The sequence below is a fragment of the Thamnophis sirtalis genome, unplaced genomic scaffold (genome assembly GCF_051295495.1).
Source record: "Thamnophis sirtalis isolate CommonGarterSnake01/CBP01778 unplaced genomic scaffold, rThaSir2_p1.2 scaffold_6, whole genome shotgun sequence".
NCBI classification, from domain to species: Eukaryota; Metazoa; Chordata; class Lepidosauria; order Squamata; family Natricidae; genus Thamnophis; species Thamnophis sirtalis.
This window is the reverse complement of record NW_028261386.1, coordinates 81,629,389-81,873,181: the sequence shown is the minus strand read 5'-3', so window position 1 is coordinate 81,873,181 and position 243,793 is coordinate 81,629,389. Positions and strand designations below refer to the sequence as shown.

The window sequence follows — 243,793 nt, the reverse complement described above, 5'->3', positions numbered from 1 at the left end:
ATCAATAGTATTTAAGCCTCACCGAATACAAAAGGTCTACTTTATAGGCTATTTTAGACTATGTCTGAATTCAACTGCTGTCCTCTCAACAGAGTTTAGTAATAATGAGATAATGGCTGGTTTTGTTTTTTTAAAAAGAAATTCATAATGTGAGTTATGTCCCACAAAACCTTCCATCTAATTCTAAATAATATGCTGCTGACCAGTCATTTTTATTTGCTGTTGCTTGATCCCATGATACCCCTGGTTTTGTATTGTTTGCTTACAAGGATCAGTGGTTTGAGTGATGACAGATGTTGGCACTTTTTACATCACCTCCTTTGAAAAAAAATACCAGATTAATACTAGATTACACTCCACATTTGGGTCTACTTAAGTGCGAGAAGCCTGTTAGGAGACAGTGATGGAGACACAGATTAAGTATAAAAGAACACTTGTGCTAAATCCAAACCATGATTCCTAACATCCTGGATAGAAGAGTAGGCACGTTAGAGCAGTCAGATGCATCTCTTAAGGCCGGGAAGGGAGGGAGAGGTTGTTCAGCTCAAAGCTGAAGGTCAGATGCTCCATAAAGCCTCCACCCTCTCTCCCCTCCCCACCCCATCTTTTAATGATGGAATTCAGAGATGAAGTCAATTCAGGGGAGTGATGGGAGTTACTTCTCATCTTCTTAAACCTGGACACAAGTCGAAGGACAACCTCGAGGATGGGAAACAGGGACACCCAGACAGCGCTACCTCGGCCAAAGGTGCTGGGATATATTAGCCATTCCCCTGGCCTGCCTCCTCACCCGGCTCTTCCTTGATTCCCAGGTCTGATGCTGCAAGGCGTGTCCGGGGCTCTGCTCATGTGATGGAGCAGGAGGGAGAGGCGGGCGGAGGACCAAGGAGGAGGTAGTTTTGTTGGCTCTTTTTTTTTTAAAGGAGTTTGCAGAAACCTCCTAGGTTGGTTCAGTCGCAGCCTGGCCGCTTTGCTGAACAGCTGAAGTTAAGGAGCCGAAGAGCGCAGCTGCCTGGACAGCTCTATTATTGCTAGCGCCTATTTCTCTTTCTGGGTTGAAAAGCGTCGCGTCGCGCCCTCCCTGAGCCCGAAGGGTTGGAGAAACGGACGCCAGAGAGAGAGAGCGACATGGGAGCCGGGAGCTCTACGGAACCGCGGAGCCCGCAGGATGAGACCACCGCAGCGGGAGATTCCCAGCCCGGGAGTCCGGGAGGGCGGACGCCAACGGAAGGCGCGGCCGAGGCTGGAGAGCCGGAGGACCCCTCCAAGGTACGAGAGAGAGCCTCTGTCCCGCGGCGCGTGTCTGGAAGAAGCTGCCCAGTTTGGCGGGGGCGTTAAGCAGCTCTTTCTGAAGGACGTTCCGCTTCGCGCGCAAACTTTCCGGGGGAGCCCCGAGCACCTGCCGGGGAGCGCACGGGCACCTGCCTCCCCCATTGCCATCCCGCCCTCTCTTGGGGGGGAGGGGGAAGTTTGGCGGGGTGGGGCGTGGCGGCGGCGGCGGCGGCAGCTACTCAGCTCTCCTGAGGCAGGGCACTGCGTAGCCGGCGCCTCCGCAGTAATAAACTCTTTCCTACCTTTTGTCTGTCAGAAGAAGTCCTTCCTCCCTCCCCTTTATCCCCCAGCCGCCGCTAAGGCTCAGGAGTAGGAGCCGGAGCGTTTTAGTCGGGCCCCTCGCGAGGTGCGGCCTTCCGGCGCCTCCCGGTCTCACCTCATGCCTCGTTCCCTAAGCGTGATGAAGGGCGTCCCGGTCCTGCACTGTCTGGGTTCTTTCGCACCTTCCTCTCCTGCTCTCCCCCTCCCTTGCACCCCCGGGAGAAGGGGTGAAGGCATCTCCCCCCTTCCCCCGCTTCCGTCGCTTTCCTTTTGTGGGTATGGTACAGACGGGGTGGCGTGTGTGGGAAAGACCCCACCCTATGGTCGGACGGTGGCGGCGGGTGAGGGGGGGGGGGCTGCTGCGTGCCAAGATCCTCCTGACTGCAGTCCTGCAGTCAGCCCAGTCAGCCTTGTGGTGCCTTCGCCTCGGGCTTCTGCAGCCGCAGCCTCTTCGGAAGATGCTGGTGGGAGTGGTGCCAAAACCGAGAGAGGGGCGAAACAAAGCAAACTTGTGCCTTTTGAGCACCGCGTTGATTTATCCTCTCACGCTGTATTTGCTAAGTGTCTCCCCCCCCCCCTTTCCTCGCCCCAGTATCGCCTTGCAGCACGTGCGCGGAATAGCGCGCTTGGGCTGTCCAGGGCTGTGCTGCGTACCTTTTGTTTGCATTAGCAAATAAATGCCTGCAGTTTCTCTTACTATATGAACGTTCCCAGAAGATCCGACCTCTGTCGGAAGAAATATAATAACTGGAGGGGACGAAAGCTTTTCTCAGGGAGCTTTTGCGGTACAGTCTTAATGGTATGGAAAAGGTTTGAATTGGGGAAGCATAAATAAAACCAACAAAAAAAGCCCTTACTACATTTTTTCTTAAGCAAAAGAAATTATTTCTTGCATTGTGATACTGTCCCAGAATATAGATTTTTTTAAAAAGTGTAATATGTTTTTTGTCTAACGTTTTAGGTTCTTTAATTTAAAAACAAAAACAAAACACTTGTGTTGAACTACAGATAAAATTCTCCAAACTTGCTTCTTTCTCTAATGTGTGGGTGTTTCAAAAGCTGAAGAACTGCTAGTGACTTTGTTTTTCTGACCTTGTGCCTTGGGTGTTAATTCCCAACCATTTTTCCATAGTTGGTGCTTCAATGCATACTGTTGACAGAAGTTTAAAAAGTGTTTCTCTGTGGGAATTTGTTTTTTTTTCCCTCAATGAAACGGAACAAAGTGTTTAATAAGTTGAAACTAAGTTTTCTGATGTCGTTTTGCAAAGCAAGCCAGCAGGGAAAGAAAAAGAACAGGAAGTAAATGCTTTCTCTAGCTGGTGGTGAAAGATGATTTAGTTGCAAAAATGTGACAACTGAAATGATTAAATGTATCAGAAGTATATGCCCCAATGATAAAATAACATTGGCCTGAAGCTTGGGAAAGGGGGGAAAAAACTGCTGAGGTCAAACCAGCCCCTTCACATACTGTGTGAAAAGTATAAAATTATTTACTGTGTTTCAATTTCCCTTGAATTTTAATTCCACGAAGTATCTGTAGTTTGTATCAATGTGGATTCATGATGTCAAGACAAAAAAAAGCACGATGGGGTTAGCTTATCCTCTATGAAAAAAGGAATTGGTCATAATTTTAAGTTGAAAATTAAATTATTTTAGGCAACATTCATCCATACACACACACACACACACACACACACACGTGTGTGTGTGTTCAAATGTTGCAGTCTAAATCATTTGTATTTAAATGAAAGTTTAAATCCTACACTTCTGCAACACCAGAAAAATGGATAATTTTCAAGTTTGAAGGGTTAAGGAGCCATTCCATCATGGAGTCCCAATATCCTTGGAAAACATTCCCTCAGGCAAAGCAAAAATGTTCATGCCAAATCTATTAGGCATGATCTATTCTCCCAAACATGTATGTCAGAGACTTTCTTTATATCAAACCTAAATTTGGGTTTGAGTTTTCAAAGGGAAACTTCTTGCTTATCTGCCTAATTTTCTATCCTACAACCCACTCCACTTATTTCAAATCCTGAAAAGTAAAAGTCATTTTTTCTTCAACCAATTTGTTTCGGATGTACAACATACAGATATCCTTGAATTACAACCACAACTGAGCCCAAGATTTCTGTTGTTGAGTGAGTTTTGCCCCATTTTACAACCATTCTTGTGACAGTTGTTAAGTGAATCTGGTTTTCCCATTGACTTTGCTTGTCAGGTGACAAACGGCAATCACATGACCCCAGACAATGCAACCGTCATAGAGTCAGTTGCCAAGCATCCAAATTTTGATCATGCGATGATGAGGATGGTCATAAGTGTGAAAAATGGTCATAGGTCACTTGTTTTAGTGCCTTTGTAACTTTGAACGGTCACTAACTGAACTGTTGTAAGTCGAGGAGTACCTGTAATTACTTTTGATAGAAACAACCATTAAGAATTGAGAATTGGTACTGAAAAACCTTTACCTGAATGAAAAAACTGCAGCCAAGTATACCTGTCATTTCTCTTATGTGGGAGAAAGTAAATGCATACTTTTCAGGGATACTATTTGCTTCATCTCCAGTCTGTATGATCCTCAGTGAAAAACAGGTTGCCTTGTGTGTTGTATTTTGCATCTTGCTTACTTGGTGGCTCACTGGCTAAGATGCTGAGCTTGTCGATCAGAAGGTCAGCAGTTCGAATCCCAAGGGTCACCTAACGGGGTGAGCTCCTGTTACTTGTCCCAGCTTCTGCCAACCTAGCAGTTCAAAAGTATGTAAAAATGCAAGTAGAAAAATAGGGACCACCTTGGTGGGAAGGTAACAGCATTCTGTGCACCTTTGGCATTTAGTCATGCTGGCCACATGACCACAGAGACGTCTTCGGACAGCGCTGGCTCTTTGGCTTTGAGACGGAGAAGAGCACCGCCCCCTAGAGTCGAGAACAACTAGCACGCATGTGAGAGGGAAACTTTGCCTTTACTTTACTTGGTCTATTGAACTCCATGAGAGTCACCTATATAACCTCCCCTGCCTAGAATATGATACAAGGTTAAGAAAGAGGAATTGACACCTAATAGGGATAGTAAGATATATAAACTTCCTGGCAAACGGAATGCCATATCATCAGCAAGTTTATCCATGAAAAGGTGTGGTAGATATTTTTTGAACTTTCTCGAAATAAGATTTTATCAATAGTCCTGAAAGAAATAGTTCTGACCATCATACCAAATATAATATTTCTTAGTACTTTTTGCTTGGATGTAGTATGGAAGTGTGTAATAATGATACACAAGAAACTGATATTAGAAGTGCTCCATTTACAGTATCTATTTACAGTATTTCAATTTTCAATACAATTTTAAATACACAGGATCACATAATTGTCTGATGTGCTAATTATTACAGAGCATTCTGTTGTAGAATAATTTATCACTTTGGTTCTACATATAGAATCACTAAAATACATCAATTTGTTTCATATTTTGTAAATCATATTCCATCATTGTCATATTGGAATAATATTTGATAATAGGTAATTTGTATTAAGTGATCTTAAATATGCAAGATGGCCATGCCACTTTCCACAGATAATTTTTAACTTTAGGAAAATTGTAAAAGGATACTGTTTAATGAAATTGGACAGTGGATTAGAGGCTTACATGAAAAAATATGCAGCTTTAATGTCTTCTGTGTTTTAATTCGGTTATGTTCAGTTCTGCAAGTGTTTAGATTTCTGTTCGTGTATTTCTATTGGAACAGAGCTGGCTATATCCATTCTTTTTTCCAGACTTTTCAACAAAATTCCATACTGCGCTTGAAAAAGTTATTTGTATTGTCTTTATTTAATAATCATTTTCAAGATATTTTCATCACTTGTAAATTAGGAAAGTTTTTTGAAGTTATGTTGTATTTGTTTACAGAACAAGCCTTTTAATATACAATTACCTTTCAATTATATTTATTCTTTTCTCTTAAAAAGAAATGGTAATATCACATTAAAGGTTGTGGATTCTATTGAAGTCCTTAAGGTAAATTCACTCATTCCACTCCTCAGAAACACCACCTTACAAAGCAGATAGACCAGGAGTGTCAAACCTGATCGCATCGCAGGCTATATCGTGATGTATCAGGATTGTTTTTGCCCTTTGGGAGCTGGCGTGGGCATGGCCTGCACTGGCCATATCTGGTCGGTTCACCGACAAAAGGGGGAACGACAAAACAGCGCCCGACTAAACCGCGTCACTGACGTCATCAACAGGGCGACAACAGCGCAGAGACAGAAGCACGCTGTAAACCCTAAACCTAAACTTAACCCCTAACCCTAACCCTAAACCTAATCCTAAACCTAACCCTTAACCTAAACCTAACCCTAAACCTAACCCTAAACCTAACCCTTAACCTAACCCTAAACCTAACCCTAACCCTTAACCCTTAACCCTAAACCTAACCCTAAATCTAATCCTTACCTTAAGTTGAATTGGCTTTCTTTCAACGCGCTATTTAAAGCGCCCTTCTTTCTCCGCGCTGGCTGTTGTCGCCGCGTTGATGACGTCAGCGATGCGGTTTAGTCGGACGTGGTTTTGTTGTTCGCCCTTTTGATGGGTCATGTATCTGGCCTATGGGCTACGTGTTTGACACCCCTGAGACAGACTATAGTTTATTGTACCAGTTACCTTAACTAGGCATAAATTTCAGGGAAATTTGTTTGCCCATATCTCTTCCTGAATAGCTGCTCCTGGAAATTAGGAATGGCAAGGATGCTTTCAAAATCAGTCTATGATAATATAATCCTGCACAATTTAATTTTAACATTCCATCTGGAATCAGGATTTCCCATAATTCATTGTGACTTAACATGTTTAGCACAGCAAAACATTTAGTTTTTGAGGAATGGGGCACATACTGATTGCTATTTAATGTTCAGTGTTTAATTCAGTTAAGGTCAGAGTCAAAAATTATGCAATTTTATATAAAACAAGTATTGAATTAAAAAGAATATATTCCTGGATAAGTGTATGCAGAATTGCAGTCTCATACATTAATCCCCACATCTGACCATAATATAAAAGTATTCCACATTAGAATCATAATAGCAAATTAATAATTAATACTCAGCCTTTCAATATCATATTTTTGCTCAATCAGTTGCAATGGAACAAAGTAATGTAGCACTTAACTTTAGTCTGTATATATCATCTTTAAACACAAATTGTTCCTATTAAGGGCAGTGCATTTCACATGAGCAGATTCCAAGGAATTTAGGATTTGAAAGTGTGTGTGACATACCTTAAAAATAAAGATAGGTCCAACCATCACGACTCTAAATCAGATGAGATCAGGCCTGTTTCACAATTTTTGCTGTAGAAAGAACATCATGTGCTACTAATGGTGATTGTGACAAGACAGAAAGGGATACTTCCATTAAATGAGATGGTGGAGAAGAGAGGGAAGAAGAGGAGGATTAGATTCAGTGATCAATAGGGTTTACTCAGAAAAGGTAACTTTACAATCCACTCAATCTAGATCTTTGAAAATAGATAATTAATTTTAACTTTCAGCCCATCTTTCCCCCCCCCCCCATTTTCCTCATTGAAATAAGATATCTTCTAGAACAGGGGTGTCAAACTTGCAGCAACATGTCATCATGTAACATATTGTAACCTTTTCGCTAAACCAGGGGTGGGCGTGGCCAGCCCATGACGCATCCAGCCTGCAGGCTGCGAGTTTGACTGCCCTGTCCTAGAAGGTTCTAAATAAGCTTGTATTTAGCTTAGATTCCCCCCCCCCTTTTTAATCACACACACTTTTGTTACCTATAACCATCTTTTATCACTTCTTATCAACCAACCAATCAACCAACCAACCAACCAACCAACCAACTCATACTTCCTTTATGGCACACATAATCCCTCTTAGCTCTTCAAGGTAGTCCAGATAAGAAGTACATCAAGGAATAATAGCTCTATCTTTAAGATTACATTAACAGAATCTTACAAGACTGAAAGCATTTTTCCTCCCCATTTCTTTTACTGTCCAGAATTCCAGGGAGGGTCCCTTCTGGAAAAATATCCCACACTTTCTTTCCTTCTGAGGACTTAGATATCTTTTATCTTTTAGTTCTCTAGGTGCAACTCTTGCTCCTGTTGCTCACCGTCGTTCCCATATACCATTGCATCTCCATAGTGATCCAACTTTTCTGTAAATGTTGGGCTAGCCTAATAAAAAATAAAGTTTGAGGAATTTAAATTCCATGTAGATAATGAAGGAAGCTCTATTTTTTTTATTAGCTTGCTTTTCATTCAAGGAATGATTCAGAATGATCTCCCCCTGTGGTGATCTGGTTGGGGCAAACTATTTGGAGAGCCAGGAATTCAGTCCATGGAATAGGTGCAGTTTTGGTACATGCCTAGAGTTCAGAGTTCCCAAATGTTTCTGATTTTGTCGACTGGAGGGGAGGGGATGGTTCTATGTGTGCATGCCGCTCCATTTGCATGAGCGGCATGCATACTGCTACGCTTGCCGACCATTTCCACAGCCCGATACGGCCCACTAGTGGGCCGCAGCCCACAGGTTGGAAACCCCTGATGTAAATGATAAACAGGACTGCTTTGACTTGTGTTATGCTCTTTGAAATAACCACCAGAAGAACAGAAGCTTGTATTTCCATTTTAAATTAAGCCTAATTGTTTTATTAGATTTATCTCCTAGTTATCCTAATAGATATTTTTGGAAAATATCGACTACAGCTGAAATTATGCTAGAATGCTATTCCCATTGTGGTATCAAATCACTCCGATTCGGACAGACCTGGACTCCGCTTGGGCAGTACCAGCCGAGATGCCGAGGGCTAGTCTTAATCAGATTTTTTGGGATGAGTTTGAATTTGTCACCCCTGAGGAAGTGGACAAGGCCATGGGAGCGATGAGTGCCTCCACCTGTTTACTGGACCTGTGCCCCGCCTGGCTGGTTTAGACCAGCAGAGAGGTTACACGAGGCTGGCTCCAGACGATTACCAACGCATCTTTGCAGGAGGGTTTTTTCCCGTAACCATTAAAGGAAGCAGTGGTAAAACCCCTCCTCAAGAAGCCTTCCCTGGACCCAGCTATTTTGAAAAACTATCGTTTGTTTGTTTGTTTGTTTATTAAACACTTATAGGCCGCCCTTTTCCCTGAGGGGACTCAGGGCGGCTTACAATAATGAGGGAGGGGAGTGCAAGACAAGACATAAAAGAAAATGTGAGTAAAAATAATTAACAATAAAAACACAACATTCACTCGGCATTCGGGCAGGGAGAGAGTAAAGTCCTATCCGCAGGCCTGACGGGATAGCCAGATCTTAAGGGCCGTGCGGAAGGCCTGGACGGTGGTGAGGGTGCGGATCTCCACGGGGAGATTGTTCCATAGCGTCGGAGCTGCAACTGAGAAGGCTCTCCTCTGCGTAGTCGCCAGTCGGCACTGACTGGCGGATGGAATTCGGAGGAGGCCTACCCTGTGCGACCTGATGGGACGCAGGGAGGTAATTGGCAGAAGGCGGTCTCTCAAATAATCAGACCCACTACCATGGAGCGCTTTGTGGATGGTAAGTAGGACCTTGAAGTGCACCTGGAGATCAACAGGTAGCCAGCGCAGCTCACGGAGGATCGGTGTTATGTGGGCGAACCGCGGTGCGCCCACGATCACTCGCGCGGCCGCATTCTGGACTAGCTGAAGTCGCCGGATGCTCTTCAAGGGCAGCCCCATGTAGAGCACATTGCAGTATTCCCGTCTCCAACCTTCCTTTTTTAGAGAAGGTTGTTGAGAAGGTGGTGGCGCTTCAACTCTGACAGACCTTGAATGACACAGATTATCTAGACTCCTTTCAGGCCTGGGTACAGCACGGAAACCGCTTTGGTCGCCCTGACCGATGATCTCTGGCGGGCCAGGGATAGAGGATATTCCTCTATCCTGGTGCTTCTTGACCTCTCAGCGGTCTTCGATACCATCGACCTTGGTAACCTTCTGCAGCGCCTAGGGGAGGTGGGAGTGAGAGGCACCGCTTTACGATGGTTCTTCTCTTACCTCTCTGACAGGTTGCAGTCAGTGTTGGTCGGGGGGCAAAGGTCGACCCATAGGAGCCTCAAATGTGGTGTGCCGCAGGGTTCGGTCTTGTCCTCCCTCCTATTTAACATCTACATGAAGCCTCTGGGTGAGATCATGTGACAACATGGGGTAAAGTACCACCAATATGCTGATGATACTCAGTTGTATCTTTCTGCCCCATGCCAGCTCAGTGTAGCGGTGGACATGATGTGCCGATGCCTGGAGGCTGTTAGGATCGGGGTGGGGGTGAACAAACTTGTGCTTAATCCCGATAAGACTGAGTGGCTTTGGATGTTGCCCCCGAAGGATTGCTTGGACAGTCCATCCTTAACCCTGGGGGGTGAAAATTTATGCCCCTCAGAGAGGGCTCGCAATTTGGGAGTCCTCCTGGATTCGCAACTGAAACTGGAACATCATCTGTCGGCTGTGACCAGGGGGGGCTTTGCCTAAGTACGTCTGGTGCACCAATTGCAGCCCTATTTGGACCGGGAGGCACTTCTAATGGTCACTCACGCCCTTGTCACCTCGAGGCTGGATTACTGTAACACGCTCTACATGGGGCTATCCTTGAAAAGCGTTCGGAGACTGCAGTTAGTTCAGAATGCGGCCGCGTGAGCGATATTGGGTGTGCCGAGGTACACCCACATTACACCTGTCCTCCGTGAGCTGCACTGGCTACCAATTGGTCTCCGAACTCAATTCAAGGTGTTGGTTATCACCTTTAAAGCCCTACATGGCTTAGGTCCAGGCTACCTTCGAGACCGCCTTCGGCCACATACCTCCCAGCGGCCAATAAGATCCCACAGATTGGGCCTCTTTCAGATGCCGTCAGCCAAACAGTGTCAGCTGGCAGGCCCTCGGAGGAGAGCCTTCTCTGTGGCTGCTCCGACTCTCTGGAACCAGCTACCCCCGGAGATCCAGACCATACCCACTCTCATGGCCTTCAAGAAAGCTGTAAAAACTTGGCTGTTCCGGCAGGCCTGGGGCTGTTGACCTCACTGTTGAGGTCTAGCCCCGATTAGAATGAATGTATGAGGGTGTTGCTGTTTTTAAACTGTTTTCTTTTATCCTTATGTGTTTTTTTCCTTATATTTTTTGTAAGCTGCCCGGAGTCCTTCGGGATTGGGCGGCATATAAATATATTTAATAAATAAATAAATAATATATTTAATAAATATTTAATAAATAAATATCATAAAATTCCCTCTAGATTTGTATGGATCTCAGAATTGCATTAATGTGCTCCTTAGTTGTACTTAGCTAGTCTAATATGCATGGCTTCTTTTACTTGCAGAATGAAGAAGACAAATTAAGATTCAAGTTGCAAAAAAGGGTTAAATGGTATAAAGGTCTGATTCAACCAGGTGAATGAAGCAAATTGACTGGTAAACTCTAGGCTGCATTTTTCACAAATATGATAAAGATGATGTATAATCTGCAATATATGAAAAGTACTTCATCACATAGTCCAGGGGTCCCCAAACGTGACAATTTTAAGACTTGTGAACTTCAACTCCCAGAATGCTCCAGCCATCATAGCTGGCTGGAGAATTCTGGGAGTTGAAGTCCACAAGACTTAAAATTGTCACGTTTGGGGACCCCTGACATAGACTAACAATCAGGTCAATGTAAACAACAGAGTAAGAGGCTACTTTAATCACTTTTGACTTTCCAAAGGTCCCTCAAAATCTTATTGTGCTATCCCAGGATCAGAGGACTAGTGAATTGTTAAGGGGCTACATCATTTTGCCACATATTTCTTCTTTTTTAGTTTTTTCTAATTTTTAATAATGGTAACAATAATTATAATATTGTTTTAGTGGTTTTTACTTTTGCTATATGCTGTTCAGAATCACTTGTCAGATGGGCGACTATATAAATTTCATAAATAAGTGCACTTCATTTATGGAAAAGTATCTTAGTTATATAGGAACAAACTTTGGGAAAACTAAAGCAAAAAAAGTTCCATTTTTTAAAATGAAGACAAGAACTAAATGGTTTTCAGAATAAGCCATTCTGTAAGAGACCAATAGAAGACAAAAGCTTTAGCAATAAGAATATTAAGTAATGGCTGAATGCAGTTTCAAGCTCAAACATCAGAAAAAAGAAAGTAATCTCAATGAATCTCAACAAATGGAGGAAAAGTACAAGAAAAGGCAAACGAGAGTTGTTATTGAGATCAGAAATCAGAGGAAAATTTATGGCTAACTGGGATAGCCCAAGAATAACTATTGAACATTTAATGTAGAGAAATGAAAATTTAAAAATATGAAAATTTTGTATTGCAATCTTTTATGAATGGGAGTACAGAAAGTCAGAAACATTTGTAGGAAGAAAACATACTCAGCAACTCATTCCTAGAAAGTGAGGTATGAGACAATGAACCAGCTTGCTCAGTTGAAATATTCACCAGATAGTTTAAAGCTGCAGAAAAAGAAGAAGTTGAAATGCTTACTGTATTATGTCAATAAATATGGGATAAGACAGTGTGGTCTACGGATTGGGGGTGCTGGGGATGGGGAAGAAAGAAGATTGAATTAATGTATAGAAAGCAAAACATTAAATAAATGTGAGCTTCAGAAAGGGCAGAGGAATATGATAGAGAATATGAACCAGATCTTAAAAATATATAACAGAGTAAGATCATCTGAGGAGGATGACCTTTTCCTCCTTAATTACATAAAGGTCTTTGATTGTTTAGATCATGTCCAGGATGTGAAACATACTAATGCTGTTACAACAGATAAGAAGCTACTATAATTTAATTTGAAGAAGCAGAGTGGTTCAGGGTTGGAAAGAGAAAAAGATGCATGTCATCTTCAAATCATTTTTAATTTGTACACCAAATGTATTCAGAATGAATGGATTGGAAGTTATAAGAACTAGAATTAAAACTGGATTCAGAACATTGTGATCTACAATATATAGAGGACATCTTTTTGTTAGGTGAAATTGTAGAAGAGTTAGAAAAGTTCATAAGGAAAGTAAAAATGAAAAGTGAAAAAATGTTTAAATTTTAAGAGAAAGATGAGAAAGATATAGTCAACAGCATGTTTAGTGAACTCTTGCTTAACAATCAAGAAATGAAGTTGGTAGATTTGTTTTTAAGCTCAAGAATAGATGCAGGTGAACAGTGTGCTATAGGATTAATCGTAGCTAGAGAATAAATAAAACAATGGATTTAGACTGGATTATAAGAATATTTCTATGATCAGAATAATTGAAGTAGTAGATTTTCCATTGGTAGTGAATAGGTGTAAAAACTGGAAAATGACAAGTAAAAGAAAGGATACCTTAAAAGTAAGGATTGAGAGATGGTGAGTAAGAGTTCCACATACTGTAAGAAGAACCAGTCTGTCTATCCCAGATGAAGAATTATGGTGGTGAGGTTCAAGAGGATTGAAGAAGGGAAGAAGAAAAGATGATGGATGAGATCAGCTATCTCTAAAAATGTCTGTGGAAGAAATGTAGACATTTGGGATCAAGACTATTTATCCATGGAACAGTAAGGAGCAGCTCATCTTATGATCTTGTTATCTCCCACTGAAAAGCATTCAAGAGGTAATATTGCAGATGTTTTGGCCTTTCTATCTCTTCCAAGAAATAGCCCGCCTAAGATTCAGCAGACTCCTTTTCATAGATGCATAGGAATGCAATCTTTAATAGTACAATCAATGTGTCTTTTATCAAAAGCCAGCAATACGAGTGGATTTTAATTTAAACATGAATGTTTTAGTATCTTTTAATGCATTTCAGAAGGTAATGATTCTGTATAAATTGATATAAGTACAGTACTGGACCAATCTAAGACTCTGATATCCTTCTCTAAATTTGCAAAGAATTATCTGTTGTCAGCTATTTTTGGACATTTGTGGAACTGCAATTGATAAATAGTCTTTCAGGGATGAGGAAGAATGCTGGGAATGTTTAAGTGCTTTTGAAAATAGGTCATGGTTTAAAAAAGCTCCACAAAATGAATGAAAGTTTTGCGAGAAAATAAATTTCCCAGCAAAATGGGCAAAATCCTTGTATTTTCCTAGTCAAGCCCTGGTAATTGAAATGTCATCAATTTGATGATTTTGCTCTTAAGTAAAAACAAACAAAACTACTTCAGAGAGAATCCAAATAACTGTTAGTGTACTTCATGGAAGCTTTTCCTTTCTTTCTCTCTGGCAATAGAAATTATCCCTTGCAGCTGTTTCTTACTCAGAGACAAATAATTTGGGGAGAGATCCATGGGAAATATGAGAAAGGACCAATCCTTCCATTTACACTATGTTTGCAATTTCATCCCAGGTGATGCCTTTATTCACTGGGGATAAAACTGAAAGTTATATGTACATTAATCTGCTTAACATTCACATCCTTGTGACCTATTCCAATTCATTTTATCAAGGACAAAGTCCTCCAGAATTCAATAGGTTTTGTTTCCTTGTGCATAGACCATGGACATAGTTGTTCAGCTTTAGCTTAATGATCAGATTATATTTGATCAGAGAAAATGGGGTTTGCTCCCTAAGGTATGGCTGAAAAGGTGCATTAGAACAAGGAAAAAAGCCTGCCTAAAATTATCTGAACAAAAACCAGTCAATTGTATAAATTTGTCTCTAAATTTTAACTATTAACATTTTCAGAGGTTTTTGCAAAATCTGGCACTGTGATTGTTAGTTAGATTTACTTAATGTATTTTTTTTAAAAAAATACACTATTTGTGCCAATGCATTGCTATGCATATATGGAACCTGAACAGTTTGTCAGCTCCTGCTACATTATTTCATTACACAGTGGGCCTCTGCAGGGCTACATATTCTCTGCATAAACCAGCGGAATGTATAGGAAAAGAAAAAAAAAAGTGTAAGTTTGAACATTTAATTGTCACCTAAGAATCTATTGGCTGAAAATGACAGGGAAAGATGACAAAGGATAGAATTGTAGGGCAATTAAGTTGTAATAACTTTGATGGTTGGTCAAGAAATGTGATAATGCAGAGATGGGTTTACGCAGGCCTTTTCAAAATAGCTGTCAACTGCTTTAAATCAGATGTAAATCCACCAGTTACTATGTATTGAGTGGCTGTGGCCAGCTGAGAAGCAAAAGTTGATTATTTTTTGCTTTAACGATATGCTACAAACTTGTCCCCCCCCCCCCCCGAATTTACAATGCTAACTTATTTTTGTCTATAAGTAGAGAGGAAAGATGCTTTTAACAGGAAAGTCTTAAATTTTTGCCAATATTTTTGAAACAATTTCTCATTCACCTTATGTAAAGACTGCAGAATTTCAAATTGAGTAGTATTTTCCATATTCTTTGAGTCATTTTCTTCCTCTCTTTAGTCCTCCTTATGCTTTTGGAATTCAAGGTAAAACAAAGTTAATTTCCATAATCCAGTATCACTTTGGTTCTTAATTAGAGTATTTTACTGCTAAAGAATGTATTATATTGTCTTCAGTGAGTGAATCACTTGATTGTGATTTGTTCTGATGCTTCATGTTATATTTTGACCACAGTAGTGGTTGCCTTTCTTTCTAGTTTTCCTTAATTGGAAATGGATACACAAGGGAATATTATGTCTTCACCCAGCTTTGAATAATTACACTATGTAGTAAAATTCTCAGAGGAAAAACTATTAATGTTGGCTTGAAACTTAGCAGTGATTTCATGCCATACAAATGAAGCTGCCTAATAATTATAATCTTTTCTTTTTCATATGGATTTCAGTTCTGGGAAAAATTAATTCTGGTTATTGTAAATGCCAAAAAATTGCTTGGAAAAATACCGACATATTTTTAAAAAATTCAAGCCTCCAATTTTTAAGCTTAGATACTGGACCTTAAAACTTAATGCTCAACTTGTCCAAATATTATATTTAGTTTAGTAAAACATTTAATAAATGCTCAATAAATGAAAAGCTTCTTGACATAAAAAAGAAGAAAATTATCCTGTGTTATAGTGTAAATCAAATCAAACTTATTTGGAAAATATCTTTTTTCACATTAAATGAAGTATAATTGACCTTAAGGCAGAAGAAGTAGCTGACTAAAAGTCTCTTTTTCAGATATTGAATAAATTATGCTTACAGGCATGGGGCATTAAATATACAGGTGAAACTCAAAAAAATTAGAATATCGTGCAAAAGTTCATTTATTTCAGTAATGCAACTTAAAAGGTAAAACTAATATATGAGATAAGACTCATTACATGCAAAGCAAGATAGTTCAAGCCGTGATTTGTCATAATTGTGATGATTATGGCATACAGCTCATGAAAACCCCAAATCCACCATCTCAGAAAATTAGAATATTACATGCAATCAATAAAACAAGGATTGTACATAGAACAATATCGGACCTCTGAAAAGTATAAGCATGCATATGTACTCAGTACTTGGTTTGGGCCTCTTTTGCAGCAATTACTGCCTCAATGAGGAGTGGCATGGAAGCTATCAGCCTGTGGCACTGCTGAGGTGTTATGGAAGACCAGGATGCTTCAATAAGCGGCCTTCACTCTTCTGCATTGTTCGGTCTCATGTGTCTCATCTTTCTCTTGGCAATGAATCTATGGGGTTCAGGTCAGGCGAGTTTGCTGGCCAATCAAGCACAGTAATCCCACAGTCATTGAACCAGGTTTTGGTGCTTTTGGCAGTATGGGCAGCTGGAAAATGAAGTCAGGATCCCCATAAATCTCGTCTGCGGAAGGAAGCATGAAATGCTCCAAAATCTCCTGGTAGATGGCTGCGTTGACCCTGGACTTAATGAAGCACAGTGGTCCAAAGTCCTGTTGCTCCTTGGTCCAAAGTCCTCTTTTCTGATGAGAGCAACTTTTGCCAAAAGCACCAAAAACTGGTTCAATGACTGTGGGATTACTGTGCTTGATTGGCCTCTCCATTCTTCCTCCATACTCTGGGTCCTTGGTTTCCAAATGAGATGCAAAAGTTGGACCACTGAGTAATAGGACTTTGGACCACTGTGCTTCATTAAGACAGAGGTCAACGCAGCTGTCTACCAGGAGATTTTGGAGCACTTCATGCTTCCTTCTGCAGATAAGATTTATAGGGATGCCGACTTCATTTTCCAGCTGCCCACACTGTCAAAAGCACCAAAACCTGGTTCAGTGACTGTTGGATTACTGTGCTTGATTGGCCAGCAAACTCTCCTGACCTAAACCCCATAGAGAATCTATGGGGCATTGGCAAGAGAAAGATGAGAGACATGAGACTGAACAACGCAGAAGAGCTGAAGGCCGCTATTGAAGCATCCTGGTCTTCCATAACACCTCAGCAGTGCCACAGGCTGATAGCTTCCATGCCACGCTGCACTGAGGCAGCAATTGCTTCAAAAGGGGCCCAAACCAAGTACTGAGTACATATGCATGCTTATACTTTTCAGAGGTCCGATATTGTTCTATGTACAATCCTTGTTTTATTGATTGCATGTAATATTCTAATTTTCTGAGATGGTGGATTTGGGGTTTTCATGAGCTGTATGCCATAATCATCACAATTATGACAAATCATGGCTTGAACTATCTTGCTTTGCATGTAATGACTCTTATCTCATATATTAGTTTTACCTTTTAAGTTGCATTACTGAAATAAATGAACTTTTGCACGATATTCTAATTTTTTTGAGTTTCACCTGTATGTACAGCTATTGGAATTGTATTTGAAAATTTTTCAGTTGTCATGTTCCATATAGCCTTGTTGTTTTGCTTGCAATACATAGGGGCATAGAGTTTATGAGGATATGATTTAGAAGTGCTCTAGTTCTATGCTAGAATAAAACCACAGGTGGACAGAGTTGCAGGAAAAACAAGCAGAGTGCATGGGGAAGGCTGTCATAGCATACTAACACATATGAAAAAAATAGAATGGAATAGAATAGAATAACCTTAAGAATAACCTTTCTGCCTGTTGGAAGAAATATCCATCTGGTTCAATTCCAAACCAGGAGAAAGACGCTGGAAACATGGAGGCTGATTGGAAAGAGGGTTTAATGGTGAACAGAACCACCAAGCATGTGATCTGGGTAGCTGACCACAGGAAGTTGAGTGTGTGGGGCTTTTATACCTTCTCTTGGGCTTTGCTCTTGAGGTTCCTGTTCCTGTGGAAGAACATGCATTCTATTGGCTGTTGTCAGATTCCTATGGCGGTGATGTTTGAATGAGCTCTCAGGTTTGGTTGAAGCTTGGAGGGTGGTGATGTAATGAAGAGGTTTGTGTTCTGAAAGGGTGTTGGGAAATTGCTATTATGCCTTAATGGCTTTGCCCTGGAGGATCATGTCTTAATTCCATCACCCTGGAGTTGAAGGTCTTTTGTGTTGTAGATAGGCTGGCCCAGTCTTAAAGGTAAAGGTTCCCCTCGCACATATGTGCTAGTCATTCCCGACTCTAGGGGGTGGTGCTCATCTCTGTTTCAAAGCCAAAGAGCCAGCACTGTCCGAAGACGTCTCCATGGTCATGTGACCGGCATGACTAAATGGCGAAGCACACGGAATGCTGTTACCTTCCCACCAAAGGTGGTCCCTATTTTTCTACTTGCATTTTTACATGCTTTTGAACTGCTAGGTTGGCAGAAGCTGGGACAAGTAACGGGAGCTCACTCGGTTACATGGAGCTAGGGATTCGAACCACTGAACTGCCGACCTTTCTGATCGACAAGCTCAGTATCTTAGCCACTGAGCCACCACATCCCTTCTAGTCTTTCTTAATGGGCACCAAATATCTGCTGGGGGCAAGGGCTGAGTTTCTCAGTTTCCCTTAAGGTTTCTCTTTCTCTTTTAGGGGAAATATAATATTCTGCCTTTTTATATATTTCTCAAAATATTTCGTTCTTCTAGGAGGGGTGATTTCCCTCATGCCTTGTTTACTGGGCTAAGAGGAAAGTGATAACCCCTTTTCCATCATTATCCTGGCCTGGCAGGGGAAACTAGACTGCTTTCCCAGAATTGACACCACCAATTCATTACAAATTTTAAATTGTTATATATAACAAGGTTAGAGATCAAGATGAAAGTTCCAGAGGAAAAATAATAAAAAAACAGGAAAGGAATGAATAACTATTTTGGGGGTGCTTGGTCTTCCTCCAGTCTTAGAATCTCAGATGAGCACACACATCAGAACAAATTACAGGGTTTCCATCTCAGTCCATAAAAACAAAGCACAAACTATCTCTCTGCTAGCTCTACTGATTATAATCTTGCTGTCCAAATTCACTAGAGTCCAGCCTGGTTGCTGCTTGCTGGGCTTTTCTCTTATCTGGCTCATAGCCAGCTTCAGAGAAAAAATATAACACTGTTTATTACTGTGTTGCACTGTTTTAGTATTTAAGCCTTTTTAAATGTAAGAACAGGTTGTAGAGTCTTGGAGTCCTACTGAATTGTGAGTGGCATGTAAGCCCAAATGCATACAAGTAGTGGCCAAAATTGTGGAAACCTTTTGGGAAAAGTATACAGTATTTTTGAGGTTTGATGACTAATAATATCACTTTTTTAGGAATACCATTAAATTATATATAAATGAAAGATAATTTAATCAAGAATGCAATGCGATAACTTTTGTGAAGGATTTGCTATTAGAATAGCAGTTATAAAGAATAAAAGTGAAACACGTAGAAAAAAAATGAGATATACAAAAATTAACATCATAGAAAAAATGAGATGCAAAAATTATCGCTACGTCAGTTAATATTTAAGGTTAACCTTTAACATCTATTATGGCCTTACAACATCTTCCCATGGAGTTCTGAAGCTGTTATAATGTGAAACCAAGATTGAATGATTGCTTCTATTAACTGGGTTTTATTGCTGGCTATATTTGGCTATAACTTTTCAGAATACAGATAATTGAATAAACTTTGTTGCATTACATTGTTGATTAAATTATCTTTCAATTGATATACAATTTTATGGTACTACTCCCCCCCCCCCAAAGTGCCATCAAACCTTAAAAATACATTTTTGCCAAAAGGTTTTCATAATTTTGGTCACCACTGTACATAACATGAGGTCAGTGCAGAATTATGTAGGCTTTCATGTCCTGGGTTGATATATTTCAGAGAAATTCAGCTTAATGTACTCATTCTGATTTGTAGTGGTTTGTAATTGCGAGTAGTCATCGACCACAATTGAGAGTAGAATTCCTGCCCCCACAATGCAGTCATAAAGTGAGTCATCACATGATTGGACCCAAATTTACCACTATTTTACTGTGGTCATTAAGCATATTATATGGTTCTTCAGTGTATCATGATTGTTACACTTTTCCAATTGGCCTTATTTTCCAAAAAAATCAATTGCAAAGGAAATAAATTGCAATCATGTGACTGCAGGATGCTGCAATGGGTTGTAAAGGTGAGCCAGTTGCCAAATATTTGAATTGCAATCATGTGACCATGGGGGGTGATGCAAGAGTCATAAGTGGAAGAAACAGGTTGTCAATCACTTTATCTGAGGCCTGCATAACTTTGAACTGTCATTAAATAAACTGCCTCTGTGTGCTCACTCAGGATTGCATATTCTGTGCTGTGTTTTCTTTTACACACAAGTTATGACCAGCTAAAGGAAACTTGTAAGTGGCGGTAAAGGAAGATAGGAAGAGGGTAAAGTGCATGTGGGTAACATTATCTTATTACTGTGTTAGAACTGCTATTTTAATTTTAAGTTATAAATACAAGGAATATTTCTTTTCTTTTTTAAGTTTGCTGTACATGTTTTAAGGGCTTGTACATGTGGGTTTTCTGTCATGCTCTTTCGTAGCAGTATACTTGATCTGTGCTACAAAAATTCAAACATCTAGATGACAGCAAAAAGCCCCCAGGAAACTAATTCTTTGCTGCAGTGTGTTATCAGTTTGTTGTACTTCCCCCCCCCCCCATCCCTGATCAAATGTGCTTTTAATGCTGAATTTCAAAGTGCATTTAAAAATGAAAAGAATGCTATATTGGCTAGTTAGGTGTATTGATATCCAATCTCTGTGTGATCTTTTATCTTGTTGAGTTATCAGAATGCATTTAAATGCGCATTTTCTGGTTAATAGAGCTTGGCAAATGCAATTGTTGGTTTTTTTTTGTTTTTTACTGTTGTGTTGTTAATTCTTTTTATCCAAATGTTAAGCATCATCTACAGTTTCTATTTTTTCAGCTGTGCCAGGAGAAAGGACACAGACACAAATCCAGAAAAGATATCAAAAAACATATTGCTTTTTGTTAGGTTTTTTTTAAAATGCCTTCTATTCCCCCCCCCTTTAGTTTTTTTAAAAATATTTTTTTTCTTTATGACCAATTTCCCGTTTTTTTTTTCATCAGAACAGGGTTAATTTAGTTCTAACAAAATAATTTGAGTGGTGCAGCTTTTTAATCTTGATCTCAAAACAAAACACATTTCCCATTTTATGCATGTGCCTAGTTGCAAATTAAAGCTCATATAGCATATAATGAATTAAATATAGCAGCTTATTAAATTCATTTGTTTAGTTGCTTTTTTAATCATGATACCTGAAAAGAAGAGTTTACGGAAAGGATTGAAAGACTATATTTCATTCTAGTAGTGGTAAACATTCATTTAATACTTTCAGACCTCACATCACAGCAAAGAACTAAAATTAAACAGTTCCTTTCCAAGGTCTGCATCATAATTGCATAATAACTCTTTCTGTTTGGGTAGTGACTATATTCAGAAGTAGTTTGACAATAGATAACCTTCCACAGCATGTTTTGTAAATGAAACAGATTTGCCCAAGGCTTGTATTCCTTCTTTAATTCCTCATCAGAAACTGTAGGAAGTTCCCAATTGCCCATGTTTAGGGAAAGGCAATGCACTCCCATTAGGAAGAAAAAGAATAGCAAAAAGAGAGTGCTGGTTCTGTTCCATGCACTAGAAGGACACCATAAAGAGATGTGGCTTCAAGCTGTCAGCTTCTGGGAAAGGCTGGCTGACCTTGGATGGGTCACATGGTGGCAGCAGCTTTGCTCCTTTGCTTGCCCCTTAGCTGCAGTTTCAGAATTGTTCAGCAAACCATGAACAGAATATATTTTGAAGTCCTCCGTTTTCCATTTCCTTAGAGAAGGCAGAAGGGATCGTGAACTAGTTCCTTGGATTTCTTCTGCCCTCTACTTTTGCTTTTCTCTCCTCTATTAATTAAATAATTAATTTATAACTGGAGGCAAGAGCTTCAGGCTTGCTAGCTCACTTGCTCTTGTCCTCTCCTTTCCCTGCTTCAACCAATCTTTTAATTCCACTTGTCTTCCAAAAAAGGAAAGCAAAACATTTTTCTTTTTTCCTTCCCCACCCACCCCCTTGCCTCAACCATGCTGCTTGTCTCTCTTAATATTGCTTTCTCCGCTCACTTCTCTGTGCATTTATTAAAAAGTATACAAAGGAATGCTGTAAAGGGGATTACTTAAAATTAAGTTAGCATAAGATCACAGTGTTCATCTTGGAATTGATTAAATATTGTGTCTCTTCTAGACCGAACCACATCCTCGGAACTCCAGACAGGCTCTGAATTAGTAATCTTTTTGTATAATGAACAGTTTATAGCTGTTTGTTTTCCCTTAATAGCTCTAGGACATCCTAAGGGGGGAAACATTTGGAAGTGGGTTATTTTTGTCTTTGACTGCTAGCTCTCCTTCCTTCTTCTTTCATTATGTCTGTTTCAGAAAATTTGATATAATTAATACTGATGTCAACCTACACTTCCTATACACATATCCGTGCAATTACCATAATTGCTGACATGGGGAAAGTGTGTGTGTGTAGTTTCTCTTGAGAAACTTATATGGGAGTCAAGAAGCAACAGTGAGAACAGGTCATGGAATCACTGATTGGTTCAAAATTCAGAAAGGAGTCCGGCAAGGCTGAATACTGTCTCCCTGCCTATTTAACTTATATGCAGAGCACATCATGAGAAAGGTGGGACTAGAGTATTCAAAAATTGGAATTAAGATTGCTGGGAGAAATTTCAACAACCTCAGATATGCAGATGATACCATTCTAATGGCAGAAAGTGAAGAGGAACTAAAGAGCCTCTTGATGCAGGTGAAAAAGGAGAGTGCAAAAGGTGGCTTGAAACTCAATATTAAGAAAACTAAGATCATGGCATCCGGCCCTCTCAATTCTTGGCAAATAGATGGGGAAGAAATGAAGATAGTGACAGATTTTATTTTCCTGGGCTCCAAAATCACCACAGATGGGAACTGCAGCCAGGAAATTAAAAGGCGCTCCTGGGGAGGAAAGCTATGGCAAATCTAGACAGCATATTAAAAAGCAGAGACATCACCCTGCCAACAAAAGTGCGTATAGCCAAGGCTATGGTTTTCCCAGTTGCAATGTATGGCTGTGAAAGCTGGACAATAAGAAAGACTGAGCGCCAAAGAATTGAGGCCTTTTAACTATGGTGCTGGGGAAGACTCCTGTTGAGACCCTTGGACTGCAAGGCGATCAAACCGGTCAGCCCTATAGGAGATCAATCCTGACTGATCTTTAGAAGGCCAGATCCTGAAAATGAAACTCAAAATACTTTGGCCACCAATGAGAAGGAAGGACTCACTAGAGAAGAGCCTAATGCTGGGAAAGATTGAGGGCAAAAGAAGAATGGGATGACAGAGGATGAGGTGGCTAAATGGAGTCACTGAAGCAGTAGGCGTGAGCTTAAATGGACTCCAGAGGATGGTAGAGGACAGGAAGGCCTGGAGGAACATTGTCCGTGGGCTCGCGATGGGTCGGATGCAACTTCACAACTAACAACAATTATTTTTAAAAAATAACTCAGTATTGACATCTTGTGGTATATCATGTAATTTAGCAGTATAATTGTTTTCAGCATCTAGTCCATACAATAGTTTGTATTCACTCTATATTGTAGTAGATTATTTTTTAATTGATGGAGACAATTTACAAGTTAGACTTCTAAATGAATAGACCTGTCTTATGTACCCATGTATGCAGATGTTTGTGAATCAGGGTTAAGATACCAGTTGCCCACAACATATACTTATCTGAAACTCTTGATAGTTAGTGTGTTCATGAGAGGAGAATAGAAATTGATTTAAGTACTACTTTTTGCTTGATGATCTCAGAGCCTCCCATTTCCCCTCCCGAGTGCTTTTTAAATCCATCTACAATTTGTGCATGTGTAAATCTATGCATTGTGCTTCTACCCTCCTGCCCTTCTAACACTCTCCCTACCAGCTACTCGCCCTTGAGGTTCTCTCAAATCTCTCTTTCTGTACATTTTTTGGTGTATAAGATGTACTTCTCCCCAAAGTGGATGGAAATTATGTGCATCTTATACAGCGAATGTTGCCAAAGCCATGCCCACCAATCGGCCCCTACCCTTTGGCCTCTCCCAGCAATTTGCCTCCTTGCAGCAAACAGCAAAAATTTGATATAATTTTGGTCAGCTTCAGCACAGCCTGATTTAGCATGAGCAGCTGATTGGCAGTTGGATCCGCCTCCCAAAGTACCACCTATCAGCTGTTCCAGCCTGTGGGGATCACCACCCATCACTGCTTCAGCCCATTGCTGCCTCTACATGCCCCCTTTTTGGCCTCTGTGTGTCCTGTTTTTGGCCTCCACACACTCCATTTTTGGCCTTTTCCACCTATCCCCACTGCCTGGAATGGGGCAAAAATGGGATGTGCGGAGGCCAAAAATGACGCATGGAGGCCAAAAATGGGGCGTGTGGAGGCGGTGATGGGCGGCAGCGGTGACAGTGGCGATGGGCAGTGGCGATCCTCGCAGCCTGGAAGACCTGATAGGTGGTATTCTGGGAGGAAGATCCAACCTCCAATCACTGCTCATGCTAAATCAGGCTATGCTGAAGCTGACCAGCCTGTTTGCTGTTTGCTGCAAGAAGGCAAATTGCTGGGAGGCAGAGGCAGATTTCTTTTTGTTTTCCTCCACAAAAGCTGGGTCTTCTAGTCCTGAATGACTTATAGTCCAGAAAAATATGGTACTTCATTTAAAAGTTAGTGTTAAAGCCTTGGCAGCTAATGTCAATTGAAGATCAAAAGTCATGGGAAAGATTGAAAAGATTGCAGGATAACAGAATACCAAGAATATTTCTAGGGAGTACTGTAGTTTCTAAACCTAACTGTTTTGTAGTAAATTCCAATCCTTGATACTCTGCAAACCATTTGAAAACTTACAGACCTAACTTCAGGGTAAAGTTGATTGATGATTTTTTGGCATACTAGAACGTCTGAATTTGATAGCCAAGTCAAAAGCTAAGAATTTCATTTAGAATGAAATCAGCAGCTATTAATAGTAAGTTGTCTAATCAAAAGAAGGGTAATATATACTTTTTCTAGTTAAAAAGATACAGCAAAATAATCATTTAATTTTAAAATCTCAGTTATATTTTCATGGAAATAGTCTATATGCTTAATTTTCAAATTCATTTTTACTTGGTGCCTAGTAGATGTTGTATTGTGTGATCTTGGCAACATTATATGTTATAAAGGAATTGATTTATAAAAGGGTTGGAAGCAGAAAGGGATGCAGTGGCTCAGTGGCTAAGACGCTGAGCTTGTCGATCAGAAAGGTCGGCAGTTCGATGGTTTGAATCCCTAGTGCTGTGTAACGGAGTGAGCTCCCATTACTTGTCCCAGCTTCTGCCAATTTAGCAGTTTGAAAACATGTAAAAATGCAAGTAGAAAATAGGGACCACCTTGGTGGGAAGGTAACAGTGTATTGTGCATCTTTGACATTTAGTCATACCAGCCACATGACCACGGCTCTATGGCTTTGAAATGGAGATGAGCATCACCCCCTAGAGTCAGGAACGACTAGCACATATGTGGGAGGGGAACCTTTACTTTTACCTGGAAGCAGAAGGGGAGATTCAAAATTGTTCATTATCTAGCATATAATGGGAGAATAAAGGGACTTGGATGCTATAAAAAATGAGCAGGACGGGAAAATGTATACAGTAATTGATTCTGACTTGCTGCAATCCTAAATTAAGGCATTTACACTGTTGAATACCTGTCATCTGCAGTGGCATTAAATGCAATTGACAAGCTGCCTTTGCCTGAAACTTTCTTATCTCCCCTTAAGAAGTGTTGGCAAACCACAACATTTCTAAGCACCCTAGCCTTTAATTATAGTGCCTGGGATTTGGCAGGGTATAGTCCCTTAGTGGAAGGATTGTTCTTAGATCTAAAAAGGGCACCTAAAATGTCTTAGGTGCATATCAGTCAACTCCTAACCAACCAACCAGCCCTCCCACTCCTGTGCCACTTTAAAGCAAAACAACCTTAGGAAATGGTTAGTCTGAGTGGAGTAGAGGCAGTTATTAAAGGAACGCTTAATCCTTTCCCTATGGCAAATTTACTGTTCAAACTCATCTTTTAGCCTACTTTTTCCTTGGGCAGAAAGAGGAAGGGAACCTACCCTACTTACTGGTCTTTATCATAAATAAAGAAGCTGGGTTGGGGAGTGGGAAACAGGTTTCGATGTGTATGTGAACTTTCAAAGCTAGAAAACCTGGTTTTAAAAGAAAAGAAAAAGCAGACAAAAATGCTTCCCACCTCCAAAAGTTTTTTTTAATCAAATGTGTCTGAGTTTTGGAAGCTTTTTCTGTAGAAATCAATGTTTAGTTAATGCAGCAGTGAAGAAAAATATTCAGAGTTCTTTAAAAAAAAATTATTGCTCCCTGTAGCAATTTAAATCTATTATATACTCAGTTTCCCAGTGGATTGTTAGAACAGGTGATGTTAAAAGCCTAATTGTTGTGGAAATCTGGAGGGGGAGGAAATGACCTATTCAGGCATAGCTGTTGATATACGGTTTTTTTTAACATTTTGTACATACAGCTGCTCTGATGCTTAGTTATATGTGGGCTGGTTCAGATTAAATAAAATAGACTCCAGGTCTACGTCACTGCTCCACTCCTACCTGGTGCACCTGTTCAATTTAAGTCCACAAATACGTGGGTGTATCAATTTAGAGCCCACAAAGATAAATTCTTTCATACTGAATAGCCTGAAAGTCAATCTAAAAACTAACTACCTGACCCACAATTAATTAGTTTGGTTGATTCTTGTGCAGGCTTTCCTCAAACATTGTGGTGTCCTTGCATGGATTTTAGTCATTTCAGAGGCAGGATGGGCACTTGGTTTGATTGGAAAGGGTGTGATCCTATTTTCTGTTCATCTCATCCCATGCTAGAGGAAGAGTTTTATGCAAAGTGTGTTAAGTATATGCCCAGTGTTTTTGTGGTCTCAGGTAAAATCTCCCCCCCCCCAAAAGATGGGGAAAATCCATTTATCTTTGTTGTTTTGCATACTGCCATCAAATGCAGAGCTTGAACATCTTTTTCTGCCTTCTATCTTTCAGGTATGTGGAAAATGTTGCCTTGTATTTCTTCTTCCAGTCAAATATAGCCAGTTCCTTTAGCTTCTACTCCTGGGACCTGTTTTCTAGATCATTGACCAGCTTTGTTACTCTCCTATGAACTTGTTCTTGTGTTCTATATCCTCTTTTAAAGTGCAATATTGAATTCAAAACTGAAGGGAGGAGGTCACAATGGGGAAAGGGGTCTTTTCAAAAACAGATGTTGTGGTTTGATTGAGACTGATAAAAGGGAGACTGGGTTAGTTGCAAAGCTCAATTAATTATTCCTAATCTCTTGGAAGGATATTGCTGTGGGGGAAATTATTTGTATTGGAAGCAGCACTTACATATGTCATTCTGTATTGGGCTTAATTATTTTTGTTTTCTCAACATGAACTCTGGGGAGCTGTTTCGTACATTTTTTTTTATTTAGGACAGTACTTTTGGGAAAAAACCTTATCTCCATTTCATTTACTTCATGAACTTTGATAGCATAATGCTATTTCCTTAATCATCTTTGCATCTGTGTTGTGTCTTTATCATACAGAGCAATTGAATTAAATAGACTTGGCAAGAGTGAAACACAAAACAATAAAGGAAGAAAGGTTGCTTTGAACTATTACTCTAACAAACAGCATAGAATCTTTTTTAATTTATTGTGTATGAAAAGTAAGAGTTTTTGTTAATAGCTGTTTTGTTAAAAAAGCTACTGCTTATGGAATTTATCTTCTTATCAATTTCAAATGTTGCCTCCACTTCGCTGTAATTGTAATGAAGCAGCACTGCTGTGGATATTTAGAAGATAAATAGCTGTCTATTTTTTATGTGTCCCTGCTTTTTTTTTTTTAGCAACATAGTGCAGAGGCCCCCAACCTTTTGGGCACCAGGAACCGCTTCTTTGGTGAAAGGTTTTTCTGTGGACCGGAGAGGGGTGATTTTACATGCTGCATGCATCCCATGGATGGGGCTTTGCTTGTTTGCATGGCCTGGTTGTCAGCATGCCATAGACAGGTGCCTGGGGACTCTTGATATAGTAGATGATTGATTACTCAACAGAGTCAAAGCCTTATGCATGACATGAATGTGGGAATTAATGTCTGCAGCAGAATATTTAAAATATAGGAATGAATATAATGGTAATTGGAAACATTTTCCATTTCTCTGGCTATTGAATAATTTTTCTAGAGAAACATGCTTAATACTACTTTATAATTCCTTGATGCAACATCAGATTCAATTATATTAACCTGGGCCTTTAAATCTTTAAATGTTAATATATAAGACATTTGGGTTTTGCTTGATATGTTTTTTATTATGCGGCTGGACAGCTTCATACTTTGTTACTTGTAATTAGATTTTAGTTTGCAACGTCCCCAAAGACTTAACCATTCAATCAATGGCCAGATCACTCTTGAATAAGTTACTTGAACATTTTTTGGAAGCAGTATTGGACATTGGGAGGAACCAGCCCATAGTCTTATAAGTGCTTGAAAACAACAATTTCCTTATAACAGAAATTATAACAGTCTCAATGATGTCATTCATTGTACAGAGGAACTGAAGCATCTGAAAATGATGCTGTATTGTCTTACGTCTAATTCTGTACTCTTTCTTCTTCTACTATCCTGTGCTGAGAGGAAACTCACAAAGGAGAGGGAACCTTCTGTACTGATTGTTCAGAACTGGAGGCTTACACAAATATCTTGGAAGTCAAATTTTGTTCAAGAAGACCAAGGAAGGATTTCTTGAGAGAGAGAAGAGGAATAGAGTATACAAGGGAATATTCTCCCACCCTCTAGTTTTTCTCCAAAAGACAGGCCTCTTTTGTAAGGATTTGGGTGAAAAATAAATATTTTGTTGTTTAATGAGGGAAATGTAAGCAAAAAGCTCTATACTGGATTCCCAGCAGCCATTGACAAAAGCACTGAGGTTGTGTTTACCCTTCATTGGGTTGCATTGTGTCTCTGCCAGGCAGATGTAGCAAGCGTAGAACAAATGCCACGTATAAAAAGAAGGTATGCTAAGCTTCAGCCAAGTCCTAAATGAGATAGTAGGAAATACATAATTAATGCTGCTTCCTTTATTTCCTGTAGGGATGGGTATACTATTCAGTATACTTGAGAGATCCGGATGAAATTTTCATCTCCCTTTACAACACTGGACATTGAATTATTTCTTTTAATGGGAAGATCTGAGAGCCTGGGCATAAGCAGGTGCCAAGAACAGGCGAAACCAGCTCTTTTGATTGATATCAGAAAGGGTTACACCGGTGGTAGTCAACCTGGTCCCTACCGCCCACTAGTGAGCCTTCCAGCTTTCATGGTGAATGGTAGGGGTTTGCTGTAACTCTGCTTTATAAATTTTATAAAGTAAAGTTACTTCCCTACTTTATAAATCACCATTACTCTGGAACCGGTGGGCGGTTAGAAAATTTTGCTACTAAAAGAGATACAAAAGTGGGCGGTAGGTATAAAAAGGTTAACTATCCCTGGGTTACACATATGGATGTGTGTATGTGTATATGTATATTTGTACATAAGTATAACTTAAGTGAGTATATTTCTGAACTATTTAATGTTGTACTGGCAAGCTTTTTTTTTTGGGGTAAAACAATAAAGGAGATTGGCATAACAGTAAACACCACATCACAGCAGAGAGGTTATGGAGAAGGGAACAAGATTTAAATTTGATAGTCTTTCCTTGGGGAGTTCTGAACTCGCTATTATAGTAGTATATAACTAGTGCTTCCTAAATGAATCCTAGTGTATTATAAATATAAGGGATTTTCTGCTTCAAAGAATGGTGCTAATAAAAACACCTTTTTAGAATGACAAACAGCATCTGCAAAGAACGTGTAATACCACTCTATAATGCCTTGGTAAGGCCACACTTGGAATACTGCATTCAGTTTTAGTTGCCACAATGTAAAAAATATCTTGATACTTTTAGAAAGAGTGCAGAAAAGAGCAGCAAAGATGATTAGGGGACTGGAGGCTGAAATATATAAAGAATGGTCGCAGGAACTGGGTATGTCTAGTTTAATTAAAAGAAGAACTAGGGGTGACATGATAGCAGTGTTCCAATTTCTCAGGGGCTGCCACAAAGAACAGGGAGTCAAACTATTCTCTAAAGCACCTGAGGGTAGGAAAAGAAGCAGTGGGTGGAAACTAATCAAGGACAGAAGCAACTTGGAACTAAGGAGAAAGTTCCTGACAGAACAATTAATCAGTGGAACAACTTGCCTCCAGAAGTTGTGAATGCTGCAACACTAGAGGCTTTTAAGAAGATGTTGGATAACCATTTGTCTGAAGTGGTGTAGGGTTTCCTGCCTAAGCAGGGAGTTAGACTAGAAGACCTCCAAGGTCCCTTCCAACTCTGTTATTCCATTCTATTCTACTTTTAAAATAAATTAAATTCTGACCAAAGATTTGAAACCCTTGAAAAAAATAAACAAGCTCCCCACGAAACACATAAAAAAAAATCAAATATTCCAGTTTAAAGACTTATTTTCCATTTTTTTAAATAACCAAATAGAGCTGCTGCATTCAATAGGCTTCCTACTATATATTTGTATCAGATAGCAATCTTGATGATGATATAAGAATCTTAAAGGAATTCTCTTTTAGTCTTGTCTATGCATATATTAAAAAGTGTTGCTAAGATCTAGACACCACACATGAAACCCATCCACTCTTAATAGCTGCTTAATGCTATTGCCAGTTTTCTCAATGGAATCACTTACCTGAAGCTGGGGAGTAGAAGCCTCTGTTTCACAGGATTAACCTCATTTAAGTATTTTGTGGGAATATTTAAATAGAATACCCAATGTACCATCAGAGAGCTTTGAGAGTATAAAATGCACCTCTGCTTTCTGTTCCACTTCTTCAGTCATCACCTAACTATCTACCATGTTTCCCCGAAAATAAGATGGGGGTGTCTTACTTTCTTTTGACCCTGAAATAAGCTCTTGGCCCTATTTTCGAAGAGGTGGCGAGCGTGGTCACCTCATGGCTGCTGCTGTGTTGCAATATTTTTGGGGAGAGTTTATTTTCAGGGGAGGGCTTATTTTAGCCCATGCACTCAAAAGCCCGATTGGGCTTATTCCTGAGAGACTCAGGGCGGCTCACAATAAAAAGGGAGGGGATACAAAAAATCAAATAAAAACAACAATTTAAAATTCTACAACAGCCGTAACCTCGAATGGGGCTGGATAGTTCAACAGCTCCAGGCCTGCCGGAACAGCCAGGTCTTAACTGCTTTGCGGAAGGCCAGGAGGGTAGTAAGGGTCCGGATCTCCACGGGGAGATCGTTCCAGAGGGCCGGAGCAGCCACACAGAAGGCCCTCCCCCGAGGAGTCGCCAGCCGACATTGGTCGGCAGATGGAATTCGGAGGAGGCCTAGTCTGTGGGATCTAATAGGTCTTTGGGAGGTGACTGGCAGGAGATAGTCTCTCAAGTAACCAGGTCCAATACCATGTAGGGCTTTAAAAGTAACGACTAGCACCTTGAAGCGTGTCCGGAGACCAATAGGCAGCCAGTGCAGCTCGCGGAGGATAGGTGTAACGTGGGTGTACCTAAGTGCACCCACAATCGCTCGCGCGGCTGCGTTCTGGACTAACTGAAGTCTTCGAACACTCTTCAAGGGCAGCCCCATGTAGAGCACGTTACAGTAATCCAGTCTTGAGGTGACGAGGGCGTGAGTGACTATCTGAAGGGCCTCCCATTCCAGATTGGGTCGCAATTGGTGCACCAGGCGAACCTGGGCAAAGGCCCCCCTGGTCACAGCCGACAAATGATGTTCTAGAGTCAGCTGTGGATCAAGGAGGACTCCCAAATTGTGAACCCTCTCTGAGGGGCGTATAATTTCACCCCCACAGACTGAGAGATGGAATAGTTAGCCAATCTTTGGGAGGAAGCATCAATAGCCACTCAGTCTTGTCGGGATTGAGTGCAAGCTTGTTCGTTCCCATCCAGACCCTGACAGCCTCCAGGCACTGGCACATCACTTCTACCACTTCACTGAGTTGGCACGGGGCGGACAGATACAATTGTGTATCGTCCGCGTATTGATGATATTTAATCCCGTGCCGGCGTATGATCTCACCGAGTGGCTTCATGTATATGTTAAATAGGAGGGGGGACAGGACCAAACCCTGCAGCACCCCATAATTGAGGGGCCTAGAGGTCGACCTCTGCCCTCCGACCAACACCGACTGCGACCTGTCCGAGAGGTAGGAGGAGAACCACCGAAGAACGGTGCCTCCCACTCCCACCTCCCGCAACCGTCGCAGAAGGATACCATGGTTGATGGTATCGAAGGCTGCTGAGAGGTGAAGGAGCACTAGGATAGAGGAGTGACCCCTATCCCTGGCTCGCCAGAGATCATCGATCAGCGTGATCAAAGCGGTTTCTGTGCTGTAACCAGGCCTGAAACCGGACTGAAAGGAATCCAGATAATCGGTTTCATCCAAGGACCGTCGGAGTTGAAAGGCCATCACTTTCTCAACAACCTTCCCTACAAAGGGGAGGTTGGAGACTGGACGATAGTTGCTCAAAATGGCTGGATCCAGAGAAGGTTTCTTCAGGAGGGGTCTCACCACTGCATCCTTTAGGAGGAGCGGGAAGGATCCCTCCCGGAGAGAGGTGTTAACTATCTTCTGGATCCAGCCACGTGTCACCTCCCTGCTGGTTGAGAACAGCCAGAAGGGGCACGGGTCCAGTATACAGGTGGAGGTACTCACCGCTCCCATGGCCTTGTCCACTTCCTCAGGAGTGACAAGTTGAAACTCGCTCCATAAACTCCGCTCAAGACCTTCCCCCGGTACCTCGGCTGGTACCGTGCAATTGGACTCCAGATCTGTCCGAATCCGAGCGACTTTATCCGTTAGAAACTGAACAAATTCCTCAGCTCTACCATGTAAAGTGTCAGCCGCGTCCCTCCCTTTCAAGAGGGAGCGGGTTATTCTAAACAAGGTGGCTGGGCACAATTCAGCGGATGCAATAAGAGCGGCAAAATGCGCACATTTCGCCGCCCATATTGCCACAAGATAGGCTCTGATATAGGCTCTCATCAGTGCTCGGTCTGACTCGGAGTTACTGGCCCTCCAGCAGCACTCTAGGCGTCTCCTTTGGCGCTTCATCACCCGGAGTTCCTCAGTAAACCAAGGAGCTCTCCTGGATCCACTACCTCGGAGAGGCCGTAAAGACGCAATCCGGTTTACAGCCCCCGCTGCCGCTGTATTCCAAGCAGCGACTAAGGACTCTACCAGATTGTGGACGAGAGTGTCAGGTATTTATCTGGGGAAATCTTATTTTTGGGGAAACAAAGTACCTATCTAACTTAAGTCTTAAGTCTTCTGTAGCAAACAAAGTACTCTGCTCAGTAGGTCAAGGAGGACGAGAGGTGATTCTGTCCACCATAGTTTGTCTGATATTGACACCAATGTTTTTATTTGTTATTGCTTAATAGTCATATTGATAGATCGGTTGCATCTTTTGAGGCTTCTACAAAATGCTTACTTTTTCAAAGATGTTATGCTGCAAAGACCAAACTGATATTCTTGTGGGATTTATTGTTTCAGATGAGGATAGTTATTTGATATTAGTCATTTTTCCCCTGCCATTCATGGGGGAATACTATTAGAATAAAATGTATAGGTATGATCTACTTTGAAACAATTAAGACAGTCCTGCTGAAAGAATTTTAACTGTTATAATGCATTGTGCTGCTGAGTCATCTAAGAACATAGAAAAATATTTTAGGATGCTGTTTAGTTTAATCCTACTGAGACAACTGGAACTATCTTATTTTAGGAACGCCTAATAAGTCCAGTATGGAAGGTTTTAATACTATAAGGCAAAATTAGCATTAATATCTTTGGGCCTGGCATGTGGAATTTTTGGAATGGACCTTAGTCTGTGCTGAAGAATGTTGAGAATGATGGTGATTAGAAATGGAAGGAGTTATATCCATATTCATCAGCAGGCTGGTCTGGCTCTACGCTTTGATAACTGGCCAGTTTTGGATTGGATTCTATTTATGAAGAGAATAACTTCTATTAATGAGATGGTTATTGGAGGATTGGGGGGGGGGGTTTGAAAGGAATGAAAATGAAATGAAGAACTGAATGAAATAATTTCTCTTTCGAGAGGATTTTCTGTTCATGGGAGGACACAGACACTGTATACTGATTGAGCAAATATAGCGCTCATTTAACTGCATTTATTAATTAAATAATTAATTTCACAGAATTGTTTACATATATAGATGACTAATTTCAAAGGAATGTTCCTAAATTTAAGCAAAGTATGGATCTTGCCCATTAATTCTGCAACTAGATTGAATTTCAGTTAAATAATCTAAGTTGAAATTCTTGCTCTGTAAATTGGATTGTGGGTTCCCCCCCCCTTCTCCTTGTGTTCATAATATGAAAGTGTGTGTGTGTGTGTGTGTGTACACATCTGCAGGAAAAGCAAGCTTTAGGGCTTTCCTGGTTTTTGCTTTTTATGCAAAAATGTTATCCTGTTGGCCCTTGAGACATGATCACTCTAATTTTGCATTAGTCCATTTGTGCTTTTTATTTCCTTTTGCCATTGATGTTATTGTATTTTTTAAAGAATGTCTGTTGTTCTATTTAGAAAAAAGTTAACTACTGTAGAAATTTAATGAATAAATACTTTTAAAAAAATTTAAAAATATGATTATGCATATTTCAGTTCTGATGGCATTTAAGAAGGGTTATTGGTTGATTTATGGTGAGGTTTCTTTTTCTTTAAGTCTGGTAAGAGGCCCTTGTAGCTGAACAAGTAGGGTATAGTGTTTTGCTGGAAGTCTGGCGTTTGAGGGAGAGATGTGCTCTAAACTAGCTAAAGTAGCTGAAGTGTTTTACACAAATTCAAACCATTAAAATTAACATGCTTTAGTGCAGTGGGAAGAACTGAGAATGCCCTCAAGGACAGGGAGATGTTAATATATAAGACTCTCAAGCATGTACTGGCTCTGGGAAGTGGGGGGGGAGGGAGGTGGGGGGTTAGGCGGGAGGGTGGGGGGAGGGAGGGATATATACTAGGTTAGATTTCAATGTAATGTGACTTCATATGTATACTGTTTTTCTATAATTTCTTTGTAAAAATAGGATAAGTTAAGTACACTGACATATAGTAGAAATACACCAAGGGGAGGAGGAGTGGGATAGAAGAAAGACGGGTAGAGAGGGACAGGGGAGAGGATGGGAGGGAGGGTGAGAAGGAAAGGAGGGAGTGGATCGGGAGCAGGGGTGGGTTCCTCCCGGTTCACACCGGTTCTTGCGATCCGGTTCATCAGTGAACCCGGAAGTAATTAACTTCCGGGTTCCTAGCTCCTAGCCCCTGTTGCTGGGTGCCTGCAGGGTTTTTCTTTTTAAAAAATGCCTCTCCGGAGAGGAAGCCCTGTCAAAGCGCACCTTTCCCGCCTCGGCGGCTGCAGGGACCACCCCACCGCTTTATCTTCCTCCTCCTCCTCCCCTTCTACTCTGAGCAGCAGCAGCGGCAGCCGAGCCAGGAAATGGGCGCTTTGGCAGGGCTGTGGAAGCTCTGTCAAATCGCACCTTTCCCGCGTCGGCGGCTGCAGGGACCGCCCCGCCGCTTTATCTTCCTCCTCCTCCCCTTCCGCCCTGAGCAGCAGCAATGGCAGCCGAGCCGGGAAATGGGCGCTTTGGCAGGGCTGTGGAAGCCCTGTCAAAGCGCACCTTTCCCACGTCGGCGGCTGCAGGGACCGCCCCGCCGCTTTATCTTCCTCCTCCTTCTCTTCCCCTTCTGCCCTGAGCAGCAGCAATGGCAGCCGAGCCGGGAAATGGGCGCTTTGGCAGGGCTGTGGAAGCTCTGTCAAAGCGCACCTTTCCCACGTCGGCGGCTGCAGGGACCGCACCGCCGCTTTATCTTCCTCCTCCTCTCCTTCTGCCCTGAGCAGCGGCAGCCGAGCCGGGAAATGGGCGCTTTGGCAGGGCTGTGGAAGCCCTGTCAAAGCGCACCTTTCCCGCGTCGGCGGCTGCAGGGACCGCCCCACCGCTTTATCTTCCTCCTCCTCCTCCTCCCCTTCTGCCCTGAGCAGCGGCAGCCGAGCCGGGAAATGGGCGCTTTGGCAGGGCTGTGGAAGCCCTGTCAAAGCGCACCTTTCCTGCGTCGGCAGCTGCAGGGACCGCCCCACCGCTTTATCTTCCTCCTCCTCCTCCTCCCTTTCTGCCCTGAGCAGCAGCAATGGCAGCCGAGCCGGGAAATGGGCGCTTTGGCAGGGCTGTGGAAGCTCTGTCAAAGCGCACCTTTCCCACGTCGGCGGCTGCAGGGACCGCCCTGCCGTTTTATCTTCCTCCTCTCCTTCTGCCCTGAGCAGCGGCAGCCGAGCCGGGAAATGGGCGCTTTGGCAGGGCTGTGGAAGCCCTGTCAAAGCGCACCTTTCCCGCGTCGGCGGCTGCAGGGACCGCCCCACCGCTTTATCTTCCTCCTCCTCCTCCTCCCCTTCTGCCCTGAGCAACAGCAATGGCAGCCGAGCCGGGAAATGGGCGCTTTGGCAGGGCTGTGGAAGCTCTGTCAAAGCGCACCTTTCCCGCGTCGGCGGCTGCAGGGACCGCCCCGCCGCTTTATCTTCTTCCTCCTCCTCCTCCCCTTCCGCCCGCAGCAGCAGCAACGCCAGCCGAGCCGGGAAAGGAGCGCTTTTGCAGGGCTTCCGCCGCGCCCCCAAGGACCGCTGACCTCGCGCCTCCGTTTCTTCTTCTTCCCCAGCCTTCCCAGTTAGCTTGCTTGAAGCTCCGAGGAGGCGGGAGGAGGGTCGCAGGAGTGGAAGTGGGGGGAGGTCTTCCTGGCCGGGAAGAGCTGAGAGGCTGCCGGCCCCTTTCACAGGAAAGTTAACTTTTCTTGGCGAAATCCTCCCCCCCCCCCGCGTGGGTGAGTGTTCGGCTGTCCTCTTCCCGTAAGCCGCCCGGAGTTACCTGTGTGTGAGGTGGGCTGCCCTATGCATTTGCGTGTGTGCGCTGGAAAGAGAGTGAAAAAGAGAGGGAGAAATAATTATATTAATTAGATAGATCAGTCTTTCGCCACCTTGGAGACTTGAAAGTGTGTGGACTTCAACTCCCAGAAAGGGAGTTGGGAGAAAGGGAGAAAGGAGGAGAGAATGAAAGGAAGATGGGGGAAAGAAGAAAGAGGTAAGGAGAGGAGGATGGAAAGGAGAGAAAGAGGGGGAGAGAGGGTAGAAAGGGGAAGAGGAAGAGCAGGAGTAGGAGAAAGGGAAGGGAAGAAGGAAGGGAAAGGAGAGGAAGAAGGAGGAAAGTAGAGAAGGGAGGGAGGGTGAAAAGAAAGAGGTAAGGAGAGGAGGATGGAAAGGAGAGAAAGAGGAGGAGAGAGGGTAGGAAGGGGATGAGGAAGAGCAAGAGTAGGAGAAAGGTACAGGAAGAAGGAAGGGAAAGGAGAGCAGGAAGGAAGAAAGTAGAGAAGGGAGGAAGGGAGAAAAGAAAGGGAAAATAAGGTGGTGTTATAACAGGAGGAAGGGATGGTAAACAAAGCAACCCAAACTGTATATTATAACCTATTAAATGAAATAATAAATGTATAAGAATGATAAATGTTAAAACACTTGTAACCAAACGACATGCTATATGTGATGATGGGTTTTTTTTCTTTTTGTTTTGTTTTGTTTTTATTGTTGTGGGTATGTGTCGTCTATGTAACAAAAAAAATTAAAAAAATTATTTTTATAAAAAGGTGGAGAAACACTGAGATAGATGATAATGAGGGAGGGAGAGGGAGAGAGAGAGAGAGACCATAACTAGATAGACAGATAGGCAGGCAGATAGACGGATGGATAGAGAGAAAGAGAGAGAGATAGGTAGGCAAGCAGATAGATGGATGGAGAAAGAGAGGGGGAAAGAGGGAGAGGGATACCATAACTAGATAGGCAGGCAGATAGACAGACAGATGGATGGATGGATAGAGAGAGAGAGGATGTATATAATTAAGGTGACCAGACGTCCCTAGCGAGGTCGCGGGCTGGCAGTTACTGCTGCGGCCTAGCTTCCCCCCCCCCCGGGTCAATGGTGTCCCTCTTTACCAATCTGAAAATCTGGTCACCTTACTTGTTTAGGTAATTCTGAGGTGGTTGATGGTTCTGTGAGTGCCTGTCCTTTATAATTTTCCACATTGCCTTGATGGTTTTTATTCCAGTGACTTTGTCTTTCCTGTTCTTAGGCTTAGGAAAAAAAAACTGGTTTCATTGGCAGTCTTTCTTTTGGGGGGGGTTATTTTTTTGGTGTTTTCCTAGCACTGTCATAGTTTGTGGGTGTGGGTGGGTGTGTAATGTCCCACAGTTATCTATGCATTAATAATGATCTAGTAATATTAATAATATCTAGTAATTAGTAATATCTAGTAATAACATCGACTTGGCCACTCCCACCAGGTCACATGGGTGGCAGGCCACTCCCATCCGGTCACATGGGCGGCAAACCACTCCCATCTGGTCACATGGGTGGCAAGCCACTCCCATCCGGTCACATGGGCGGCAAGCCACTCCCATCCGGTCACATGGGCGGCAAGCCACTCCCACAAAGGAGGCCACGCCCACAGAGGTGGTTCGAACAATTTTTGAAACCCACCCCTGATCGGGAGAGAGGAGTGGTAGAGGGGGAGGGGAAGTAGGGTAGAGGGGGATGATGGAGGGAAGATAGAAAGTTGGAGGGGGGTGGAAGAAAGTGGTGTATGGAGAGTGGAAGAGGTATATTGGGTTTGCATTTTGGGGGGTATTGTTGACAAGAGGAATTGCTGCGATTATTGTTTAATGTTGTATGGCGCCGGCTATGCACAGTATATATGTGAGTGTATGAAAATGAAAAAGTGGAAAATAAAAACTTTTTAAACGAAGGACAGGGAGAACTGTCTGAGACAAAAACAGTTGGCATTATTGTCAGCACCAGGAAAAGGGCATTGCTTAGGAGAGAGTGTGAGTTAGGATTGAGGTGTCACCTGAACAAATGAAGGAAGCAGGCCTGCATGTTTATGAGGCAAATTTCAAACCAACTCATCCCTTTTCAGTCTGGCAAGAACTTCTGTAACATTAACTAAAATGAACGTCTGCCAGAGGCACCAGGCTAGAAAGCAGGAGATGGTGAGTTCTAATCTCACCTTCGATGTGAAAGCCAGCTGGGCGACTTTGGGCTAGTAACTCAGCCCAACTCATCTTACAGGGTGCTTGTTGTGAGGAAAATAGGAAGAGGGAAGGTGTGTTGGATAGGTTTCCACCTTGAGTTATTTGTAAAAAGGGAGGATGCAAATACATAAAATAAGAGATACCGCATATGACTGTTTTAATTTACTGCCCTCTGTTTCAGAGAAAGATATCATCTGTTAATTCTTTCTGCTGATGATTGGGCTGTCTTTATGTTTGTATTTGTTAACACAGTGTTCGTGGCTAGAAAGAATACATTTTGATAAAGCTGATACCAGCAAATTAGTTTGTTAGTTTTTATGTTCTCTTTTAAAACTTCTATTAAAAATGTGTGTGTGTGTGTGTGTGTAGGATTAGTATTTATATAGTGTGTATGAATAATTTGAGGTATGGATCAGTTTAGAACATACTTCAGCTGGATCATTTTTTTAGAAAGTGTTACCACATGTACAAACGTTTTTCAAAATTGTGAAATTGTAATCAAGCCACCTGGCGCAGAGGTACATTTTATGATTTCTAAACTGAAAAAGACACATTATAAAATACATTCTCTTTCTTCTAAAAAAGGGTAATTAAAAGATTGTTATATACTGACAATTATTTTTCCTTCCCTTTTTCCTTCTTGTGTTTTATTTCTCTATGTAGATTTTACATAAAAATGGACAGATATCCAGCATTAGTGAAATTACCAAAGAGCACATGGAGCTCAGCCATGAACCAGAAGTGCTGAAAGAACAGCAGGCAGTTCTTACATTAGAAGGTAAGGAGATGTTTATGGCTACAGGAAAGATTCCTTGGAATTCTGGAAAAGATCAAAGTATGTTGGAAGTTCTGATCTTTTTATACAGAAATGGTAGAATATGTGAAGATACAGTCCTTTTTGTTCTCCCAAAATATTATGTGCTAAAATTGATATTCTGAAATATCAATATAATTCAGATATACAGTTGTAATATTGACGTGCAGTGGATGTTTACAGAGGTATGTAAATAGTATAGTGAATTCTATTGCAGTTAACAGAAGCATTTGCATACCTGGGGCTATCCAGTTCTTTTTATAGCCCATGTAAGTTACACACATGCTGGAACATGAATAACCTCCATAACACATAGATCAAGAGATCTTTAAGATACAGGAGCCTTGACTGCATACATGCCTGTTGCAATGAGGATGAAAGGAACAAAGCTTTCTAAAACATTTAAAAATATTGCATTTACTGTGATGCATGCCATTGTTCCGATTGCCCATATAGAATATAGTTAACTCCTCAAAAAAACTATTGTCAGCTATTTGGAATAATCTGGACAAGTGAGCCCCTGCTGTAGCCTTCCTATTGACATTAAATTAAATTATAAATAGAAGGCATTGATTCTAAAGGAATGGAGATTAGCTTTAATATTTCCCACTGTTGAAAGCTTTGAAGGGTGAGCAGGAGACAAATCATGTAGAGAAGGTCTGCCTATGTGCTCATTAAGTGCTGACAGTACCTTGATGACACATAATCAAAAAAGAGAACTGGTATTTGCCTGGATGATTGATTTTAGACCATACTCTCATTTTGCGCTATCTAGTTGAAAACTATATTTTTAGACTAGGATCTGTGCTATTTGTGACTTTATTGAGTTCAGATTCACTTCACAGATGTGTTTCAAGGTAGTTACACCTTTTTTTCAAGCTGGCAAGATACTCAAATCAGATAATAATTCCTAAATTCAGAAGAGTCCTAATTCTGGCATGTTAGTGAAAACACAGGAAGGCATGAACTACATTTCTTACTTACTGCATTTCTGTATTTACATAGTAAAAACATTGATAATCTCCACAGTTCATCATAACTGATAAAGAAAAATAGTAATATTCAAAAACTAAATAATAAATGAATGATTGTTTAAAAAAGCAAACTTTTATGAAGAAATTCAGAACACTTAAATCAAAAGCAAATGTATGGTGATGATCTCAGTAGTGTTTGCATTGTTTAGTAGATGCAGTGTTTGTTGCTTTTTACAGCCTACCACAATTACAATTAAGTAGCTAAAATATGAAAATATCCATAGAATGTAAAGTGTTCATTATGCCAGAATTCTCTCTGTGCCTATAAGGAAACCTAAACAAGTAGCATAAAAAAGATCCGAATACATGAATTTTGACAGGAGTTCCTCACAGGATACAAGAATCATTCACAACTTCAAACAACTTGGCTGCATATGCTGTTGCAAGAAAAAAAGAATAACTTGGTAATGTCAGTTTAGTTGCAGTCTAATAGTTACATATAGATTTTTGCCTTTGGGAGTTCTCCATTTGATCCGTAGTGGTCTCCCTTCCCATTTCATAACTCCCATTTCATAACTCCCTCAGGCCCTTTAAGACTCTTGATTGTTTCCACAATGCAATTCTTAAACTCAGTCATTCTGTGAACAAAGGTTCTTCACTTGATCCAGATTAATTTCAACTATTCCCCAATCCCAGGATATAGAGGTAAGTATATGTTCAGGATCAACATCAAAATTGCCCACTAATGGTCAGTTAGACCAGTTAGGCCATTTAGAAATGGTCCTGGGAAAAAGTCAAATAAAAGCTTACTTGAAAGTTAGATTCAATTTACAAGGAAGAATTATCTTTAGAGAATTTTGATTGGCAGCAACCAAGGTCTAGATACCAGAAGTTTTGGCTTTAAAAACCATCAACATCAAGCAGTCTGTGCTGAGACAATACCTGTGAATTGGCCTCTGATCTTGTTGCCAGACTCCTCTTAGCTCTTTGATGTTTGATCCCTGGACAATTTCCAGAATCTGTTTTGGACTCTGACTTAATTGCTCTTGGCTGTTTTTAATGGTGTTTTATGGCTTGTCTCCCAACTTTATCTTCAACAGTTTATTGAGTTTTTCAGTTTTGTTGCCTGGTCACTTTTGGGGAGAAAAAAACATGTTTCTGAAATAATCTCTTGACAGTTTTATTGTTGTAAAAGATATAATGAATTCCTAAGTCACACTGGGCAAGATGACATTACCATGAAAATTAGTTTTTGTGGTAGGTTAATTCCAGTTCTTCAACACTAGCTTGAAATAAATCTCTGGAAACACAGTCAGATTCTTATATACTACCGTAATAGACATACAAATTTCCAAGAATGCAGCCCAATATAGTAGATAGAAAGAACATTCAAAGTGATATTCAGTAATTGTAACCCTATAGGCAATGCTATTATTCCAGTTATTATGAACTAGGATTTCCCAAATTGCTTCTTTCTTTGGGACCTTAAAACTATAGCTTCTAAGCCCCAAAATAACCCTATAATTAATACTCATTTGATACAATTTATTAACTGACCTTTGAGACTAATGGCATAAAGTTAAAAAAATAATAAGACAACTTGTGACGAGTACTAATGTGCATAGCAAGCAAATAAGTAGCAGTAGTTTATGAGAATTTATCACACTATTCAAATCAGTGGAGGAAAAGACCAGGTGTTCAGAGAATAGAACTCCAATTCATTATGAGAAAGATGAGATGGGAGGTCAGAGAATGGCAAGGGAGATGTGGGAAATTTCAAGAAGTGTTTTATTCTGCAGTGTTCAACCATAGCAGAATGCAGGAGAAACAGAGAGAAGCATGCCACATCCAAGAAAGCCGAAATTACCATATTTTTCAGAGTATAACACGCTCAGGGGTATAAGATGGACCTAGATTTTGGGGGAAGAAACAAGGGAAAAATATCTGCCTCTGCCTCCCAGCAATTTGCCTCCTTGCAACAAACAGTACAGACAATATGCACTGTTTGTAGTGTTATATTTCAGGCTATACTTGTACAAATGCTGCTAAAATGTGCTTTCTGGAAGTATAGTTATTTTCTGCTATTTAAAAGAATAGCACTTTTTAAAACAATAGCATTGGGCCTCTTCAGATCAAGCATTTATTTTAAAAAGCTTCTTCATTTTGTTACGTTTTCTAAAACAATAATAAAGCAGTCTTTAAAAAATAAGTCTAATAATTTGAACATTCTATAGGCATTTATAGTTGTTGACTTACTTCCTTGCAGCAAACAGTCCGATTAGCACAAGAAAAAATAATCTGCCTCTCAGCAATTTGCCATGTGGAGCAAACAGCTAGCTTCACTTTCAGTTTCTCCAGATCATCAGCTGTTAGAGGCTGTAGAGATTGCTATAGTTTATTGAAGCCTCCGCAAGCCCCCTTTGCTGCAAAGAGGTAAATTGCTGGGAGCAAAGGCCAAAGGGTGTACATTTGGTGTATAAGATGGACCCAAATTTTCACCCTCTTTTTGGGGGGGGGAAGATGCGTCTTATACGCTGAAAAATACTGTACTGTAGTTTCCTGACATAACTAGCAAATCAGGAAATAAATGGAGAAACGTACATTCTGTAGCACTTACACACTCTCACACACTCTCACACATACACTAAGGGATGACACCTACTGCTACTAGAATTCTGGTAATTGTAGTCCCACAGCAGGTAACAGATTATTGAAGGAATCCTATTTTTCTTCAGCTGAGGACCTTTCCCCAGCTAGGTGTGCCTGCTAGTTTCCTTCTATTATATAAGGGTACCATTTTCACAGTAATGTAGTAGAAAATTGTTCCCTGCAGGCCATATCATAGTTAATAAGAATAAATTTGCAAATTGAGCCAAATTTGAGATATATATTTGAGATGAGGAACAAATCATGTAAACTATATACCAAGTGGGTGTGAGTTGAACCACTTCTGTTTCTTACTTCAAGATATTAATAATATGCATTAACTTGAGTTATTCCTCCAGATCAAAACAATAAGGGGAGTATTTTTATATTACAATGCCATGTTTTATTATCATTAAGTACCTTAAGTACTCAGTGTAGGAAACCAAAATTGAAACTTAGCTGATAGATACCCACCATAGTGCATTTGTTTTTCAATATCAAATCACATATTTAATGTTTCATGTACCATGCAAATCTTTTAAATCTTTTGAGATGTGTTAGTATATTTTCTAACACATCTCAAGCCTGCAATACTGCATTCTAATTACTGAGCCACCATGGCGCCCAGGAATAGGAGTGTAAGCATTTTTTTCCCTTCAGTGAAAGATCAATTCTAGTCCTTCCAATTTACTGTATTAACCCTAATTCATAACTTGCATGCCAGCGATGGTTGAATGAAACGAGCTGCCTTGTGATCTTTTCTGAAAGACATTAGAGTTTTCTAATGCAGGGTCAGTGTAAATTAGATTAAGTGAGGCATGAAATTTGCTTCCAGATGTATACTAAGGGTGACAAATTAATTTAAAATTATCTCAGTAGTGATATAAGTAAAATAATTGTATTTTGATATTTCCTTAGTATTGCAAACATGCTTATGAATTCCAAAAATTGCCTACCCCAAATATAAGTGCTTGTCAACTATTGTAATTTAAATGAGGAAGATTAGTTTATTACAGAAAGTAGTGCCACAAAGTATATTTTAAGAGTGCTTTGTGGATCAAACTAATATAAAATCTGTTTTAAAATATACAGTATTTTGCCTGCATTAGTCAAAGAAGAATATTGTGAAATAATTAATACTTTACTTTTTCAAGCTACAAATTTTTAGTAAAATGATTTAAAATAGCAGTATACTTTAAATCACTCTTTTTGTCTAAGTGTGTGTGTGTGTGTGAGAGAGAGAGAGAGAGAGAATACAGATAGATGCAGTGTATGTTAGAGAGACAAAGATAAATTTGTAAAATAGTGTCTCTATATAATGTCTTAGCTTTTGTTCTGAAAGTATATTGCAAATATATAGAAGCATACAATGGTTGATTTAAGCGAATTCTGCTAATCTGCAGTCCCAAACTTTTTGTAACCATTAGAGATGACCAAAGGGCAGAGATTTCAGTTTTAAATTTGGAAGATACATGTTCTCTTCCCCAGTGAGCAATTAAAGAATGGCTGGCCACAAAGAGTTGTCCGTCAAAGATTAACGTACTAAAACACAACTTTAGTCTGCCTTTTTCAACAGACAGTGAAAGTCATGTGTGTCTGTGTGTGTGTGGGGGGGGGGTTAGCTCTGCTTTTCTTCAGCTTCTTCATTATCTTTCCCTCCCTTCAATAAATATCTCAGTTGGAGAAATAGAAATAAAGGAATCCTTTACATTGGAGGGGAAAAAATCCCTTAATTTTTATCAAATGGAAAAAATAATGGGATTATTATCACAGTACAAAAAATCATTTTTCAAATAAACTGATTACTATTTTATGTGTGTGGTAGTGATTTTACACTGAAGAATTTTTGCCAAGAATTCAGGAATTTAGAAGACATCTGATTATTAATTCACAGGGAGGGAAATCTTAGCAATTCAGAAGGAAATTCAGTTGAATTGAATGGGCTTGCATGCCAAGTAAGAGAATACAAAATACCTTCAATGATTACTTTAAACTTTACTGCTATTTTAAATTTGATGGGAATCTGACATTATCCTTTGATTAAAACATCAAAGTGCTAATACTAATGCTTTCATGTATAAGTAGAAATAAATTCCATTAAAACGAATGCTTAGTGAATACATATGCATGTGTAGAAATAGTGAACTTTCCCCTGTTTTTAAATCAGGGATTTTACATAGTGCTGATTTCAGAGAAAGCCAAGAGCATCTTAGACTACACAGTGTGTTGGGATGATTGATTTAGAATTGGCCTATGTATTTTATGTCTACATTCACTGAGAAGTGTCAGAAAAGAAACACAATGCTGATAATCTTCCAATTTTTTGAGTGTTAACATATTTTTTTTAGTTTATAAAAAGGTTTACTATTGAACTTTCTTGCAATTTATTTGTTCATCCTAGCATTTAATTTACCCCACGATTTACACAGACATCTTTCATTCATTCTAGAGTTGATCATAGATTATTTTACTAATATTAAAGCAAACTATGATGAGAGCAATTTAAAAACCAAGGAGGGAATTTACACATAAGGGGGAAGAATATGAAAGTATGCAATAAGTATCCACTTTCTCTAGTTATGGTTTATGGGACCAATCCCAGACTAGGTACATTTAGATTGCTTGTTAGAATCTAATATAGTAGGTTATAGCTTGTAAATGGTGGTGCAGGTTTTTTCTGTAATTTACCAGAATAATATAGGCTCTGACTGAATATAAATTAAATGGCTTTGTGTGTGTGCACGTTTGTATAAACCGGGAATGTGATTGAGCTGACTTGTGAGAAGAGTATAAATTGTGAAATATCTGCACACATACCTAGGGGCTGTTTTATTTGGTACCCTCTTCTCTTTCCAATTGTTACACCATTTGAGATACACTTCACGTATTTCAATAACTCTAGGGAGAAGAAAATGAAACCCTTGCATATACTCTGGAAATAGGCAAATACTAGGATTTAAATATGAGTGTCCTAACTAACTCAGACATAGCAATAGCAATAGCAGTAGACTTATATACCGCTTCATAGGGCTTTCAGCCCTCTCTAAGCGGTTTACAGAGAGTCAGCATATTGCCCCCAACAATCTGGGTCCTCATTTTACCCACCTCGGAAGGATGGAAGGCTGAGTCAACCTTGAGCCGGTGAGATTTGAACCGCTGAACTGCTGATCTAGCAGTAGCCTGCAGTGCTGCATTTAACCACTGCGCCACCTTGGCTCATAACATGAGTAACAGAAGAAAGGAAAGGGGGTCATCTTAAACCTGTGGCTATTCTCCTTTAGGATAATTGAAGGAGACCTCTTTTAATGTTAACTTCACTGTATCTAATTCTCAGTACTAATCTAATTGTAATAGAATAGATAGGCCAAGTTCATTTTTAATTTGCCCAGTTGAATGTAGCTGTATGGAATCCAGAGATAGTGGATAATTTTCTTTCGACATAAAAAGCGTTGCAATATTAGATAGAATTACTTCGTGAATTGTTAGGGGTTTCTTAAACCACTGTCAATTTAAAGCAAATATTTAAAGCAGTGGCCAGCTCTCACTTACGGTTAAGCAAACACTGATCAACAGGGGATTAAATATGAAACAGAAAGCACATTTTGGCCTTAGATGCTTAAATATTAAATAAGCTTCAGTTTTATTTTAAAAAATGCTTGGAAGGTTTGAGTGGATGGAAGGCTTTGGAATATGGAACACTGGGTGTGTGTATGACATGTATCTGATGCATACAGAATGCAGAGAATTCATGGAGAAAATCCAGGGCAATGTAACAAATCCTTGGAGGGAAAAGTCAACCAACTCCAGATGTTGATATGGTTGACTGCAAACGCAAGAGGGGGGTTTCAGATTTAGCTATTTAAGCCTGGGAATTTCGTTCTTTCTTCCAGTCACAGGAAATAGAATGCCTTCTTGTATTAAGAGAAGCACAAAGTGGAAGATTACAGAAGAAAAACCCTTCCTCAGCTTCTTCTGTTTGTCACAAGCAAAATATATGAATTAACACTTTTAAGTATTATGTTAGTAAATAATAAGGTGATACTTATTTTACACTGGAAATAAGTTTTAATAATGAGGGGGAAATATGATTATAACATTTATAACATGATTACATGAAATTAAATTATGGTATAGGCTGCAGACTTTTTCTAGTAAAACATTTGCCCAGGGAAATAAGAAAACAAAACTTGTTGGGCCATTAAAATATAAAAATGTATGTTGAATTAGAGAAACTGCAGATAACCAACTAGCATCAACTAGGTGACTACAACCTAGATTTTATTTCATATTTAACATGATTTTAAATCTTTGTGGTAGAATGCTGATAATTGACTTTCTTGTATTTTGAAATTATTATTTTTTCTTGATAAAGCTTGGGAACTTAAAAGGCAGTTATAAAATAGATACAGGGAGGATTAATTTATGCTTTCATATGATAGTTTATTATATGATGGAGTTGGCAGAGCGATGAGCATCTGATAGGTGCAGATTTCAAATTCTTAATGTTGTAATCTGTTCCTGCAGCTCCTTTAAAAAAAAAAAATCCTCATGGCTAAAAATGCCTCTGGTCTCAATAGGTGCTCCATACCCCCAGATGTCTAGAAAACAAGAAAATAATAAACTGGTGAGCTTGTATTTGGAGCTTGTTTTCTGTGCATGTGTATGTTTTATCTGGGGAAGGGTTGAAGTGGGCATAGTAGCTGTTTTATTTACTTTTGCATGGTGTGTGTTTCATCAGGCTTCTTTCTGTTTTGATTTAACTGTAGGGTGTTGTTTTGCTTCAACAAGTGTTTGTTTCTGTAGATCCTGTCATCAATTTCCTTTTTGTGTTTGTGGAGCAAAAAAAAGTGATTTGTCAGTTTGGATTCAGATCTGTCCCCCACTTCACAGCCACTGCCTTTTATTTTTATTGCTTTATTAAATTTGTTTGCTGCCCATCTTCCCAAAAGATTATTTTTCTTGTATCACTTCGACTTGGAATGAAGTATTTGACTGAGACCAGAGCTTAGTTTAGAGGATCCTCTCAGTTGTAAAAGGCTTGTAAAGTACCTTCTTTATGTCTGGCATATTTTAGGCTTGACTCCAAGCCTAATAGCTAATTCTTTTAGTTTTGATTTTAAATTGTACTGGATTAGCGTCTTTTTTTAATGTGTTTAGAATTTAAATTTATGCTCACATTCTGCTTTTAAATTGTTTTTAATGTTTAAGTACTTTCTAATTTATCCAGATAACTGTCATTATTCATTAGAACTAGGATTATGTAGAGGTGTATCTCATTTTATTACGCAAATGGAAGGTTTGTGGCAACCCTGCATTGAGCAAGACTATCCATGCCAATTCCCCCTCCCCAAAAATGTGTGTGCAACTTGCTTTATTGCAATACTTGGCTTTATTGCAGTGATTTGCAACCCAACCTGCAATATCTCCCAGGGCCTAAACCAACAATTTCACAGCAGGTTCAAATACTGGGAGTTTTTTTAAAAATTAATTTAAAAATAACAGAAAAAAGGGGGGGGGGAATTACAATGCAAGTGCATTCTCAAAGGAAAGAAATGTATAAAAATGTATACAATGGGGAAAAAAAGTATAATATTGTAAATTCTTGGAGATGAAAATAAGTTTAACAGTGAAATGCTGCCCTCTGTTGTTTACTTTGTTAATAAAGTACAGTAGATATTTGTTTTATATAGTTTTGTAGAAATATACATTAAAATGTAAAATATTAAAATAGAGACTGGGTTATTCTGTGGTATATGATTTGACTTCTGGTGCCTCTTCTTGTTGCTTGATTCCTAATAGGCAGAATCTTGCCTACCTCTTGAATATTTTATCAGTTCTAAGGCTGGTTACTGTATTTTGCTCTTTTGCTATATTCATGGTGTTCCTTGATTTTCATTACTAGAATTTGTAGATCCTGTTCATTTTCAGTTGTCAGAGTAGTGTCAGCAGCATACTACAGGTTTATTCCTCCAGTTGTGATATCGTGTTCATTTTCTTTCAATGCGGCTTCATTCAATAAACTTTTAATAAATAAGGACAAACTATACAGGTGTTTTGGTATGATTTTGTGTCCTGTGTAGGTCTCTTGCAAAGACAATGGGATGCTTTGGGATTTCCTTTTTCTTGAGGACATTTCCACAAATTCACGTGGTTGTCATCAGTGGTGGGTTTCAAAAATTTTTGGAACCTCTTCTGTAGGTGTGGCCTGCTTTCCGGGTCCACTGGTGGAACCTCTTCTAACCGGTTCGGTAGATTTGACAAACTGGTTCTATTGAATAGGTGCGAACTGGTAGGAACCCACCTCTGGTTGTCATAATTGAAAGAAGGCCTTCTTAATCTGTGACTTAATCTGTGACTACTTTTTAGTATTATTTAGTAAGAGCCAAGGTGGCGCAGTGGTTAAATGCAGCACTGCAGGCTACTGCTAGATCAGCAGTTCAGCGGTTCAAATCTCACCGGCTCAGGGTTGACTCAGCCTTCCATCCTTCTGAGGTGGGTAAAATGAGGACCCAGATTGTTGGGGGCAATATGCTGACTCTCTGTAAACCGCTTAGAGAGGGCTGAAAGCCCTATGAAGCGGTATATAAGTCTACTGCTATTTGTCTATGGAGATTCTCAGTCATCCAGGTCATGATTGTCCCATGAAAGTCAAGAGGCAACTGGACTTTCTGTTTTTTCTTTGAAGATGTTTTGCTTCTCATCCAAGAAACTTCTTCAGCTCTGATTGAATGGTGGGGAATGGAAGGATGTATACTCCTTGCAGACAGCTAGTCATTTGAATTCTTTTAGAGAGTTGTTCAGACCAGCTGGAGGTTTATCTGTGTCATCAGGGTATTAGCTAGCTCTCTCAGTTATCTGACAATTATAAATAATATTGTCTCAATAATATGCAAATATGTGACACCTCTATATCTAAACATTATTTTGCTAGCATATAAAGTTAAGAATAGTCTTCACATACTGTTAAATCTCTTTTTTGTATTGCTATTTAGATTGGACCCTTCCAATCTTTTGGCCACTGCATCGTTCTCCAAATTTAGAAGCATAGCTTGATCAGAATCTTTACTGATATATATTTCTGTAAAAATTCCATCAATTTCTTGTAGCCTTTCAGTTTGTTAATGTCAGGAGTGCTTCATTTTCTAGTGCTTAAAAATACGGAATGTCTTCTAAAGTATGTCAGATATTAACTTCTCTAATGAACTCCTACCTTTAAAGCCATATACTCCTACCTTTGTTTATCCTCTCTGAATGATTTAATATCTATCCATTAATGTCCTCTAGCATACATATTTGTGGTTGACCACCTTTTTACTTCAGAGATCATTTGGAAAACTTTCCTCATTCCCCTCCCCCCTCAATGCTTTTTCATCTTTGATAGCTGTTGAGATATCATGGCAATATTGTTTCTTGTCTGTTCTAACAAGTCTGAAATTCTTTTTAAGTTCTTTCCTGTGATCTTTGAGTGTTTTTGGCTTTGGTTTCTCTTCATGACAATTTCTACTATTTGTTCTTATGTCCAATTTGGTTTTTCTATTCCTACGTCTTTAGCAGCCTCTTTTCATATTCATCTTAAGAACTTCCTTAAGTTCATTGCACAGTTCCTCTGATTCCCTTATCAAGGAGGTTCAGGACTTCAAAACAATTTTTGATGTCCCCCTTGAAAATGGCAGGGACATATGTTCAAAATCATACCATGGACACTGGCTGACTTTCTTCTGCTTTACCTTGACTTGGAATTTGAACACGAGCAATTTGTGAACATATCCCACATTCAGCCTTTGGCCACACCTTTGCTGTTATAACTGAGTTATTCTACCTCCTTTTATCAATACTAATTCTTATGGACTCATTTGGGTGATGTACATTTATAGAGCTGTTGGTTTAGTTGTTTGAAGACTCTGTTAGCCATGAAAATATCATTGGAAATATATTGCAAACTGACATCATTCATCTGCTTTGTTTGTTTCCTAGGCCAAACAAGACCAACTTGGGAATTAAGATCTGTTATATGAAGCATGTGATCTCTTGCTAGAGCGACATCACTGGTTACTATTTGCTTTTCTTTCTTTTCTTTCTTTCTCTCTTATAAGTCTTCCTGGGCTTCTTTTTAGTGTGCCTTTACTTAATGCTACCACCATGAGTTTTCAGTAGCTGCATTCATAATTAGAAACTTTTGTCAAGGACCATCAAGCTTCTTTTTTCTTTTTTCTCCTACTGGCACTTTTATTTAGGTGAGCAATTGGTATTTAAACTTGTGTATCTGCTGCAATGATTCTAATAGTTGGTTGTCTCTTTAAAAATGTATTTTAGTTCCAATTCAATTATGTTTAACTATGTCTAATTATAATTCTGGTTTTTCTATTAGTTTTATTATTCGAAGCCTTGAGTTTTTCTATAGAAGTAGAATATAAAAGCAATAAATAAATTGATATTTTCCACTTAGGTTTGCATCCAGCTCATCCCCATTCATTTCCATTTATTCAGATCAGACGGAGCACACAATTCAGCTAGCCAAAATTTAGGTTGCTGTTTGTTTATTAGGTATCGGCAGTTTATCAACAGTTAACTGGCAAAAGGGGCAAAAATGGTTAAAGCAGAGAAAGAGACAGAAAGGTGAACAGCAGACAAAATAAAAAGGGCAGAGCACATAATATCAATAATTTACATTTCATATATATTAATATATCTCTATTGAAAGGCACCAAACTTTAAAAAGCCACTGGGAGAATGCTGTGGTTAATTAGCATGAACAGTCCAAAAGGAAGTGGCCTTTGACTGTGTCAGATTTAATCCTTTTATGTACAGAAGAGTTGCTGAAAAGAGATGGGAAGTAGGACATCAGATAATCCCTTTTCTATTCTGCACCATGAAGGTAACAATTTGGAGGATGGGAATGATGTGTCCAACACAAAATAGGGAAATCAGGGTATAAAAGGAAAAGAGAATATGAGGCTAAGCATAGCTTCACATTTTTTCATCCATGATGACTGAACCAGATTAAAATATGAAATGTGTTTCAGTATTTAGATCCTATTCTCATTAATGTTGTAACCTATTATTTCTAAATAGAAAGCAGCTCACTAAAAAGTGATGTTTTCAACTTCAAACTATGCTTGAATGTTTAAATTCTTACATATATATAATTTCCTGATTATTCCTTGAAAATATACAACATATTAAGCAGAGAAGGGGAGGTGAGATTTCTTAAGCAAATTTCCCTTTATATAGACATATCCATGCACAATTTGAGTAAAGCTTTGGATCTTGTTTCTACCTTGGCTATTAACCCTATAACAGTTACTGGATTTGCCAATCTAGTTCTTTGTGTCTTGAAAAGATCTGTAAAAGCTGAGCTGGAACAAGACCTTTCTTTTTCCAGAAGACATTTGAAATGTAGAGTGTTTACTAATGTAAACATACATCATTTAAATATCAACAATTTCTAATGTTTCCAAATCACATTTACATGTACTATGGCACGGGTTTTCATTATTGATATATTACCACAACCAGAGCTGCATTCAAGTGGAAATGCTCACAGTCAAGATGTTTCATCACATTTGTTTAAAATATAGAGCCTATTTATTTAAAAATCTTTGAAGATAATTTGCAAAACCTGTAGTGCTGGGAATTAGAAATGAAGCAACACAAAAGCTTTTAAAAGGGATTCTGTTCAGGTAAGAGAATAAATACTGCTCGTCAGTAAAAACAAGATGCCAGGCACTTTTGTTTTCACTAAAAAGCCTGGGGACCAGTGACTTAATAATAAAATATTGACCAACTGAGTATGTGTATTAAAATCTCTTTCAATTGTTAGTTCAATTTTCATTTCTCCTAAAGGTTAATTTGTAGGAAGTTATTCAAATCAAGTTATTACTCTGGATGCATACAATATTTCAAAGATACCATACAGGGATAGAGAGACAGTTTGGTGCATGTAGTGATTAAGACACTGTTGATCTTGAATGTAGGTCCCGCCTTAGGTCCAAAGTCAACTGCAAAAAATTTATTATGGCTTGTTCATGTTTGTTCATGAGGAAATATATCTAACATAAAGCTAAACAATTCAGTTATAATTTAATTTCTAGAATGCTTTCTGTGTGTGTGTGTGTGTGTGTGTGTGTGTGTGTGTGTGTGTGTGTGTGTGTCTCAGAGGTGGGTTTCTACCGGTTCGGTCAAACCGATAGTAAGTTGGCGGCCTGGATCGCTGGAGCCAGCAGCGACCCAGGCCTACCACACCCCCGAACCGGTTCCCTCGGCGGCACCATAGGCGCTGCCATCTTGTTTTTGGCTTCTGCATTTTTTTAGTACTGCGTATGAAGCGCGCACGTGGCGTGTCCCTGAGTGAACCGGCAGTAGCAGCCGGAACCCACCCCTGGTGTGTGTGTGTGTGTGTGTGTGTGTGTGTATGTATAGAGATAGATTGATAGATAGATGATAGAGAGATAGAGAGATAGATAGACATACACATATATATAAACACACACACTTGTGTGTGCATGTATTCACACACACACAAACACACAAAAACAATAAACTGAATTGATATATTTAAAATGTTCCTGCTTAATCTGAATGATATTGCAAATTACACTATGGTGATTTCACAGACAAAAAATGCATACTATTTCCAAGATATTAATAATGTGTTCAATAAGTAGGCATTCAAAAATTGTATGTCAAACTACAATTTGATCCACTTTCGGACAGCTACACAATGAGTTAAAAATGAGTTGTGCCAGTAGCTTGCTTCTGACATTTCACAAGTTCACAGTCTCATTATACACACAAAATAGAGCCCATTCCTACACACTAGGACAGTGCATTCTTTGAAAATGTTTTGAAAGAAGTACTTCAACCCTTGCACAGTCACCTCTCTATTGTTTGTTAAAGCACCATCTTTTTTCCATATAAGTTTGAAAAGAAGCATTTTAATTCCTTTAAAAATTCTACCATGAGTTGACTTTACTTGCACAAGTTCTGAAGCTCTTATTTTGAATCATTTTTGAAGGGTGCATAAATATAACACATAGCTTACATTAAAATCTATGAAAATTATTAAAATATATTCTTAAAATTTGGAATGATGAAGAATTGCTATGTCAAATCTTGAAAAATAATGTAGTTTATCCATATTTCTAATATCTATCTACTCTTCAAAAATTTTATTTGCACTTCCCACATACATATATATTACATCTTTCTAAATATCCATATTTTGGTTATAAGTTCCATTACTGACACCCTGCCTTTTCTCCTAAAACATATAATCAGTTAAGAAGCTGATTTTTCTCAAAATCTTTTTTAGACAAAGACAATTTTATATTACAAAACTCTTTCTAACTTAGTTCTGAGCACTATACGTCTTAAACATAATTGAATTTCACTTCTTTAGAAAGGATGAGACTTAGCTAAGGAAATTATGAGGTAATAAGCGTTCAAGAAAAAAATGGTAAGCAAGCAAAACTAATCTGGATTGGAATGTTCTTAGAGATTAATGTCTATTGATGTTTTTTCCTATTATAAATACAAAATTTATCACTTCAAAAATAAAGTGAGACTTAAATCCACTTTTACATTAACTTTTGTACATTTGCAACAGACAGTTGCAACATGATCAGAACCTGCATCCAGGAAATTTATAGGTTAACAGAATAAGGGATGATTACACTTCTGTAATATAATGTAATATAATAAATTAATTAATGATAATAATTCTAATTTTTATCATCTTTGAATATCGTTTACAGTTGATGAAACAAGCGCTGCAAATTTAATTCTGGAAGAGGAATTGACTGAAAATATCAAGACCAGTCCACCAGAATTAAACGACAAGTCAAATGAAGATGAGGTACAGAAAGACACAGAAGATGCTAATAAACAGCTGGAATCAGAAGAAAAAGAAGATCAACCTAGTGTATCTCCATCAAATGATGTTGGATTTAAAAAGGTTTTTAAATTAGTTGGATTCAAATTTACAGTTAAGAAGGATAAAACAGAGAAAGCTGAACCTGTTCAGCTATTGGATGTAAAGACAGAGGTTGCAGAAGGGTCAGGTGATGTGGCTGGAGATAAACCATTCAAGGCAGAGACAGTGGGAGAAGCCACACAAAATGAAATAACTGCCTCTGTAGACAAGATGGTGGAAGAAACTCAGGCTGAGGAGATGGAACGAGAAACTTCCTCTGAGAAAGTAACAGAAACCCCTGTTGACCCAGAAAGCAAAGAGGCAGAAATTAAAAACAATGGGATTAAATCTCCAGAATCTCCGGTGAGCCCATTAAACAATGAAACTGCATCACCTCTAAGGAAGTTTTTTAGTCAGAGTTGGGCTGGGTTTAGAAAAAGGACAAGCTTCAGAAAATCTAGAGAAGAAGTGCAATTTGAGAAAGAAAAACAAGAACAGGAAATGGAGAAAGAAGTGTCAACAGAAATAATAATTGTTGAAGAAGAATTAGAAAAAGAAAAACTGACATCAGAAAAACATGGGACAGAAGTTTCTTGCCAAGCCAGTGATGAAAAAATGGAAAGTGAGGAAGAGAGAAAAGAAGAAACAAAAATGGTCGAAGCTCCAACAGAAACTGACTTGAAACAAGCTACCACTCCCAGTGAGCAGCCTTCAGCAGAAGAACCGACTGAAAATATAAATAAAGACATTTCTTTGGAAGACAGTGATGAAAAAATGGAAAGCGAGAAAAAGAGGAAACTCTCATCAGAAACCGATCTGAAAGAAGCTGCTACTCCCAGGGAGCAACCGCCAGCAGAAGAACTGGATGAAAATATAAAAGAAATGGATATAATCTTGGAAGGAGAGACTGACTTGGAGTCCAAGAAAAAATTGGAACAAGCACAAAAAAGTCTAATGGGCAAAGAGCAAAGTATTATTGCATTGCATGAATCAAAAATAGAACTGATAAATGAAGTATTTGAAGAAAAAATAAACCAACTGGATTCACTGTCTCCAGTAGCAATAGAAAAGCCTGAGGAACCTTTTGAAATAATAGAAGAAAAATCAGAACCAAGGGCTCCTCTGGCCACAGAGATTTTTGATGAAAAACCTAGAGAGATAAATATTGATGTTAGAGCGGTTGTGACAGAAGAAGAACCCCAAATAACTAAAAAAGAACAACTAGTTCTTGAACAGCTAGTGGAAACAAATGATGACTTTCAGAAAGAACAGCCCACCATTGAACAGTTAAAAGTCACAGAAACAGTTCTTGAAATAGCAAAGGAACACTTCATCCAAACCGATCCAAGCAGTCTTGATGCAGCAGCAGGCAAACCTCCAGAAGGCATAATAACAAGTGAGGTAGAATTGCTGTCATCTCAAGAAAAAGCCAAGATGCAAGGCAGCCCTTTGAAAAAGCTTTTCACGGGTCCTGGCTTAAAGAAATTGTCAAGAAAGAAACATAAAGGAAAGAAAGAAGCTAAACCAGAGGAAGCAGCAGAAGCACAGCAGTCATCTGATACTGCAGAAAGTCCAGATGACCCAAGGGGGGAGAGTTCTGCTTCTTCTCCTGAAGAAATAACAGAATCCATAGAAAAGTCCTCCGATGCTGCACAGGTTCCTGAAACTGAAGAAGGGTTTCCTTCAGATGCAGAGAAGAAAAGAGAGAGTGTTACACCTTGGGCATCTTTTAAAAAAATGGTGACTCCTAAGAAACGGGTTAGGAGACTTTCTGAAGGTGACAGAGAAGAAGAGCTTGATAAGACAATCGAAAATGTACCTAACGATGAACAGGAAGATATTAAAGAAAATGGTGAGGAACAAAAAATAGAAAAAAGTGCAGATGAGCCCAAGAAAAAAGTTGATACTTCTGTATCATGGGAAGCTTTAATCTGTGTAGGCTCATCAAAGAGAAGAAGCCGAAAATCTTCATCTTCTGATGAAGAAGCTGGACCAAAACTTGCTCAAGATGAACAAAAAATAGATGAGAGTGCACCAAATAAAGAAGCAGTACATGATACCATCTTTACTAACTCACATGAAAGTGACCAAGGACAAGGAAGTTCTTCGCCAGAACAAGCAGGAAGCCCATCTGAAGCAGAGGGAATTTCAACATGGGAATCTTTTAAAAGACTAGTAACTCCAAGAAGAAAATCTAAAACAAGGATGGAAGATAAAAATGATGAACCCATCACAATTCCAAGTTTAGAACATGCTACCTTAGATGGGGATACTGAAAAAGAAGAATCCTGGGTTTCATTTAAAAAATTAATGCCTGGTCGTAGGAAGAAAAGGTCTGATGGAATACCAGAGCATGCTCCTGTTCTAGAAGCTGGAGAAGAAATGGCAGGAACAAATGAGGAGGACTTTGATGTTCCAGCTGTGGTTCCTTTATCAGAGTATGATGCTGCTGAGCAAGAGAAATGTGAAGCTCAACATGCAGAGCAAGATGATCTGGATAAGGAAATTCCAAGTCAAAATATAGAAAAGTTAGAAAGTACATCAATAACACAGCAGGTCGCTGAAGGATTAGTTCATGCAGTTGCTGTCTCAGTGCTAGAAGGTGAGAGAGCAATTATAAGTATTGAAGAAAGATCACCATCTTGGATACCAGCTGCTGTGACCATGTCCACTGAACATGTCAATGATGATGAGGAACAATCTGAGCAGATTTCTGGAACTGGAATTGTTGAAGAAATGGCAGCGGTTACTAAACTTGTGCCACAAATAAGAAAGGATATTAGTGGTGATAGTATAATCGGGGACCTGGAGTTAACCTCGGAAGCAGTTACAGCTAGGGAAGAAGCTTCAATCATTGAAGAGATAACTGAAGTGTCTTGTGCTAAAGAAACCACTGAAATGTCTTGTGCTGAAGAGACAACTGAAATGATTTCAGCAGTTTCAAGGCTAACTGAGTCTCCTGATACTACAGAAATAGCTACACCAGTACAGGAGATCGATGAAAATGAACAAGCCCTGGAAGAATTAAATAAACAAACACAGGAAATGTTGCAAATTGTTGCTGAAAGAATTAAATTGTCTGATGAAAAGGGAATTAATGCGAGTCTGACAGAAGTAATTGTTCAGCCATTGTCAACTAAAGAAGAAACTGAGGAAAAGCTGATGATTTCAGAAGGAATCTCCTCTACTGAATTTCCAAAAGATGTTCAGCTTGAAACAATAGAGTCTCGGGCTTACAAAATTGTTCAGATAATAATCCAGAGTGCAGTTGCCCAATTTCAGCAAGAGTTCATGGTTCTTTCAAAGCAGAAGAGTGAAACTGCAATTCTGTATCCTGATAAACTGGCATTTTGTGAGCAAATAAATTTGTTGCTAGAAGAATCAGCAGGAAGATACACCAGAGAAGGTGCACTTCAGATGGGTGCATCTGGATCCCATCCAGAAATGGAGGCGCCAAAATCTTCATCTGATGAAGAAAGTGAAGAAAAGGTGATGACCTCAGAAGGAATCCCCTTTGTTGAATTACCAAAAGAACTTCAACCTCAAACAACAGTATCTCAGGCTTACAAAATTGTGCAGATAATAATCCAGAAAGCAGTTGCTCAGTTTCGACAAGAGTCCGTGGCTCTTTTAAAGCAGAAGAGTGAAATGGCAGTTCTGTGTCCTGATCTGGACACAAAGGCATTTTCAGAGACAATAGATTCAGTGCTTGAAAAATCAGCAGGAATATGCACCAGAGAAGCTGCACTCCAGATGGGTGCATCTGGATCTCCTCCAGAAATGGAGCTGCCAAAATCTCCATCTGATGAAGAAATTGAGCAAAAGGTGATAACTTCAGGAGGAGTCTTAACATCATCTGACTTTCCAAAAGATGTTCAGCCTGAAACTATAGAGTCTCAGGCTTACAAAATTGCACAGATAATAATTGAGAATGCAGTTGGTCAATTACAACAAGAGTCTGTGCCTCTTTTAAAGAAGGAGAGTGAGACTGCAGTTTTGGACCTTCATCTTGATAAAGTGGCATTTTCTGAGAAAACAGATTCAGTACTAGAAGAATCGGCAGGAAGATGCATCAGAGATGGTGCGCTCCAGATGGGTACATCTGTATCCCCTTCAGAAATGGAACTGCTACCATCCTCATCAGAAGAAGAAGCTGAGCAAAAGGTGATGACTTCAGAAGGAGTCTCAACATCTACTGACTTTCCAAAAGGTGTTCAGCCTGAAACCACAGAGTCTCAGGCTTACAAAATTGCACAGATAATAATCCAGTATGCACTTGCCCAATTTCAACCCAAGTCTATGACTCTTTCCAAGCAGAAAAGAGAAACTGCAGTTCTGTATCCTGATCCTGATAAAGTGGCATTTTCAGAGAAAACAGGTTCAGTGCTAGAAGAATCAGCAGGAATATGCAGCAGAGAAAGTGTACTCCAGGCAGCTTCATCTGGATTACAACCAGAAATGGAGTTGCCAACATCTTCACCTGTTGAAGAAGCTGAGCAAAAGGTGATAATTTTAGAAGGAATCCCCTCTACTGAATTTCCAAAAGATGTTCAGCCTGAAACAATCGAATCTCAGAGTTTAAAAGTTGAGCAGGAAATGAGTGCAGTTGCTCAATTTCAGCAAGAGCCCATGGCTTTTTCAAAGCAGAAGAGTGAAACATTAGTTGTGTATTCTGGTACTGATGTAGTGGCATTTTCAGAAGAAATAGATTTGGCACTAGAAGAATCACTAGAGAAATGCACCAGAGACAGTGCACTCCAGATAAGTACATCTGACTCCCTTCCAGAAATAGAGCTGCCAAAATCTTCAGAAGAAGAAACTGAGGAAAATATGATGATGACATCGGAAGGAATACCCTCTGCTGAATTTCCAGAAGAATCAAAAGGAAGATGCACCAGAGAAGATTCACTCCAGACTGGTACATGTGGATCCCCTCCAGAAATGGATCTGCCAATTTCTTCAGCTCAGGAAGAAGCTGAGCAAAAGGTGATGACTTCAGAAGGAGTCTCAACATATACTGACTTTCCAAAAGGTGTTCAGCCTGAAAACATAGAGTCTCAGGCTTACAAAATTGTGCAGATAATAATCCAGTATGCACTTGCCCAATTTCAACCCGAGTCTATGACTCTTTCCAAGCAGAAAAGAGAAACCGCAGTTCTGTTTCCTGACCCTGATAAAGTGGCATTTTCAGAGAAAACAGGTTCAGTGCTAGAAGAATCAGCAGGAAGACGCCCCAGAGAAAGTGTGCTCCAGATAGGTTCATCTGGATTACATCCAGAAATGGAGGTGCCAACATCTTCAGCTGATGAAGAAACTGAGGAAAATGTGATGACTTCGGAAGGAATCCCCTCTACTGAATTTCCAAAAGAAGTTCAACCTGAAACCACAGAATCTCGGGCTTATAAAATTGCACAGATAATAATCCAGAATGCAGTTGCTCAACTTCAACAAGAGTCCATGGCTCTTTCAAAGCAGAAGAGTGAAACTGCAGTTCTATGTCATGATCTTGATGCAATGACATTTTCAGAGAAAATAGATCCAGCGCTAGAAGAATCACCAGGGAAATCCACCAGAGAAGATGCATTCCAGACAGGTGCATCTGGATCCCCTCCAGAAATTGAGGTGCCTACATCTTCAGTTGATGAAGAAACTGAGGAAAAGGTGATGATGATTTCAGAAAGAATCCCCTCTGCTGAATTTCCAAAAAGTGTTGAGTTTGAGGAAGTAGAATCTCAGGCTTACAAAATTGTGCAGATAATAATCCAGAATGCAGTTGCTCAATTTCAACAAGAGTCCATGGCTCTTTCAAAGCAGAAATGTGATGTTCTAGTTATGTACCCTGATACTGATGCAATGTCATTTTCAGAAAAAATAGATTCAATGCTCGAAGAAGCATTAGGAAGATGCACCAGAGAAAGTGTGTTCCAAACAAGTACATCTGGATCCCCTTTAGAAATGGAGGTGCCAAAATCTTCAGCTGATAAAGAAACTGAGGAAGAGGTGATGACTTCAGAAAGAATTCCCTTTACTGAATTTCGGAAAGATGTTCTACCTGAAACAGTAGAGTCTCGGGCTTATAAACTTGTGCAGATAATAATCCAGAATGCAGTTGCTCAGTTTAAACAGGAGTCCAGGGCTCTTTCAAAGCAGAAGAGTGAAGCTCCAATTCTGTATCCTGATAAAATGGCATTTTCAGAGAAAATAGATTCAGTGCTAGAAGAATCACCAGGGAAATGCACCAGAGAAGATGCACTGCAGACAGATGCATCTGGATCCCCTCCAGAAATGGAGCTGCCAAAATTTTCATCTGAAGAACAAACTGAAGAAAAGGAGATGACTTCCGAAGGCATCCCCCCTACTGAATTCCCAGAAGAATCAGAAGGAAGATGCACCACAGAAGGAACACTCCAGACAGGTGCATCTGGTTCTCCTCCAGAAATGAAGCTGCCAAAATTTTCATCTGAAGAACAAACTGAAGAAATGGAGATGCCTTCCGAAGGCATCCCCCCTACTGAATTCCCAGAAGAATCAGAAGGAAGATGCACCACAGAAGGAACACTCCAGACAAGTGCATCTGGATTTTCTCCAGAAATGGAGCAGCCAAAATTTTCATCTGAAGAACAAACTGAAGAAAAGGAGATGACTTCCGAAGGCATCCCCTCTACTGAATTCCCAGAAGAATCAGAAGGAAGATGCACCACAGAAGGAACACTCCAGACAGGTGCATCTGGTTCTCCTCCAGAAATGGAGCTGCCAAAATTTTCATCTGAAGAACAAACTGAAGAAAAGGAGATGACTTCCGAAGGCATCTCCTCTACTGAATTCCCAGAAGAATCAGAAGGAAGATGCACCACAGAAGGAACACTCCAGACAGGTGCATCTGGTTCTCCTCCAGAAATGGAGCTGCCAAAATTTTCAACTGAAGAACAAACTGAAAAAAAGGAGATGACTTCCGAAGGCATCCCCTCTACTGAATTCCCAGAAGAATCAGAAGGAAGATGCACCACAGAAGGAGCACTCCAGACAGGTGCATCTGGATCTCCTCCAGAAATGGATCAGCCAAAGTCTTTATCTGAAGAGGAAACTGAGGAAAAGGTGATGACTTCAGAATGCATCCCCTCTACTGAATTTCCAGAATCAGAAGGAAAATGCACTAGAGAAAGCACACTCCAGATGGATACATCTGGATCCACTCCAGAAATAGAGCTGCCAAAATCTTCATCAGAAGTAGAAACTGAGGAAAAGATTATGACTTCAGAGGGCATCCCCTGTACTGACTTTTCAGAAGAATCAGAAGGAAAAGGCACTAGAGATGGTGCACTCCAAATGAGTACATCTGGATCCACTCCAGAAATAGACCTGCCAAAATCTTCATCAGAAATAGAAACTGAGAAAAAGGTTATGATGACTTCAGAAGAAATATCCTCTGCTGAATTTGCAGAAGAATCAGCAGAAAGATGCACCAGAGAAGATTCACTCCAGTCATGTACATCTCAATCTCCTCCAGACATGGAGCTGCTAACATCTTCATCTCCGGAAGAAGCTGAGCAAAAGGTGATGATTTCAGAACCATTCCTGACCCCTACTGAATTTCCAAAATATGTTCAGGCTGAAACAATAGAGTTTGAGAGTTACAAAATTGTGCAGAAAATGAGTGCAGTCACTCAATTTCAACAATCACAAGAGGCCACTTCTCCTTTAACGCAGAAGAGTGAATTGTGTCTAACAGGTTTAAATGAATTTGGAATTCAGGAAGTTTTACAAGTTCGTCAGCAAGTTTCTCTGGCAGAAGAGAAAAATCATGAAATTCAGCCAACCACTGTAAATGCAGACACAGAAGAAGCCGTTAAAGTAGCAAAAGAAATGCCTTCATGTTCTATAGTATCTGAAGATAGAGAAAACTGGAATTCCAGAAAGACAGATGCTGATCTTGAAACTGTGAAAGAGAATGTAAGCAAAACAGAAAGTAAGCAATATGATTCAAAGCCTGAATTAAAAGCAGATGTAGTTGTTTCAACAGAGACTCAAAACATCATGCTAGGAAGTATTGTCTCAGGTGATCATCCAATAGGCTCTCTTGAAACAGAACAATCAACAAGAAAAGATTTAGAAGTTGGGTTTATAGACGAAAACCAAGAAAACTTAATAGAACATCAGACTCCGAGGAAGAGAAAAGAAGATTACAGCCAATCGGCAGAATTTCCTGAGATGCCTAAAGAGGAAGATACCACATCTGGTGACAGTCTTCAGCTTCAGACAAAACTCGGAAAATTCTGAGGTGTAAGAAAATTCTTACACTTAAACATGTAAGTGTTTAACTAAAACAATTCATCTGTAGTTTAAATAAGCAATAATTAGATATTTTCAGATCTTATCAACAAGATAAAACACAATATATTTATATACTTCTGGTTTTGAAAACAGTGCATAATAGCTAAATAATTTATACTAAAAAAAATAAATGATTTAAAATGGGGAAGAAATAAATGCCTAAGATATGCTTGAGGAACTTGTTCTAATTTCAGTAAATAAGATTTGCCACGGAGTTAGTTGAGGAGGAAGACTTCAGCATAGTTTTTCCCAACTTGTTCCCCAAATGTGTTGCATGGCCGTTAACTTCACAATCCCTGAAGGCCTTTCAGACTAAGATATTAGATTGGATGTTTTTCACGCTGTGGTTATCTGATTTCCATAACTCTACTTTATTTTTCTAGTGTGTTTTCTTTACAGCAGCCATACGATGTTAACACCATCTGCACCTGCAATCTTAAAAATTTTCAAGACTCTTACAGCAATTGTGACTTCTTTTTCATCAAATAATATCATATTTATACTTGGATCTCCAGGTGCCTCCACTGCATGTTGTTTACTTTCCTGCCTTATTTCCATTCATCCATTGGTGTCACTTGACATCCATAATTTTCTACTAGATTTACCCAAACTCAGTCCTTTGTCTTTCATTATAATACAATTATTGCCAATCTGTGAACTGCTTTTGTTAGTTTATTCAACAATCTTGGTGATATATGTTCTTATATCTGTTACATACATTTCTTTCCAAGTTGCAGTCTAAATATTGACCACCATCACCTATCAAAGTTTTGGCCACTGGAGATTTTCACATTACAGTTTCTTAGATGTTAGTAAGTTACAGAATGTGTGGACTCGGTTATCAGCCTTACTGGCAAGAGTCCCAATTACAGCATTCTCTTCAAACATTTGAAATTAAGCACACATGTTACTTTGACTTCGAAAGTACTGCATTGTTTTAAATATAAAAATAATAAAAAATATATTTTTAAAAAAGCACACATGTACCGAGAATGCTTGAAGCACAAACATGGAAGTGGACTATATGAATTGCTTCCATCTAACAGTAGAAGAGGAGCAGGAGGAAAGGAATGGTTGAGAAATAGATGCACCTTTCATTTACAAATAATAGCTTGTCTCCTTATTGAAGAATGTGCTGAGACTCTTAAAAATATGTATTCATCTTTTAAAATTGTAAGCTTTTAGACTACTTTGTTGTTACTCGGTAATTAGCCACTTCAATCCCAATGAATTCTAAAAGATTTATATTCCAGGCATGTATTAAAGGTTACACATCCATAACACATTATTTATAATCATTCACCTTGTTGCATTGAGTAATTGCTATCTCAATTCAATCACAAACATTTTCTCATAATATAAAACCTTCAAGTCTCCAAACCTTTTCCTTCTGCAAGCCATTTAAGGTTTTAATGTTGACAACCAACACTCTCCACTGCATCCAGAAGACCACAGGCAAACAGTGCAGCTCTCTTGAGTAGCGATGTTATCTGGGCAAAATGGAGAACTCGTTTTGTATGGTCATACATAGGTTCTCTGTCTCTTGTCTGGCCAAGACTTCCATCTCCAGTTTATGTGCATCTGGTAGCTTTGAACAGTACTGATAAGACTGGGTGTTGGCAGTCCGTGGCTCCAGAGCCTCATGCAGCTCTTTGACTCCTCTCCTGAGGCTCCCTGCTGACGTGGTCATGTGGCTTGCTCTCCACCCCAAGAACGTGTAAGCCTCTCCACAGATCTGTGCAGCTGAAGCACCCCTAGCACTGCCTGTGACCGGCTACTTTTTGCAATTCCACATCCTTTGCAGGCAGCTCAGTGCCAGTCGCGGTCCCTTTCATGTCAGCTCAGGAATGGGGAGGAGTAGCAAGGAGGGAAGAGCTCCAGCTCTCCTGCACTGCGCAGCTAGCTACTCATCTCACTGCCTAGTGGCGGCAGCAAGTGGAGGAGTTGCTGTCCCCACCGCCAAGATGCCAGCACAGGAGGATATCCTGCTTGAGAGAGGATATCCTGCGTGTGTGAGAGAGAAAGAAATAAGAGAAAGGAAAGGGGAGAAAAAGAGAGAAAGAAATGAGAAAATGGAGAGAATGAGAGGAAATAGAGAAATGGGAGAGAGAAATGAAAGAGCTGGAGGGAGAGAGGGGGGGAAGGATGGGAAACAGAGAGAGGGAGAAAGGGAGGGAGGGAGAGGGAGAAAATGAGAGGGAGAAAGGGGGAGGGAGAAAGATGAGAGAAAGATATGAGAGATGAGGGAGGGAGAGGGAGAAAGATGAGAGAGGGAGAAAGGGAGGGAGGAGAGGGTGGGAGCAAGGGAGAAAGAAAGATGAGAGATGTGAGAAGGGGGGAGAAAGATGAGGGAGGGAGGGGGAAAGAAAGATGAGAGAGAGGGATGACCGGGTAGAAAGATGAAAGGGAGGGAGAGGAAGAAAGATGAGGGAGGAGAGGGAGAAAGAGGGAAAGAGAAAGATGAGTGGGAGAATGAGAGAAAGACACGCACACATTTCCCATAGAAAACATTGGGAACCACAAAACGTATGTAGGTATGGCTGGGGGGAGGGTGTTCATGTGACTGGGTGGGAGTGAGTGACATCAAGTTGGCCATGCCCACCCAGGTTTTGTGTTTCCTGGTGTTGTTTTCGGTGGGAAACTGGTCCAAATGGTTCTTTGAATGTTTAAAATTGCAGGCCCTTGTGCTAGACAGAAATTGGCAAAAGTACAATTAATCTTGTCCTTATCGTTAACATATTGTGATTTGCTAATAATGTAAATTACTAGTTAAATGTTCTGATTGTAAGGCATTCTTGGGGGTTTTTTTTTGTTTTGTTCCAACAGTTCTGTTGAAGATTGTTGAAGACTGCTTCTTACATTTGGAGGGACCAGTACCCAAAGAAGGTAGCAGAAAAGGATAGATTCTGCTTAAACTGGCTGAAGACCAATGATTTTGCTGTGAGAACATGTCTGTGCTTTCAGATGTTTTTCTGTCAAAGTCACCTGACAATCCTGAGCTACCATCAGGAGCTTGAGCCACCTCCTTTAATTTTGATTGTGAATACTTCCTTTCACAATATTCTTTTACTTTTATTTTTGTTGTTGATGAAGAGATTGGGGTGGGTTATTGAATGGGGGCAGGAAGTATTTCTGTTCAAATGATGTCAGTCTCTTAATCTGGAAAAGAAGTTGGCATCATGTGAGATTCCCTTTCTACCAATGCTTCTCAAACTGGATTGTAATTCTTTGTGTATTTATGTTAACTCTTCTTTCTATGTAAAAGATTGAAAGAAAATTATTTCACTTGTTTGGGCCAAGAAGTATTATGAATGACCCACCACTAACTATAGATGGTTCCAACCAACTTAACATTGGTTTCCCATTTGCTTGGAGGAATGTGAGAATAAATGTTTTATGATATATTTGCTATTGATTTCAGAAAGGTAATTGCCAAACAATGCACCTTCTCTTGATCTGTTAGTAAATTGTAAATCTAATTCATACTTCATGAATAGTGAGATACACTGTGATTTCTTTAAAGTAATTTAAATAAGTATATTTGGCTTACATTTATATTTGCATTCATATTCAGAATAAATGCATTATATGAATATTTAGGATGCCTGGAGTAAATACACTCAATTTTGTTCAATTCAACTCATAATATGAGATGCACTTACAAAATGGGCAGGCTTCAAATGCTCAGCAACTGAATAATCATTAAATATTCTTCTTTCAGAATTTGACTTTCAAGTCACCAAGTTGTATAGCCAGTCAAATTAAATTGCATTTTGTAGTCTTCATATCTATCTAAATGAGCTTTTTCCAAGGCCCCCAGCAGGCTCATTGTCCTACCTGTATTATATTTTATTTGACATGTACCCAGGAAACTATAGATGCATACTGTTAAGAGCTGCACAATGAGGAATAAAACAGAAAGATCATTAATATCACTGCACCATCTAGTGGTCACTATGCACATTTTCTAACTTACGATAACTTTTGGCTAATACTACTACTTTTATTCAGCTAAAATATGGAATGGCAAGTGTTTCATACAATTCTACATTATATCTGGAATAGCTTGGCTATAAAAGGCAAATATGACAAATAATAATATGCAATCCTGTACATGCATTGTGACATTGCAGTGGGCTGTTTTGTGCAAGTTAATAGTGAGAGATGTTACATCTTTTGTAGAAAAAGAAAAATCAACTTAGACTATGGTGAGTAGGTATCTGCTTTTTTAAAAGAAAAGTCATATACTTGATCTGTTTATATCAAGATATAAGCAATTTCTTTTTAAATTATAAATGGCTGTTTCTTTTAGCATGTTTAATTCAATCTTTATGTTTTGGTGATACAAAACCCAGTGGAATCCAGGTACCCAAAGATCATTATTTTGGTATAATAAGGAAATGTTATGCACCTTTTTCAGTTTTAATACATCAGTGAGGGAAGACACAAGGATAATAAGTCCTGCCTCCTCACCAGAAACTATTAAGTGGTGCCAAAAGGAAGAAGTGGCCATGTCAGCAGTGAGTAGTTTCTTCCCGGCCAGAATGGCGATAATGAATTTACCAAATAGTATCCCACTAGAAATTCAATTTGATTTCTTTGCTTCTACATTTCTTTTTGAGTAATGGAAAAGTCTGATCTTTTCTCCACCACACTGACCTCATGAAAATATTTAAAAATTGTCAGTCTATTCAACTATGTCCAAACAAAAAGTAGCTTCTTCATTCCAGTTTATGTACATTTTTTTCAAATCTAAACAATGAAAACTTGCATATGCTGTTATGTGCTATTTCTTACACATGATAGAAGAGCATAATGAAACAATTTGTTCACTCCAGTTGAATGCTATTTCATAAAGTTAATTTTATCTTTCAAAACCAATGAATAATTAAACCTACAGGCTCCTTAGAATATTTTTTTCTGAAAATTAATTGTATAGATTACACAAACATATTTGCTTCTAGACCCCTGAATTGTTCACAATTTCTTAGTGTGATAGAATAGGTAAGAAAATTTAATTTACTTGAAAATGGAAACAAGGAGGGCTTGTGGCTCTCTCAATTAGATATTCTATTTAGGTGCTTGAATGTTCAATAATAACTGTCCCAAAATTAATTAGCATTTGCAGTACTTTATTATAACATCATTTTCCCCAGCTACAAGTTTTGTTCTGGGTGCAAGACACTAGCTTTCTTACTTTCATTAGTTCTTTTATTAAATAAAACCTTGCTGCATTTCATAAAGTTAATTTTATCTTTGTGAAAAGCCAATGAACAAATTAAACTATAGTTCCTTAGAAGATTTCTTTTTTGAAGTTGATAGTATAGATTACACAAATTTATTTATTATTAAGAAATATAGTTCTATTTAATTTCAATAAAAAATAAAATATAAAACTACAGTCCCTATATACAAGTCAGTTGCTATTTAGCATTTTTTCTTCAGGCAAATGTATGGATTTTTCTTGGAGAGCATGAGGCCTCTACGTCATCTAAAAGAAGAGGCAGAGCCAGCAATGTGACTCATCTGCCCTTATTCCTGTGTTATGGTATCTTTTTCAATAGATCTGCTGAAATTACAGTTTAAGACCTGATCTATCCCTTACCCCTATTTCTGGAATTCACTCTTGCCTGATCAAGTTTCTTTATGTGATTCACTTGATTAGGAAATGTTTATTATGTATAGCCCACTTCAAAATAAGATTTGTTTTAGTGCCACTTTAATTTTATAGCACCATTTTAACAGCTAATGGGAAACCAATTATTTAAGCAAACTATAATCTGTTTATGGAAAGCCATATTGTGAAAGCTGCAGCAAGTGAAATAATAATGCAAAATACAGTGGTGGCATGACCTATGTAATCCTGGACTTTATATCTCCCTTTATAGCTCTAAGATTGTTAATAGTTGTGTAAAGTTAAACATTTAAATAAAATCTGGTAATAACAATGTAAATAGTTACTGACTAGAAGTTGAGGAACAAGTGCTTAATTTGGGAACTTTTTTTTAAGATACTGTGGCCTTTCTAAGCAATGTTAAGGACATAAATCATCTAACCAGTCATTCTTCTTCCAACTGATGGTCTCAAAACAAAAAACAAGGCACCCAAATCATTTTTGTCGTGGTGCAGGGAGCATGTCTCCATTCACAGATAACTGCTTTGATACAGTGTGTTGCTTTGGCCTCTAAAATACTTCAGACAACACTGCAAATCTTAGCTTGTGCCTCAACTCCAAGCTTTTGCAGTTTCTTCTAATTGATTGTATTGGGTTATATTTTGATTTTCTATGTTGTTTTTAAGGTAGATTTTCATGGATTAAATAAAATTCAAATAATTCATTCTTGTGTTGTGATTTCTTGGGTGTGTAATTTCTATATAATTGTAGTACCGGCATCTGTGCTTAAGCAGAAGGATTTTGGATGTCCTTAGAGCAGGGCTGTCAAACTCCCGGCCCACAGGCTGGATGATCACATGCTGCCCATGCCACTCCCAGTTTAGTGAAGGGGGGGGGGAGTCCCGGTATGTCACGTGACACTACTGTGACGATGTGAGTTTGATACTCCTGCATTAGAGCTTTAGTTGGGGAAATCATTTTTATTTTATATTTTTTTAAAGGAGGTGATCATAGAACTACACCATTGTTATGTCAACATACACCAGTTGGTGTCTTAACAGTCTAGCAAGGAGATCTGGAGAACTATTTAAAGCCTCCCAGACCTCTGCCACCTCCTGAGGCACCCCGTGCTCTGCTCCTTGCCTCTTGGGAGTCCCTGCAGATCTCAGCCTGCTCCCAACGGAGCCTACAGCCAGGCAGCAGAAACTACCAGTGTGCGGGGGCTGTTATGGTTTGTAGGCCTAGGCCAGCTACCCATTCAGCCACCCAAGCCGGGCAGCAGAAGCTGCTAGTGAGAGGCGGCTTGTTATAGGCCTCAACCTGCTTCCCATCCAACCACCTAAGGAATTTGCAGGACTCTGCCTGTTCCTCAGCCAGATCCAAGACCAAGCAGCACTCAATTTACCTTTCTATTCTTGCACAGGCAAGAATAGGCCTGGCCGATATGATGCCAAGCTCAGTTGTTGTTTTTTTTACAGAGGCTGCCTCATGGCAACCTTGTGCTATTTTGCAAGCAGGTTATTATTATTCTTGCGAGCCTCTGAGGAGGATGAGGTCCACTTTTTAAGAAAGCTCCACAAATGAAACCTCCTTAAAAACAGAGCCTCCTATAGTCTTGCAAGAATAGTACCTGCTTACAGAATAGTACAAGATTGCCATGATGTGGCTTCTGTAAGAAAACTGAGCCTCACGTTGCATTGTCTCATAGCATTGGCCTGGCTGTAACAGCCCTCTGCACCAGTAGCTTCTTCTGCCTGGCTTTAGGATCCTTTAGGATCCCTGAGTTGCCAATTGGGAATAGGCCAAAGGCTTGTGGGGACCAGGTGAGATGAGTGGAAGAGATAGTGAGGGGAGCTCTGCACTGTCCTTGTTGGTCATAACAGTGAACAAGTGCTAGGGCAATGCAGCAGCTGCAACTTTAAACTTGGTTGTTACATCTCTTTAATACCTAAAGAAGGACTGGACCTATCCCCTGTGAAGAATTACAGAGTTAAGAATTTCTCTTCTTAATAACAGTTACAATCTTTTCACATCTATCTTAGCCGAAAGAGTTTTAAGTTTTACAGGATTACGTACATGAAGACCAGTGTGGGGTGTTTTTTTTAACGCAGAAGACAACTAATAGGCAACATAAGAGTAATCTTGGATATAATTGAACATTTACAACCACCTAGAGACAAAGAGGCTGCACTAATTTTTCTAGATGCAAAAAAAAGTGATAATTTGAATTGGGAGTTTAAAGTAGTGAAAAGGATTTTGGATTGGGCTTTATACAGAATTTGAAGTCCATTTATACATTCCAGAAAGCTCTGATTATGGTGAAACAACAAAATCATGTGAAATCCAAAAAAAGATAGGTGTGTCTTTTATTCTCTTTATTATTTATTCTGGTGTTAGAACTGTTAAATAGGAATATTAGACAAGACAACAAGAGCAAAAGGATTACAAATTAAAGCACAACAACACAGTTTGTGCTTTTGCTGATGATTTGATATTGATTGTGCAAGACCCACTAGAAAATATTGAATATGTTATGAAGATGATTAAACTGTGGAGAAATGCTGGGTTTAAAAATAAAGACAATATTGACTAAGAATATGAATGTGGAAAAAACGAAGAAATTGGAATTTAAAACTGGTTTTAAAGTTGTGAAAACGTAAAATATTTGGGGGTGATTCCAAGTTGTATTACAAATAACTGTAAAAATATGGAAGGAGATAGATTTAAGCAGACACTAAAAACTAGAATTGTCATTAATGGAAAGAATATAAGTAATTAAAATAAATATATTACCTAGAGTGTTATTTCTACTCCAGACTATATTAAGGTGACCAGATTTTCAGATTGGTAAAGAGGGACACCATTGACCGGGGAGGGGGGGCTGTAACGTTCCCGTGGTTCGTCCATGAGGCCAATGTGGAGAAAAGACAAGACACAACCTTTCTCGGGATGGAGCGACCCAGATTGGGGGTGTAAGAGCCCCTTTTATTGAGATAGGACAAAGGCAGGAGGAGCAATAGCATGTGATTAAAAACAGCCTGTAAAAGTACAATTTCTAATCTACTGCTCAGTCTATATATGGTCAAATCCTGGACGTCAATGGTAGGGCACATCTCAGAATGTTATGTTATGCACTATCAGGATGTTATGGCGTTTTAGGAGTTTGTTTTCTCCTGTGTGATTCAGCGTGGCTCTGCATGCCCTGGTATGAACTGGACCATGGGTGACCCACACCTAGACAAGGAGCTATATTACAACAGGGGGCTTGATTTAAAAATTTATATTTTGTCAAAAGCTCACAAAAGGTGATTAATGACCCCAGGACACTGAAACCATCATAAATACGAATCTGTTGCCAAACAAAATTTTGATCATGTGACTATGAGGATGCTGCAACGGTCGCTAAGTGTGAAAAATGGTCATCAGTCACTTTTTTCAATGCCATTGTAACTTTGGTCACTAAACGTTTTCCCCCTCCTCGAGACACCTCCCTTCTTCCTTCCTTCATTCCTCTTGCTTATCTACCTTCACCTTATCCGTCTTCTACTCTTTCCCTCTCTTCCTTCCTTCCTCCTTCCATTCTTTCAGCTTCCTTTCTTTTGCCTATCTACCTTCTCTGTCTTTCTGCTCTTTCCATGTCTCTCTTCCCCTTCGCTTCTGTTCCTTCCTCCTTCCATCCTTTCACCTTCCCTCTTTCCTATTTCTTCCTTCTTCCTTCCTTCTGCCTATCTACCTTCACCTTCTCTGTCTTTCTGCTCTTTCCCTGTCTTCCCCTTTCCTCCCTCCCTTCTTTCCTTTCTAGTTCCATCTTTTCTTCTTTCCTCTCTCCCACCCTTTTTCTTCCTTCCTTCCTCCTTCCTCTTGCCTATCAACTTCATTCTCTTTGTCTTTCTGCTCTTTCCCTCTCTTCCCCTTCTCTTCCTACCTTCTTCCCTCCCTTCTTTTTCTTCCTTCCTTTCTTCTTCCATCTTCTTCCTTCTCCTTCCTCCTTCTTCTATTCTTTCTCCTTCCTTCCATCTTTTCTCCTTCCATCTTCTTCCCCCCTTCTTCTTTTCCTTCCTCCCTCCCTCCTTCCTTCCTCTCCTTCCAACTCTCTCCTTGGGAGGGGTTGGGGGTGAGGGGGCAGCAGAGACCAAATAAAGTCAGAAGATCTTATTAAAACTTTCCTATTTGTTGGATCGCATTGCTGCGAACTTATAAACCAAATCAGGAGAACATTTTGCAACCGAGGGTGCTGCAAGGAAAGGGGGGAGGGAGGCAGCCCTGCTGTTTCCCCAGTTTTGCAAGGAATGAGAAACGGTGCTTTAATCCGAAGCAAAGGATGACTGCAATCGGAACTGCAGACAGGGAAAGAAAGAAAGATCCTTCTAGCACAAAACCCACCTTTGCATGGTTGTGAGAACATAGGTAAAACAAAACAAAAAAGCACAGCGTCCCTCTGCCCTCTGAATGGGACTCAGCGTGACTCCAATTTGAATAGAAGGACACAGAGCCGGGTGGGGAGATAAGCACCTTCATTTGCATTCTCTGCGACCATGATGCTTTGCGAGGAACAATCCCAGGGGCTCCCCGTGACTTTTTGCAGATTTTTCCTTTTGTGCTTAAAAAAAACCGGGACTTTTTTAAAGCCACAGAATGAGCTGTCAGCCTGACAAAATGCAACCCCTTCCTTCGTCGTCCTCCTCCTCCTCCATCACTAACAGCTGGGGGCTCAGAAATCGGAGCGAAAAGCCAGTCCTCCATCTCTTCCCTCTTCCTGGATTTACTCCGAAGTTTCTTAAATCCCCCTTCTGTGCATAAACACTCCTTCAACCTATCTCTCTCTCTCTCTCTCTCTCTCTCTCTCTCTCTCTCTCTCTCTCTCTCTCTCTCTCTCTCTCTCTCTCTCTCTCTCTCTCTCTCTCTCTCTGTTTGTTTCTCACTCTCTGTGTGGCTCTTTGCCTCTATCTCCCTCCCTCCATCTCTCTGTCGTTCTCTCTGTGTGTCTCTCTGTGTCTCTCTCTCTGTCTCTCCCCCCTCCGTGTGTGTGTGTGTGTGTGTTTCTCACTCTGTGTTTGTATCTCTCTGTCTCTGTCTGTAAGCCGCTGTCGCACCTGTCGTCCTGGATCAGGCTGAGCTGCCTGTCCTTCTTCAGCACCTCCCGGGGGTGCACATCCATCGTAAAATCCATCGGATCATCCAAAGTTGCGGGGCTCAGCAGGACCTTGGCTGAATGCATGCAAACGCTCAAGTCCGCTGCTCGCCGCTCCTTAGCTAGTTGCAAAGTTCTCTCCAGAGATTCTGGCAGGTGGAAGCAGCGCTTGCCTCTCAAGCTTCGGCGAAGGGGATTTTTTTTGCGGGTCGAAGCCTGGGTGGCAGGGAAATTCCCTGCCGAAGTAGAAATTCCCCCCCTTTTTTTTCTACAGAAGGAAAAGGTTTTTTGACTGGGCAGCTCGACATGATTAAGGCCATTCTGTTCCTTCTTTGCACTGCCCTCCTGTCTCTGATAGCTGCCTGGTTAAAAAGGAGGAGGAGCCCATCGAGGAAGATGAGGAATGTGAGAGGGATTTCTGCCCCCACGGATGGGCTCTGGACTAGCAGAGCATCCTCTTCCTCCTTTTTAACCAGGTGATCTTTTTAACCAGGCGATCTTCGGCTGCTGCATAAGCCTACGGGCATGCGCTGCCCTTTTCTCTCTGATAGCCACCTGGTTAAAAAGGAGGAGGAGGCTCTGCTGGTCTGGAGCCCATCTGCGGGGGGAAGGGATCCCCCTTGCGTTCCTTGTCTTCCTGGATGGGCTCCGGACCAGCGGAGTCACCTCCTCCTTTTTAACCAGGGGGCTATCAGAGAGAAGAAGGTAGGACGTGCCCGTGGGCTTGTGCAGCACCCGAATTCTTGCCTCCTGTTCTTCGGCTGTTGCACAATCCCAAGGGCATGCGCTGCCCGGTTTGCTGAATCCGGCACGGCTTCAGAAAAAGAAGGCATGTGAGAAAGCCCCCCCCCATCCCCGCTGCCTGAAAGTTTGAATGAAGGAGGCTGCAGGCTCCTTTGTCCTCGGCTATGCGATTTTCTTTCGTTCTCTGCTGCCCGAATGAGTGAATGAGGCAGAGGGAGAATGAAAGGAGATTGCATCCCTTCTGTCTCCCCGTTGCTCAGAAAAGCAACTCCGGGAAGGTCCTTTGGTGGCGGCAGGCGTCCTAGAACCTGCCTGCTAGCAAAGGACCTTCCCTAAGTTGCTTTTCTGAGCAGCGGGGAGACAGAAGGGACAAAATACTGGCCGGCTGGGACGGGTATACAGGGCTTGGGGCGGGGCAGGCTTACCTCCGGGTCCGGTCACAAAAATCGGGACTTTTTAAGAACCCCCCAGTATGCAGGACAAATTGTGCAAAATCATGACTGTCCCGCCAAAATCGGGACGTCTGGTCACCTTAGACCAGTGGTTCTCAAACTTGGCAACTTTAAGACTTGTGGACTTCAACTCCCAGAATTCTCCAGCCAGAAGAGCTAGCTGGAGAATTCTGGGAGTTGAAGTCCACAAGTCTTAAAGTTGCAAAGTTTGGGAACCACTGCCTTAGACTATATTGATATTGATGAAAGATTCTTCTTTTAAACAGTGGCAGAAAGATATGTCTAAATTCATTTGGCAAAATAAAAAACCAAGAATCAAATATAAGCTCTTACAGGATTCTAAAGAGAGAGGAGGTTTGGGTTTGCCAGATCTTAGATTATATTATGATGCTTGTTGTTTGATATAATTAAAAGACTAGATAACTTTAAAAATCACAAGATTATTAGACCTTGAATGCTTTGATTTGAGGCATGCCTATTTGTGGTACTACAAAGTAAGAGTTAACCCTGATTTTAAGAATCATAGTATTAGGCAATCAATTGGGCATGTATGGTGGAAATATAAAAGAAATTGGCTGAAAGAGTGCTACTTTGGTTATAACCTCATGAAGCACTACATAGAACAAAGAAGTTATTGGGATGTAAATGGATGATATAATGGAACTTATTGACACTTGAAAAAGAGGAACTCAAAGACGAGAACAATTAGTGAAGGATTTGGTGACTGGTTTAATTATTCTAGAACTTTTGAAAGATTTCAACTTGATAAAATAATTTTGTTTTCACAGGAGTTAAATCTGAACTGGATATAAATTTACACAAATGTATTTACTTCTGGACCTTTTAATTGTTGTCCTACAGCTCCTTAGTGTGATAGAATAGGTAAGAAAATTTAATTTACTTGAAGATGGAAGCATGGAGGGCTTGTTGCTCTTTTCAATTGGTAGGTAGTCCATTTATTTGGGTGCTTATAATATTTATAATATTCAATAATAGGTGTCCCCAAAGTAATTAGTGTTCTTTATTATAACATCATTTCCCGCTACACATTTTGTTCTGGGTGTGAAATATTAGTTTTCTCACTTTCATTCGTTCTTAGTTATATTACCTTTCCAAATCCAATGAATAAGTTAATTTATAGGCTCCTTAGAATATTTTTTCTGGAAGTTGATGAATACAGCTTTAATAAATTTCAAGAAAAATTAGAATACAAGAAGGGCAGCAGAAAATTGAAAAGGATCTTACTTTCAAAGGCTAGAGAAATCTCAGATTTCTTCTAGCATGTCCTCAGATTGACTCCTGCTGCTGTAAAAGGGAAGCCACTGAAAATATTGGCTAATGTAACCATGAAGTTAATTAGGCCAGATGTTAAGATACTAAATTTTATTCTGCTAGTCATGAATAAAATGCATTTCAATCTGCTACATTTTTAATCTTTCCGCCACTGATAATTTCAAAAGATTTTGTCTATTTTAGACACCTTTATAGAATAAATTGAGTAATATAAGAGAATATTACTTGATTACAATAATCATCTAGGAACAAGACCAGTTGCCACAAAATCTGATCCCATCAAATATAATTAAGGTGCGATGCAATTCACTGCATACATAAGACACATGAAACTGTGTTGCTAAATTCAAATTAACATTTTGAAACATTTTCAAATTTGTCATACAGCCAGATCCTAGTTTATAGATGCAGTTTTTTAACAGCTTTGACAGAGATTTTGCTTAGTAAATAGTATACTATTCTCAAATAGCCCATCCTGATATGTTGGCTTCTGCTGCGTCATAGATTGAATTAAACTTGCTGTTAGGACCATTGGCTTTAATATATTAAGTCTTTAACATGCATAGGATAGTGTACCAGCAAAATGTTAAGAGTTATTTATTTTATGAAATTTATATAGTTCCTTGTCTCACCAAAAGCAACTCTGGGTAGCACAAAACAAAATTACATTAAAAACCTGTATCAAATATACACTTTATATTAATAAATATAATAAAAAACGGACACGGTGGCCAATGTTCCCTCTAATTTTTTTTCAGTGTGTGCGGAAAAGTATAGTGTTCGAGCGGCACATTTTCATGCCTGAGCACCTGAATTTTTTTTAGCCATAATTGCCATTAGAGCAGATGTTGGGAGGGGGCCAAGGAGGAAAAGGGTCCCCTCCCTCTCCCTCAGACCCACAGGAAGGAAGGGAGGGGAGGGGGAGGGAAAGGAAAGAAAATGGGAAACAAGAAAAGGAAAGGAAAAAGGAAAGGAAATAGAAAAGAAGGAAAGGAAAAAGGAAAGGAAAGGAGAAAGGAAAGGAAAAGAGAAAGGAAATAGAAAAGAAGGAAAGGAAAAAGGAAAGGAAATGGGAAAGAAGAAAGGAAAGGAAAAGAGAAAGGAAATGGAAAAGAAGGAAAGGAGACAGGAAAGGAAAAGAGAAAGGAAATAGAAAAGAAGGAAAGGAAAAAGGAAAGAAAAAAGGAAAGGAAATGGAAAAGAAGGAAAGGAGAAATGAAAGGGAAAGAGAAAGGAAATGGAAAAGAAGGAAAGGAAAGGAGAAATGAAAGGGAAAGAGAAAGGAAATGGAAAAGGAGGAAAGGAAAAGGAAAAGAAGGAAAGGAAAAGAGAAAGGAAAGGAAAAAGGAAAGGAAAGGAGAAAGAAAAGGAAATGGAAAAGAAGGAAAGGAAAAGGAAAAGAAGGAAAGGAAAAGAGAAAGGAAAGGAAAAAGGAAAGGAAAGGGGAAAGAAAAGGAAATGGAAAAGAAGGAAAGGCAAAGAGAAAGGAAAAGAAAAAGAAAGGAAGTTAGAAGAAGGACAGAAAGGAAAAGGAAAGAGTGGAAAGGATTGGTACTGCTTAAAAATCAAATCTCAAGATCCCGTGGACCCCTTTGGCTCAGGCATTCCAATTCCACGCTGCTTCCCTCTCTCCCCAAAGCGAAGGGATTGCAGAAAAAATGCTGAGCCCAGAACGGGGCTTCAGATGAGGCAATGCCTGAGAAACCCCGGATGTGCAGAGAAACGCAAGCTACAACCAGCGAATCCCGTTTTCCCAGGAATTGACGAAGCCCCAGAGGACCAATGGGAATTCTCCCTTCTGCAGCGTCATTGATCTCCGGGCAGAGTCTTCCTTGATTTCACCAATCACCAGATGGAGGAGAGTTCGGTGCAGAGAGAGAAGGGAGGGAGGGGGGATATTTTTAGTCACATTTAAGGACATTAAAAACACTGCGCTGCAGTTTGAAACTTGTGCACGGTGTTTTTTTGTTACCTGCGCGGCCGCGCACATGCGCAGCTTAGAGGGAACCCTGGTGGTGGCTCAGTGGCTAAGATGCTAAGCTTGTCGATCAGGTTGGCAGTTCAGCGGTTCGAATCCCTAGTGCTGTGTAACTGAGTGAGCTCCTGTTATTTGTCCCAGTTTCTGCCAACCTAGCAGTTCAAAAGCATGTAAAATGCAAGTAGAAAAAGATGGACCACCTTTGGTGGGAAGGTAACAGCGTTCTGTGCGCCTTTGACATTTAGTCATGCTGGCCACATGACTATGGAGATGTCTTCAGACAAGTGCTGGCTCTTCGGCTTTGAAACGAAGATGAGCACCACCCCCTAGAGTCAGGAAGAACTAGCATATACGTGCAAGGGGAACCTTTACATATCATAAAAGACAAGATAGAAAACCTAGACAACCAGAGGGATAAAATTAGTCATCTCAACAATAGAGCCATCTCAGCAAGCTGGTTCAGCTCTGCAGGAACAATTGTCATTATTACTACCTGGCATGGGAGAAATTATTATTTCCTAAAAGAGAGCTACTGTATTATTGGTGTGAATTTGTGGGCCACTGATAATTCCACTCTTATTACATTTCTTAACACCCAGAAGGGAATGGGTCATGTATGGCCTTCTGTATGAGGTATTTCAATTCCAGATACATTCTAACCAGTATAAATCAGGCAAAGATCATAGAAGTTGCTGGCTCACCATACATGGAGCACTATGTGTGGTTTGTCCTCAGCCTATGCAATGATTTGATGGCGGTGAGGGGAAGTGAAATAATTTCATTTACTTAAGAAGTAAACTGAACCCTGCTAATATATCATATACTTTTCTATTGACCACTCTTATAGCCACATGGTAGGGCAGCTGCATGCAATATGCCCATTATTAGAATTAAATTTCCAAATGAATTTCAGAAATACAGGTTTAAAATGGGGCACAAGAGTTCAAGAGCAACCCAGGTGCTATTAAACGCCCAATTGTGTAGTGCTCCTGAGATGCACAAGCTTTGCTTCTCCAGCGCCAATTGTGACTCCTCCTTCAGCATAGAATTAGCTACCATGATCAGTGCAAGAGACTTCTTTTTGGCAATGTTGGAAATCCTTAGGTCTGTACCATATGTGCATGTGCAGTGATGAAATACGATAAATATGATGAAATGACAAAAATTTTATAAATAAGAAATTAAAATTATTTTTATATCATTTTTATTCTGTGAAATAAAGTATAAAAACTTACAAACTGGAGAACATATCTAGACACAAAAAAGATGATACTTAAACAAAACATGTATACAAGAGCAGAGCAATATCTGCTCCCCTTTCTCCCCCATCAAAATACTTGCCTGCATTTCAGTGGGATTTTAGAAAACACTTGCCAATTTAGGGTTTTTTTAGGCTATTGGAGAATATCCATATATTTATATATTAAAGATAAAAATCAACAACCTGATTTTGACTGGTAGATAGACTGTCCATAGCAAAGTGACTGTACAATGTGCCCCCTTATTTGTTGCCTATTTTGCTAGACTGAACTTAAGAAATTGTAATACAAAGAACAGAGAGGATGCCACTCGACGTTCCACTTTAACCTGAAAACCAACCATGATATAATTTGGTCATTCTTCCATTTTGTTCTGTTATAAAATGATACTAGTAATTAAAAAAATAAGATCAGCTTTCTTTCTCCTAATTTTCACATATTTATCAGGTGAATTCAGACAATTGCTTTGATTGTTTTTCTTCTTTTCTGTATCTCAAAAACAGGCTGAAAACTGTTACTCCATAGGGAGTTGGGTACAAGGACCTCTTTGTAGAGTTCTTCTAATTAACTTCCTTCAGGTTTTGAGCAATAATAAATTTCAACATTATTTGTTTCCATTCAATGATATATATAAATAGTCATGGTCTATGGTCTGTGTAATTTAAATACGCTTCTAAAAAGTGTATTTTTACTTATATTAAAAAACATTTTAGTTGTTCAAAAAAGTGATCAATTTGAAAAGGGTGCATGCGGTACATACATGCCTGAAGTATATACACTTAGGCACACACATTATGCATATAAAATGATTGCCATCACATTACTGCTATTTTAATGAAATGATCCTGAGCACATTTTGCTTAGAGTTTGAGTGCCCTGGATAGGATCTATTGCCAGTTCAACTTAATTCAATTCAATTATGTGCTTAGGATCATATTCTTATTCTTTGTGAATGGACATAGTATCAGTGGACTGAGCTGAACGTAAACATTTGTCAAAAATTGTGTAGGTAAAAAAAATTGGATTGCTTCTATTAAAGGAGCTTCTGAAATGACTAACAGGCATAACTATATGCATTTCACTTAGGAATTTAATTTTCTTAACTAATCTTCCTCTAACAAGTAATCAGGTTTGGGAATAAACAATTGAAACTTGACCGACATAGTTTTCTTCTCACCTTCTCAGTGCATTCAAGCATATAATTAAACAATATTTCAAATAGTTTACAGTCCTGCCATTGAGCCATTTATCACTGTAGCATAGTTTCCAAGATAAGAAATTAGTCTTACACATTTTCTTCATCATTAACATCAATAGTTATAATTTGATATAATATCCTTTATTAATGTTAGGCTTTTACTGGGAAAAGGGCCAGACTTCCTTTCATGTCAGTGAAGTTATGGTGAGGGAGAAGGAGGAAGATAAGTTTAATAAAAATATGAATAAACAAACATAACCTTTTGTTACAAAAAAAAACAAAACCCAGGTTTCATGATCAGTCTAACAATACTGCTTCCTGTTCTTTTTTGATAGAGTCTAAAACTGAATGATCACTCTCTGTAGTTTCAGCATCTCCACTTAGCAGAATGGATCTTTCCTCTTCTAAAGTAAAGACTGAGTTCTGACTTTGGCAAGAATGTTTGACAACTTCGTTAGGCGTGGAGAACGTCTTGTCACACAAGTTGCACTTATAGGGTTTGTTGGCCTGTACTAACATGTTGTCCATCTGGTTGCCTTCCTCAAATGTACAGAGCTCTAGAGTCTGTTTGTCTACCACAGTATAGGTGTCCATGCTTTGGTTAAGACATACATGCCTAGCAGCTTGATTGGCCCGGCAGAAACTTTTGTCACAAGTACTGCACTTGAAAGGCTTGCCGGTATGTATGTACATGTGCTCTCTCCAGTGGCTTTTCTGAATGAACTTGCGTCCACAAATGGAGCATTCATACTTCCGCCTTTTCACTTCTCTTTCTTGATCTGCTTGCTCCAAATTGTCAATATCTGCAATATCTGAGGGCGGGGGGGTTTCTGCTTGCTGCTGCCCGTCAATTATGGGTGAATCTGAGATCTGTTGCAGCTCACTGTCACTGATCATTCCGGCTTCAGTCGCTTCCATAGCATCTTTTTCAGGAGCATTATTACACAGGGACAAGGGAATGCTACTTTCCCCGTGCTGGTTGGATGCAAAGGGCACTCCTGTGTGAATTTGGAGATGCTCACGCAAGCTACTTCGCAAATTGAAACGTCGACCACACAGGTGGCAGGCATAGTATTTGGGAAAGCTTCCATTTTTTTTCATAATGCTTGGCTTGACATGCGCTATTGTGAGAGAGGCAGGTTGATCATCTGAGGAAGAGGCTTCCATGTTGGTTTCATTTCCAGGTGAAGGATGAGAAGGAGCTGATACTAATTCGGGAGACAGTGAAGGCTGCAGAGGGTCAGGGGGAGCTATATTTGTTGGGGGCACTGGAGGCAAACTTGGTGGTGGTATCTGGGATATTTGGGAGGGTTCATGTACCTGTTCTTGGGTCACTCTTGAGAGCTGAGGCCGTGCTTCTCGCAAAGGCTTGTCAGGTGCTGTCACTGCCTTGGTGGGATTCCTTGCTTGGTGATCCGCAATCTGAATACCGTATAATGATGATGCCAATGGGAAAACTTGCTCTGGGTGTGCAAAGTTTCCTTGGCTGGCAAGACTGGCCTCTTGGATCAGCGGGTATGCATGCAAGAATTTTATCCCTTGCTCAAGTCGAATAGGATCTATGAGCTGAGGTGCCATCTTTCCAGTGTACATCAAATGCAAGAGGTAACTGAAAATATCTGGCTGTATGTCAGCTGCCTTCAAGCGGACACATTCACTGCAAAAAAAGAAATTACAGTATTAATGAAGAAAAAGAGGGGGGACCTCTAAAGATGTATTATAGTATTTACTCAAGGCAGCAGTACATCCCCTATACATCAGAAGTGATCAGACTTCATGTATCAAAAAGCATAGGCTTTCCTCCTGTTTACAGATGTATGTACAGAAAAGTTGTCTCCCTCTGCATATTGCTCGCTGTCACTACATTTCTGTGGCACTGAAATACAGGAATACTTTTGCAGCATCAACATTGGCTAACAACAGGAGGAGATGGGCAGTTAAGTAGTATGAAGTTTTTTTTCTAATCTGTCAAGAAAATGACCTCTGAAACAGGTTATCTATTAAATGGCTTAATAATGAGGATCTGAATCACTATAGCCAACTTTTCAGCAAATTTATATTTAGCAGCAAAACCTCTACCTTGGTTTGAATGGAGTATAGATGTATGTTGACAGCTTATTACTTCTTGAAGAATTCAAAACTTTCACTTGACAGAAATAAGTAAGGCAAAAAGAACACGGTTCCCGATTCTTAATCTTCTAATAGCAAAGACTTAAGATGAAGAATACTGATGTATAACTGAACAAAATGTACCACATACATTTATTCAGCTTATCACAAATATCTGTAATTTCAACTACTGTGAATAAAAACAGTAATTATTTATTTTTCCATATCCCATGCTTTTATTCCATGTCAGACGATTACTTCTTAAAGAGATTCATAAGAACTAAACCAGAAAGTAGACTAAACCTCAGGTTTACTAAAAAAGGCGAGAGAATGAAATGCAGATGGCAAACAATTCCTCAAGCCCATTTTGAAATCAGTATCCACTTCTGGCCAGACTGATCTCTCTTTCCTAATTATCTTTTCTGAATAGCAATTCATAGTCTTAAATTCTCTGGGCTGATTCCACACAGTGTTGCCTTTGAACACTCACTATCTGACTGGAAAGGACAAAGCTCTATAGCTTCTCCTATGGCAATATAAAGAGAAAGCTAGGTTCTTCCTGGAATGGATGGATAGGGACTGCCCCTCCTTAACCCTTGGTTTCCTGCTACTTAGGAAATTGTAATTTACACCAAAAGAACCTCACACAAATTACAGTGGCTGAACCTGAATCATAAATCAAGTGCCAATGAAGTTAGCAAGACTTAAATTCTAATTGTCTTAAATGATCTGCAGATTGCACTGCATGTTACTTATTGAGGTAGACAAAGTAACCCTATACTAACAATGTTTGAATGAATGAATGAATGAATGAATGAATGAACATATGCATGTATGTATGTATATGTTTCTGTCGTGATGGACTCTTGTGACGAGCCAATTGACAGATAATGGAAGCTGTTAGCTTCCTCCCATAATTGGGGCTTACCAGGGGTTGTGATAATATATATGTGTGTGTGTGTGTGTGTGTGTGTGTGTGTGTGTGTGTGTTATATTTATGCTGATAAATAAATAAAGGGAGACTAGTATAGATCTATTTCAAGCTATTTAGCTCTCATCAGCTAGCCATAACCCATGTTGGGAATCGAACCTGTGCTCTATTGCCTCTTAGGCAGATGTGTTAACCATTGAGCTACAGAGCTCGACTCCTTATCAGCCAGCCAGGGTGAGAGGTATATATTTAAAGTCACAACCCCTGGTATGCCCAAATATGGGAGGAAGGTCACACTTCCACTCTCTGTCTTCGGCTCGTCACAAGAGACCATCCAGCAGAAAACCAATATTTTTTACTGTTGCCTATATATATACACACACACACACACACACACACACACACACACACACGTACATACACATACATACACATACATACATACATATGAGTGTGTGTGCAAGCGCGTATACAGTACCTGCTTTGATGAACAAACAACATCTTGAAGTAGTTGGAAAAAGAGGCAAGGACGGATTTATGTGCCTTAAAGTACACATCACCAATAGCAACTGTGCAGTCACACAAGAAACCAAACTCCCTCTGAGCATTAAGCTGCTGTAGAAGAATAAGTCCATGGTTGGCCAAATCCATTTTTTAAAATCTGTGAAGTAGAAAAAGTTATTGAAAACATATTTCTTTAAAGATTCTGTCATATGCCCAAAGAAGGTGAAATTTGGAAGGGCACAATTCACAGGTACTAAAACCATTTATCTGATTTTTATAGCTACCTATTTTTTACCTATTGTGAATGAGCAAGAAACATACAAGGACTTAACAATCCGAATTGGGACAAGAATTTCCATCACTAAGCCCATGCTCATTAGGTAAAACAAGGAGGGACAATAGCAGCCTTGGTTAGGGGAGCCTCAGCAGCAGAGGCAGAAAGAAGAGGCAAAGATCAGCTGGAGATAGGTGGTGGCAGGGTAAGTGGTTTTGGTACACAGGGTCCAAAAGGGCAAATACAGGGTGGGTGGTGGGTGTTAAAGTGCATATTCTGTGTGTAAATATGAATGGGCTGCCAAGCACCCAAATTTCAGTCAAGTGAGGACTATCTATAGGATTAAAATCAACAAAAGAAATAAAAGCAAGAATAGATAACATAATAATTAGCACAACAATGCTCATTACCTGTTTGCCAGCAATGTATCAATATATATTTCAGACAACTAAAAAAATCAAATTTATTTAAAGCCATCGCATTCATAATACTTCAGTTTGTAGACTGGTTGAAATACAACGATTAAAAACTTGAGAGCAAATAAATGAAGGTTTTGAATTGTGATAGAATATTAAAAAAAATTGGAAATGCTGCATAGGATCAGGAGAATTAAACCAAATGTAATTATAAAACTCTTGCTCTCTCACAGCATTTTTAAATATTTGGGAATATTTGTAGGACTCCTGAGTATTGCTATATCTAAATGCTACTCTCTCGATTAGTTTTTCAGCTATATTTTTATATTTCATTTTATATTTTGTTTCTGTAATGAATGCTTTGCACACTAAATTCAATCAAATGTTCAGGAAAACTTGCAGCAAACGGGGAAAATGAATTAGATAAAAATCACAGCATTCATTCGAGGTTAAAATAAGAATACATCCGTTTTCCGGATTAAGCATCTAGCATTAAATAAAGGCGAGATCTCTCTGGATAATTGAGAGAGGATCACTGCTTTCCTGCCCAGACAAAAAAGAAAAAAGTGTCCAGAAGAAGGGTGGGATCAAAATTCAAAAGCGTCTTCCGCCCCAGGAAAAAAGGCAGAACCTCTTCCGAGAGGCTCATCCCTCCCTTTGGAGAGAGGAACTCCTCGCCAAGCGCAAGAAAAAGCCGCTCAGGAGGCAGCAAACCCTCGCAGACGCCAACGGGGCGGGCAAACAGCAGCCTACAGCGGTGGAGGACCGCAAGCTTCCTTCACCCTCCGCCCCCGCCGTGAATCACACTGTGACAGGCCGCCGGCATTTTCTATTGGCTGCCTGCGGAGCAAAAGGGGGCAAGGCAGCGAGGCCAAGCGCGCGCCACGGCCACTGCCTCGGCCCCGCCTTCTCCCCTGCGCAGGCGGACGCGAAGCCGTCGCGTGCGCGCACACGCAACGCACGGGAGGCGGCGGGGCGGCGTACGGACGGCGGCGCGAGACGACGTAAGCAGCGCGAGCGAGCGGGCTGGGGCGCCTAGGCGCGCGAGAGACGGGAACCGCCGCTGTCGCCAGGGCCGCCTAGGCTGCTGAGGAGACGCAGACGGAGCCGCCCACCCTCACCCCCCTCCTTTCCTCTCTCTCTCTGCCTCCCTCCCTCCCTTTCCCGCTCCGCGCGGCTGCCTCGGCGCCTGCCCCTCCCCCTTCCTCCTAGGCCGGGCTGCTGCCGCCGCGGGTGAGAGAAAAAAAAGGGGAAAGGCCGCTACCCAACTCGGCGAGGGCGTTCAGGGCCAAGCCAAGCCCGGATCAGCCCAGGTTCTACCAGGGCAGGAGTTTCTTTAGCAGCCTCAACCGGGAGACCTCTCCCTCTCCTCCCCGAGGCAGCCGCCTCCACCGGCGCCATTTCGGGGTTTCGGCTGGGAAAGCCCCCCTCAGGGCCCGGAGAGCCTCCTGGCTTTCCTCCGGGTCTGAACCTGGCCTACTCGACCGCCAGTACAATGGTGGGACGGTAGATAGATGGGGGTGGGGGTGGGAAGAGAGCAAGGGGCCTCGCCGGCGCCACGCGCCCCCCTCCCCTCTTTCACTCCGGGCCACCCGCCCCTTCTCTCCCGCGTCTTCTCGGAGGATGAGTGTGTGTAGGGGGGGAAGGGGGGGTCAGGCGGCACTCACCTGGCTCGCGCTTTCGGGGAGGGGGGGGCCGCGGTCTCCGCCCGCCCAGGAGCAGCAGCAGCAGCGCCAACAACGGAGTCAGCGCGGCGGCGGCGGCGGCGGCTTTTCCTGTCCGGTTACGTTAGGGTCACATGACCGAGAGCGGAGCAGAGAGGCTGTAGCGAGGAGCCCCCGCCGGGGAGAGACGGGGGGGGGGAGGCGGCGACGAGCGCTGTGGCGGCAACAGCAGCAGGAGCCTCCCCTCCCCCGCTTTCCTCCTTCGCCGCCTGCTTGGCTGGCTTGGCTTCGCCTATTGGCGCGCGCCGCTTGCAGTGAGCGGGACGCAGGCCTCACCGGCTGGGCTCTAAGCTGCCGCGACCGCCTAGCTTTGGCGGCCGTGGTAGGACTTGCGGGAACGGACGACGGAAAGGGGGCCCATTCCGCGCGCTTCGGCTCTTTAAAGCTTAGCCCCCGTTCTCCCTATTTTTTTCTTTTTAATGTCTTCCGTTGCTCTGATGCAGGTGGGAGAGAAGTGGTGGCCAGAACCTGAAGTAAGGTGCACTTTGGTTAGAAAAGAGGGAGAAGGATAATTTCAACCATCTGTGGATGGCCCTTGGCTTGATTTGGCTCTTTATGACAACTTTAAAAAAATGATTGGCATCCGAGTATTTCTAAAGTATGCATTTAAGTAGTTTAATACTAAATCCCACTTCTTGGTGCAGAGGTCAAGTAACATGGATTTGAACTTAGTAAACTTATTTGAAGTTTATCCCTTTCAGCAGTAGTGACTTATGTGAGAAATGTGTTGAATTTTTTTTTAAGAAGCTCAATACATTTGTCTCCTGCTTTAGTGGAAAGAATGATATTCCACATAGGTTTAGATTTGTAATTGCAGAATTGTATGGTTTTAGTGGTGAACCTATTTCTTTGATGGATGGATAGCAGTAATCCTGCAGCATGAAATAAAGTATTGTATGGTTTCATAGTAGGACATATGAAATACATAAAACTGCTGGAATTCAATTTCTTATAAAAAAAACCTGAACCCTAAGCAGAGTGATAGATTAATGGTTATAAGTATGATGTGTTAATGGAGTGATCTGCACCAAAGTAAAGGAACTGAAATTAAAAATAATGTATGCAGTAGCAATTTTTATTAGGTTTTCTCAAAACAGCCATTCCTTTAGTTTATAGTAAGATGCAATAATATGAATAGGATTGTGGTCCTGGAGCAGTTTGATGTCCTTTCCCAGAAAAAAAAAGTGGGAAATTTGTTCTAAGCATTTCTAAATCTCTGGACTTGCTTTGATTTCTGTCACTTCTTTTCTGTTATTGCTTAAGCAGCTGTTTCTGTTTTTTACTAGGCTGTGGAGATTAACTTCATTTTTTGTTCTATTTACTTTACAGATGTAATCAGGTCTTCCCTTTCTATTTAATTATATTGAAAGATTCACATGTGATTCTACACACATTGCTCTGAAATTTGTCCTTTTGAGTTTAGTAAATTACAATGAGGTTAGCATGTGTAGGAGTAAAGACTTAATTTCTTAATAAACATTAACACAAACTTTATTGGTTTGTTTGTTTATCTGATCTGAATTACCTGGTGGGAATTCTGTAACTTTAAAGTTGGGAAAAGATTCTCTTGAAAGAGTTGTATGCTTTAATATCTAAGATTATGTGTGTTCAATTTTTGTTTCAGGTAATCTTTTATCACTTATAAACAAAGAACTAAAAATAGGGGGAGGTAATGAAGTATTGAAATTTAGTCTCAGATTTACAGATCTACATGATTTTTCCTGGATCAGTACTACTGATTTTATTACAAATACAAATACTAGGAAAGTTTAATTAATACTTCACTCTGACTATGCATTGAGGTTTTAGTATTTTGTGTAATTAAGATTCAGATACCGGTAAAAAATTGTGTTTAGCTACAAATTTGTGTTTAAGCTTAAATTTTGGTTACAGTTTTAACCTCTATTAACAGCTTTTTCCTAGCCCTTCATTTTCCATTTTAGTGTGCCTCTTTCAGTTTAAAACAATATAAATAAAACATGTTATTAGAGCAAAAGAATGACAACAGAGGTAATTTCTCCAGGACAATAAAAACTTATATTACAATAATTAGTTATATATTGCTTTTAGAGTGCGTGAATCCAGTTGGTGGTCTTGGTCTAAGAAAAGATATGGTGCAGTTAATGAAATGTACAGCTTAGTTAAGATCTCTGCTAATAAACTGGATTTTAGAACCACATCTTGATGCTTTGAAGAGTACAAGCTATCTAAACCAGGTTGGACACTTTCTTTGCAAAGAAATTTACAGAGCATTCCATTATTGAATTTCAATTTATTGGCTCCCACATAACCCATGGAAGTTCAGTGATTGATAATTGGATCCCAAATAACATTTTCACGTTAATACAAGAAGCAACCCCGTTTCTTAAAAAGGGCAATTGAAAGCTTTTGAAATAAATTAGTAGTGGTAGATTTTATTTAGTGAAAGAAAAACCTTTGTATTGAAAAGTAGTATAGTGGTCAGGCATGGATAACATCATCATCACAGTAGTTCTTGTTTAGTAATTGCCTGTTTGCAATTATGAGAGTGATGAAAAAGTATCTTTGCAACCAACCTTCGTAAAGCAAAGGAAAGCTGAAGCAAAATCATAAACACGCTTGCAGTTTCACTTTACTTACTGACTGTTGGTACCAATTATGGTCATTGAAGGAGGACTACCTATATATCTCTAGATGGTGCATTGGTTTATCATTTGTATTGGTGATTGGTTTGTAGTCCTCTGGGGTATAAACTGCCCCAACATTTTAGCTTAGTGTGCTGTGTAAAACCAGTGATCTGATGAAAACTCATAGCTTTGTTCCCTGCTTATGAGCATTTAAGCATAAACTAATGCTTATGAACTGTTGATCTAGTATTGTAAATCTACTGCTATATTACTAGTAGAGGACTGCATTTTAATTAGGATTAACGTTTGTATGTAGCATTAAACTTATAGGTTTGCATTAAAATTTAAATCAGCATTAGTATTTATATCTGAACAGTGATTTAAACTTTTCTAAACAGTGAGTTACATACTGCTCTTTTGTACTGAGTCATAAAATACCTTCCCGGAAAAAAGTTTTTTATCTATCAGGTATTACAAATGTAAAAATAAATCAGAATCTGAATTGCCTTTTATTGTGTGATTTATTGTATCTGTTTTATCCAGGTTTTGTGGGGAGCCCTTGGTACACTAAACATATACTATCTTTTGTAAACCAGGGATTGGCAGAACAGATTAGTATTTGTTGATCTATGATATCTGGCTCCTAATTGTTAAATAAAACAAATCCCATCTACAGGTTAGGCTATTGAAGAAAAGGAAGTGGGAGGAAATATTTCTAGGCTGATATGCATTAGGAGTGTCCTGTTCCTTAGTTCAAAGCTTGTCTATCTCAGTAATTGTTTATTCAGATGCTTAGTAAGATGTTGGATTCCCTCCAATTAGCTGGGCAGTAAATAGTACAATAGTTCATTTTTGAAGTGAAAGCTGCTTTCTAATAATGAGGTACAAAACACTTGTTCAAAAACTGATCTCATTAATTTAAATAACAAGGTTTTTGCTGGATTTAGACCTTTTTGAGAAATTGTATTTAAATTTAATCTATTTTTTTGCCTCTAATTATAATAGTATTGGCTTTTATTCTATTTGGGCATAAATGTGCTGTCCCCAGGTACTTTTTGCCTCTTTCCAAAAGTGCTAATTTCAAATAACCAAATTTACATACATATTTGTTAATTATGTAAACTAGGAAAATTTGTTTTTCAGGAATGGTATTGGAAATTTTTCCAATGTAGAACTGAATAGGTAAATGATATTAGTGTGCTTCATTTTGTTCATATATTCAGTATAAGTATCTAATACATTCTTTAGTGCTTTTACTCTGAATAATAGAACATACAGTTTGAAGGAGACTGAAGATCTCCTTATCCAATCGCCTGCCTGGAGCATGGATTCATTACTGCAGCATCCTGACAGATGGCAACCCAGCTGCTGTTTAAGTATTTTTCCTGAAGATTGACCACCTCCCCAGATAGTCTTTTCCATTGTTTATTTTTATCAGGATTTTTTTTCCTTGCTGTCCAAAATTTATGACCTTGTAATTTAACCCAATTGCTTCTTATCTTGTCTTCTGGAACAACTTTGAACAAGGCCCTGAGTTTTGCATTATCATCCTTTTCATAGTTGGTAATTGCTGTTGTGTCTTTTAATAGTCACAGGCTGATCATACCCAACACTTCCAATTGTTTCTAGCAAGTTTTTTTCCCCAGGTCCATTATTTCTTTCTGAGCATTCTTCAGTTTGTTAGTATCCTTCCTAAAATACGCAAAGAACTGGATACCATACTTTAGCGGCAATCTGATCCATGCTGCTGCCGCCTGTGGTTCATTTCTTAGTTTGGTCCATGTATCACATGGTTCCTTATTTGGATTGTGATGCTTCAAGCATTTAGATTCCATAACAGCAGTGTATATACTGCTGTTCAGTATGGTTTCCCCTCATCCCATAACTTTACATTTGATTTCCCTACTTCTTTGATTTCCTATAATCTAGATACAGGATTATGCATTTGCTGTTGCAATTCATATTGGCTAATTTGTTCCATTGTTCCAGCTTGACAAAATTCTTTTGAATCTTGATACTATTCTGAATGGTGTTTATCAACCCCCAACATTGTCATCTTCATTTGATAATCATTTTTAACACCTCACTCAGTATTTGATAAACACGTTGAACAGCACAGAGTTCAATAGAGCGTCATATGTTTTAATATGTCCAGTTTGCTGTTGTCATTGATGTACATTTATTGAATATAGGCCTCCGTTTACAACAGTTCTCACTTAACAACTGTTACAACATCCTAATGGTCACATGATCAAAATTCAGGCGCTTGGTAACTGACTCATGATGGTTACAGTATCTTGGGATCATGTGATCATCCTTTGTGTGGTGAAAAGTCAATGAGGAAGCCAGATTCACTTAACAACCATTTTACCAACTTAACTGCTGTGATTCTTAAAAATTGTGGCAAAAAAGGCCATAAAATGGGGCCAACTCAATAAACGTCTCACTTGGCAACAGAAATTTTAGGCACAATTGTGATTGGTAACTAAAGGACTACCTGAACAGTTCTCAACCAGTTCTGCATCCATGTAATACAGCATAGCATATAGCCATCTTTAGACTCCCAAGAGGGATATTATTGAATGCTTTTCTGAATTAAACTTCATAATTTCCAATGCATTCCTGAGGTCATACTGAAATACAGCTAAGTTATGGAGTCACAGTCAAGTTTGTGAAATGGGACAGATGAGATCCTAAATAGGTGTCTTATTATAAAACAACCACTAATATTCCAAAAATGTAAAGAAAGGGTAATAAAGTTTCCAATTGGGAAATGGAAGTAGCTCTTCACTCCATTTTACATTTAAGCGGATGAGTCCGTGATTTTCTCAAATACATTTCATGCAAACTAGCAATCTTAGTATTAATTTTCACAAACTAGATATACTAAATTGTTGAGCTGCCAGATACCAGCCAGAGTCTGTGAGGCTTTGCTAATGTTCTGTCCAGTATTATGTGATACTTCTGGATAAGATGATAATACTGTGTTATTTACAAATTGAAATACATTCCAAAACAACTTACTGAATTTATGAAGACTGCATTTTTCAGACTTGATTATTTAACCCAACTGCAGGATATGGTAGCAGAAAACAAAGAGGCTTCTCTCTCTCCTTCATATAATATTTAATGTTCATTGTTTGTTACCTTTGCAAAATTTGAATGCCACACATTGTTAATGAAATTGTATAATAAATACAGGTAGCCCTCAACTTATGACTGCAATTGACCCCAACATTTCTATTGCTTAGTGAAGCATTTAAGTGAATTTTGTCCATTTTATGACTTTTCTTACCACAGTTATTAAGTAAATCGCTGCAGTTGTTAAAGTTAGTAACATGGCTATTAAGTGAATCTGACTTCCCCATTAACTTTGCTTATCAGGTCACAAAAAGTGATCACATGCCTCTGGGATACTGCTCCTGCCATAAATATGTGTTGGTTGCCAAACACCTGAATTGTGATCATGTGACCATGGAGATGCTACAATGGTCATAAGTGTGAAAATAGTTATGTCACCTTTTTCAGTGCTGTTGTAATTTTGGCCACTAAATGAACTATTGTAAGTCAAGGACTACCTGTATACCAAAGCAATGGAAAAGGTTTGACACTACCATTTTGATGAGAATAATGTCTTGAATATCTGCTTCCCAGATTTATATATTTTATTTCATTTCAACTGTTTAAAGTGGGCTTAAAGGTTTGTGAACCCTTCTAAATTTAATATTTCTGCGTAAATATGACCTCAGTTAAACAAATGAATCAAAAACATTGCTTGTTCTGTTTGATCCAAAAATGCTTATTTGCATATGAAAAAAGTGAACCTTTCAATAATTGGTGTTGCTGAATATTAGGTGTAATTGCTGCTATTAAATATTTCTGATAACTATTGTTGAACCCTGCACATTGGCTTGGAGGAATTTTAACTATTCTTCCTTATCAAACAACTTCAACTCAAAAGATATTGGTGGGCTTCCCTGCTTGATGAACTGGTCTTTAGTTCCATACCCTTTACTGTGGGATTCTTTGATACTCCTCCCAGAGTGTTACACGCTTGGCTGTTGGTGTGATCTTGATTGGTCAACATCTCCTGGGAAGGATAACAGTGGTGCTGAATTGCCTCCATTTGTACATTATCTAACGGTCGACTCGTCTAATCCCAATTCTTTGGAAATAATTATGTAATCTTTTCCAGCCTGGTGGTATTAACTTTTTCAGAGGTCCCCAGAAATCTCTTGTTCAGCTCATGACACACTTCCATATAGTATGCTGTGAAGACTGATAAGATTACCCAGAATTTTGTTAGGCAAGACCTTATCATTTCATTGATTGAAATATCTAATTAATTTCCCCTTCAAAGTAACTAATAATCCAAGAGGTTTGTATATTTTTGTCACACACATGTAGCTTTGGATGATGGTCAATAAGTGATCAAATATATTGACTGCTTAATTGGGTTCTCTAGTTTTAGAATGTGAATAGTATTACATTTTAGGTCATATTGATGTAAAAATATTAAAAATTCAAAAAGGTTCACAAATGTTTAAGCACCACTGTCTCAAGAATTACAAATATGCTATTACTATGTATAACGAGTGCTGTCATTGTTACTGAGGACATGATAGAGAAGTGATGCAAAATTGAAAAAAAATACAAACTCATTCAAACGATAAAATGTACCTTCCTCACAAATGCTTTGGGCTTTTTACTCTAAAAACGTGCACTATGAACAGAGCTATCACTATATTTTCTGTTTCTCAAAAAATTTCAGCAGTAGGTTCAATTACAATCCCCCCCCCAATTTTCTGAAACTAAAGAGTTTCTTTTTAACTCTTATAACAATGTTAAAATTTGACAACTGTAATATTCATGATACATTTTGGAAAGTTAGTTGAGAACAAAGTTAAAGCTTTCATGAATTTTCTGATGTATCTAGTCAAACGATTTTGGATTTTAGAGATCCAAATCTTTAATCTTGCTTCAATAAAATCAATGCATTTTTTTACAACCATTATTTTATTTCACAGCTTTTCAGTCGGTATTCATACATGCATAATGGTTACTGAGGAAAATTTGTCTAAGGCAGTAAAGTCAAATACTTTGCTTTGATTAAATTTCTCTTGCTTCTTGAAATATCTGAATTTACAAAATCTTTATGATTAAACAGTTCCAAAGACAGTTACAATTTTAGCTGAAGAGAATTTCTAATTTTAACTTCCTTTACAAATGAACAATATTAGGATTAGGTTTTCTATCCCCATATACATAATAGCATATTATATACATATTTTTCTTAATTCTATTGAATGTATTGTGAAAAAACGTGCAGCTCATATATAGAAAACTGCTCAATGTCGTACATACTGTATATATATATCCTTTTCCTGTAATATAACAGATAATCTGCATCCGTAAGATAGAAAACCAGCTTCACAATGTTTTTACACCATCAATTCCAAGAAACATAGTTACTGATGAAATATGAAATTAAATGCATTGACTCCCATCATTTTGTAGCAAATGTCCATAAATTTATCATGACATTTGCTCACTTTCCAAAATGGACAAAGTTGAAGTCCAATAAACCTGTTGCTCGGATAGCGACTAGTCTTGTAAAATGTGTGTTGCAATGTACACCTGGTATCAGAAAAACACTCTTCCAAGTTCAAACATGACCTGCAACACAAAACAGAACTTTGCTAGCTTTCATGCTTATTTGGCTGGTTTCTATTTTTAGTGTTTGCACAAAGTGCTCTATGTCGAGATATCAGGGATCAGTAACCTCCAAACCAGAAGCATAAAGTATTTTTTTGGGGGGGGAGGGGGGGAAGACTGACTGAAATCCCAAGACAGCAGAATGAATACTGAATTCTGTACTGGTCATGGAATGGGAACAAATGGGGAGGGGTTATAGAAAAAAGAATTGTGAGGTGTGTGGCAACTTGAACAAAGAGTACACTGCATCACTGCTAAACTTGCAAATTTACTGAATTTAAATTTATTCCTTGTATTGTTTTGAAATCCAGCCCTTCCAAAAATTTTAACTATTTCACACCTGTTAACTATGGGTGTATATAACTGTGGCTGTGTATTAGGACAGAGGGCTATTTGATTTATAACACTAACCAGGGAATTTATTATTAATTACATTTATGTGCCACCCATCTCATGGTTTGAGGCAACTCTGGGTAGCTTACAATGTAATAAAACATAATGACATTTCAAGTGGAGCAGCAGTGGTGCCTTCTCTGTTATTGCACCAACCACTTCTATGGCTTTTCCTTCGGGGTGCCCATGCCAATTAGTCCCCATGCCAGAAGACAGGGAAGATGTAATCTCTGGTGGCAAGAAGTTCCAAAGTATGCGGGTTATGTGGCAAAAAATGATCATTCTGTAGATCCCACCAGCCGAAATTCCTTGGCTGATGGGATCCGCAGTAGGCTCCTGCCAGAATGAGAAGTGGGATGATCCCTTTGGAAAAAGATTTCTCAGATAACCTGGACTCATGCCAGAGAGAGCTTTTACTCCCTTCTGTCTCTTATCTACCTTGTCTGCCTGCACATGAAGTAGTTTTTGTGGGATGGATAGTTATTCTTGCCTGTATTCAGAAATTGTACATGCTGAAGGCTTTAGTAATTAATCTACTAACTGAGTTTAGCATTAGGATAGGGATTTACAACTCCCCCGCCTCCCAGAGAGCAGCATTTAGCCTTTCAGTTGTTGAGCCAGAAAGAAAAGATAAATGTTATTTAATTAAACATAATTACTATGATTACTCCTCATGCATTCAATCCATTCTCATCCTTTCCCTTTGCATCATACACGTGGAGAAACTCAAGGCCATTCCTATGATTTGGGGTACTACAGCATGAGTAAACTTCATACTCTCTGGTATGGATACAACACTATCCAGGAGGGTTCTGTGAACTTGGAATGATGACAGTGAAAGAGTGACATAGGATGATAATATACTTAAAATCTAGTCACCAATTCAATAGAGTGGATATTCAGCTATAAGCTATAAGCCTTTTTCCTAACAATTGCTCTCCACAATGTTGAGACAAAAACTACCTTTAGAAAATAAGAATTTCAAGACTGGAGGACAGAATTTCTAGGCCTTTGCTGAACAAGCAATATCTAACAAAGAATACATTACTCCAATGACAAAGGAGGAAGTTGCTATTGTATTTTTGATTGGGACTATTTTGCATAATTGATTTCCTAAACAGTACTATTGGCAACACACAGTGAAATAGGCAATAGAATATTCAATATATGTAAACAGCATGTAAAACATTAAATTACCATTAAATCTTTGTTCAGCCTACATACCTTGTACAACTCATGGAATATAAGTAATCCAACATGCACTGTAATGAACTTATAAGTTGGTCTGATTTATATGGCTATAAAATAAGGCTGTGAGTGTATAGTAAAATAAAGTAAAGTATAGTAAAATTGACAAGCTATTGTACTATGCTGATTTCTATATTTTTAAATAAATTTATGGAAACTATTTTAAAGTTATTTGAAAACTTGTCCCTTGTCTAAGGAAACTGACTTTAAATACTCTTCAGTGAACTTAACATTCTGCATATGTTTTACGAAACAATTTTAGTAAACCAACCTCTATTGTGATGAGTATTACTATCATCCATTCCAAGCGCAGAGCATGTTTTTCATTCAAATGATTTCTCATCAGATCTGTCAGTTCTGTGCACTGCTGGAGCTTTTCATTTACTACCTTCAGTAGTAAGGACAGAAAAGTTGATGTTTCAGAAAACCTTAAATAAACAATTCTTAATATAAGTTACTTCCAGAGATGAATTTATTGAAATAAAAAATATGGAGAATTGTATCACAATGTTTCTATAAACTGAATACACTAGAGCAGCTAAGACTGAACACTCAGAACAATTCTTAGTCATGGGATAATGTGATTTTTCAGCATTTATACAACAGATTGCAATGTGTAGATAACCCAGATAATCCCAGGCCTCAATTTCCTTTCTCCATTTGCATGCATTTATAAAATTAAATAGAAATACATTTTTCTATTGAGTATTTCTTGCAACGAACCTAAGGAAATATTTAGGCGTCAGCCCTCATCACAATTGCCCTCTGAAGCATTTAGTTAAATTGTGTAAAATACCTGCCTTAGCCTAGTATACTTCACCAAATAATAATCAAGATTTAAGTCTAGCAAAACTCAGCTAACAATGCAACAGGGTTAAATATGCCCAAACCTTTAATAAAGTTAATAGCAGAGAATTTCAACATAAAATTAGAAGCAAATCCTGAAATAAAACAATGTAAAACAAAATTCCTCAAATGGAATTGTCAATTTCATCATTCCTTATTGGATTGCGAAGATTCTGTGAAGTTTTTTTTTAAAAAAACAACAACACTTTTAAAAATCTATGTGCATTAATTTAAAGACAGTAGTGAGGCCATTTTATTCCTGAATCTCATTGTTCATACACAGGCACAACACTGTCATGGCAACAATCACATCTTTGAAAGCAAATTTGTGTGTATGTGTGTGTGTGTACATATACATATACACACACACTTAATTTCATTTCAAACAACTGGGCTATATCAAGGCATCAAAAAACTACCTGTTGAATCTGTTACTGAATTAAAACATTTATGTACTAATACTACCTGTAATATAGTCCAGAAACCAGTAAGAATATGTGGAATCTACAAAAAGTTTCGTGAATATTGTTACAGATTACTATCCCAGTGAGCTGGTTCATTCTAAATAATGATGCTCTGTAAAGCTAAATTGATCCCTGCTACACTACATCAAAAACATTTCAGAAACAATCAACACAATTACAACTACATGGTATCACTGTAGTCCATAGATCAACTGAAGTCCTCCAAAGCACAATTATGTAAACCAAATGACTTAGTAGCCCAAGAAAGAATGGGACTCATCTATAACAAAGTATAAGGACTGTAACAGCTCATACTGTATGCAGGACAGACAGGCAGAAAAGAGATAGTAGAGTGCATCCATAAACACTATTTAGCAACTGGAAGGTACAATGAAAACTCACAACACAGAGAAAGATTGAACTGTAATTTCAACTGGAAAACAGCAACCTAGACCAAGCTAAAACTGGAATTCCTGAAAGCTTAGCTTTCAGACAAGTTCATCCATTAATAGACACATAGAGATAAACCGCATTTACACACCTTTCAAATGAGACAATTTAAAAAGGCTAAGAAACAAAAAGACCAGAATACATTCTCTCCAGCAACCTACACCCAGTTAATCAAGGATCAACACCAGACAAAACAAGCAAAAAGCAATACTCTAGTCAAGGAACTACCAAAGAAAAAGTTATACTTCTACCAACACCTACTGTATATATAAAGCTACTGTATATATAAAGAAAGGGCAAGCACCACACTCACAGCACTGATATTACATTGTCAATAATGAAACATCTGCAAGCAAACAACCATGCTTAGAGAGCATCAATGAGTCCGCAGTTAAATCCTGACCTACTTATGTTCTCTTCTATTGAAAAGTGAGTTTTGTGGAAAGCAGTATGTTATGTTCACAAGTTCTTGATTGGATTTCTAAACATTTTTTTTTGTTACCATCTAACAATCATCTTTTTCCACGGGACACCAAGATACACTTCTGCAATAGCTCCATAGCAAAATATTGTAAATATTTTAAGAAAAAACATCCAATAATTTTTAGAGTCAACCATTAATCATAAAGTACTCTAGAAAAAGCAAAATCTATAAAAGCAAGTTTCTGTAAAACTCCATTTGCCAAATTGTTGGTGAATTCAGAATTACATGGATTTAAGAAAAAGGGCAAACATATTATAAAACCTCCCCAAAAGTTACAGAATGCACTGGTTATGTTTGCATAAAACAATAAAACTAGATACTGGCTTGCGGAGGCTTCAATAGACTATAGCAATCCCTGCAGCCTGAAACAGATGATGATAGGGAGAAATTGAAAGTGAAACTTTCTGCTTGCTCCAACTGGCAAATTGCTGGGAGGCAGAGGCAGATTTTTTTCCCTTGTGCTAATCAGGCTGTTTGCTGCAAGGAGGTAAGTCAACAACTATAAATGCCTATAGAATGTTCAAATTATTACACCTATTTTTTAAAGACAGCTTTATTATTAGTCTAGACACCTTAACAAAATGAAGAAGCTTTTTAAAATAAATGCTTGATCTGAAGAGGCCCAGTGCTATTCTTTTAAATAGCAGAGAATAACTATACTTCCAGAAAGCACATCAATTTTAACAACATCTGTACAAGTATAATCTGAAATATAACATTACAAACACATGTATATTGTCTGTACTGTTTGCTGTTTGTTGCAAGGAGGGAAATTGCTGGGAGGCAGAGGCTGATATTTTTCCCTTGTTTTCATCCCCAAAAGCTAGGTGCGTCTTATACTTCAGAGTGTCTTATACTCTGAAAAATACTGTAGATAAAAATAGTAAAATAATACCTTAACTCTGCGATCAATACTGAGAAACCGATGCATTTTATCATACAGTTGTTCAAGATGTTCTCTGTCCCAGTAGAAATCTGGGGTAATCAACAGATCAGAACTCAGATTTATATGATGCCTGAGGAAGGAAAGATAAATTCTTATTTAAAAGCCAGGTAATGAATTGTATTTTGCATATTGCACTGTTATAAGTTGAGACAAACAAGTACTCTTTGGACAAACATACTTCATGTAGCAAAAAAAATATGTTACATTGTCACAGCTACAGAACTTATAGTTAAGTTTTCAATCTCCGAATAAACATTCTATTCTTTTAGAACCTGATTAAAGCTTTATATACAACATGTTATCACCTTTTATTTATTCTGCTATATGTGTATTACTACAAACCTAGGTTATCAGGAGTTGAAGAAAATACAGAAAAAAACTAGTGGTATTAAAAAAACCAATATACAATGGGATTAGTTTGAAGGTTTATCTTTGTGCTGCTAGTTAATACTATTTAGTGACACAATCAAAGTAAGGACCTGACAAATAAACCACATTTTAACAGGAAAATAACAAGATGCTTATTGGTGTTAAATTTATACAAGTAAGCTCTGGATTCTGTTAAACATTACTTAGTTCTGTTAAAGGACAGAGGACAATAGTCTAGATGCAGAAGAGAGAAATATAATTGTATCACTTTAAAAATATCACACATTTAAAAAGCGGATTATACATGCCAGTATACTATATCCATATATGTGTGAATACTATCATGGTATTTTTTTTTGTTAAAGATTGCTTTTAAATGGACTCTAAAATGCAATCTTTTTGTTTATTTTTCATTCAGATACCTCAAGTCAAACAGTTCCCCAATTTTCTGCATAACATCAGCATGAGACAGTTTCAGTTTCTTTCTTAATTTAAGCATCTGTAAGAAGGGAGAACATTGATTTTTTTTAGATGTACAATATTATCCATCCAACTGCACTCTTTACTTGAACTGGCAGAAACAATCCTAATGACAATAAAGATCTATTCTGAATTTCATATTAACTTTGGGAGGTGGGATAGGCAGTCTTGCCATAGACAGTTTGTGATAACCCAATTGTTATGGCTGGAGAACTTCCTGACAAAATTTAGATTTAAATTAAGATCTATCCTACAAGACAGAGATTAAAATTCACAAAGACTTATGTTATCTGATGAATATCTCAGCATTCTACAAGAGTTTCCAGGAAACAAAGAGGATGAATCCTCAAGTACAGTGGGGCAAAAAAGTATTTAGTCAGCCACCAATTGTGCAAGTTTTCCCACTTAAAAAGAGAAGAGAAGCCTGTAATTGACATCGTAGGTAGACCTCACCTATGAGAGACAAAATGAGAAAACAAATCCAGACAATTACATTGTCTAATTTCGAAAGATTTTGTTTTTGCAAATTATAGTGGAAAATAAGTATTTGGTCAACATCAAAAGTTCATCTCAATACTTTGTTATATATCCTTTGTTGGCAATGACAGAGGTCAAACGTTGTCTATAAGTCTTCACAAGGTTGGCACACACTGTTGCTGGTATGTTGGCCCATTCCTCCATGCAGATCTCTAGAACTGTGATGTTTTGGGACTGTCGCTGGGCAACACGGACTTTCAAATCCCTCCAAAGGTTTTCTATGGGGTTGAGATCTGGAGACTGGCTAGGCCACTCCAGGACCTTGAAATGCTTCTTATGAAGCCACTCTGTTGTTGCCCAGGCGGTGTGTTTGGGATCATTGTCCTGCTGAAAGACCCAGCCATGTTTCATCTTCACTGCCCTTGCTGATGGAAGGAGGCTTGCACTCAAAATCTCACGATACATGACCCCATTCATTCTTTCCTGTACACGGATCAGTCGTCCTGGTCCCTTTGCAGAGAAACAGCCCCAAAGCATGATGTTGCCCCCCCACCCCCGTGCTTCACAGTAGGTATGGTGTCCTTTGGATGCAACTCAGCATTCTCTCTCGTCCAAACACGACGAGTTGTGTTTCTACCACAGTTCTACTTTGTTTTCATCTGACCATATGACATTCTCCCAATCCTCTTCTGGATCATCCAAATGCTCTCTAACAAACTTCAGACGAGCCCGGACATGTACTGGCTTAAACAGGGGGACATGTCTGGCACTGCAGGATCTGAATCCCTGGCGGCGTAGTGTGTTACTGATGGTAGCCTTTGTTACGTTGGTCCCAGCTCTCTGCAGGTCATTCACTAGGTCCTCCGTGTGGTTGTGGGATTTTTACTCACCGTTCTTGTGATCATTTTGACCTCACGGGGTGAGATATTGCGTGGAGCCCCAGATCAAGGGAGATTGTATATAATTATATACAAGCGGTATATAAGTCTACTGCTATTATCAGTGGTCTTGTATGTCTTCCATCTTCTAATTATTGCTCCCACAGTTGATTTCTTCACATCAAGCTGCTTGACTATTGCAGATTCAGTCTTCCCAGCCTGGTGCAGGTCTACAATTTTGTTTCTGGTGTCATTCGACAGCTCTTTGGTCTTCACCATAGTGGAGTTTGGAGTGTGACTGTTTGAGGTTGTGGACAGGTGTCTTTTATACTGCTAACAAGTTCAAACAGGTGCCATTAATACAGGTAATGAGTGGAGGACAGAGGAGCCTCTTAAAGAAGTTGTTACAGGTCTGTGAGAGCTAGAAATCTTGCTTGTTTGTAGGTGACCAAATACTATTTTCCACCATAATTTGCAAAAAAATTCTTTCCAAATCAGACAATGTGATTGTCTGGATTTGTTTTCTCATTTTGTCTCTCATAGTTGAGGTCTACGTATGATGTCAATTACAGGCCTCTCTCATCTTTTTAAGTGAAAGAACTTTTTCTTTTTAAGTGAAAGACCACACCCTCACTGTAGGGAGGAGGAACCGACCAGGTGGTTCCGCCCCAGGCGACTTATGGACCCTCTGAGGTTCCAGACGGAGCTTGGGGTTATTCCTGATACCCTCGCCCGCAGTCCGGTGGAGACTCTGGTTGCTGCTTGGAACTCGGCAGCGACGGAGTCTCTTAACCGGATTGCGCCTCTACGGTCGCTCCGAGGCAGTGGATCCAGGAGGGCCCCTTGGTTTACTGAGGAACTCCGGGAGAGGAAGCGCCAGAAGAGACGCCTAGAGCACCAATGGAGATCCAATAAATCAGAATCGAACCGAGCACTTTTAACATCAAGCATCAGAGAATACATTCGGGCAATCAGGACGTCGAAAAGAACTTACATTGCCACTCTGATTGCTTCCGCCGAGTCGCGCCCAGCCGCCCTGTTCAGGATAACCCGTTCCCTCCTAAATAGGAGGGATACGGGTGATCCTTTGAAGGGCAGGGCTGAGGATTACGTCCAGTTTCTCGCGGACAAAGTTGCTCGGTTTCGGACGGACTTGGACTCCATTTCTGCAGAACCAGCCGAGGCACTAAGGGAAAATCTGGTAGACCATCGCTGGGTTGAGTTTCAAGCTGTTGCCCCCGAGGACGTGGACAAGGCCATGAGAGCTGTAAGTGCCTCCACATGTGTACTGGACCCGTGCCCCTCCTGGCTGGTTGTTAACAGCAGGGAGGTGACGCGGGGCTGGATCCAGGCAGTTGTTACCGCCTCCCTTCGGGAGGGGGTCTTTCCCCCCGCTCTTAAGGTGGCGGTGGTGAGACCCCTCCTGAAGAAACCAACTCTGGATCCAGCCATTTTAAACAACTATCGTCCAGTCTCCAACTTCCCCTTTGTGGGGAAGGTTGTTGAGAAGGTGGTGGCCTTTCAGCTCCAGCGGTCCTTGGAGGAAGCTAGTTATCTTGATCCTTTCCAGTCTGGCTTCAGGCCTGGCTACAGCACGGAAACCGCTTTGGTCGCATTGACCGATGATCTCTGGAGAGCCAGGGATGGAGGCCACGCCTCCATCCTGGTACTCCTTGACCTCTCAGCGGCTTTCGATACCATCGACCATGGTATCCTTCTGCGATGACTGCGGGAGGTGGGGGTGGGAGGCACCGTTTTACGGTGGTTCTCCTCTTACCTCTCGGACAGGTCGCAGTCGGTGTTAGTCGGAGTGCAGAGATCGACCCCTAGGCCCCTTACATATGGGGTGCCGCAGGGTTCGGTCCTGTCCCCCCTACTTTTTAATATCTACATGAAACCGCTGGGCGAGATCATTCGGCGGCACGGGATAAAATACCACCAGTATGCGGACGATACTCAGTTGTATCTGTCCGCCCCGTGCCAACTCAATGAAGCAATGGACGTGATGAGCCAGGGCCTTGAGGCTGTCAGAGACTGGATGGGGGTTAATAAGCTTGTGCTCAACCCGGATAAGACCGAGTGGCTGCTGTGCTTCCCTCCCACTAATTGGCCAAGTGTTCCATCTCTCAGGCTGGGGGGTCAAATACTACGCCCCTCAGACAGGGTCCGCAACTTGGAAGTCCTCCTGGACCCACAGCTGACTTTTGAACACCATTTGTCAGCTGTGACCAGGGGGACATTTGCCCAGGTTCGCCTGGTGCACCAGTTGCGTCCCTACCTGAACCGGGAGGCTCTCACAACAGTCACTCGTGCCCTTGTGACCTCTAGGCTGGAGTACTGCAACGTGCTCTACATGGGGCTGCCCTTGAAGAGTATTCGGCGACTTCAGCTAGTCCAGAATGCGGCCGCGCGAGCGATTGTGGGTGCAATAGCAATAGCAGTTAGACTTATATACCGCTTCATAGGGCTTTCAGCCCTCTCTAAGCGGTTTACAGAGTCAGCATATCGCCCCCACAGTCTGGGTCCTCATTTCACCCACCTCGGAAGGATGGAAGGCTGAGTCAACCTTGAGCCGGTGAGATTAGAACCGCTGAACTGCAGATAACAGTCAGCTGAAGTGGCCTGCAGTACTGCACCCTAACCACTGCGCCACCTCGTTTCACCCACGTAACACCTATCCTCCGCGAGCTGCACTGGCTGCCTGTTGATCTCCGGGTACGCTTCAAGGTGCTAGTTGTCACCTACAAAGCCCTTCATGGTATTGGATCTGGGTACTTGAGAGACCGCCTACTGCCAATTACCTCCACTCGACCAATTAGATCCCACAGATTAGGCCTCCTCCAAGTTCCATCAGCCAGTCAATGTCGACTGGCAACCACGCGGAGGAGAGCCTTCTCTGTGGCAACTCCGACCCTATGGAACGAACTCCCCGTGGAGATTCGTACTCTCACCACCCTCCAGACCTTCCGCATAGCCCTTAAAACCTGGCTGTCCTGACAGGCCTGGGGCTAAAGACCTCACCGTACCCGAATAGTATGAATGTTGTGTTTTTTAACGAAGTACTGTCCTATATGTAACTTGGTTTGTCCCCCCCTCCTTCTGAATTGTGAGCCGCCCCGAGTCCCCCCAGGGAAAAGGGCGGCATACAAATATTAATAAATACAAAATACAAATACAAAAACTTGCACAATTGGTGGCTGACTAAATACTTTTTTGCCCCACTGTAGATATGCAAGCTTTTTATAGTAACACAAAATCCATAGTATCTATTTTGAAGGAATGTAAATCTGGCTTGGAAATGGGGGACAGAGTGAGTCAACTGCTGAGGGGGACTTTTCCAAATAAGCTTGCTTTGATTTTGTTTCAGGTAAAATGGGCAGAGAAAAACTTTTGACAGGTTTACAAGATTCAGTCATTCTATCTATAATAATCATTGCTGTGCCTGTTTCTTGATCCTATCTGCCCTAAAGGGTTGACACTATCCTAATAAATGCACTTAGATTCCTGCTGTGATAGATCTGAATGGCACCTTAAGGACAGAATACTTCACACTGATGTAAACACATTGTTCCAGGTCCAAATTCCTTGTCTTCTCCAGTTTAATGGAATCCTTTTCAGCCTAAGAATGTAGACCACAAGGAAGTATTGTTCTCTTGATCCTTGACCATCATGGCTAATTAGCCAACCAACCAAGGGAGAATTGTCCAGGTGGATAAATATTGAATGCATTTTATCCTAAATGGAGAATCTCTGGTGCTCTTCAAGACTGTTATAACACTTTCCTCCCAAAAGAAATATTGCAGAGCACACAACATTATTAGAAGCGCCCTGGAAAAAAGAATATTTTCCAAAACACATTGGTCTAAATCAGGGGTAGTCAACCTTTTTATACCTACCACCCACTTTTGTATCTCTGTTAGTAGTAAAATTTTCTAACCACCCACCGGTTCCACAGTAATGGTGAAGTACTTTATAAAATTTATAAAGCAGAGTTACAGCAGGTTAAAGCATATAATAATAATTACTTATCAAATACTTTGTTGGACTTTCACTAAGTTTGGCAGAATAAATCTATAAAACTTACTGTAGATAAATCTATCTTTTTATTTATATTTTGCATACATAGAAGCATGAAGTCTGATGAAATTACATTTAATTAATTAAATTATTAATGAGATCCCTGAGGCTGATGCTGCGAAACTAAATACTGGGTATCTGGCTTGATTTTTTGTAAGGAACAAACGAAGGTCTTCTCTTTCGGAAATATTCAGGCGGTTTCTTTCTTTGGTCATAATATGATTAACAGCACTAAAGCCTGATTCCACAAGATATGAGGTAGGGAAAGGTAACAATAAACTGAATATCATTTTCTACACAGGCATTTTTTTTTTTTGCCATAGGTTTTCATATCCACCACTATCGAATTTATGTTTACTTTCTTCATCATATCTAATTTCTAACAGTTGTTCTTGGCAAGTTGTATCAGCCTCTTCAATATTTGCGGTAAAAGGATTTTTCATCCAGTCATACACCTTCAATTTCAAAATATCTTCAAATTGTTTTTCCATGTCCAATTTAAGTTCGTTGAGGTGGCTACTGAATCTGTCAATATCCTCTGGAGTTACATCATCTTTTATAGATGATAATTCAGGAAACTGATGAAATTCTCTCTTCAATAGATTATAATGAAGTAGATCAAGTTTGTCAATAAATAATGACACAATACTTTGGCAATCTATAAGAGTTTTATAAGCTCCTTGAAGCTGCAAATTGACATCATTAAATCTCTTGAAAATATCTGCCAAATAAAAGGCATCGTTCTTTACTGTTTTTAACTGTTGACACAAATTGGTCTCATTATTACTTTCAAAAAATTGTATGACACTATCATATAATGCTACAAAACAAGCCAAAGATGTACCCTTTGACAGCCACCGAACTTCTGTGTGCAAAAGTAACGTAATAAAATCTTCATTATTGTCCTGGCAAAGCTGTCGAAACATTCTGTCATATTTTGCATTGGATTTGATCTTGCTTACAGCACAAATTATTATAGTTAATGATGAATGGAGACTTGTACTTAGATGTTCTTCTACAAGATGTTGTCTGTGCACCACACAATGAATACATAAAACATTTGGCACTTCTTCCTTCAAATAAGCAACAAATCCACGATAGTGACCTACCATTGATGGTGCTCCATCAGTAGCGCATGCAACAATATTATTCAAAGGAATATTATTTTTTGTAAAATATGATTTCACAGTATTAAATATAGATAATCCTCTTGTATCTGTAATGAGATTTATTGTGAATAGCATTTCTTCTTGTAATGTATTGTTTTCATCGAAATAACGTACATATGCCATCAATAAAGCATTATTATCTGCAATAGTAGATTGCATGGAAAATGAAGAGTTTGGAGAATACTTATAAGTTTTTTTTCAACATTAACAGCCATTTCTTCAATTCGTCGCTTTATTGTGCTATCGCTTAGGGGCAACTTTTTTAAAATTTCAGGTATATCCTGATGCATTACCGTTGAGATAAATTCTTTTATAGAGGGTATTATTACACTTTCTCCAATATTATAGATTTTACCACTTTTTGCAATTAATTATGAAATGCGATAAGCGGCAATTAATCCATCTTTGTTCACTGCATGTTGTTTCTTAAATGATGCAACAATTGTTGAACGATTTTGAATTTTTTTTATATATTTCCTGAAAATATTCAATGGGCTTGTCCATATCATTTGGATGCTTTGTAGAAAGATGTTCTCACAATCGACTTGGCTTCATTGCCGCATTGGATAATGTTTTATGACACAATAAACACATTGGATGTTGTTTATTTACAACTGATTCTATGAAACCCATCTTCAGATACTCTGGCAAATAGCCACGAGCGTATTTCTTTTTTTGAGACATGGGCTCACAATATTTCACAATATTTTGTTTGAAGCTGTAGGCACGTACTCACTCTCACAAATCTGCGTACTGACCAGTGTGACCGCAAACAAAAGAGCCTGTGCCGTGTTTCATCGTCTGCGCATGCCTCTCGCACATTGTGGATTGGGTTGGGGGGGGGCCGCCGGCTACTAGCTTTGCTTCTCTGTTACAGCTGGGTGGTGTGGGGGGAGATGCGCAAGCTATTCTGGGAGGAGGCTCTTTTGTTTGTGGTCATACTATAGCTCCATTTAGTTTCACGTATGAACTAAATTTATGCGCGGATGATACAAATAGTATATTTTCAGAAATTTAAATTATCACGGAGAATTTTATGAAAACCTAATGAAAATGTTTTTAAATAATGCTATGAATTTTTTTTAAAAAGTCAATGAAATTTTAAAAAAGGAAAGTGCTTCAGTATCGGACAAAACCCCTACTGCCCACCATGAAAGCTGGAACTCCCACTAGTGGGCGGTAGGGACTAGGTTGACTACCACTGGTCTAAATCAAGTAGGAGGTGTGAGTCTGGGAGGACCTCAAGATTGTGCACTGGTTCTGTCTGATGCAAACCAGCCCATGCAGAACCAAAAATGACAAATCCCCAGGATTTATGCAAAGTAATTATCTTATCATGTTTTTATAAGACCCAACCTTTAATTCCTTATGTTTTGTTCTTCACTACTACCTGGGGAACACAACATTTTGCCATCTTCAACATACAACTGCTACACTGATTCTTTTTTTCTTTTACTTTAAACATATCTAAATAACTTTCTTCTTTTCTTAGTATAATATGCCAACCATTGAATTTTAGCTTTCCTGCCAGCTTCTCTTGAGTTCTGAGCAGTGTATACTTTTTATTGATGACCTATTCCTCTTTCTACTCCTATATTTAACTCCATTTTCTAACAAAAGGATCAACTTTAGTGTATTCTATCATTTTTAATGTGAGTAAAAAACTATTTTAAATTTAACTCTGAGAAGTTAATTTTTTGTATTTCAAATTTCCATGCAGGTTTTTCTTCTTGGCATCCTATATAGTGAAACTTGTTGACATGAGCATTAATAATAAACATGTCAATCTACATTCAAACAAATAGCTTCCCATAAGAAACATAAAATAGGTATAATTAAAACAACAGGGTTTTCTCCTTAGACACATGAGTTTAATTAAGCATTTTGTAAAGTCATTGAGTTGGAAGTGTTTCATATCTAATTGTTCAAATGTAATACAGAGTTTCACTGAAATTTTGATCTGGCAAACAAATTCAATTCATTCCTGTGTCCAAGAACAGATGGTAAATACAACAATCCAAAATTCAATCACCTATGATGTTAAAAATCCACAAATTTTATGGAAGAATGAAAAAAATAGTAAGTACCTCAGGTATTGATTGAATAGATTCTACAAAATTATCCAGTGCTGCTTCCCAAATGGCCAGTTTTACTACATTAGAGAAAAGCATAAAAATATATTATTCACATGAGCTACATTTCCAAGTTTTATCACAAAATAAAACATTTAAATTTGTATTGTCCAATGCTTGACAAGTAATGTTGATATGCTGATTATTTCTTTTAGACTTTAGAGTAGGTACAAGTTTCTGATTTTAACTTAGGGACAAGAATTTGTTCTCTATTAACCTGATATGTTCTTTTTGACAGTGTAATGTAAAAAACCCACCTTGCACAATACAGTATAATTTGCAAATCAAGTCAAAATTATTTTTTCAAGGTTTTTTTTAAATCCTGGCATAGTGTTTTATATGAACCTTTTAACCATTTTATATGAACCTACCAATTATTTCTCTGCTCTAAGTAACAACTATAGTGGTTAAAGGCCTGGAGACAAAAACATATGAAGAGTGGTTGCAGAAATTGGGTATGGCTAGTTTAGAGAAAAGTATGACTAGGATGACATAATAGCAGTAATCCAATATTTGAGGGGCTGCCACAAAGAAGAGGGGGTCAACTTTTTCCCCAAAAGGCAAGACAAGACACCAGAAGGCAAGACAAAAAATAATGGATGGAAACTAATCAAGGAGAGAAGCAATCTGGAATTAAAGAGAAAGTTTCTAACAGTGAGGACAATTAACCAGTGGAACATCTTGTCTTCAAAAGTTTTATATGCTTCATCACTGGAGGTTTTTAAGAAAAGACTGGAAAGCCACCTGTCTGAAATGATATAGGGCCATGATGGCAAACTTATGGCACATGTGCAACGGGTGGCACACATAGCCATTTGTTAGGGCACGCAATGCGTTGCCTTGTCAGCTCCAGCACGCCAGCAGATTTCAGCCTTCTTTTGAGGGAAGCTCCTGAAGCCTCTGGGAGGGGGGCTATTTTCGCCCTCCCCGGGCTCCTAGAAAGTCTCTGGAGCCTGGGGAGTGAGAAAAAAAAACACCAAAAGTGGGGATAGGGTGCTGGTCGCATGGGCACATGGGAGGGAGGACGCATAGCATTATGGATGTGGCACACCCACGCACAATCCCCCTGCCCTCCCCCCACTTTTCACACGGGAGCCAAAAAAGGTTAGCCACTGATATAGGGTATCCTGCTTGAGCAGGGGTTGGATTAGAAGACCTCCAAGGTCCCTTCTAGCTGATTGATAATAGCTTTCCTACTAAAAAAAGTAAAGATAAAATTTCTGCTGCCCCTATTCAAATCAAAGTACTCTATTCCCAATTCACATAAGATTCAAACATAAACCTCCCATTTCATGTCTCTTTCAGCCCAAAGGGAAACATTACTTTCATGATATTGTTTTCTACAAAGTAAGAATGCTTAAATTTTATGCAGTTTACTAAGGATAATACACTCTGTTTCTTCTGTTTCTCAGAAGTGGTTTGACATTGCCTTCTTCCTAGGGCTGAGAGAAAGTGACTATCCCAAGGTCACCCAACTGCCTTTGTGCCTAAAGCAGGACTAGAATTAACAGTACTAGTCTGATGCTTTATTCTCTTCATAAAAGTGGCTCTCAAAAGTACTATTAAGGGTCACAAGTCTACAGTAAAGCATAAATTATTTGCAATGGCATAATCTATGTACTATAAAATATTTTGTCTATCAAGATTCTCAGTCATCCAGTTGTATCGTGTTTTTATTTTTTGAAAAACCCAGTCGCCTTTTCAAAAATAATACTTTTGATATTAAAACTTTTGTTGTCATAACTTTGAACTTTGCAAAACACTGTTCATAGAGTAACTAATTTTGAACCAAGGTCCCTCAAATGAGCTAACCTACAGCAGGTGCCCAAAATCTGGCATCATGATTCCCTGAGGAAATAAAATTTGGAAAAGCTGTGGCTGCTTCAGTGTTATTGGCTGTTATGTGATCTTTATTTTGTGACAGTTAGTCTCAGAATCCCTTGCTCCCACTCCCACCCAGCAACAGTCCCTTACCTGCCTATTGGAGGGGGAAAGGGGAAGAGAGAAAGGAAGGGAATGGAGATTTCTGGTGTTCCCTGCCAAATTTACACAAGGAAACACAATGGGGAAGCCGGCAGAAAATTGGAAGTCCCTCCTGCTCCCACTCTTTATTGGCCCACTCTTGGTCATTCGTTTTCCCTGTTTAAATAAGAAGATATCTTTGAAGCAATGACCCAATAGGGCACAGGTTGTCTAGTTGGTTGGTTGGTTCCTTCCTTCCCTCTCTCCCTCTTTTTCAGTCAATAAGCAAGAGAAAGTGCTGTGAGACTGAGCAAATTGTTCAAAATAGTTGTAATTAGATGTTTCATGCAGAGTATTTTTGAGTGCCGTATACATTATAAATGCATTCATGAACTCCATTTCCTCCCAGATTTCAAATAATAATACAGATCATTAAATGAAATTATACGATAAACCGCTTACCAGAAAGGCAGAGAGCATTGGAAAAAGCAAACTTCTCTAAAATGAAATCATCCATTTCTAATTCTGAATTTATCAAGATTTCTCCTCTATGAAGTTTTGACTGTCCTCTACAAAAAAGATATGAATGGATTACATTAGGTTCAAGCAACTTCCTGCTCCCTCATCCGCTCCAGTCAGCATTACCATTGGTCTAATAGTGAATCAAGTGAGTATTAAAAGAACTGGTAGGACTGTGTAATAAAACATGAGTAGGTATCCTTCAGCTGATCATAAGAATACAAAAAATAAAATAAAATTTAGGAGTAGTTGATCTAACATAGGTCTTATTCCACATGTGAATTTTTATTTCTTTTATTGTATAAGTGAATTTCTGTTTCTTTCATTTTATCTTTTTTCATTTAAAACTTCAACAGTGCATATTCAATCAACATAAAAGTGGTAATACTTCGTACATAGTTGAGTGCGTTGGCTTGAGGATGCTCAAACAGAACACTAATAGTTTGTGGAAGCATAGTAAGGGCCAGTCTTTTAACAACTGGAATATGCTGACTGTCCTCAACTTATAACTACAATCAGGATCAAAATCTCAGTCATTGAGTGAAGTAGTCATTAAGCAAGATGTCCATGTAACTGCTTCACTCAATAATTGCAATCCAGCATTCCCAATTCCAGATGTTAAACGATCTCCTGGGTCATTGAGCAGATGGAGTGAAAGAGCTACCTGTGCAATGGAATGTGCAGCTGGAGGAGGTGGAGGGAATGTCAGCAATAGCTTCCCCAAAACATCACTACTTTCTTGTTTTACAATGGAATTGCCAATATTTTTTATGAAGAATTTTATGAAATACCTAGATGCTATGATACAACTTGTATATGAATATATGTTCCAGAAATAATTATTTGTCAAAATTTCTACCATTAGCCTGTGGCTTAAATGGAAAACTCCATGAGTTTATGACATTCACATACTTACTCTCCTCTTCTATAGCTGATCTCTTCATTTTCCCAGTGAACTAATGCAATTTCATAAGGTTGGATCTCATGTTTTTCCAGCTTCCGAAAAATATTCTTCATCTGGGAAACAGATTGTAAATTAAAGCTGCTAGGAAGTTGCAAAGATGCATTAGGTACATTTAGACTATTGACTAGCGTGCTCTCACTTTCTTGGAAGAAGAAAATTGTGTCAACAAGAAATAATAAGGAAAACAAGTTAGGTTAGAAGTTGTAAATTTGTGCCCATAAACACCCTCATGCATTTATTTGTTTATAACCCAGGTTATAAGAGCCGTGGTGGCAAAATGGTTAGACTGTAGCAATTTAGCAATTTAATGGGTTTATATGCCGCCCAATCCCGGGGGGGGGGGGGAGACTCAGGGCGGCTTACAAGTACGAATAAAATAAAATAACATACAGGGGGAGAACATAAAATAATACATAACAGTTTAAAAACACAACATACATCCGGTTTAATTGGGGGTTGACCTGATTTGAGTCAGCAACCCCAGGCCTGCTGGAACAGCCAGGTTTTGGTGGCTTTTTGGAAGGCCACAAGGGTGGGGAGGGTCCGGATCTCTGTTGGTAACTCGTTCCACAGAGCCGGAGCAGCAACAGAAAAGGCTCTCTCCTGAGTGGTCGCCAGCCAGCATTGTCGGGTAGACGGCACCCGGAGGAGGCCTAACCTGTGAGTTCTTATCGGACGTTGGGAGGTGTGTTGCAGGAGATGGTCTCTCAGATATCCAGGTCCAGTGCCATGTAGGGCTTTAAAGGTAATTACCAGCACTTTGTAGCACATCCGGAGACTAATAGGGAGCCAGTGCAGCTCACGGAGGATAGGTGTAACACGGGTGTACCGAGGTACCCCCGATATCGCTCGCGCGGCTGCATTCTGGACCAACTGCAGTCTCCGAACACTCTTCAAGGGCAGCCCCATGTAGAGTGCGTTGCAGTAGTCGAGCCTTGAGGTGACGAGGGCATGAGTGACCATTGAAGTGCCTCCTGGTCCAGATAGGATCGCAACTGGTGCACCAGGCGAACCTGGGCAAAGGCCCCTCTGGTCACAGCCGACAAATGATGTTCTAAAGTCAGCTGCAGATCCAGGAGGACACCCAAGTTGCGAGCCCTCTCTGAGGGGTGTAAACTTTCACCCCCCAGGCTAATAGATGGAAAATCCAGACTATCCTTGGGAGGAAACATCAAAAGCCACTCGGTCTTGTCTGCATTGAGTGCCAACTTGTTCACTCCCATCCAGACCCTAACAGCCTCCAGACACTGGCACATCACTTCCACTGCTTCGCTGAGTTGGCACGGGGCGGACAGATACAGTTGAGTATTGTCCGCATATTGGTGGTACTTGATGCGGGCCGGCGAATGATCTCACCCAGTGGCTTCATGTAGATGTTAAATAGGAGGGGGGACAGGACCGAACCCTGCAGCACCCCATATTTGAGGGGCCTCAGGGTCGACCTCTGTCCACCAACCACCACCGACTGCAACCTGTCAGAGAGGTAAGAGGAGAACCACCGTAGAATGGTGCCTCCCACTCCCATCTCCCCCAGTCTTCGCAGAAGGATACCATGGTCGATGGTTTCGAAGGCCGCTGAGAGGTCAAGAAGCACCAGGATAGAGGACAATCCTCTATCCCTGGCACGCCAAAGATCATTGGTCAGTGCGACCAAAGCAGTTTCGGTGGAGTAACCAGGTCTGAAACCCGACTGGAAGGGATCGAGATAGTCGGCTTCATTCAAGGACCGTCGGAGTTGAAAGGCCACCACCTTCTCAACAACCTTCCCTACAAAGGGTAGGTTGGAGACTGGACGATAAGAATAAGAATAGCTGGATCCAGAGAAGGTTTCTTAAGGAGGGGTCTCACCACCGCATCCTTTAGGGGCTGCGGGAAAGATCCCTCCTGTAGAGAGGTGTTAATGATTCTCTGGAACCAGCCTCGTTTAACCTTCTTGCTGGCAGAAACCAGCCAGGAGGGACACGGGTCCAATAAGCAGGTGGAGGCACTCACCGCTCCCACGGCCTTGTCCACTTCCTCAGGAGTAACAGGTTGGAACTCAATCCAAGGAATCCGCTCAAGGCCTACCCCCGGCATCTCGGTAGGAACTGCCCAAGTGGAGTCCAGGTCCGTCCGAATCTGGGCGACTTTATCTGACAGAAACTGAACAAATTCCTCAGCTCTTCCCTGCAAGGGTTCCTCCGCATCCCTCCTCTTCAGAAGGGAGCGAGTAATCCTAAACAGGGCGGCTGGGTGAGATTCTGCGGACGCAATAAGAGTGGAAAAATGTGCACATTTTGCCCCCTGTATCGCCACGAGATAAGTCCTAATATAGGCTCTTAGCAGTGCTCGGTCAGATTCAGAGTTACTAGTCCTCCAGCGTCGCTCCAGGCGTCTCTTTTGGCGCTTCATCTCCCGGAGTTCCTCGGTGAACCAAGGAGCCCTCCTGGATCCACTGCTGCGGAGAGGCTGCAAAGGCGCAATCCGATCAAGAGCCCCAGCCGCCGCTATATTCCAAGCAGCGACCAAGGACTCTGTCGGGCTGCGGGCAAGGGAGTCAGGTATATCCCCAAGCTCCGTTTGAAATCCCAGAGGGTACATCAGGCACCTGGGGCGGAATCACCTAATCGGTTCCACCTCCCTGCGGTGGGGGAGAGTGGTTTTCGAAAATCCAGCCTCCATAGGAAATGATCTGACCATGACAGGGGCGAGATCTCAATGCCCTCTAATTTCAGATCACGTCTCCACTGCCCCGAGAGAAACACGGTAGGTTGAGCGTGTGTCCCGCTGTATGAGTTGGGCCCGAAATTACCTGGGTCAAGTCCATGGTTGTCATGGAAGCCATGAACTCCTGCGCCCCATCAGAGCGTTCGCCAAGAGATGACAGGTTGAAATCCCCCAATACTATAAGTTTGGGGAACTCAACCGCCAGTCCGGCTACTGACTCCAGGAGTGCAGGCAGGGCTGTTGCAACACAGCTGGGAGGTAGGTACGTTAACAACAAGCCCGTTTGACCCCCAAGGTCCAACTTCACCAGAAGGGACTCACATCCGACAATCTCCGGAGCAGGGATCCCACGAGGAACTAGTGACCTTTGGATGATAGCAGCCACTCCTCCACCCCTTCCCTGATGTCGCGGTTGGTGGAGCACCTGAAACCCTTCAGGGCACATTTCGGAGAGGGGGACTCCTCCCTCATGGCCCAACCAGGTTTCAGTAATACATGCCAGATCTGCCCCCTCGCCTAATATCAGGTCCCGGATGAGGGGAGCTTTGTGAATCACAGATCTGGCATTTAGCAACAACAACCTGAGACCAGGGCCCTGATCACTCTTGCCACATGGTCTTTGAGATGAGCTATTGGGGCCGGAACGAGGGATCGCTGTGACATAGCGAACCCTCCTTCCCCGGTAATGGCCAGCCCTGAAGCTCCCGTCATACCTGCCTCTCCCAAACGTAACTGGGATGCTCCGGCTCATCCCCCTATCCGTAGACCCCTCTCCCCAACCCATGGCCCCCGCATTACTCGGCAGGCCATTCACCCCAAACACTCCGGGATGAGAGGCAGATTCGGGCCCCGTCCACTTCTGCTTCTGCACTCAGCGGAGGGGGCCCTAGGCCGCACTCTCAATCCCCTCATATGCACCAAACAGCCATACTAACATATATGCCCCACTATGAAAATAAAAACAATAGGTACAATAAAAACAGAGAATAAGTTAAAAATTAATAAAAAGTGGGCTCATTCATTAACATACATACACACACACTCCTCATACTAAGACAATTTGCGCAGATCTCAGATCTTAAATAGTGTGTAATATAAGTCTAAGAGTCCGGAAATAGGCGGAACAGTTGAGAACCGGCAAAGGCAATGAATGGTAAGTAGGAGAAAATCCAACTTCTCTTCTCCTGTAGGCCAGGTCCAAAGGTTCCAAGTAGCAGGGACAGATCAAGATGAAAAGGGGAGGGCTCGAATGTCCTTAACGTGTGTGTAAGCCTTCTCACATGCCGTAAATACATCCAAGCGACCACAGTCCGTAGCGTCGTAATAAAGAGACTTAGATGGAATAAATAGGTGCTATCCCAGTTGGCAGTCCAAGGGTCATAGTGGGAGGTAATAAAGATGGCAATGGTGGTAGTCCACGGGCCGTGGAAGATAGTAGTGGTGGCAACAATTAGGGCTAAGAAAACAAGTCCAAAAGCCCTAAACATATAGTTGAGGAAAGTCAGATGGTCAAAGTCCAGAATGGCAAAAGACCAATGTTGATGGAAAAGGCAGCGTTGGAGGAGAAGGCAGCGTTGGTAAGAGAAGCAGTGCTGGTGGAGGGGGCTATATTGCTGGAAAAAGCAGCGTTGGTAAAAGAGGCAGCATTGGTAAAGGAGACAGCGTTGGTGAAAGGAGCAGCGCTGTTGGAGAAGGTAGCATCGATGGAGGAACTGAGCCAAATATGGAGGGGGGGAGGCATCCGGAAAAGGCTACGGCCACGGCACACCCAGCCAGCCACCCGATTCGCCTGATCCGAATAGAAGCCCTGTTCGAACTCCCCCATTCTAAAAGATGGCAATAATTGACCAACACAGTCACTGTAAGCTCACCAAGCTGTAAAAGCTGTAAGAGGAGGGTTGAAAAACCCCACAGCCGCTGGAGCCACTGCAAAACGCTTTCAATCACCTCCGTCGTCACTACGGGGCCGCCATTCTCGCCGCTGAGTACGCCAAGCCGTGCTGGAGATTCTGGAGTCCTAGGCTGATGGAAGGCATCAGCTCCCCTCAACTTTCGGTCCACACACGTCCCCTGTATATCCGTCATCACGGGGGACCTCGATAAGAGCGGTAAGAAGACTGTAGGGTTGAAGGCTAATTATGCTGATTGCCAGGAGTTTGGTCCTGACCGACTCAAGGTTGACTCAAACTTCCATCCTTCCGAGGTCGGTAAAATGAGGACCCAGGTGTTTGGGGGCAATATGCTCACTCTGTAAAACGCTTAGAGAGGACTGTAAAGCACTATGAAGTGGTATATAAGTCTAAGTACTACTGCTAGTGCTACCATATTAAAACTCTGAAAGCCGCCTTATTATTTTAGAAAAAATAATAAGAATTTGTTAAAGAAAATTAGCAAAATCACAAAAATATTAAAAAATCTTTCTAGGTATTTTCTTCCCACAAATGCCATCTTATCCAACGTTCATGTTACTTTGATGAAGGCAAATTTGGAAATCCTTGTTTCTCAAAACAATGCAAGTTTCTTTCTAGAATTTGGCTGTACTTCTGCATTTCTACAAAATATACACGCTATATATCATTCCCGATTATTATACCATGATGAATATCAAAAAAGTCTTGACTATATTCAAATAGTTGGGAAATTATGTAATTTGAATCCTTTGGAAGACATGGCATCACAAAAGAACAATACTAATAAAGCAGATTGGAAATTTAACTATAAAAATGGTTAATAACACTTGCTAAATGTTTTGAGGAGATAGCATTTCAACATACAAGAAAATGATGGGGGTAAATAAAATTTTTTAACAATAAATAAAATCCCAAATCAAATATGAACTATTAATCTATGAGATTAGATTAATATGAATCTGGATCTTCTTTTCTTCCCTTTGTTGTTATCCTGTATATAACTAAGGCTTTCCTCCTTTATGTGTTGTTACAAGTTCTGTGCCAACATACTGATTGAATTAATTCTTATTTTTTCATTATACACTAACTGTGAGACCCCCGAGTCATAGGTTTTTTTGACAGCATACAATCTGCTCTTAAGTTAATAAACTCATTTCTCCTTTTTCATTAGAAAGCAGATTGAAATAGACAGGTATGTCAGAATTATTAATTATTAGCAAGGAGAAAAATGTCTTTCGCTTTAGATCGTAACCTGCCCCCACCCGAATGATGAATGTTGTGTTTTATTTTTTACTTGCACTGTTTTCATGTTTATTGTTTTATTGTCTTGTACCCCCCCTTCCCTATAAATTGTAAGCCGCCCTGAGTCCCCTCAGGGAAAAGGGCGGCCTATAAATAATAAACTCAAACTCAAAAAACTCAAACTCAGATGTCATCTTAGTATTTACATACTAAAACCATTAGTATGGTTTTACAAGGATATTGTTTAGAAATATGCTAACTCAGATTTTTCAAATGGCTCTTAGAATATTAATGTTAGTGATTAACTATGTAACAGTTAATATCATAAAGTCTATTTCATAAAGTCTGAATAAGTGTTACTTTAGTTAACAGACTCGGTCTCATTATTCACCTGTTTCCTTCTGAATTAGAATAAAGGTTCCAAAAATGTAGGACAATTTCACTTTAATCATCAAATTTTTGTGCTTTGATTGTATTCAGATTAATTAGTTAATTTGCTCTTTTACTTCACTGTCTGGAAGGCTGTAAAGCTCTTTCATTTCAGCAAGCCTTATGGTATTTCTTAAGCTGGATGCTCTTCCAGCAGGTACAATTATATCTTCTGTTTTTCAATGTATTCAAGAAAGAAGATGCCATTTTTAAAAATGTTTGTATCATACTACAGCATTCTAAAAATAAAACTAATAGTCTAAGAAAACAGGTTATGTCAGAAATAATATAGTTAACCCTTATCCCATTAGAGAAGGTAATTTAAAAGTAATTTATTAATGTGTTAATTACCCTCATTCATACACCAAAATAGTTTACCTCCAGAAACCTGCCTTCCACTTACTGTTTTTTCTTCAATATTCCAAAACACAACAGACCCTTCCCTATAAGAAAAAAAAATCACAAATTAATGTTAGACTAATGTTAGACTAATATTTTAAGTTTCAAACAAGCAATTCCTAGAAATAAGCAATTCTCTTTCCATTCTTGCTTGCCTTTAAAAGTTGAAACAATAAACTATTATTACAGTATCCGAATGATATTTGTTTTAGGGATCTTTAGAACAGGGGGAGGTGCAAAGAATTTTAGTGATACCAAGAGTTTTAAAGTTTTAAAGATTAATATTCAACTGAAATATTTCTTGCTGGGACAAATAGACAACTGGAAAAGAGTTATGGAAGATTATTTTTGTATGTGATAATCTGCAAGATCATATATGCCCAAAGTCAAAAGACCCTGAATTACCTACAATGAAGGAATGTTGGTGAAGATGACAGAATTTGCAGAGGGCAAAATTGATTTGTTTGGTTAGGGATAATCATATTTGTTAGTGACTGGAAACCCCTTATGGACTTTTTGCTGAAAATAGAAAAAAATGAAATTATGATTAATGGGTTTGATGATTAGAAAGAATAGAATATGGGAAGAAGGAAGCCACAATATAAGCATATTGAGAGAGCATAAAATATAAATGCATTTAACTGCTGTAAACAAGATCAGAAGCTACTTCTTTATGTACATATTTTTCCTGTCTTACTTAGCTATCATTTTTCTTTGCTGTTCTTTTTCTTAGTTCTTAGTTAATTCTGCCTAGCATCGTGATGTGGCACACAGAGCCCTCTCTATGGGCATGTATGCCAGCCAGCTAGTCTTTGAGCGCACCAGAGCACCGGAAACCTGAAGACCAGCTGGCCAGTGTGAATGCATGTGCCGGAAACCTGAAGACCAGCGCGCACGCAAGTGTGCATGCACGCGCATGTTCTGTTTTGGGCACTTGGTGCTGAAAAGGTTCGCCGTCACTGGCCTAGCAGAAGTGAAAGTTCTGAGGATGACACAAATGAAACAGCAACCTTTTGTTCTGGCTATGGACACCTGTTTCATTTTTGTTTTAGTTTCTGCACAACAAGTAATTTTCAATTTATGACAACTGAAACTAAAATTTCCATTGCCAAGGAAGTCGGTTAAGCGGGTTTGGCCCCATTTTACAATTGTTTTTGCCACAATTGTTAAGTGAATCACTGTAGTTAAGTGAACAATGCAGACATTAAGCAAATCTGGCTTCCAGTCAGTTGCCAAGTGCCCGAATTTGATCGTGTGACCATGGAAATGCTGCAGCAATCATAAGTGTGAAAACTGGCAAGAAGTTACTTCTTTTAGTGCCATTGTAACTTCAAATAACCATTAAATGAAATGGTTGTGAGGACCACTTGTAGTTATTGGTAGCCTTCTTGACTCAATTCCAAGTATTGGAAGAGCCACTAAGTTAGAATGCAGTACTGCAGACTAACTCACTGTTCACTCGAGGAGTTCAATTCTGAACAGCTCACGGTTGACTCAGTCTCCATCCTTCCAAGGTCAGTAAAATGAGGACCGAGGTGGTTGGGGGAAATATGCTGACTCTGTAAACCGCTTAGAGAGGGCTGTAAAAGCACTATGAAATGGTACATAAGTTTAAGTGCTATTGCTATTGCTCATTACCCTTAAAGCCCTAAAGAACAGGGCATCAAGATTTATCAGGGACCAACTTACCAAATAAGATTCTGCCTGTTTGATCCAAATACTAAAAATGGGTTTGTTGGAAGCCCTACTTCCATCTGAAGTAGGAGAGGTATGGGTTAGAAGGCAGGTATTCTCAATAAAAGCCACCATAGAAGCTTTTCAAATCTATTTAGCACCAAATCTCCTTATGTTCTGGAAAGCTCTGAAAACGCTTTCCATTTAATAATGTTTGATTCATAGAGTAAAACTATGGCCAATCATTTGATTATAGTTTGTTGCTTACAATATTTCTCTTTCTTGGTCTTTTCTCCTTCTTGTAAAGCCCTAAGGTTGCTTGATTGGGGAGTTCTACAAATATTGTAAGTAATCATCACTAAAATTCTGAATGATACTGAAGAAATAAATATGTAATTTTCCTTTAGGTGGAAATGAAAAATTTAGCTCACATATGCCACATTATTGGTCTTTACTTACTTGAAGAAAAATATGATCCCCAAATCATGATCTTTGGCTGTCTTTTCTGTGCCAACCACCAAAACATTTGCTGCATCTAGTTTTCAAAAAATCTTATGTGAAATTATATTATAAAAAATAGAAACAATTACATTTAGCGTGGACCCTATATGTTATTACCCAAGATAATTTATATTAAGTATGTCTCTTTCAAATCTAACTGATCTCCTGGTTACTTCATCAATAAGTCTATGGTTCTTCTTCTTTTATTTTGTAAAAACAGCATTCTTCCAGGATATTTTATTTTCCCATCTATCTTATGGCCCTCATATTCCCTGGGGGATCCCACAGAAATATTAAGATGGGACAATCATGCTTTCTGAATCAAGACAAGATTAGCTAAAAGCTGCTAACTGGTAAGGTTCTGTAGGGTTTACAACTTATAAATATGAATAAAATCGTGCTGTGTGTCACATACAGTGCAAGCATATATCTATCAGAGTACTCTGACAATTCCAGTAGTTTCTCAGCAACAGACTATCAAAACAGAAATGAAGAAAGAGACATTTGCAATTCCCTTATTCTAAATTAAGCTACAAACTTAACATCAGCCGGTGTGGTTAGAATGCAACATTGCAGGCTATCTGCCCACAGCCAGGACTTTGATCCAGACCAGCTCAAGATTGATTCAGCTTTCCATCCTTCTGAGGTTGGTAAAACGAGGACCCAGATTGCTGGAGGCAAAATGCTGACTCTGTAAACTGCTTAGAGAGTGCTATAGAGCACTATGGAGTGGTATATAATTGCTACTGCTATTGCTACAACATGATCATTTATAATAAAACTGAATTAATTTATAGTGATCTTCCAGCATTAATATAATACCACAAAGCTAATTAATGACTTATTACTCAAATTATCACTTCTCACATTTTTAAAATCAAACTTTAATTTTTACTAATGCTGGCAGAAATAGTTTATCTCCAATTCTTTATAGCCCTATTATTTACCAATCAGCTCTATTCACTCTTCCCATGTCTAAAATTTGAATGAGCCAGATTTCATAAATTTGGCGACTCAAGATTCTCTTCAGGTATTACATAGTAATACAGACTATCACCTGGAATGAAATGTTTAAGGTAATAGAGTGGTTTCTTTGCAGTAAAAATCATTAGGAATTGTCAAATTGCACAGTTAAAGATTTTCATGTATTACTAATATTACTTATATGCAGTAAGTCATTATTTCATTTCATTATTTCACAGTGTTGTGTCATCCTGTATTACCTCCTTTCCTAGCTTATTCATTAACCCAAAGGTATTAATGCATGTATGACATTTAATAGAATTACTTTACAATATGTGACTGCCACATTATATCCTTAAAACAGTTTTCATTTAAACTCGGTGCACTTTTTAGTTCCTTAAGAACCCTGATTTGGGAAGGAAAATTGACCTGAAAGCAGACCATGCATAAACACTTTTGCAGATGTACTTCTACACCAATTATCATAATTTTTGCACTATAAGACACACTTTCCCCCACCCCCCAAAGTGGGTGGAAATGTTTGTGCATTTTATAGAGTGAATATTGCTGGGGCGGGGGGAAGGTAGTTGGGGTGTCGGCATCGTTCACCACAGACGTCTGTCACCGCTGCTGCTGCTCGCTACCACCGGGGAATGTTGGAGCCTTCAGTGCCGATCAGCTGGTCAGTGGATGGATTGGCCTCCTGGCTCCAGCTGTTCTAAATGGTGGAGATTGCTGCCGCTGCATAGAACAGCTGTTCGGTGGTATTCTGGGAGGCCGATCCAACCACCAATCAGCTGCTTGGCGGCGAAGGCTCCAGTGATCCCCAGCGGCGGCAGCATTGTAGCTCAGTTGACGGGTGGTGGGCGCAACGGAGCAGAGCCCTGACGAGCCACGTGCTGGGGCTGTTATAACGTGCTGAAGCTGACCAGGCTGTTTGTTGTTTGCTGCAAGGATGCTAGCCAGATGAATACAGGATGTATGCTGGGAGGCAGAGGCAGATCCCCCCCCCTCCCAAAGCTAATGTGCGTCTTATGATCTGGTGTGTCTTATAGTACAAAAAAAATATGCTATTCATTTCTTTGAAGTAAATGTTAGCATCTAGGCCACATTACAGCACATACTTAAGTATCAAACAACATTTCTATAAAGAAAGCATTTGTACAAAACCTGTTTGATGATATGTATATATCTGAAAAAGCATCAGTAAACAATATATGATCTACTTGAAATAACTGTTCAGTTGTACCTCTAGGTAATGTGATTTCAACATATCCAGATGAGATCAGGTCAAGGCATAGATTACCAAGATGATAGGCATCTGCTGTTGCAAAGGCTATACATTGCATCACATCCTATGCCAAAAAGAACAGAATTTCCTTTAGAAAACACTTAGTTGCCTAACTCACTAGAACTGATATACTAAAGAGCGTTACACAAACTCATTGTTAGCATTTGGCCACTAGATGGCTAAAATTCTGCACAGAACCATAGTTGTTTTTTTCCAAAGGTTTTTACACTTAAAAAGTTTTAAATTTGCTTCACTGATATACGGATAGACAAATACCTCCTCTGGATCTACTAAGCAACTTCAATTATGTTCTTTGGAAGATTATGATTTAGAGAAAGATACAAGTTCATATATTCATTACAAGCTTCATACTACATTATCAATTCTATGCAAATATAGTTTGGATAACTGCTTTGAGTTTAGCTTCAACATCTGCCGTTCATGTTTTGTTAAAGAGTAATAAGATGTGATCCTGTATGGCCTCTTATTGCCTAAACCTAGGGTCCCCAACTACAGTCCACAGCTCAGACCTGGTTTGAAACTGTTGGGAAACCATGCTGTGCAAGCAGTTTGTGTGTGTGTGTGTGTGTGTGTGTGTGTGTGCGCGCGCGCGCGCGCGAGCAGTTCCATACTGCTGCTGTTCCATGGAGCCAGAAAGGTTGGGGATCACTGCCCTAAAAGATAAGATGAAAGACTCATGTTCAAAAATAGATTATTTCTTATTTCACATAATACTAGACATTGAATTTTATATTCACCAGATTTTTAAAAATCTCCCTATAGTGAGATCTTAGATTTATATTTTATTTTCTAGAGTATACCTAAACATTAACATTAACTTTGCAAAAATAAGATTTTCCCTAGCACTCTGATTTCCAGCAGGTGGTGCTCTTCTTTAGTAAAAAGAACACATTTATGTTTCAAATTGTAAATATTTCATTTAAGTCAATGTTCTTATCTGGCAAAAGACTTTCCATGTACAGTATTTACTCAAAATAACTTCATTCTTTCAACCTTGAAATTTGTATTATCACTATTGGTGGGGACGGGACCCCATAACAAAATTATACCTACAAAAGCTTTCTCCCCTAAATTTTGGTGTTCCCTAAATGTAGAGCATCTTTATTAGCATCACTACATTGTTAATCATGCTGAGTAATTTAGAAATAATTTTCCATGTCACAATTATAAAAGCGTCCCAATAGTTACATTCTTAATATGAGATTGTAGTATAATTATAAATAGCAGCAGTCTATTGGATAGTTATATTCGTTATTCCAAAGTTATTGGCATAACACAGCCTATAATATACACATTATTTAACCTTAAAGGAATAGAGAATGGAGTGTTAAAATCTTTTCACTTATACTACATTAGTCTTCAACTCTAAACTTTATAAATATAAAGGGATTGTTTGTATCAGTCTAGAATGTTTTTTGAATTATTCTTGTTCAAGTATATCAGAGATATAAAATTTGTACTAATATATAACTGCCTTTTAATTCAATTACAACATTAAGAACATTGTTCTGGGAATTATCAGACACATTACAGTACTTTTAGTGCATAATACAATTCAGTTACCCCTATAATAATTCTTTCATCAATGAAGAATAAAGAGATTCTGAAAAAGCCCCTAAAACAGACAAAACATACAATTCAATTTAATCATTATTTTGAAAATTATTAACATACAGAATTAGGAAAATTAGATTCTTTTTCTAAGTATCTCCTAAATTTTTGGAACATTGCTAATGAAGTATATACTCACAAATTCACTATTAGCACTATTTATAGTTTCCCACTACAAATCTACCATATTTTTCGGACCATAAGATGCACCAGTGTATAAGACACACCAAGATTTCAAAGAGGTAAGCAAGAAAAAAAGTTTTTGTTTTCCCCGGCCCCCAGGAGCACTCTGCAGACTTCAGCAGAACTGAGGGAAGGCAAAAATGCAGGGTATTTTTTTATCAAAATGGGGACATTTTCCCCTTCCCCCAGCCCTGCTGAAGCCTGCAGAGTGCTTCTGGGGGGGTGGGGGAATGCAAAAACACTCCCATTTTGCTGAAAAACGACCCATTTTCTGTCCATTTTTCACAAAAATGGAATGTGGGGGTGGGGTTTTGGGAGGCCAAAAATGGCAGTATTCGGTGTATAAGACGCACCAAAATCTACCCTCTTTTAGGGGGGAATAGCACAGAGAGCCAATTTAGTGTAGTTTAAATTAAGGCACTTCGCTAGGAACTGGAATTGTCAATTCTAGTCCCATCTTTAGGTGACCTAGATCGATTTTCTTACTTTCAGTCCTAGAAAGGAGGCAATGGCAAACCACTGAAATTCACCAAGAAAACTGCAGGGACTTGTCCAGGCAGCCTCCAGGTATCAACATTGTCTCAAAACACACACACACACATACACACAACCAACCAACCAACCAAAAAATCTAGCATGATGCAAAAGGAACATATTAAAAAGGAATCAAGCCTCATCACTGTGACAAAAACAATAGCATCTTTTAGGGTTCCACCACAAAACCACGGTAGACAAAAGCGCGCTCGACGAAAGCGCGTTCGTGACATCATCACAGCGCGACGAAAACATTGCGCTGTGATCGATAAATGTAAAATTAAAGCGAAAACCTTACCCTAACCCCCCCAAACCTAACCCTAACCCTAACCCTTAACCTAACCCTAAACCTAACCCTAAACCTAACGCTAAACCTTAACCTAATGCTAAACGTAACCCTAACGCTCTAAACCTAACCCTAACCCTTAACCTAACCCTAACCCTAACCCTTACCTTTATGTGAATCGGCTTGCTTTAATTTTATTTTTATTTCAATTTTTAATTTTTGTCGTCGCGCTGTGATGACGTCACGTACGCGCTTTCGTCGAGCGCGCTTTTGTGGACCGCGGTTTTGACGGGTCACGTCTTTTAGTAGCTCAAAGCATAATGTATTTAGTACAGCATAAAAGCTTGTAGATTACAGACTACTTCATTAGAAGCATGCAATATTGCCATCCTGAATTCAGATTACCTTAGCTTCAGATGGTAGTGGCAGGTTAATTCTTGATGGCTGCTTGGTCCTTGATGTTTTTGGTAGACGCTTAACTGGTACAATATCTTGATTTGGTTGAAGTTTACTAGGCGATAAAACTGAATAATGTCTGTTTGGTATTCCAGTAAGTATTCTTATATGTTTTAATTTCTGCTTAAAAATTGAAGCTTTAAGAGGATGAAGTTCTCTGGGTGAAGGACAAACATCCATAGTCAAGTAATTGGTAATTTTTGCCAGAGCACCAATAGTAATTTTTGGACTGAACCATTTTGAATTGTCCGTGCAATTGCTAGTAAAATTAGAAGAAGTTGCCTCTGGGATGCATAGCCTGAGATATCGATTTACTGATAGCAAGTTGCTGCTTGATGCTAAATATCCATATGTAGGAAAGTATCGGCACTGGCTTATTGTATATGAAGATCTAGCCAGGAATCCCAATAGTTTCACTGCCATCTTTTCATTGAGACCTATATAAGAGAATTATAGAACATTACTTTTCTAAAAAGGAAAAAAAATATAAGTTTCTAAAAGAGGTTTGCAGAGCATCTTACAAAAAATAATTAAAACTGAGTTTGTAATCTCAGTTTTAAAGAAACCAGCAAGGGAGAGAACCATCCACCCTTAGAGTAAGGCAGACCTATGGATACAGAGATTCCAGGAATACTGCTTTATGTATAGTGTAACAAGAACATCTTAAAACCTCTCCAAGTTTCTCTTTGTCCCTTCTTACACAATTAGTGTTCTAGGGGGGTTTCTCAGTTTCTTTTTCATATTTGCTTCTGCTGTATGTAACATGTAACTGCTTTTCCATGCCTTTTTAAAAAGATCTTATATTAGATTAAAGTAGGACGTAAAGTGAGATTTGGACATTAAGTGTGACACCTACTGGGTCAGGCTGGACAGCCTCTCAGGGCCCCTTTACTTCTATATTAAAAGCCACATAGACAGAGTTGGAGCTTGCAAAAGAACAGGAAGCAAGTGCCTAACCACAAGATGTTCTAGCCGATGTCCCTATGTCAAAACCTATGTCAAAAGTCCAAACCACAAGGTTCAATTAAAGTTTGTTAGTGACACGTACTCCATAAAAAAAGGAGAAGACACACCCCATCTCCTTATAAGGCTTTCTCCTCAAGGTAACCACTAAGAAATGAGTTAAGTGTTTCCCTGTTACGCTGCCTTTGAGAATGTATAAGAATGTGTGCTTCGATAATGAAGGTTGTTCAGAACTTGCAATGCTAGCCATGGGCTAGCTTTCTGAACCTGGCTGCCAAATAAACTTTTCCTGTATCCTGAGATGTCTAAAGCCTGTCATTTTCTGCAACAAGATTACTTCTAAATTCCTTTGGAATAACAATTTCTGTGTTAACCACCATAGGAATTTTAATGACCAATTAAGTATCTAATAATCCACAGACTGAATAACATCTATCAAGGAAGAGATTTATTTTCCCCCTATCAAACATACTTCTTTGGGATGGCTACCAAAAGTGCTTGTGTATGTGCACACATATATATGGGCAAAATCTTTCAAAGAACTTTAATGCTTTAAAGATGGGTATTTAGCTTGTTTCAGTGCATTTTGTGAAACCCCCTTTCAAATGCTTCGAACACTACTTATTCTGCTATTCTAAACAAGTTGGAATATATTCTTACATCTCAGGTTCTCAAAAAATGCGTAACATAGAAAACATGAAGAACTGCCAGATCTCAAAATATTTGGAAACTTGCTAGCAAAACAAAATGTAACATCGCAATTAGATCTGTCTCAAATTAAGGAATAGTTTTGATTTGAAATCTGAAGAGAGAAAGGGAAAATAAAATGAAATTCTAGGGACCGAAACAATGTTACAAAGTGTTATACTTCTAAGACCTACTATAGACATTCTTTTCTACAGAGGAGCCAGTGTCCTTTAATTAAATGCAAGTGCATGTGCATATATAAGGTGCAAATCAGTTATCTGCTTTGTAGGTGACTGGACACATTGAACATGGCAGAATAAAGAACAACCTCAAATGGAAAGATTCTGAAAACGCGGCAGATAATTAAATTTTATTCCTACTCAAATTACAGTTGCACATTTGAATGCAAAAGTTTAGATAACTCCACTCAAACGGTCCCTTTCAGTGAGTGAATGAAAAAAAAGCTGACATAATCTCTATTTCATTGAAATTGCAGAGACACAGTGTTTGACCTCAGGGCCGGTGTGGGAGTGGCCGGGGGGGGGGGGCATGGCCAGCTCAATATCACTTGTGTTGAGGGGGCCTGTGGTGGCCCGAGTGCTCTGCAAGGAAAAACAGGCTCCTGAGCTCTGTTTTTGGCTGTGACGGCCTTCTGCAACCCTCTGCAGCGAAAATGGAGCTTGGGGGCCTGTTTCTGTTGGCAAGAGCACCGTGGTCCAGCCTTTCACTATTTCCAAGGTGGTCCCAAGGGCTAGGTCTAAGCACCCTGTGGGCTGGATCTGGCCCCCGAGTTTGACACCCCTGATTTAATTCAAGTTGATTTAAATCAAGCCTTTTTACTTTTAAATCGTGACTTAAATCGACTTGAACTAAATCAAATCCATCCTGTTGTAAAGTGGGCCACCATGTAACCGCACCTGATTTTACCTTCTTTGCAAAGGTTGTTAAGCAAAAGCTGTGGCCATAAAGCAAATGCTGCTGTCATTAAGTGACTCTATTGTTCTATATGGAGTCATTTTTGTCAGAAACTGGAAATAACCACCAGTTTTTAGTAAAAGTGGTGTAAATCATATTCACATGACCATGGGGAGCTGCAAATAGCCATAAATGCTATTTAAAAATATCTGCTTAGAAAATGCCTGTTTCTTCTTAAACATAAGTCTATTCAAGTATACACATGGCAAACAATGTAATGTATAATATAAAATTATAATTATACTGTAAATATAAAAGCAAGTATGGGAGTGTTAATGATAAAATAATACAAAGTTATCATATAAAGGTATATAAAATATAAATATAAAAATGATATAGAAAAAAGTAATATTGGAATGAATTGTTTAAATGTTAGTACCAAGGAAAGAAGTTATGAAAATGAAACAACACATTTTTAAGAATGTTTAAAAAAAAGTTTTTTAAAAACATAGTTTATGTATATGATTTAGCTAGCAAAAATTTTAAATATAACCATTATGTAACTTGTTTTGGCCATAAAAACTGTATGGAGGAATAGTAATAACATTTTTCCAAAGGGAAAATTACAAAGAATGGATGCAAAAACTATAGACAAAATTGTTAAGTAATGCTGGAAAGTAACACTTGTAGAATTCCAAATGAAAGGATACAGGAAAATGAGCAACATTTCAAGAGCAGTTTGAATATGCCATAATTTTGCTCCTCAGTAGTGGGTTAATGAGAAAACAAGTTTACTATATATTCACTGTTTTAAAGACAACATAGCCAAATGACAAATCTCAAACTATGAAATATTTTGCACCAATGTCCCCAAATGTAAATTGCTAAATTGGGTAAGATTGATATACAATTCATTCATTCATTCATTCATTCATTCATTCGTTCGTTCGTTCGTTCGTAATTCCTCATCACACCTGAATAATTCACAACAAATAAAAACCAAGACTCAAATAAAAACTAGTTGAAAGCAAATATACAAATATACAAGCATATAAAGGCATCAATAATCACTTAAAAAATAATCATGGTGAGTAGCAATCCAACCTTGTGTCAACACAGGCACTATAAACAGTCCCCACCATTGCTGGAATAATAAGCAAGGTGGCAAAATCATTATCTTCATGGCTTTCCTGAAGGTTGGGCCAATCTAAGACAGATGCCACAGCAAAAATGTATTTGGTACTACTCCTGCTAGACGATACTCTTTCATAGATGGGATCTATACCATGTTTCTCCTGCCAACTCTGAGTGGATGGATTGATATAACCAGGAAGAGGCAGTCCCTCAAATGAGGAAGTAAAGCATGCACAAGAATACATAGAATGCCTAGTAAATATTTTATCACTGAGCAGAGTAGAAGACAGGGAAATGTATCATTTTTGCTGTTTATTTGTATAAATATATATAGCATAACCCAACTCACTCGGCGGGTCACATGCTCGACCTCGTATTTCTCTCGGAGCAGTGGAGCTGTGACCTTGGTCTGAGGGGTAGTGAGATCTTACCCCTGTCATGGTTGGACCACTACCTACTGAGGCTTGACTTTCGGAGACCAAACCCCCACTGTAGGGAGGAGGAACCGACCAGGTGGTTCCACCCCAGGCGACTTATGGACCCGTCGGGTTTTCAGACGGAACTTGGGGTTATTCCTGATACTCTCGCCCGCAGTCCGGCGGAGACTCTGGTTGCTGCTTGGAATTCAGCAGCGACAGAGGCTCTTAACCGGATTGCGCCTTTACGGCCGATCCAAGGCAGTGGATCCAGGAGGACCCCTTGGTTTACTGAGGAACTCTGGGAGATGAAGCGCCGAAAGAGACGCCTAGAGCACCGATGGAGATCCAGTAAGTCCGAGTCAGACCGAGCACTTTTAACATCCAGCATCAGAGTTTACATCCGGGCAATTAGGACGTCAAAAAGAACATACATTGCCTCTCTGATTGCTTCCGCTGAGTCGCGCCCAGCCGCCTTCTTCAGGATAACCCGCTCCCTCCTAAATAGGAGGGATACGAGCGATCCTTTGCAAGGCAGAGCTGAGGACTAGGTCCAATTCCTCGCGGATAAAGTTGCTCGGCTTCGGGCGGACCTGGACTCCAATTCTGCAGAACCAGCTGAGGCACCAAGGGATAATCTGGTAGGACATCACTGGATTGATTTTCAAGCTGTTACCCCTGAGGACGTGGACAAGGCCATGAGAGCTGTAAGTGCCTCCACATGTGTACTGGACCCGTACTCCTCCTGGCTGGTTGTTAATAGCAGGGAGGTGACACGGGGCTGGATCCAGGCTGTTGTTGCCGCCTCCCTTCAGGAGGGGGTCTTTCCCCCCGCATTAAAGGCGGCGGTGGTGAGACCCCTCCTGAAGAAGCCATCTTTGGATCCAGCTGTCCTAAACAACTATCGTCCAGTCTCCAACCTCCCCTTCGTGGGGAAGGTTGTTGAGAAGGTGGTGGCCTTTCAGCTCCAGCGGTCCTTGGAGGAAACCAATTATCTGGATCCGTTCCAGTCGGGCTTCAGGCCTGGCTACAGCACAGAAACCGCTTTGGTCGCATTGATCGATGATCTTTGGAGAGCCAGGGATGGAGGTCATGCCTCCATCCTAGTACTCCTTGACCTCTCTGCGGCTTTCGATACCATGGACCATGGTATCCTTCTGCGACGACTGCGTGAGGTGGGGGTGGGAGGCACTGTCTTACGGTGGTTCTCCTCTTACCTCTCGGATAGGTCGCAGTCGGTGTTGGTCGGAGGGCAGAGATCGACCCCTAGGCCCCTAACGTATGGGGTGCCGCAGGGTTCGGTCCTGTCCCCCCTCCTCTTTAATATCTACATGAAACCGCTGGGTGAGATCATTCGATGGCACGGGATAAAATACCACCAGTATGCGGACGATACACAGCTGTATCTGTCCGCCCCATGCCAACTCAATGAAGCGATGGACGTGATGTGCCAGGGCCTTGAGGCTGTTAGGGGCTGGATGGGGGTTAACAAGCTTGTACTCAATCCAGATAAGACCAAGTGGCTGCTGTGCTTCCCTCCCACTAACTGGCCAAGTGTTCCATCTCTCAGGCTGGGGGGTCAAACAGTACGCCCCTCAGACAGGGTCCGCAACTTGGGAGTCCTCCTGGACCCACAGCTGACTTTTGAACACCATTTGTCAGCTGTGACCAGGGGGGCATTTGCCCAGGTTCGCCTGGTGCACCAGTTGCGTCCCTACCTGAAGCGGGAGGCTCTCACAACAGTCACTCGTGCCCTTGTGACCTCTAGGCTGGATTACTGCAACGTGCTCTACATGGGGCTGCCCTTGAAGAGTATTCAGCGACTTCAGCTTGTCCAGAATGCAGCCACGCGAGCGATCGTGGGTGCGCCTCGGTTCACCCACGTAACACCTATCCTCCGCGAGCTGCACTGGCTGCCTGTTGATCTCCGGGTACGCTTCAAGGTGCTAGTCGTCACCTACAAAGCCCTTCATGATATTGGATCTGGGTACTTGAGAGACCGCCTACTGCCAATTACCTCCACTAGACCAATTAGATCCCACAGACTAGGCCTCCTCCAAATTCCATCAGCCGGCCAGTGTCGACTGGCGACTACCCGGAGGAGGGCCTTCTCTGTGGCTGCTCCGACCCTCTGGAACGAACTCCCCGTGGAGATTCGTACCCTCACCACCCTCCAGGCCTTCCGCATAGCCCTTAAAACCTGGCTGTTCCGACAGGCCTGGGGCTAAAGACTCGCTGCCCCACTTCGAATGGTATGATTGTTGTGCTTTTAACTATGTATGGTTTTTATGTTTTTTGTAACTTTGTTTGTATTTCCCCTCCTTTCTTGAGTTGTGAGCCGCCCTGAGTCCCTTTAGGGAAAAGGGCGGCATACAAATAAATTAAACCATAAACCATAAGGAATGCTTGAAGCCAGAAGTGTGTTAATGGGGGCATCTATGTAAATACACCTTTCCACATAGATGATGCCATGTTGTTGGCTGAAAATCTGTGTTACACAAACCGAAAGATCTTATAATAGGTTTAGGTTAAAAGTTGATGCATCTTGTTGAAGTTAAATGCCAATACTGTTATACCATCTTAATTCAAAGAGATCCATTCCATTTAACCCACAGTCAGGACCAACATGACCCAAAATATTTCCTTGTATAAAACTTTAGCCTCCTTTTCCTATAGTACTACTTGTCCATATACAGAGATTCATCCAATTTATTTATCTTGTTGATCCTGAGCATGGTACAAAAAGTATTTCAAAGTTATCTTGTAAACCAAAGCTTTCTACCTCCTATTTTGAAAATTCATTTTGCATATTTCTTCATATCTCTAAAGCACTCCACTTCATCAGTATTTTCTTGATTTAAGATACAGTATCTGAAGTCTTCAGTTCTGACAGGCAGTTCATCATGTGGATTACATACCCATAACAAACCCAACTATCCATTTCTCTAATGAGTACTTGGAGCAATGTAATACTCTTTGGATTATCTGGATCTGTGGTATTTTGGATTCAGGCCTGGACATAGAATGGAAACAGCACTGGTTGTACTCACAATTAACTTTTGTAGAACGTGTAGGGAGGAGCGTGATCATCCTTGTAGCTGGACCTCACAGCAGCCTTCAATCCTGTTACCCATGCTTATCCTTTAGTTGTTTTCTTTCTTTCCTGAGTGGGGCCAATCAGTGGTTATAGGGAAAGAGAGGCTGGACTCTTGGTCTCTGTTATAAAACAGAGTTTTATTCTTTATCATATCCCTTAATATATACATGAAACTTCTGAGGAAGGTAATAATTAATTTAATGGCAAGAGATCATCAATAGGTAGATTAAACCTTTTATGTATCTCTACCTCCAACCCAATGGGAGATGTGCCACAAGTTCTTATTTGATGTCTGGATGGGAAAATATGAGACTCAACCCAGGGAAGATGGAGTAGCTGTTGATTCAGAAACCTACTGAGTGCAAGACAATACTAATAATGACCGTAAAAGGGGTTACTACAGAGAGCATTGCTTGCAGTCTTGGATCCTTCTGGACTTACAGCTCATGCTAAAAGAGCAGATGATCAGGAGGGCCTCAGCTCATTGCACTGCAAACAATTTCTCATGCCCTTTATTACATTTTGCATGGATCATCATAATTGACTTTACATGAAGCTGCTCTTAAAGGCAGCTCAGAAACTTCACCTAGTACAAAGACTATGTGCTTATTAGGCCATCACGTTACCACCATAGCATATTACATCATTGCTGTGAAGCTACTAATTATTGGTACATTTCTGGATGTAATTCAAAGTGCTGATTGCTACGTTTGCAATTTACTAGTGCATTTCTGGGAGATGTCTATGGAGATTTAAAAAAACAACTTTGGACATTTCTGGGAGATGCTGAAGATGGTGTGCCCTGCCCCACCCGAAAAGGATAGCTCCCAATGTCAAGGCCTTTTGGAAGCTTGTAAAAAGGTGAGTTTTCTAGAGGACCTTGGAAGTGTTAATATTATTGCCTTTGTAATATTATAACTACTATTTGCATTTGTTTTAATTAGTACATGTGCATAGCTATAGTAAGTTAGAACCAATGCAGTAGATGAATTGCACAGATGAATAAATAAGTTAATTGAATTATTCTACACCCAAGTGATCTACTCTGATTCTGGATCAAAGTTTGCAAGCAATAAAGAACTGGATAAGGACCACTAAATGTTAAAATGCATCTCAACAGGACTGAAGTCCTATAGTTGATTTGTTCTTGGGTACAGGGATTAGCTAATCTTATTGTTTTGAATGAAGTTACCTTAACAGTTCAAGGCTAATTAGCCAAAAGAATATTTTACAAAAACCTGAGCATGTTCTTAGAATTAGGCCTTTTTTGCTATTCCATTAATAGAAGAGTACAATTGAATAAGCCCACAAAATAGATTCTTCTCAGATGAGCAATCCAGAAAGTTGAAGGGTCTAAAAACATTCCATTGCCAAGTCACAAACCACTCAGTAAAGTCTAAATTTTATTAGATCTGAGGATCTACTTTAAGAATCTATCTATGGCCGTGATGGCGAACCTATGGCACGCGTGCCAGAGGTTGCATGCAGCACCCTATCTGATGGCACACGAGTTGTTGCCCCAGTTCAACTCCACCATGCATGGGCGCGCGTGCCTCCCATCGACCAGTTGGTCTTCTGGTCTCTGCCACACGTGTGTGTGGGTGTGGACCCCCCTACGCATGCATGGAAACACGCATGCAGGGACAGGGCGCATGCGTGGGGATGCACGTACATTGCATTTTGGGGGTTAACATGCACTTTGAGCACTCTCTGGAAAAGGTTAGCCATCACTGATCTATGATATGGGTGGTCCAATATTAGAGTTTTAACCTAATCTGCCACGTTTTCATCAAAAATAGATCTACATGAAAGTAAAGCAATAGTTTAGCCGCCTGCATTCTAAAACAATTTCAAGCATTGTTGAATGCAGATCCTATGGGAGTAACATAACCTACAAAACATAATGGGCTGCACTGTATTAACATAGCTACAACTACCATACCAAACAGTGTATGGCTTTATCCTCTCCCAGAGCTCACATTTGAAGGGAAGCTCGATTAAGTCCCATCCAGACCACTGCCCAAACCATCCAACTGGGTTCTCATTTAGTTCACATGCAAAGGATTTAGAATCGCAATCGGATGCTGGGAACTGTTATTTGCTCACAATGCCTTGTCAACTGCAGGTAGAAAGTGAACCCTCAAAACATCAGGACACCGGCTTGCCTATTACCTAGAACTTTTGTTTCGTCCATCAGTTTGTGCTGACGACATAAATACCTCACGTCGCCGAAAGTATTCAAAAGTGAGGCCCGATCCAACCCCGAAAGCCATTTTTTTAAAAAAAATTATAGGTAGGTATTTTTATAAGGAGGAATAAACTTCGTAATGTTATTCTCGGAAATTCGGCTCATTAAAGGATGCGCGGACCCACTACCAAACAGTGCCACTGACTGGATTACATCCGAAAATCGTCTTTCTTGAATAAAAATCTAAACCTCTCGCTTAATTCCGATCGTGAGGGGAAAACAGCAGGGACTGCATTAAAAAAAATAAAATACACCCCCACTTCCATTTTAGCCATATTTTGATTCCAATAGAAAAACAGAAGATAAGCAGCCCATCGGAAAAGGCGCCTCTCCTTCCTCACAACCTCCGTCAGGCCCTGACCTGGAGTGGCCCGCCCAGGTAAGAAGCTCCCCAGCTCCTCTAGGCTGAGGTGGCCGCAGCCAGGTTCAAAGGAGAGAGAGAGAGAGAGAGAGAACGTTATCTCAAACGTCCGGGCTCCAGCTCAGTTACCTGAATCCCAAACCCGCTCGCGCCTCTTAAGAGTGGCAAAACACCACACCGATTTCAGCCCCGTCCGCCACGTGCTGCCTTCGTCCAATCATGTTCTCCGCCTCACATCTCTTTGGATCCACCCCGCTCCCCCCCTCCACCCACCCAAGAGCGCGGAAGAAAAGCTCGCGCCTCGCCGTCAGGTGACCTCACGTGGCTTTCTGCCTGGCTACTTCTCCACGCCCCCAAGACGCCCGCAGCATTCCCGTGCCTCTCCTTTTTGACCAATAAACGCACCAAGTCAACCGACCAATAGAAAGGAGAGTTGGCTCGAAAGTTGCGCAGCCGCAGTCTGCGGGGCTGAGGTCATAATGATTAAAATGGCGACGCCGCAGTTGGTGGGGTTACCGGCTTCTCTTACGGGCAAGATCAAGGGGTGCGTTTCTTTCCCTCGCCGGCTCTTTGTAGCTTGGAAACGGGAAGAGGGGGGCGGGCAGGAATAAAGCGTCGGGATTGAGAAGGTTGAAATTGTGGAATGTCACAACACGAGGAGTTTCTGCCCGAGCGTTTCTGGAAATCCTCTTTCCTGCTCTGCTTTGGGACTGCTTGTTTGAATTGCGAAAGCTCTCAGGTTTTGGGGGGAAATTGCAATCCCAAAGCGTTGGGAAGGCATCAGGTTGCGGAAGGTTCCGCCAGTTTGCTTATGGCTATTTTCGGCTAGATTCCGGTGACATGGCTTAACTTACCCATGCTTAATTGAACCACGGTGTGCTCAGTGTTCAATTTTATAATAATGTATAATGTTCCCAATTTTATATTTGTATTTATTGAAAATGTATCAGGAATTTCATTATTGCAGTCACCCAGTTCATTCCCAAGAATTACTTTGATGTAATAAGTAAATGTGCAGGGCTAGAAACACCCTCACTTATAGTCCTATCATAGGCGCAAAACCAACTGGAGTTTTTGGGGAAAATCACTCACTCTGAAAACCTTGCTGAGAAAATTGCAGAGACATATATATGACCTGTTCAGACTGAACAAGATATATAGTGCATTACAAGCACATTAAAAAGTAGGGTAGTTAATTTTTTATTTTGCAAGTTTGGACCTTTGAAGGGTATAAAATTAGTGTACAGTTTAAGTCTAAACAATTGTTTCAGTATCAGAGCCCTCCAGCTTTATTAGGTGCCCTTATTTTTAAAGCTGGAAGTCTCTGACACTCTGAATAACTGGTTAGACTTAAATTTGTACACTAATTTCAAGATTTTCAGGGGCCCAAACTTTAAAAATAAAATTCACATTCTAATTCATATTGAATATTTGGTAATATTCAAACTATCTACAAGTCTGAAATATTGTTTTTTTTATAGATCTTTTGCATATAATACAATTAAAGACAGGCTGCCTCTTATCCTGACTCGTGTTATTGATACTTTGCATCGACATAAACATGAGTTCTTTGAAGAACATGGAGAAGTAAGAAATGTAACCCTTTCTGATTTATTCTTGTATGAATACAAATGTGCTTACTACTTTCTGTAGTTAGTTCTGCATAACTTAGACATAAGTTTTCCTGTTTCAAATGAGAAAGATGTATACTGGATTAGCCAAAGTTTGTCTTGCCAAGCATCATCGCATTTATGTTTCAAATCTTTTAAACTAATCAACTCTTAGAATCTTGTAGTAGGCCATTGTGCAGGAACAGGTAAGTGCCTTTTATGATCTATAATGGTTGCTAATTGATTTAATTAAATGAACTTGAATGCTAGTATCATTGGAAGAGGAAAATGTTTTTCAGTGAATGGGGAACAGTGCTATTATTTTAGAATAATAATTTAGAAGTAGGAAATATAAATAATAAATTATCTTACTGGGTTATGCCCCATGCCAGCTTTTTCAAATTAATTCTTAATTTCTAAGAATGAATGAATTCTTTCTTGCTTAATGTTCAGCACTTTCTAAACTATTGTAGAATGTAAAGGTTGGAAGGAATCTTTGAAATAATTTAGTCCAACCTATCTGGCAGATATCCACTACTGCATCATCTTCAAGAGGTCACCAGAGGCTGATTTATATATGCATGTCTTGTTGTATTCGGGTCTTTTCCCATGTAAGATTGTGATTGTCTTGGCAACGTTTCGGCGAGGTCTCACTCACATCTTCAGGCTGGGTTTTGGGCTTAAAGCATGGTTGGAGCTGCTGTCTTTCTATAAATCTTGGTGGGGTGTGTGGAGTACTGGCTTTGTTTCAGTAAGTGGAATGATTGGTTGTGTGGTTGTATCATGATTGGTAGATTGATGCTGGTTGTGTGTCCATTGTTTCGTATTATAACAGCCTTGGTGGTGGGTGGGGCTCTGTTGACTAGGGCTGGTTTCTAGATATCTGGTAGGCGGGAGGTTTCGTCACGTTTATTCATGTTGTGGGGTGTTTCTCTATTTTGATAGCTTCCATAATTATTCTCTTGTTGAAGTGTTCAGTTTCAGAGATTAACCTCGTTCCTTCAAAATTAATTTCATGTCCTGTAGCTTTAAGGTGCTGGAAGTTTTTTCTTTTTTTCTTACTACGTTCTTGTGTTCTGCGATGCGTGCATTTATTCTCCTGTTTGTTTGTCCTATGTAGGTTGCAAAGCAGATTTTGCATGGTATTTCATAGACTCCTTGATTTTCTAACTGGATTTTGTCTTTGTGGTTTCTTAAGATGTTGGCTATTTTTTGGTGAAGGCTGTCTTGATATTGTGTTTGTGGAGAATTTTGCTGATTTTATCTGTGGTGCCTTTGATGTAAAGGGAGGAGGGCGATGCCATTGTCCTGTTCTGTGTTGGTTTTTTTGGGGTGTGTGTGTGTCTCCCTTTGGATTAGGTTGGTAATTGTTTTTCTTTGGAATCCGTTGGAGATTAATATGCTTGTGAGAATGTGTAATTGGTTGACCAACTTCCCTTTCTGGACATCCTAATCTACAAAAAACCCAGTGGCTCCCTAGGACATACCATCTACCAGAAAAACACACACACCAACCACTACTTAAACACATAATCCCATCACCACCCTGCACAAATCAACTCTGTAGCCAAGAGCCTCATCTCCAGAACCAAACGCCTAGCCGACAAAGGCCACCTGAAAACTGCCCTCCTCCCTTATATCAAAGGCACCACAGATAAAATCAGCAAAATTCTCCACAAACACAATATCAAGACAGCCTTCAACACTGACCAAAAAATAGCCACCCCCACAACATGAATAAACATGACGATACCTCCCGCCTATCAGACATCTGGAAACCAGCCCTAGTCAACAAACGGGCCCCACCCACCACCCAGGCCGTTACAACATGAAACAACAACGGACAACATGAAACAACAACGGACACACAGCCAGCACCAATCAACCAATCATGATACAACCACACAACCAATCATTGCACTTACTGAAACAAAGCCAGCACTCCACACACCCCACACCAAGATTTATAAAAAGATGGCAGCTCCGACCATGCTTTAAGCCCAAAACCCAGCCTGAAGACGGTGAGTGAGACCTCACCGAAAGGTTGCCAAGACAATCTCAACCTTACTTGAGAAAAGACTCGAATACAACAAGATCAGCATACCTACCCGTGAAAATGTAACCAATCATTGCTCTCCCCATTTTGGTAGTTAAGCGGAGCACAGAGTGTTTTGGGTGGGGGAGGCCCTGAGAGGTCTAGTGCAGGCCCATGGCCAAACTGCATATGGCATTCCTCAGGCCTACCAGGAAACTTCCCCACCCAAAGCACCCTGTATTCCGCTTCCCATCCCATTGGGTCCCCTCAGACCTTGGACGTATTTTTCCAACCCACTGGGTCCTAAGTCTGATGTATTCCATATTTTGTCTAGCTCTGCCACAGTTTTTCTTCCAAGCTGTAAATATGTTTTTATTTCATGGCTACGATGATCTTCATTGTACAGTTTTGAGTGTAGGAAGGTCAAGTCTGTTACCCCTTTAATTTTTTTCTGTGTCTATTTGCACTGGGTTGGCTTTCCCTGGACATAGTCTGTCCCTTCTTTTCAGAGTGGAATAGCAGGCTGGCTTTTGCACCCTTTTCCCCCACTTCAAGAAGATATTCAGTATCTTAAGTATTCAGCATTTCACTTACTTTTATTATTTTCAATAAAACAGCAGACAGCCATTTCATCTTTTTACATTTTGAGAAAGTGTTGTTTGCTTCATCTTTAATGATCTTACATTAAAGATAACTTCAGGCATTCTAATGATTAAATCCAGCACTAACTCTTGTTTTTGCTGATTTAATGTAGCATCTTCAACTTTACTTTCAGAGTATATAGTTTATGTTGGTGTGATCCATTCAGTGATATTGATATGTACCATCTTTTAGATTATTGGAAGAAGATATTTGTGATAAATATTGTATCTTCTTAAAACACATGTTCGTTTCTCCCACTTTGTTTCATTTGCTAGCACCAATTTTTCATTTAATTCCAAATGATACTGTACTTCCAATTTTAGTATTTCAGTAACCTGGTACTTCCTTTGCATTTCTGACTGGATCACTATAACAACAACTTGCATTGAACTCAAGATTATTTTATTAATTTTTGGGACTGTATCTGACTACAGGTAGTTCTCAATTTACAACTGTTCATTTAGTAACTATTCAAACAGTATTGAAAAAGTGACATGACCATTTTTCACATTTATGACCTCAGCATCCTCATGGTCACATGATCAAAATTCAGATGCTTGGCAACTGACTCACATTTATGACTCTTGTAGTGTCCCAGCGTCATGTAATCATCTTTTGTAACCTGACACGCAAAAGTCAACGGGGAAACGAGAGTCACTTAACCATGTTACTTACTTAACAACTGCAGTGATTTACATAATAGCTGGGGCATGAAAAGTCATAAAAGGGGGCAAAACTCATTTAACAAATGTCTCACTTAGCAACAGAAATTTTGGGCTCAGTTATGGTCATCTGCCAGTATTGTGCTGACATTGCCCTGATTGTAAATTACCATTTGGCAAAATACTAGAATGTGTTGGATTTCCTTCTTCAATGAATTGTGTTTAATCTAATCCCTTAACTATAACCTGACTGTTGCGGATGAGTATTTTGAGTATGGATATTTTCAATACTATATCTCATAGCATCATTGGGATGTTCAAACCTACCACCAGCACAAACTGATGATTCATGAAAGATGCATTTTAATTTACCATTGTCTTATTGTTTGCCACTGCTCTACTTTTACATTCAGTTTATGTAAACATTAAGAACAAAGAAACCTCTTTTAAAATCTCATAAACACTTGAATTAGAAACATTTTCACTTTATTTTAGAAAGGCATCGAAGCAGAAAAGAAAGCTATAGCCTATCTTTCCAAGTTGCGGAATGAGTTGCAGACAGACAAGCCGCTGATTGCATTGAATGATAATCTCCCTGATACCCCTCTGTGGAACCAGTACTTAGAATATCATAAAAATGTATCAAATGAACCACCAAGCTGGTTTCAATCTCCTTGGTTGTATACAGAATGTTACATGTATCGTAGAATTCATGAAGCTGTTATTCAGAGGTAAGCTTGTATGATCTTGTCTCTTTTTGTTTAAATATTTGAGGAAAAAGATACATAAAAATTACCCTCAAGTCAAGCTTGATCCATGCAATTACCTCAGCCACACTTCAAAAAGTGCTTGCTGCCCCCCCCCCCCCCCCCCAAGGCTATCTGATTTTCCATTCCAGAGAACAGCCCTAAAATTCCACTACTAACCGGGTTCAACTTTTTTTAGCTTTTGAAATCATTCAGGGTTCTTTTAAATATAGGGGAATAATAAATATCCTCAATCTTAGTAATGGCTTGCCACAAATATTGAAGTACTCTCTTTGATTTGTACAGACTGGTAAAGTTAAAGTTAAATGTCATTCAGGATTGCATGGAAAGTAATTTTGTTTGGTAGTTCAAGTTAAAATAGAAATAATAAATAATGAATTTTCTCTCTTGCTTATTCACTCATGCAAAGATGCTATGTAACCCTGTTCCATGTTCTTTTCTATGTTAGAATATAATGGTAGAATAATGTGAGTTTATATATGCCTTTTTGTGAAATATAGCTTTTAGTTAAGCATTCCTTTAATTATTTTAGGCAATCAAAACTGATAAGGAACAACAGCAACATTAAGAAGTGAGGAGAATTATAATTATTTTAATTTGTTTAAGTCAAAAAGATGTATGTCCATATGTATGTATTCATGAGGGGGAAAGAATAAGATAAGCCATTGGCAAACCCATTTCAACCTTATTATGATCAAATGAAAGATCTTTTGTCAAATATGGAACAAAATATACGCTCCCAGTATGTTATTGAAAAATAATACTACGTATTATTGAACGTGTTAATATAATCTCATCCTGTGCATTTCTAACAAGATTCATTTAGTCAAAAGTAATTAATATGATGTTCAATGTGATATATAGTCTGAAGGAAAAAGTTTAATATGCATGTGTTTTAGATGCTAATGATATCAGAAACTAATCTAAAGAACATCTTTTGTTTAGTCCACCAATCACCAACTATGATGTATTTAAAGAAGAAAAGAATCATGCCTTTTTTGAATCTCAGCAAGCCATGATTGTTTTAAGTTCTTGTCTCCAAGAGATGTTGAAAAATACAGATGGCTTAGATGAAAAACGTTTGAAAGAGGAATTTTGTAACCTACTTCAGGTAAAACTAATGCTTGTTTATATTTCGATATTTCAAAAACAGTAAGCAATACCGTGTTTCCCTGAAAATACAACATGTCCTGATAATAAGGCCATGCAACATTTTTTAGGTGGGCAAAAATGTAGGCCCTCCCCTGAAAATAAGCCCCCTAGACAACCTCCCCCTCTCCAGCCAGGCAGAACGCCACTCATTGACCTAGCGGTATCCCGAAGGTGCCAAGCCGCAGGAACGGAGGGGGGCAAAGGCTCGCGTTGCTTGGCGCATTTGGGATACCGCTAGGTCGGTGAGCGGTGCTGTGCCCAACTGGAGAGGAGGGTTGCCGGGTGGTTGCTCTCTTGCAAGCGGGCTCCCGAAGAGCCGGGCACAACCACAGGGTGGAACGGCTGTGTTGCGCTGTCGCAGCAGCACTACAAGGCAGCCATAAGGTGACCACACTCACGAGCAGCCACCCAGCATCCCCCCTTTCCATCCAGGCACAGCGCCATTCACTGACCCAGGGGTATCGCCAAGCCACATGAGCGCCTGTTCTCTGCCCTCCGGTTCCTGTGGCTTGGCGCCTTCGGAATGCCTCTAGGTCAGTGAATGGGGATCTGCATTGTTGGAAAGGGGGGTTGTGCGAGCGGCTTTTCCACTCCCTGATCGCGCATCTCCCAGCCTCACAATGCCCTTGTCTAACTCTCCTCGCAGAGTCAGGGCACCACCGCTGCTGTTCGCTGCTGCCACATGGCTTTTTCTGCGGCTTCCAAAGCAGTGAGGTAGGATTCCAAATCTTCTGGAAGTTGCTGCTCTGGGAATACTCTCTATGGTTGTACGCTTTGGGAGTACGCTCTGCCTCAGCCAGCCCACAACCATAGAGCATACTCCCAGAGTGGCCGCTGCCGAAAGACTGCTGCGGATCTCCGGAGTTTGGAAGCCGGAGAATAGATTATACTTGGAGTACCACGGCGGCGGCAGGACACTGGCTCTGCAGGGGCAGTTGGGCTAGGGCATGGTGAGGTTGGGAGGCACACCAGTTGGGGATGGAACAGGCGCTCACCCAACCTCCCTTTCCAGCCGGGCAGAGCACCATGCACTGACCTAAGGGTATCCCGAATGTGTTGAGCACCATGTGGCTTAGTGCCTTTGGAATATCACTGGGTCCGTGAGTGGCGCTCTGCCCTGCTGGAAAGGGGGGTTGCCGGATGGCTGCTTGTGAGCATGGTCATCTCATGGCTGGTATGTTGCACTGCTGTGACAGCGCAACACAGCCGTTTGCCCCTGAGGCTGTGCCTGGCTCTTCAGGTGCCCGCTCGCAAGAGAGCAGCCACCCGGCAACCCCAAAACAATAAGCTCCCCCCCAATAATAAGAACCAATCCATATTTTGGGGAGGGGCAAAAGAAAATAAGACCCTGTCTTATTTTTGGGAAAACACGGTACCATGTTTCCAGTTCCAAGAACTGCTGCAAAACTATGCATACTATCAGAATTTTAAAAAGTTTGTTTTATCCAAAGTAATGAATATTATCCCAACTATTCAAAATAGTGGCTGAAAGCTAGGGATATGTAAAGCATGTCACTGGACTAGAATGGGAATGTTTTGATTTTGCTTTGGACCACACTGGTTCAATACTTTTTCAGAGGTTTGGGAGGAAGGTGTACAGTATGTCATTTCCCCCTTCTTTGCAAGAAATGCAGTTTGCTTTGGCAGGCTATTAGGTTTAGCAGATCAAAGAATTGTCTATTTACCAAAAATTAACATGCAATTTCTTCTTTTTTTAGGTTTCATTGTGGGGCAATAAGTGTGATCTATCTATTTCAGCTGGGGCGGATAATTCTCAGAAGTCTGACCCATTACAATCTGTGGAAGAATTAAAAAAATTTATTTTGGTGGATCACATGGAAAAACTTTGGTCACTGCTTATAAACAAAAAGAAAAACAAAACACCTACTAGGCTTGACATAGTTCTGGATAATGCTGGTTTTGAACTCATTACTGATCTTGTTTTGGGTGATTTTTTGATATCCTCAGAATTGGTTACTGAAATTCATTTCCATGGTAAAAGTTTTCCATGGTATGTGTCAGATACTACAAAACATGACCTGGATTGGACAATTGGACAGATGAAGGCATCTAATCATAAATGGATGGCTAGATGTGGTGTCTCCTGGGCGGGCTATCTGAAAAATGGTGTTTGGATTTATCATGATCACATGTTCTGGACTTTGCCGCATGAATTTTCTAGTATGGCTCAGATTGCTCCAGATTTACACACTGAGTTACAGAAATCAAGCTTAATTATTTTCAAAGGTGATTTGAACTATAGAAAGCTAACAGGTGATCGAAAGTGGGAATTCACAGTGCCATTCCATCAAGCCTTGAACAATTTTCAGCCTGCACCACTCTGCAGCTTAAGGACATTGAAATCTGATACTCAGGTTGGTTTGAAACCTGGGCAAGGTGAAAAGCTCATGAATATTGATCCTGAGTGGATGATAAGTGGTAAATATGGAATAATTCAGTTTGATGCTACTTCCTGATTGATTTGCAAAGTATGAAGAATGGCACTGTGCTAAAAACCGATTAATGGTCTAATTTGGAAGGCCACTGATTTTCAGTGCGCACTACTATTTTCTTCCATGAGCCATGCTGTTATTTTAAAGTGATATGCAATTGTGACCTCTTTTAAATCATCAGAAAAGATCAAATTTGTCCTCTGTCGTACTTTATTTTTAACTAATATAAATATAGAACAAGAAACAACAGCCAAAGCTACTACATTAGTTCACATGTGTTTGACTCTACTGTGTTATCATAAAACACAATGCTGCTTGAGCTTAATCTTGTTCAGAAAAAAAAGATGTTAAATAAAATGACTTCTCAAATGGCAAAACTAAAGGCTTTGAATTAAATTATCCAATAAGAGAACTACGTGTGTTGTTGCACAGTATTAAAAAGAAATAACCCAGTTGTGAGTGCCCTTCAGGCTTGCTCTATCGATTAACATTGCAGGCAAACTGATCAGAGACAGCAGTCTTTGTCACGATAGAGTGTCAAGGTGTTGGGACTACATCTTCACATCTGCCTGGCTTCTCGTGCTCATTTATATTATTAATGGCATGCTGAGAAGGGTACAAACTCTAGGAATGAGTAGGAAGAGTCCCAGAAATAAGGGGGGAGGGAGGAAGGAAGGAAGGAATCATAGTTAACAGCCATGGGGGATCTCTATTTATACATTGAACTGTTTATTCTACATATTAGGTAATGCATTTATAGTTAATTGTTATTTCCTAATTTAAATAAATTTATCCCATGGCTATTGCAATGATTCCACCTAAGCCTGGTTGGTGAGTTATAATGGGTATTAGAGAATTGTTTATCACTGCTACTCATCATTAACTGCAGTTTGTTCAAGTATTTTGATGAGGGTTTTTGTAAGACATTGTAGGAAGTTATCACCCAGCCCTCCCCCAGAAAAATGAAATATCGTAGGAAATATTGAAAAGGCAGAATATTTTTCTGGATGTGAAAAGGAAGAAACATGTTTTAAAAGACAGAATAGCTCCCTGTAGCTTCCTGCCCATCCCCACTTTGTCAATGGAACATTAAGAAGGCCAAGCTAGTCTACATAATAAAGAGATCTCCCCTTCAGCTCCAGGGGGATGGGATTAAGGCATGATAATATTGGCCCTTTACCCAATTCACCACATGGCATCTGAGAACTCAACCAAACCTGGATTCAAAACGCAGCCTAGAGAGTTGCCCCTGCATGGCCCCATGGGAGTCTGACAACCAATCAGAATACAAGCTCAAGATCAAAGGCCAGAGGGGGATAAAACCAGAGACTCAGCATCTCAGTCGGCCCTTCTCTTTTCTCCACCAACATTGAAGCATGTGATCACCTTTTCTGTTCAGGACTCAAGCCATGTGGTCCTGTCCACCATTAAACCTCTTTCCAAGCAGCCTCCATGTCTCCAGTGTTTTTTCCCCACTTGGAGCCGAACCCAGAAGGACATTTCTTTCATCAACATAAAAGTTTCTTTCAAACAGTTATTGTCTAGTTGGGCTTATGAGAATATTTTTATATTGCTTCTATCAATTCAGCTAATAAGGCAGATACCCTAGCAGAACTATACCGTATCTCAAATCAGAAAATATTTCTGGAACAAAGTTTTATTTTACAGTGACCTTTTATTTTAATGAAAATCTTATTCTGTACGTTGCGCTACAGGAAATACTGGAAGGTACAACCTGACATACAAAGCTTGGGAAGGTTATTTTGAAACAATATTCTTCCTTTTGGGTCTGTGCTCTCACCAACCCTTTTTGGTCCTGCTTTAAGTTACTTCTCCCTTTACTTGGAAAAGAATACTCGGTTCACAAAATGATTCTTAAGTGAAGAAAATTGAATTGTTTTGGTATTGTTTTATTATTTGGATCGCTTGATAGCCATAACAGGAGTGGACAACATTTTCTTTTTGTCTGTAAAGGCTCTCCCTCTCTTAGAGACAGTATGTTAGAGATTGTGGTGGGCAGTGCTGAAGCAAGCAGCAGATGGAGACAGAGCCTAATGGAGGTTGTGATACTATTCTTTTTCTTAGCCTCCCCCCCCCCTTTCCTTCTCATTTTTATCAGCAGGCCAAATAAGCTCTTTCCAAGGCTCACAAGTTTTGTGCTTGTTTTATAATAACAGCTGAGAATAGAAGGCAGTAACTTTTAAGTGTACTTTATAAAGGAAGGAAGGACAGGACTGCAGACAGATTTCAAGACTCCATAAGAATAGTCTACATCTTCCCTAAAATCAAAAATCGTGCTTGCTTTGAATCTGAATTACCCCAGGAGCAGGATAATGTACAGGTTAAATAATACAGGTAGTCCTTAACTTACGGCCACAATTGAGCCTAAAATTTCGGTTGTTAAGTGAAACATTCGTTAAGTGAGTTTTGTCCCATTTTGCGACCTTCCCTGTTAAACAGCAGTTAAATGAATCACTGCAATTGATAAATTAGTAATGGTTGTTAAGTGAATCTGGCTTCCCCGTTGACTTTGCTTATCAGAAGGTCGCTAAAGGAGATCACATGACCCCTGGACACAGCAAAGGTCATAAAAATGAACCAGTTGCCAAGCACTTGAATTTTGATCACATGGTCATGGAGATGCTGCAAAGGTAACTGAAAAACAGTCATTTTTCGATGTCATAACTTTCAGTGGTCACTAAACGAAGTTGTAAGTCAAGGGCTACCTGTATTAGCAATTGTTTCATTTTTCCTATGTTTTTTGGCATTTATTTTAACAAGGTTTTAAAAATTTAAGCAATCCTTATAAAGTGTAACAAAAATATGAGCATGAATTAGAGTTAGGAAGATAGTTTGCCAGGGAGAATGCCTTTGGAGCCTATTAAAACTTGCCATCTAATCCTGGTGCTTTGAATTCTTCCACACACAAAAATATGTAACTTTAGAAAGCACTGTGACCACTCTTAACAGAGAACATGCACAGATGTTCAAGAATTTCTGTGCTTCAATTGTCCCTAATATACCCAAAGGCTCTACAGTAGAAGCAAAATTAATATTAAATGCCTTGTGCATTTGATATTAATTTTCATTATGATAAAATCTATTGTATGTGACCGTATACAAGGCTTATGTGTATGCTCACTTACCTGTTTCTCAGTCACTAGAATGTCTTGTCTGTGGATTTATGCTAGTACTGTATGTGAAATTCTTATCTGAGCAAGACACTTATCAAACCTCTTATCGATATAATCTATAATCTTATCGTACATCTAAAGCCATTTTTATTTGTAGGCTTAGTGTACCTTATTGTAAACAGAAACATTCAGGTACACAAATATTTAATTGCTATATCTGTATATAACAGTCCTATAATATTGAAATAGTTCTTTTGCCACATAGAATCTAAATGAGTAAAACTATTACCTTCTATGCTGTTCATACAGTAGGAATGCATGTTGAGTTAATTGTATTTGTCTTTTTTTAATCTAGAAAATTTGTAACTGATTACATTTGAATAGTCTAATATGGGCTTTCCACATTTTTCTTTTTAATTTTTTAAAAACCATATAACTTCCTTTTATTCTTTGTTGCATATTTTTTGCCACTGCAAGCCTTTTCATGTCAGTATTTCAAACAGAATTTTTCCTTCTATTTAAGCACCATGTTTCTAGATGACTTTCAGTGGTTAACATCTTTTCCGTTGCATGTAGGTGGATTTTTGACTGAGAAAAATTGAATGCTAGGTTAGTTTGATTTTATGTTGGCATTCATGCTGCTGCAAAGTTTAATGGAAGCAAAACCACGAAATTAATTTCTAATTAAATTGTGGAATTATTTTGCGTATTTAATAGGATACAACTTTGCAAAAGTACATACAAGGAATCTTGTCTTTTCAATTATCCGAGTATAAATTCTGTTTAATGAACAAAATAAATCTAACGAACAGAGGCTATATACCCTTTTCTCTGTGTCTTTTAGACATGAGTAGAGGTAAACCTACTCCATCACTTTATTTAATGCTACGCATCAGACCCAAACTGACCTTTCTTGCCTCTAGACAAAGCCCTGTGCAATGTCATCCAAACCAAATAATAGAAGCTCTTCACCTCAGCCCAAGGGCAGCTTTACAAAGGAATTGCAACATAGAGAAACCCCAACCTTCTATCTTCTGTCAACTGATCACCTCAACATTCCATCTCCTTCATCAATGGACTTTCCCAGCTCTGCTGCCCTCCTTGAAAGACCCATTTTGCCTAACAACAGAATGCCAAATACATTGACAAGGATCTGCCCAGGGGCTGGCAAAGAAGGATTTCCCTTCTTGTGGCCCTCACCATCTATAAAAACCTTTGCTTTTCCACCCTTCAGAGTCCATCTTATAAAGGTGGCATCCCAGTGATCATTGTAACAAAACCTGATTTTCTTCAATATTGTGCTCCTTCAGATTGAATCCATAAAATTTAATCTAGTACTTAATAAGTGCTAAAGTTCTTTCTCTTCACTAGAAAAAAAGAAAAGGAATTATATATTTTCTGCAGAAAATAATGCTTTCCTTTGACTCAACAACAACTTGATCTTTCAAAAGATCTCTGTCTCCGCAGAGTTGCTATGGTTATGTTTTCATGGAATTGGAAGGCAGAATTTTTGAGGAACGTTATTATTTCTAGACATATTCACAAAGACCCACATAAGGACAGATTTGAATACAACAAATATGAAGAAGAGATAAATATTCACAAAGTAAATTCTTCAAGATGCTGGCTTACGCACGAATGAACAGCATGTTAATACAGCTGTGTGCTGAACTTCTGGTCAACAGGCGCACTTCATTTCCCCCCCCCCCAACTCTGTCCATGTTTTGTTTATCACCTAAATTAGAAACACTGGTATATGCCTCTTGGAACAAGATAAGACCTGAAGATACAGTGTGACAGGGTTATATTCATTCGTTAATGAACATATTTCTGAAAAATTCCATTTTACCATTCTCCGTAATTGTGACCTTTTATATTTCTTTAATTTATTTTAAATATTTCTGTAAACAGGATACTTCCTAAGTGTTGGGGAAAAGTAATAAATTCTGGGTGCTGGAATGTTTACTAGTCATTAGAAACATTTTTAATCTGCTTGTAACATCCTCTCCAAAGTTCTGGCAATCATCATACACCAGGCAAAGTGGTCCCCAAGAGGAACAAAGGCTTTGTTTCATTGTTCTGACTTTATTAATAGGATGGATAGTTCTCCTTTTGGAAAGGAAATTAGCAGACTTTAAAAAGTCAGCTGAAATATATCTAACAGGGTCATGAAAATCCCACACTCCCTCTACTAGTAAATAATTAAAAAAATAGTCATGTAGTGGAAATTTGCCAAAGTAGAAAATTGAAACTGCTTTCTAAGTTTCCACAAAAAAGGATTAAAAGCTTATCTAAGTTTTTTTTAACTAAGTGCTCTGAATTTTACAAACTCTTACTAGTAGACTTTATAAGCTGAAAAATGATTTTTAAGGAAGATCACCTTCAGCAGTTATGCATTTCTTAGGCTGCTTTCACATTTGACTTCTGTAATTACAATCACGAGAGATGCTGATTTTTTAAAATATAACTACATTTCTGCTAAGATCTTTTGGTGAGTTTTTCACATAAGTAATGGAACATATAAAAAACACTTTGTAACATGTTTTGTTATAGAAAACAATTCCATACTGTTAATGTCGTCTAAGTAGACAGCTAAATCATAAATTCTCATTTACAATTTCATTCTTTTGAATTGTAGAAGCCAACAAAGACCAAAGAAGTAGACTATTTCAGAAATAAATAACTTGAATTAGAATAACTTTAAGAAATGTCATTTTTTGTTCTTTGCATTAAAAATATTGATAAAATGTAATTTAGGACTTATATTGAAGGGGGCAAAGATTAGCATCCACATTTAAGAATGTAAGTAGAATCTTCAATACAAGCTTGATTCTTTATGATTTCATCACTGCTTCCATGTAATTTTATTGGCAAGAATATAAAAGTGATTTTCTATTGTCTTCAGAGTTTTGCTTTGCTTTACTTCCCAGACTAGTTCCTGATCTTTTATTTCCTAGTGCTCTCCTATTAAAGAAGAACCAATAGAGATGTGCAAAAGGTGGTCTTTAGGAAAAATGAATTTTACACACAACTAATAAGTCCACTCCTAATATGCTGTCAACTAGAAGGATGTTTACAAATACAAAATGTGAAAAAAAATCTATACCGAAAGTTGCTTTTTTAAAAACTTGCTTTTCTATTCAGTAGGATTATGAGACAACATATTGAATTTTGTATGGTGGAAAAAAAGCAACAATTGAAAACTTACGTGGTTTTATTACAAACAATTCAATTATATCCATAAAAGAGCACTAAATAATACATACTAAAATGGAAGGAAGGGGACTTAACATCAAAGGAATGGACAGCATATTTCTCTACTTTTTTTTTTTTTACAATAAACACAAAATCAAATTCTAACCAACAATTTAAACTTAAATTAGAGAATAGCTTTGCTTGTACTTGCCATTCCACTAATAAAACATCAGCTGGGCTGAGAGCTGAGAGCTCACTAAACTAATCTTTCAAACTGATACAAGTATTTCTTTCCAGGAGCTCATAATCACATTATTTTGCAACAGTCCAAAGGCAATATATCCAAATAGACAAATTCTAATGTTTGGGAATATAATTCAACATGACAATGTCTTTAAACCTTAAGATCCTTCCCACTGACTGATGCCTCATAGTAATAATATCTAACCCCAAAAGAACTACCAGTGGAGAGACTAAGACACACTAAAATCAAATTTATTACATTTCCAGCATAGGAAAGATAGTAATCTTTCTTGAAAATCCATTCAGGAATTCAATTATCTCAAAAAAAAAAATTTTGAGCTACTTATTGTTCAACTATAAAAAGCCAATATTATTAAATTCAGCAGCCACATGCAAGAAAAAGGATCTATGAAATATATATTCCAAAACATTTTGAATCATTCTTGTGATTTAGCATATCACAATGGTGAAAAAGCAGTGTGAATTGAGACTGCTACTATGTTTCACACCTCAGTAATACATAAGGCACAATTAAGCCAAACGGTTGATATACTTGTACTATTAAAAGCAACCCATCAGTACACTATGTAACATATTATAAGCTAATAATTTTAAAAGAAGATTAGGAGGTAACCTTTTGAAAATCTGGGAATAGAAAAGTTCCCCAAATGAAATGCTTCTCAGGATTAATATAAGAAAAGGGAATAAAGGAGATTCTATACATATACATACATACATACATATATGGTTATATTATACCTTAAAAGGTATAAGCTTTTAAGCATAAAGTGTGTGTGTGTGTGTATGCATGGGGAAAGACCTGAATATATATACACACACACACACACACACACACACACACACACATATAGAAAAATTAGAATATCGTGCAAAAGTTCATTTATTTCAGTAATGCAACTTAAAAGGTGAAACTCATATATGAGATAAGACTCATTACATGCAAAGCAAGATAGTTCAAGCCGGGATTTGTCATAATTGTGATTATTATGGCGTACAGCTCATGAAAACCCTAAATCCACAATATCGGATACAACTATCGGGTTTTTCCCCGGTTTCCTAAGGAAACCTTCCCTTTCCATTATATGTCTTTAAATTTTGCTGATCTCCTAATTTTTAACGTGTTCTTAGCCTCCCCGAGTCGCATTCGCAAGACGGACGGCCCTACGAACGACGAAACGCACGAACATTCCCCAAGGCTGAATGGCAGGAAAAGCTGCCCAAAACCCCAATTAAAAGCAAACTTTAGGCTGGCGCTCTTTCGAAGGCGTCTCGCGAGAATCACCGAGAGGGCGGGCTCTCTAATCGACAGCCCCAGCTGTGTATCCACGGGGGCGGTTGACATAGAAACCCAGGTAGCTCTTAGGGACGCGCCCGGCTGGGTTATTCCCCGGGTTGTCCGAACGCCGAAGGAAAGTAACCCGGTGCTCGCGCGCTGCCGGTGCGCGGGAGCATGAGAAGCGCTGGCAGTTCCCGCCCGGGCTCTGCCTGCTCCAGGCTCATCGACGTGACCAGCAACGCACCGTTGCTGCGCTCGCCCGCCAGCGTCTCAACCTCTTCCGAAGCGGAGGTATGCTCCTCAGGCTTGCATTATTCCCTATATTCATATCTGTGGCGTGCCTGGAAGTCGAACTGGGGGCAATTAGACTTCTTGACTTGTGGGTTCGAAATAAGCAGCGAAACGTTTCGCACCCATAAGAAAAAAAAAAGCTCACTCAACTTCCCGATGGCTCCGCCTGGATGGCCGAGAATCTTCAGCAAACACCTGCCCGGTGGTTTAGCCGAATGGAGATTTTTCTAATATTCATTCGGGACGCCGAACCACCCCACCCCACTGGTAATCCTTCCTATGTAGCCCTTGTGTTGCATAGAGCAGCGCAAGGCTGCTCACTAGCAATAGCACTTACTTCTTATACACCGCTTCACAGTGCTTCACAACCTTCTTTAAGCGGTTTATGGAGTCAACATATTGCCCCCAACACCTTCTTAATCTCTTTCCCCTCACTCCAGTGTCCCCACCTCAAAGAACAAAAGTTCTGGATCTTCATTTGCCACTCAGAAGTCAAATCCATCTGGTGTCCCTTTCCTCCTTACTCTTTTTTTTTTTTGAAACTGGACAGCTGCTATGCCAGCAAATATGGCTCCATGTGCCACTTGTGGCACGCATGCCATAGGTTCGCCATCACGGCCCTAATATCTTTATTTTTAGGTTAGGACCTAGCCACTGTATTATCCATGCATAAGAAGGAACGAAGAAGCTATCCCGAAGGTGCTTTTCCAAAAGGCAAGTTGACTTTCTTGGGTTTTTTTTTTTCTGTTTGAGAACATTTCACTTCTCATCCAAGAAGCCTTTTTAGTTCTGAACTAAAGAAGCTTCTTGGATGAAAAATGAAATGCTTTCAAAGAAAAAAACAAAGAAAGTTCAGTTGCCTTTTAGAAAAGTACCTTTAGGACAACCATGACCTGGATGATGGAGAATCTCCATACAACGAGGAAGCTGATTAGTTACTTTTTAGTATAATTTGCTTCATTTAAATTTCAATAATTTAGACAATAATGGCAATCCCAAACTCTGCACTCTCCGACCACAGGACCCTTAAACATATTGATTGGGGATTTAATGGAGATGTGGTCCAAAGTATCGGGCAACACAAGGTTGGGGAAAGCTATTCCAATAAAAGTATTGGAAATAATGAAATTGCCTACATTGCTTCTTAATGTTTCATTGTATGTACATCAATACTTTTAGGTTAAACATTCACTTCATAGGACACTATTTCAACAGCTGTGATACTTTGCATAATGCCCTAACAATTATAGTTTCAATTATATTTTGGTACAGTTTTATCTTTCGGCATTCAAGGACTGAGCTGTTTCTTATTAAACAAAGCAAAGGGAGTACATTTATCTAAGATTTCTGGTTTTCTGCTCTTTATCTTTCCTTCACCCATGCTTTGATCTAAAGTTCAGAGAAACAGAGAAAGGTTTTTGCATAGTTTTCTCATGGGATCCTTCCAGGTCAGGGTCCTAAAATTAGGATGTTAAATGTAGGATAATGCATCCACTACTTGCAGAAACAACTTCTATATAGTTTTGAAAAAAAGTGGGGTAGAGATAGTCAGCTTAGTTGAAAAGTTTATTCCCTTTATCTAAATATTGTATTTTTCTCTATTTTTATAGGGAAAAATACATTGTGAATGTTTTGAATGTTGATAATAAACATGGTAACTTCCGTATTTTAAAAATAGTATCCCAAATATAGAAATGTGTTTATTTATTAGGCCTAATTTCAGTTTATGAAGGCATTGAACAACTTCAACTGATTATATGTGACTTAGCTTATATATCATAGTGCCACAGGCTCAGAATAGATATAATGCCTAATTGCCTATGTAGGAATGCTGTGGAAGAAGATGAATAATTCTGGCATTGAAAGTAGTACAATACAATACAATACAATACAATACAATACAATACAATACAATAAGCAGTTAATATGGATAATCTTTATGAAACTAGGTAATGCTTAGATGATGGCCTGCAGTTTTTTTTTTGGGGGGGGGACATGCAGGTTTTTCATGCTTCACCCCAACAATATAGCTTAGTGTTTCTCAACCTCAGCAACTTGAAGTTGTGTGGACTTCAACTTCCAGAATTCCCCAACCAGCATGATGGCTTCAGGATTCTGGGTTGAAGTCTACCCAGTTTCAAGTTTCTCCGGTTGAGGTACACTGAGGTACCTTGTTTAATTACCTCAGTGCACTTTTAAGTTTTAACAGAATATTAAATAAAAACTCAAAATGCATGCAACAAAGTACCGTATTCCCTTTTGGGGTAAGCAATATTATGCAAAAATGCAGAAAAGAAATAACAAATATTAACCTGGAGAAATTGAAGACATGAGGTAAGAAAATGAAATATGGTTAAATCTGGTTTTTCCTAACCACATTCATTTTATCTTTCCATAGTTTACTGTCCCTATAAACCCTATGCTGTTTTCATTCATTTCATTCTGTTCTTTAAAACAGAAAAACATTCAGCAGAGGATTTTTCCTAGGGTTAAACATGGAAGAATCTCATTCATTGAAATAACACTCTTATTTTTGGGGAGGGGAAACCCTTTGCTTTTTGGAATTGGATTATCTGCCATGATGCCTTCAGAACCAACTAACATTACATCATTTTCAGCACTGCCATCAAAAATAAGGACTGTATGATTGCTTATTTTAAGGCTCTTAAAGGCATAGGAGCCAAACCAAGAAAACATCCTGGAATCATTTTTAATCCTCAACTTACAACAGTTTGTTTCATGACTGTTCAAAGTTGCAATGACACTAAAAAAGTGATTTATGACCATTTTCAAACTTACAACTGTTGCAACATCCCCATGACCGCATGATCAAAATTCAGATGCTTGGCGACTGAGTCCCATTTATGATGATTGTAGTATCCCAGGGTCAAGTTATTTTGTGACTTTCTGACAAGTAAAGTCAATGGGGAAGCCTGATTAACTTACCAATCATGTCACTAACTTAACAACTGCAGTAATTCACTTAACAACTTTGACAAGAAAGGTAGTAAAATGTGGCAAAACTCACCAACAGTCTCACTTAGTAAGATAAATTTTGGGCTCGATTGTGGTTGTAAGTTGATGACTATGTGTAAATGTCCCCAAGCATCATATCTTGAGGCTCACTTTTGGGAAAGTATGTGAAAGAAAAACAGAATTCTTTTCATCATTGAATTCCTTGTCAATTCCAGAGACCACTTGTAGTCTGTGGTCAAAATACCATAGATGATCTCTAATGTCTAAAGCCAGTTTCTGAGATGAGTGGCCATATAAATTAAAATAAAATCTGGACCCAAAGATACTTTTTATATGGCCAGAATCTCAATTAATTGCCAACATTTCATAGGATTTTAGAATTCTTATCCAAAGTTTTACAAGACTCAGATGGGAATCTCAACGCCCCATTTGATCTGATTTGCAAGATTAAGATTGGGATCATTAAATTCAATCATGCTTTTATTTATTTAAAAAATATTGTATCCAGCAAAAGGAAAAGTGTCCCATCTCAAAAGGACACGGGTACCAAGTTGTCTTTCTTCTGCTGCTTTATTGCCAACATCTGGCTAGTGTGATGGTCCTTAAAAATTCTAGTGGACCAAGTTTTTAAAAAAAGTAAATAATCTACTAAAACAGATTTTGTTTCAGCCTAAACCATAGATTTGTTGTTCATGGCTCAAAAATATTGTACAAATCTATATTAGGAGGTGAAGTGGGAGGGAACTATGTTTTAAAGCTGAGTACAAAAAAGATACATTTAGCACAGTGGGTAAAAAAGTATTAGGGAAGATTTAAAACTGTATACAGAATGTATATGTTATGAAAAACGATGTGAACCAAAATACTTCTAAAGCAAGTTCTCCAACCTTTCCAGCTTTGTGGACTGGGGGAGGGAGAGGGGATGGTTCTGCATGAGTGGTGGGAGAGCATCCATGCACACAATTCCATTTGTGCAAGCGGCGGGCACATGTGTTTGCTTCTTGCACAAATGGAGCTGCATGCATGTGCTCATCCGCAGCTTCCATGGCCCAGTTCCAAACAGGCCATGGCCCGGGGGATTGGGGACCCCTGTTTTAAAGAATTTATATTTCTTTAGGGAAAATAAATGACAAAACAATAATACATACAGCATTGATACAGACTTACATTCATCAGCACATGTTATAGCAGTGATAGTCGTGATTATTTTCATTAATCATAAGTAAATGCATAGACAAAGAATAAAATCACAATACAAATTATACTGATTTAATTTAAGGGTTTCTTTTAAAATATTAACACTTTCAGTGCTTTACAAACATTAAATATTCTCAGGTATATCATTTTATAAAGCTTTAGCAAATTGTTTAATTTAAATAAAACTTCTTTAATTTTATGTACATTTTAAAAAATACACATATTTAGTGATACATATCTTTTCTGCTGCTTTCCTTTTTCATGCTGTTTAAAATGATTGGGAATTTTTATTAATAGTGAATGAATTCTCAGAGATGCTGAATACTTTAAACAGCAGGTGGCACAATGGCCAGCAGAAGGAGAGACCAGAGTTATGCTTCTAATGCAATCACTTCTTCTATCCTGCCTTAAAAAACATAGAACAGGACGGAAACAAAGGCAGTGTATTTAACAATATATTAAGCATGTGTTTCAAACAGTGATTTGAATGAATTACAAAGGGAACTGAAATTTGATTTAAGCTAAGGATAGAAAAATGCCAAGACTCTTTTAAACAAAACCACACTTCTTAGATAGTTTACATGTGAATGGGTATGATTGTTATAACAATAGTACTCTTTCCTCTTTGGCCCTCGGCAATATAACTAGTTTCCTGTAATTAGGGATGGGATGAAGGTCAAGTCAGGGAAATGGTAATCACAGCTATGTGTTACCTGGAAGATTTACACACCTAAGGGTATACTTTGGCATAAAGCAATGCTCCTTCCTGAAAAGCCATTCCAATCAAAATTCAGGCAATGTCTATTCAGTAACATTTGCACAATCTACCCTTGTCAGGAAAAACTTGCACTTTGCGCTTTGGCTGGCTAAAAGGCTAACTGCCTTGTTGAATCCTGGCTATGGAGAGTGGGTGATGCTACTAACTTTCCAGCCTCTACAGCTAGGGTCTTTAAAAAGCTGCCTTCCCAAGTCGGGAGCAACAATCAAATAATATAGCGAAAAGTTAAATTCTCAGCTTTGCACTGAGGTTTTTGTACAATCTGAAGAGCACTTAAAGATGAATCCTCCCCAATCCCATCTCTCTGCATTCAGTCAGGGTTGCACTGTTTATGCTTTCTTGTTAAGGTTAAATGAATAAATAAATCAAATTCTCCTCTGAAAACATTTTAAGCTAAATGTTAGGCACAAAGACAGTGTAACAGCTGGGCAGACATCATGTTAAAAAAACTCATTTAGAAGGCACAATGTTGATTCTTCTCACTTTCCTCTTTTCATAAATCCCTCCTTTATTTAAGGTAATTGGGCTTTCTGGGACAAGTGCTGCCAGCTGTTCTCAGAATACAAACAATATTCGGGATTTTGACACTGAAGAGTAAAGTGGGAGAACGGTACACACATTGAAATACTAGCCAAACCCCTGATTGCAATCGGCATAAAAAAAGATCAGTCCGAGCACATATGTTGCGTATTTTGAAGTATAAGCCAACTTCCATATGTTCCATTGCAGTTGAAAAAATAAAGCATGTATTTCTTTTCACTTAATAACTGTTGAACAGTCATAAATAATCAAAACAGCAATAATAATCTGTGCTTTATTTTTATGTTGCATTTGATTTGTGACTCACTCACAGAATCAGGGCACACATTTAAATTAGGGTGATGCAGTATTTCTGATTCAAAGAAAAAAAGATGCAACTGCTCTAATAAATTGTCAGACTCTCTTCTCTGTACACCCCAGAGCATCTTTTCCCCTTCAGATCTGAAGCATTGCATAGCCCTAATATAAGTTACAGTAATAAGAAATAAAGCTCAGCCGCAGGCTATGCAATTCTGATTGGAACATACATTATATGCCTTGCCCTAAAGTAATTCTTCCAACTTTAGTGATCACCAAAGCTGTGCATGTTGACATATTCACTTCTGAAGAATATCAAACGTTAAGCTGCAGCCTAATCAAACTTCCCCTCTTGCAGTCAGTATTGAAAATAGTGAACAGGAATTCTGATTAATAATACTAGAAGGAAACGAACAAGTTAATAATACTTCAAGAGAACACTTTCAAATAAGGCAGATGTGTATAAATAACATTGAAGAAAGCAAACTCTAGCCCAGCTCTTCAGAGAGGACAGCACAGTGATCTTTTTGGGGCTCCATCTGATCCCAACTTTGAGAACTGACATCCATGTCAGCAGTGTAAAAATCTCCACAGTCCAGCCAATGAAGCATCATTTGGATGCATAGGCAATGGAACTTCTTCAGTTTCAGTGTTAAAAACTATGCAAGGTGATAAGTGAAGAAGTAACAATAGTTATAGCTAGATTATAGATGGCTTCTTTTTATGTTTATATATTTTCTAATATTGGATGCAGCTGTTGGTTGAATGAATCATAGATTGCTAGTGTTGGCCCAGGATTGATGATATACAGGCTGAAATCTCTACTCAGTTGGGAAATTCAATGGACAATTCATATCTCTCGGCTTACCTTATTTACTGTATCCCAGTCTTTCCTGGAGAAAGCTTCAGCTTGTTTGTCTTCAGACACCTACTTAAGTTTTCTACCATCTGTATGAGAGTATTTGAAGGAAAAAGAGGGGAAAAAGATTGTGTGCCCTAACCACGGATCGTCAGCTCAGAGTCCAGCTGGTTCATATAGATTTCAGTGAAGTATCTCACATTTTATTAGCCATGAGGAAAACAGAAGTCTTCCATACAATGTGGACTCTAGGACAGATGAGAGCCATGGTCATCCCACTGTAAAACTATTGAAAAAAACATTACTCAATAATATAAAAGTTAATAAACATCCAAGCAAATTAAATCCATTGCACTCCACTGTCTTGTGCAAATTATCTTCCAAGGCAGTTTCCTTCCCCACCCAGGTTGGAATGAAGATTAGGTTTAAAGTTATCCAAATTTAAAACTAAACTGATTTAAAACAATCCCTTTTAAAGAACTGAGCAAAGCAATAAAACAAGAAGAATTCTGATTGTTTGCCATTAACCCTTGTTTTTTGTGAAGCAGAGAACTCATAATTATTTGCTACTGGATGTTCCTGACACTCGAGAACAGCTAGTCCATTATCGGAATGCAGCAGAAACAGCCAGCAGTGAGCTTGCCGCACTCCTAGTGAAGTACGAATGTGCTCAAGCAGAGGTATGTTTTGAAACAAATGTTTGCCCCTGCATGAAAATATTTGTAAATAACAGAGTATGTTTATTGCATGGCACATACCATTAAATGCTTAATTAAAGCTCTCTTCTTTGGTACAGTGCTTATGCATTTTAGCTATTACATCCTGTCCAGGGGTGGGTTCTAGCCAGTTACTTCTGGTTTGCTTGTATGCATGCTGGATGCACGCTGCGCGCGCATGCACAATTCAATAGAAATTGTTCTGCGCATGCACAGAACTCCCCCAGAAAAAGATGGCGGTGGCGACGGCGGCGACCAGGGAACCGGTTTGGGTGACCAAGGATGGCATATCACTACCGGTTCAGACGAACTGGTCCAAACTGGTAGGAACCCACCATATGTTTTTTTTAACACTTCCAAATTTTCCATCAGGCATTCTAGAATCATAGATTTGGGATGATTCAAGAAGTCAACTAATCCATTCCCCTGCTTGGTGCAGGATCTTTTAAAACATTTTTGGGCAAGTGGCTATCCAGCCTTTCTCTATCCATCCTCCTCCAATGAAAGGGGTTGTACCACTTCATGAGGCAACGTATTCCACAATTTCTTAGTGTCAGTTCTTAGTTCTTAGTTACCAGTCTTGATCTGCTTCCCTATAGTCTCAAACCATTGGTTATAGATCTACCCTCCAGAATATTCCTCTTTTTATGTGACAACCTTCTCCCCTTGTTCTCTTCTGCAAAAAAGTCCAGTTCCACAGGAATGGGTTTTCAATTCTGTCACCATCTTGTTTGCTCCCTTCTAAACCTGTTGCAGTTCCCAAAATTGGACACATTCCAAGTGGAGTCTGATCAGCATATATTAGTCTCTTTTTCAAAAGTTTTCTTTTCTTTTAAAACAAACATTTCATCATTCCTCAATCAGTGAGACATCGGAGTACAATTTTTGTGTGTGTCAAAATAGTTCTAGTTTACCACCAAATTCTTGTCTAGCCTAATGTATACCCCTCCCTCCCTCCACCCTCCCCCCAACCCCCCCTCCTCCCCCCCCGACTTCCCAGAACCCGTACACGGTATGGATTTTTAACAAACACAGTCTAAAATCTATTGAGAAAAAAGAAATAAAGAAATTAATGACATCTCTACATTGATCTTAGCTTCTTGCTGAGCTAACTTTAAACAATTTAAATCATTTCTGACCTTAAGCATAGACTAACTGGAATTTCTTGGTCCCGTATTTATTTTGTATATAGTCAATCCACTTTTTCCCGTCTCGTTTATATCTCTCATTTGAGTGATCTTTAAGATATGCTGATATTTTAGCCATCTCGGCTAAGTTTGTAACTTTCAATGTCCATTCTTGAATTGTAGGCAAGTCTTCCTTCTTCCAGTATTGCGCCACCAACAGTCTATAAGGAGACGGGATTGCAGGTGGCTACGTAAAGCGAAGTTCCGTCTTCGCGCTCTTTAGCGGGATGGGGCGCAAAATTAAGAAATATGGAACGCTTCACGAATTTGCGTGTCATCCTTGCGCAGGGGCCATGTTAATCTTCTCTGTATCGTTCCAATTTTAGTATATGTGCTGCCGAAGCGAGCACAGATCAGCACATATTAGTATGGGACAGCTACTTCTTGTTCCACTATCATAAGAGTCCACTGATTTCCTACTTCTCATAAGTGTTTGAATTTGACTTGTGTAATACTCAGAAATATCTTGCAAGTTCCTGGATCTGTGAAGTTTATAGTTCATTTCCCTTCTTTGCTCGTCAAAACATTGCCAAGATACTATCAACCTTACACGGGAAAAGACCCGAATACATACATACATACATACATACATACATACATACATACATACATACATACGTTGTATTTTTGCTGATAAATAAATAAAGGGAGACTAGTATAGATCTATTTCAAGCTATTTAGCTCTCATCAGCTAGCCATACCCTTACTGGGATTCGAGCCTGTGCTATATTACATCGTAGGCAGACGTCTTAGCCATTAAGCCCAGTAAGGGTATGGCTAGCTGATGAGAGCTAAATAGCTTGAAATAGATCTATACTAGTCTCCCTTTATTTATTTATCAGCAAAAATACAACACAAATGTACAAAAGGCAACAGTAAAAATATTGGGTTTCTGTCATGATGGACTCTTGTGACAAGCCGATTGACAGATATGGAAGCAGTTAGCTTCCTCCCATAATTGGGGCATACCAGGTGTGTGTGTGTGTGTGTGTGTGTGTGTGTGTGTGTGTATGTATGTATGTATGTATGTATGTCTATATATCTATATCTATATCTCTATATCTATCTATATCTATATCTATATCTATATCTATATCTATATCTATATCTATATCTATATCTATATCTATATCTATATCTATATCTATATCTATATCTATATCTATATCTATATCTATATCTATATCTATATCTATATCTATATCTATATCTATATCTATATCTATATCTATCTATCTATCTATCTATCTATCTATCTATCTATCTATCTATCTATCTATCTATCTATCTATCTATCTATCTAAATAGGCGGCATATACATTTAATAAATAAATGTCTTCCAAATCTTCCAAGGACAGATTTGCAATGGGTTTTTCTTTGGTAAATCACTAGTACTCAAAGAAAATGACAAAGTGCTTCAGCAGGTGCAACCAACATGTTTCCTACTAATAAAGGCATACAGCTAAAAAGAGATGTATATTAGGATTGTTTTATTTACATAGTTTTACTAATGGACACCAGATACATTTTTTAAAACATACAGCTGTGATTGCTTGATTTCAAAAATGAATAGGATGATCCCAAAATCTTGTGGGTAGAACCAAATTAATATTATATATGTTTTTCATGTGTGAGTGAATATTCTACTTAGAATATTTCTGAGATATCTGGCTGGACAGATACTTACTTCTATCTGAAAAAAGTATAGGAACATTAAGTAGCAGCCATTAAAACAGCATTTTAAAGCATTCACAGAAATGAATTCAACATTCTCAGTTATCAGCTTAAAACAAGTTTCTAGTCCTTCAAACTGAACCAGAAGCTTTACAGTATAGTTGTGACATCTGAGCTGGCCCTATTTGTTCTGGTTTGGATTGTTAATACAGTTTCAGCAGTGACTCTTCTTCCATTTGGTCCTTTTCTGATAGAAAGAAATGTTGTAATGTTCTGGTGCCACAGCCCAATTTTATGCAAGTAATGCCTTCACAACTTCTCTTGGCCTTATACCTAGATACATGGAATTGTAACCTAATAGAAGGACACATTAATGTGTCCATAATGTTGAGGAGTGGAATCAGAGCCACCACAAAAGTAATACTGTAAAAGAAAAGAGTTCTGAAATTTCTTAAGAGACTTAAACTATTTCTGAAAAAACAACTGCTGCCAAGGGTTGGTTCATTGTCTAGGTTTTTTGTCTGTGTGAATATATTGAACATTATACTAATTCCTATATTTACTGCATGAGTCATTAATTGTGAATTATGCATGAAGTTGTTCTTGCCAGACTCTTAATTTGTTTAATTAATGTGAGAGTCAAAAGCAATTTTCTTTTTTATTTCATTCTGTTAATAGCTCCCAAAATTTCAAAGAGAAAATGCAACATTTCAACATAAGGCAAATGTTTATTATTTGTTTGCAAGCTTTTCAAACTTCCACCGTTGCCAATTCTATTGATTTCTGTAAACAATATATTCATTAATTCCCCAGAATAAAGTTTAATTGCTTATGTGGTGAAATACAAGGAGTTTGTTATATCTTTGTATGAAGTTCCCTTTTTAAATCCACTTCTGAACTGGACTTTGTTTGATAATAATCATTTATATATTTAATTCATTTTAGTTATACTTTCTGAAAATAATCCTTATCACTAATTCTTGGCCCTGACCCAGACAGTCCAATAAGAGATAATTCTCAGCTTATGACTGTTAGTTCAGTGGCCATTTGAAGTTTCAAATGCACTGAAAAAAAACAATTTACGACCAGGGTCCTGGCATCAAAGCTTTTGCCGCACCCCTACAGTCATGTGATCACCTTTGCCCATTTGGCCTGCATTCTGCGCCCCTTCCCACCATAGTTGACCTTTGTGGTCTACTTGTTCCCACTGCTGACCAAACATGTCCAGCCTGACCTTTCGCAAGGCAGTTGCCAGCTGCATGAGGTTTTCTTCTCAAGGTCAAACCACACTGTAGCTTCCTTGTGACACCAGAAGATGGTCTCACATGGTGCCTGCCATTCTCTAAATAGTGCATCCGGTTCTTGTCATGCTTTGGAAGACTTCAAAAGCTTTACAAATATTTTCTGAGGGACCATGAGAATACTATTTGGAGCATGTGTGATTTGGAGAATGGTGTGTGAGGCCTCAAGGAGAAGGCCTAGCATGGTCAGCAAGCAGGCTGGGTGTGACTTGTCAGCAACAGGAGGAAGATGGGGAACACCAGCTGGGTGTGGCAGACTCTGTGGAGTGCAGGGCAACAGGGTAGCTGAGGTTTTATAATGTACTTTTTATACAACTAATTCCCCACCACTACCACAATTACTTGTATAAGGATTATTCTCTATACTATTCATGTTGTCTTGTGTTTTCTGTTATGGATTGCACCAGTAGAGGCTAAACCAATTTCATTTTATACATGATGTACAATGACAATAAAGGCTGCTGCTGCTGCTGTTTTTTTTTTTTTGTCATAAAAGTTTTATTTTCCGTTTTCATAGCATATAATCACATGTATACTATTACATAGTCAATATCAAGTTGTATTATTAAGTACTTACATCAATTCATCTTACCATCAACTGCCAAGGAAGGGGAAAAAAAGAAAGAAAGAAAGAAAAACAGTTATTGGCTCTTTTGCTCTCCATACACCATATTTAAGAGCCGAGGTGGTGCAGTGGTTAAATGCAGTACTGCAGGCTACTTCAGCTGACTGCACTTCTGCAGTTTGGCTGTTCAAATCTCACCGGCTCAGGGTTGACTCAGCCTTCCATCCTTCCAAGGTGGGTAAAATGAGGACCCGGATTGTTGTTGGGGGCAATATGCTGACTCTGTAAATGCTGAAAGCCCTATGAAGCGGTATATAAGTCTAACTGCTATTGCTATTGCTATTTATACCTTATCCGACACTTTCTTCCCCTTCTCTCCTCCCCCTTTCTACATTCTGTCTTCCTTCCATCAGTTTCTACTCTACTTCCCCTTCCTTTCTCCTTCTACTCTCTCCCCTTACCACTCCTCCTTATACACCTCATCTTCCCCCTTCCCCCTCTCTCCTATCCCTCTCTTCCTATCTTCTTCTCTCCTCTACTTCCGACTCTTCTACATCCTGTCTTCCCTCCATCATTTTCTCCTCTACTTCCCCTTCCTTTCTCCTTCTCCTCTCTCCCCTTACCACTCCTACTTATACACCTCATCTTCCCCCGTCACCCTCTCTCCTATCCCTCTTTTCCTATCTTTCTTCTCTCCTCTACTTCCCACTCTTCCTCTAATTCACTTGGTGTATTTCAGCTTCTGAGCAAAATCCCTTTTGTCTTGATGGTATTTATAATTCCATTTCAATATACATAAAAAAGAAAAAGTAGCAGTATACATGTACAATCATCCAACATCCCTCCTCCAACTTAGTAAACTCCACTCCCTCCCCCACTGCTACTGCTGCTGCTGCTGTTGTTGTTGTTGTTATTATTATTATTATTATTGCAATAACAGAATTGTATCACAGTGGCCAGTTGTTTCGCTGGATTTGGCATTGATTACTAGTCGGGCCCCATCCAGGGGCCTAGGACGTTGTAACATATTTTCGTAATATGCGTGCAGATCCAAGCAGTGCTGCTTTTTGCATTTGACTGATGGTGATTTTGTCAATTTTTAACTGTTTTAAATGTAATTCCAGTGCTTTTGGAATAGCACCCAGTGTGCCGATTACCACTGGAATTACCACTGCTGGTTTGTGCCATAATTGTTGAATTTTGATTTTTAAGTCCTGGTATTTCGTGATTTTTTCATATTCCTTCTCAACGACTGTGCTATCACCTGGTATTGCAATGTCTATGATTGTAACCTTGTTTTTCTCAACCAGTGTGATGTCTGGTGTAGTATGCGCCAGTATTTTGTCCGTTTGTATGCGAAAATCCCACAAGATCTTGACCATCTGATTTTCGGTGACTTTTTCAGGCTGATGTTCCCACCAATTTGTTTTAATATTATAATTTTTGCACAAATTTCAATGGATCATTTGTGCTACTGAATTGTGCCACAATTTATAATCAGTCTGTGCAATATTTTTACAGCAGCTGAGTATGTGATCAACAGTTTCATCAGCTTCTTTGCAAAGTCTGCATTTGGCATCATCAGAGGATTTTTCGATTTTGGCCTTAATGGCATTTGTGCAGATAGCTTGTTCTTGCGCAGCCAGGATTAGTGACTCTGTTTCTTTCTTTAATGTACCTGCTGTTAACCATAACCAAATTTTTTCACTGTCCACTTTATCTTTTATTTTTTCCAGAAATTGGCCATGCAATGCTTTGTTCTGCCAACTCTCCATTCTTGATTTTATCACATCTTTTCTGTATTCTTGTTTCGTCTGTTGGACCTTCAATATATTTTTGTTCTTTACTTCGATTAATAGATGTTCTTGACTTTCTTTTAAATAATCAGCCAGTGCATGTTTTTCTTCTTCAACTATTTGCTTCACTTGTAATAATCCTCTGCCGCCTGTTTTTCGGGGCAGGTATAATCTATCAGTATCACCACGTGGATGTAAACTGTAGTGCATTGTCATTAGTTTCCTGGTTTTTCGGTCCAAAATGTCCAAATCAGCTTGTGTCCAGTTAACTATACCAGCTGTGTATCTTATAACTGGTATTGCCCAGGTATTTATGGCCTTGATTGTATTTCCACCATTCAATTTAGATTTCAAAATTTTCCTAACTCTGTTGGTGTACTCTCGCCTGACAATAGTTTTTACTTCTCCATGCTTGATGTTATCCAACTGCAGAATGCCTAAGTATTTGTAGGCTTCATTTTCGTTGCATTTAATTAGTTGGCCATTGGGCATTTCAATTACCTCACATGCAGTGATTTTGCCCCTTTTTATGGATACAGTGGCGCATTTTTCCATGCCAAACTGCATTGAAATATTGGTGCTGAATACTCGGACTGTGTTTGTCAATGATTGGATTTCTATTTCTGACTTTCCATAGAGTTTCAAATCATCAATATATAGTAAATGCGAAATTTTTTCAGCTTCTTTGGCTGTTTGGTAGTCTAATTTCATTTTTTTTTAAGATTACTGATAGTGTGAACATTGCGATGATGAAGAGAAGAGGTGAAAGTGAATCACCCTGGAAAATTCCTTGCTTGATATTAGCCATTCCGTAGATCTCATTCCCTACTGCCAACTCAGTTCTCCATTCTTTCATCGCCTTTTCAGTAAAGGATGTAAATTTTTTGCTAATGCCAGTTGTTAAGTATTTTATGATCCAACTAAGGGAGTCAAATGCCTTTTTGTAATCAATCCAGACCGTATTCAAGTTCGTTTTTCTGTTCTTACAATTTTCTAATATTATTTTATCAATTAGGAGCTGATCTTTCGTGCCCCTGCTCCTTCTTTTGTTGCCTTTTTGCTCTACTGGCAAGATGTTGTTTGTTTCCAAATAATCCATCATGTTATCTGCAATAATGCCTGTGAGTAATTTGAAGGTTGTTGGCAAGCATGTTATTGGTCTGTAGTTTTCAGGTGTTGTTCCTTTAGTTGCATCTTTCTGAATCAAGTATGTTTTTCCAGTTGTCAACCATTCATCAATTTGGCCCTTTTGTAAAATTTCATTCAGTTGCCTGGCCAATATTGCATGTAAACTGGTCAGATATTTGAGCCAGAAACCATGTAATTGGTCCTTTCCAGGTGATGTCCAATTCTTTACCTTTTTTACTCAATTTTTGACCATCTCAGTTGTTATTTCTAATACTTGCATTTGTTTGTTGCCAATGCTTTTCTCAAAGTCATGTATCCACTTTGCTTCCGTATTGTAGTCCTTTGCATTTTCCCACAATTCTTTCCAGAATTCAACTGTGGCGTGCTTTTCTGGTTTTTCACTTTTGGTGTCACCATTCACATTAAGACTTTGATAAAAACGCCGTTGGTCTGAACGAAATTGCTGATTTTGTTTATATTGGATGATTCGTGCCTCATATCTTTCAATTTTTTTAGCTGTTGCTGTTATCTGCTGTTTTACAATCTCTACAGCTTCATTGATGTTTCTTGTATCCAATCTATATCTTCTGATTAGCCGATCTATGATTTTGTTGTTTTTAAGCCGTTGCTCATGCATGTTCTTTAAGTTACTAGCATCTGCCCTTAATTTTTTGACTTTTTGTTCTAATCGGATTTTCCATTTTGGCTTTGATGCTTTTTCTGTTGTGTGACTAGATACTTTGATTTTAATGCCTAGTTCATTAGTGACTATTACAGCTGCGCTGTACATTAACTGGTTCGTTTCCAAGATGGATCCCGGTTCAATTGTTGAAAACACTCCATTAACCATTTTCATGACAGGGGCCAAAATTTTCTTAGGCACAGTTTTTAGTGATGGTAAAGGTTGCCTTTCCTCATTAAGCAGAAAATGCTCCATGGTCTTATCCTTCAATTCTTTTTGTTTTTGAGTTAGTTCATCAGATGGTTCAGTGATAACTGGTTTTAGTGGTGGTGGTGTTATTTCCTCCCTGAGAGCTTCTTCTGGGAGTTCTACTATAATGTCTTTAGTTGTGTCTTGAATATCAGTTATTTCCACTTGTGATATTGTTTTTTTGGTTTTGCAATTTGCCTGAATTTCCTGAAGTTCAACTTCACTAAACACTTTATTCCGTATAATAAATCGCCTTTGATCTGCTAGTCGTTGTTCACTAACATTTGAATCTGGATATTGTTGTTTCCATAATTCATACATTCGCTTTAAATAACCTCTTTTTTCTGGCTCTGAGTTGTAGTAACAGGCCATTATGGCATGGTTTTCATCTGCACTATATTTTTGTCGTTTTGTTGGCTGGTCCACTTGTAGCCCACTTGTCGACGGATGTCCAGGGACCCCAACATCCGCTGCGGCCCTTGTTAACCCGCGCGATGACCGATGCGGTATAAAATTTTTATTCGTTTCTTTCACCATATTGTATGGGTTGGTGGTTTTTTTTTATGGGGCCAGGTTGCCAACCTGACCCCAACCCTCCTCCTTTCTCATCCGGGCTTGGGACCGGCAATGGCGGAGTATTATTGTTGTTGTTGTTGTTGTTGTTGTTGTTGTTGTTGTTATTATTATTATTATTATTATTATTATTATTATGCTGGAGTGCCTGGCCATAGTGTGGTGATACTCCTCAGCAGTGTTGCTGACTGCATTGTGACTAAAGCACAGTGTTTTTACCTATTTCCCAAAAAGTTATGATAGCTTTCTTTCTCTTCCTGATTCTTATCCATCTTAATTATTTAATTAATTGATTTACCACCCATTTCCAAAGTTTCTAAGGATTAACAATAAAAAAATAATATTAAAAGAAACCCACTCTGCCCAATTATAATAAATTCTAACAACCATGAAAAAATACAGTTATTCAGATAGCTTGTTCTTATACTATATATTATCTATTCAGCCTGATAGTTGTGTTCCTCAATCACATATGAAATATTTAAAGTAAGTGGAAAATTCAATTGCTTGAGTAATGCACAGGGTCCATATATTGTAATGCTATTAAATCTGTCTTTGCAAGCAGGATACAATCAAGTACTATTTTAGCCCTGTTATATTTTATTACCTATTTTTATTTATAGATTCTAGATCTTAAATCCAGAATAGCCTCACAGGAAGTATCTATAAAAGAATTCAAAGCTGAAATTGGGGGCTATAAGGAAAATGATGCTCGCCAATCTTCCCTCCTTTCTTCCATGCAACACAAATTCCAAGAACTTGAGAAGGAATCAGGCATAATTGCCATTTCCAAACATCAAGCAGAGCTAAAATCACAGGCTATTCTCCAGGACAACTTGGAGCTGAAGGAGAAAATCTACGAACAAGAAGAGCAGATCAGGTAAGAACAGCAGAAAACGCTGCCTTTTAATATACAATAATTGCCACGGAGCAGAAGAAAACAGTACTTGTTATGATTGTTAAGTGATGATGCTGGGCTGAAATAGTTGAATTCCTTTTTATTACAAAAATAAGGACTACGTTTGAATGTTTCTACTTTTTGAATAAATTGAAAGTGTGTGTGTGTGTGTGTGTGTGTGTATGTGTATGTAGAGGTTGGTAGGTAGGGACTTTCTTCTCAGGAAGTATTGTCTGTATTTTATATTTGTATTTTATACTTGTAACTCCTCAAGACTTCAGAATCACACAAGAGAAATTTTAGCTAGATGAAACAAACTAAAACTTGAGTTTCAACCCAGGTCATAAAAAAAAATCCTCCAAAAACCATTTGGATTTTCGTTGTTTCTCTGATGGCAGTGGGAGATATCTCATTACCGAGGAAAGGAAGTATTTTATTGTGATGTAAAAGACTTTCTCAAGGCACCGTATGTTGAGTCATGAGCACCTGTTTAGTATTAGTTACATTTCTGAGGTAAGGTACAAGATTTAGATTTGGAGACTTTTATTTAACTTCTTTGGATCATGAATATTCTCCTATTGTCCTGTTCTCAGGGCTTTTAAGATGGAAAATTTGGAACTATTTACAGTTATGGGAAACCTAGATGGAGGGGGAGAATAAAAAGGGATTTGGGGAGAGTAGGGAACTCCCATTTCCTCATTGCTGTGTTGAGGTCAGTATGTAACTGACTCCTCCTTGCAGTGGTTCGGTCTTTTCTCACACCTCATTAATTTGTGTGCTTGAGAATCCCACAGAGGACATTTTAAGTTTTTGGAATGACACGTGCCTCTGCAGCAGACAGTAGGGTCTAACCCACGCTGGCTGGGGAGTTCTTGAAGTCCACACCTTAAAGTTGCCAAGTGAAACACTGCTCTAGCAATGCAATCTCCCCTGTCTGAAATTGTCCAAATTATCTTGAATCTTTAGACTAGTCCAACCTATTAGAGAAAATTGTTGGGTCATGAACTTGTAAGAATTTGCAATTTAGACTCTTCCTTTTTTTTAAACTTACTGCATTTTTCGGAGTATAAGACACACCTTCCCCCCCCTAAAAGGGTGTGGAAATGTTGGTGCGTCTTATACACTGAATACAGCTATTTTTGGCCTCCTGAAACCCCACCCCAGCATCCAATTTTTGTGAAAAATGGGCAAAAAACAGGCCGTTTTTCACCAAAATGGGGGTGTTTTTTGCCTTCCCCCACCTCCCAGAAGCACACTGAAGGCTTCAGCGGGGCTGGGGGAAGGGAAAATGCCCCTGTTTTGGTGAAAAATGGGGGCGTTTTTGCTTTCCCCAGCCCCGCTGAAGCCTGCAGAAGGCTGCTGGGGGCTGAGGGAAGACAAAAACTTTTTTTCCTTACTTACCTCTTCAAAATCTTCAAAATACACTGGTGCATCTAATAGTCTGAAAAATATGGTAGTCTCTTTCTCTTCCCCTCTCCCTCTCTCTCTCCCTCCCTCCTTCTCTCTTCCAGTTAGGGGACTAAGTATCTCACAAGGAAATGGTCTAAGGGGCTATTCCTCATCTATCTAATTAGAGATAGGGATTTGGTTATGACATGCAGAACAACAATTCCAATCAAAGCAGCTGCTTTCATTCCTCAATGAAATGGGCAGTTATTTCAGCAGTAAACCTATAGAGGAAGTGATTTTCTCTTCCTGAATCTGGGAGAATACAAAACTACTTTTATCCTCCCCTTCCCAGTCAGGGAAGTTATTGGATATGAAATCACACATCGTTAATCCTTGCAGACCTGATTGAGCATATTCAGAACAGTAAGGGCAGCACATATAACACTGCTGTTGCATGAGCTTCATTGGTTACCAGTTTGCTTCCCACTTCAATTCAAGGTGTTGGTTATTACCTTTAAAGCCCTATATGGCCTGGGTTCAGGAATCTGAGGAGCCATCTCATGTCAATGGGACACACCAGCATAATAGGCAACTACAGATCACATCTGGTAAGGAATTCTGGCAGGCAGGGTCAAGGAGAAAAGCCTTTTCTGTTGTGGTCCCATCCCTGTGGAACACTCTACCACCAAAACAGAACTCCTACCTTTTCGGCTTTCCAGAAGGATATTAAATTTGTTTTTGCCAATTGGTTTGGGGGCCTGGGGGGAACATTTACCAATGCAAGTAGGAAGACCTCACTTCTGTCCCACCATCTCTTACTCCTGGTGTCTTTTGTATAATTTTAAATTTTTATTACATTTGTTAATCTGACATAGGGGACATGGGTGGCATAAAAATGAAATACATAGATGGATGGATGGATGGATGGATGGATGGATGGATGGATGGATAGATAGATAGATAGATAGATAGATAGATAGATAGATAGATAGATAGATAGATAGATATGGGTATATGTTCTTAAACATGAGAAAAGGGGTGGAAGTAATCAGTGATTACTTCCAGGAGGAAGGTCACACCAGAAAATCTATCAAGGATATAGCAGTCTAGGAGGACTCAGAGAAGTACATGAGCCTTCTACAGTAGTAAATCTAGGTGTATTTCACCTCCCTCTCCCCCAGAAAGTACAAAGGAAAGGAGGAGAGTCCAGGATTTTCTTCTGAATCCAAAAGAATTCTGAGTCTCTTTTTCTTCTAATCTAGCAAGTCCAGAAATCTCCCTCCTAAGAAATCTAAGGGTGACCAGAAGAATACAAATCTATAAAAAGTCAGGGATCGTCCTCTTCATTATTTTCATGCTCAGGAAGTCTCAACTCTGATTTAAAATTGCATTGCAGTTTGGTGGCCATACAAGAGGAAATAATCAACCTCTAATCAGTCTTATATTTTTCCTGCCATTTTTTGTAACTTGCTGTACTGTTACAATCCTTATGTGTGCCAAGCCTGAGATTTTTGGGGGGAAGGAGGAGATCCATATACTTAATCAAGAGTTAAGGAGTTTCCCTGGGGCTTTTCCTAGATTATTTGACAAAAGTGTTGAAATTGGACAATGGTTGCTTAGAACAAATGAATAAATAGGCTAACTAACATGGCTTACTTCCTGTATAACAAAGCCACGGAGCTTTCAAGAGGCATTGTTAGATGTTCTGAAGTTGCTGTTGTGTTTCTTGCAGTCATCTCTGCAGAAAGACGAGGAAATCCAAGTTTTATCCAGGATTGTTTAGACTTTAGGAATCTTCTGTTTTATGCAGAAAATTCAAGACTTCAAGGAGATCCTGTGTTGCATCAACTTGGATTATGTATGGGTAGAAAAATCTACACGTCTGGAGCCTAAACCAGTGCACTCGCAAATATTTCTTATGCAAAATCTCTTTGATATTATCTAATTTGGCAAAATGTCTACTAACACTCTGACCAGAAGTTGTAGTTTGGCTGAGGAACTGTGAGATAAACCCGTATTTATAGACCAAATTAAGTTCTTCTTTTATTAATTTTTCAATGAGTTTTTGAATATAGTGCACATTGAGACAACAGATTGTTAAGGTTGTACTCCCATCCAGAATACAGAACACAAGTCCAGATTCTTTCAATCTTTTAATTCCTTGTAGCTCAAGCCTCTGGACAATTATAGAACAAGGTGAAGTTCAAGAATTATACTCAATGTTTCTCCTCTGCTTATGTTTTAAAATGCACTAAGATATACAACAGAATATGATGCCAAAGCAATCCATGGAGCAATAAGCAACTTTCTCCTAGACTTTGCACACATTTAGCTGCAAATAATTTAAAATCAGTGGGTAGAAGATACAAATTCAAAAGGACCATTCACTGGAATTTGTTCTCCAGCTGCCCGACTTCTCCAGTCTGGAGTAAATCATGGATCTCTGCTACTTGATTTGGCAGATGTTTCACAAACATGGCTTATTTAGATAAGAATTATTACTACAGTCAAGAGCTGAGCCAAGCAAAATACTTGATCGTCTATCGTTAGTTTGCCAATTCCTCTTGTATCTATGAAAGTTGAAACCCTTAGTTCTCCCTCTCCATAAATTAATGGATTCTTGGGACAGTGTTTGGTGGCCTTGAAGCTGCCAGTTGTGTTTATAACTGATGTAAGAACTCCTGGCTCTTGGCTTGACATTCCATTATCTTGCCTTCTATTCCTTTCTTCCTGTCTCAAAACATGTCTGGAAATACTTGGTGTTTGTTCCTTCTCCAACTTCAACCAGTCAGAATGGAGTGCTTTCTCTCTCTCCATCACCTTGGCCTAATTGTAAAAACCTCACACTATCCACCACGTTTCGGTGTTGCTTCCCCTATTTTCCTCCTCAGTTATGTAAACATTCTCCTGTCCCTGTTGCCCTTGTGCAGAACCTCTAGTAGCTGTAAAAACATTGGATTTGTGAAAATACTTAGAATGGAACTGCCAACAGATGTTAAGCCATATTGTAGCAGCACTGTTCTTGTGGTGAAGGACAAGCAAGTTGATGGCTACATTATCCTGAATACTTGGTCCATTATGACCCACCTCACCAGAAAACTTTGTCTTCTACCCCACCCAAGCTGTTTTATTATTTATTTATTTTGTCAAGCATGAATTAGATAACAGATATATGTATAAACATGATTATAAATACATGAAATGGATATAAATACAAAGGAATATTAGGACAGGGACGGTAGGCACTCTGGTGCGCTTATGCATGCCTGTTAAAGACCTCTTAGGATTGGGGTGAGGTCGACAGTATACAGTCTAAGATTAAAGTTTTGGGGGTTTGGGGAAGAAATCACATTGTCAGGTAGTACATTCCAGGCATTGACAATTCTGTTACTGAAGTTGTATTTTCTGCAATTAAGTTTGGAGCGATTTACCATAGGCTTGTATCTATTGTGAGCGCATGGGTTGTTGCGGTTGAAGCTGAAGTATTCATTGACAGGTAGGACATTTTCGCGGTCAGCTCTGGAGCTGCAGCTGCCCAACTAGCTGCCAGATCACTTATTCCTTTGGGGCTAGTGATAATTTTTAGTTTATTAATGTGGCCCTTTATCCTCTGCAGGATGTGCAGACCTGGCCTAGAGGTTGAAGAGCCATGGGAACAGTGGTGGCCCTCAAAGATTCTAAAAAAATGCTCCTTTCTTTTCAGAAAGTTTTAACTTCAACTAAAAGGAGTCCTGACCTTTTTTGCCCCATCAAGAATAAAGGTTCAGCATCATTATATAAGCTTTTTACAGACATTAACTTTCTTAGGGGAGAATGAGGTTTTGTTAAAGGTCTGAGCATCAATAACGTAAATTGCCTGGCAGAAGCTTTGAATACAATGTTGAAGTGTGCAGGGAAAAGATGTATTTTTATCCATATTAAAAGCATATGTATATTCCTCAGCTGGAACCTCAGCTGGGCTCTTTTGACACTTTTTAAAAAATCTATAACTACATGATCTCATCAACTGTTAACGATTAAAGACAGCTTTACAGCTTGCTGAAATTTCTCTTAGATAAGTCGCATACTTGGAACCGCTTTCTGCTAATTTCCACTTGTGTATTTTTCATAATGACGTGGTTCTTAGGGCCAATTTTCTCCTTCATTCCAGTGTTGCTGCTTAGAACTCAATAAATTTCTCCACTTCAGTCTGCCTTCATCCACCTGACCCTCAGGAGTGCGCCCAGCATAAGTGGGTTTTTGATAACAGACTTTGCTCTTATTTGGACAGGACATTTTCAGTTGCAGAAATCTGAAGCAGCGTTAATATCTTTGCTTGGTAAGGCTAGGAAATGAAATGGGGGGGCAGGGAGGCGTATTTTTCCATGGACAGAAAGAATGCATAGTGAAAGCATAGAGGACACAAGGGAACAATTTCTTCTCTCTTAGTGGAACAGTTACTGTATGCAGAACTTTATGTTCATTAATTCATTTTAATGATTGGCAGGCTTGATCATTAGCTCTCTTTGAGCTCTATAATACTGGTCAGTATAATTTCATTTTGGTTGATTTGGGAGAAGTTCCTGCAGAAGTTCCTGAAATAGTATTGTAGAGTCTAGGCGCCCACTCAACGTACCTTACAGTTTTTCAATTCCTATTTATTGATGGTATGTATAACAATCCTGCCAGTACAATTAATTAATTAATAATAAATACTACATGAATGAAACATATCCTGTTCTATGTTACATATAATTTATTATATGGATACCCATTGCATAAGATTTTATATCAACATTTTATAAAAGGATACATTTCTGTGATTATATAGCACTTTTGCACTCTTATTATAATTATGATTTTTGTTCAGAAAGGAAATTCATTACTGTATATTTGTGTTCTCTGAGTCCCATGGAAGATATTTCCTAATCTGAAAATGGTATTTTTCTGTAAACAGACAGATCCATTTTGACTAGGATCCCTTTAAGGGAGAGGCCATTCTGATTCTCCAGACCAGAATACAGGAGCAAGATCACCTTTGAATAGCACACAACCATTTTAGAATAGGAAAAGAAGGAAGTACAGTATATGTGTGTGTGTGTGTGTGTTGCAATTCAGCCGGTTCTATCCGGTTTGGGTAAACCAGTAGCGGTGGCAGCAGGAGACCCCGCCCACCCACCCAGACGTCAAGACATCCCATCTTTGACGCTCTGCACATGCACTCACATTTGTGAACCAGTAGCAAAGGTAAGTTGATTTCACCCCTGGTGTGTGTGTGTGTGTGTGTGTGTGTTTGTGAATTCAATCTTGACTCCTGACAACTGCCCAAACTAGTCTCTACAGTTTTCTTGGAAACTCACAGTCTCTTTCTTGGTTTCTAATCTGATGCTTTAACCACTACACCAAACTCACTCTTTTTCTACTATCTATTCTGTTATATATTCACAGTTGAGGATATGATTAATTAGATCTGCAGCAGTATGCTTATGCAGATATATGCTTAGCTAAACTAACAAAATTGTGTATTCTCGGTCTGACATAATGGTAGCATGATACACTTAATATAAACAATGATAACAGGTCATATTTTTCTTACCTATAAAATTATTTCTGCTTTGGTTTGAACCCTAATTAGAAAATATTTGAATACATCTGAAGAAAGCAAATCCTATGCATCTAAAGTCAGCAGAGAACAAAATGAATTCTTTGCACAACTTTGTCATCTTCTGGAACTGGGCATAGGAGGAAACGAAGAGTCACCAGAACGTCTGCTCTCCAAGGTTTTCTTTTAAAAATTATACAATAATAAAATGTGCCCCTTCAAATTAAGCCACAGAAATAGTAGCAAAGCACCTAAAGACATCTCTCATATGTGTGGAATCTCATGAATTAAATATGATATCAGATCTCTCTTTCAGGACTTTTTATTAAATCTATTTCCACTCTGGGTTTTATTGTAGCCCCTCACATGGGCCCTTAATATAAAAATACTATAAATGTTGTTATAATAAAATGCAATATTAACCTGAAAACACCATGGGGCCAGCAGAAAGATAATAAAAAGCTAGGAAAGATAAAAATGAAATCTTCAGGGACTGGTTAAAACTGCCAGAGAAGGGATGTTATTAGGGAAGAGAGTTTTACAATCCTGGCAGTGTTAATGCACATTCTTGCAATCCTCAGGTGAGAAGAACAATATATCTGCATAATTTGCACTCTCTTATCCTGACATCTAGGCTCTAATTTACCCTAATAATAAAGCTTGTGAATGACCTTGTCTTTATACTTTATAAGCAGCAATCAATAGATACCCTTGGCTGTATGTCCCCTTTCATCCCTGTCAGTGGCCAGCAGGAAAAAGCTTTACACAGATTGCTCTCTTGTCAGTGTGGTGGAGTGGGCTTAGATACGGAATGGAAAGCAAGTACCTGCTTTCAGGGTACACTGGGGATGAGTCAAAATCTGCTTCATGAGGACAGGTCCTATGGAAATAATTGATGGGGCATGTTTGTGCTGCAGTTAATGTAAAGTGAGGCTAAGTCAGGGGTGTCAAACTCCATTTCATTGAGGGCTGCATTAGGGTTTTGTTTGAACTTGGAGGTTGGGTGGGTGTGGCTGGGATGGGTGTGGCTGGGCCGAGCTCCGTTTTCACTGGCAGACCACTGGACCAGGTCATTGCCTCCAAAAATAGAGCTCGGGAGGGGTGCATGATCCTCCCAAGATCTGTTTTCGCTGGCAGAAGCACTGCGGCCCAGTCCTTCGCTGTTTCCTGGGTGGTTCCATGCGCCATATCTAAACACCCCATAGCCAGATCCAACCTGCGGACCTTGAGTTTGACACCCCTGCCGTAAGGGGTCTACCTCTGGTACCGAAGAAGTCCTATCTCGGGTATAATTCAGATAGATATGGCATAATGTAACCCAAGTTTATTCTAGGGACAGCTGTCTGCCAATATCCCCAAATAATAAACATAGAGATCATATATTGAACTTTGATGTTACATTGCTTGTCTGTCTGCTGCTTTCTTGGTAAGACAGTATCTTTTAGATGATAAAACTGTATTCAAAAATAAAATTTCATGAACAGATAGTACAGTTTAGAAGTCTTTTTCTTTCAAGAGTTATACCAACCCAACCCTTCCTCCATGCTTAATTGTAGATATATTGTTGGAGTAGCCATTTCCTCTCCTCTCCCCACCTTCTCCACTCCACTCCTTTAGCCAGCTGTCAATTGCTTGTCCCTTAGCAACCTTTCTTTTTGGAAATGATTTGTTAGCCTTAATTCTGAATCCAAAGGAACAATACCGGTAGTCCTCGACTTATAGCCATTTATTTAGTGACCGTTCAAAGTTACAACAGCATCGAAAAAAGTGACATGGTGGTTTTTCACACTTACAACCGTGGCAGCAACCCCAAGGTCACATGACAAAATTTGATTGCTTGGCAACTGGCGTGTATGTAAGACAATTGCAGGGTCATGGGATCATCTTTTGGGACCTCCTGACAAGCAAAGACAAAGACAAAGCCAGATTCACTTAGCATCTGTGTTATTAACTTAACAGCCACAGTGATTCACTTAACAAATGGGTCAAGAAAGGTCACAAAATTGGGCAAAATTCATTTAGCAATTCTCTTGCTTAGCAACAGAATTTTTTGGATCGATTGTGGTTGCAAGTTGCGGGCTACCTGTCAAATACCTTTCCTGGTGGAGCTGGCAGACTATTAAAGCCATTCTTACAATCTGGGCAGGTGTGTATATGTCCAGGGAATAAAAACACATTCTCACCGGATCCAGGACTTTAAATACTAGCACTTGCACTTTGAATTAGGCTTGTAAATAATGCAAAATTGGTATTATCTGATCAATCTACATAGTTCCCATATGCTTTCTGAGTTATGTACCAGCTCACGGTTCTAATTTGTTTTCAGCTTTTCAAATTAAATAGTAATCTGTGTAACCGATTTTTTTATTAGCAGATTTTTTAAAATTGTTTTTTCCCTTCTACAACACATTACAGTCATTATATCAACATTGTTATGTCACCATATATCTGCATGTATATAATATTTCGCTTCTATATTTACACACCTTTATATACAGTTCTATATATATTGTTTTTCTACTTAATTAATTTTATTCTTGTTTTGCAGCCATTTGTTGGGTGTAACTGATTTATGTTAACTGCAGCCAGATTTTTTTTTCTTTAAATAATGCACAAATTCACAAATTCAACCAAGCAAGTAAAAGGTACTTGGGGGTTCACATTTTCAATATGAGCAGAAATATCATCAGATTTGTGCTAGTTCTTGGTTGCCGAAAGCCAAATAACTATGTGAAGACAGAAGAAAAATATGGAGCACTGAGCTGTTTGTTCCTATTTATGTTGTGATTTGGAGTTTTGCAGCCAAGATCTGGTAGCTCTGCTTTACTTCATATTTGGGTGCAATCTCTTTTGAAATTGACTGTAGACTTCCATCACGATCAGTATTTCTGCTGACTCACATAACTTTGTCTTAACTACTTGTACTTTTTGGGAAAATTGTTTGGAGTCTGCTAAACACTTCTTTACTTTTATCCGGATCTGGACAATGCATCAGAGAGAGGGATTGTTAAATCACAGAGGGCCATTGTTTTATTGTTACTTGACACCTAAAATCAGTATCTTCAGGATTGATGAAACCAGACTAGGGACAGAAGGGGGCAGTCTAAAACCAAGCTGCCTAGAGTTGCCCCAAACAGCGAGATGGCCGGTATATACCAATGATGGCTAACCTTTTTGCCGTCGCATGCCAAAAGCACATGCCCACACCCATAATTATATGTGCCCTGCCCCTGCACATGTGTGCGTGACTCCGCCTGGCGTTCCTCCTGCTTTTGGCACGCAATGGCACGGTGGACCAGTTTTTCGCTCTCCCCAGGCTCCAGAGCCTTTCTAGGATCCTGGGGAGGGCAAAAACAGCTCCCCCCCCCCGGAGGCCAAAAAATCTTGTTTCCAGACTTCTGGTGGGCCCAGAAGGCCAAAAAATCAGCTCACCAACGTGCACATGCACATCGGAGCTGAGCTTGCATGCCCACCGATATGGCTCTGGGTGCCACCTATGGCATGTGTGCCATAGGTTCACCATCATGGGTGTATAGATTTAACAATAATAAAACAAAACAAATAAATAAAAATCCATCTTTCACCACTATTGCACACATTTAATAATAGTTTTTTTTTCCACTTGGACATTCAGTAAAGCTTTTAACACACCAGTAAGATTTTATAGTTTCTAAACAAATCTAAAACAACCAGGGAAAAATAACCCACACACAGCTCATACATTGTAACCATAGGAAATATTAAGTGGAAAGAAAGCATCACGTTAAGACTTTCATTTTCAATGGATTACATTCAATATAACATCTGTAAGAAAATCAATAAAAGCAACGCCAGATAAAGCACAAATTAAAATATAATAAATTATAAATAAAGTTAGCCAGGAATAGCATTACTATTATAATTATCATAAATAACAGTGTGGGGAAAAAAAAGCTTTGGTTTCAAAGATATATTTTAAAAAAGAAAGATTTAATTATGGCAATAAGACAAGAAATGAAGACAATAACTGGGCCCATGCTGTAAACTGCTGTAAAACCATAATGTGGTTTTGTGACTTAGCATGCTGTAAAAAAGGACATGGTGGCTCAGTGGCTAAGGCGCTGAGCTTGTCAATCAGAAAAGTCGGCAGTTTGAATCCCTAGCACCACGTAACAGAGTGAGCTCCCATTACTTGTCCCAGCTTTTGCCAACCTAGCAGTTCGAAAGCAGGTAAAAATGTAAGTATAAAAAATAGGAACCACCTTTGGTGGGAAGGTAACAACGTTCTGTGCGCCTTTGGCATTTAGTCATGCCGGCCGCATTACCATGGAGTTGTCTTCGGACAGCGCTGGCTCTTCGGCTTTGAAACAGAGACGAACAGGGCCCCCAAGAGTCGGGAACGACTAGCACAGGTGTGCGAGGGAACCTTTACCTTTTTATGCTGTAAAAACCACTTTGTAGCTTAACACATTGGGTGACCCTAGAAAATTGTGGCTGATGTAACAAATCAATATTTTGTGAGCCCTGCCTCAGCCCCTTGAGGTATCCCTTTGCTTGTCCAGTGTAGCTTAATGCCTACTTTTGATCTAGACTGCAAGAAATGACAAAATGAAAGATTGAAACACTAGTTTTACTGCTCTACCAAACAACATCTAGATTACCTTTTGATTCTGAGCTATAATTATGGAATTGTCTAGTCTAGCATGCATCTTAATAGATACATTTTATTCTACTCTTGAATCTACTCTCAAGAGGCTACTTAGAAACTGTCTTCTTCATAGGAGGAGGAAGGAATGGAGTTTTGCTTCCTTTTGCATGTCCCAAAGGTACTTTTTCAGGCGGCAACTGGACCACTTGACTCCTATGGTCTTCACATAAGAGGGATGAAGCTTATTGCTCTCATTTGGTGGTACACACTTCTCATACACCAGTTGCCCGAAGCATTGTTGTCTACCACTGGGTGAAAACTATTGGTTTCTAATCTCTGACTTATTATTTTAAACAATTTTCTTCAAGTTTTAATTACAAGCGGTACAAAATTCTAACCACATCTGCATTAGAACCACTTTGGTATCTTAGGCATTGTTAACACCCCCTCCCCCCCCGAAGCATTTTTTCCCCTTTGGTAGAAACATATTAATGAATGGACTGCGGTATCTGTTGCATTATCAGACAATCAAATGGTATCTACTACGGTGCAGGGCTATAACAGTAGAAGTAAGGTTCCCAAGTAGTTTATCCTTTGCGTTCTTAGGGTCACACAAAGTATTGTCTTCTCATCTTGCTTTGCTTTACTTTATTTTTGAATCTGGTAATTATATGAGCATCTGCTCAAGGAATATAGGCTTTTCACAATAAAGATTGAGGGTTAGTCACAGCTGTGTATCCATATGCACTGACAAATAGCCTGAGGTGGAGGGGGATCTGTGATTTCCTGCTTGTAGATCTTACTTCCCCCTCTGGAAGCCAGAGAAGAATGTTTCTTATATCATTAAAACCAGTCCCATTGGTGAGAGTGATATCATACCTATAATGTAAGTTGCACAATTGGAACACGGAAAATGAAAAATGCAAAAATGGTCATAAAAACAATCTGGACGAAATGGAATATTGGTGGAGAAATAATATCGGGGATTAGAGACCGGACAATGTGGTGTAAAAATAAACTAAATCTACAACAGCAACATAAATGCTAGTGCAGATGATTTCCCAGTTCCCAATAGCAAGCAAAGAATCTATTTGATAAACCAATAGGAATTCTGCATCTCCATACAAGGAAGTCTGGATTAAATTCTACTGCCAAGGTTAAATATGGCCACAGGGGACAGTAGCAGAGGCTAAAATGCTCCATTTCAAACCCCCCCCCCTTTAATGGTACAACTACAATATGACAAAGCAAAACTATTTAAATATAGATTTTAATGACATTGAAAACAACAACCATTAAATTACTTGTTTGAACACCATATCTCACTTTGGTGCTTCCAGATCCGTGGAATGCGTAAAGAAAACGATGCGCTAAAAGAACAAATAGATACCTTCAGAGAGACCGTAACAATTCATGAGATGGAACTGAAAGCCAACAGAGAAACCATCATGAGGCTTGTGTCAGAAGTGAACAAGGAGCAAAAAAAAGCAGCAGCTTGCTCTCAAGACATAGAAAAGCTAAGTGATGTATGTCTCTTAGTGCATGTTTATGACCTTAGAGCTTTCTTTATAAACAAGGTGTTTCTTAATGGTTTGTGCATTCAGTCTTCATAACAGTGAATGTGAATTCCCTGTAATGTGTTTTCCAAAATGTTTTCTGAGGTCTTGCCTAGATAGGAGGACTAGAGCTTTGGGATCACAACTATCTTCGCCCCCCCCCCCCCCAATTTTCGTAAGTATTGAAATGTATAGGAACCTCTTACTCAAATTGGGATTACAGCATTGGTGATGTGGGTCAACTTTAACTCCATTTTTTTCCTTTCTTTGCGGTATCCACCAGATAGCTGCTTTTCAATTCTGGGGGACAATTACCTGTAGACAGTTTTTAAGCCAAAGTTAAGACAAATTGGTTCCCTTTTGACATTTTATATTTTAGCTCCTCTCAAATCCAACCAGTATGCTAGGTGACAAGGGACTGAGCAAGTCTAAATTAACTGGGCATCTAATTTGGCACTCACAGTTTCCAAAGTTTCCCCCAAATTTTCTGAAACATCTATCCTATACTGTCAACTCATTCTGCAGTTGAATTTGTAAAATTACAAACCCAAACCATTCAGTAAAAAGCAATGGAAGTTGGGTGGAATTTTTTACATCAAAGTAATGTAACTAAAAAACCAGATATAGTCGATTTATTCATATGTATGAATATTCAAAGGCTGAAGATGTATCCTCATAATAAAATCTCCATCTCATGGTTGGTCATCTGTTGAAGAAGGCTGCAATTGGACTAAGACTGTTTTTGTATTAATTAATAATTTCCATCTTGTGCCAGTAGAACATATGACAACCTGACATATAGAGGATGACAATTTGGTGTAATCCAGATGACTCACTGCATGGTTTCCTACTCCTATTGAACCACTGCCCTGAGACCGTCCCATGTTGCAATGTGTGTAAGCAGCAACACCACTCAGCCACATTGCCAGGCACTGTAAATGTAGGCTGTGAAGACGGCACTCAAGAATGGGAGTCTGTGCCTCCGTGGCTATTCTTGTTAAGGTTGCCAGATGGACTAGGTGTTTAATAGACACTACCTGACAATTCTAATTTTTGTTGTTTGCATATGGAAACACTGACCTTATGAAAAAATCTAGCCAGGATCTTCTAGGAGGTTGTTATTTCCATTATGACCCAAAACTGATGGCTGCACTAGTTTGCAAGGTAGCCTTTCATCCTTGTCGTGCATAGCAGCTGACATTTCCCTGAAGGATTTCCTCCCCCACCCAAGATTTATGGAGATTCTCAATCATCTAGGTCAGTGGTCTCCAACCTTGGCAACTTTAAGACCTGTGGACTTCAACTCCCAGAGCAAAGCTGGCTGAGGAACTCTGAAAATTGAAGTCCACAAGTCTTAAAGTTGCCAAGGTTGGAGACCACTGATGTAGGTCATGGTTGTCCCATAGGTGCTTTTTCAAGAGACAACTGGACTTTCTGGTTAAACCAGAAAGCACCTTTGGGTTTCCCAAAGGTTGGAGTCACATACATTACCAGTTTTTAAAAAGTTCTGTCCATAGCAATGTTGAGGCATCAATAGCCAGAAAACAGGATTGAAGTTTGGCAGTTTGCGATGCTGAATGTTGCTTTCTAAAGGTCTTTAGGAAAGGCTCCAAGCAGTGCCTCCAACAAAGCACCAAGGCTGGCCAAAGCAGAGGTTTTGTGACAGTGATTCCTGCTTCACTTTTTGGAATGGGATAATTCAGTGCTGTTAGCTCAGTGCGGCCAGCTGGGGGCGGCCTTCTCACCACTACCAAATTCCCTTGCTTGCTCAACCACTCACTTGGCTTTTATCCAGTTCCCCGCAGCAACCTTCCAGTGTTGACATGTCCTGAGAAGAAATGGCAGCACCAAGCTGGCAGAGGGGGACTTGGCTGGCCATGCTGAGCTAGCGATGTCAAGTTGTCATAGACCCTTCCGTTTTCTACCAATGAGTGATATGGGATGAGAGGGGAAGTACGGCAAGGATTATACCAACCACTGCCCTGAAACCTTTCCATGTTATAATGTGTATAGGCAGCAACACCAACCAGCCCCATTACCAGACATTGTAAATGTAGACTGTGAAGGCAACATTCAAGGATGGGAGGAAAGTACTGCAGATAATGAGGAAAGTTGGATTATAATAATAATAGAATATAAGAACAGCCCTGCTTAATTAGGTCAACGTTCATCATAATCCAACATTTTGCTTCTTGCAATGTCCCACTCCAGGGTACTCATAAGCATAACATGGAGATGTACCTCTTTCCTACCATTATTCCCCAGCTCATCTCCAGCCCATAAGTAATTCTGAGTCTTCAGAGTTAATAACCCTTGATAGGCTTAGCCTTCATGTATTTAGAGCCACCCAAATTTAATAGTTAGAGTGGCATCACTTCCATTCTGCAATTTGTGTGCCTTCTCAATCAAAGGATTGTTAATGAAGCCTTGATATTTTTATCTTTGGTCAAGACAGAGCTTCTGCAGGAGCTGAACATTCCACGATTTGGGGGGGGGGGGAGACTAATGTTATAATGTTGCTAATTATAAATTATCATTTATGAAATTCTCTTCCTGATTGTTGGATTTGGAATGATACTATTGTGTAGATAGAACAGAGGTGAAATGGGCTTTAATTTTGCTGTTCAGCACCAGTTCTGAAAAGTGATCAGGATAGTTGATATCCCTGTTTACAGGGACTGTCGAGCACTTAAGAATTCTTTTGAAGTGTGGGAGGTGGCCTTTTGGACTATAGGTTTTGTACAAATACTCTGTCTGACAAGTGTGTCTGGGCGCCAGATGGATAAAAACCACAATGGAAAATACAGCAATGACTTTACTACAAACGTGAACATTTTGTTTTATCTTGTTTTTATGAGGCATTGGAAACTTCAACAGATGTTAATATGTATTGTTTTGAACATTTGGGCTTCTCCTCGCACAACTGTCATCTGCTTGTTGACGAAATGTGATTTCTGTTTTATTATAAGGTAAAATATATATGTTTATGTGGAGAGAAATGATACGACTTGGTAAACGGTGTTAGATTAATCGGGTTGGGGTGATAACTGAGCCTGTTCTGTTGTGTTAGAGAGTGTTTATTTCCAGTGTTACCTATGAATATACAGTTATGATTTGTTATACTGATTTTACATTTCTTGGGGTTTGATTGTTTTTGGTTATTATTGATTATACCACCCAGACCAGAGGTGGTATTCAGCTGGTTCTCTCTAGTTCGGGCAAACCAGTAGCAGTGGCTGCGGGAGGCTCTGCCCACCCCCACCCCAATGTAAAGCATGAGCATTGCGCATGCGCAGATGCGGCACGTGTGCTCACATTTGAGAACCTGTAGGGAAGGTAAGTGAATCCAACCGTGACCCAGATGCATAAATAAAGAGTTGGGGATTCTTATATGTTATATGAACAGATAAACAATCTTTTTTTCCTAGAAGATTGCTTTAAAAAGACAATTTTACATTTTTATTATGTTTGAAAATGGAGACTGGTGTCACAACTACATCTTACAACAATAAAGCTAGCCTATCTAGCTAGCCTAGACTATCCTTTTTAAGCAAGTAACACACTTTGTACATAATTAACATTGTACCAGTAATAGCTCTCGTAGCTGGAAGAATTCTGTCCATATCTGAACTTATAGATACTCGAAAACATCTTTAATAATAAGACACAGGATTGCAAGTAGCATTTCTATTGGCTTTTTATTCATTTTAGCATCCAAGTCAGGAAAAAATGTGGGACTTTATTCACAAAGTGATTTGCAAAGTAGCACAGTGTGTATTCCACTAGTTCTACAATCAGTTCAATAAAGAAGATATAACAGTCCTCAGATCTATGGGCCAAGCAACTCAACTTTTTAAAAATAAAGATGCTAAAGATTTCTTCATCTTCAAAATGGATAGAATTAGAATTCTTATATTATTTTGATGCTTTAGAACACTTAATAAAGACTTTCCATTTTTAATCAAGTCTTCTGTTTAACTCCCCTCTTGATTTGATGCATTAGCTTTGCTGCTTTTTTTCCCTTGCAAAGTTTTAAAATGCTTGAAAAAACATCTGTGCAATAAACATAAAACTCTTTCGGCTTCATATGGCATTTCTTTCAATCCTCTTATCATGTTGCTCCTTAATTAATTTCCCCTTTGTAAGCTCTTAATGCTAAGAACTACTAAGTTGTAATGCTTTATCAAAGAAGCTAACCAGCATATTCTGGAATGCTTAGTTCACTGTCATTAAATCCATGCTGGCTGTTTGTAATCATTCTGTTTTCCTTACGTATTTCAGATTAAAAAAAACATGCCAACCAGCTCCCTCAATGCATTTTAATTCTAAAGAAAATTATTTTTCAGATGATCATTTTCTTTAACATAACACTCAATCTAGACGCTTCTCCCTTCTGTGTGTATCCCACAAAATATTATGAGAAGAGTCTAACTATGGGGTTTAGTTGCTTCTATTTTGCCCATTATTTGGAGCAAGACACTTTTTGTGCTTATCTACTGTACTGTTTTTATGGAATATGCTGTTTCTAAAATAAAAGCAGCATAACTGCATTCAGAAAGATCCTGTTCTTCCTATCGTTCTTATATATTTTCTTTCCAGTTCAAATGTCTATTTAGCTCATTTATGACATTTATTTCATTTTTATTTTATTTTGATTAAAGTAACGTTACATTTTGGCAACTATGCATGGACTGGCAACCATATTTCTAGATCTGGAAAAAATATCCAGGTTCATGGAGATACAGAGTAAGAGAGCATGCAGGAGGAACTTCTGGAAATCTGGACAAGAATGTAGGAGTTTAACATTGCATGGATTTATTCAGAAACCACCACCCCTCCATAAATTCTTCAGTAAAGAAAGGAGGATAGTCCCTGCGTGTGGGAATGGAGTGAAGAAGTTGTATTTAGTCTTAAGTTTAAATTCATGGAGCTATGGAAACTCGATGTGATTTGGGGCCAGTGATTCTTTCTCTGCCCTCCCGAAGAAGAAGGAGTAGCAGAATCTTGGGACAGAGTTAAAAGAGGGAGCAGCCTAGAATCCCTGTGGGGCCACAAGTGGATTAAGTTCACCTCCACCCTTGAATTCCATTCACCCGCACCTAACTCCAAACAAGTGCTAACCATTAGTTGAAAAGATCCCTCTGCATAGGCATAAGTAGCAATACATCAATTTAATCGGAGTTTCACATGTAGACCTGGTCTTTGCGCTTGACACCCACTCATGCAGCATTGCTGTTGTGGGAATAAAATGAGTGCCAATAGAATAATTAATCAGTGGAACAACTTGCCTCCAAAAGTTGTGAAAGCTCCAACACTGGAAGTTTTTAAGAGGATGTTGGATAACCATTTGCCTGAAGTGGTGTAGAGTTTCCTGCCTAAGCAGAGGGGTGGACTAGAAGACCTCCAAAGTCCCTTCCAACTCTGTTATTCTATTCTATTCTATTCTATTCTATTCTTCCATTCCATTCCATTCTTTTCCTTGGAAGTTGCCTTAAGCACTAAGAAGAAATACGGAATGTAGAATTAACAAATACATGCATACAGGGGAAATGTCCTCCATGCAGACAAGAGTGAATTAGAAAAGTGTAGGGAATAATGAATACAGGGTGAATTCTGCCACCTTATCATACTGTTATCATAATACAGGTAGTCCTTCACTTACAACAGTTCATTTAGTGACCATTCAAAATTACAACGGAAGTGAAAAAAGTAACTTATGACTATTTTTCACACTTATGACCATTGCAGCAACTCCATGATCACCTGATCAAAATTTGGGCACTTGGCAACTGATTCATATTTATGACAGTTGCACTGTCCTAGGGTGGCATGATCCCCTTTTGCGATCGTCTGACAAGCAAAGTCAAAGGGGAAGCTAGATTCACTTAATAGCTATGTTACCCAATTAACAACTGCAGCAATTCACTTAATAACTGTGGCAAGAAAAGTCATAAAATGGAGCAAAACTCACTTAACAAACATTTCCCTTAGCAAAACAAATTTCGGGCTCAATTATGGTCGTAAGTAAGGACTACCTGTAGATCATGCTTTGGAAAAAAAAGCCAAATGGATGTTTAATCTGCTCTCTGGGTTGGCCATTTGTCTCTTTATTATTCTTTTCTTTCTCTTGAGATAAGCAACATGCTTATACCCTGTTTCCCTGAAAATAAGACCTCCCCGTATAATAAGCCCAATTGGGCTTTTGAGCGCATGCGCTAAAATAAGCCTCCCCCAAAATAAGTCCTCCCTGAAAATATTGCAACACAGCAGCAGCCCTGAGGTGACCACGCTCGCCGCCTTCTGCACCTCAAAAATAATAGGACCTCCCCAAAAACAAGGCCAAACGCTTATTTCGGGGGTCAAAAGAATGTAAGACCCTGTCTTATTCGGGGGAAACATGGTAATATGCTCATCCCTTCCTCAAAAGCCACTTTGAGATCCAGTCAATTGTTTGAAGGTCCTTCAAATGTTGTAATAATTCAATTTTTAATTAATATAAATTGATAGGTACTTTGGTTCTTATTAATGACATATCTTCTCCTTCTTGGATCCTGTCATATTGGGTGTGGTATCAATACAGAATATTTTTTTTCAAAAATAAGATAGCTGCTGTGCTTTATGGAGTGGGGAAGCAATGTTACCCTGCACCTGTGACAAAGAGGGGGAAAGATTTATTGAAATAATATTGCAATCTGAAAATGTTTCCTTAATTTCCCCCAAAACTGTCATTTAATTCTTGTCACTAGAGTAATTTTCCCCTTCCTACCAAATCCTTTAAAGAAAAGTAGCAGAAAAATTAAATTAAATTAAATGGAAGCATGCCAAGATACAGAAAAGCAGATAATGCTGACTGTGATGGCTCCAACTAGAGTAGGTTTGAATGGTGACAAATATGTATTTAACAGTTTTCTTTTTTTAAAAAAAAATCTGCATTTAACATGGGCATAATTACATGCATTCTGATATTTCACTACACATATGTGATTTTGGCTTTTGAAACTAGTCTCTTAATACACACACACACACACACCAATCAAAATCAAAAGTGTCTAGTTCTGTTCCACAACAATTGTTCCCAATGCTTTCTTTTCAACAAACCATAATCCAACATATATTTTATAAAATTTAATCCATAGTGTTTGTGGGCTACTAGGTAAACAAATTATTTTAAATACTTTACACATAATGTTTATATTCAATATTACCAGGGGTGGGTTCTGGCAGGCACTACTGCCAGTTCGCTCGTTTGTGTGCTGCGTGTGCATACGCAGTGCAATTAAAATTGTTCTGCGCATGCGCAGAACTGAAAAACAAGAACCGGTTCAGATGTGTGGCAGGCCTGTTTTGCAGACTTGGAAGGCTTCAAAATATTCCTTTTTTAGCGCTGTGCGGGTGCACCTCAAGCACACATGCGCACAAAGCGCACGCTCAGTAGCAGATTCGCCGAACCGATAGCAGACTTCAGAGGACTACACCGCTGGTGTGAAGACTTTAGCAGGGGTTAAAAATAGCGCTTTCAGCCTTGTGGTTTGGGGGATTGATTTTACTCAGTATGGCAAGAAATAAATCAAAATAAATAAATCCTCCTATTCCTTTACTGATGCTGAATCATTCATGGGTTGGATCCACGCTGGCTTTCCATAAAAAAAAGATCTTTTATACTTATCAAATAATTTAGATCTAGCCTTCATTATATTGAAAGAAAATCACTGCAAAGGTCAATGGTGGGACTTTCAAGGTTTGCCCAACCTCACCTAGTGTAATGATTGTTCCAACTCTCTGGATTCATAGTTTTATTTTCTTTCAGCAGAAACTATCCATACATCTCTTCTAAGGAAGTTTTAGTATTAATGCACATTGTATCTGCTATTCTCCTGGAAATGTGTTGTGAAATAATTGTTGTTTCCCTCTTTTCTTTGATGTGTAAATATTGGTATTGTTTTATTTTAGGACCTAAGCAACATTACAGGAGCTAAGCAGAATCTTGAGGAGGAGATTAGAAGCCTCCAAAACAGATTGGCAGCCAGCCAACGGGCTTGGGAAGAACTGGGCCAACTAAAGGTCCGTTGTAATGAAAAAGAAGCGGAATTGAAAACTAATCTAGAGCAAGTCAAAGAAGAAAAAAAGCTGCACAATGAATTCAAAGATCAAATAGTGGCTTTACTGGGGAGTAATCCCATTGGGGCAACTCCATCCAAGGAAGACATTGTGGAAAAAATCCGAGATTTGTACCACAGAGAGGAGAGCAAAAAAAAAGTATGTTGAAACTTGTTTTATTTGTCTTCAGTGTGCTTAATTTATTCCTGTGTATAGATTTTATTTTAATTCACTTCAGAAATTTTTTAAAAATTAATTCATGAATTGACAGGATTGTCTAATTGTAAATGACGACAGAATGAACTTTGATACAATTGTTCTGAACTGACAAGACACACCGTTGTTTTATTTTGATGTAATAGTTTATATAGTAATTGCTCGGTATCTAATGATTGTAGGGGGAAAAAAATCACAAAAAAAGCAGAACACATTAAAGAAAAACACATCGTTAAATTGCAATCTATTAAAAGGAGCACATGGTGACATTTATTTATTTAACATTATATCCTGCCTACTTTGAATCAACTCTAAGCAGAATAAAATCTAAGAAAGTAAAATGGGTGGGGGGGATCCCTAGACCCATACCTATAATCAGTGGTGGTTTCTAATTTTTTTCCTACCGGTTTGCTCGTGCATGCGCTTGTACATGCGAAGCTTTTGCGCATGCGCTGAAGTGTCAAGGTGGGTAGGCGGAGCCTCCTGCCACCACTACTATCATTTCGCCCAATCCGGGCCGAACCGGCAGCAACCCACCTCTGCCTATAATCCTATACTTAAAATAATTACAAAGGGCAATGAAAAGGTGATCATATGTTGTGTATTATATACTGTTCAGTCCCGGTTAGTAATTTAACTGTCATTTCTACAGGCTTCTCATATCACAATTAACTATATTGTGGTTTCTAACTTAACTTTTTTTCCCCTGGTTTAAGGCAATGTTGTCACCTCCATCCCCTATCTTAGTTGATGATACTTAGTTTGAGCCTCTCATTTTTCAACTTGACCTGTTCATGTCTTGGAATATGCTGTATTTACATGAAAGAAAGAAGGTCCTGAATTTAAGACAATCTCCCTCTCCAAATAATCTTCTAGATTAATCATCATCATCATAACCCATTGCATATAAAATGCAGTTAGTATGTAAATTGTATGCAAGAAGAGGAGAATACACACACTCTCTCCATACTAACCAAATCATTCCAATGCTCTGAAGTGTGCAAATACAAATGTGTGTAACATTTTCTGAAGTGTGCAAATACAAATGTGTGTAACATTTTCTTTCCTCCTTCCCTTTCAACAAAAAGAATAAAAATAAAATATGATCTATAAAAGTATGAAGTGGAGAAGGAAGGAAAAAGGGTTAGGGAGAATAAAACAGAGCTCTTTGGTGTATAATAAACAGTTGTAATGTAGCACAGACACATGTGCTGAGACTACAACTCAAAAGATTTCCAGGCACTGTGGTCAGATCATTCTGCTTGAATATTAATTTCCTGTGAGTAAGTAGCAATGGCAAACAACAGACCTGATTTAAATATCTCTTAAAGGTATTTATTAATCAACTGTTAGGATACCCCTGGGGATAATAAATCCAACTCCACATTTGTTGACACAGTCATTTTATAAATGCATTTGCTTGGATTATATTTCTTTGCAGCCAAATTAGTATTTGTAATCCTGAATTAACAATAGTTCATTTAATGACCGTTTGAAGTTATAACACCCCTGAAAAAGTGTCTTATGACCATTGCAGCATCCTCATGGTCACATGATCAAAACTCAAGCGCTTGGCCACTGACTCAGATATATGATGGTTGCTGTGCCCTGGGGTCATGTGATCACCTTTTGCAACCTTCTGAAAAGCAAAGTCAATGGGCAACCCAGATTTACGTAACAACTGTGTTACTTTACTAACTTAACAACTGCAGTGATTCACTTAATAATGACTTAACGACTGTTACAAGAATGGTCATAAAATGGGAGCAAGATTCACTTAGCAAATGTCTGACTTGGCAACAGAAATTTTGGACTCAATTGTGGTCATAAGTCGAGGAGTATTGCAAAATGCCTCAAATGCCCCTGTATTTAGTCTAGTTTCCTCTGCATTGAGTGTTCACTATGTCACAAATCCAGTAGAGGTTGCTCATTGGCACTTTTTAAATGTCTTGGTTTTGTCTATGATGACCTAATTGTAGTGTAAGTAACTTTTGATAATCCAAATGTGCTGTAAAATGCTTTAAAAAAAATTCCGTAACAATAAATTTCCAATTGAATAATCCAAGCTTGTGGTCAGGAAATTTAGTGTAGATATTAGTGCAGTAAAAAGACCCACTAAACTTTCAGAGTATAAAGTTGAGTGCTTGATGTTTAGTAAACAGTTGCCTCTGTGATTTATTGCAATGAGCTGGCTCAATTGTCTATGCTGCAATACCACAGCTATTTCCTGAATAGCCCTGATAATACACAATTGCAGAGAAATACATATGTATGGTTGGGAGAGAGAGAGAGGCAGAAATACTTGACGCCAACCTGTTTCTGGCTGCCTGTCTTGGGACTCTTAACTCCCACAATTCCCAACCAGAATCCTGGAAGTTACAACCCAAGTACATATGGACAGGATCAAGGGAAAGGGGAAAATATTGTAAAAGCTGTCAGCATTCTCTGTTCATTTCTGACATTTTTATGCTACTCCTCTCCAAATGGCTTTAAGCAGCCTGCAGCAGAAATATGAAAAATAACCATGTCAAATATCCTAGTTACACTGCAGCTTGTGACAAAGTATTCTGTTAGAAATGCAAAGGATGATAAAACTTATGGAACTTTGCAAATCCAGCAAGCTGCTTATGCAATCCCTCTGATAACATCACACTTGACATCATGTTATAGAAACAGCAGAGCATACTTAGCAGGAGCAGCCAGTTCGGACAGGTTTGGGTGAACCGGTAGCTCCAGCTGAGAGCAAACCAGTTTGCTCCGATGATCAGGTTGATGATCAGGTTGGCCGGCCTGCCTGCCCGCCCTTGCGCTTTGTTTACCTATATCCTCTCAGCCGATTAGCGCTGCAGAGCAGATTGTGGCGCCTCAGCTGTGTTACTCCCCAAGAAGTAACGTGGAAGGTAACTTTTGGAAAAACTGTGCACGCACATGCAGTGAAACACGCAATCACCAAACCAGTTGTTAAACCAGCAGGATCCCACCACTAATACTGAGGTGACATCCAAATGGGAAGAAGAATGGACGCCTTGGTTACAACAGAAAGAGGATTTGGGGCTTCATCAGTGAAAGTAGAGCACACCGCTAGGATTGACAATGGGATTATTTTTCTGGGTCTACAAGGGGAAGCTGGAACAAAGTGCTTCACCTGAACCTAAAAACATTGGGCAGAAATGTTTAAGAGTACTATAATAGGCAAAAGGAAATTGCAGTTTTTCATAAAAATCAAGGATAGGAAAAAACACATTTGCTGCAAATCTCTGACATGTTCCTAGCATAGAATAGATTTGAAAAGATGAATGTCCTATTTACATTGCCATGGAATGATATCCACCAGTGAGGAAGTGTTCACTTTAGTCTTTGGAGAGTTTGAATTTGAAGCTCAGGAACTCAGACTGCTATACAACAGCAGAAGAGTCTTAAACATGTTCTGCTATTATTCCTAAGGCGGAAAGAACATTGTGTTCTACAGGGTTAGTTTGGATGTGTTCACAAATTTAGTAAGCTCTAGCTAGAACTGGTTTACTGAATGTAGAAAAGCATGCAGTAAAAGTGTGTATGGAATTTTTAACATACAGAAACATCATTTGTATGATGTCTGTGTAGACAACCCCCCCCCCCACACACACACTTGCCTATGTATATCGTGTATAAAAATTTATTGTTACTAAATTATTTCATGTATCTGGCTATGCTTCAGCATCTTGCAGGACTTATTTTTATTGGTTGTTTGCAAAAGGAGAATACAATCTGATGTTTGTGATAGAGCTAATCATTTCTGTCCCTTGGGAAATGTCTTAAATTCTTTGTTCTTCACTTTGTTTGGTCAGAACTAAGTTACAATGAGTCACCTGTTTCCAGTTCCTTTCAATCTTATTACTGAAGAAATGTTATGGTGCACGGTGTACTCACAGAGTTAAAATGAAAACTGGATTGTTCCCTTTGCTTTGACTATTATCCTTGCTGAACATCCGGGAAATGAGTATCTTTGTTGAAAACAAGTTCTCTTATTTCAAGCTAAAGAATCATTGCAGTTTTAATAGCTATAAGCATATTGCAGGGCATCTGAAATCCTTTTGCTATGCTTTCAGCTGTGTTGGGAGCATATGCATCTTGGTAGACAATTGGCAGGGTTTTCTCTTCTCTCTCCCTTGCCCAATTTTTTTTTAACTGAGAACAAATGGCCACGTTCATCTTTTTGGGTCTGGAATTCCACAGATGGTTTCAGCTGTGTTGGCAGGGAAGAATGAGAGCTCTCACCTAATGCACACGGAGAAACCAAAGTTTAGAAGCTGGTTAATGTTGTGCCTAAAGTTTGGCTGGTGTTTTTAGATGTTATTACAGATAGATAGATACCGATAGATACAGATTAACAGAGTTGGAAGAGGCCTTGTAGATCATCTAGTCCAATCCCCTGCCCAAGCAGACACTACACGATTTCTGACAGATGGCAGTCCAGTCTCTTCTTGAAAGCTGCCACTGATGAAGCTCCCACAACTTCTGAAGGCAAGATGTTTCATTGGTTGATTGCTGTTAGTGTCAGAAAATGTCTCTTTATTTAGAATAGAATAGAACAAAACAGAACAGAACAGAATAGAATTCTTTATTGGCCAAGTATGATTGGACACACAAGGAATTTGTCTTTGGTACATATGCTCTTAGTGTACATAAAGAAAAATAGAATAAATTCATCAAGAATCATAAGATACAACACTTAATGGTAGTCATAGGTTAGTAATAAGCAATCATACTAGGAAAAAATAAAGCAATATAACTTGTAAAATTACAAGCAACATGGTTATAGTCATAAGTGGGAAGAGATAGGTGCTAGGAAGGCTGAGAATAATAATAATAATGCAGTAAATAATTTGACAGTGGTGACAGAATTATTTCTGATGGCATTTGGGGAAAAACTGTCCTTGTGTCTAGTTGTTCTGGTTTGCAGTGCCTTATAGCGTTGTTTTGAGGGTAAAAGTTGAAACAATTTATATCCAGGATGTGAAGGGTCTGTAGATATTTTCACAGTCTGCTCTTTGACTTGTGTAGTATACAAGTCCCCAATGGAAAGCAGGTTGATAGCAAATGTTTTTCTGCAGTTCTAATTATCCGTTGAAGCCTGTGTCTATCTTGTTTGGTTGCAGAGCCAAACCAGACAGGTTTTTTTAATAAACAATTTTTATTTGTTTTTGAACAAGGACAAACATAAAAATAAAAATAAAAAACCCATTACAAATTGCAGAAAGTGTGTCAGTTGGTTACAGTATTTCCATGCATCTCTTCCATAGTCACCACCTGCTTTTCATATCAAATCACATATTTTAAATTCACCTATATTTATGTATATCACAATTATTATATCTCAACCTTAATTTGATTATAATTGTTTTTACATCCTTTTATATATAATATTCAAAATCTAGAATAGGATTATATGATAACATTCCATTAAATCATCCTAAAATTATCCAATCACAATACATCTTTATAACATATTCTAGATAAAACTTTTAAACCTCCTCTCATAATCTTCATATATTGTTTATATAAAATTTCATATTATCAAACTAATATATATATATATGTATTGATATCATTATTAATAATTATTTAACTATAGCTATTGTCGCTTCATTTTATACATACTACTAGCAAACTAAATTTAGCTTAATTTTATTATACATTTTCATTGCATCAACCTGTATCCCTCCAGCAACAGTACGGTCTTATATCTCTTGCCATTTGTAGCATTAATGTTCTAGTTACTTTCTTAATAAATCTTGTATAAACTTCCCTTGGCAACATGCTGTTCCTTTTGTATCTCACAAAAGCTTGAAACCCAACATCTGTTCTTTCCATCAGCTTATCTTTGGTTATCACTCGTGCTTCTATCAAGATTTCTCTCCTTATCTCCGTCAATTTTTCTCTTTTTTCTTCTTCTGTGCTTTGAAGTCTGGGATAGAGTTCCAATCCATCCATCTCCCCTTTCCATATTCCGCTCTTGCCATTACCAACCATGCTCACTTTGTTGTCAGTATCCACAGTTTTCTTATCTCTTTGCTCATTTTTTTCTTCCATCTTTTGAACTCTGTCCTCCATTTTCTTCATTTGGTAAACATCCTCAGTTTCTCCTCCAGATGTTTCTGTTTTGTATTCCATATTTTCCAATTTATTTTTAATTCCCTGTCACAACTAATAGATTTTGAATTTCAAACATAATCATTTGCAATGTTACAGTTTCTTTTTTCTGCTGGGCCATTCTTTCAATTTTGCAGATACTGCCACTATAGGGTTCAAGGCTATTTTAATAAACTTCAAACAGGTTCATTTATTATCTTTCAAGTCAAAATGTTGTCTTCTCTCCAATAGCTAGTGATAGAACTTCCAAAAGGCACCTGTATAAACAACTTGTGCTCTTCCTACTATCACTGTCAGTAAATAAGCTGAAAGAATCTTGAATCTCAAATGATCAAAGAGAAAAAAGAAAAAACAATGTATCCAGCCTCCAGCCTCTAAGTGGCAATGTAACTGCTTTTCCTCCTATTGTTACAACCCTCTTTATAATCCTTCTTATTTTCTTCTTTACATTCCAAGCTTAAGAAAGAAAAAAAACCTTAAATGGAGATCAAAAACAATCCAATCAATCAGATCAAGCATTATAAAAAAGGAGAATTTTAATCCATAGGTATAAGCAAAAGTGAAAAAAGACGAAGAAAGAATTAATCCATTCAGTTTAAAAAATAGGGAGCCCCTGCAAAAGTTCCATCCGTGAAAAAAAAAGAAATTAGAAACTGGATAACACACTAAGTTCAATGCAGATCAATCTCGCTGCCTATAGTGTTTTGTCTTCAATCTTAACTTAACTTAAATTTTTTTCTTGGGTAGTCTTTTCCTCTAATAATAAAATTTCCTCACCAATTCAACACACTTTCTCTTTCTGCTTTCTTCCCATTCTGGAGCTGTCCCAACTTCAGCAGATTCATTAGCTGCATTTCTGTCACCAGAAAAAAAGGCTATTCCTGGATCTTTCAGGGACTTTGCGGTGTCCCTGAGATCAGCAGGAAGTGCCCTTCTCAATCACCATCTCTGCGGGACGGTTTAGGTCCAAATGGACCATCCAGTGACAGAAATTCAACTGTGATCTCAGAGCATCAAGATCGCATGTCGTGCCATCGTGACATCAGTGCTCTTCAAACCAAACTAGACAGTTATTGAGGTGCAGATGACAGACTCAATAATTCATCTGTAATATTTCCAGGTTGAATCTCTCCTTGTTCAGTTTCCATCCAGTTCTTCTATTTGCTTGTCTGACTTGCTGTTCATACTGTACATTTGATAACATCTCCATACAGATTTTTTATTGAGGTTTCATTTTGGGTAACATTATCTATCTGTATTTGAGATATTGTAATTTTAAATGCCGAAGCTCAGTGGGAAAGTGAACATGCATAAGTGCTGGCAAAATTGAGGTCAGCCTGCAGACACCAGGATTGCATTTGCTAGTCAGGGTAACTATAGCAATAGCAATAGCAGTTAGACTTATATACCTCTTCATAGGGCTTTCAGCCCTCTCTAAGCGGTTTACAGAGTCAGCATATTGCCCCCAACAATCCGGGTCCTCATTTTACCCACCTCGGAAGGATGGAAGGCTGAGTCAACCTTGAGCCGGTGGGATTAGAACTGCTGAACTGCAGATAACAGTCAGCTGAAGTGGCCTGCAGTACTGCACCCTAACCACTGCGCCACCTCAACTCTTTAACAGCTTTCAAGGGGGTGGTGGACTGAACATGAACAAAAAAATAAGTTTTTTTTTTTGTTCAATTAATTTTGAACAACGTTAAGAATAGAATCCAATAATCTTCATTTTATCCATTTGGAGATTTATGGAAGGTTCATACAAGTAATAAAGCATACTGATGACAGATGTTATTGTTTCTATGGTTTTGTGTAATGGGATTTATTTTGTTTTTGGCTATGACTACACTAGATTAGATTTTATTTATTACTGTCTGTTGGCTTAAAATTGGTGGCATCACAAGCATGTCAATCTTAATTTTAAAATATTTTGCTACATATCAACTGATTCAACCCTACCTAGCTATAGAAAGTACAGTAAATGTTTGCCTTATATCTTAGTAGGTATCAAGCCAATGTGTTTAATAGATCATATTCTTGATTCTGGGTGTGGATATGAATCAGAATATGTCTTACTGACTTCTTACATAATAACTTTGAAGGAAAACCCTAGGAGGCCTATAATGTGTATGTCTTTATTCCAGTTTCCTACAGATGGCAGAGCTTGGAATCATCTCTCACCTTTACTTCTGTCCTATGTTCCTGCCCATCATCTTATCATTCATTCATCCATTTAGGAAACCTCTATACTTTTATAGGCAGTGTCTTTTGAAATAGTTAAAAAAAGATTATATACAGAAAGAGATTGTATTTATCCAAAGTCTAACTTTGCCAATGAAAAAAAGAGAATTTCCCAGTCTTTATTCCTCCTGCAGGCTGCATCTGCCATTTGGAGAAAATAGTTCCTAATATATGCTGTGTGGACAGATGTCGTACCAGCAAGGGTTTTATGTGAATTTTATAGAATTTTCAAGAATTAAATGAAAGCATGGTACATTATAAGGGAAGTACTGTGCACCAAAAACATTGCATTAATTTCTAACTTTTCCATAACTGGAAGATTAATAATGGAATACATAATGCTTTGAGAGCCAGTTTGGTGTAGTGGTTAGGGCATCAGGCTTGAAAACAAAAGATTGTGAGTTCTAGTCCCTCCTTAGGGACAAAGCCAATTGAGTGACCTTGGACCAATCACTTTCTTTCAGTACTAGGAAAGAAGCAATGGAAAACCTCTTCCCAAATCTTGCCAAGAAAAGTGTGGGGACTTGTGCAGACATTCTCCAAAAAATCAGACATGATTGAATAGAAATTAAAACAATGTTGTTCAATGTTTAAATTAATATCAGATTCTGGTATACCTGTAAATATTCGTGTGTTGGTAACAGTGATAATCTGGCAGGTTTATAGCATTATTTATGAATAAACTTTAAGTGAGTATGTATTTACATTAGCAGAATATTTATTCAAATGTATAAGGTACATATTAATATAATGTCTGCTTCACAAGTTGCTCTAATTTTGGCTTGTTTGCGATTGGCTTAGCATATTGTGTGATTCTAGCTTTTGCAATTTATAGCTTTGTGTGATATATGAATTGAACAAATGGAGAAAGTTTTATTTTTAAATTGACATGATAAGAAATTGTAGCTTAGTGAGTTTTGCTAATTCAGCCACAGTCTATATATGCTATACTACTGTATGGTAACTAAACCAAGTCCTTCTGATTAAGTGTTCATGTGTTTCCTGTTTGTTGAATAGAAAGTGATTATTTTACTGCCCTTCTATAATTGGTGATTTTCTTGTACCATAGATTAGTGTCATATTCAATCTCTGATTTGAGTTTACTTTTGTTTCCCAGATGGTATCCCAGCTTGAAGCCCAAATCAGCAAACTTACCGAGACTCTGGAGACTCAGACAATGTTGCATCAGGAGGCCTTGCAAAGAGCCAAAAAATCAGAAAATAAATCAGAAATGCTTCATGATCAGTTGATGCGTCTAGAAGGAGAGCTGGTATCTGGAGATGTGATGCGAGATGCTTGGAAACTTGAGAAACAACAAGTAATATCTTATGTTTATAGGAAGGGTATAAGGCAAGGTAGAGAAAGCTTAATTTAATGACGTGGTCCTGATTTTATTGAAAGTAAATGAACAGTCTGATTGGTACAGTCATATTCACATCAGTAAAATTTGTGGGGGAAATCATTTTTTCAGTATGATCAGGATGGTGATTTGAACATAAAATGTATACATAAGCATTCAGGATTCTTGGACTGTATTAAAAAGTACGACAAGACTGAGGTCTTAGGGGGTGTGGTAAGCAACAAGCCATGAAAATATCTAAGGAAATGTGTTGGTGTTTTGGATCTTGTAGAGGTAAGTTACTAAAAGATTTCTGACTGCCAGTTCTAGACCCCCCCCCCCCAATAGGCAATCTGTTTTGGGATTAGTATTCCAAGTATATTTTCCTGGAAGTTGCCAGGACTATAGAGAACATAGCAGGGGAACCTAATACATTTTAAATGAAAATAAAATGTTCCTGAAAAACCAGCTCTGTACCAGATAGAGAAGAATAGAATCAAAACTAGGTCTTATTCAGCTAATTATATTATTGAAAGAAATTCCATGGGTTTCATAGGATCCTTGCAAAAGATAAAAATGTTTGTTCAGTTAATAGGTTTTTTTAAAAACCTTTGGTTACTTTTTTATTTTAGTTACTTATCAATATGGGCTTGTTTTCCTAACTTCAACATATCAACCTGATTCCAAATTTGAGTATGTCAATATTTCCTTGATTCTGTTTTCTGAAATTTTTTTCTTTAGCTTTACTTAATGATCACATAATGATCACAGTGACACAGCTTATGGCCAGTTTGGATGTGCTAAGTCATTGGAGGCAAATAAACCGCACTGAAAGTGAAGGAATTGCTTCATTGCTCATTCTGTTGAATGATCCTTATTGGAGTGATAAAATGTATGGATAGAAGAGTTTTACCCTAGCAAAAAAGCTTGGCATAGTTTGCCTCTTTTGTCTCAAACCCTATTAAATATATATTTGAATGCTTTGTTAATGGAGCACAGCAAAAGCAGATTTTTCTGTCCTTCTCACAGAAGGGTACTGCGATAGGTTAAAAAGAAATGTCCCTGTTTTGAATGCACTGCCGAGGTTTGTCTATAATGAAGATTCATGATGTATTTCTTGATACATCTGGCAAGAATCATTGCTCTCGTCATTCATTTCTCCAGTAGGCATTGACTCAGTGAAAATTCTCTATGGGAAGCTCAGTGTCTTATCCCCTTCTCTAGGATATCACAGTGCCAGCAGTAGACAAGGTAGCTGTAAAAATTGCCATAAGCCATTTTCTTCCATATGAATATAGATCAGTGGTGGGATTCAAAATGTGTTACTACTGGTTCTGTGGGCATGGCTTGGTGGGTGTGGCAGAGGAAGGATACTGTAAAATCCCCATTCCCTCCTGATCAGCTGGGACTTGGGAGGCAGAGAATAGATGGGGGCAGGGCTAGTCAGAGGTGGTATTTACCAGTTCTCCGAACTACTCAAAATTTCCACTACCAGTTCTCCAGAACTGGTCAGAACCTGCTGAATACCACCTCTGATATAGATGCTATGCATTACAGGAAGTTTAAAGATTAGAGCATGCGCACACTTCACAAACTGTATGCCATTCTGTGCATGCACAACTCTAGGAAGAGTTATTTTTTCATGTTCTTTAGAAAACATTAACACCTTTACTATTTTCCATTTGTTTGCTAAGTGAAAATGGAATAACTCCAGAGATACAACCATTGTACCATTTAGAGCACAAGAGTTTTGTGGTATCTTAAACATTTTTTTAATGTATCTTTTTCACCAAGTTTAGTTCCTGCTGACTTCCTGGAGATGTCCATTCAGTTTTCTTGATAGAATCAAGAAGTGATAGTCCTTACTTAAAAACCAGTCATTTTATAAACATTCAAAGTTACAATAACCATGAAACAGGTGCCTTAATAGCCCATAAAGATCCCCAGCCAACATAAATAGCTGGGGTACCACCCCATGACTGCATGTAGTGCAGATCAGCTTTATGACAGGTTGTGGCATTCAACAGTCTCATGACTACAAGTCATAATGGTTTTTTGCTGATTTCTAGCATTGTTTGCCAGTTTCCCACTAAAATGCTCAAATGAAAATCAGATGGTCCCTCTGCCCCTCAAAATCTCTGTTATGGGTTCTTTTATGTAGACCCAAGCCAGTGGGCTCCAAATCACCAGAGAGCCAGCCCAACAACACCCACACAAGCACTCATAAGCTGGTACTATAGCCGATACTAACTGCTTTCTGTTCCACTCTTCCCCATTGCCTCTACATCTCCAGCTACTGTTCCTCCAGCTACTGCTCATTATAGTAATACTCCAGTACCAATTGCCTCCTTGCTCAGCTTTTATAGCCAACTGTTGCTATTCTAGCTAGGCCCTAAATGGACAGGGCAACAGCAGCACAGGTGTTGGCCATTTTTTAGGCAAAATGTCCTCTCATACTTCCTATGCAGTATGGAGGCTACATGGTGCTGTCATGGAAGTGAGGACAGTATTCCAACATGGAGGCCCCATAGTGTTATCCAGGAAGTGGGCATCATTTTGGAATGGCCACATTGTGGTTCCTCATTGCTTTCATTGTGGCCACTCCTAAAATGATGCCCACTTCCTGGATAATACTATGGGGCCTCCATGTTGGAATACTGTGCAATAGAATGGCTGTTTTGCAAAGGAGATTTATGGAAAACTTAAGTCACCAAGCTATGATGAGAATGGGGATGTATGGTAGGACCCAGTGGAGTGTGAAGCAGGCATAAGGCCTGTGGGGATCCAGAGGGCAGGATGAGGGAAAGAGAGGCTGCATTACTGCAATTGGGCATGAGGGAAGGCGGATTGTCAAGCAACCAAATTTTGTTTGTGTGACCTTGAGGGCACTGGAGCGGCTATAAAGTTGTAAATCCATTCATTCTGTGCCCTTTAATTTCAAACGATCTCTCAATATATGGTCATAAGTCAGGGACTATCCTTAAAGATTCCAAGCTGTTGACAGCATAAAAATGTAAACAATACAACAATATATAAAAACAATGTCATTTAAATAGTTAAAAGATAGACAATGCCAAATGCTCTTCAGAAAAGCTCTGTTCTGACCAGTTTTTGGAAAGCTCAAAGGTTTAACCTCTGGAGAGAAGCTATTCCACAGAATAAAGTCCATTCCTGAGGAAGACAGAGACGCCTAGAGCAACGATGGAGATCCAGTAAGTCTGAGTCAGACCGAGCGCTTTTAACATCCAGCATCAGAGCCTATCTTCGGGCAATTAGGACTACCAAAAGAACACACATTGCCTCTCTGATTGCTTCCGCTGAGTTGCGCCCAGCCGCCTTGTTCAGGATAACCTGTTCCCTCCTAAATAGGAGGGATACGAGCAATCCTTTGCAGGACAGAGCTGAGGATTACGTCCAATTCCTCGTGGATAAAGTTGCTCGGCTTCGGACAGACCTGGACTCCAATTGCGCAGAGCCAGCCGAGGCACCAGGGGAGAATCTGGAAGGACATCACTGGATTGATTTCCAAGCTGTTACCCCTGAGGACGTGGACAAGGCCATCGGAGCTGTAAGTGCCTCCACATGTGTACTGGAGCCGTGCTCCTCCTGGCTGGTTGCTAACAGCAGGGAGGTGACACGGGGCTGGATGCAGGCGGTTGTTACCGCCTCCCTTCGGGAGGGGTTCTTTCCCCCCGCTCTAAAGGCAGGGGTGGTGAGACCCCTTCTGAAGAAGCCATCTTTGGATCCAGCCGTCCTAAACAACTATCGTCCAGTCTCCAACCTCCCCTTTGTGGGGAAGGTTGTTGAGAAAGTAGTAGCCTTTCAGCTCCGGCGGTCCTTGGAGGAAACCGATTATCTAGATCCCTTCCAGTCGGGATTTAGGCCTGGCTACAGCATGGAAACCGCTTTGGTCGCATTGATCGATGATCTCTGTAGAGCCAGGGATGGAGGTTATGCCTCCGTCCTAGTGCTCCTTGACCTCTCAGAGGCCTTCGATACCATCGACCATGGTATCCTTCTGCGACGACTGCGAGAGGTGGGGGTGGGAGGCACTGTCCTACGGTGGTTCTCCTCTTACCTCTCGGACAGGTCGCAGTCGGTTTTGGTCGGAGGGCAGAGATCGACCCCTAGGCCCCTGAATTATGGGGTGCCGCAGGGTTTGGTCCTGTCCCCCCTCCTGTTTAATATCTACATGAAGCCGCTGGGTGAGATCATTCGATGGCATGGGATAAAATACCATCAGTATGCGGACGATACACAGCTGTATCTGTCCGCCCTGTGCCAACTCAGTGAAGCGGTTGACGTGATGTGCCAGTGCCTCGAGGCTGTTAGGGACTGGATGGGGCTTAACAAGCTTGTACTCAATCCAGATAAGACCGAGTGGCTGGTGTGTTTCCCTCCTACTAATTGGCCAAGTGTTCCATCTCTCAGGCTGGGGGTCAAACAGTACGCCCCTCAGACAGGGTTCACAATTTGGGAGTCCTCCTGGACTCATAGCTGACTTTTGAACACCACTTGTCGGCTGTGACCAGGGGGGCATTTGCCCAGGTTCGCCTGGTGCACCAGTTGCGTCCCTACCTGAACCGGGAGGCCCTCACAACAGTCACTCACGCCCTTGTGACCTCTAGACTGGACTACTGCAACATGCTCTACATGGGGCAGCCCTTGAAGAGTATTTGGAGACTTCAGCTTGTCCAGAATGCAGCCGCGCGAGCGATCGTGGGTGTACCTTGGTTCACCCACGTAACACCTATCCTCCGCGAGCTGCACTGGCTGCCTATTGGTCTCCGGATACGCTTCAAGGTGCTAGTCATCACTTATAAAGCCCTTCATGGTATTGGACCTGGGTACTTGAGAGACCGCCTGCTGCCAATTACCTCCACTAGACCGATTAGATCCCACAGATTAGGCCTCCTCCGAATTCCATCCGCCGGCCAGTGTCGACTGGCGACCACTCGGAGGAGAGCCTTCTCTGTGGCTGCTCCGACCCTCTGGAACGAACTCCCCGTGGAGATTCGGACCCTCACCACCCTCCAGGCCTTCCGCAAAGTCCTTAAAACCTGGCTGTTCTGACAGGCCTGGGGCTAAAGAGCTGTTGCCCCCATCTCCAATGGTATGACTGTTGTGTGTTTTAAATTATGTATTGTTATGCTTTGTTTTTTTAAATTTTTGTCTGTATTCCCCTTCCCTGGTTTGAGTTGTGAGCCGCCCTGAGTCCCCTTCGGGGGAGAAGGGCGGCATATAAATGTAATAAATTGAATTGAATTGAATTGAAGACAATTTATTGGTCTCAGCCTTCCTGTCCCTAGTTCAGGAAAGTGAAACATCACTAGAGGATTCTCTTGAGATACATGTGCTAGATGAAGAGTTCTGATGGGAGAAAGCTGTTTAAAGATACTGGGAGCTTAAGAAAGAAAGGATTTTATGAGCTACTTTGAGCACTTTGAGAGGTACCCAGAAATCTACCAGAAGCCAAAGAAAAGCCTGCTGTGAGTTTTAGGAAGTCATGGTGACACAAGTTTGGTTATCTGTATTCAGAACTTTAGGGGGGAAAAACCCTTGCAATATGGCATAGCTTGCATGCTGTACTTATTGCAGATTAAATATTGGCATTCTCTGGTGGGCTGCCTGCCCCAGTTTTATTAGGTGGCGTTCTCTCTTAAGGTCTGAAGACGTGGACACTCATGAGACAGAATGAGCAAGGAAAGAAAAGAGAATCCTTTTGGGTCCAGCCTAATGCAATTAAAAAGAATAAAAAAGACTTGCATGTCTTGGTTTAGTCTTGGCCATAAAAGTCTTCTAGAAAGCATGAATTAATTAAAATATTTTTCACGTGTTAGATTACATGCAACCCTTTTGAGCCATATTGGATTATTTGCAAATGTCTGAAAATATATGCCTTTTAATAGTAAAAGGCAGCATGGCAAGAAAACACGAAGCAATAAAAATGTAACATTTTTATTGCATTAATAAATCTTTATTTCTCTTAAAGCAATTGTAAGCGGCTAAGAATGCAAGCTTTGTTCTGAGAAAACTGGATGCCTTTCTCCTCATATTTTCTTTCCAAAGTATCTTAAGTTTCTGGATCAGCTCTCTGAAAAGATGGACCTGGACAGAATAGCAGTGGAGGTTGGATTTGACATGAGGTTGGATGCAGTGCTGGCTCGTGCAGAGCAGTTGAACAAGTTGGAACGAGACACATTGACTGACAATAAGATCATGCTCCGAAACCTGCAAAGAAAGGTAGGAAAAATATCTAAACAGCAGAGATATTAATGCTTGGTTCATTTTTTAATAGTATCATAATGTCAAACTAGGGGTAGGATAGTATTCACTTAAGTCTCACTCAAATCCCATCACAGTGAAGAGAGGGGAAGAAGTAGTCTCCACTTTTCCCTTGAGGAAGAATGGAGCATATAAATAAATGAATATTTACTATCACGGGTGACATGTTTTTTTTTTAAATGGAAATGTAGGTAAAAGCTCAGAAAGAGCAACTTGAGAACAAAGAACTGCATATGAAGCTTCTGCGTCAGAAGATCGTCCAGCTGGAAGAAGAGAAGCAAGTGCGCACAGCCCTGGCAGTAGAAAGGGATGAGGCCAACCTCACACTCAGAAAGTTACAAAAGAAAATAGACAGATTGCAGAACGAACTTTCTTTGGCGAGAGAAACACACACAGATCTGAAAGTTAAGCTTGCTGACACGAACGAACTGAAGGTGGGTAATAAAGCTAATAGCGTGATTAACCATATTTAGAGGGGTATGAATAAACGTGAACGGATTTAACTTCCTAATAACTATGCCTAACCTGTCCATCCCAATCGCTCCACGATAGAAAGCAATTTTGAGGTGATTAGCAATGTGCCTTCTTCAAGAACCTGAAATTTAGGAGATAGCTCATACTTGACACAACTTCAAATGTGTGCTGCGCTCCTCTTGCAAGTGAGTCTTATTTGGGTGGATGAGGCTGAGGGAAAAGCAAAATGCTTTTGGGCATTTTGTGATATTTCCCTTACACCACTTCCATGTTTTCTTCTTTGGAATTTGTGTTTAGATCAAAGCACTGGAGCAAGACAAAACCATAGAAGAACTAAGCAAATCTCAAGAGAAACTGGAAAAGATGAAGACTAAAGCTGAGAAGCAATTAATCTCTGTCCAGTCTGAGCTACATGTTAGAGAACGCAAAGCAAAGGAAGATAAAGAAAAAGCTAAACACTTGTTGGAGTCTGTGACCACAGAAGCAACAGTACTTAAATCAACTCTTGAAGAAGTCATGAAAAGAGAGAAACAGGTATGTGCCAAGATCACCAATAAGGGGTGTGTGTTATTTGTCATTTTTATCCATTAATTAATCTCTCACAGGGCAGGTCTATTAAAAAGAACCATAAATAATCTAGAATAATCAAAATAACACCTTGCATTCAGGATGAGTCATACATCACATCATATCAATCATATCCCTGAAGATGAGATCACCAATTATCTTCATCCAATACTTGAGGGACAAACTGGCTCTTCAATGCCCTATGAAAGACTGACAGGGTTGGGGCCAGTGGTGGGATTCAGCCAGTTTGCAACACTTCGGGAGAACTGGTTGTTAACTTTCTGAGCAGTTTGGTGAACTGATAGTTGGAAGAAATCATTAGGGCAGAGAATCAGTTAAATTATTTGAATCCCACCACTGGTTGGGGCCAGCTGAATCTTGGTGGGATAACTGTTCCATGTGGCAGGACTTGTTTGATAGAAAGGTTTCAGAGCATGCTTACCCTGATAGGGATAGGCAGCAATAATTGGAGACAGGTAATCCTTGCAAATAACATGGCTCTGTGCCATGAAGAGCTTTAGGGTTAATAGCTAACATCTTGAATTGGACCCCAAAATCAACTGGGGCCAAAACAGCTCACAAATACATCATAGTGGTTGGTGTTACTGTGCCATGTACATTCATAACCATTTACAGCACTGTCTTCTGCACCATCTGTAAGAAACGGTCTTCAAGGGCACCTCCACGTAGAGCACATTGTAATAATTCCAACAGAAAGTGTCCCAGTTTGGGTTTTGAAGCTATTTTATAAGTTATCTTTCAGTTGAAAAGAGCAAGAAGAGGATATAGGCAATAAAGACTGAGAACCTCATCTAATCTCATCTACACATGTATGCTGGTGTGTAGCACCAGTTACCAGGGCAACAAGTAAGGCTGTATGTATAGTTGCCTTGAAAAGAATATGAATAATTGCATTACCAAAGGAATTAGTGCAACCCATAGGATTTATTGGCATGGCAGAAGCTTAAAGAAATTTGCAGTGTAACCATTATGGTCACTATGAAGTTTTGGGAGCTTCATGAGACTTTTCCTAAGGTGGGAATCTCCCATTACAAAGGTACAATAGAGAGATGTGAATAGAATATCACTTACATGTTTTTGAGCATATTTCAAGAGGTTTAATTAAGACAAAGCAATAAAAAGTTTCAATCCAGTGGCCTTTCCCACTACTGATTATTGACAAAGTCACAGCTTCAATTATTCTGGGTCAGCTTTGTGCTATGGGGTCAGATGTGTTTTATTGTTTGGAGACTTGTGCAAGTATGAATTATTGAGAAGTTCTTTGGCAAAGAGTCACCATTGTATATCTCTCTGCACCTCTGTTATACGTTCTCAAGACTATATTGGAAAAGTCTTTATTTTAAGCCACCAAAAAAACAACAACCCCAAAGAACAAACCTGTGGCATAGAGAGGTTTTTTCTCTTAAATCATTTACTTTGCTATTATTATAATTTGGCACAATCTAATTTGGTTCCAATATGTTTTTGAAATTTCATCCTAAAGGAGAGGACCCACAGATCTATGATAGGTACTGTATCTTCATTACACTTTCCCAAGAGAAATGGTTTCTGGGGACAATACAGAATGATCAAATGAGACCTTTGAGCACAAATGCCCATGATGATCTCTCTGAATGTAACTGTAATGTTTATAGGTAGAGTTTTACTTCATGATACCACATGAACTTAATTTTTCAAAACTTGCCTTTCTTTCAAAAACAAAAATATTGCAATCTGTTACATCAAATGTCATCTATTTTAATAACGCAAGACTAAAGAACAAACAATAATTGTAAGCATTTGGCATGCGACCTTTCAAACACACTGAACCACAAACAAAGGTCTGGATGGATTTTAAGATTAATTCAGATCATGCAGTGAGGTGTGTAATATTAAATATGTGACTGCAATACAATTTACACAGAACTTTAAACTTTCCCCTCTGTTTTGATTTGTTCTACAAAAAAAATCACAATATGCTCCAGTATTTGGCACAAAACAATTACTTTCAGCTTTCTTCCTGTATTAATTCTTGTATTAATAAGTAGATTACATTGAACATTTATCCATTTACCTAACTGATGTCTGTCTGACTTTAATGAAGATGTTAAATCTAAGCTCGGGCACCACAACTTTAAAAAAGAGAAGGAGAATATATTTCTCTTAGGGCAGCAATGGTGAACCTTTTTCTTACAACGTGCCAAAATTGTGCACACGCATGCACTATTGCACACGCGCACATGCCTACACCAATTCAATCCCCTCCGCCCACCTGCCATCACAGTCTTAGGTGATATTCTTCCACAGGTTTTTTTTTTTTTTACAACCGTCATGAACAAGGGTTTCAACACTGATTCCAACACTGATTTACTGATTGATTTGTTGAATTTATGTTGGCTGCTTTTTAGCATATAAAACTGAAAACCAACATTGAAGTACAAACTATAATAATATAAAGATTTCAGCAATGTTAACACTTAGGGTTTTTTTTAAATTTTTATTCTCTTTGGCAGCTATTTTTGAGACAATAATTTACAAGTCAGTAAATATATATATATATAAAGGGATGCAATGGCTCAGTGGCTAAGATGCTGAGCTTGTTGATCGGAAAGGTCGTAGTTTGGTGATTCGAATCCCTAGCATTGCGTAATAGGTGAGCTCCCATTACTTGCCCCAGTTTCTGCTAACTTAGCAGTTCGAAAGCATGTAAAAATGCAAGTAGAATAAATAGGAACCATCTTTGGTGGGAAGATAACAGCATTCCGTGCACCTTCGGCATTTAGTCATGCCGGCCACATGACCATGGAGATGTCTTTGGGCAGCACTGGCTCTTTAGCTTTGAAACAGAGCTGAGCACCGCCTCCTAGAGTCGAGAATGACTAGCACATATGTGTGAGGGGAACCTTTACCTTTTAAATATATGTGAGCCAGTTTAATGTAGTGGTTAAAGTACCAGGGTAGAAACCTGGAAACTATGAGTTCTACTTCCAGCTTAGGCACAAAGCCAACTGGGTGATCTTGGGCCAATCTTTCTCTTTCAGCCCTAAGAAGGAAGCAAGGACAAAATCTTGCCAAGAAAATTGATAGGACTATTTCAGGCAGTTGTCAGAAGTCAACACTGACTGCAAGGTATCAATGATTTAGATGAGGGAATAAATGGGGAACTCATCAAATTTGCAGATGACACCAAGCTGGCAGGAATAGCCAACACTCCAGAAGACAGGCTCAAGATACAGAAGGATCTTGACAAACTTGAACATTGGGCACTAACTAATAAAATGAAATTCAATGGTGAAAAGAGTAAGTTTCTCATTTAGGCAAGAAAAACAAAATGCACAGGTACAGTATAAGTGGTACCTTGCTCAATAGCAGTAACTGTGATCTTGGAGTCCTAGTGAACAACCATGTAAATATGAGCCAGCAGTGTGCAGCAGCTGCCAAAAAAGCCAACATAGTTCTAGGCTACATAAACAGAGGGATAGAATCAAGATCACCACTTTATAATGCCTTGGTAAGGCCACACTTGGAATACTGCATTCAGTTTTGGTCGCCACGATGTAGAAAAGATGTGGGGACTCTAGAAAGAGTGCAGAGAAGAGCAACAAAGATGATTAGGGGACTGGAGACTAAAACATATGAAGAACGGTTGTAGGAACTGGGTATGTCTAGTTTAATAGAAAGAAGGACTAGGGGAGACATAATAGCTGTGTTCCAATATCTCAGGTGTTGCCACAAAAAACAGGGAGTCAGTCTATTCTCCAAGGCACCTGAGGGTAGAACAAGAAGCAATGGGTGGAAACTAATCAAGAAGAGAAGCAACTTAGAACTGAGGAGAAATTTCCTGACAGTTAGAACAATTAATCAGTGGAACAGCTTGCCTCCAGAAGTTGTGAATGCCCCAACACTGGAAGTCTTTAAGAAGAAGTTGGATAGCCATTTGTCTGAAATGGTATAGGGGTTCCTGCCTAGACAGGGGGTTGTACTAGAAGACCCCCAAGGTCCCTTCCAACTCTGCTATTGCATTGTATTGTATAGAAACAAGCAAACAGCAACTACAGTTAGTCCTCGACTTATGACCACAATTGAACCCGAAATTTCTGTTGCTAAGTGAGATAGTTATTAAGTGAATTTTTACTCATTTTGTGACTTTTCTTGCTACAGCTGTTAAGTGAAGCACTGCAGTTGTTAGTAAGATGGTTGTTAAATAAATCTGACCTTCCCCATTGACCATGCTGATAAAAAGGTTGCAAATGGTGATCACATGACTCTGGGACACAACAACCATAATAAATATGAGTCAGTTGCCAAGCATCTCAATTTCGATCATGTGGCCATGGGCTTGCTGCAATGGTTGTAAATGTGAAAAATGGTCATAAGTCACTACAATTCAAGAATGGACATTGAAAGTCACAAATTTAGCCGAGATGGCTAAAATATCTGCATATCTTAAAGACCACTCAAATGAGAGATATAAACGAGACTGGAAAAAATGGATTGATTATATACAAAATAAATACAGGACTAAAAAATTCCAGATAGCCTATGCTTAAGATCAGGAATGATTTAAATTGTTTAAAGTTAGTTTAGCAAGGAGGAGCTAAGTTCAATGTAAAGATGTTATTAATTTCTTATTCTTTTTTTCTCAATATATCTTAGACTATGTTTGCTAAAAATCTATACTGTGTACGGGTTCTGGGAAGTCGGGGGGGGGGTAGGTTGTGGGTGGGTCGGGGGTCGGGTGGGGGGGAGGGATATATATCAGGTTAGATGAGATGTGTTAGATTTCAATGTAATTTGACTCCACATGTATACTTTTTTTTCTTTATTTTATATTCTCATTACTATTATTATTACTACTTTTTCTTTAAAAATAGGATAGGCTAAGCATATTGACATGTAGCGGAAATACACCAAGGAGAGGAGGAGTGGGAAAGAAGAAAGATGGGCAGAGAAGGATAGGAGAGAGGGTAAGGGGGGAAGATGAGAAGGATAAGGAGGAGTGGATTGTAGAGAGAGGAGTAGTAAAAAGGGAGGGGAAGTAGAGTAGAAAAGGATGATGGAGGGAAGATAGAAAGTTGGAGGGTGGTAGAAGAAAGAGGTGTATGGAGAGCAGAAGAGCTATAATGGGTTTCTATTTTGGGAGGCATTGTTGACAAGAGGAACTGATGTAATTATTATTTAATACTATATGATATTGGCTATGTATAGTATACATGTGAGTGTGTGTAATGAAAATGGAAATAAAATATTATTTAACGGATAAGTCACTTTTTCAGTGCCATTTTAACTTCGAACAGTCACTAAATGAACTGTTGTAAGTTGAGAACTACCTGTAAGTTTCAGTGAAACTCAGAGATTGTGTAGCACATCATCTTCAGAGGTCCCTAGGCTGTGGTGGGATTCTAAATTTTTTATTACTGGTTCTGTGGACGTGGCTTAGTGGGCGTGGTGTGGCAGGATACTGTGAAATCTCCATTTCCTCCCCACTCCAGGGGAAGGTTACTGCAAAATCCCCATTCCCTCCTGATCAGCTGAGACTAGGGAGGCAGAGAATAGATGGGAGTAGGGCCAGATGGTATTTACCAGTTCTCCGAACTACTCAAAATTTCCACTACCAATTTTCCAGAACTGGTCAGAACCTGCTGAATACCACCTCTGGCCCTAGCTTTGATAAAAAATAAGCCACTGAATTATGACACATACTGGGCTCTTTAGACTAGGTTTCACTAATTATTCTTCAATTCCTGTAATTTAGAGATTTCTCAAGAAACAAACAAAATAATTATTTTTGCTCCATAGTCATCTGCTAGCCACTCCTGACATCTTTTCAGATAATGGGAATATCTAGAGGAGTTTCTGATGTAGATTGCTGTAAACCAGCATTTTGATTGGGAGAAGACACGCCATATAGTTTACTTTATTTGTTTTCCTTTGCCCTTGCAGCTGGCAGATTTCCGAAGAGTTATCTCTCGCATGCTGGGTCTCAATATCAATACCGTGGCTCTTGCTGATTACGAAATAGTAACTCGTCTTGAGGGGTTGATCCATTCTCATCAGCATCATTGCTCTCCTTGTGCCTGCTTCAAGTGTCAGTGAAAGAAGATGGACTTTCATAGCTTCTCCTTGAGTGCCTCCTTTCTTTCTGCAAATAATAGTTAAAACAGCAGAAGTCCTGTTGGATGTTCCAAAAATTAACATTTTGTTGGAGTTAAACATTGCCTACTGTGAGGAAAAAGAACAATAAGAAGAACCAATGAAGTATCTTAATAAATAATATATATATAATTGAGTGAACAGCTTATGGTCTCAGCATCAAAAATAAAACAAAATTCTTATAATCATCAAACAGTAGAATCTCACAGAGGCCTGATATTGAGCAGTCTCTCTCTCTCTCTCTCTCTCTGTCCCATAAACTATCCTGCTTTGCGCAGTGCCAATATAGTAGCCAATGAGGTTTATCCGAGGTGCGATTATTGCTAATTGAAACTTTCCTAAGAGTGGAAGGGCAGAAGGAGGAAAAATCTCCTGTGAACAGATCTTTCCAGATGCAACAAATCCTCTTAGGATACAAGCTTATAGCAAGTGTCAATGCACTTGCTTTGTAAAACAAGAGATAAGATCTCTTCACAAGTAATTGACAAGTTACAAAACAGATGTTCCTATGTTTGCAGTTTTTCCCACCCGTATATAAAATATGCCTGTTTTGAGTCTGTGACATGTATAGGAAGTTTCCAAGAATATTAGTCCATTTTTAAAATATGTTTACAATAGTGGTTTAAATATTACAAAAGTTCTTTAAAATTGCATCCAATTTTAACACATCAAAGAATTACTAAAATCTGAAGAAGAGTATTAGGCTAGAACATTCCATATGGAAATTATACTACTTGGAAGAAACATCACATTGGCACAAATTAGAATGGAATATAATAACAGAGTTGGAAGAGACCTTAGAGGTCTTCTAGTCCAACCCCATCAGTTGTGGATTGGCAATTTTTTTACTATCAGTGCTCATACACACGTCCAGGTGGGTGGGCGGAGCCTCCTGACATCGCTATTACCAGTTCGCCCGATCTGGGCCGAACCAGGAGCAACCCACCTCTGAACCCCATGCTTAGGCAGAAAACCCTACACCACTTCAGACAAATGGTTAACCAACATCATCTTAAAAACTTCCAGCGTTGGAGCATTCACAACTTCTGGAGGCAAGTTGTTCCACTGATTAATTGTTCTAACTGTCAGGAAATTAAACAGATAAGATTAGCACTTGGAGAGCTAAAATTTAAATAACAACTGATTTAACATTTAAAACATCCATTTTGGCTTCAGTCTCATGATCCATGAAATACTTTCCATGGGGTCCCCAGATTTCTTGAATCTTAGCTTCTAAAAGCAGAGAAATGTTCATTTTAAAGGAGAAACTTCATACCTCAAGTTTCATATGTGAAATAATAGCAATATCCATATTCAGTATTTCTCCAGTGTTAGGATTTGCCAAGACTGTCTATGAATACGTAGTATTTCTAGCCATTCTATGCTCTACCATGACCCAGAATTGGGGAGAATTATGTTAGGCTTTAAATTAACACTGTCCATTTCTCTCTTTGTGGCAACAAGTTAAGACAAAGAAAAATCAACACAGGAATGGAAATGGTGGCATCTCTTCCTTGTTGAAGCTTAAATACATAGATACTTTGAATTTCTAGTAATCTACCAAATTAGCAAAGACTTAGTAATATTACAGGATCAGAGATTTAGAAGTGACCATTCATCACAGGACGGTTCCCATAACTGAGTATCAGGCAGAGATTTAGAAGATTAAAGATTCAATACTTTGCTAATTTAAGAAATCTAGCCTGAATTAAATCCACTTTAGTAATTTAAACAAATGCTTTAAAAAGATCTATCTAGGTCAAGTCTCTGCTACTATTTCCTTTGGTAGAAAAGCTGAAGCAATAACATTTGGAAAACAGTTGTCATTTATAAGAGCTGCTACAGTGTGCATTTTTAAAAATAAACCTACAGATTTTAATGAGAATAAATAATTGCTGAATAGAATTTTTTGGGTCATTTTGCAAAATTTTGCAAAATCTTTCATTTTCTTTGGACTCCTGCTCTTCTGGTTACATGTAAAGAGTGATTGAGTCGTATATCTCCATTATTTAAAAGAATATCTAAATATTTGTTTAAAGTTTCACATGTCTTATATACTGAACAGATCAGAATGTCAGATCAATAGAAAACACAATCTGCAACCAAAAGAGCTGCTCATTTTCCTGTGAAATTTGTGGATGGCTTATAAAAAAAATTTCAATTGCAGGGAAGATTGTCTTGTCACTGATAATGGCATGAACCTGTCAGATCCCCCTGGTGTGTTCACCTTCCCATCCATTCTACCTGATTTTTTTGGTCTATTTCCCCAGGTCAAAGCATTATGTTTTGACATGTTAATACCTGTTCTTTGCCCCTTCATCTGTAATCTCAAGGGGACAGAATGAATGGCCCATTTTTCTCCATAATTAAGTTTTTAAATAAATGACACTTATTTGCTCATGTAACCAGCAGTATCAAACAAGCTGGTTATGGAATAAGAACACAAACAAATTGAATATTTTTTTTAAAAAAATGAAGGCACCCTTGAGAAGGTAGACTAGTTATAACATATTAGGTAAGTCCAAGATCTGCATGTTAAAGTTAGTCATCTATAAATAGACTGAGCAAATCAGATAGGGGGTTCCACCACAAAATCGCGGAGGACAAAATTGCGCTCGACGAAAGCGCGCATTTGACGTCATCACAGCATGACGAAAACATCGCGCTGTGATCAAAAAATGTAAAAATAAAGCTAAAACCTTACCCTAACCCCCCCAAGCCTAACCCTAAACCTAACCCTAAACCTAACCATTAACGTAACGCTAAGCCTAACGCTAACCCTTAACCTAACGCTAAACGTAACCCTAACGCTCTAAACCTAAACCTAACCCTAACCCTAACCCTAACCCTTACCTTTATGTGAATCGGCTTGCTTTAATTTTAATTTTATTTCAATTTTTAATTTTTTTCATCGCGCTGTGATGACGTCACATGTGCGCTTTCGTCGAGCGAGATTTTGTCCTCCGCGGTTTTGACGGGTCACGCAGATAGGGAGGCAAAGAATGGAATACATATTGAGCAAGCTGAATGGAAAATGAGAGATTACTCACATACCTCCCCAATTCTTCCCTGCCAAGTTTGTGTCATTGGTTCCAGTTTTTCCAGAGGTTTGGGGGCATTGGGTCTGAAATCCACAGCTAATCTAAACAGATTGCAGTTCATCCTATTAGATCACCTGGGGAAAATGAATTTCTAATATATTCACTTCCTGATTCCTATCTCCTACTCTTGTTGAGAGTGTGACTTTAATTATAGAATGTGTAAAAGATGCCAGTCAACAAGCCACTAACTTAAAAATAATCAATTATTTTACTGGAGATTTATGCAGCATTTTACACATTTTTCTACAAAACAAAAAGCCTTTTTTCTAATGTGTTTGAAACTTGACAGATCTAATATCTTAAAAGAGTAACAGGATGTCAGTATAAACTTTAAAAAGTGGGTGAATCTCCTACTAAAATCAATGACATAAAACAAATGGGGATTAAAAAAAGTTAAAAGAATGAATTTAGAAATAAAGTGCTCTTGATACTATAGTTAAAAAAATTGCTTAGCTGGGAGAAAAAAAGAGAAGAATTATTTGGGAACATGGGAGATTTACAGATGGAAACAAACATAATTACATTGAATGAAAATTGAAATGTAATGTCACAAACAAATTGAATAATTAAATATTCTGGCACACTTTTGCTAGGTATTAAAGGATTACCAGAATCAAAACCAAGCATAAGTGGTATTATGCATCATGATTTTACTGATGTATGTCTCTGTGTGTATCTCTAAGCAAGTGAAAATAAGAGATGTTGGACTACCTGTAATTTTCTGGTGGTGTTGAATGTGGCTCATAGCAGCATGTCCCAAACTGACTCCTTCCAGATTTTTTCAACTGCAGTTCTTGAAATTGGCTAGCTAACGTGGCCAAAGATCAGGGAATATGAGACAAATAATCTATAACTTCTGGAAATGTCATTTAGATTCTAATGGGAAGTCTTCAAAAGAAGGTAAAAGCATTCTGATAAGCATAGAGGGTTTTGTAGAAGCAATATGTGGATGGATTATGTAAAATAAGCTTTGTTTTTTGCAAAAGGATATAGGGGGGTATCAGGAAGAAAAAATAAATGTCCAATACTAAGCATACTTGCAAATGACCTTATCTGTTGTAAATCTACTTCTACCAGGAGGTAAGGATAGCAGTTTCTCTATTCCTCCTCAGAGGATGCTCAGAATGTGAGGAATATTGCTCATAATTATCAAGTGGCATGTAGACATTTTCACCCATTTGCTATTGATAGTCTTCTAAAAAACAATCTCCAACATATTGTGGTTATGCTGCAGGTAATTAATTATAGGGTACTGTCAACCTGAACAATGTTTAACAAAAAAAGGTTTTGAATTGTAGAAAACAATGAAATAGCAAAAAGACAAAATCTACTGGAAAAAATGTTTGGCAGCATTAAAGGTCAGAAACTGATTTGTAGAACACATGAAGACCACATACTTTCTGTTTTTGAAGAAATGTTGGATGTGAGTTTTACTAATATTTTATTTAAGAGAGAAAAAGAATCACAGCGGACTATCATAATGGCTCTGTAGGAGGCTCTAGATTGGAAGAGACTTGGAGTATATTTCCATATTTATTGTCAACCTCACTGGAGATTTGGGAATTGTCCAACACAGTAGGAAGGATTAATTTTTATGTTTGCTGACATAATTAAGATGTTTATAACTTTCCCTATTTTGTAAGATTCTCAAAGCATGTTATAGTCAATAAAACCAGTAAAACCATAGAAAGTGATTAAAGAAAGCTGACCACTGAACCTTTATTTCATCCCATATGAGTAAAACAATATGTAAAGAATATATAACAGATGCATCTTTTTCTAGACTGGGACATCCGTCCGTCATTCATGCTGTAATAATCTTAAGGCTCAACTATTGCAACATGCTGTACATAGAGCTGCCCTTGAAGACTACTTGCAAACCTCAATTGGTCCACAATGAATTGGGGTAGGAGCATTGGTATGCTGATGTCACACCTCTGCTCCACATGCTACATTGTTTACCATGGATATTATTCAAGGTGGTACTCATGACCTACAAAACTGTCATGGTATAGGGCCTGATTATTTGAGAGACCACCTATCTCTAATATGTATGCCTGCATTACTCAGGCTCACAAGTTTGGCACACCAGACTTTATTTCAAAGTCTTTCAAATAAATCATGCCATTTATCACTATACCAGGAAGTAAGTTGACATAATGCCTGCCTGGAATGAGATTCCTCTTTAGATCAAAATGGCTCCCATCCTGCTGGTGTTTTAGAGAGTCACCAAGACCTCATTTTTCTTTTAGGTCTGGACCCCTCTTCTACTGGATGTTAGATGGTGGTATGTCTGCATAAATGGAAATTTCCAGGAGCAGAGCAAACTGCAGATGCTGGACTATCTCAATTGGTAGAGCAACTGGTTGGACTTGAAAGTCAACTTTTTTGCACCTCGGTTTTCCCATCTTTGCATTAAACTTTTAAACTATTGCTTGCTGCTTTTATTTTTCATGTATCAATCCACCTCTTATTGTTTACAGTATTCCATATCTTCAATGGAAGCTATAAAGCTGCAGATTTCCACATCTTGCTATGGCGCTAACTCTATAGCCAATTAGGTCACCTGACATTTTCAAGTAATCTGTATTATTTGTTGAATTGGGTTCCAAACTAAATTCATAAAGTGTATATGTGTGAATATATGCACGTAAGCACTGTCCACACAATGCATATAGACTTACATGCATACATATGGATTGCAGTAATAAGACTACCTTTAGCAAATTGTCATCTTTTCCCAGATGAGGAGTACAACAGAACATATGGTAAAATTATACATGGATCAATGCACTTCCACACAGCTAATTTAGCATGAAACAGATTGTTTGTGATTGCAGCAGTCTACAGTGTATGCTTCATTGGAAATAAGTGCCTATTAGCATATTCAATGATACACCTATCTTATTCCTGTATTTTTAGTAAGAGCTACTGTGCCAAACCTTGTCTCAATTGTTGAGGAAAACAGAGTTAAAGAAAAGAAGGTGCATGGGAACAAATTTGGAAATATTTAGAGAAATATATAGAGAAAAGACATGCTCATGAACCATTACATTTTCAAATAACTTGCTGTGCTTAATAAACAGGGGATGATGTGTTATCATCAGCAATTTGTATTGGTATCTCACAAATACCAAGCCAATATAATGAATGGCAAGGCAAAGAGATAAAGATAAAATGAAGAAAATCTAGACTAGCAGCCCTCTGGATATGAATCAAAAGATGAAATGAGATCATGGACAACCAGAGCCATTAGGCTTCGGCAATAATCCAAGAGAGGGAGGACCAGGCATGGATCTTTTTATATGGCTTTACAAAATTTTATTAGTTTATTGAAGTACAGAATACAAAGAAAAATGAAAATAATGGAAAAGTAGGGGAGAAAAAGGGAAAGAGAAAAAAGTGTAGGGAAAGGGGAAAAACTCATTTTAGGGCAGTAGAGTAAGGTAATAAACATACAGTCTCAACTTTTTACTTTTGTGCAATAATATATGCTGGCCATTTCTAGACAATATATCATGGATTAGGACTCCCAATTTCTTCACCAACCAAAAGATCTGCTATTGGCAGCTTTGAAAACAAGAAGAACACCAAAACCAAGCAAAGGGAGAGTTGAGTTGATGCAGCTGGAATGGGATAATCTTTGTTTTATGCATGTTCAATTTAAGCCAGAACAGCAAGACCATCCAGTGAGAAATCCTGGCTAGACAGCTGGAAAGAGATTTTCACACATGCATTATCCAGAGAAGGCCCACAGATGAACAAACTTTCAAGTCATCAGTGTTACGTTTGATAACTGAATTGTGGAGTAGGAGGAATGATTCAATAAGCACATGTAAAAATCAATAATTGATAAGATATCCAACATTGGGCCCTAAAGAACTTCTATTTGATAAACTTGAGAATGTCTGTAAGGGAGAGAAAACTGAAAACATGGAAATGTCATACCAGCAATGCCAAGGGACGCTACTTATGTTAATACTGTTTGAAGGTTCATGGTATTAAATGAGGCAAATGGATTTAGAAGCCATAGTATTGAGAAGGCATGGATCACCTTAGTCGCCAACAAATCATTAATGACATTACCCAGTGAAGAACAGGACTTATTTGTGGCTGAAACATCATTAAAAGAAAAGTGAGAAGAAAACTGAAAGAGAAATATTAACATTATCTATTGTAAAAAGACAAAAAGAGATACAGAGATTAAGTTAGAGCAATAGAAGGATCAAATAAACATTTTTTTAAAGAAAAACCCCAAAGGGTCTAAATCTAAAGACCCAGAACCAGACTAATGAGAATAGAGCAGTTTTATATGTTCTAAAAGAAAAGGGGAATACGAGATGAATACAGAAAAGAAAAGAAATAAGGATTGATAATATAAGAAACTTCCATGATTATTTTCACTACCCCCTCCCCGAGAAAAAGGGAGAGAAGCAAATACCCTACTACAGCCAGATAATAAAACTGCATGCTAGCTTTTGAGACCGTGAAGTTGAATTGAGTAGCATGAGGAATGGAAGAGAAGAGAGAGAGAGAAGAAGAAGAAAACAAAAAGAGGAAACAACTGTTTAACCCACAAGACTGTATTTAATTAAACTTTTATCAGAATATGGGAACTATGTAAGAGATATGCAAATTGGCAAGCACTCCAATGGTTTCAAGTTCTGTCAATATGTTGAAAGGAAAAAGACAAGAAATGGGCTTTTACTTTTGACAGGCATTCAGCCTGATCCACAAGGTGACAGCAAAGAGTCATTCTGCATCTCTGTATCATCATCTCATACAGATCTGGGGGCGGGGGGGGGGTTTGCCACCCACATATGGTAGGCCTACTTTTTCAGGGTGCAAAAGAATCAGCTGTTGCCTTGGTGTTGTTTCTTTTATTAAATAAACAGACACCTTGGTGGTGGAACTTTAAAGCGCAAGCACCCAGAAAGTTTTGAACACTGTTTTAGAAGAGGTTGTTGTTCCCAAATTAAATGATATGTTGTGTATTTCAATGTTTCTGGCTTAAGTGGAAGTTGAGCAAATACACATAACGGCAGTGGCAGACTAAGGCTCACTGGTGCCCTAAGCACTGACAAATCTTGGTGCCCCTCTTTTATACATACTGTACAAATCTTCATTGTTTTTTTTTCTTTCTCAACTTCGTGGTGCCCGCTTGCACCTGGTGTCCTAAGCAAGTACTTAGTCTGCTTAATGGTGAATACATCACTGCATAACAGTGATGAAATTGACTTTATTCTTGTGCTAGAATTATGCTATTGTAGTTGCTCCTAGCTTTTTATACATTATGTGTTTGAAAGTAAAAAAAAAAACATTTGAATTATGGAGACCACTCCTCTCAGAGATAGTTGTAGGCAGGGGTGAAATTCAGTAGGTTCTGACAGGTTCTGGTGAACTGGTAGCAGAAATTTTGAGTAGTTTGGGGAACCGGCAAATACCACCTCTGGCTAGTCCCAGAGTGGGGAGGGAATGCAGATTTTGCAGTATACTTCCCTTGCTGCACCCATCAAGCCACCCCCCTAGAACTGATAGTAAAAAAAATTGAATTTCACCACTGGTTGTAGGTAATCCTCAACTTACAACCATTCATTTAGCCATTCAAAATTACAACGGCACTGAAAAAAGTGAGTTACAAACAATCCTCACACTTATGGCCATAGCAGTACCCCCCCCAGGGCCATGAAGTTAAAATTCTGGTAGTTGGCAACTGACATGTAGTTAGGATGGTCGTAATGGTCTGAGGCCCCCTGATTGCTATTTGCAACATTCCCACCTGGCTTCTGACAAGCAAAACCGATGAGGGAAGCTAGATTGTTTAGCAACCACTTCATTCATTTAACAATGGCAGTGATTCACTTAACAAACATGACAAAAAGATTCCTAATATTGGGTGTGGCACATTTAACTGAGTTGAACTTAAATTTATTTAAGAATGTTCTTTGAATCACTTTAATTGATTAGCAACAGAAATTCTGGTTCCAATTGTGGTTGTAAGTGGAGAATCACCTGTAAAACAGGCATATTTTCCCCTCAGCCTCTAGGACCGCAGATGGCAAGTATTTATCTTTTAACAGAATGACCAGCCAAGGTTTTGCCAATCTGATAAAGGTCAGCTCTTGAACACCCAAATAGGGTCAGAACATGAAGTGCTTTGGACATGCTGTTGACTGATATGTAATTAAATTTAATGGAAAGTGGGTTAGAAATGTTATACAGAAATAGAACACAGTACTTAAGTAAAGAATTAATAATTTTATGAGCCATGAGAATTGCGTACCTTGGAATAAAATTCCTCTGCTTAAATAGGATACAAATGCTGAATCCCAGTGTTGTGTGTGTGTGTATGTGTGCAAGTGTATTATGAATGCAGGTATGCAAATACACCTCTATCCAAACTTCCACTTTTGGAATGAAGGCTGGTCCCAAAATGAAGATCCACTTTGAGAGAGTTTCATTGCTAATGCACCAAAGCTTTCCTTCCAGTTTGTCAAGGAGAAGCATGTAGACTTTCAGACGCAGTATAAAAGCCAAATCTTAATGATGTCTGCCTGTTTCATTTTAAACTAGCTTTGTGGAAATCAAGAGCCGTTAAAGGAGCCATTTTCTGGGAACAGCAAATATTTAACCAAAGACATTAAATAGTTGCAACGGGCAAAAAAGCACCTGGACATTAATATCCCTCTAAAGAAGCAGTAAAGTATTTCTGAATAGCAGTCTGTCTGTTTCACAATTATTTATGTATACAGACTGTAAGTATCTTTCCCAATTATTTGATTATTGCAGAAGGGTTTAAAAGGGCATTTCAACTAGACTATGGCTTTTTTTTTGGTAGCTGTCTGTATAGGCCCAATTATTGCCAGATTATTTTAAAAAATTGGTTATTTTAAGCTAGCTTCCCATAGAACAACCAAATGTGATATTTTACATGCCTACAGACTTTCATAAGAATGTAAAGCAATTCCCTAGTTTTATATATGTACTTCAACTTTTGAAGAAAGTTGCTTCCAAAAGAGTTAGCCTATTAAATGCAGAATTGTCACCTTCGACTGACTTCAGTTCTCCAGCTGAACATCTTTCATTTCACTTGAAATGAATATATGATACTTGAAACAGATATATGTACATACATTTATTTATATATTCATACACACAATCACACATATGAAATGCATACACTCCTATGGTTTCTCCCTCTAGTTCACATGATGGTTGTCTTTATATATGTTGTAATCATTTACAATAAACAGCAGAATAATAGTCAAAGGAAATATGCTACTTCATTCTCCCCGATCTTTGGTCCACTTATATCTTACTGCAAGTTCCTCCAAACCTCCTTCTTTTAAACTGGCAAATGAAATGGCATGAATGGTAGTGTGATTCTTCTCTGTTCCTTGACAAGTACTTTTCAAAGAGAGACTAAAAGCTCTATCACCATAAAGCGCTTGCTGACATTAATTTTGACTTGTCATTTTGAAGGCAGTGACTCACTGTTTTTTTTCCTCCCTCTTGGCAGACATGAGGGGGGAAGAAGGAAGACTCTTCATCATGCTGCAGTCCTCCTCTCTTGCCAGAAAAATGAATAGAATTGCCATACCTTTCTTTTAGCAAGTATTTTGTCATTGTTCAACTGAAACATTATTCCCCCGTTCCATTAGCATCATGTCAAGAATAGATGATCCTCTTATGCCTTCTCCCTCTTAGCAAAGGAGAAGTTGTCAGCAAGGAAGTGAGGAATTTTGTGGAACAGTTTCTGTTTAATAAGAGCTGGGGTGGCAATGCTCCCAGATTGGGAGTTGAAAGATCTGAGTTCCAGTCCTTTCTTAGGCATGGAAACTAGCTGTGTGACTTTGGGCCAGTGACATCCTATCAGCCCTTCAAGGTGAATCAGACTAGAAAAACAATGCTTTGTAGGGAATACTACTTTAATTGTAGAACTATAGTAACATAATCTTGCAAGTCCCTTTATCACTGATTGAACTGGAGAGGAACTTGTCTGAGACTTTGCACACGTTACATTCTTGCCCTGGTCTCAGGTCCCTTTTATCTGACTGCTGCCTTGATAGCAGCTCTTCCTCCTGTCTCTAAAGGCCATTCCCTCTTCCCTCTGCACTCCCTCCTCCAAATCAGTATCAGCTCCTATGATAAGATGCTACCTGTTGCCTTTGTGCAAATTGAGCAAATTGCTTTTGAAAAAATATCTATTATCCTTGGTTGAATACATGAGAGTAAATATTGGCAATGATAGTGGTTTTAATCATTCCTGAATTTATCTTAACCCCTATACTCATTATAGTATATTGGCTAGAGAATTCTGGGAGTTGAAGTCTATATATCTTAAAGGTGCTGAAACGTTGCCCTAAGCCAAATGTTTTATTGAACTTATTCTTCTTTCAATGAAGCCCTTTTCCATTAATTAGAAAGCCAAGTGAAAAATCATTCTGGTTTCTAAATTTTTGACCATTTTTCTTAGGTCTTCATGAATGGAATTATAGCTGCTTTTGACAGTATGAATTCCTACACAAAGGAAGAGTATAAAATACACTAAGCTGCAAGGTTATAAGAATTCCCTTGTAACTTCTTTTCTGAGTTTGGGTTTGGCTGATGAGGTACACTAGGCAGATATACAATGGAGAAGCAGCAGATAACATTTAGAAGCTGTGAGTGATAAGAGAGGAGTTTCTTTCTTGTGAGAGATTAAAACCATATTTTAAAATGCAAATTAACTGCATGACATATGCTCAGCCAATACCCCTGTGGTGGCTCTTTAACGCTTGCATAGCAGCAAGAAAGTTTCAAGATATGAGGGTATGAGGGTATGAGATTGCAAAGGAAAAACATTTCTGAGTTGATAATAGGTATTTATCACCATCAAGATATTGTTTTATCCACTGTGTTATTCTGTACAGGTAAGTTGCTTTCATGACATTGTAGATACATTCAGTTCACTGTTTGATTCCACTGATGTAACATCAACATTTTGGATGCTGCTTCTACTGAACTTGCATTTATCACACCTTTAGCTGAATTCTGTATAATTTCACAAATGATAGGTATAAAGCAGTTTATTTCTTTCCTCCTACAATTTTTTGGAAATGAAATTGATTATGTACTATCAATTTAGGATCACCTCTTAATGATCACATAGTTAGACCTTGTCCAAGATAGTCTATCCCCAACCTGGTTCTAAATCTTTCAATGATGCATCCACTGCCATGATAAATCAAGCCCATCTATTTTGCTGCTAATAATTCTCTTTTTTATCCACCTTTTCTAGCATTATAGACTAGAAGAAATTAAAAATGCTTTTTTTAACATACAAATTTGCATTACAAATTTTCAAAGTCTTAGGGAAAACAGTGTTCCAATCTACAATAGATGTACCTTGACATTATTTTTATTTGCTTTGGCATTTGACACCTCATAATGATGCACTCCTATCACCCAGAGCTGGCAGGTTGTGTGTATGGTATATTTTACACCTTTATCTAAAAATAATATTTTATTCTTATTTTAGAGTATATTGAAAGTATTAGTTATTTTAAATTTTTTTACAAGTTGTGGATGGGGTTGGGACATTTAGCACACATGATGTGATATTAATGGAATGTTTATTGTTTACATGAACGAATAGTGTTCTTTCCAAGTTAACTGTAGACAGCCTCAATCTTGCTACATTGCCTTATCACTGTGTCATCTTGATTTAATTATCATCCCTTCAAAAGGGATGTCCACAGTAAATAATATTTTGACATGTTTTATTTTTTTAGTTGTTTCTCCAATCAAATTGTTTTCCCCAAATATCTCCAATTAATTTTGTAATTCGTTTCATGTTTATAAAATGATAATCTGATGGGATTTAGATCAGGCACAAAACTTCGAAGCAGAGATATTTCTAAAAAGCATTGCTGATTGAATCCAGACACCACAATTTCACTTGTTAACATCTCAAGCTAAATATGCATCAAGCACATCAATTTTGCAGTTAGGAAAGTAAGTTGCTAAAAATTGATGCATAAACCTTCAACTTTTGTCTAAGCAATTTGTACTGGGGATGGTTTCCTTAGCTTGCGTATTGGATGATATCCAATATGTAAGATATTCTGTTTATTTTCCTACTCATAGGAATAAGTGGGAATCCATAGTAGCCAGACTAGGTGTGCAGCTATACTCAAGATATAAAAGGGTGCCGAACCTGTAATCTCTTTGTATCCTCCTTTTACTCCTTTACCTACCTGCAGGGGTGAAATAAATGAGATCACTGAAATGTTGTGATTAGTATAGTACCATTTTCTAGCCACATCAAAGGCCAGAAAAATCAAATTATTTTTCCCATTGTAGAAAGTTAAAACCCAACCCTCTCATGGAAAATGAAATATTTTAGGAAATATTAAAAGGGCAGAATATTTACCCCAAAAGGGAGGCAGAAACTCAGTCCCCCACCTTTGTCAATGAGCCATTAAGGCCTGAGCCAATCTATTCTACATAACAGTCTATTCTACATAACCCTCTTCGGGCAGACCCATCTAGCAAACAGAAACTCACCACATGGCACCTGGGAAGATGACATCAGCCAGCAAGGCAAACAAACTTGGGTCTCAGGACAGCCTACAGAGTTAGCTAAAAAAGCCCGCCCCCTGGGAGTCTGACAACCAATCAGAACACATTTCTTACACAGCAACAGGAAACAGAGAGGTGGGGCCCAGCAGAGGGTATAAAACTCAGGCTCTTTCAGCATCTCAGCCCTTTTCTGCTCAGGAATTGAAGCCATGTGATCCGGTTCAGGAACTCGAGCCATGTGATCCTGTCCACCATTAAACCATCTCTCCAAACAGTCTCCATGTTTCCCCACTCGGAACTGAACCCAGATGGACATTTCTTCCAACACCATAACCAGATTTTGTACCAGACCAGAAAAGGCATTTCAAAGGTGTAGCTTGAACGTGTGTTTGTGTGTAGGGAGTACCATCACTGAAAACACTAAGGTAACCAATTGTTCCATGTCATGGTATGTGGGAAAGTCCTTGGGAGGCAGGAAGATGCTGCCTCGGGAACGGTCAGACAAGAGCCAGCATTGCCTACAGCTGGATAGTGAGGGGGCCAACAAGGGACCCTCCTTAGTTTCTCAGCTGTAAAGAAGATGTAAAGAACTTCCAGACTGCACTTTTCTGTAACCGACACTCTGGGTCACGTGATTGCAATTTATTACCTTCCCAGCTAATTTCTGATTTAAAAAGTCAACTGAGGGAGGGGCTGGATTTGGTTAATGACCTTGGTAAAAATGGTTATAAAAATTGAATCTGGTCACATGATGACTTGCTTTATGACAGCAACGATTTATGAGGAAACTCTGGTCCCAACTGTAGTCATAAATCAAGGCTATTTGTAACATAGCTTTACAATAAAGTAGAATTAGCTTGTCTGGTCATGCTTCCTGTTTGGTCCACCTAGTAAGGCAGACACTCGACATTTGTATGGGAAAACACCCAGGTAGGACTTCTGCAGATAATCTGAGGATATGGGTAAAAACTTCTGAAAAGAGTATTTTTAGAGCTGTGGTGTGAACCATGGTAGACTTTAGTAGTTTAACACCAATCTCTTTATCTGAGATTAAAAAATAACCTGAGAGCCAGTTAACATTGTGCTAGTTGGAATAATATTATTTCTAATTAATACATAAAGAAAGAAAAAATAATTAAAAATGGAGTATTCACAACGTGCAATCCCATACACAACTGCCATATTTTTTTCCACTATTTTGAAGTTTTCCAGAGCAGCTAAACATATAATACATTACAGTAGCATTAAGGAAAATTTAATGGACCAATAACTACAAATATTAATTTCCACATCCAGGTTTGAATAACACGCTAGACCCGTGATGGCGAACCTATGGCATGTGTGCCACAGGTGGCATGTAGAGCCCTTTCTGTTGACATGCGAGCCATCATTCCAGCTCAGCTCCACAGTGCATGCACACATGCCTCCTGCTGGCCAGCTGTTTTTTAGGTCTCTGCTGCACATGCACAGGAGTGGGATGCATGTGGGAGATATGTGCACATGTACAGGGGGTTGTGTGTGCATGTTGAGGGTTGCATGTGCATGCACAGGGTTGCATGTGCATGCATGGGGGTGGGGCGCATCGGGGGGTCACACATGCATGCATGGGTGGCACATCTGGGGGGTTGTTTACACATTGCATTATGGGTGCATGTATGCGCTGCTGTGCGCTTTCAGCACACAACGACAAAAAGATTTGCCATCACTGCTCTAGACTGTAGCAATAGCAATAGCACTTAGACTTATGTATCTCTTCATAGTGCTTTACCACCCTCTCTAAGCAGTTTACAGCATCAGCATATTGCCCCCAACAATCTGGGTCCTCATTTTACTGACCTTGAAAGGATAGAAGGCTTGAGGCAACCTTGAGCCTGGTGAGATTTGATCTGCCAAACTGTTGGCAGCTGGTGATCAGCAGAAGCAGCCTGCAGTACTGCACTCTAACCACTGCGCCAAATGAATATATCAAGTACAAATCATAATTTCAAATGTTGGGGAAGATATTTTACGTAAGGTTAGAATTCAGATATAATATTATTTCAAACCAGTATGGAACTTCAGAAACATGAACATCAAAGTTAGCAAGTATAAATGATAAATTTGAGGTCGTTTGCTCCATACACTTATTCATCCACTCATCTATCAACCCATTTGAATCAAAATAGGGGCTCAAGGTTCATTATGAGGAGTTGGTTGCTCAGTAATTTATGTGAATCAAACAGTCACCTCGGACACCAAGCTGAGTGCCAAATCTTGAATAAAATATATAAAAAAGAGATTCTGTCTGTCTGTCTGTCGAATGGAGGTGCTAATTGTGTGTATGAATTAAAATGTCAATTATTAGTAGCTGCTTTAGGATTGCTCGTGATTCTCCGTGAGACAAATTTCAAAAATACCATGGCAATCAAATCCCTTTGTAATAACTTGTTAAAATTTTCTATCTCTTCATCCACAGAAACCTTGTATCATATAATATATATGGCTCAGTTAACTTGATTGCTACAACTGAAAGAAGAGATGGAAATATAATCAGGGAACAAAACACACACTTTGATTGCAAGCTGATCATTCAGTTTAATAGTACCTTTATGCGTATCTGTTTTGACTACAACCAGAAATCGTTACCTTGAATTTTAGACAGAGGAAAATGATGGAGAGATACTTTGAAGGGGAGAATGTTCAGGGAGGGGAAGGGAAAGAAATAATTTATAGGTAACATAGGATGGTGTAAAAATAAAATCAGGTTTTCTACTGAGAGATTAATTCAATATTGGGAACTGAGAACAATATATTTCTACACAAATAAAACAGTATTTTTGTAATTCTGTATAATAAAATGGTGAAGTGGACTATATATCAGGCTTAGAAAAACAGAAAAACCAAAATAAACATAAGAAATGTCAGGGACAGGACACAGCTAAGCTAGTAATAAACTGGTGTCAGCTTTCAGCCAGTGGCCTGGATAGAGGTTTAAAAGCTACTCCTTCACATCCAGCTTCTGTTAGGCATTGAAGAGATCATTATTAGATAAAGATGGATTTGTGAGCAAAATTTTATGCATTGGTAATCACAATTTGATGACAAAAAGACAGAATTTTGTATGCTGAATATACATTATTTTTAATTTTGACTGTTTCACCTGGCTCCAGGAAGAGGAAAAAGTTCTCATTGGTATTAATTATGTTTCTGGCTTTTGAAATGTTCACAGGCATGACCTCCAATCTGATACTTGCCTTATATCTTTTTAAAAATGAAATTTGCCTTCATTTAAAACAAAAGCTGAGACTCTCTCAGTCCACTTGAATCTGTAACCAATCACCAATGTAGCTTTTTTAGTCTATAATAAGGTGACCAGACGTCCCAATTTTGGGGGGACAGTCACGATTTATAACAATTTGTCCTGTGTCCCAGGGTGTTTTTAAAAAGTCCCGATTTTCTGACTTCATGTTGAAAGCCCATTGGATTTGCTTAAGAAATCCTAACCAGGGCAAGACAAAAGACACTCTGTCTAAACCCTCTCTTTGTCTCAGTACTTTCATTGAAAGCAAGAAGTTAAAGCAAGAAAACGGACCCCCCACCCATTTTACTTACTTTTATAAGAAAAGATGACCCAGTACCATAGAGCTCCAGGAAATACTTGGCTAGAGAAGTCGCGAGTGTTCCTTCCTGGATTTTCCAGAGGGGAGGGGCATGGAGGTTGGAGGTCAGCTCATGTGGAAAAAATGGTGGCAAAGTTTCTTTGAAAAATATTTCCCTGACTAATTTCACCATTTTAATTTGCTCAGTTCTTTGTATTAACATCTACATCATTCTGTATCTACATCATTCTGGATTGACTTGGAGTGCTCACTTGTGCCTGCTGGTAAGTGAGCTGGGTTTTTTCTTTTATTTTTTTAATGTATTTTAAAATAATATTTTATTTATTGTGCATAGGATTTTTTAAAATAGTTTTATTCTGTGTGGATTCTTTTTTTAAATTGTCTTAGACTATTTAAAAAAAGATACTATCCAAAATAAATTGAAGTGAAACCATTTTTAAAAATTCTATGCACAATACTTTGAAATATATTTTGCATAGAATTTTTAAAAAATAGTTTTACTTCAATTTATTCTGTGTGGAATAGTTTGAAATGTTTTACTTCAATTTATTCTGTGTGGATTCTTTTTTTAAATTGTCTTAGACTATTTTAAAAAAGATGCTATCCAAAATACAAAATACCAGCTGCAGTTATTCACTTAAGAACTGTGGCAAGAAAGGTGGTATAGTGACCAAAGTTACAATGGCATTGAAAAAAGTGACTGATGACCATTTTTCACACTTAGCGACCATTTTCACACTTAGCGACCGTTGCAGCATCCTTATGGTCACGTGATTAAAATTTTGATGTTTGGCAACAGTTACAATTTATATTTGTAAATTGTAGTTATGTTGAAATAAAAAAAAATATTACAATACTATTTTTGCGTTGTATGAAAATTTTTGTTGCTCCGTATAAAATTCTTATTCAAACCCCCCCTCCCCCCCTGGTCAAAGGTGTCCCTCTTTACCAATCTGAAAATCTGGTCACCTTAGTCTATAAGTAGTTAACAGAATTTAAACATCCCATCCTCAGTGAAGCCATTTAGTGGGTTTAATTCAGGTTTGCAACATATCTCAAACTTACCAATTGGGTAAATGTTATATATACTGTAGTTAGATAACTATAATGTAGTTAGATAACTATAAACTGCTATATTCCATAGCAAAATTTCTCAACCTCAGCCACTTTAAAATGTGTGGACTTCAGCTCCCAGGTCCAAGCATTCTCGTGCTGGCTGGAAAACGCTGGGAGTTCATGTCCACACATCTTAAGGTTGAAAAACAGACTGGAATAAAAATAAAAAAAAGACGACAGAGCAATGCATTCTCACTAAGCAAACAACTGCTGCTGTAATGTTTAAGTTAGCTTGACTGGAAACATAATTAAAAATTACAAATAAATTCTAAAAAGTGTAATAATGGAGAGGCAAAAGCATTCAGATTGAGATCCAGGAATAGGATTAATATTTCTCAGTGCCAGGTTTTGATAGACATTCATTTATTTAACCTGATTTCACAGCAGTCTTATTCACTGCTTCCAATTCTCTATCAATGACATGGGTTCACAAGATGAAATGGACCTGGTTTAATCATGAATTAAGGTATTGTGTTTTTAACCTAGCTTAAAAACCCAAGATGCTAATATTGTTATTGTTTAGATTTAAAATTTAAGGACCATAATTCATTAATTTTTAGGTTTAACAATAATTGTGAGATACTACAGCCCTTGTTCACTGAATACAATATCTGTTAAAGTTCATTAACAGCCTTAGGTTTTTTTAAGGATACTACTAAATAATAAAGCCTATTCTGTTTTTGTTTCTAAAATACTTAAAGATTATATCAATTTCTTCTGCACACCGTATTCAAAGCTTTGGAATGGACATGTACTAGATAGAATGAATTGTAAAACATTTATTTATTTATTTATTTATTTATTTATTTATTTATTTATTTATTTATTTATTTATTTACAACATTTCTTTTCATTCAGAAATATATTAAAAATGGTTTCCAATGAATATAATTAAAACATGGTAAAATTATAAAAACCATCTGTTTAAAAACTAAAAAGAAGCAATAATTCAGGAAGCTGATCAAAACAAAAGAAGTCTTGAATAGGGATAGAAGGTACCAAAATCTTTGGATTAGCAATAGAGGTGATCTACAAAATATAAGGAATCTTTATGAGTCTTGCAGACATGACTATGACACGTTTATGATATTTGTACATGAAAGCATGTAGAGGAGCTAATATATATGGATTAACAAAGGAAACATTAAATGAACAAATATGTTGAGCTCTTCAGTTTTGTTTGCAGCTGAGCAAAAGTGCAGATTGTGAGATATTGCTTTGAATATGAATGAGAAGAAATTCTCTCTCTCCCTCTCTCATCTATCTATATTTAAGTCAAGTTTCAAAGAAATGAATGAGTGAAATAAAAGAGTGTTAGAGGTATTAAAAATAGAAAGGAGAAAAGAATTCTAAGAAGCCTCTAGTTGCCATCAACTCTGAATAGCACATGGGAAGAAATTTCTCATTCCCAGTTCTGTGTGATTTCATTACTGCTTTCCACTTGTGTAGCAAACATAACTAAAATAGAAATTGGTAGAATGTTGTTATTACTTTGCTTTTGAGAAATTTGGGGATAAAAGTGAATTGCTTTGTAATTTATAACTGCATCTAAGTAGTAAGCAAGTCTTCAACAGGGGCAAACCTTAACATTTTGAGTCTTTGTTACTTTGATTAATTGTAACTGAAAATTGTCTGTGGAATGTTTTTATTGACAAGCGAAGTCCTTTATAATTTATCCACATCAGAAACTGCATTCCCTCAAAATATTGCATCCATGTGCTGTCCAATAAATCATAGGGTTTTGGAAGACGCTTTTCTTAAAAACCACCAAAGTGATGCACAGCAAATCTGAAAATAATAAAAGGTTAGTGGGAAAAGCACAAAAGCAGTAGAACACCAAGAGCAATTGAAAAATTGCTAAAAGATAGAAGCTGGACTTTTCAGTTTAAAACCAGGTTGTAGTCAATCCTTCCTTTCTTGTTTAAATTGGAAATATAACTTGTGAGCGTGCTTTATTCTCCACAGACTCTGTTTATATCCAAGGTAAACTGGATAAAAATTGGTCAGAAATGGGCCCTTCATGTGAGAGATGGAAAGGGTTTATAAATAAGTAAGAAGTCCCAAAGGTGCTTTTTCAAGAGGCAACTGGACTTTCTTGCTTTTTAAAGACATTTCGCTTCTCATCCAAGCAGCTCCTTCAACTCTGACTGAATCTTCTTGGATGAGAAGCAAAACATCTTCAAAGAAAACCAAGAAATCCTGGGTGCCTCTTGAAAAAGCACCTTTGAGACAACCAGGACCTGCATGAATAATAATTTCCATAGACAAATGAGTAGGAAGTTAATCATTTCAGAGCCACTTTGGACAAAGCTGTACTCCTTGGCAAGCAAAGTGGGGAGGATGAAAAGAAGGCAATAAAATGGCTATAAATTCACTTTTCCTCCAAAGGAGACATGGCATTGGCATATTGACTCGTAGAAAGCTTTATTAATATCTGGGCATTTGTCTAATATTCACATTTTTCAGCATGAATTTCCATCCTGTTTCCCATTTAATGGATTTTTAAGTGTCCTGGATTATAACATGGGAAGGGAAATTCAGATGGACCACTTTAGGATTTTCCTGGCAAATTCGTAATCCTGTCAACATTGCTTTATATTGCCTTTATCTGCAGTTGCAATTTTTTTTTTAAAAAAAAACACCATACACACGTTTAAAAGAAAAGAGAAAAAATGAATATTGGATGAGCAGGGTATTTTTTTTTTCTGGGCTGTGATCAATTTTCCAGCCTCTAGCATATGGTGGTGCTAGTACTTTATTTTTCAGCAATGACATGTCTTCATTTTCCTGTTGTATCAGCCTCCTGGTAGCTGCCAGCAAGTAAATCTCATCAGAACTGAAAATACAAGCACACGTGTGGCAGGAATCACTCAATGGGAGAGACATTTTAATATCTCATGCTTCTGCTTTTCTTTCAACATGAGAAGACTGGTTGCAATTCAGACGATCCTGTCAAAGTAGGTAACCGTTTTCTTTCCCGGTAGGATGTTTGCTGTATTTGTACATTTTCTGAAAAACAACTGGCTATAACTTAAGTTCACCCCAGGAATTGTCTGTCTAATTTTCAGTGATCCCTTTTCCGTAAGGGCTGCAGGCAGATCCCACCTTTCTGTCAGTTGTGGTGTTGATTTTGGGGACGTTTTTCTCCTGCTCTAGAAAACAGACTTCTGGAATAGTACTCACTGGAAATGTAAGGGATGGGGAGGGGGAAAGTACTTCCTTTTCCACGGCAGGGAAAAACAGAGTTAGAACTCCACTAACATGCTCTCTTATGAAACTCACCTCAGGGAAATGATACATTGAACCTCATATTTCTTTTCAGGTATTTATGAATGAACACAGAACTAAGTCCACTGCTTTGGTGTTCAAGTATTATCCAACTTTGAAACCATGTGCACATGTAACAGAGAAGACCATTAAGTTACTTTTCACTTTAGTAAGTACTACATACTTTTTAAGCATGTGAGTGGAAAGAAAATGTAGCAAATTAGCAAGCCAACAGGCTCCAACTTGAGGCAACTTTTTTTTCATTTTAAAAATAATCTTATTGAGAGACAACTCTGACGTCGGCTGACACGGGATTGCAAACATTTCTTTCATCTGCCAGCTCCCAAATTGACTTGAACCTAGTGGGTTTAAAGTTGTTTGATAAAGGCAGTCATACATGGCATTAATTTATGATTTGTTTTAAGCATATTTTCTTGAACGAGCTCAGTGACCCAGTTCATATATCAGAGGAAAACATAAACTTCAATTTACTAGCCATAATGGCTGGGTCCACACAACCTAAGCCAAAATCAAACTCACCACATAATGCCTCAATAGAAAGGTTCATTGTTGCCTTAATTGCTTGGCAACCTAGTATCAAATGGTCTCTTGGACCATTCAAACTAAATGATTAATTGGAAATGTGTTTACTGACATAGAATCACATTGTAGAAAACCTTTTAAGTGGTATGCAGAATATTTAAATATTGGAATGGATATTTTCTAAGAACTTGGGGAGGAAGCAGATTATATTTCTTTGTGGTAAACCCAAGGAATTTAGTGGGACCATCTCCTGATTAGACAGTACATTGTAAATCATTAAGGAAAAAAATTGCCAAGGGAATAACAATAAAACCTCTTAAAACTTAAGGGAAAACATGGCATAAAAATGAAACTGTGTTAATTTAGTTTCTGTAAAACTCACCTTATTTCTCTAAGGTTGAAATATGGTACAGGCTCAATTATATTTGTAAAGATTTGCAAGTATCTGTCTATCATTTCCCTAGGCAATACTTAATTAAATGGGTCCAGGGTCAGTTTTTATCACATGTTGGTTTAGCTTGGCAATCTCTGAAGTGTTCAGAAAATTCTGCCACAGTGGTTGGTCAAAGTTACGGTTCCCTTTATCTCTAATTTTTCAAGGCCTAGTAAAAATTTAACATTTTTAAAATTTATATTTATTTATTAATGTTTTTTGCCTCCCATGTCCCCTATAAGGTTACTCTGGGTGGCTTAATAGAAATGCTATGAAAATATACTCACCTCCTAGGTATCATAGCTTAATTAGACTCATTTATTTATTTACTAAATTTATATATTAGTTCATTTACAGGGACTCTAAGCAACATAGGAAAGCAATGGGGAGGCCATTTTCCTGGAAAACAAAGCAGTTTGTTATTAAAATTGAATATATTTTTCCTTTCTTGTAAATAGAACTATACCTAGTTGGACTATGCATTACTACACTAAGCCAGTTTGTTTTAACCATTGTGTGTTAAAAAAAAAGATTAATTGGTGACTTTAAACATTACCTAAAACTATATAAACCCAAGTTTCCAAGCCACTGTGTTAGGTACTGCACAAACTAAGCCATAACTAAGCCAAACACATCACATTATATTTTAGCCTATTGTATGACCGGTAAGCTTAATTGCCAACTTGGCTACTCATTGTCTCCTCCAGTTGACAATAGTTTTCTAGTGTCTTCCCCATCATCAACTAAATATCAGTTCTAATTACATGTAGTACAATCCTTGACTTACAATTGATTGTTTTCTTTAACAAGCATTCAAAGTTAACAACAGCACTGAAAATAGTGACTTACAACTCGTCTTAATTAGAGAAAAGTCTTTGATTGTGTTGATCATGTCAAGCAGTGGGAAGTGCTCAGACCAATGGAAATCCTCGAACATTTCGTTATCCTCACGGGAAACTTGCATACATGTCAGGAAGTCACAGTCAGGTCAGAACATGATGAAACAGACTGGTTCCAGGTTGGCAAAGGAGTGCAACAGGGCTGCATATTCTCCCCTTGTTTATTCAATCTGTATGCTGAAGGGAAGTTAGATTGGAAGAAAATAAGCATGGTTTTAAAACTGTCAAGTACCAGGGAACTCAGGAGATTCAGGCAGTTCAAGTGGGTATAAAGCTTTATTGCAAGCTTAAGCTCTTTACAAGAATCTGAACTACTATCAGTCCAAGAAAATTGGTGTTAGATAAGAGTCAGTTGAATTCAAAGTAGGCTGGACTTAGATGTCTTATAGGCAAGAAGGGACTCATGACTGATGACATGTTTGACCCCTCCCTCAGGCTCAGGCTGGTCATCTCCTACAAAAACTAGAGGAACAAACATCAATAAACAGCAATAATAAATTACCCTGATAGCTGAAAATGTAAAGTATCTGCAACAGGGGTGAAATCCACTTACCTTTGCATTGTGAGTGCGTGAGCCTCCTCCATACATGCGCAGGACCCTCCACGCATGTGCAGAGTGTGCCTGCAAAAGTAAGCGAACAGCGAGGGGAGGAATCTGCTGTGCCACGCGATTTAGATTAGCTAGAAAGTAGGAAACCCTGCTTTTTAGCTAATATAAATCATGTCTCATAGCTAATCGTCAGAAAAACGGGTTTGCCCAAACCAGTAACATTTTTTTTTTGCCTGGTTTGGGCGAACAGGTAGCATTTTTACTACCAGTTCAGGCAAACCGGTCTGAATCGGTAACATTTCAGTCCTGATCTGCAAGCCCTAATATTACAACTAAAAGAGCTCAGGGGAAAAAATGGGACTAAAATTTACTTGAACTTAGTAGAATACAGCCACAAAGTCTTTGGATTCGGTATTCAAATGCTGCGATGTGTCTACACCTACAAAGTACAGAATCATGCAAGTCATGGTATTCTCTGTGACACTCAGTGAAAGTTAAAATTGAACTTTAAGAAACAGTGTGAACTTTGGTGTGGGAGAAGATTCCTGAGAATACTGTAGACAGCTAAGAAAACAAATTGATGGATCATTGAACAACTCAATGCCCAGTTCTTTCTTGAGAAACAGATTACCAGGAAAAGGTTCCCTATTTAGGACACCTGGCAGAAAGAACCCAGTTCGCTGCTTTACTATGGTTGCTAGGAGTTGAAAATGACTTAACAACCATAATCAAAAATACTTAACAGTCAACACTAAAATAATCAAATAACTTAACAGTCAACACTAAAAATGATTATACTTTCCATAAGAAGTTTATTTTCCAAGGCCTAAACTTGAGAACTATCACCTTCTAGCAATGATGAAAATACTGCTGCAGGCTTTACCTCAGTGTTTGTGTTTTGTTTGTATATTTTGTATGTGGTGGGATGTAGTATCACTGGTTCTGCTGGTTTCATACAGGAATAAAGCAGTTTCCCCAGGCAGAAAGCAAAGTGGTAAACTATGACGCTCATGATTTATTTCTTTGTGTTGCCATGCTGATATAAAAAGGGAACAACTGAAATGTATGCATATATGAGATTATGTCTTCCTGAAGAGTGTACTGAAAAAAAGCTGTGGTTGTTGGAAATTGTAATGATATATAGAAAGCCACTGTGGTGGTTATGGTGCTGTCCTAGAAACCAGGAGATTGTGAGTTCTAGTCCCACATTAGGCATGAAAGTTCGCTGGGTGATCATGGGCCAGTCATTCTCTCTCTCAGCCCAACTTACCTCACAGGGTTGTTGCTGTGGGGAAAATAGGCGAAGAAAGAAATATTGGTATGTTTGCCTCCTTGAATTGTACACGAAAAAAGGCAGCATTAAAAAAAAAAACTTGGAGGACAGGAGGAAAAACTGTAGTTTAGAAAATGATAAACAAAATCTGAGTTAGAAGGAGGAGTAGGAGTAGAAATGTCTCAGAAGAGTTTGGGGGAAAGTACAAGAAAGGGAAGGAAGATGTACTTTCATACATGCAAGATTCTGTTACTGTTGTCTTAAATGAAGTGTTACAATCACCATTACAGTATTTTTTGGAGTATAAGATGCACCTTAGTTTTTTGGGGGGGAGGGAATAAGAAAAAAAATTCTGCCCACCAGTATTCATCTGGCTAGCATCCTTCAGCACAGCTTCAGCACATTAGTTTGCTGGTTGTGAGTGAGAAAGCGTGAGTCCCAAAACGCAAGCCATTGTCTGTGGCAATCTGCAGCCAGAAAGAGGACGTATGGAGGCCGAGGGGTGGGGGCTGGCGGGTGGCTGGGGCTACATTTGGAGTATACGACGCACCCAAATTTTCAGCCTCTTTTAGGGGAGAAGTGCATTTTATACTTCGAAAAATACCGGGGTTCTGTTTGGACCAAATTTTCAATGGACTGGCAGAAATGTCAACTGGGCATATCTTTGAGAACACTTTATGTGAAAAAAATCCTACCTTTCTTGTCTTCACACTTTTTCAGAAATAAATTTTAGGATATCAGAGATGTTATATCAGCATAGATAACTGCTAGTATTAAAAGTGCCCAGTACAGAGGCTCAAGTTGTATTATCAGTTGCATTTTGAGCAAAATCACTATTTTTTTAGGGGAGCAGATGTCCCAAGTTCAGCTTAGGGACTTGAACAGAAGAAGCGAAGCAGAGTTGGATCTGCTTCATACATGGATAAGAAAAACCATCGGCACAAATACCTGGGAGGTGTAAAATGGAAACATAAAATAAAATCCAGAAAAGGCAAGGGCAATCTGCTTCCTATTATTGCCAAATACTACATGACCATGTGAATGAAGCCTTTAGGAGTCAAGTCACATGAGAGAATAATTGGGGTTTTTTAAGCATTGAGGGAGAAGTAAGAGACTATAAATAAGCTCCTTCAGGGTTTAACAAAGCTTCCAGGTATCATGTTTCCCTGAAAATAAGACAGGGTCTTATTTTCTTTTGACCCTCAAAATAAGCACTTTGCCTTATTTTCG

The 243,793-nt window shown here is 39.2% G+C and overlaps 6 protein-coding genes, 1 non-coding gene and 1 pseudogene across 11 annotated transcripts in view; 5 read left to right on the top strand and 3 right to left on the bottom strand.

Annotated features, from left to right (window-relative positions):
• Positions 1-853: 853 nt before the first annotated feature.
• On the top strand, positions 854-70,171 carry AKAP12 (A-kinase anchoring protein 12). 2 transcript variants are annotated; one of them, XM_087718292.1, is made up of 4 exons: positions 854-1,269; positions 39,823-39,937; positions 55,347-63,810; positions 66,662-70,171. In XM_087718292.1, exons 1-3 carry the CDS (start codon positions 1,129-1,131, stop codon positions 63,779-63,781), a joined length of 8,691 nt encoding a protein of 2,896 aa, XP_087574418.1. In that variant the 5' UTR covers positions 854-1,128; the 3' UTR covers positions 63,782-63,810; positions 66,662-70,171. The 2 variants fall into 2 exon arrangements, with proteins under 2 accessions (XP_087574418.1, XP_087574419.1); XM_087718293.1 differs by lacking the exon at positions 854-1,269 and adding an exon at positions 2,265-2,392.
• A 10,063-nt stretch (positions 70,172-80,234) lies between these two features.
• On the bottom strand, positions 80,235-87,791 carry ZBTB2 (zinc finger and BTB domain containing 2). Its single transcript, XM_014066419.2, has 3 exons — positions 87,406-87,791; positions 85,023-85,205; positions 80,235-83,161 (listed from the first exon to the last, which is right to left on the bottom strand). Exons 2-3 carry the CDS (start codon positions 85,193-85,195, stop codon positions 81,802-81,804), a joined length of 1,533 nt encoding a protein of 510 aa, XP_013921894.1. The 5' UTR covers positions 85,196-85,205; positions 87,406-87,791; the 3' UTR covers positions 80,235-81,801.
• A 7,274-nt stretch (positions 87,792-95,065) lies between these two features.
• On the bottom strand, positions 95,066-137,930 carry RMND1 (required for meiotic nuclear division 1 homolog). 2 transcript variants are annotated; one of them, XM_087718291.1, is made up of 13 exons: positions 137,798-137,908; positions 135,013-135,125; positions 127,797-128,284; positions 124,715-124,820; positions 122,461-122,536; positions 120,332-120,371; positions 113,594-113,694; positions 112,621-112,727; positions 110,152-110,216; positions 101,406-101,482; positions 100,564-100,684; positions 97,696-97,812; positions 95,066-95,744 (listed from the first exon to the last, which is right to left on the bottom strand). In XM_087718291.1, the coding sequence occupies exons 2-13, from the start codon at positions 135,050-135,052 to the stop codon at positions 95,712-95,714; spliced, it is 1,371 nt and encodes a 456-aa protein (XP_087574417.1). In that variant the 5' UTR covers positions 135,053-135,125; positions 137,798-137,908; the 3' UTR covers positions 95,066-95,711. The 2 variants fall into 2 exon arrangements, with proteins under 2 accessions (XP_087574417.1, XP_087574416.1); XM_087718290.1 differs by lacking the exon at positions 135,013-135,125 and having other exon boundaries at positions 113,594-113,783; positions 120,307-120,371; positions 137,798-137,930.
• A 199-nt stretch (positions 137,931-138,129) lies between these two features.
• On the top strand, positions 138,130-147,510 carry DCPH1 (damage control phosphatase 1). 2 transcript variants are annotated; one of them, XM_087718289.1, is made up of 6 exons: positions 138,130-138,212; positions 139,150-139,255; positions 143,113-143,348; positions 143,917-143,955; positions 144,330-144,495; positions 146,255-147,510. In XM_087718289.1, exons 1-6 carry the CDS (start codon positions 138,148-138,150, stop codon positions 147,011-147,013), a joined length of 1,371 nt encoding a protein of 456 aa, XP_087574415.1. In that variant the 5' UTR covers positions 138,130-138,147; the 3' UTR covers positions 147,014-147,510. The 2 variants fall into 2 exon arrangements, with proteins under 2 accessions (XP_087574415.1, XP_013916286.1); XM_014060811.2 differs by lacking the exon at positions 143,917-143,955 and having other exon boundaries at positions 146,255-147,502.
• A 7,428-nt stretch (positions 147,511-154,938) lies between these two features.
• CCDC170 (coiled-coil domain containing 170) lies at positions 154,939-222,753 on the top strand. 2 transcript variants are annotated; one of them, XM_087718288.1, is made up of 12 exons: positions 154,939-155,149; positions 162,345-162,476; positions 172,291-172,547; positions 179,569-179,713; positions 185,503-185,688; positions 193,669-193,974; positions 203,519-203,719; positions 209,810-209,983; positions 210,217-210,459; positions 210,797-211,033; positions 217,010-218,271; positions 222,573-222,753. In XM_087718288.1, the coding sequence occupies exons 1-11, from the start codon at positions 155,033-155,035 to the stop codon at positions 217,160-217,162; spliced, it is 2,151 nt and encodes a 716-aa protein (XP_087574414.1). In that variant the 5' UTR covers positions 154,939-155,032; the 3' UTR covers positions 217,163-218,271; positions 222,573-222,753. The 2 variants fall into 2 exon arrangements, with proteins under 2 accessions (XP_087574414.1, XP_087574413.1); XM_087718287.1 differs by having other exon boundaries at positions 162,342-162,476.
• On the bottom strand, positions 163,943-164,049 carry LOC148045056 (U6 spliceosomal RNA). Its single transcript, XR_015697201.1, has one exon. It is a non-coding gene; the product is annotated as a U6 spliceosomal RNA (small nuclear RNA).
• Positions 217,486-217,564, top strand: LOC148045055 (U4 spliceosomal RNA; annotated as a pseudogene).
• A 15,697-nt stretch (positions 222,754-238,450) lies between the features above and the next one.
• ESR1 (estrogen receptor 1) overlaps positions 238,451-243,793 on the top strand; it is a 250,814-nt gene continuing 245,471 nt past the window's right edge. Inside the window, exons 1-2 of the mRNA XM_087718286.1 lie at positions 238,451-238,555; positions 238,921-239,034. The gene's annotated coding sequence lies outside the window, so the exon portion shown is untranslated. The remainder of the gene's footprint in view (positions 238,556-238,920; positions 239,035-243,793) is intronic.

Coding starts and splice junctions, on each gene's coding strand:
- DCPH1 (XM_087718289.1), top strand. CDS start 138,148: ATGATTAAAATGGCGACGCCGCAGTTGGTGGGGTTACCGGCTTCTCTT. Junction 138,213..139,149: donor CTTACGGGCAAGATCAAGGG/GTGCGTTTCTTT, acceptor TTTTTTTTATAG/ATCTTTTGCATATAATACAA. Junction 143,956..144,329: donor AACAACAGCAACATTAAGAA/GTGAGGAGAATT, acceptor TCTTTTGTTTAG/TCCACCAATCACCAACTATG.
- CCDC170 (XM_087718287.1), top strand. CDS start 155,033: ATGAGAAGCGCTGGCAGTTCCCGCCCGGGCTCTGCCTGCTCCAGGCTC. Junction 193,975..203,518: donor GAGAGGAGAGCAAAAAAAAA/GTATGTTGAAAC, acceptor TTTGTTTCCCAG/ATGGTATCCCAGCTTGAAGC. Junction 209,984..210,216: donor TCCGAAACCTGCAAAGAAAG/GTAGGAAAAATA, acceptor ATGGAAATGTAG/GTAAAAGCTCAGAAAGAGCA.
- RMND1 (XM_087718290.1), bottom strand. CDS start 128,270: ATGGCAGTGAAACTATTGGGATTCCTGGCTAGATCTTCATATACAATA. Junction 124,821..127,796: donor CACTACCATCTGAAGCTAAG/GTAATCTGAATT, acceptor TTTTTGGCATAG/GATGTGATGCAATGTATAGC. Junction 97,813..100,563: donor GTATTGATCGCAGAGTTAAG/GTATTATTTTAC, acceptor TTACTACTGAAG/GTAGTAAATGAAAAGCTCCA.
- AKAP12 (XM_087718292.1), top strand. CDS start 1,129: ATGGGAGCCGGGAGCTCTACGGAACCGCGGAGCCCGCAGGATGAGACC. Junction 1,270..39,822: donor AGCCGGAGGACCCCTCCAAG/GTACGAGAGAGA, acceptor TTCTCTATGTAG/ATTTTACATAAAAATGGACA. Junction 39,938..55,346: donor GGCAGTTCTTACATTAGAAG/GTAAGGAGATGT, acceptor TATCGTTTACAG/TTGATGAAACAAGCGCTGCA.
- ZBTB2 (XM_014066419.2), bottom strand. CDS start 85,195: ATGGATTTGGCCAACCATGGACTTATTCTTCTACAGCAGCTTAATGCT. Junction 83,162..85,022: donor TTGTTTGTTCATCAAAGCAG/GTACTGTATACG, acceptor CTTTTTTTGCAG/TGAATGTGTCCGCTTGAAGG.